The following is a 253,474-nucleotide window of genomic DNA, read 5'->3' as shown; positions in this document are numbered from 1 at the left end:
ACCAGATTTTTAAAGGTAAACATAGTCAAAATGAATTCTGAGTGTTGTATTTATTATATAGAAATGAGCCACATTTGTGGATGATGTTTGGTGCTAAAAATAATTACTTTATTCATTGTAAAAAATCCTTTAAAATTTCAGAACATGACCCACGCCCAAAGCTGTGGCGTGAAACTTGGTCCAGTTTCAAGTGTTTTTAGGGAATGTGAATAGGGGGCAATTAAACATTTTAAAGCTCTACATTAGTATCATGAATGGAGTCGTGTACCTCTACCACCCCGGCACACAGTGTACCACATGTTACTGTGTAACGTGCTGTGGAGCTGCAGACTGCTCAGAGTGGTCATGCTGACCCATGTCCTCTATGACACTACTAAGACCACCACTATTAATGTTTTGCCTGTTTGATGTAAACAATAAAAACTGATTACTATTGCTATATTATTAATACACCATACAATGCAGCTGTACACAACTCTATTTGGCTTCTAAACGTTTCTTAAAGTAGTACTACTAAATCCTCCATGAAAAAACAATTGACATTATTTTTATAATTGGAATTTACTTTATTGTCATTCAACCTCGTCATTGTAGGTACAGATACATTAATACATCAAAACCAGACTAAAGTGTGTTATAAACAATTCATTGAAAAGTTGTCTCCATGCATTAAGACGGATAAAAGACTTTAATTATCATTGCTTATGATAATTATTAAAGTATTGGTAGTTTTCCCATTTAGTTGTTTGTTTTTGGTGAGGTACTTTGCATGAATGAAACTCTCCATTATTTGAACCCACTAACAGTTCAGTCATGATGCACTGGACAGGAACCACGGCCGTCTCTCTTCCCCTGCTCCGAATGAGAGATGGGCAGCTTAGCGAGGCTCATACGGGCCATCAGCAAACCAGGGCCACGTGAAATAATCCCTTCTTTCATTGGCACACAGCTCAGCGTGACATTACGTGCCCTTCAGCTTTCCTCTCCTTAATGCTCTGTCCCTCTTAATTTCCCCCCGTGTCCACGCACATCACTCAGCGCTCACAGAGGTCACAGGGGCTGTGTGCAGCACAGAGAGGATGCAGTGCACTTTGGTTTACATGAAGGAAGACACGCATGCACATATAAGCTGTGCACACAGGTGAAATGAGGATTTGGCATCGCTCCCACAGGAAAATGTGGACGGGGGCTTGATGAGCATAGAAAGAAAAGCATAAATGTTTCCCCTCTTTCGAAACTGAGATTGGGAAATCCCGATGTTTTAAAATGTGCATTATATTGCGCCAAGGCCGTTTCTGGAAAACTATATTGGAAAACAATGCATTACGTGTTATTTCACTATGTGCTCTGCATATTAAGGCAAATTAACGTCAGCGCTTACAACATGTTTTCCCAAAAGCGCTATTTAATCTGCACCCGCAATTATTACTCAAACAACACACACGAAACAAAGTGTTAGATGTTCCTGTTTGCCAGTTCATGCATGCTGAAGGCACATTAATCACAAAAAAAAAGATGTGTGTAACCATGTGGTTCGTCTGCTACCACTTCTTCCTAACCCCCCCTGTGGTTCTGGCCCCCTCTAGCGTTGTGCAGCATAGACGTTCAACAAACATTCTGTCACCTCTATGTTTGTGACTCTGGATGTCACCGACTAGGGCACTGATGACCTCCGCTTTACCGAGGTCCATGAAGCCGTATTCAAATTAAAATTGAGGAGAGCTGCATGTTTTTTTAAGGTTGCTGCCGCGCGCATTGCTTTTGCTTTCCAAACATTTTCATTGTCCGACCCTATTGTGGGCTAAAACATTAATACCGCCTCTTAATATAATGCACAACTACAATGCTTAACAAGAAGAAGGTGAGTGTCCTGTAGTTCATTATGGTGCATTCCCACTTGTGCAGCCTGATAAAATCCATTAGTGGCTGGTTTAGAAAACCTCAAAAGATAAGTAGAAACGGGCAGAATGGTAAATAGGGAAGCAAATAGGCCAGAGTTGATGCTGTCGTCAGGGTGAAGAAAGATGAAATGAAGGTATAAGTGCCAGGCAACCAAGGAGACTGGATACATTGCATCTGGACCAGAGTGGCCATGGATCCCACGCATGTTGAGAAAATATCCTATAGTGGTGAATGAGAGGCGTGGGAGCTATTTTTAGCCAGTGTTGCCATGTGTGAGGCATGTTTTTCGCTCAGGCAAACCGCACATTTATTCCTGCGTGCGTGACATAGCGGCATCGTCGTAATCCCACGCATCAGAAAAGGTAATGATTGGCTCGTCTCCACGGAGTCGGAGGCTGAACTGCTGAGAGATGCAGCACAACACGCACACAGATGCACAGGCACGTCCACATTGCTATTCTTTTTAGGACTTTTATTGAAATAATGCAGTCCCCAGCCCCTTACTCAAACTATTCTTAACCCTCAAACAGGGCTTCTAACTCCTTCCAACCTTTTTTTGGCCCTAAGTAGGTGACAATTAAGAGCACACACACACACACACACACACATGACTCTCTATGTCTCTCTCTCTCTTAACATCTCTTCAGTTCATGCTGGACTTGCATGACAGCTGAAACCATTTTTTTTCTTCTCATCCTTGCATTTTTAGTTGACACAAACATTTCAAAATAAATAATAAGTTGCAAGTGTTGCCAAGCAGCAATAGGAATAAACTTCTTATCTATTGCTAATCTTCCAGTGCCTAAATTGAAACTGTTTCCCTTTTATTTGTCCCTGCATGTACTCATTGCACCCCCTGAAGGTATGGATGCCTATGCTACCCTTCCAACTGGATTATTAAAAATCCCCCACAGTGGCATTGACACAATAACACCACATGCCAGCAGCAGAGATCATGCGCTTCAAGTGCAAACCAGCAGCTCCCTCTGCACAACCTGCCCGACATGCGGTCAGATAAGCCTCTGAGGGTGAGGAGTCTACGAACCTGTTGGTTGTTACAGATTTTCACAATCTCAAAGAGCTGATTCAAGAAAATGTGAAAACAGTGTCTCAGTCATCCAACAGATTTGTATTTCTCATTAGGAATTGCACAAAAAAAAACACAAGAGTGGAAGTTCAGAAGCAAGACCACAACTCAAACACTCCCCTTCCAGTCTATTATTTGTAAATGCTCTCCTGCTGCGTCAGCGTGTTCTCCTTTTTCTTATCCCTCCCACCCTCCCTTGTTTCTGTTAGTTAGCCTCCATTCAACAGCCTCCATCCGGCCGGGGGGTGTGCTGTGCATGGAGTAACAGTACACCCCACACTGCAGCGGTCACTCCATCCAACCATGTTTCCTCACTCCAAACGTCATCACGTTTAATCATCTTTCCCAGTTCTTGTTCATCAGATGCTGCTTCTGCATTTTATCTCCAATTAACTCTTCATTCGTATCAGATTCGAGTGTGTGTGGTCCTGGGTCGTGAACTATTGGAAACCTATCCCTGCAGTATCTACAGTAACAATCTACCAGTAAAAAGAACCTAACGGGTACAAACACTTCATTGGCCTAAATATTTGTGAAAGCATAGGCCTATATGTCATTGGGTAACATAATATTAATGGAAAGCCCAAACCTCATAAGTCAAACAAGACAAAGAAAAAAGAAAACTTTTTTTTTCGCATATTTAATTCACAGATTTAATTATGGCTACTTTGACTTTTGCACCACTACATCTAAGAGAGAGATATCTCTACTTTTTACTCCACTACATTTCTAATCCGTTTTTTAGTGCTTCATCCACCACTGAGCATTTGAGAGAAATTGATTCCTTCACCTTTAAAGTTAGTATTAAGTTTCTATTAAAATAGATTCAAAGTACAGATCTGTGTTGCATTACATTGGTGTTTCTATTATTATGTCCATGCCATCGATATTACTGAGGTTAAGCCACATTTCAGAAATACCTGTGTGTAATGCAGTACAAAATATTGTAACCTTCAGCTTACACCTTTGATATTTTATGCACTATTTATAGTCTGAAAGAGGGCTCCAAGGGGTGACTTGCAAATCATTACATCCTCTTTTTAATGACACTTTATAAAGTTTCCCAACTTCTCTGGAAAGGGGAATTATACTGTTTATTTTTTAAAACCCTGTGTGTTGGCTTTAGTGTCACAATGCACATTTCAAAGAACTTGTGTCACAGCTTTCTCCATGCAAAGATTAAGATTGTGAGCAGTGCAGATGAAAAAATTTTATTGAGGAAATGCTGTTGCTCTTACTCCTTCACATGGAGGTGAAACATTGAGATGACTCACTACTTCCCTCCTTCAGAACTATCTGAAATAAACATTGGAACCCATGTCTGTCTGCGATGGCCCTGGCATAAACTGAGACATAAACTCCTATCTTTCCAATAAGCAGCAGCTTTGGAGTTCAGCCAAAGTTCACACAGGGCTTTTGTTATCGCATTTCAATTGTGCTGCTGTCCAAACTGCATTTGGTGGGAATCAAATCAGTGTAAGCCAACAATCATAAAAAGTTTTTGTATGTACTTCTCAATTACATATCTTGTATTAATATTGCTTCAAAGTTATGACATCTGTTAAATTGATTAAACAAACTGAGACTTTTCTGTTTTCTGACTTGTGTCATTACCTTGGCTACGTTCTGCAGCACTTGCACAAATTGAAAGGAAATTTTCCACAATAGTATTAATTTAATTTCATATTACATGGGCAGCAGTGCATACAATGATGCAGTGAATATGACTTTAAGCGCTCTTCTGTGGAAGTAAATGCTGTTTCTGTTTCCAGCCTGCTGGCTTTAAAACACATGTTGCAGCATGTAAGATCTGCAGAGATTATTAGAGCAGGCAGGGGCTTGATACAGGAGCTGAAGCCCTAGAGTTCCTATCACATCTGCTCAGTACTACCGACCCAGTAATTTTAACAGTTTTCTAATCTGACATCACTATCAATGGGATGACCCTGTCTTTGGCTTCAAAAACTCTCACAAATCACTGATAGGAAACACGTTTTAATTTAGCTCCCAAAATAATTGTTAAGATCTCTTAGGGTCGGGCACAAAACAACTTTTTTACATTTTTGGGGAACTATACCCTTCACTTTTTTATGTTGCAGCCAGACACTACAATAATTTTAATTCTTTTTTTCCCCTCATTGAGCTACACTCGGTAGATTGTATAATTGTCATTACTCAGTATAATGAAAATGGAATTTTAGAAATGTTTGTACATTTGTTAAAAATAGAAAAGCTGAAATATTACATGTACATAAGTATTCAGGCCCTTTGCTCAGTGCTTGGTTGGACAGGCTTTGCACACCTGGATGTTCTGCCATTCTTCATTGCAAATCCTGTTAAGCTCAGGCAGGTTTAATGGGGACTGTCAGCAGACACAAGTTTTCAGGTCTCTCCAGAGATTTTTAATAGGGTTCAAGTCAGGGATCTGGCTGGTCCACTCCAGTGTTGTCAAGGCTGTGTGCTTAGCATTTTTGTCATGTTGGTGAACCACTGGCCCGGTCTGAGGTCCTGATGCTGTGGAACAAGTTTTCATTGAGGACGTCTCAATTTCATTCATTTCATCAACCATGACCAGTCTCCCATTCCCTGCTGCTGGGGAGAGCTATTGTCTGGTTTCCTCCAGATTCGTTTCATCAGATCAGAGATTTTTTTCCTCACAGTCCGAGAGTCCTTCAATTGCTTTTTTTGAAACTGTAATTGGGCTGTTTGGACTGAAGAATGGTGTTATGTTGTTAGGACTGGTGACAATCAAAAACTACTTTCCAACATAAAAACCTTATCCCATCTGTGACCATGGTGGTGGCAGTATCTTCCCAAGCTATGGCATCTAAGTTGGACAAGCAAATTATACGGGATAATGTTGAGGTGTCCACCTTTTTTTTTTTTGCACGTACTTTGTCCTGACTTTACGTCCCATAGAACTGCTGTGGCCGGACCTAAAGCGGGCAGTTAGTGTCCACTGTCTTCCTCTGAAATATGACAATACAGCAGCCAAAATCAACCAAGAGATTCATATTACAGTTTGGCAACATCTATTCGCCGTAGTGAACGTACGACTGTCACATAGAATGTAGTCCCTCAAACGTTTGTCATGAGGATGTTGAGGATGAATCTTCCACAGGGGTCTGAGTCCAGGGTGAAACAAGTTCTGCTGCTGTTGTGCAATCAGTCACGAGATGCATGATGTAACGTTAGAGAAGTAGTTATTTATAAGGCAAACGTTTTCACTAGACCCAAGCACCTTTATTTAGTGCCTGTCCCTGTTGATGCGTTTGTGTCTAACCCAAACTGTGCTTGCAAAGTGTTAGTCCAATGTGTTTTCGAGGTTACAGGCACATACATCCTTTGACACTGGCCCAAAAGGGCTGCTTCCCAACGTGATGACGCTATGTCATGAATTGTTTCTGTATGGGACGGTGGGTACAAACAACATATATGGGCATTAAGGTTGGAGGACTTAATGAAGGGAGGAATGGGCTAAGATGCCTTTACCCTCGAACAGGATTGATAATCTATTTATTGGTTCCCTTTAGTTGTAGTTACTGCTGAAGAAGTTGTGCCACATTAGTAACGGAAGACATGGGTTCATACACTTTTCAATGGTTCACAAACATTCAAGTAACTCTGTACATTAACTCCGTTTATTTAAGATTTAGCCTCATTATTTTGAAATTGAAGGACACGAATTGGGCTGTGGCTCAGTTTGTAGAGACGTCCACAAACCCAAAAGATCAATTGTTTGACTCCCCATTCTTCTTGGCCACGGGATAAAGTGTCCTTAAGCGAGACCCCGAGCCCCATGTTGCCCTCTGGTGTGTGCGCCATACTTTAAGTCAAAGAAAAGTGTTTGCCAATTGTAATTTTGAATTTTGATCAAAAATGTTCATGATTAGTTTAGCACGTGATCTTGTTAAGTAAGGAATTGGACCGTTAACATTTGCAGTGGCAGCCAAGGCCCCGCCATGATGTGACAAAAGGAAGAGATAAAAAATAGTTTTTACGTTGTTTGCACATTGTTGTATTATCTGACTGATAGAATGTTTGAACTTTTGGGTGATTTCCTTTGTGTGAGTAATATATCCGTGTGTTGTCTGTTATGACACATGCTGTTGTAGAACAGAAATGACTATGTAAGGAACTATTTTCTGCCGGAACAGATTAAAGGTGGAGCAACAGGTGCAACCCCCACTGGATCCAGCAGGACTGGGGTGTGGACGTCCATACCAGCCAACTCAAACACTGTGGCCACTGGGAATAAAAGCGGTTAAAGCAAAGATTTATTACCAAAGTAATGATTAAATAAGTTGTAAACCGGTAGGACTCAGTAAAAGAATAAATGCTTTAGATTACAGCCCATGGTTTACTATGTAATAACAGTGTACTTTTGGTAAGAATGGTATATCTGTATAAAACGCATAAATACATACTTGGGTTCCTAGTAACAAGATAAAACATTTGGGAAATAAGAGGATGGGAGCCTGGAACCTTTAAAATGAATTAAAATGATTTTTTATTCCAAAACTACATGTTACAGTGCATCCAGAAAGTATTCAGAGCGCTTGACTTTTCCCACATTTTGTTATATTACAGCCTTATTAATGGATCCTTAATGGATCAAATTTATTATTTTGCTTAAAATTTCTACAAACAATACCCCATAATGACAACGTGAAAGTAGTTTGTTTGAAATCTTATAATAAAAAACAGAAGAAAAAAAAAATGAACGTGCACATGTGCAATCGCTGTCTTTGTCATGACACTCGAAATTGAGCTCTGGTAGATCCCGTCTCCACTGATCATCCCTGAGATGTTTCTGCAACTTGATTGGGGTCAACCTGTGGGAAATTTCATTGATTGGACATGACCTGGAAAAACATTTAACAAACCAAGTCATGACAACTTCCTCCTTGTACAGTAAGCGTATTGAGTCACTTCCTGTTTCTGCACACTTTGTGGGTTTCTGGTCTGATGAAACAATCATTTAACTCTTTGACCTGAATACCAAGAGTCATGTCTGGCGGAAACCAGGCACCGCTCACCACCTGACCAATACCATCCCTACAGTGAAGCATGGTGGTGGCAGCATCGTGCTGTAGGGATGTGTTTCAGTGGCAGGAACCGGGAGACTAATGAGGATCGAGTGAAACATGAATGCAGTAATGTCCAGATCCTTGATGAAAACCTGTTCCAGGGCTTCTCTGGACCTTGGACTGGGTCGACGGTTCAACTGCCCTAAGCACACAGCCAGAGTGGCTACGGGACAACTCTGTGAATGTCTTTAAGTTGCGCAGCCAGAGCCCAGTCTTGGACCCAATTGAACATCTTGGGAGAGATCTGAAAATAGCTGTGCACCGATGCTCCGCATGCAGCCTGATGGAACTTGAGAAGTACTGTAAAGGAGACTGGGAGAATCTGCCCATAAATAGGTGCCAAGCTTGTAGCATCTTACTGAAAAAGAGTTGAGGCTGTAATTTATTGCTAAAGGTGCTTCAACAAAGTATTAAGTGGTGAATACTTATGTACACGAGTCGCATTTTTTATTTTTAATAAATGTGCAAAGATTTAGAACAAACGTCCTTCACGTGGTCATTATGGGGTGTAGTTTGTAGAATTCTGTGGAAAATAATGAATTTGATCCATTTTGGAATAAGGCTGTAACATAACAAAACGTGTAAAAAGTTACATGTATAAGCTCCCAGATGAAAGGGTTTGTATATTATTGTTCTCCCGATGTAATTATCTGCGAGCCACTTCACCAGTAAATTTCGATGGTTGATGATTGGTTAGTACGTGATAATACAGGTTACTTAGTACGATACAGTACGATTTGTCAGTAAATGTACCTCAAGAAGTTGGCGTCTCGTCCCCAGTACATCAAAAGATAAAGAGAGAGAGAGTAGTGAATACAACAGGGCGGGGCTAGAGGTCAGGCCCCCTCCCAATTGCCAAAATCTGATCGGCTGCCCCCAACCGCAGTTACACGGTGGTAGATACCTGCTGTAGAACTTTCAGCACCAAAAAAAGGGACCAAATCCAAAGGCAGAAATAAATCCCTACCATTCTATATTGTATTATGGTGTACATTTAAGGTCACACACACAATTTAAGGTCCCACATTTCAGTTTTTGTCAGTGTTTCAAACGTGCCACCCTATTTTGCACTTGTGGCCCAGTATGTCCTCAACACTAATACAGTTCTACATCCGCCTCTGTCAATAAAGAGAGGCTGTGGCCTGGCTGATAACAAAGCAATGATTCAGAGAAATATAAATAGTTTCTGATTGCCTCACGGCAGCTACATTTTGGACCACAATTGTGGTCACACCTTGGATTTTGTGTGATTGCAGCTGCAGCACAAATATCCTGCTGTTGTGTGTTTGTGGCCATTCTTCAAAGGAACACACTGATCATATACAGTGATCATATTCATATTTCATCTGGTGGCCTGTATGGTCACTTTGAAATAAAAGCAGCTATGCTCATCTTGTGCCCTGAAATGCCCCATAGCTAAGAAAGACCTAGAAGTTCTCACTGTGTTGCCTGCAAATGATTGTTTCTCAGTATCATATTTGTTCCATATAATTTTACAATACTTATAATTCTAATCTAATTCTACAATACAATCTAATTATTTTCTAGTTCCAATGTTGTTACCCTCTTGTGTCCTAGTCTGCATCTTGTAATAATAAGTCACAGGCTAAAGCATTAATAACATCTCCCTTGTTTTTATTTGTTGTCGGGGACTTTGTTCAAGATGACTACAAGTAGTTTTTAAAACACAGATTAACCTCACACACCTAAACTTCAAGAAGAAGTAAGAATTATAAGAATTATAGCTATAAGAATTATAGCTTATTTTCGCAAAACAACCCCACACCTAGATAGTTGTCTGTCATGGAGTAATTTGCTCCCCCTCATGCCTATGAAACATTATCTGTTTAACCATCAGAGTAAAAAGAAAAAAAAACACTAGCAGCAAGAGTGCATCACTGTTATGGCATTGTGCAATAGAGTTGTAGATTAGATTAGACAACATAGTTTTGTATCAACAAAGAAATGATTGTTATTCTCAGGTGCAACAGAGCCAAAAAAATCCCAGTATTTTTATGGCACAAAACACCAATTCACAGGGTGAAAACAGGATTGTAAAAACCCGCAACCTTCTCGCTGCGGTGGTCGGCGGCACTGGTGTGCAGATAAGGCAGCATTTAAAACTTTGAGAAAGTTTTAACCTCTAGTGGCCTTTTGACACAGGGTCCTATTTGGCAGCAGCTATGTTGAGTTAGACTGGAATTGGTCGCTCCAGGCTACCTCCTATGACGCCTCGCGTTATGTGACATAAGGAAGTGACAAGAAAATAAATGTTGGACTGCACAAGAAAGAAAAAAAAACAACTACCCTTAACACATCCTGCACATTGTTTGGATTTTCCCACCGCATAAACTAAATAACATCCTGCATGCACATGTCCGCAGCCATCCATCCATAAAATATGTTACACAAAGCAGGTTGGCGATTAGAGTAACACAATATGCAATACAATACAATCTATTGTCACGCGTGCTGTTTATTACATGTTGATGCTGACGCTCCTCACAGACCCTTTTCTTTTCCTTTCAAGTCACGTCAAGTCAAGTGGCTTTTTAATTGTCATTTCAACCGTATCCAGTGTGTGCGGTGAACAGGGAAACGAAATAACTTTCCCCCGGGACCATGGCGCTGCACAAAACACACAACCACATAAGCTACACGTGCAAATGGTGCAAAACAACAAAAGACAATAGTCATAAGACATTTAGACACATTCAACACCAACATGGTGGTGTGACTTGTTTTGCAAAAGATGCAAGTTATGTTGATAATTTGTAAGATGTAAACACTAAATCGGGTGAAAACAAGGTCTAGTTCAGTATAGTTCTTAGCAGCAGTGAAATTCAGCAGATTGTCCTATGAGACACTAATGGTCAGGACGGGGGTCTTTGATGGAACTTTAATAACTCTAAAATAAGGGGCAAACTCTGGAATTGCCATGTTTGTGGGTCTCTCAGGCCGTGACATGGTCCTGAAACATTTCACCGCTTCCCAGAAGATGATTCCTGCTGAACTAATGACCCCCCTCTAAATGTTTCTAGTTAATCCATCGCCTTTCTTCGTGTCTTAATGAAATATGTCCTTGTAGTGCTGGATACATTGCTGTATGATTTACTATACTTATCCAGTCATTTCATTCCAGTGGGTAAAAAAAAAAAGTGTATTTCTTCCTCAGTTTCCAACAATCAAACTTTGTCCCTCCTGTGTCCAATATGCAGTGGCTTTTAATGTATGTTTTGAAAAAGCAAGCTTGTCATTGTGGATGGGCACGATCAAATCTAAGGAGGACAAGTAAAAAAAAATATGGCTTCCTTTTCCTACAGCCGTAAAGCAGTGATAAGCAACTGGGGTTGCACTGGCAAGCTTCCATGGTGAATTTGTGTCTCTGAGTGAATGTGATTAAGTTGTGTCCATAAAGTAAGACGTATCGGGCTGTACTGCATTTTGCCGAATACATCCGTCCTCAGTCTTGGTTCATGTTTCCAAATGATCCAGTTTAGTGTAATGCACAAAGGCCTATGCTCCATTACAGGAAACACTAAAGGTAATTAGGCCACTGTGTTGGAAAAAGGCTTTGTTACATCACATTTCGGGCTATAGATTCATATAGAAAATACACATTACAATTTTGTTGTTGTTGCACACTGGACCCACATCTCCATAGGAAAAAAGAAGTTAATTGATATGATTTCAGCCTCAAATAATTCTATGGAATAAACTGTTTAGTGTTTCATGCAGTTTTACGGTCCTCCAATCCTTGATTGCAAAGGATCTGTCTTTTCAGCACTTTCCTGCAGGGATTGTATACAGATCCTGCTTTTGTTTCATGTTTCGCAATCTGTCTGTCTTATGAGCACAGATAAACAGGTCACCGCACATCAAGGTTTAATGTGTCTTGAGCCAATACTTACAGGTGTAGATGAGATTAGAATACACCTTTGTCTCAGGGAGGTTGGTCATAAATACTAGTCAGTAAAGTCTGCAGAATTACAAAGACAAAAGATGAGACTTTCAGGGCTAATAGTTTCACTGACATCCAAACAGCTTTTTTCTGTATTGCGCATGTTTTTTTTTTTTTTATTATTATTTGCACGTCACTTGGTGCACTTCTAGGAGTCTCTGTGCGTTTTCAAGTTGCATAAAAAGCTTTACTCACACATGACACATTGCATTTAGTTGCTACTCACATTAGAGAGAAGTTGGCCAACTTTGCCATTAAGCCATTTGTATTTTGGCCACTTCCTCTGTTTGTTTACAGGAAATTTTATTTGGAAGTTTACAGGTGTTACAATAAAATAGAGAAATATTTGTCAGTCGAAAACCCAGAACTTCTGGCACTGAGAGCATGGACTAAATATTTCTTTCTGTGTGCATTAATCTGACTAAGTTTTTTTTTTTTTTTTTTTTGGTTTGTTTTATAACCCTCATTTATTAAGCCTAATTATGGTCTTCTGAATCATCTGCACAGCACTTTGAACTGCTTTAACAGAGACAGACGGGACAGAAAGCATTGCTGTGCATTAACTGATGACTTAAATGATCACTGATTTAAATGTTCATGTGCGTGAAAGTGCAGCCAACAACAATTCACACGGACGTGCAGAGTTCATTGTTCATGAGTTTATTTGGTGAAACCATTGTGGCAGTTTGAAATTGACACACACACTTACACACATACACGTATCAAATGACGTGTAAGGAAGGACGTGTGTGTAAGGAAGACTAAGTTCAACTGTAATCTAACCTTGCTCTCTAAGCTTTTCTCTAAAAATATCCTCTCCTGCAGGATCAGATGTAGGAATCGGCACAGCATTCAAGATATAAAACAATATAAACATGCATTAATGCACTTATTTACACTCACACTGGTAATATAGAAATTACACATACATATATAATCAAAAATAAAATCACAGAAGACGAAAATAGTAAAACAAATATTATAAATATAATATTAATATAATGTAGATAAAACAAAGATGGGATGTTATGGAAAACATGTTATGCAATTGTTCAGTTTTTGATCAAGGCTGGCTCAGCATTACAATCATATTACATTACATATTACAATAATAACTAACTTCTGATCACAACCTCTTTGTCTCTTTTCTAACTTCTCCAAATTTAGGAAAGTGGACGGCAAAAGTGAGCTCTTCAATTTGGAGAAGTTAATGCAGAATCTTGCCCTTAAATTCAGCTTAACAGTAACATGCTTCGCCCCCCAAGACTGGCCAGATATCTACATGCATACATCTACACTGTGTTTGGCCCAATTGTGAAGCAGGACTCGCAGAGTTGAAAGTTAAATCTTGACCAATGTGGCAAGAGGTGAAACTTTTTAGGTCGTTAAGGCCTTGTGTACCTCCATTTTTCGAACAGACAGGCAGTACTGCTTGTGTTCAGTGAGCATCACTGTCGGCTCATATTCTTGGATGCAGAGGTATTGGTTGGACCTTACGGTCTGCAGCCCATGATGTTCACCAGTTCCCAAGTTCACCTTCTGGAACCAGTAATCATCACTTAACTGTTGTTCTGTTTGACCCTTATAGACCTCCAGCTGTGAACAAAAGAACCATTTTCTTTAGCTGTGTTGTGTTGGATTTAGTTTGAGGCCATCAAAGCCCGTCTTTTTTATTTCGTATTCTTAATTTTCTAGAACAATTTGACTTTGAATTTCACTTTTTTCTGATGCTTTGTTTTACAAACTGGTTGACTTTCACCAAGTCTTCCTTTTGTACAAAGATGTTGACATGGTCAGTGCCACAAATTAGCTTGAATTTGATTTTAACATTAACTACTGAGTGTTAATTTTCTTTGTTAAAGATTTATTTTTACCGTCAGCTTTGTCCCTTCCACCTTCAGCAGATAATCTTTCTCTCCATCATGGAAACAGAAAGCCATCCTGGTGTTCAGGTGGAATACGCCAACACGTGGTGCTAAGGGCAGAAGCAAGACAACAAACTGATGACACAGTAATACAAGAAAAAGCAATGCCACTGTTTGTAGTTACCTGGCTTTCTGCATAAATTAGTCATAAATGTGATCTGTGGTCTTCACCAAACACACAAATATCAACAAACACAATATTTTCTAAGCTGAAGAAGCACAAACAGTCATGACAGACTTTCATCTCTTTGTTGAACACAAAAGCTTGTTTCTGGAATCGGGGTAAATCAATACCTCTTTGTTAAATCAAACTCCACACAAAGTGCCTCGAAAAAGGGTTTGGGTTTGTTGATATTTGTGACCTTGGTGAAGATCAGATCCCATTTTCTGACTATTTTATGCGGAAAATCAGCAAACTGCAAACAGTGCCATTACTTTTTTGTCATTAAATTGGTACATGTGCAAAACTATTTGTTATTTTTAATAATTGTGGTTACTAAAAGTTGTACCATTTTTTTTCCCATTTTGGACTTCAGTTGCCTGCAGCTTCAGTTCTCCAGGGAACTTCATCACTTTTAGGTATAACCCTGTTTTAGTCTTCAGGACAAACATATCATTGAAGTTGACCATGATGTGACAATGTTTACAGGAAACCTTAAATAGTCAAAAACACAAACAGCAGCATTTCAGAAACATCAGAATCTTTAGTTTTGCAAGAAAGCAGCAATTATCCAGTCTGCAAGTGATCATAGTAACCTTATCCTCATTATCCTCCTCTGTGTGACTACTCTAAACTTTTCTAATTTCTTGCTCTAGAATTATGCACAGATTGAATCAGATGCATGGTTCACTGCTCCGTGAGAGCCAGCTGCTGTGCATTGCTGAGCCTTTATTGTGCCCAGGGTAAAACTAAAGGAACAGAACGACTTTTTACTTATGAAACAAACTATTTCCACTTTTTCACTAATAGACTCACTGACTGCAATTAGACCTTCACAGGCCTGAGAATGAATTTCACACTGACCTAAAGCGACCAGCAGACTCTGAGCAATAAGCCACTTACATATGTAGTTTACTTCAAGAGAAATATTATTATCTCAGATATTGACACATGCACCCCAGTATTTAACTTGCACTTGTTATTCACTGCAGTAATTACATTTTATTCCACTTTATACTTCTTTTCACAACATTAGAGACCGTCACATACTTCTACTTGGTTCATTTGGAGACAGTAGTTATTAGGATTTGACATTAATGCTTCTCGTTGAAAGCAACACAAAGAGATAGTAATAATTAATAAATCACATTTGGACTCTTAACATATGACAACACTTGCTAAATAATTGTTTTACAGTTTCAGGTTGCACTTGTTCCCCTTCCCTTTTCCCCACGCTTTCTTCAACTTTTCCACCTTCACTTATGCAACTAAAATGCCTCGAATAACTTCCTTGCTACACATTTAGCCTGCAGAAGACGCTGAGGTTCATCCAGCTTGGGCAAAAGTCGTGCACTAAGTTTACCTCGCTTTTATTACAGTTACATAACAGAAGAGACATGCAAACATCAACGTGCACGTTCAGAATGACCCACAGGCCCCTTACCGTCAGTGTCACAGTGCTGTGAAGCTCTAAGTTGGAGCCTTTTGTTGCCAAACTTGCAGATACGGTGACCTAGTGCGCAGTCGAGCCCTTTACGCTTCCCACTGAATGAAGGGAACGTCTTTAAATAAGCTGCTCCGCAGTGACGTAGCTCTCAGTCGCATTGTTGGCTCATGTGTTGCTGTTGTGGTGAGATTTGCATCACTCATCTTGTCCTGATCCCAAGCGTGGCCTAACTCCAACGAAATTCTCGTTAGGCAATAGGGTGGAACATGCACAATCTTTAGAAAGAAATCAGAGATTAAAAAAAAGAAAAGAAAGTCTAAATAAATAAATGAATTCCAATGTTGCTTTTCGTTAGGGTTTAAAAAGTTGTCACCATCTACAATTTATAATAAAGTAACAATTGTATACCTGGTTAACAAGTTAACAATCTATTGTCAGATGTTTAATACATCATCATTTATTGGTTTGATTATATTCTCTATTAACAATGTGCATCTGCAAAGAATCTAAATATGTAGAATAAATAAAGTGAAAACTGTGGTGGGAAAAAAAACAACCAGTATTTTAAAATTGCAGTATTTGTGTAAATGTACTTTCCAACTTTGCTTTCAGGTTAGAATGAGGTTCAAACTGATATGTATAGTAATTTTTCCTCTGCAGTTTTTAACAACATTGCAGCATTTGAAATTATGTAGAGAGGGAGAGAGCAGTTCATATTGAAACCAACTCCACTTAGCGGACACAAAGAAATGAAATCCGAGTGGGGGGGGGGGGCACAATCTGTTTGATGAGGATGACTCTGCATGGAAGGACAAAGGAAAGACCTGAATTTTTGAAGCTACAAAGCTGTGAAATATTTAAAATCAGTGCATGTTCTGCTGGTGGGGCCCTGTAGGCTGGAGCAGGGTCGGTCATGAAATAAAAATGCTATCAGATTCACCCATCAAGCAGAAACAAGCAGTTGTGAGCAATTGGACTTGATTAAAATCTGTTGCCAAATGGTCCGGTTTACCATAAAGCATTAGGCCAGTGGTCCTAATCCATTACAAGAAACATTAAGGGTGATAGGGCCACTATGTTGACAAAGGTCTTTGCTTCATCACATTTTGACGTGTAGATCCATACAGAAAATACACATTTTACATTTCAGGGCTGTTGGCACAGAAAAAAGTTATTAAATAAATCATTCTGTGGAGCAAATCCACAGATCTTCAGTGTTTCCTGGTGTATGGATCTGTGGTGAGATGAGAGAAAATGGGACCTCAGTTATCAGACTTCTTTTAGACTTCGAAACTTGAACCTTAATTGCATAGATTCATGGAGGGACTGTGTAGAGATTCTGCTTTTGTTTCCTGTTTCACAGTCTGTCTTTGTACTGTGTACTGAGACGTTGTTTGCAGGTGTAGATGGGATTCGAATACATCTTTATCTCACTGAGGTCAATCACAAAAGTTAGGTCAAAAAAGTGTGCAGAATTACAAGTGAGAGAAAAGTGAACAAAAAAAGTGAACAAAAAGATGCCTCTTGAAACCTATTATCTATCAGCTGAAACTGTGAGCTGATTTCCTTGAGGATTTCAGGGCTTTTGACCCGGGGAAAAGGTTTAGTCACAGATGACTCAGATTTACTGTGAATGCTGATTTCATTCGAGAGATGATGGTCAGCAGTGGCATTAGGATTTTTTGTATTTTCTTCACTTTTCCTGATCTTTTTTTTAACTTGACATTTTACTCAAGAAGTCTGGGTGCATACAGTTTACAGTTCTAGTAAATTCTACTATTTGTGTTTTACTTTGAAAGTAACAATCACTGTACTTCACTATAAAGGAGATAGTTGTAAGCTCCACTGGTCTATAACCACGCTTTGTGTTAATCATATAGCATGTGCACTAAATAATGTGGCAGTGCTGTTGACGCACACTACTCACCTACAATACAATAATGCAACCACAAGGGGGCACAAGCCAATGTCTTCTTGTGCCAGTCCTGAGTCTGGATAAATGGGCATCTGACGTAAAACACATGCCAAATTAAAAATGCAAATCATGGCAATGAATTGCAGCCGCCACCGGTGCTGTTGACCTACAGGGTGCCGGTGGAAATTGGACTACTGTTGGCCGAGGTTGAAGAAGGAGAGGAGGAAGATGTGTTCCTAGGCAGAGAGAGAAGAGGAAAGCTAAGAATGTAGGACTGACAGTAGGGACCTTGAATGTTGGGACTCTGACAGGGAAGGTTAGAGAGTTGATTGACATGATGCAGAGAAGGAAGGTGGATATACTGTGTGTCCAGGAGACCAGGTGGAAAGGTAGCAAAGCTAGAAGCTTAAGAGCAGGGTTCAATGGAGTAGGAGTTATCCTGAAAGGGGAGTTTGTGAGGAGCGATCTAGAGGTGAAGAGAGTATCAGACAGTGTGATGAGTCTGAAGCTGGAAACTGAAGGCGTGATGTTCAATGTTGTTAGTGTTTATGCCCCACATGTAGGATGTGAGTTAGAAGAGAAGGAGAAATTCTGGAGTGAGTAAGATGAATTGATGCAGAGCATCTCCAGAGGTGAGAGAGTGGTGATTGATGCAGATTTCAATGGACATGTAGGTGAAGGGAACAGAGGTGATGAGAATGTGATGGGCAGGTTTGGTCTTCAGGACAGGAACGCAGAAGGACAGATGGTGGTAGACTTTGCAAAGAGGATGGAAATGGCTGTAGTGAACACTTTCTTCCAGAAGAGGCAGGAACATAGGGTGATGTATAAGAGCGGAGGTAGAAGCACTCATGTGGACTACGTCCGGTGTCGTTGTAATTTGAAAGAGATCAGTGACTGTAAAGTATTGGTAGAGTGTAGCCAGACAACACAGGATGGTGCTGTGTAAAATGACTCTGCTGGTGAGGAAGATGAAGAGGAAAAAGGCAGAGCAGAGGACGAATTGGAGGAAGTTGAAAAAGGAAGAATGCAGGGTAGTTTTCAGGGAGGAGTTGAAACAGACTGGGTCGTCAGGAAGTGCTTCCAGATGACTGGACCACTACAGCTAATGTGATCTGGGAGACAGGTAGGAGGGTACTCGGTGTGTCATCAGGAAAGAGGAAAGTGGAGACTTGGTGGTGGAACGAGGAAGTTCAGGAGTGTATACAGAGAAAGAGGTTAGCTAAGAAGAAGTGGGACACTGAGAGGACTGAAGAGAGTAGACAGTAGACAGGGAGATGCAGCGTAAGGTGAAGGTAGAGGTGTCAAAGGACAAACATAGAGCATATGAGGACTTGTATGCTAGGTTGGACACTAAAGAGGGAGAGGTGGATTTGTACAGGTTGCTGAGACAAAGAGATAGAGATGGGAAGGATGTGCAGCAGGTTAGTGTGAATAAGGATAAGGATGGAAATGTATTGACAGGTGCCAGGAGTGTGATGATGATGGAAGGAGTACTTTGAAGAGTTGATGAATGAGGAAAATGAAAGGGAACGAAGAGTAGAAGAGGTGACTGGTGTGGAGCAAGAAGTAGAAGGAATTGGAAAGAGTGAAGTGAGGATGATGTTGAAGAGGATGAAGAGCGGAAAGGGAGTTGGTCCTGATGACATACCTGTGGAGGCGTGGAAGTGTCTAGGAGAGGTGGCAGTAGAGTTTCTGACTAGTTTGTTTGACAAGATCTTGGAGAATGAGAGGATGCTGAGGACTGGAGGAGAAGTGTACTGGTGCTGATTTTTGAGAACAAGGGAGATGTGCAGAGCTGTGGCAACTACAGAGGAATGAAGCTGATGAGCCAAACAATGAAGTTGTGGGTAGTGGAAGCTCGGCTAAGGACAGAGGTGAGAATGTGTGAGCAGCAATATGGTTTCATGCCTAGAAAGAGTACAACAGATGCAGTATTTGCTTTAAGGATGCTGGAGTTCAAAGTGGAGGTGGGTCTGCATCAAGGATCAGCTCTGAGCCCCTTCTTGTTTGCTCTGGTGATGGACAGGCTGACAGATGAGGTTAGACAGGAATCTCTGTCTAACTCTGTCTGACTTTCATGTTTGCAGATGACATTGTGGTTTGTAGTGAGAGCAGGGAGCCGGTGGAGGAAAATTTAGAGAGGTGGAGGTCTGCTCTGGAAAACAGGAAGGAAGCTTAGCCGCAGCAAGACAGAATACATGTGTGTGAATGAGAGGGACCCAAGTGGAACGGTGAGGTTACAGGGAGCAGAGGTGAAGAAGGTGCAGGACTTTAAGTATTTAGGGTCAACGGTTCAGAGCAACGGAGAGTGTGGAAAAGAGGTGAGGAGGTGAGTGCAGGCAGGTTGGAACGGGTGGAGAAAAGTGTCAGGTGTGTTGTGTGATAAAAGAGTATCAGCGAGAATGAAAGGAACGGTGTTCAAGACGGGGGTGAGACCAGAGATTTTGTTCGGCTTAGAGACAGTGGCACTGAAGAAAAGACAGGAGGCAGAGCTGGAGGTAGCAGTGCTTAAGACGTTCAGGTTCTCTATGGGAGTGACGAGGATGGACAGCATCAGGAATGAGGACATCAGAGGGACTCACCTACAATACAATCATAATGTACATTAAATCTGAGGAGCTTCCCAAAGCTTTACAGTTGTTACTGCATGATGGGTGTCCAATAGTAGAAATAAAAGAAATCTTTGTCTGCTCTGTCAAAAGACCAGAACTTCTACCTCAGAGATTTTGGACTAAAAACTGTATGTCTTTCTGTGTGCGTTAGTCCTGTTTTATTGCCCTCATTTATTACACCTAATGAGGGTCTTCTCAATCATCTGCACAGCACTTTGAACTGATTCAACCTGTACAAAAGGTGCTATGTCAATAAAGTTGGATTGAACGCTTTGATTCAAGCAGAGGTGTCAGAGACACAGACTGGACAGCATTCATTGATGACTCAAATGATCAGTGTTTTAAATCTTCTTCGAGTATAACTGTAGCTAAAAAATTATTCACAAGTATGTGCAGAGTTCATTGCTCAGGTTGAAAGTGTAGTGGTTAGTAATAGATTACATATATTCCCGTATTACACATCAGTATTGACGGATGTTAGTTACACATTGCTACTACATCGTATTACTATTTATGGTGTTTCTTCAGTACGTGGGAAAAGTGTGTGCATCAGTATTAACAAAAAGGGGCAGTAGAACCTGGCGTTTCTCCCAGAATTTAATACTTTCCAGCAACTATCTGGAAAACAGGTTGGGATCAAGTCTTTGGCAGCGAATAGAAGATAAATCGTTTTTAGTGTTGGTCCCTGAACCGTTGCTGAGAAAGTGTTGGGAAAGTGTCTCTGTTGCTGCTGCTGCTTTTTTGCTTTTGGCTGCGGTTTTTGCTGATGCATCTTTTAAATGAGTGAGTTTGTCATCCTGTCTGATTGTACAATACATTTATTTTCCTAATATATGGACTTGTTGTGGTCTGAGCTTATCCACGACAAATGTGGCATAACGGACAGGATGATGAGCCCTGTAGGAAGGGTCTTGCTGCTTTTTGCCTCCCTACTTCAGATGGGTTTCAACGGGTGGCCACAAGGTGAAAGTTTGTCTTTTGCAAAAGTTGAGATGGCCAGACTGGGGGTGAACAGAGGTAAGACCATTAAAACCTGATTGGCTGTCATTCAAAGGGTACTTGCTGTTAATATGCTAATAATAATTTTAATATGGGTCTGTTTAAATAACTGTGTAATATTGATGCAGCCTATTCTATTCTAGACTGTGACCTAGCAGACGAATTACCGGTTGTAAAAATAAGTCTGCATTGGGTTGCATTTCTGTAATAATGTATTAAGGCTGTAAGCACAAGGTCTGCACTGAGTGGGTCCTACCGAACTCAACAGAGGATTGAAAACTTTAAAATAAAGTGTGGCTGCAGTTGGGGTGCCCACGTAATTTGAGTCAAACCCCTGACCTGTAGAGGTTAGAAAAGTTGTACTGCTGCAGGATTGTGAAAGTGTGAAAGCAAGAATGCCCCCGATCTGGCCTCTTTTTAAGAGACGGACTTCACCCTGAGACTGGCCAGGAAGAAAGAAATCTGAGAAAATCCCACTGAAACCCCTATGGAAATTAATATAGAGGCATGTGAGAGATGGTCTCATGTTCTTTGTGTGGGAGATTCTTTCCTGCTGACTCAAGCAGGGTTTGTGTGTCTGTGTGTGTGGAACTGAGTGTTCTATAGACTATAATGGCTAAGTGAAAGTGTGTGTTTGAAGTCTGCTTGAATATATACATATATATATAGAGAGAGAAATATATGTGTGTGAGAGCAAAATAGTTGGTTGCTTCTGTTACATTTGTGCAGATGTGCTGCATGAGGGTTCCTGTGTTTATGAAAGAGGACAAATGCACTCTGTGCTGATCTTTCTCGTCTCGTTGATCTTTCTCGACTCGTTCTCAGAGTGTGGTGGAGAATGAACGGTGTTATATTGAATATAGGCGTTTAACACAGGGGTCACAATCCACTGACAGGAAGTGGTGGTGGATTAACCCTTATCTCTGCATCCTCTTCTCTTACAGCAACTAACTTCATGTCCTCTCTCACTACATCCATAAATATCCTCTTTGGTCTTCCTCTAGACCTCCTGCCTGGCAGCTCCAACCTCAGCATAGTCCCAACATTCAAAGTCCCTACTGTCAGTCCTACATTCTTAGCTTTCCTCTTCTCTCTCTGCCTATGAACACACCTTCCTCCTCTCCTTCTTCGTCTTCGAACAACAGTAGTCCAATTTCCACCGGTACCCTGTAGGTCAACAGCACCGGTGGCGGTCGTTGTTAGAAGGGGCCCCGACCGATCCGGTATGGAAGTCATTGTCACGATTTGCATGTTTAATTTGGCATGTGTTTTACGTTGGATGCCCTTCCTGACACAACCATCTGCATTTATCCAGACTTGGGACTGGCACAAGAAGACACTGGCTTGTGCCCCCTTGCAGTTCCATTAATAGAAAAAAAAAGGTTTGAATGTTTGGATGGGAAAGAGAAATTGAGATAAAGTAATTCAGACTGAATATAGGTGGTGACAGCTGAGGAGAATGTGCACTTGCGCTGGTCTAAGCCGTACTGGAAGTGAGTTGTGCCTTCAGAGACGTGAGCTCCACTTCCTGAACCCTCCCACCCCCCACCCCCCTCCCCTCCTATGAGCAATGCTGAGCACTCATACACACTTAAGAGTAGAGAAACGTGACAGCACCAACACATGTATTTAAACTCATTTTTCTACATTTGTCCATTCAAACTTACAAGCACATTTTGACATACATTTAGATTTTCAACTTTGCTGAAGCAGTTAAATTTGTTGTTTTGGATTTCTTCATAAACCCATTTATTAAACTTTATTTTGGGTGAGAGTTGAAGTTTATAGGCTAGAGAGGGAGTTTATGCACTCTTCTGACCTGGTACAGTCAGAGGAGGCAAGAGACGAGAAACTGGATTTACCTGGGATTCATTTGAAGACATTGAAGCTCTCAGGTAGAATTCCCTGACATTTAAGTGTTATACATGATCAGGTTGTCACACTTTTGTAAAATACTGAGACATATGACTATGAACTAGAGTCCAGTGACAGGGACAAGCAGGGAGGAAAAAGGAAGAGAGTTTGGAGAGGATGGTGGAAGGAAGAGCCCAACTTGTAAGGTCCGTACTGAAACATCTGACATCACAATAATCTGAGAGAGCGGACCACTCCACTTGGTGGAAAGTGGTCCGACCACTTTCGGATGCCTACTGCGGGTGAGGCCCTTGGATCAAGCTCCTGTGAAGTTGCTTGAAGGAGATGCTGTGTGTACTGCCTGTGACTGAGGACTAGGATGACATCTTCTTGAACTCAGCTGAACTAAACTGGTATTAGTTTTCAGGAGAACAGGGGAAGAAGAAGATGATGAACAGTTTCACCCTAAAAGCATTAGAGGTTGCTTGTCGAGGGATAATGGACTCTGAAACCACATTACATATAAATCAGTTGTCCACTTGCTATTTACAGATTATTGGTTTTGGTCTGAGCATCTAATTTCTGTCTTATACTACATTTCATGCCGAGTTTTTATGATTCCCATCTTTCTTTAGAAATTCGGTTCACTGCAAACCACGAGTGGTGGTCACTCACACTGAGTCCATGGATGTGTTTTCCCAGCAACTGATGTCATTCGTTTTTGTCTCTGTGTTCTCTGGGTGGGTTTTTTGTTTCTGGGTTTTTCACCCGACCTTGCTGTGAAGTGAAGTGAAATAAAATCAAATAAACTAAAGTGAATTTTTTTTTAAAAAGGAATGGTTTTAATGGAAGTATGATGTAAAGAAATTACGCATTTGCAGAACCTGGCATTTCTCCCAGAGCTAAAAACTTCCAGGCAACTATCTGGGGGGACATGTCTTTGGCAGGGAATAGAAGAAAAACAGAGAGTAAAAATTGGCAGAGTATGAAGGCTCTGTGTTAAATTTGTGTATTTCATCCTGTCTGATACAAATTGGAACCTCTCTGTACCTCTCTTAATATGTCCATATATTAAGAAGTATGAAAATATATACAAAAGTTTGGAAGATATCTGCAGTAGAATCTGGATGAAAAATGCCTCAAAGTCATACTCAAAAAGACTTCTTTGTGCTGATATCTTCATACTTATGACAGTCAACAACAGTGTGTGTAAGGAAGACTAAGTTCAACTGTAATCTAACCTTGCTCTCTAAGCTTTTCTATAAAAATATCCTCTCCTGCAGGATACGATGTAGGAATCAAGACAGCATTCAAGATATAAAACAATATAAACATGCATTATTATTTACACTCACACTGGTAATATAGAAATTACACATATATCCATAATCAAAAATAAATCTTTTGTTTTCCAACACAGCAGAAACTCTCTTCTTTGTCTCTTTTCTAACTTCTCCAAATTGAGGAAAGTGGACGGCAAAATTTAGAGAAGTTAATGCAGAAATTTGCCCTTAAATTCAGCTTAACAATAACATGCTTCGCCCCCCAAGACTGGCCAGATATCTACATGCATACATCTACACTGTGTTTGGCCCAATTGTGAAGCAGGACTCGCAGAGTTGAAAGTTAAATCTTGACCAATGTGGCAAGAGGTGAAGCTTTTTAGGTGTGTACCTGCAGAAAACACAACAAAGAGAAGGAGCGTATTTTAAGGACAACATTTATATAACATATAACATTTATATAAGTAATAATGCAATATGAATAATATATATGGAATATGTACTGTAAGAAAAAGTACAAAAGAAACTACAGTTGGTTTGACCAGTACAAACATGCCGTACCTCCATTTTTCGAACAGCCAGGCAGTACTGCTTGTGTTCAGTGAGCATCACTGTCGGCTCATATATCACTGTCGGGTCATATATCACTGTCGGCTCATATTCTTGGATGCAGAGGTATTGGTTGGACCTCACGGTCTGCAGCCCATAATGTTCACCAGTTCCCAAGTTCACCTTCTGGAACCAGTAATCATTACTTAACTGTTCTTTTTGACCGTTACAGACCTCCAGCTGTGAACAAAAGAACCATTTTGTTTAACTGTGTTGTGTTGGATTTAGTTTGAGGCCATCAAAGCCCGTCTTTTTTATTTCGTATTCTTCATTTTTTAGAACAATTTGACTTTGAATTTCACTTTTTCTGATGCTTTGTTTTACAAACTGGTTGACTTTCGCCAAGTCTTCCTTTTGTACAAAGATGTTGACATGGTCAGAGCCACAAATTAGCTTGAATTTGATTTTAACATTAACTACTGAGTGTTAATTTTCTTTGTTAAAGATTTATTTTTACCATCAGCATTTTCTCTTCCACTTTCGGCAGATAATGGTTCACTCCATGTTGGAAACAGAAAGCCATCCAGGTGTTCAGGTGGAATATGCCAACACGTGGTGCTACGGGCAGAAGCAAGACAACAAACTGATGACACTGAAAGAAACAAATGGCTGGAAAGATTCCCAGTTATAGGCTCCACAGGGCACAAATAAGATGGTGAGTAATACCAGAAAAAGCAATGGCACTGTTTGCAGTTACCTGGCTTTCTGCATAAATTAGTCATAAATGTGATCTGTGGTCTTCACCAACTCACAAATATCAACAAACATAATATTTTATTAGCTGAAGAAGCACAAACAGTCATGACAGACTTTCATCTCTTTGTTGAACACAAAAGCTTGTTTCTGGAATCGGGGTAAATCAATACCTCTTTGTTAAATCAAACTCCACACAAAGTGCCTCGAAAAAGGGTTTGGGTTTGTTGATATTTGTGACCTTGGTGAAGATCAGATCCCATTTTCTGACTATTTTATGCAGAAAACCAGGAAACAGTGTAGTGGTTAGACATTACTTTATAAGAGTTAATGTATATTATAATATGCTAATTATATTTAATCTATAATATAATATATAAGTTGTATGCTTGTAGGTTGTTTATTGGGGACAGGAAGTCTGTGTGTGTGTGTGTGTGTGTGTGTGTTTATCCATGACAAAAATATGGAAGATATCTGCAGTAGAATCTGGATGAAAATGCCTCAAAGTCATACACAAAAAGTCTTCTTTTTGCTGATATCTTCATACTTACGACAGCCAAGCGACACTGTGTGTAAGTAAGACTAAGTCCAACTGTAATGTAACCTTGCTCTCTAAGCTTTTCTCTAAAAATATCCTCTCCTGCAGGATCAGATGTAGTTTGCATCTAACCACATGCATGATTAGATGCAAACCCATGTGGTACCATACATGTGATTATACATTACTTTATAAGAGTTAATGTATACTATAATATGCTAATTATATTTAATCTATAAAATAATATATAAGTTGTATGCTTGTAGGTTGTTTATTGGAGACAGGAAGTCTGTGTGTGTGTGTGTGTGTGTGTGTCAATGATAACAGAGAGGGTCAAGATGTCTTAGTGTTGGACAAACACCAGGACAGTTCCCGGACAGGACAGTTAAACAGTTTCCAACTCAGGAGAGAGTTGGAAGAGAGTTAGTGAGAGCACAGGGTAGTAGAAGTAATAATAGAATGTGTTTTGACGTAAAGGATCTTTTGCATACTAGTATATGGTTTCTGCTGTTTCTCGGTTCCCTCTCTCTCTCTCTCTCTCTCTCTCATAAAATGTCATGTTCATTGGTAACAGACTGAAAGCCAAATATTTTTTTTTAAAATCATTTTAGAGTCTCAAAAGGCTTCAGTGCAAATGTGTCATGTCATTGCATTACAGTTCAATCCTTTTATTTTATTCACTTTTTATAAAATAATGATTTTGTTTCACTAGGAGCACAGAGATGAAAAAATAAAAAAAACCCAACGGTGTCAATTGTGGAAAAAACCATCTCCATGGGATCTTTGAAAGGTCACCACTCATGGCTTGCACTGAACTTTATCTACTCAGTGTTCTTATCATGGTAACGTAAGGCAGTGGGTGGCAGTTGAACAACAGCGGAATATCCACCAATCCACTTTGGTCTGTATCCAGTCATTTTAATTCGAGGTTCCCCAAAAGGTTATTTCTGTCACTGTGATCAGTGAAGGAGCTTTGGCTAATTTCAAACATGTAAAACTCATAGTGGATGCACTACAGGGCTTATTCTGACCTCCCCTGGCTGTTTCTAGCTGTGCTATAGACTCAGTCTTAAACCATTAGAGAGTGCCATAAGGCAAACACACAGGGAGTGATGCATTTGGCAGATTAGCTGTAAAGAGCCTTGTTGAGGTTTAGTCTGACCCAAACACACTGTAGCACTACACCAGCCAAGACACTGACGCTACCCCTTCATAATTTCAGGGGCTGCATCAATATTACACAGTTACATAAAAACAAGAGCATCACATTCACCTAATAAATTCAGACCCACATTAACATTATTATTAGCATATTAATAGCAAGTACCCTTAGGAATCTCACATCCTGTCTTAATAAAATAGGTTCTTGAATGTCAGCCAGTCAGGTTTTGATGGCCTTACCTCTGTTCACCTCCCAGACCAGAGGGCATCTCAACACCTGAAGAAAACCAACTTTCACCTTGTGGCTCCCACCTGAAGTAGGGAGGCAAACAGCAGCAAGACTCCTCTAATTTAGCTCAGCATCCTGTTTGTCAATCCACAAAATCCACGTCAATTTTGTCACGGATAAACGCAAACCACAATAAGTCCATATATTAAAAAAATAGATTTATTGTACATTGGTACAGAGAGGTTCCACTTTGTATCAGACATCAGGATGAAAAACTCCCTCAGTTAAGAAAATCATCAGGTAAAAAGCAAACGAAAGAAAACAAAAGAAAGACAAACGAAAACAAGACTTATACACTTATGCAAAAGATCGTTCACGTCAAAACACATTCTATTATTATCCATGTTCTTCCAACATCCGCTACCCAGTTGCACTTCCTCCCTTTGGACTTTTATTTTGTAGCACCTTTTCCCCACTTCCTGTTCCTAGTCCTGTTCTTTAGCTTTACCTTTCGTTAACCGCTCTTTATTGTTTGCACCTGTTCCCCTCAGTATTTAGGTCCAGACTTCCACACAGTTCTCTGCCGGATCCCCATCAACAGGCCAAACTCTCGGTTTACCTGACCCGGGTAATCCTGGTTTCCCTGAATCGGAGTCTAGTCTCAAGCAGCTTTTGGTCTGAGGTTCGGTGTGTTTCTGTTGGTTAGTTTTATCCCGTGTGTTCATTCTGATTTAGTAGCTTATGTTCCACATCCGTGTTTGATTTTATTTCTCAGCCGTTTTCGAGTTTATGATGGTTAATTACATTTCACTCAGGTTGTTGACGTTTGATCTGTTTGGCGTCTCGCTTACTTTAAGTTAATTTCCATATTGTGTAGTCTGGTTGATGGTTTGTGTTTTAGCCTTTTGTTCAGCGTTCACTACCTGCCATGAGCCTGTTTCTTGTACCGTCCTGTTAGGAGCGTTTCCTGTTTGGTGACTGAATTTTTACCAATAAACGAGTTTCGTTAGTTCAGTCTCCTCACTTGGGTCCACCCTCACATTAATTGTGATGGTAATAATTAATAAATCACATTTGGGCTCTTAACATATGACAACACTTGCTAAATAATTGTCTTGCAGTTTTACAGTGTTGCTCTTCCCTTTTCCCCACGTTTTCAACTTCTCCATCTTCACTTAGGCAACTAAAGTGCCTCAGATGACTTACTTGCTACAAATTTAACCTTCAGAAGACGCTGAGGTTCATCCAGCTTGGACAAAAGACTGACCCACAGGCCCCTTACCGTCAGTGTCACAGTGCTGTGAAGCTCTAAATTGAAACCTTTGTTGCCAAACTTGCAGATCCGGTGACTCAGTCGAGCCCTTTACGCTTCCCACTGAATGAACGGAACGTCTTTAAACAAGCTGCTCCGCAGTGACGTAGCTGACGCTGTTTGCTCATGTGTTGCTGTTGTGCTGAGATTTGCATCACTCATCTTTCCCTGATCCCAAGCGTGGCCTAACATCAGCGCCCTCTGTTGGCTCGTTGGAGTTAAGTCGAGGGTTTGCATGAAATTTCTCGTTAGGTAATAGGGTGGAACATGCACAATCTTTAGAAAGAAATCAGAGTTTAAAAGAAAGAAAAGCGAGACTAAATGAATTCCAATGGTGCTTCTCATTAGGGGTAAAAATGTTGTGGCATCTACAATTTGTAATAATGTAACAATTGTTTACCTGGTTAACAAGTTAACAGTCTATTGTCAGCTGTTTAATACATCATCATTTATTAGTTTGATTATATCCTCTATTAACAACGTGCATCTGCAAAGAATCTAAATATAACTCTCTTCTGTCCTCTCAGTGTCCCACTTCTTCTTAGCTAACCTCTTTCTCTGTATACACTCCTGAACTTCCTCGTTCCACCACCAAGTGTCCTTGTCCACTTTCCTGATGACACACCGAGTACCCTCCTACCTGTCTCCCAGATCACATTAGCTGTAGTGGTCCAGTCATCTGGAAGCACTTCCTGACGACCCAGTCTGTTTCAACTCCTCCCTGAAAACTACCCAGCATTCTTCCTTTTTCAACTTCCCCCAATTCGTCCTCTGCTCTGCCTTTTTCCTCTTCATCTTCCTCACCAGCACATTTCATTTTACACACCACCATCCTGTGTTGTCTGGCTACACTCTCCCCTAACAATACTTTACAGTCACTGATCTCTTTCAGATTACGACACCGGACGTAGTCCACCTGGGTGCTTCTACCTCCACTCTTATATGTCGCCCTATGTTCCTGCCTCTTCTGGAAGAAAGTGTTCACTTCAGCCATTTCCATCCTCTTTGCAAAGTCTACCACCATCTGTCCTTCTGCGTTCCTGTCCTGAAGACCAAACCTGACTCAGATTTACTGTGAATGCTAATTTCATTCGAGAGATGATGGCCAGCAGTGGCATTCAGCATGTTTAGTATTTTCTTCACTTTCCTTGACCTTTTTTTTAAGTTGACATTTTACTCAAGAAGTCTGGGTGCATACAGTTTACGGTTCTCGTAAATTCTATCATTTGTGTTTGTTACTTTAAAAGTAAAATAACTATCACTGTACTGTAAAGCAGCTACTTGTAAGGTCTACTGTAGGACTATAACCAGTTTGTGTTACATCAGCATGCTAACATACAGCATTTTTAAAATGTTCAAAGCTGTGAGGTGCAAAAATATGCATCAAATAATGTAGCATGTGCACTAAATAATGTGGCATTGCTGTTGACGCACACTACTCACCTACAATACAATCATACATTAAATCTGAGGAGCTTCCCAAAGCTTTACAGTTGTTACTGCATGATGGGTGTCCAATAGTAGAAATAAAAGAAATCTTTGTCTGCTCCGTCAAAAGACCAGAACTTCTACCTCAGAGATTTTGGACTAAAAACTGTCTTTCTGTGTGCGTTAGTCCTGTTTTATTGCCCTCATTTATTACACCTAATGAGGGTCTTCTCAATCATCTGCACAGCACTTTGAACTGCTTTAACCTGTACAAAAGGTGCTATGTCAATAAAGTTGGATTGAACGCTCTGATTCAAGCAGAGGTGTCAGAGACACAGACAGGACAGAATGCATTACTGTGCATTCAATGAAGACTCAAATGATCAGGGATTTAAATGTTCATCGGGTATAACTGTAGAGTGGAAAGTTAAGTCTTGACTTATGCTGCAGGAGGTGAAGCTTTTTAGGTGTGTACCTGCAGAAGACACAACAAAAAGAAGGAGCAGATTTTCAGGACAACATTTAGATAAGTAATAATGTAATATGAATAGTATATATGGAATATGTAGTGTAAGTAAAAGTACAAAAGAAAATACAGGTGTTTGACCAGTACAAACATGCCGTACCTCCATTCTTCGAACAGGCAGGCAGGACTGCTTGTTTTCAGTGAGCGTCACTTTTGGCTCATATGTCACTGACGGGTCATATTCTTGGATGCAGAGGTATTGGTTGGACCTCACGGTCTGCAGCCCATAATGTTCACCAGTTCCCAAGTTCACCCTCTGGAACCAGCAATCCTCACTTAACTGTTGTTCTGTTTGACTGTTACAGACCTCCAGCTGTGAACAAAAGAACCACTTTGTTTAGCTGTGTTGTGTTGGATTTAGTTTGAGGCCATCAAAGCCCGTCTTTTTTATTTCGTATTCTTCATTTTTTAGAACAATTTTATTTTGAATTTCACTTTTTCTGATGCTTTGTTTTACAAACTGGTTGACTTTCGCAAGCCAAGGTTTCTTTTTGTACAAAGACGTTGACATGGTCAGTGCCACAAATTAGTTTGAATTTGATTTTAACAATAACTACTGAGTGTAAATTTTCTTTGTTAAAGAAATATTTTTACCATCAGCTTTTTCTCTTTCACCTTCAGCAGATAATCTTTCCCTTCATCATGGAAACGGAAAGCCATCCACGTCTTCCAGTGGATTATGCCAACACGTGGTGCTACGGGCAGAAGCAAGGCAACAAACTGATGACACTGAAAGAAACAAATGGCTGGAAAGATTCCCAGTTATAGGCTCCACAGGGCACAAATAAGATGGTGAGTAATACCAGAAAAAGCAATGGCACTGTTTGCAGTTACCTGGCTTTCTGCATAAATTAGTCATAAATGTGATCTGTGGTCTTCACCAAACACACAAATATCAAACAACACAATATTTTCAAAGCTTAAGAAGCACAAACGGTCATGACAGACTTTCATCTCTTTGTTGAACACAAAAGCTTGTTTCTGGAATCGGGGTAAATCAATACCTCTTTGTTAAATCAAACTCCACACAAAGTGCCTCGAAAAAGGGTTTGGGTTTGTTGATATTTGTGACCTTGGTGAAGATCAGATCCCATTTTCTGACTATTTTTTAACTCTCTTTCAACTCTCTCCTCCTTAGCAACACTTTCAGGGACAAGCACTGTACCCTGTTAACCTCATTTCATCTCCAAACTACTGTTTTCCAGATACTAACTGGGAACTGCTTAATTCTGGGACAAACACCAGGACATCTCAACCTTCTTCATCGTTATCATTGACACACACACACACACGCACACGCAGACTTTCTGTCTCCAACAAAAAACCTACAAGCATACAACTTAAGAAGTTCTCCTTCCTTCCCACATGTAATACATTAACTCTTGTAATGTAATCTGTAATAAAGTAATCTCTAACCACTACAACTGCAATCAGTGCCATTACTTTTTTTGTCATTAAATTGGTACATGTGCAAACTTTGGTATTTTTAATAATTGTGGTTACTAGAAAACAGTTGTACCATTTGTGATCTCATTTTGGACTTCAATTGCCTGCAGCTTCGGTTCTCCAGAGTCATTCATCAATTTTAGGTATAACCCTGTTTTAGTCTTCAGGACAAAGTTGACCATGATGTGACGATGTGTACAGGAAACCTTAAAGAGTCAAAAACACACACAGCAACATTTCAGAAACATCATAATCTTTAGTTTTGCAAGAAAACAGCAATTATCCAGTCTGCAACTGATCATAGTTACCTTATCCTCATTATCCTCCTCTGTGTGACTACTCTTCCCGTTTCCCATTTCTTGCTCTAGAATTATGCACAGATTGAATCAGATTCATGGTTCACTTCTCGGACACACTGCTCCGTGAGAGCCAGCTGACTTTTTACTGACTAAAAAAACTATTTCTACTTTCTCACTAATAGACTCATTGACTGCAATTAGACCTTCACAGGCCTGAGAATGAGTTTCACAAAGAATTAAAGCGACCAGCAGACTCTGAGCAATAAGCCACTTACATATGTAGTTTACTTCAAGAGAAATATTATCTCAGATATTGACACATGCACCCCAGTATTACTTTAGACTTTAGACCACTTTAGAGACCGTCACATACTTCTACTTGGTTCATTTGGAGACAGTAGTTATTAGGATTTAACATTAATGCTTCTCGTTGAAAGCAACACACAAAGACGAACGAAAACACGCCGAACGCTCGGTTTATCTGACCTGCGTAATCCTGGCTCCCCTGAATCGGACTCTGTAGTCTCAAGCAGTTTTTGGTCTGAGGTTTTATCCCGTGTGTTCATTCTGATTTAGTAGCTTATGTTCCACATCCGTGTTTGATTTTATTTCTCAGCCGTTTTCGAGTTTATGATGGTTAATTACATTTCACTCAGGTTGTTGACGTTTGATCTGTTTGGCGTCTCGCTTACTTTAAGTTAATTTCCATATTGTGTAGTCGCGTTGATGGTTTGTGTTTTAGCCTTTTGTTCAGCGTTCACTACCTGCCATGAGCCTGTTTCTTGTACCGTCCTGTTAGGAGCATTTTCTGTTTGGAGATTTAATTTTTACCAATAAACGAGTTTTGTTAGTTCAGTCTCCTCACTTGGGTCCACCCTCACACTTATTGTGATAGTAATAACTAATAAATCACATTTGGACTCTTAACATATGACAACACTTGCTAAATAATTGTTTTACATTTGCAAGTTGCACTCGTTGTTCTTCCCTTTTCCCCACGTTTTCTTCAACTTTTCCACCTTCACTTATGCAACTAAAATGCCTCGAACGACTTCCTTGCTACACATTTAGCCTGCAGAAGACGCTGAGGTTCATCCAGCTTGGGCAAAAGTCGTGCACTAAGTTTACCTCGCTTTTATTACAGTTACATAACAGAAGAGACATGCAAACATCAACGTGCACGTTCAGAATGACCCACAGGCCCCTTACCGTCAGTGTCACAGTGCTGTGAAGCTCTAAGTTGGAGCCTTTTGTTGCCAAACTTGCAGATACGGTGATGCAGTCGAGCCCTTTACTCTTCCCACTGAATGAAGGGGACGTCTTTAAATAAGCTGCTCCGCAGTGACGTAGCTCTCAGACGCATTGTTGGCTCATGTGTTGCTGTTGTGGTGAGATTTGCATCACTCGTCTTGTCCTGATTCCAAACTCCAACGACCCAAGTGTCGTTAAGTCGAGGGTTTGCGCAAAGGAACTAAATACATAGAATAAATGTAGTGAAATAAGTGAAAACTGCCCAATACTTGTGTAAATGTACTTTCCAAATTAGTTTTAAGCTGGCTCATAGTGGCTGCCAGGAGATTTATGTTCATCTTTTCTCTGCAGCTTTTGACAACATTGCAGCAATTAAGCAATATTTTAAATTATGTCAACTTTATGTTAACACTTCCTCATAAATGAAAATGAGTGAACAGTTCATATTCATGTAAACTGTTCAACTGTGGAAACAACTCCCAGTTCAGATTTGGGAAGCAGACAGCCTCTCTATTTTTAATTCTAGGATTATAACCTTCCTCTTTGATAAAGCTTATACTTATAGTCATGATGGTTAGGCTGCTGGGGGACACACCTCCCGATGCACTGAGCTCCTTTCCTCCTCTTGACCCTCTCCTGTCCTCTCACTCCACAATTGTCACCACTGTATGACATTAACTCACCTTTCATTGGTAGTTGTCTGTCTCCTTCTCTGTCTGTCCCTTCCTGCAGGTGTGTTTTCCATTGTGCAGCTACTGGTCCTACTATCTGCCCGTTGTAATGTTGCTTTTGTTGCTCTTTTTCTTTTCTTTCTCCACTTTCCACTCACCCCCACCGGTCAAGGCAGATAGCTGCCTGCCCTGAGCCTGGTCCTGCTGGAGGTTTCTTTAGTTAAAAGCCTAGTGGTTGCTCAAGGGGGATTGTTGGAATTGTTGGTTGTTGTGAATTGGCGCTATATATGTGAATTTGAATGGAATTGAATAGAATATTGAAGCCAACTTCACTTCAGTAAAGAAAACAATAATTAAATCAGAGAGTGGGCCCAATCCGTTGGATCAGAATGACTTTCCATGGAAAATGGGAAAAAAAGGAAAGAACCTTTTAGAATCTAGCAATGAAAGAATTATAGTTTGCATGTTCTACTGGTGGAGAATTGCAATTTTCTCCAGTCCAAAGAATTTCATCACATTTCTTATTAAATTCTAAGTTAAAACCTGGGTTTCTTCTTCATGAGGGATTTGGTGAAACACAGCCAGTGAAGGAATGTTTGTCTGAAACCACTTGCAGCCTGACAGCTCTGAACTTCCTCTCTGCACAGCATCCAGAATACTTTTACAGGCGGAAAAAAACTGTCATACATATTGAAAAATAAGAAGAGTGATTGCATAACCAAGTTATTTTCTTAATTCACAGGGTTCAGATTTCAGTGATTTTCTGCAAAAACTAAAATCTAGAGAGGATCAATAAATGGTAAAGTATGCACACACTGAGATGATGTTTAACTGTGTGCCGCGTCCAATAGATATTAACAGCTACAGCTGAGCTTTTTTATTCATTTACTCCCAACTGTAAAATCTAAGTTAAAGTTCACCTTCAAGTGATCGTTTTGCGTCAATTTAATGACATGCGATTCATTACATGCCCCCTGTATCTGACTCATTGGTTACATGATAGACAGTTTTCTTGCTTGGCTAATTCGCTGGTATTTCATCTAGACAACTGCATTATGGAAAAACCCTTTTACAGCATGCGCTGTATTTAATGGTATGTACACAAAGTATCTGTCAGATGCTTCTTGCGTTACAAAAAAGGCGGCTCTGTAACTGCTGGCGAATTCCAGTTTAATGCCGATACGTGATGACAAATAACTGATCTTTTAGGATGCGATTACATAAAGGTGGTGGGACTCAACCGGTCGAATCAGGATATCATTCGGGGTGACACCTATAATTTAGCAGGATTAATGACACATTAAAGTCATGCGGCAAAGGTAAGGTTGTTTTGCTCACATAAAACGAGCACGTCACTAGTTAGAAGGTCCAACACTGTTCAAATCTGAGAAGTTATATGGTTTGCAGTGACTAAACCTTCGAAATACTCTGATCGTGAGTAGGTTTAAGATTGTGGACCTGTTGCTGGGACACAAGCTCAACGTGACTTGAAAGAATGAACAGATCTGGGATAGTGTCAAATATTCAACAACGTTATCCTGTTAACATGTTAATCCACGTAGGAAGAACTGAGCCCTGAACATAGACTGAGACTAGCAGACCAAATCATTTCCACACAGCATTCGGACAGATGAGGATTTGGGATATACCTTCTGAACTTGATTGAGTGTTGTAAAATAACCCCAATGGTTCCAGATTTAGAAAATGTTGACTTGTTAGCAACTTCACATCAATGTTTGTGGGCAACTGGCAGAAACCCAAACAAGCAAACGCGAGACTCGAGATGCTGCATCCAGCAGGTAGATTCCACCCACTAGCACCATTCTTTTTTTCACAAACATTATACCTACAGGGGTTTACAAACAAAGAAACTTAAAACATTTATCTTAAATTACCATGTACACAATATTTGAAGGCTTAAAATAATACAGACACCAAAAAGAGGATCCAAATAATGTCTTCATAAGACATTGTGATTAATACCTAATGATATAAACACTTAAAAATACGAGCTTTACAGGGTGAAAATTCATCTTTTGTTCAGGGAAAAGGTGACATCTGACAACACATATGCATATTACTTTAAATTCCCTGTCATGTAAATAGTAACAAATCAATTTTGTGTCAAATACAAAGGCGGTGATATAAGCACATGAGACTAAACATCTTCCTTGCAGAAAAGCTGAACCTTGTCTTTTAGTGCTTCATTCTGTCTGTATATGTACATGGGAGTGTCGTCAGCAGACTGGCTGGTTTCCCCAACCTCCTGCTCCTGAGTTTTCTCTTTTTGCTCCTTGGAGATAAGGTCACTGTAAGAGACCACGCAAAGATCGTGGTCCTGGAGGGATGCAGGGTATTGGAGTGAGGCTCTCTCGATTCGCACAGAACGTCTTACCGGGGTGAAGAAGCGAACCTCCTGGCCATTGACATGTATGGGTTCTCTCCGTTGGCTTGGTGGACCACTTAAAAAAAAACCAAAACACATTTTATAAGAAGTAGGGATGACTAGGTGATGAGCAAGAAACAAACAACTATTTTGCTTCCATGTCATCTTCCCTCCCACCTCAGCGTGAAACTGTCATTCCTGACTGTGCCTGCTTTTTTCCTGTTAAACACATCTCATGCTGACAGTCTTTTCAGCCTTCTTCTGTCTGTCCTCAATATGCTGATATGAGGAAGGATAAGACTTCTGTCAAATTTGTATTCTCCGCCTGACGACTGCATTCCTTCAATATGCAATTTAATATATAAAACATTACAAGAAAGTGTTTGTTAGGATTCTCCATCAATTTCAGCTTCCTCGCCATGACAGAAACTGGTGTCACAGTGACAGCTAAAAAACACCGGCAACTGCTAGTTTGTTTTTGTTTGTTTTTTTGAGTTCTCGTAGTTCAATTTCTTTGAAAACGTATTTGCGCAAACTATTATTGCCAATTACATTGTTATTTCGGCATAAAACTCCAGAAGTGGAGGAAAAGATACGCCTCTTTAAGTGTGCTGAGATTTTATTGGTAATGTTAAAAAACAGGCCAGTCCTATCAACACAACTTCACTATGAAGACAAAATTAGAAACTGGAAAAAAGCAGTCTTATAGACAGATAGTGGTATTCTGCACATTTGCAGTATGCAGGTTAAGTTAGGGCCATTTTGCATATTATTTATGCACCTATATGCAAGTATATAGATTAAATAAATTACTGTATTCTATTTTTTAACAGCAAACTAAATATCAGATTGGTTTATTATTCAACCTTTGACCACAAACAATTGTTTTAGACCCTTCTTATTATGTGGAGCTACTTTTAATAAACTGGCAATGGATGAACATTTAATATTTACTTGTTAAAGCTGTAATAATGACTCAACCGTACCCTGGAGTTCCTGTGATCTTGTACTTGACTACAGATGAATCTCCTCTCTCCCCACAGATCAGGACTCTGACAGTTTTAGGGGTCATCGCTGGGTTGCTGCTACTCTCAGGGGTCCCATTATCTGCTGTCATGTCATGCTCCTCTTTCTCAATTTCTACAGATGTGAACAAAATATATACATTGGGTCAAAGTATTTTTCCACTACAAAAAAAACATTGAAATTTCACAGTTTAAAGCTGCATTAATGATTTTTGGTCAAAAACTGTAAACAAAAGAAACAAACACTCTTACCTGATTCAGTAAGTGGTCAAGATGTTAAAAAATGGTTACCATTTTATAATATAGAAGAGAAGCAAGCGGTCTCCGGCACACAGGCTGCACTGTGGCAACATACAGACCTTCTCAAAGTTGTAACACAGAACTGTCAAATTTGGCTTCGGTTGCACAGCAACTATCAGGGCCGGAGAGCAACAACAATGCTCTCATAGACAAGAACACATACGGCAGGAGAAAGTAGATGCTGCTTATTTAAAGATATTACAAAAAAATCTTTCAAGCTGCTTGGAGGAGCGAGAGTGTGTAGATACGGTCATCGTATCGTGTCTCACTGCAAAGACACAGCCATTTATTAGAAAACAATTACCTACCATCTAAAACAGCCATCACTCAACATGACTGTCTGAAGAATAGAACATCTTATTTCTTCAAAAACATTTTGTTTTGTTTACTTTTCTCTTCACACGGTTAGTGGGAGAGAATATGGTGCAATGAGAAGATGGAAATGAGTGATGTGTTGATGCAATGAAGGGAACTGAGATGTTTCCATTTATTGTTGTGGCCTGCACACATGCAAGCAGATGACTGGATCGCAGCCGGTTCACACAGTAAGCCGAAGCCCTAAGGCTGGAAGAATCATGTCAAGTGTCTTGTCGACACGATAAAAATCTTGTTTTATCAAGAGACAGAATAAGGTGCGACTAAATACTGACTGCAATTTGTGCAACAGTGGCGAGAAGCGAAATACAAACAGTTAACACTGTGAGCAATCTTAATGATACTACCACAGTGGTGATGCCAAAAACAAACTGGCCAGGTACCTTGGATCTCGTCCTTTTTCTTCAGGATCTCAAAGACCACATTCCGCAGCTCGTCCACTGGCTAGAAAAAAATAGAAACACAAAAAAGGATTTGTTCATTTTTACCCCAGAACAAAACCTAATCAGTAGATATTTTAGCTAATCAAGTTGTCAGGAATGATTGACATTCATTTTGCGGTGGGCAGTGGTCAACACGGTCACTCTGATCAGGCTGCAGTTACACAGCACCATCAACATGCAAGCTCGGATTCACTTTGTGTTAAATTTTATCCACACCAGAAAGTCCACGTGATATTACTGTTGTGGCTGATCATCTTATCTGAAGGGATACACAAGCGTCTCAATTCTCTAGATATTCATCAGTCACGGGTTTCACGCACTGTCTGATATGATTTGGTAGCGTATATCACAGAATGATCAAAGATGTGAAAAATAACTCTGCTGCAACAGGTAAAGACTTGAAGCATTGGATTCATTGGAGAGGGTTAACATGTCTGTTCATGAGTCAACTATACACAAATCACTGAACAGGTATTCAGAGCCCTCAGCACTTTGTGTGTTTTCGTCATTGTTGCAGCCTGAAATTGCCTGAATTAGCAGCAGCTTCTCCGAAAATTTCCGATGCATGTTGCAATGTTTGATTATGTTTGAAACTGCAACGTCACACAGTGCTTCAAAGGGGACAGGTTGAATTACTTTTTATCTCAAATTCGTCTTGGGACTGGGTTTATAAACCAATCTCAATGGAAGCCGTGGAATGAACTCCAGAGAGCCTTAAATACTAGACATCCTAAGAATACGGCTCAACTGAAGCAGTTCTGTGAGAAAGAATGGCCCAAAAGTCCTCCTGAATGTTGTTGCTGCAGTTGTCTAGGTTACTGTTATGGCCACCTTCAATAGTGAACAAAAGTTCCCCCAAAATAAATGTTTTCTTCTCTCTCCCTGCCAGGTCCACCCAAACTCAGAGATGAGCTCTGAGACCGGCTCATCGACGACAGTGAGGTCAGTTTTTCTTTAATCACTTGTCAATCACAGACTGACTTTATTTAACTGGTACTTTGTCAAGCACTGACATTACATTTAGATAATACCGTCAAAATAAAACTCTAAAATTATACTTTGTTTTCTATTCTTTCATATGCCGACTAGAAGTGGACGAATCAGGTCATTGAATACAAAAATTTAAGAAACAGAGTTGATGCATTCATCACATCAACCCTCATTTCAAACATCTTTAAAGCTCGAACATAATGAATGAATCACCTCCAACACAACACGAACAGCCTCTTCAAACATGGGCAAGACATCCAGGTTGCCCTCCTGCTCCATCAGACGGGCCTGACAGATCCAGTATTTGGCAAACTTCTGGGACACTGCTGGTAGCCGTGCAACAACTTCCTTCACCTGCTCAGAAGGGCAACCCTGTGTGTGCAAGACAGCTTCTTATCAAAGTGGCACAGTGAAACAAACATATGTTCTATATGTTCTAACTAAAGTGCTTGTCATGATCAAATAGCAGTTGCTATTTAAGCAGTTTCTAGGAGAGACTGAGCGAAGTGCACTAATGGAAACCATTGTCCATTATAAACACAGTTATCTTAGCAACATGGTCTTACAAACTAATTGGAGTGCACCCTAAATATTTTCCTATGATCGTAACGGCCATGAATTAAAGGCCAAACATGTCCTCAGCTTGCAAAACATTTCAACCCTTAATCCTTGTAGTGAGATGTAGCCTTACGATTACAGCCCGTTAAATAAGTAACACTAAATTTGTATATCCACACCACATACCTCTTCAAGCAATTTGATGCAATCAGCTAGAGACCTGTCGACAGCACAGATGAGGGAATGGGCGTCGTCTTCATCCTTCATGGTGGACCAGAAAGGCTGGGGCACCGCCGTACTGAGCTTGACCTGAGGTCTCACTGGCATTGGAGGACGCTTGTAGGAAATCCCTTTGGCTTCCCGCCATTCCTGCAGTTTCCTCCTTGAAGCCAAATAAAAAGCGCGGAATATAGTTAAAAGTCAACATTTATTGTTTTCACCTTATTGGATACTACAACACAAAAGACACAGTAAATAAGGGCAGTAGAGGACAGTCTCGGAATATTTTTGACAAAATACAGACTTTACGTATTTTGAACTGAAATGTCAAGATTTGGACCTAACTCAATCAACTCCACTGCTAAACATCCATAGAAGTTTGTTTTTAGCTCAAAAAGGAAGGTTTAGAGGTTTACTTATTTTTAACACTCTTTTATGTAATAATGAAAAGGGAAACCTTCAGAAAAACGATTTCATAACCAAAGACTGCATATTTGAATGGCACTTTAATCCTCTGAGTACATTCTTACTTTCTATCTATTTATCTTCCTGTCCTTCCTTACTGTTTAAAGGGTTCAGACTGGTCATAGAGTTACATACAAACTGACTACAGATGCTCGGGGATATTATCCAGCTGAGGGTTGGCTGACAGCTAAACAGAATTCCATTTAGAAAATACACCGAGTAGTTTATTTCTTTTTTACCAAACCATTACAAGCCTTCCCTCGCTGTCCGTCCCTGTACTTTTTTCAGTTTTTAGACCCCACAAACTTTCTAGCCAAATTAATTTACTTGTAATAAATGAACAGAACTGCTGTTGTACTGCACTATTCTACTTACAGTCTTTCCTCCTGAGCAGCACTCATTTTCCTTCCCTCAGTCTGTGGAATGACCCTGACCGTGACCTTTGGTGTCTTCATGTCTTGGGCCTGTCCTGTAAAGCTGGTGGTCCTGGCTGGCTGCTGCACTGTCTTTGAGATAACTGCAACACCTGTTTTTTTTACACTCGGCTTTTGTGGAAGGATATTTGCTGAACTGCGACCCTTTTTTATTTGCGTGTCTTTTTTTTTCATCGTTTTGCCACCGAGCTCAGCCACAGCACCTCGTTCTCCACCGGTGACTGCTCTTGACATGAACCTTCCTGTTGGCCTCAAGGATGTTTGGGGGGCCACTCTGCATGGCTGGACATTTTTCTCTCCTCCACTTTCACTTGTCTGCTTTGTGGACCTGTCTGTGGGTGGACCGAGTGACTGATTAGGTTTTGAAATTCCTACTTTCCCCTCTGGTTTAATATGTGCTGCTCTGCATTGGGAGGACTTGGATGTTGATTTCAGACCGCTTAATAGTTCACTCTTAGAACTGGGTTGACAATGATTAACCAAAACTTTCTTCAGATTCTGATCTTGAACTTTCCCAATTTTTGCAGAAACTGTTGTTTGCTTATTGACAGAGCTGCCGACAACACTGGCATGAGGCGTTTTCCTCTGGGAGAGCAATGAGTGGCTGGAGACAACCTTGTTGGCAACAGCAGTAGTGTTGGCAATAGAATCAACTGCTGTGGCAGACTTGCATGACAAGCGTGAGTCAGTGTTTCTTGGTTGAATGACTGCAGGAATCAATCCAGTTTTTGTTTTTACAAGGGGGCCAAAACTCATCCTGACACTGGCTGCTGTCACTGAGCCTGATAAGGGAGGTTTTGAGCTATTGCTCCATCTGATATTGGATGTTATTATGGCCGTACAACCTGCATTTGAAGATGTCTTGGCAAAAGATTGCCCTCTCGTGTTTGGCTGTTTTGTGGCTACATTCAGGTCAGATTTTGAGGATTTAACAGTGTATGTGCTTCTGAGCATGGAATTTTCATTTAGTTTTGGCCGGGCTGGACCACTGGTTGCAGCTGGACAGCTGTCATTTTGTCGTCGAGCCAGGATGTCCCCCCTCACTTTGTTATTGACACCAAATGGATTTCTGGCAGGATGTTTTGAAGACTGAGCAGCCAGAGACTGAATTTTTGTGCTGAATCTCTTAGACAGAGGCTTATTTTCCTTTCCCTTAACAGCCTGTGAAAACAAAAAACATGTATCAACAGGAATAATTGTGATTTGTTCCAAAACTTTTAAATTGGAAATGATTATACGCCAAACTCTGCACACACCTACCCGGTCGAAAATGTAATACTTTTACATTTGTTGAAATGCTTTTCATAGAGGAAATAAAGTATTCAGGGCCTTACACGTTTTGCAAACTCTGTGCATAGAATTTAAATTTATTATTAAATTCAAAATTATTAAAAACCAAATCAAAATCTCCCATATGCAAAAGTCTTTTTTATTATACAAGGTTTTATGGAATCGAATTATGTCAGACTGGAACAGCCCTCTCCCGACAGACGAGGTGGACTATGACACCACTTATAAAACACTTACAGTACTTCAACACTCTTGAGTCAGTTCCACAGTCATTAAAATGTAAAATCGTATGAGTTCTACAAAAACAAACAAAGTTACAATGAATTGATGAGTCAGGGTTTGGATCAGTAAAGGGACCACTACACTTCTGGGCCATTCACACATCCTGAGTGCAGCTTTGCACATTACTAAAATATGTTATAACTTTGTTATTATGGGTAATTGCGCATAAACTGATGGACAGAAATGGCAGTTGTGTACACACACACACACACACACACACCCCTACCTTTGGTGCAGACATCACAGGCTTAGGAACCTGACACTCATCACGGAGAGATGGTCTGAGGAGTAAAAATTGTTTAGGTTATTTTCCTTTAACACAATAAATGAAAACATTTAGGTAACAGCATTGTGAACTATGATGCCCTCTCTTTTCATACTTAGGGTTGGACAGTTTCAGCTTTCCTTTTGCTGCTAAGTATTCCATCAACTTCTGCTTGCGTTGCTCTGTAACAGAAAGTAACACAGGAATTCATCACTGGTCCTACTATCTCCAACTGTAAATTTCAGATTGGACATTCATACTTAATGTGTGACATTTCTGGGCCGGCCCCACATACTGTACCTCTGTACAACTTATATGGCCCACAAGTGATACCGAGGTGCATGTGTACGTACAGTATTACGCGATTACAGACCTGTTAACGGGAAAATACTTCTCTTTAAGTAAACATGTAGGTAAACTGTATCAACATCAGGTCAATCCCCATTAAAAAGACACTTAACTTTCCAAGACATCTCATTAGTTTTGTCGACTTCAAGTGTCAGAATATTTGAGCAGATAATTCAACAGTAGCTCTGGCTGCATCTTAGTCACACAAGACACAGTTTTTTATTTTTTATTTTTTGCCCTTTTGGCTTATCCCGTGAGTTCAGGGTCGCCACAGCGGATCATCGTCCGCATGTTCATTTGGCACAGTTTTTTTTACACCGGATGCCCGTCCTGACACAACCCTCCCCAATTTCTACCGGGCTTGGACCAGCACTCTGCAGCTGGGGAGGGGAATGGGCTGTTAGGGTTCAGTGTCTTGCCATAGACACTTCGACATATGGCTGGGACCGGGGATCGAACCACTTACTTGGATGACTGCCTTTACCCACTAATCTACAGCCGCCGCTATTAATCATATTCATAATAATTAAATTAAAGTTGCAAAAGGTGCAGTTCTATAAGGATATTGGATTTGATATTTTGAAATATACACAGCTGAACCGCCAGTGTTAAATCCACTGTGTAATTCACACATATCCAATTTTAACACTGAATTGAAATTAACTGTGTTGGCGTAGTTCGTTATCTTTGATGAGAAAAGGTTGGTCTGCAAGCTTGATATCTCCTGTTTTCAGTGTTTGTGCTTAATTCAGCGAACTCCGAGCTGTGGCTTCATATTCAGGCACATCAAATAAATACAGACTGTGAAGTGTCTAAATACCCACAGAAATTTGCTACAGCAAATCAGCTTTTTTGAGAAAGACACTTCGACATATAGCTGGGACCGGGGATCGAACCACTGACCCTGTGGTCGACTGCCTTGCGAACTTACTATATCTAATTAAAATATACAGCGTGCTAAAGCTACCTGGAATGATTTATACCAAGCTTATTGGGGAACGATTCTCATGGGTGAGAATCCCCCCCCAAAAAAGTACACTAAAAGTGTGGCACCAGCTTTACTTTTTATTAGGGAGTTGCAAGTGTAACATCTGCCAACAGTAGCCAATGTTACGGAGTATTCCACGGCAGAAAGGATCCAACATCCAAAAGCCATAAATCAACAAAAACACAACGGCAACCAGGTGTGACGTTTAACCCATGCTTTCTACTGCAAGCAACGAAAAACGCCAAAGATAATCGGTGTGTGAAATCTGTCCCCTTTAAGACAACGCAAGCCCCGTGGACACACCGTTCTATGAGACAGCGAGCTTCCTACGGACCAATACTGCAGCTTGTAGGAGGTTAATGTCAACTCCGCAGTAAGGAGGAAGCTCTACAGTTCATTCTCAAAATTATATCACTTTTAGTTTAATGCCAGTTAGAAGCATAGCGTCTACTGACTGCCCGCAAACACAATAAGCGCTACTGGGGAGCTAACGGTAGCTAGCAGCACACGAAAAGGGACGTTATACATTCGATTAGGTGTAAGAATTCTAAAATATTTTTACGCACCGCATTCAGTGCATTTCAAACGGACAAATACACTGAGGGCCATAAATACAACTTTATATACATTTATAGATATTCTTAGAAATGTGAAACGCTAATAACGCATCGTCTCATTTGTCGTGACGTTAATGTTAGCATGGATTAGCATGGATCAGCGAAGTCGTGCTAAAGGTTTGAGCTAGCTTTAAAGCAAGTAACTAAAGCTGCCAACCTTTTCTGGAAAGTATCGTTACTGTCTCTGCTGCCTCCATGTCTGTGTCAATGTGAATTCTCCTGTCGACTTCGTTCAAATATGCTATGAATAATGTCACTTAGCGTTTTACTGTAGTAACGTGAATATACGACACGTTTAATAGAAATGAAGAAGACGCTCCATAACAACTGAGCTCGCGCATCCGGTTTTGAAATTGCCGCGAGTAAACGCCTCCGTTATCTGATTGGACGGTTTGAATTTTCAAACAAAGTCACCACGCATGCTCCTTACGCCTGCGCTGATTCGGGGAGAGAATGTAAACAGAACGTTTTAAAAATGTAAACAAAAGGCGCATGCAAAGGATGCGTGTCTGACGTATATTTGGTAAGCGGTAGCAAATTATTGGGTTTTCAATTGAAAATAAGTAAGTGTAAGGCTGGAAAATAGAAGTGGCTTAAAAGAAGGCAGCTCGAAGGTCTGAACTAAACGTATCTGTGTTAAAAAATTACTGCTTTATTGCACATAACTAAACAACTAACCCACTGCACTTGCCACGTGTGAAGCCTGGAGATGTAGGATTGTTCAAACTAGGAATTCTGAATTCTACTTACTTTTTGGTTGTCTGTGCAAACACTGCAGCTTGTTACTGGCGATATTCTGTGTAAAATCGGCTTAAAATGTTTCAGGTATAAAGTGTCGGTAAACAAATTTAACAAAACAAATCCAAATAAGTTTAAAATGTTTATTCAAAATTCAGAACGCCACTACATGTACATTGGTATTAAGCAGTTTTCAGATAAATACACAAATTTAAAAAAAATAGATAAATAAATAAGACAGAATAAATAGCTAATCAGTAAATGGTGTGTGTTCACAAGATAGCATAGTGCTGCCACCTACTGGTGAAATTAATAAACTCTTACTTGTTTTTTGTACTTGGTACATAAAGTTAATCCTGTATTTATAAAACTTCCAAGTGCTTCTTAAATAAAACATATATCTTATATTTGTTCATTAAATTCTAATAGCCGTGGTGCTCTTCAATTTAAACCTTTTTCATGTTCAAATGTTCCTATTAAGAAAGACAAAGACATTAATAGTCAGAGAAAAATCCACATTTCCACCATAGGTGTTTTTGGCAGGTTTTAACTCGTATGCTGAATGGTGAAGGTTCGGTAGCACTGGGCAGTCTTCTCGGACATTTTTACTGGCTTGTTGTCACTCTCTTCTGTGCTGATGTACCATTCAGGAAAATTGGCGGACCTGAGCGTGCTGATGTTCAGGCCAGAGTCCTGTTTGTAGAATAGGAATCGCATCGTGTCACTGTCCGGGTTGACAGTCGTCAGGATGCTTTTGTCCTCCACATTCTGAGGTATGAAAATCATTGTCAGAAGGTTTGGCCATAATACTCACAACAAATGAAAATTTATCTATAAATTAGAATAGTATTAGCAATTGGATGTAGATCTAATCAATTTTCCTTAATGACTATTCTGGCTTTGAGAAATGTAGAACACAGGCCTGAGTTTACTCTTAAACAGTACAACAAAGAGATTTATGTAAGAGTTTTACCTCCAGGTGCAGGGTTGGCACATCGCCTTCCTTGTGGCATGACAGGTACAGATTTGTGTCTTTGATGGCTAGTGCCACAGGTCGGTCGTCGGTGTTGGGTGAAGGGTGCACGTAAGTCGACATGTTGATGTAAACTGAGGAGGGAACCGGGGATACAGGTTCACGTTAATAACACAGAAAGATTTGATCGGCCTCAGTGATCAGACATCATCTCCATCCAAGATATCAGTGTATTTATTATGTTATTGGATATTTCCATCCTACAAGAATATACTACAGGAAGAAATAAGGATTTTTTTTTTCTGGTATCACATTTTATCAGCTTAAGTACAAATGTCAAGCAAACAGTCGGCAGATTAATTCAAACAAATCCATAATCCCCTTTTCTAACCCTTCCGTGTAATCGCTCCTGTGTCTCTACCTTTGCGGCTGTCACTGCCACCCTGCAGCATCACTGCGTGGAGCTCCATGCAGTTTTGGACCAGAACAAGGCTCCTCTGCTCACTGTCGGTTATGCTGCACTGGTGCTCACTTGTCTTGATGTACTGAGCCGAAGGTGCCGATTCGCATTCAAACACAAAAGTTTCTGTGGGGGAGAAAAGTGGACAACTTGATCAATTATGATGCGAAGACTGCAATTTTTCTGTAAGGCTGTAGACCTCATCTCTCCTTTCACAAATCAATTTTGGAAACAATAGCTCAATTATGGTTTTTCAAACATATATACAGTGTTTGATAGTCATTTTAGTTTTAATGGTTATTTAAACAAACAAAAAATAAAGTAATAGTTTCTATACAGTAGTTCTGTGTGATTACCTTCCACCAAGTTCTCCAGCAGGTAGCTGAGCAGATGTTCTTCTCTGAGCTCAGTGCTCCGCACTGACTCTGACTTTTTCGGCATCAGCCTCTCTGTGCAAATGATGAGGTTGACCACATTCTTCAGTGTCATCGGATGATTGCTAATCTCTAGGTTCAGTCCCTCTGGCATCCTGAGGTTCCACATTTTGCTCACATTGCATGTCATCTTGGATTAAGTCCTTTTCAAGATTAGGAAGAAAACATATTTTAAGCAACTTTCAGTGGTAATAAATCTGATTTATATCTTATCTATTGTAGAGAATAATTTTCTTCTTTACTAATTTTTAAGACTTGACTAGACTAGCCCTGTATAAAGTAATACCAAATTATAGATTTAGAAATATTTTCATCTGAAAGTCTGAGTGACATGAATCCTTATAATAGAAAGAGTCTAAAGAAGATTTATGCTGAATGTGTCCTGTTAATTTATCTACCAGCAAATGTTTCTAAATGTAAACTACAACTATCACTTTACCTGTAGTAGCAGTAGAGTAGAAGTTGTATTATTGCGCGTGGATACGATCCCAGTCGCTGTGATGGCACTGTTCCACTTCTCCTTCTGTGAAGACACTGTCTGATGCAGCACCTTATATTGTTATTGCCATAAGGGGAAGTTGAATGGGCGTGTTCATGTTACTGGTGTTGCTTGTTGGGATGAAGAAATACTGTGCTTTCAGCCCAGGTACAGTATGACTGTGCCAGACAGGTAGACTCAGAACAGTTCAGTGTGCTACATCCCTGAAAAGAACACTTATATAATACACAACACATTTTTCATGTTTTTTTAGATTTGAGGCACTTGAAGAGGGGCAGTGAGGATACGCAGAAAAGGTGTAATCATAAGAGAAAATAATAATTATATATATATATATATATATATATATATATATATATATTTTTTTTTTTTTTTTTTTTTTTTTTAATTTATTTTTTGTCTTTTCGGTTTATCCTCTGAGTTCAGGGTCACCACAGCAGATCATTGTCCGCATGTTGATTTGGCACAGTTTTTACGCCAGATGCCCATCCTGCCGCAACCCTCCCCAATTTGTACCGGGCTTGGACCGGCACTGCACAGCTGGGGAGGGGAATGGGCTGTTGGGGGTTCGTTGTCTTTCCCAGAAACACTTTGACATATAGCCGGGACCAGGGATCGAACCACTGACTTGGATGACTGCCTTTACCCACTAAGCTACAGCTGCCGCTATTAATCATATTCATAATAATTAAATTAAAGTTGCAAAAAGTGCAGTTCTATAAGGATATTGGATTTGATATTTTGAAATATACACAGCTGAACCGCCAGTGTTAAATCCATTGTGTAATTCACACATATTCAATTTTAACACTGAATTGAAATTAACTGTGTTGGCGTAGTTCGTTATCTTTAATGAGAAAAGGTTGGTCTGTAAGCTTGATATCTCTTATATCTCCTGTTTTCAGTGTTTGTGCTTAATTCAGCGAACTCCGAGCTGTGGCTTCATATTCAGGCACATTTTTGAGAAATACCAAAAAAAATATACAGTATGAAGGTGAAAGCTCATGGTATGAAATACTGAATTTCCTTTTGATGATAAATACTTAATTTCTCTCTTGATTTAAGAAGAAATTCCAGCAATTCGCTTGTTGACTGGATTTGCACAACAGGGGATGATCGCTTATTTCTTCATTTCTGCTGTGTGACGTGGCTGTTAGTTGTGACGTGGCTGTTAATTGTGACATCAAATCTGACAGGACGGGAAGGTTTGGCATAAACCTAAACCATTTTTTCTGCTTTCTGCAGCCGTTCATCTGTCAAGTGAGTCTCTTCCCACACTTGAGTACGACTTTCACATTCAATCTGTTTTATTGAAGGAAGTGGAAGGAAATGAAAATGACACATGGACTTAAGTTATGTCACCATAGCGGAACTTCTAAATGACATATATATATTTATATATATACGTACATACATACATACAGGTGCTGGTCAAATAATTAGAATATCTTCACAAAGTTCGTGTATTTTTCTGTGACACTGAATTTGGGGTTTTCATTAGTTGTCAGTTATAATCATCAAAATTAAAAGAAATAAACACTTGAAATATATCAGTGTGTGTGGAATGAATGTGAACATTATACAGGTTTCACTCCTTGAATGGAATTAGTGAAATACATCAACTTTGTGAAGATATTCTAATTACGTGACCAGCACCTGTATTGTGTGTGTGTGTGTGTGTATAAAAAATGCTTATTTGTGAATAACTAGTTTAATGAGAGTGAAACAGGTGTAATGTACAGGTGTGTGTGTGTGTGTGTGTGTGTGGCCGAACTGCTCCCCAAGTAGAGTGCACTGCACTGAGTGGACAGCGTGTGAATACAGTGAGTCCATTGACTGTAGATCAATAATGGAATTGCATTGTGCATTTAATCGGTCGCTCCAGGAAAGGTGTGCTGGGTGCGCACTGGATTTTGCATCTGTAAAAGGGACCATAAACATCACTGAACACAGTGCTACAGACCCACGGGCGCAAATTCTCCTTTGTCCTTAAAAACACAAAGACATAGTCGGCCACAACGTACTGTTTGTCATCAGCTCACACGTGCCAAAAATCATCAGTGAATCACTGAATGACTGAAACCTAAGCAGAAATTACCAGTCAAAACCATGAAAAAAAAAAACTATATGCCTTTGTTCTATCCTGACCTGAAAAAGGCTCCTTATAAGGTCGGAGGGGTAACAGGGTGGAGTCATCAGGGTGTAATGTTTACAACCTTACCAGAATCTTGATTCAGACTGAAGAAGCTGCTTGGATTATTAGCGTGATGTCATCAGGAAGTCTAGCTGCCATGATTCAACTTCCAGGTAGCCAAACCTGGATAATTCTTGGATGAATCTTCCCTAACTCACTACATACCATTAAATGACTCAGGTTGCTCTGTCACTGGCTCTTACTGTACTAGCTGCACCAAAGCTGTTTCTGTCAACATTTATTCTTATTGTATGTGTTTTGTTATATTGCATCACGTTTTTAATCTCATTTTGTTTTGATTTGATGGCTTTCTTTTTTTTTTTATTGTCACTTTGTAATATAAAGCACATTGACCTGTCTGTTTGAACTGTGCCCTATAAATGAAGTTTGTTTGCCTTTCCTTGTTATAATTATACATTAATTTGTACAAGTGTGCTGTGTCAAAAGGCAGGTTTTCCATTGCTCATGATAATTGATTTGTCTGAATTTTTATCAGAATTATCATCATTACCTACTTTGAAGTGAATGATTTTTGCAACCGCAAGGGGGCACAAGCCAGTATCTTCTTGTGCCAGTCCCAAGTTTGGATAAATACAGAGGGTTGTGTCAGGACGGGCATCCGACGTAAAACACATGCCAAATTAAAAATGCGAATCATGACAAGGACTTCCATACCGGATCGGTCGGGGCCCGTTCTAACAACGACCGCCACCGGTGCTGTTGACCTACAGGGTGCCGGAGGTAGTTGGACTACTGTTGGTCGAAGTCGAAGAAGGAGAGGAGGAAGGTGTGTTTGTAGGCAAAGAGAGAGAAGAGGAAAGCTAAGAGTGTAGGACTTACAGTAGGGACTTTGAATGTTGGGACTATGACAGGGAAGGCTAGAGACTTGGTTGACATCCTGGAGTTATCCTGAAAGAGGATTTTGTGAGGAACATTCTAGAGGTGAAGAGAGTATCAGACAGGGTAATGAGTCTGAAGCTGGAAACTGAAGGCGTGATGTTCAATGTTGTGAGTGGTTTTGCCCCACAGGTAGGATGTGAGTTAGAAGAGAAGGAGAAATTCTGGAGTGAGTAACATGAAATGATGCAGAGCATCTCCAGAAGTGAGAGAGTGGTGATTGATGCAGATTTCAATGGACATGTAGGTGAAGGGAACAGAGGTGATGAGAATGTGATGGAAAGTCAGGTGTGTTGTGTGATAAAAGAGCATCAGCGAGAATGAAAGGAAAGATTTTCAAGACGGTGGTGAGACCAGAGAGGACATTGTTAATATTCAATTCAATTCAATTTCAATTCAACTTTATTTATATAGCACCAATTCACAACAAAGTCATCTCAGGGCACTTTACAGAATAAAGTCAAGATTATAAAGATATATAAAGAGAACCCAACAATTCCCCCTGGAGCAAGCCATAGGCAACAGTGGAGAGGAAAAACTCCCTTTAACGGAAGAAACCTCCAGCAGAACCAGGCTCAGGGTGGACGGCCATCTGCCTCGACCGGTTGGGGTGAGTGGAAAGGGGAGAGAGAAAAGAACACAGCAACAAAAAGCAACAACAAAACATCGGGCAGATTGGTAGGATCAGTAGCTTCACGCTGGAAGACACACAGCTTCAAAGCCGGGGGACACCTGCAGAAAGGGACAGAGAGAGGGGGACAGAGGAGGACAAAGACAACTACGGGAGAGAACACACAGAGTTAATGACATACAGTGGTGACAATTGCGGGATGAGAGGAGAGGAGAGATGCTCAAGAGGAGGAAAGCAGCTCAGTGCATTGGGGGGTGGGTCCCCCAGCAGTCTAAGCCTATGGCAGCATAACTATAACTAACTATATGCTTTATTAAAAAGGAAGGTTTTAAGCCTAGACTTAAAAGTAGAGAGGGTGTCTGCTTCCCGAATCTGAACTGGGAGCTGGTTCCACGAGAGGAGCTTGATAGCTAAATGCTCTACCTCCCATTCTACTTTTGGAAATTCTGGGAACCACAAGTAGGCCTGCATTCTGAGAGCGAAGTGGTCTACTGGGATGATATGGTGCTATGAGGTCTTCTAAATATGATGGAGCCTGACCATTCAGAGCTTTATATGTAAGAAGCAGGGTTTTAAATGCTATTCTACATTTAATTGGAAGCCAATGGAGAGAAGCTAGTGAAGGTGAAATATGATCTCTCTTGCTAGTTCCAGTCAGCACTCTTGCTGCAGCATTTTGGATTAATTGCAGGCTCTTTAGGGAGTTAGTGGGGCATCCTGAAAGTAGGGAATTACAGTAGTCCAACCTAGAGGTAACAAATGCATGGACCAGTTTTTCGGCATCACTTTGAGACAGGATGCTCCTAATTTTGGCAATGTTCCGTAGGTGGAAGAAGGCTGTTCTAGAGATTTGTTTTATATGTGAGTTAAAGGACAGATCCTGATCAAAAATAACTCCAAGGTTCCTTGCAGTAGTACTGGAGGCCAGACTTATGCCATCTAGTGTAACAATATGGTTGGACATCATATCTCTGAGATTTTTGGGCCCAAATACTATGACTTCAGTTTTGTCTGAGTTTAAAAGTAAAAAATTGTGGGACATATATATTATAATAATATATTGGTAGCAGGATAGTGAGGTTGGAGCTGCCAGGCAGGAGGTCTAGAAGAAGACCAAAGAGGAGATTTCTGGATGTAGTGAGCGAGAACATGAAGTTAGTTGGTGTGAGAGAAGAGGATGCAGAAGACAGAGTTAGATGGAGGCACATGATTCGCTGTGGTGACTCCTGAAAGGGAACAACTGAAAGAAAAAGAAGAAGTAGTAGTGAATGATTTTACTAGTTGAATGAGGTTACTGCTGGATAATTATGGGCTCAGAATACATGAATATTTGTGCTGGGTTTTGGGCGTAGAGAAGCTTTTTGATGTCCCCGTTGTGTTGAACGCTCTGCTGAGAATCTAATATAATAAAAAAGAAAGCAAGTCGAACAGGTTCTGACAGTTGCATGAGATATTGTGAAATTGTTTTTTCCATTTTGTACCCACTGTCAAAAATACAAATTCACTTCCTTGTCTTTGAACCGCAAACCAGCAACAACAAACCAGAAAGGGAATTGACAAGACAATTACACAATTTCCCAGCAGCACGGCATCCTGCATTGTAATACAGTATATCATTCACAAAGTTTGAATTCCAAAAGTTAAATTTTCATTAACATAATGATGAGAGGCTGTCACGTTATTTTTATTTATACATTTATTTTATTTTTAAGTTTATATCCTACAAAATATAGACATGTGCGAAAGTTAGTACCCTCTGTTTTTGTATGTTTGAGTAAAAACATAAACACCATCGGATCCTAGTGGGTCTTTAATAAGCACATAAATACAACCTCAGACAAACAACGTAGCTTTTTTGTTTGTTTGTATTCCCCGTGAAATTATTTAACAAAAATACAATTTAAATTTGAAATAAAACAAGACTTGGATTTATATCCGCGAGATCAGCGGGTTCAGCAGACGTGTAGAAAATCAAAAGTTTGGTCTGGAGGTGTGTTTTAACACAATGCCAGGAGGGAAACACATAAGAAATGGTCAAATTATTATTATTATGTTTTGTTTTTGGTTTTTTTTGGGTTTTTTTACACAAAAACTTTGGCACATGACTATATCCTGCACTACAATATCCACTTGAAGCAATGTAACGTCTACAGCTTTGTTCATCTTTTTTAAAGTTTCACTAAATGTCTCACAGCCTCTGGTAGAAGTTAGTCATCAATGACTTACGACATTCGTTTTTCACTGGACGCATCTCTTAGCTTGGTTTACAGAATTGTGGAGGACAGTCAAAATAATAGTCTATTATAAAGTGTTGTGTATTTTATAAACTGCTCGTGGATTTGTTTAATATCCTTATATGTAAAAAATCTCTTTCTTCCGGTGTCAGATACCTGTCAGATCCTCTGAAATGACTGTATACTGTGTTGTTGCCGGACGTGTTAATGCCTCTTTCTTCTTGACAAGCCTCACTCCTGATACTTCAGGGGTTTTTAAAATCCAAAAATAAAACTCACTCACGTGCTTTAACTTTCAATAAGTAGCTCAGTAACAGATTGTACATGCTGTTCAGTTCATGCTCTCCTGCCAACAAGATCAGTGTAATATCCTGCATCTCTCTGCTTTAGTCAGTCTTTAATGTGAAGAGGTCCAGCTCCTAAAAGAGGTGTTTGACATCATAGGTGTTTATAACATGTGTTTTCATCCTCCTGTTCAAAATGGAAATACACTTGTTGGCTCTTCTCTGCTCTGCTTTTTTTGTGGAATAGAGAGAAGTTAAAAAAAATAAATAAATAAAAATAACAAACAAAACAATTCATCAGAGAAAGTGGGACAGTCACAAAGGTCTATAGAGAAATATATCTCAGGTTTATTTATAACGTTCCTTATTTGCAAAACTCATTAAGACAGAAATAATTAAACAGTACTTAAACCGTGTTTCTTAGGCTTTTTTTCTTTTAAGTTAAACCATGCCAGAGAGAATGAGGGACATTCGGTTTATTTTTCCCCAAGCACTAGTTGCTCAAATTTCTATTCCCAAGTGAAAGTCTTGGAAAATATAATAAAAACATTTACTGTTTACTGTACTATTTACTGACAGTTTCTGAGGTACTGAAAAAAACAGACATGATGAACAGGCACTCACACACACACACACACACACACACACACACACCCTGAACCCAGTACAGGTTAAAGCAGGTGGGACGTGTTCGAACACAAGCATAAATAAAACCTGCACATGTTAACAAGAACCGCAGCTTCAAATATCGTCTGAAATGGTAGTGTGTTTGAGTCCGACAAAAATGTTTCAGGAATGAACACGCACAAAAAAAAAAAAAAAAGGAAAAAAAGAAAAGAAGTCATTAAAAAAGCAGTGAAGGCAACAGAACAGTAAGCAAGCACTGACATTGAAAATAAAAAAATGCAGATTCACGTTAAGAAGTCTGAATTGTGAATTACAACATTGTGGTATGTTAACACTATTGCAGTAAGAATGACTGAATGATCAACCTTGGCAAACTTACAACCTTTGGGAAAATACTCATTTCCTTAATAAAGTGCTACAATTGTTAATCACTGAAGAGTGTGGTTTTTTTTTCTTCACTCATAAATTAATGAACGATGGTGGGTGGAGAGATTTCTCAGAAACACAGAATTTCTCAGAAGCTGTGAAGTTAAAAATTAAAGGTCTGGGCCTCGGGATTTAAGCAATGCTAATGCTAAAAGGTAGAGTGCACCCTTAGGTGCAGGGATGTGATCGAATGCTGGGGTCACAGATGCAGGAAGCTCTTAATATTCCATAGATGCTGTAGGTTTTAAATGCAAACAACAATTTTCTTTTTTTTTTTTCTTTTTTTTTTTTTAATCTGAAAATAGTGTTTGCTCAAGGAAACATTTGCCCTAAACCGCAGACAAAAGCTTGCCAAAGTCACACCACACTAGCTTTAGCAAGATGTATGTGTATATATGTAGTAACAAGTATGTGAATATACTACCCTCCTGAGTGTCCAATAGCAGTTCTGGAGACTAGTCTGAAGTTTATACTGACCCTCATATTGTTGTGGCAAAAAAATAAATAAAAATTTTAAAAAAAAACTTATTTACTGTTGTATTTCTTTGTTGTTTCTATTGGTTTTCATTTGGCTTCATTCTTTCAATGTCAAACACATATTTTGGTATTTTAAAATACTTTCCTTTAACATCACCATAGAAAACTTCAAAATTAGGCAGTTTAAGTAGATTTAATGTTCCTTCATATTCAGACCAGATTTGCTAACTTTGGCAAAAAAAACAAAAACAAGAAACAAACAAACAAAAAAGAAAATCACAAATAATCCACCCTGCTGTTATTTTAGTGTCACTGAACTTCCACTTTAAAAAAGGGGGGCTGAACAATAACAAGGAGGCCATACTGCTTATTAAGGCAGTGTGAGACACACTGATTCACGCGTGAATCACTGTGTCTCACAAACACACACAGAAACAGCTATTAAGATTCAGATTGAACAAATGGAAACCTGAATAATATGGATATGGAAAGGAAATTTTGAAATGGGTGGGAACATAACAATCATTTTGCAACTTGAAGATAAATATTTGGTCAACCACGAAAAAAAGAAACACCAGCACAGTTTAACATTTATATTATCACCCCTTTTGTCTTTGGCAGCAATTTGTCTTAGACACACATTTAAAGACACATTTGTAGAAATAAATCCACTCGCTGTGACTTCTCCTGGACAGTAGCCACCTGCCTCCAATATACGTATGTTTAAGGTCTTCAGTTAAAATTGAAAGGGCAACTTCACTAATTTTTGACTTTCGAATTTTCGTTTTTCATTTACAATTCATGTACGTGTACTAATCACACTAGATCCAAAAGACGCAAGTTAAATATGAGTGAAGGCGTCCTTTAATATAAATTAGGTATGATGGCATAAAAAATGTCATGTTCCTAACAGGTGGACTAGCCTGAAACTTACTAACTGGGAAGTAATATTCTTGGTCTTTTCCCCAAACACTCCTGACATTTAAACATTAGAAAAACCCAAAAACCTCAAACTTCCAAATTATAACAAATCTTAAATAAAAATATGCTTTGATGTCAGATCCGTACAAATAGCAGAAATGAAACTGCTTCACAACTCCTATTTTAGGAGATATGGACTGGTGCTTATGTTGAAAAAAAGAATGACACTTGTTTCAGAAATGCAAAACAGAAGCAGAAGTGAGTGTTGGCATGTCCCTGAAATGCTAACCGTGGTAGTTCCACAGAACGCATGTCTGGCAAAGTTCAAATTAAAAATGCAAGATGCATGAAAGCATCCATTGAGAGTCTAACGTCGATCTCAGGAAAGCAGCAACATTCAAACAAGAAAATACACAAAATCAGAACTATTTCATTTGCCACGATCAGAATTTTTCTGATCATTTTTTCCTCAAAGGTCCCAGAATCCCTCCTCACAGCACTTGGGGAGCTAAATGAATAAAACCGACACGTATATTTTGGCAGGTGGAAAAAAAAAAGGTAGTCATTTTAATGAAAGAGCAGCAAAATGAATTTTTAAAAAAAGATTGAAAAAACATAGCAAAATACTAAAATTTCAGAGTTTAGAGAGGCTGCATTGTATTTTGGTATCTGCAGTTAGTGTGACAATCTTTCTCTGCCATGGACATGTTGCGTGAAGGCTGAACGTCTTCGCAAAAACAATAAAAGCAGCCGTTTCTCTCAATTTTCATGTTGCATATCACAAAATAAAATGATGTGGCCATAACAGAAATCACTTCATGAAAAATGCAAACTGTATGTGTTTACATTTCTCCTTAAAAAATGTCCTCGGAAGTATATGGTAAAATATAACTGGAGTGTGTTCTGAAAACATGCATTGTGATAACCATAAAATAAATGTCTTTTGTCCATAAACATGACAAAACGTGTTTTGCTGCAGCAAAACGTGAGCATTTAACACTTAACGACGCACGATGACACACACACACACACACACACACACACACACACAAAGACACACAAAACCAAATAAATAAGGTCTCAGAGTTCTTGAAATATTTTCTTATCAGGATTAATTTCCCTCATTTGATTTCAGTTCCCACTCAGTGTGGTTATGGCCATTTGGTCGACGCACAGCCAACGCAGCCTCCCTTCTAAAGTGGTCCTCATTGATCGAGAGTCCCCGTCAGCTCTGTCAGAGAGGGGGAGGCCACAGTCAGCCCAGCCTAACCTACACAGTTATTGCAACACATTCACTAGAACCGAATTGATTGTCGTAATCACGATACAGACCCGTTGCCTGTCGGTGCTGAATCTCTCTGGGATAAAAGTTCTGGGCTACTAACCGCTTCTATCCAGGCAACAAGAAAAAAAAAAACATTTATAGAAATTCGACCCAGAATGCTTACGCCCCCACCAAAAGAAAATATAGATATATACACATAGGAGTCTTGTGTGTTCATCTCACACAGACTCAATCAATAAATACCTCACTATGAATGTCTACGGAATAGATATTACTTTGTTTAAACTCATCTTTGTCGTCTAGCTGTATGGAGGATGTGGGGGCGGTGCAGGTTTGCTACACGGGCCACAGCGGATTGGTGTGTTTGCAGGTATCCGGTGAGGGCGGGCGGGGGAGTCTCCCTGAGTCTCTGATAAGGGACAGTAATTTGGAAATGTGCGCGCGTGCACACAGAGGGAGAGACTTGCATACGGCTCTCAGTAACGCTGACAGACGGGACACGGAGGAGCGTTCTGGTCCAGACAGGTCCTTCAGATCTTTGACGTCAGTCAATACATCAGGAGCGTGAGCATGCACGAACACACTCGTATAGATGTTCTTTGCTTGAAAAGTGTTTGTGGCGAGTTTGTTTTATGTGAGAAAACTGGACGACGCAAGTTCCCACAATACATGTGTGTGTTGGTTTAATATGCATGCACATGGCTTGTCTCTTTGGGCCTAGTCAGCGGTGCCAAGGGCATGTGTTGTGCGCTCCAACTCGTGCACGTACACAAACCCTCGTCCCACTCGTGCACACAACCGAGGGAGCGTGCGCGTCAAATGCAGTTTTCAAACTGGCTGTGGTGGTTTGCTGTGTGTGGCGAGTTCTGCTCGTTGAGGAGAAGCGTCGTCTCATCCGGCCCGTTCTCCGTTGGGGTGGGGTTCAAGCCCAGGTCGGTGATGGTGGCGTTGGCGGGGGGAGTGGTCTGATCCAGACGAACTGTATTGTGGCCGCTCTCCGGAGACTGGGGCGTGCTGTCCAGACGAGATGCCACCAAACCGTTCTGGTACTGAGCCCGCGTGACCTGTAGAGGAGAAGTAGAAATGATAAAGAAAAAAAACAACAACAACTGATGTTTGTTTTCTCTGGTGACGTTGCATAGCCTGCATTGATTTGGCTGCATCGCTTGTGTGCGCCATCAGAATCAAAGCTCCGTGCACGTGAGATGCAGTCCCGCTTACTGCGGGTGGGAAATGAGCGGAGCGTTTTGGGGAAAGACTACCTGCTTCTACATACTTGTCTTTTATGTTGTCGTTGCAGTTTTATTTCTGCCACGGCTTCAAAATTAACATCTCCTAGCGTTGCCATGGCTTCTGTGTAAGGTTGTGCATAACATGAACATAACAATGACGTAGCATTTTCACCGGACGTGATAAACGTGTGTGCATCACATATTCATCATTGTTTTGATGGGAATGGAAAGCCGACCTTAACGAACTGCAGGTCGCTGAGGGCTCGGACGTAGAAGTCTGGGATGTACTGCTGTGCAGGGATGCTGTTGTTGAGCTGGCTGTTGCTGCCGCTGACGGACAGAGACTCGGTCCGGTCGGCTCCGCTCAGAGACGCCGTTCGATTCAACCCACTGAGATGGGATGGCGAACGAAACTCTGCAAACACACACACACACACACACACACACACACACACACAGTAAATGTTATCAGCTCTTATTAGCAGCTAAAAAACAGAAGTGTGTGATAAAGATCTAAAAGGCCATCATGCACACATACAGGAACATTACAAATGAAATATTATTTCTCACAGAAAGCTGCATTATGCGCTTTGAGCTTTGTGCTATCGGTTCAAATCGGTTTAAGAATGAATGGCTCTATGATGATAACGCAGGTCAAGAGCTGAAGAGCGTAAGATCCAGTGTGGGATCAAACGGGGTTTAATAATAAAAGAAAATAACAGCGTGACTAGTCGTATCTGAGGTATAATAAATGCAGAAAACAACAACAACAACAACAACAACAACAACAACTCTCAATATGTAAGCGCAAAAATGGCGGAGGTACATGTAAACATGAATCGTTTCACCATTTGTCCAGTACAATACTCTGCTTCAGTCACAGCAGTCAGCGAAAACAACATTTCCAAACAAGCAGTGACTCAGTGTCATAAGAATTACATACATATTATCCAACTCATCTATTACTCAATTTACAGAGCAGAAAGCATTTTCAATAAATGCTGAGGAACTCTTTACTATAACAGCCTATAGAAAACAGCTGACATCCTCTTTATACACACATCTGGCCTGCAGCACAATCAGAATTTGACACAGAGCCTTAAAATGCGTTAAATGTACCTAAGTAAGAGACTAAAAATTACACACATTTCATTCATTCATTAGGAAAAACAATAACATTTTTAATATGCAGGAGCAATTCATGCCACTGCTGCAACGTTTTGTATGTTGCTCTTATCAAGGTCATTCAATGGCGCGTCTGGAACTGCCTTGGCCCAAAAACACGAGGGGGAGGACCAAGAAATCTCAGCATCGACCAGCTTCATCTGGATGTTGATCCGTTCACAGCTGTATCAGCATCACCAGCTACAAAACCACGTATTCAAAAGCGGAACGGATATATGCATAAGCTCATAAAGTATTGTTCTGAAGATCGTTGGAAGGGCGTATTATGGAGTGATTACTCAATTTATTTGAACGTTTCGGGTTAATCGTCAACAACAACAAGAAGAACAGTTGGGAAGAGGTGGAAGAATGAGCGCTATAGGGCCGGACACAGGTGAACCTGAAATTTCCCTGATTACCACAGACGTTTCTTAACGATAAACCAGTTACTGGAATGCATGTCGGTGCAGGCCCAGGTAGAAAGAAACTGTGAGTATCCGGACCTGACTTCCTTATACAGGCAGTTGAGAAATGGCCAAGGACTTTAGACCTGCAAGAGATTGAAACAGTTGATCCGGAGGTGAAAAGAAACGTCACGTGTTCTCGCACCTGAAGAAAACACAGATGCACCGCAAAGTGAGCGCTACTCATCATGGACGCGCCTAAAACGGGCCGTGGCATGTGCTCGTCAGAATGAAAGGGACTCTTCTAACTTTGTCCAGGAAGAGAAAGGGGCTATTAGAAAATACCGTCCAAGATGAGAGGGACGAAGATAAGCAATGTGTTCAGCTTCAAAGAAAAATGCTGAACAACAAAACAAGACAGAAAACAGTGCGGATGAGCTCCAGGAAGCTGAGGCAGAAGTTAATTATTACTGCCAGCAGAAGGATATGTCGGAAATTACATATTGATGTTTATGGACACATTTGACTGACAGTTGACTGATGCAGCCAAAACTCTTTCGTAAGAAAATCTTTCATAATCCTTCTCCAGCCTTGTGAGCATCATCTTTTCTCATTTGTTTGAAGCATGACGCAATTCTACCAACCTGTGTGAAAGACGTATCCATATTAGATAATTGTTATACAATAAAAAATGAATATGTGTCCCTTTATTTAGGTTTGATTTGGTTCCCTGTATCTACTTTTAGGATGGTGAAAATCAGATCACGTTTAAGGTCATATACAAGCAGAAATCTAAAAAAAAAAAAAAAATACTTCCCTAACTTTCAGGAGTCACTGTAATGAAAATATTGCAGGCAAAACGAAAGTGTTAAAATAAGTTGTGGTCCTTAGGAGGCAGATTTGATATGAGTTAGGACGACGATTAAAAAGGTGACGATGCTAAACTAAAAAAAAACAAAAAAAAACAACTGACATTACTTCATGTAGCTCAATCCTTTGTGTGGTTGTGCTCTTTAGTCAGTTTTTTTTAGCCTTAGGCATTTGCAACACTCGTATGCGTCACAAAGCGGTCTAGTCTAGTTTTTATACAATCATTCAAACGCACACATGCCACACTCCGACACGTGGCACACACACACACACACACACACACACACACATAATGCGTTCCCTATAGCTCCTTAATAAGTCTCAAACACACCTTTACATTTGTTAGGACTAGAAAAATTACTAGTTAGGCAAAAGCCAGCGCCATCGGTGTGTGGGTGTGTGTGAATGGGACTCAACACTGTAAAGCGGCATTTTACCATTTATCATTTTACACACACACACACACACACGCAGGATTGCTTGTAGCTGTGTAATATTACCAGTAGTAGTGAGTCCTCCAGCAGGGCGTCTCAGCGAGTCATAGGAAACAGTTGTACCTGGACATGTCAGCGGCATTAGCTTTCAAACAATTCATCTAGCTACATAATCTGTATATCTACAGGCGGTTTTCTAATTTAGTGGTTAGGTGTCACCAAGTCATAAAACTATTTTTATTACAATTCTCTATGAAATATTCAGATCCAGTAGGGAACTTGTCTTTATGTATATTTTGTCAACTCCAGCTCAAACATCCAAAACCAAAGCCCTCAGCACAATAGTAGGACATTAGAATCCAATCAGATAAATGGAAGAAAAAAAAAGGATGAGTTCACAAATTTGCAACTTTCTTAGAATGTTTCTATGCTCAACAAATGTCATAAAAGAAAGCCAGGGTGTGTATTCAAATGTGTACTCTGAGGCTTCAGCGTGGCAAATTAATTCAAAAAAATATGTCTTCAAAAGTTCTGTTTTTACTTCCAAATGTTTTCTATGCCAATAATTCTCAGTTTGAGCTACAATCAAAAGAAGAAAAACATTTTGCAACATATCTGCTTAGTGTGACGTCTAAAGGCTTTTTTCTTCATTTGAAACTTAATTCCAATCCTACACAGATGGAGAACTGTGGATTTCGTCCCTCATCATCCAGGTAAAACACTACTCCCCAATCTAGAACCATGGGAACCAGGTTGAAAGTCAGTAAAGTCATTTTTCATCTATTGCCTCAACAAATTTTAAATACTTTAGGGTTAGACTTCTTGTTTACATCACTCAGAGAGCTGAGAGTACAGAGTGCAAAAAAAGATGACACTGGATGACTGGATTGGATTCTCCATTCTCTCAGCTTTGGTCACGGCCCAAATGATGTAGCTGTGACCTAACACATTCCTGCACTATTTCAATCCCATGATCTTTAATTTGATAAACAGTATAAGTAATAGATGGATTGGTTTACCAAAATTGAGTGTGCAAATTATTTTAATAATATGATCTCAGATCTAAAGTTATAAATGTCATTTGTAGATAATTCACTACATAGCATTTACTACCACTATGATGTACAGTGCTTGGCAACACTTACAATTTCTCCGATGGAGACCTATTATTACACTTCTATACTGCTACTAGATGCTAAATGAGGGTCCTCAGGTCCAATGTCTGCCATTTGGCTATGAAAATAAGGGTAAACAAAAGTTACCTACTGGGTCTTTAGGAGTAATGAGTTAAGGTTTTAAAATCAACCAGCTCTACATATGACTTGGTGCTCGCAGAGTTAGTGTTTTATAAAATGAAGGTGGGTGAATGAGGGGATTCCAAACAACAATCCTTACTCCTACCTTATTCCCAAATATCCAAACATTTTCATTCATAGCTACAAAGTCAAGTAGGTACTGGGATTTTTCGTTTGTTCTCAGGTGGAAAATTAAAAACCATTGTTTTTTTGCTCTGAACGTTTAGAATCTATATTTCAGTTAATGGCCTTTAATTTATTCACATCCAGACTTTGCTCCGTGTTCTCTCCTTCATTTTCAGGACTGACCTTATACCAAAAAACAGAAGAATCTTTCAGGATGCACCCAAAATAGGTGCTGCAAAGGTCGGACAGCTTAACCCCTCCAGAGGCTTCACGTCACATCTGGGTGTCTCATGATGTTGTCCTATCCTTCTCCATTTTGTGGACATGTGACAAGTGACCTACCAGTATAATACCTGGACTGACATTTAGGTATATAGACTCTTTCATCAGCTTGCACAAATCAAACTCTGTTTCCCCGTGCACGTGCATATATTACTGCAGATTAGTGTTGGCAATAACCCGCACGGCTCACGAGAATCACCTCTTAATCTCTTTGGTTTTTCGCAGCTCAATCTTAATAACACAAACAAAGCTTGTAATTTCTTGGACTCTGATTCGGATGTTTTAAACTCTCTTGCTATTTCTAAATGTATCCTGGTTGTGAGTACTTTAGTAATTTGAGTTCATTAGAGTTTGAGAAGCTGAAGCCTGAGAAACCGAAGCATTTCCATTAAAAATAAAATACTGAAATAATCGTTATCATAAATGACTGGTTATCAGTATCAACTAACTTGAACACGCAGACAAGTAGAAAAAAAAAACAAAAGAGCTGGCATCATGTGGCTTTTTGCTGTCCTTAAAGGGTGAAACTACACTGAATCACGTCCCGCACTTCTCTCTGTGGAGTGAAACCTGCAAGTCAGCATGATGTATACATTTTAAATATGCATATGTATGCATATTTGCAATTCATACCGCATTGTTTCAACCCACAGGAATATGAGCAGGAGTAATTTTCTGCCCTCTGTGTTTGGGTGTCGATTTCGCCTTCAACAGTTTTTTAAAGGCGCCAAAGGTTTTTAAACTACCTGTCAAATCAGAAGCCAAGCCCAACACAGAACCCCCCCCCCAAAGCCTTTGGTGTTAGAGGACCCAGACATGCCGAAGTTTACCTGGCAACCGAGAGAACAGAGAAAACCTCTTAAAGGAGAGGTGGCGAGGACGAGGTGCAGCCACTGCAGGAGGAGGTGATGGGACAGAGGGAGGAAGTGAAGAGTCAGACAGTGGGAGACAAACAGATCGACTTCCAGAGTGGACGGGGAAATGCAAAACCAAAAAACAGTCATGAAAAATGACACCAATTGCATTTTTCAGTTCTTGTACTTGTCTATTCGTATCACTCTCTATCTGAAGCACCTGAAACAGTAAGCTGAAGGGCAGGAAAGTAATGTTAGGATCAGACAACATTTGGGTCTTTCCAGGTGGTCACTGGCAAATCAGGTGTGCACATTGCTTCAATTGGCTGGCATCACTATGCCGGGGAACACTGAACCCGATAAAACTTGCTGTAACTATCAAAACGTCTTTTAATTTGACACAAACCTCATAAAGGTTCATAACATTAAAAATTTTTGGATCCTGATTGGACTTGGTTTAATTATCCTCAGATTTATTCAGATTGTACAAGTTGGCTTCAGAAAGGCTTTTCTTTTTTTTTTTTAAATTTGTGTCTATTGTACGTCATTGGGGACGTCTGCCACAGAGAATGAAATAAAATCCAAAAAGGAAACCCTGTATGTCTTGGGTCATTATCACACTGATATCTGATCCCAGCATAAGAGCAGCATACAGAAAATTGAAAAAGCTAACAGCTGAATATCAACAACAGAGGAAAAGGTCAAAAGGTCACAGGTCTTGAGTTAAGGATTTGACAAACAAATAACTGATTCCAACTATATCCATCCAACACATGCATTCTGCCACGTCCTCAGCAAACCAAAAATTATTGACTGTTGCTGGATGTTCACGAGCAGGTCACTGAGGTTATTCACAAGAGGGTAAGTGAATCTGCAGGCGTATGTCAAACTTTGCTGTAAGCTACTTGGAGCAGCTGCACTTTACCACTGGTTTCGTCAGATTTAAAAACATCACATGGTGATGCTACACTACATATGTTAACAGTCAAATAAAAACATGGAATAAACATGGAAATATGTAACTGGCAACTAATTATATCTATAGTTTTATTTGACATGGTTTTATGTGGACATTTCAATAATATATACCAGTTTTATTTAGGGTCAAAAGAGGCTGCTCTGTTCTCTGTAAATGTCCAAAAATGTCCACCAGAGGGGGCAGCTTGACAGTACATTGCTTGTCCTCTACAGTCTCTGTATAAATATCAGGTTTAATCTGCACCTTAATTTTACTTTGTCCTTTCGGCATATCCTGGGAGTTCAGGGTCACCACGGCGGATCATTTGTCTGCATGTTGATTTGGCTCAGTTTTTTATGCCAGATGCCCTTCCTGACACAACCCTCCCCCATAGACCCGGCTTGGGACTGGACCTGCACGACCCGGGATGGGGATGGGCTGTCGGGGGTTCAGTGTCTTGCCCGGGGACCCTTAGACATGTGGTCAGGAGGGATAGCTTCAGTACCACCTGAGCCACTGTTTAATCTGCTCCTTAACACCCATCATGTATTGATGAGTGACAGCTACAATGGTAATTTACTTTTAAACCACCTGGAATAAAAATTCCCTAAAAGGGTGATATCACCAATTCTCTACATGCACTCAATGGTTCTAGTTGATACATCTTTATTATCAGTATTAAACTTCTATGTAATAAAACATCTCTTTGTAGAGATGTAGATGTATTGCTGAAAAACTCCTGCAGATGACATCATCTGCAGGAGTTTTCAGCTCTGGTATCATTTGGCTGCTAATGCTAAGGAGGTCGCCCTGCACCTCCAAGACTCTTTCAAATGACATCATCATCTGAATTGAAAAAAAAAAAAAGAACTCCTCCAGATTATGTCATCAAGACGTTTTTTTGTTTTCTTCAACTAGAAGTAAAGAGATATTTTAATACAGGGAAGGCAGAGGGAAGTTTAATACCATGCATATACACATGCACTGCCCCATCTACAACCAGAGGAAGCAAGCTGAAAACCAGTGAAGTAGCCCTTTACTTTTTTAATCCATGCAGAAAGAAACATGTTGGGCACAACTGTTTTGTGTTAAAGGAGCCACGTCATTTAAATGGCTGTAACATTTATATAGTAAAGTTGTTGCTATATACATTTTACAGCCATTTCAAAGCTTTCATACTGCAACAGATACATTGGCTTAGTGCAGTTCAAATGTGGGTTAAAAAAATGAATCATATACCGTAAAAGAAGCTGATCTAACCTTTCACCACTAGGTGACACCAGAAGCATTCAAACCTGAGACATGACACTGCAAATAGAAATGTAACCCTAACAGATTACATCCAAAGTGAATTGCTAATTAAATCACATGTTTGCAGATCCTAAATTTAAAAGGACATGTGGGGAGAAAATTTGTTGGAGGTTTAGGACTCACCCAGCGTGGGAGCACTGAGCGCCATGACACCGTAGTAAGAGAAAGGTCCAGTTTCAAACTTCATGTTCTCGTTTCCGGCTTCCACTTCCACTCGACCCTGACAGAAACAAACACAGACGATGAAATGAAAACAGTGACAGTAACAACAAACAACATACTTTTATTACAGTGGGGATTTAATGTAACACACTGCGCCGCAGCAAGTCTTTCTCGTGTTTTATTAGTTAGGGTGACAGCGAGGAATCAGCTAAACTAAATCAACTTGGTCAATGATATTATGATTTTTCATTATCAATTAATCCACAGATTATTCTCTTTTTACTATTAATGAAGGAACTGTTTTGTCTATAAAATGAAAAAAATTGTGAAAGATGTGCACCACAATGTACCACAGCACTACTTAAGCTTTTTTTGTATTTATTTGAAAAACTTATATACAAGTAAATAGTGCAACAGGGCATCTATCTTAAGATAATTTGCATTCTCCTTCCTGGGCTAAGCTTTTAAATCAAGATTAAAATAGGCATCGATTGCATGTCTGTTCATCCCCAGGGGAGGGATGTCTCCTCTCTTTGTCTTGCAGAGATTTTTCTTGTTTTTACCCCCTGATAAAGTGTTTGTTGCAGTTTGTTTTTCTTTTTCCAATTCTAGGGTCTAAGGACAGGGTGTGTTGCTGTTGAGTCATATTTCTGATTTGTAATTGTAAACTTTATAAATAAACAGGGTTCGATTTGCTTTAGTTGGCCAGCAGTGCAAAACCCCACAAGATTTAGTTAACAATCAAAAAGAATTATTAAAGTTGGTAGTCTAATGCAAGATGAAGAGAAAGTGGACCCGCTAGAGTCTCTTGGTAAAATTGGTACATCAGAGAGGGATTGAGAAATTAGAGACACAGAAAAGGACAGAAGGGGGTTAAGGACGCCTCGGGTGTGTTGATGCAGAGAGTTGGCTCTAATCGACCCGCTGGAATGTGTGAACTGCAGCAACAACACAGCACAGTTAATCCACAGTCATCCCTCCCTACCTCCATCCCTTCATCCTGTCACCCCCTCATACACACACACACGGACACACACGGACGGACACACACGGGCACACACAGACACAGGGAGTGGACTGATGAAAGCAGAACAGGTGGTATAATAACACAGAGACAAAAAGAAAAGGGCAAACAAGAAAGTGTGGGCTGAGTTCTGTAGCTAACAGGAAGCCAACTTTAGGACAGTTACTTTACAAGTTAGATCACGAGGTTTGATGTCACTTAAGCTGCTTTTATACCTGCTACTTTGCTGCAGATGTTTGATTTGTGGGATATTAAGTTACAAATTTATTCTGATTTACAGAGAAATTTACATTCAGTATTTTACCAATAACATTGAAACATTACCAATATGAAACATGTCAGGATGAGCAAACCATCAGTAAAACTTCCAGAATGCTGTTATACAATTTTAATATTTTACTCAGTCTTGATTGAAATACTGAGCCTGTGCTGGAACAAACACACGTTTAAGATTAAAAGGTTGGTTTTTAATTTAGTCAACTGCATGTAAAACCAGGAGACAGACGTTTTATAATTCTATTTCTACAGTTCACTGAACACAACAAGAAAAAAAAAAAGCACTTAAGCAAGTCCATGAAATCACACTGCTCGTATTTAAGTCTTGGTACTTTTATCCCCAAGACTTCCTGGAATTAGGTGGTATAACAGATGGTAACCATTTACGTGACATAACCATTCTGTTTTTAGGTTTGTGGCACGTGCCATTGTCACCTCTCCTGGATCCGTGTGAGAGGTGAGAGGAAGGGGCTGCGAGAGCTTGAGTCACTGAACTTACAAAATAGGCTGCTCCCATCACAAACACTGTGCTGGGTTACATCTCCCTGCAGCTCGGCAACAAGACCTTCACCGCTGATGTCAACACTAATCTGACAGTGCAGCAATTGTTAAAGCACACTTTTCTCTTCATTTATTGACAATTTGAACACATTTAGCAAAACAATGCTAAAGTCCCTGGGCATGAATGACTTTGCTGCAACCCACTGGTCCAAATTCATGTAGTTACACACACGCACACCTGTTCAGTACAACCCCAGGCTTTTACCTTTGGACGTTGAGTCATGTGAGGTCAAACGCTTTGCTCAAGGACAATTATTTGCTGTAACACTTCCCTGGCTTTTTCTGTCCATTTACTCCTGTTTAAGAGTCCTAGATTTCTCCAACCTTACTGCTCTGATGCCAGCTTTCCATCGTTTAAAAATCAATCAGCAGTGTTGGAGAGATGTTTATCAGCTCTTGACATATGCTCAACCATGTGTGACTGTGGGCATCAGCTGGGGTCAAATATTTAGCCAGTGAGATGTGCACATGCCCGAAAGAAAAAGGAAAAAAAAAAAACAAAACATGCCTTACATGCCTTGTGCGCATGCAGAGGGCTGGTTTTGGGTGGTTTGCAGCAATGTGCGTTCCTGCACAGCTGGTGTTTTATTTAAAGGGAGGCATTGGAGAGGGAGGGGAGAAAGAACAGAGGACGGGAGCGAGAGATGGAAGGCCTGGCGTGCTCAGTCAGACCTGATTTCCCAGCTCTGCAGTGACAGTGCAGCCTGCCAATATATACTGCACCAACACTGGGCTTTTACTAATAAACAGACTCGAAGTGGGTCACTGTGCTCACCACTGATGCTGCATCAAAACAAATCACAAAGCAGTTTTGTTTTGTTTTTTAATTATTTATCTCAACGTCAGTCTATGTCGTCTGCGACGAAACCTGTTAAAACCTGAATTAAGAAAATGATTAAGCCACTTCAACCTCTTTGTGGATGACATCAGGTTGAGAAATGTGCAGAGAAATAAAAGACTGATTTCATCATTCGTGTTCATTGTACAGAAAACAGACACAAACAAACCTCTTAAGCAACAGTGTCCGGTACAGCACACAGTTATGCCCACGGTTTCCCAATTTTAGCCAAGATGATCTTACAGGAAAACAGCAGAAATGCAGTGTGCACGTTACAAATTAACCCCACCAGGAATGTGGACTTGGATGTATGTGACTGACCAACGCAGCAAGTTGTAGGATGACATCATGTCACATTGCACGAAGAGTTGAAGTAGCTCCAACTTGTTTTCTGCTGTGTAAACGCACCTCCACCACTCAAATGAATGAGAAGGGCTGCTTTGCAATGTCATCAGCCTTTGAGTGAACATAAGATTCTGACCTACACAGAGAGAGATTCTAAATGATTCATTAATCTTTTGTTTTTTATTGGCTGTTTGTTCATAATAGTAACTTAAATAAAGATATTACATTATATTGAAGAGAAAAACTATAAAAATGCACAGTGCATCCAGAAAATATTTACAGGATAACTTCCACATTTTGTTATGTTACGGCTTAATTCTAAAATGGATTAAATTCATTATTTTCCCTCAAAATTTAAACAAACAATACCCCATAATGTCAACGTGAAAGTTTGCTTGAAACTGATTAAAAATAAAACACACATGTACATGTACAGTTAACGTAACATAATGTGGAATAATCTTAGCTCTGTGAATACTTTCTGGATGCACTGTAGGTAATTACAAAGGATTCCAAGGTGACTTTTTTGAGCCACTGCAAGTCACCGAGGTGCGTTGGAACCAGCGGTTTCTACAGCACCTCTCCTTGTGACCTTATACCTAACTGACAGTGCTAAAGAGGAGACATTTGCAGTGATGAAGCCAATTAAGGTCAGTAAAGGTGAAACGTCAGGTAAGTGAGACAATGTGGTGAGGGAGGACTACGGTGAAGAAATGAGACCAGAAGAACAGAAAAGGACAATTTTGTGCACATTAGAGGAGACGGGACAGAGCCGAAATAAGACCTATACAAACATTGTTTTTTAAATACCAGCAATCACAACTATTTGTGCAAATTTAACCGATGCCCATCAATTCTGAGGAACATTTTAATTTTGCCCGATCGCTGCAGCTTTTCTGCACATTTAACCTACTCTCTGCACTGCCCCTGAATGCCTCACACCCAGCACACCAGATGACTCTTCAACTCTTCTGCACCATGTGCAAACCTCCTACAACCGAACACACCTAAACGATGGCTGAGGCACGAGGAAAACACACAAGACAAACCGCTGTGACAGAAGCTGTTGCATTTAGGCCATTTCTTTGTGTAATGTGAACAGTCAACTGCCAAGAAGGAAAACACCACAATGAGAAATAGGCATGAAAAGAAAACAAATACGTTTAAGACCCATGTAGTTGAATCACAGATTAAAAAGAAGAAAATACAAACCAAAGAGACACGTAACAAAAGAGAGTAGTTTGTAGCCATATTGGAGTTAGGCTGTTAAGTCACTCAATGAGGGGGTATTCACATAGTGAAAGTGTTGGAACTAGTTATTAGAGACACAGAACAAATAGGGAAGATTAAAGCCTCTGTGGGCAGGTAAAATACCACCAGTGTGTGTTACATAACCGAGGAGAAAATACATTTTAGAGGCAAAATGAGGTGTGCGATGAGCTCCTACAGGGGTCTCTAACGGGGGGTTTAATAACTAATAGCAAAATCAGTAGGAGGCTGTGCCTGTGGTTGGTGTGTGCATGAAGTAGCGTGAGGTTGTGTGCGTCCTGCACGCCTCCGTGTTTACTGGTTTGAGACCATGTGTCATAAAATTAACCACTGACTTCAGTTAATGGTTGATGTCCAACTCAACAGTACCTGCAAAGTCACTGAGTCACTTACTCTACTGCACAAACAAGCACACACACATACACACACACACACACATTTATTCAGTGGTTCGGAGCCGTGTGAATCGGTGACATCGTACATAAAAGTAAACTTCGGGTTGAAACTCAAATGTTAATAGGATGAGGTCACACACAGGCACCAAATCTGCCTCCTTTTAAGTCGAGACATTTTTCTTATTCTCAGAGGATGGATTTTTTTTCCCAGCTCTAGTCCACAACAGGAAGAGTTGCTCACAAATATGTTCTGACGTAATTTGCCTGGAATGTATCTGCAACAACAGTGTTTAAGCCTCCAGATTTAGAAAACGAACTTGGTTGCATAGGAACAAGTTGTGAGCACAGAATTGCTATATCAACAGATTTTAAATCGATATGGTTTTTTATTATTATTATCTACACAGCTACAAAGTCTCATTTCCATTTATTTGGAAGAATATTCACTCTCATTCCTCTGTCAGCTCCTGATAAATAAATAATGTTATTCATCAGTTACTAATCTCTTAACTGTTGGTACTGGGTTGGTAGTTTTAAGTGGGTTTTAGAAGTTTTCTGATGAAAATAGCAGCAAGGGATTAACTTTCATACATTTTTATACACAAAAATATCCACTTTATATTTGAGTTACAAAGTTACATTTGGCCGGTCAAAATAATTATGTCATTAACTCATTGTACACTATATGAACATGACTTCATTACGTTTTGTTGACCTCAATCTCGTCCATGACGTTAACACGCATGAATGTATAAATAAGAGTGAATGTCACAAGCATTTTCATCAGTTCTGTCCCTTTGCTTAATTTTGTTTTGGAGGCAGAGGCTATGTTTCTGTGTTTTACAGGTCACAGGTTTTTTGAACATTGATGCGCTGTCATCAAATTAACATGAGCAGAGGTGTTTTTAACTCCTCACAGAAAAGTGAGCAGGTATATTTTGTGTGGTCGGATATTGCTCTCCTAACTCTGAATGGGTATTTCCTCTCTTCTTGTCGCAAGTGGACCTATCATTTGCTTTTACATTAAAGTAGCACAGTATAACATCTGCATCTCTCACAAGCTGCAGATCTGCTGCATGGTGGTGTAAGCAAGCTGAGTTCAGGGACACTGCAAACTGTAGGTCATCTGTGTTTCATTGGAACACAGCTCCTTGCGAAGTCTTTAGACACTTTAGGTATAGTGCAGTGCACAGTGCAGACTGTGGAGTGTATTGGGGTTTTTTTCTGTTGGTCACATGAAATAAACAGACAGAAATCATGAGTTTGTCCTGATGTTTTCCATTTTAAAAACTATATATCTTTTTTTAACTAATATATCACCAAAAACTACACAGCAAATGAATCTACAGCTAATTTAGCAAGCGGGGTGAATGTATTGCATTTCCAGACTTGATCTAATGAAAACATCCTTGTAACTATGCCTGTGCATCTTTACAAACAGTGTGGACCACACCCCCACACACACACTCACACTATAAAAGGAGTGGAACAAGGACCCTGAATTATCTGTATCTGAGGGTTTTAGTTCTCATGACTCCCCCAAAACTTTTGCAAGTCAGATGCACATGCACACATAATGCTAACACAAATTGGTACTAGTAATACAAACTAGTATGTAAATTTACAAACAGAGCCACATAAAACACAGAGTTTCTGCTCAGGCCGGATTTTGAAACCTCACTAACCTCACTTACACGACCTCCCAGCAGTTACTGTGGTACGTAAACCGCATTTCCATTGTTTCAAGTGAACCAGCATTGTACTCCTACAACACTTTCAAACTCATAGTTTTGTTTGCCTCTAAACAGCAGGAAGAGGAAAAAGCTCCTTTGCTGTATTTGGTGGAATAACAAACAAGTCAAACAGAGAGAAAACAGTGTGGTGCTAAGAAAAGGACCAATAATGGTAAACAAACTATACATTGTCTGCATTTTGGTGCTTTGTGTGGTACATGCACAGCCAGATTCAGTGTGGTCACAGTGCACACACTCCATATTACCTCAGATTTGGGTGGCACCCAGATATTCACATCTAACCTCCACAGACCCTTGGTGACAAAATCAGTGTACTCTCCTCTGCTCAGCCTTCTATCTCTCTGCTCCGCTCATTCAATGCTCTGCTCAGCCCTTAATAAATAGGAATGCTGCAAAATTTGATAATAAATAAGAATCACCGAAATTCTCCGATTAGTTAGACGGACAAGCTTCACTCAACGAAACATCTCCATATATATGTTTTGGAGCAAAGTAGCTTTGAATAACACAAATAGTAAGCTTGGCGACTTTTGATACTTTTATTATTGTCTAATCGACATTGGTGTTGTCCATCTCTGACAAAGAGGACCAACGTTTTTTGTGGAGAAAGAAGAGAATCAAAATTTTGCTAGAAAGTAAACATACATATATTGTGGTCTTCTGTGAGTGGTACTTCTCCTTCCACACCAACACCCCACTATCAAGCAGGTTTTTCCAATCAATAAGCTATTCACACATCCACAATAACCACTGTCAAACTGAAATACCTTCCCTGGCATCTTTCTCCCCCAGTTTCACCTCTTCGTCTGTCTCTAAACAAGCAATCCTGAAATGTGGGAGTGTAATTTTGTTTACAGGACAAAGGAGAGCAGCTCACAATTGTCCCCAACTTGTCTGGACACAGGCTAGAACAAGAGGAAGTGAGTAATGTCTTAGGTAGTCTGTAGTGCATCTGTAAATACCAAACTGCAATATTAGATGCACTATTTTCAGACACTTGCATTAACGTGAAGCATAAACACCTTTTTGAGTAAACGACTGCTAAAATGTTTTACTGGAACCCAGGGGATTTTCCACACATCCACTCTTCCTACACACAACTATTCACAACCACTGGCTCCAGCAGTATCTTTCTCCTCACAAAACAACACTGGAAAATTCCCTTCATGGCATGCTGACACTAAATGCCACCCCTTCCAAAAAAGGTCTCAGCAGATTATACCACATGTGGGGTCTCTGCAAGAGCCTCGATATCCGGCCTCCCACGGGGAAAATCTGAGACCAGAGGTGGGGAGAAAGCCGCAGCAGATCCAGAAATGACTAAACTTGGGTAATGATTGTTTGGGGACAGTGACATAAATGACATGTGGGAAATAAATGTGTGCGAAACAGTGCCATTAAGACAATGAAATATAATTTTCCCACCCTGTGGGATTTGAGCGCACGTGTACATGTACACAAAGTGGATACAGCAAATGTGCAAAAGCGGTTATTGTGGTATTTGTGTGTTTACATTGTGCAAAGATGCAGAGGGAGGTAGAGACACTCAAGGTACAGTGGGTGTATACTTGTGTGTTTGGAATTAGTTTAGTCATAGCTCCGTCCACAAATTCATAAGATGGAGATCAATTAGTGAAATGTGGCCTAGTGCCACAAACACAGCTCTGCTCTTATCACTGCCAGTCTGTCCACAGCTGTCTGAAACCCCTTTGTCGTTTTTTTAACTTTCTCCCATCTCTGCTTTAAAATGATAAGACTGGGGATTTCCTGCGTTTTTAGTATTCTCAACAAATCCCACTTAAAATCCAAATGACTAAAACTGGAAATGAAAAGTGGCTTCTCACTTGTAACATCTGTGAATCCTAACCAGTCTGTGCTGTAGACATGCACCATTGCTCAAAACCTATTAAAAAGACAGCGGTGAGCCACATGGCTGTCTTCTTCATTAAAATGTGGCCATATCATCTCAGGGGGTAGACAAAGAGTACAAATTCAAAAGATTTCAACATTATTATCCCTACAGCAGTAAAATAGCATGTGCTTGTGTCCAATTGCTGTGCAAACAGTTTGTCAGCGAGAGCATAAAGTCATTTACCCTGTTTGAAACCAATGATTCAGCCTGCATTTGTCCTTTAATGTCCTGCAGGAAGGATGGAACTGCAGAGATTTTACAGCCACCTTTCAGTCTAGTGGTGGTGAGTGTTATAAAAGATTTTGGACCGAGTGTGCCTTTAACCTCCTACAGCCTGGCACTCCACCAAATCCAGCTCTCTAAAGCCGTAAAGTAGCCAGCTTATCTCCTCGCAGAGTTGCCTGACTTTGGATTGGACGTGACTTTCAAACTACAGTTGTTGTTGTTGTTGTTGTTGTTGTAACTACGCAAAGACTCACACACAGTTTTTACCTCACACTGACTGGAAGTGATTTTACTCAATACTTAAATGGAAATAATTCTTCTTAGTCGACTTGATGAAGGAGCGACTTTGATGTTTTGGTGAGGTTACACCATCATAAATTCAATTAATTAAATGTGTTGTTGTGTGTGTCTGAGAAGGGCGGTTTTCACTCTTCATGAGCCAGCAGAAGGGAGGAATGAGTAAGAGATGTCCGTTCTTGTCTGATAACATCTCTGTGCACTTCGTAGAAAGACTACTGAGCAAATGGCTGATTTTATGCTCTATGTTATTTTTTTTTTTGCTGACAACAGATTAGACGACACTAACCAGTGCAGAGTTTTGTCACCAATTTTAATAAATGATGTAAAAAAGTTTGCTTGTAACTGAACTTTTCAAGCACCTCTGAACTTGCACTGAGCTGTTTTTCACATCGCATCACATCAAAGTGTAAAACACATCACTGATTCCATTTAAGAAGTTCATGGAAAGTTACAATGATTCTTGGAGAATAATTCTGTTTTTGTTACGCAGCTTGTATTCAGTGACTCGACTAAATTTACGAGGCTGTGAACATAAACACACCCAAAGCAAAGCAAACAGCCACGCTGCTTGTATCACGAACAGTTTTAGGACCACTGCCTGGCCGGGCGGCGTGTACGACGCCTACCGCCATCTGTCACCGGCCTCAGAATAAAGCCACATCTAACAATAAGGCAGTCACTCGGTGCTTCGAAGCTTCAGATACATTTAGTGAGGGGGGGGGACTTAACAAGTGGAGAAGAGAACAGGAGGAGGTTGTGAGGAGGGTCAAAGAAATGCAAGAGGAATGTGTGTGGAAGGTCAGCCTTATAATCCAAGCTGCCCAGCTTTGACCTGGCCTGAAGCTGCGGGAAACATGACATTTAGAAGGGTGAGATTTGTTCATTGCTGGGACTTAGAGGGCTGTTTTTTTTTTTCAACACAGTGTTGAAAAAGGTTCTGAAGCCAGGCAGGGAAAAGCACAGCTTCAATATGTGTCCACACAAAGGTCTAATAATCTGCTGTTTTATTTCTGTTAATATTGCTTTAAACTAACCACAATTTTACCACAGTTACAGTACTTCTACTTTAGAAAAATCATTTTATACCCTTTCTACCTTTGCTAAATGAGTGTTCAGACTACAAGCTGCAGTTTCCAATATGAAGAATAAAGTTTGAAACCCATCATCCATCAGGGTGGATATGCACACAGTGCATAGAAACTACCCCATGTAAGCGTTATGTGTTGGTTTGATGCAAAACTTGATACTCTCCAACTATGCACATGTGTCAGTGTACTGTCATGTATTTTTTTTAATCTACCATTCTCTGATCATATTGGAAAAGAACCAAAAAAAAAAAAAAAAAAATCAATTTGAATCCATATCTGCCTCTCACAGCAGCAGCAGCTCATTTAGAACCACGTTTCCGTGTCTCTCGCTCACACCCAACCACCCGATGCATTAGTGCCTACCTGCAGGATGAGAACAAAGTAGTCGACGGGCTTCCCCTTCTGGTAGATGTAGTGATGGGGAGAGCGCTTGTCACTGTCTGTGAACTTGATCTCCTGGATCACATCAGGATGGCGCAGGATTCGCAGCAGCACCTTCTCTGAGATCTGAGATGGACTGAACAAGTTCACCTCTGAAGGGAAAGAGAGAGCCAAAGTTTTAATTCGAGTTTAGCTTTAGCTTTTTTACTGCTCTAAAATATAAAAACCATAATACATAATGTCGAGATGGCTTCCAGATCATAAATGTTTAATCTCCATTTATTTCACCACCAAATTGAATATCTTGGGAGTTTTGGACTGAAAACTGACCTTTGAGGACATCACTTTGGTTTTTGCCTTTTTTTTTTTTTTAGCAATTTATAAATTAAATGAATAATCATGAAATGGTAGCGTCGAAGAAACCAAAGGCCTCTCTTAGACTGGCTAATATTTATGTTTATGAGCCCATCGTCAGTATAAGTCAGTTTATGTACAAAAGCATAACATTCAACACCATTGTTATCCTCTCCAGGAGCGGTGAACCACACCAAGAACAAGGCATGTGATAGTCCACAAAGTCACGAAGAACTCCAGGGTAACTTCTAGGAAACTAAAGGCCTCTCCTGAGTTCCCTAATGCCACTATTCATCAGTCCACCATCAGGAGAACATTGAACAACAGTGGGGTGCACAGCAGAGTTGCAGGGAGGAAGCCACTACTCTCCAAAAAGAACATTTCTGATACAGTTAAGTGGTTTAGTGGATAAGACAAAGGGCTACTGGAAGAATCTTCTGAGTACTGATGAGACCAAGGTAGTATTTTTAGCTGCAATGAGAATTGTTATTTTTGGTGATGAGCAATCACTGTATTTCAGTCTTATTCCATCTGTGAAACCTGATGTTGGAGCCTTTGTTGCCTCTGAACTGGGACAGCTTGCCACAATTGATAGAGCTATGAATTGTACAAGCAAATTCTGCAGAAAAGTGTCAATGTATCCTTCTGCAAATAGAAGCTGAACAGAAAGTGGATCCTGCAGCAAGACAGCAACAGTTTGTTGTCCCAAAAATGGATAAATCAATAAGAGATGTGATGTTTTACTCAAGACCTGACCTGTCCTGACCCAGTCCATAAACGTTTGCCATTTACAAATTTTTATGATGGGACAGTTCAACAACCCCTGCAGAGCTTAATTGGATAAGTGGTTAATTTAATGGATGGATCTCTACCTATTTTTGTCTCATTAGATGAACTGGTTTCCGTTTATCTAATTTCACAGAATGTGAAAATCAAATGACATTTTAACTCATATTTATGCAGAAATAAAGACAATTCTAAGGGTTTAAAAGCTTTGAAGTGTCACTGAGGACTATTCCAATGGTTACGTTTGTGTACTGATTCATCACTTATGAATTATTTGTATTCTTAACTTTGTAATCTGTTCATTCAAAACTCACTATCAATACCACTGGTGAAGTGGTTTACTAGTGGTAGACTAACACTAAGCTAATTCTGCTAATGCTAGCACATTTACAGTAGTGGTGAATGAGGTTTTTACATGTATTTCTGAATTGCTGCAGGCCACACTACTGATATCATTGTTCAGCCATTATCACCGTGTTCCCCGCCCAAATTAAGAACAAAGAAACAAGCCCCTCTGCAAACACAACCCTATGCAACACGCAGTGAGAGCTGCTTAATCCATTTGTAATATAACTTTTCCCTGTTTGGACTGTGTCTTAAAGTTGTACAGCTGCAACGTCCTGGACCAAAACTCATGACTGATTGAACAGAAACAAAACAAAACAAAAAATCTAATTCCCGTCTAATAAAAATGAACGTGCCGAGAAAGAAAACAGTGACAAATCCAGCCAACACTGATGTCAAGCCTGCAGCGGCAGACTCTAGCATGCTTCTGTACCACAGTGTCTGTCAGGCGAGGAAGCACTACATCATGCAAGCAGCAGCTAGTGCTATTTGCTTGTGGCAGAGCATACCACTAACACTTGTCCACCAGACAGATTTGATTTGTAGTACTGATAGCATACCACATCGAGCTGGCCTAAGTCCAGACTCTTCTTGTGTTGGTACATTCAGGCATGGGTATTAAAGTGATCTTTCAAATTGAGAAAGAAATTAACACATTTTAACCTCTTCACTGCAGGTTTGGACCGGCCTCGCTTGTCAGACATAATCATTAAAGAACAAATCACTTACTGATTTGAATAAATCACATTGTAGCTACATAACAAGCACTTGTTCACTGGCACACTTGGCTTACAGTTTAAAGGCCTAGTACTGGCTGTGTAACAGTGTGACATCAGTCAACTCCCCACCTGTAGCCAGGTAGCGATGGGCTGCTAGCAGCAGCTGAGGGGAGATCTTCACTTTGGATTCACTCTCATGTTTGAAGGCGGAGAAGTCTCGCTTATTCTTATTAGGTGCCACCCTTTTCCTGGTGCGGTTATCAGCTGAGGAGTGACACACACACACACACACACACACACACACACACACACACACACACACACACACACACACACACACACACACACACACACACACACACACACACACACACACACACACACACACACACACACACACACAGGACAGTTATATAACATTTTACAGAGACCAAAGAGATGGTGCACATTAAAAAGCATCATATCTGTACTGCACAGTAACAAGAGCCACTAACGGATTGATCTTATAAACCCCAAACTAAATATAAAACAATTATTTTGCTAGTGACTAGTATGAGATGAAAATAGCTGTATCTGCTATAAGCCAAGCATGATGATAATTGGATATGAAATGACAAAAAAGCGTGAAGTCAAACTCACTGTAAAGGTCAGATTCGTCCAGAATCTCTGATTTAATTATCTCCTCAATCACATCTTCCAGGGTGACTAACCCTAACACTTCATAGAAAGGATCTCCCTCCCCCTCGTTGTTCACCTTCTGCACAATGGCCAGGTGGGATTTCCCTGAAAGAGACAAAGACAAGTGTTAGTTGCGTTGTCAGTTTAATAATTACTCACGAGTACAGAACAATTGGACTAATGTAGGATTAGAGCCATAATATTTGCACTGGAGAGGAAGTTGCCTCAACAATAAGAGAAGCAAACCAGTTGTGTCAATATAAAGAGCAATAACTCATCATAAGATCTCAATGCCCATGAACACCAGAGGCATTTGGGGTGATGTGAAAAAACATTCATACCAAAAGCCAGCAATGAGTCAAGAAACAGGAACTAGGGCACAGGTTAACGTAAACAAAATGCAATGGGGTTGGAATGCACTTAACACCAACAATTAAAATGTATTTATAATACTTCATAATACTGTCACTTTTATATCAGTGGGTCGCCAAGTTAAAATGAGGTACTGCTTCATAAAATTGTTGCATGACATGATGAAATACCTTGACATGTAAAGTATGTACCTGACTAAATTAACCACAGATAGACCCTCCTGTCTGCTTATTTTATGCAAAATCAGTTTGCTAATTGATTTTTCTAAGCAACACATTAGATCACAATATACTGTACAGAGCAAAGGTGTTAAGTACTTTAGATGTTTGGATTCTTATCTATTGTACAATACTATCTCATCTGCCTTAAATGTATTCTACAGCAAGACAGCAACCAGAGACACACGCACACGTTTTAATAGATACTCTTGGGTATATTGCCATTTCCCAAAAGTTTTGTTGAGAGACATTTAATGAAAACTGAAGAAACCCACACAACAGACCTCCAATGCTGCCCATAAATCCATACTCTAACAATTATAACGCAAGTTTCTACCTAAAACAGCATCTAAAGCATAAATCAGAAGCAAACTGTGCTGCTGTGTCACCACCACATTCTTTGTTATCACTTCCTATTTCTTTTCACATATTCTTCCACTGTTTCCTTCTATAAACTCAGATGAAGCAAGACGGTTTCATTTGGCTTTTGGTAAATTGTTGCACAAACATAGAACTACAATTAATCCTATTTAAACAAGCCAAAGCCGAACTGGGCAACAATTGAATTAACATTACAGTCACATTTTGTTCATGTTGATATGCCACAGAAAAGCATATGATCGGTATTCTGAAAACATTCTGCAGTCCACGTCTCTTATCACGAGCTTCATTTCACAAAATAATGCAGCAGAGAACATGTTAAGTAATGCAGTTTATATTTTCTATTTATTACAGTTACATTTATTGTCATATTTGTTACAGTAACATTATCCCGATCATAGCCGCACATTAAAGCTGATGACATATCGGGGAGGGTTGTCCACTGCAGAATTAAAAAAAAAAAAATGGCTGTGCCCCTTAATTGTAACTATAGGTCATTTCATGATGGGCGACTCTTGATAGGAGCTTTAGTTTAACATTGACCCACTCGCTCTGCCTGCACCAAAAATAGGCTTTTAATGTTTACCGGTCATTACAGCTGTGGTTAAATTTGGATTTTGGCTAAAAGCATTATTGTACAACAGGTTCACACAAACACACAGGCACAATGTTAAACTATTCACATGGCAAACCCTTAAAAGTGCAGATGGGCACTGGCTGGGTGCAAAGCTGCATGCAAACAGGTGCCAAGTTGGCCCTAGCGAAGCTCTGAATTATTAATGCCTCAGTCAGAAGGAAAAACTGACGGAGGTAAGGACATCTGGGGATCCAGGGTGGATTATTTCTTCCACTTCATCCAGACAAACACACAGTGCACATTTGGGGATTCAAACGCAGGCAACTAGTATAAACTATCCTTTGTCTCACACACACATACACACACACACACACACACACTCCATTGACTGTATTAGAACAGCAGGATAGATGAGGTAAGAAAAACATCTTAATAAGCATCTGTTTTATTACACTGACAATTTTTGTGCCCATTCTCCCAAAAACCAAAAAGGTCTATCAGTTTTTTTTTTCTCTAAAGATTAAAGGGATTTACAAAGAGCCCACATGACAAGCAATTATAGAAGACCAAAGGCTTTAAGTGTTTTCTCTTTGTGTGTCCTTGATGTCTGCCTGCATGTCCTGGCAAAGTGGGCACTGTTGGCACGATGACACAGGCACACTGCACACATTCTCAGCTTTGGCCTTGCTTGGTTTTACGACCTGAATAGAACAAGAGGGACTTTGAAGAATTGTTTTCCCACCAGGCCAGGGTTGCTTTTCAATTCTGTTATCATGGCATAAGAGATCAAGGCGGGCAGACCAACGATCAATGAGGTCTCTAATGGAAGCAATAAGGTGGAAAGTTCATATCACGCCACGAGGTCTGAAAACTACATTTAACACGACCTTTTTACAATATCTATTCATCATCAAGAAGTAGTCCCATTTGTTTAAGTAAAAGAAAAAAAAAGCAAACCAACCAGTATTTGGCTATAGCAGTGACGTTTTGAGTCAATTCTGACAACCCACGCTGGCAAATCTATAGAATAATAAAATCTGTGTATATAATATGTTCTATTTATATCTTATTTGCAAAGTGGTAAGTGAGGTAGTAATTTTAAGGTGCCCCACACCATCACAAGTAACGGTAACCCTATTAGTACTTTGCTGGCGGCCTATTGTCGAGGTCGTGTGTCTCTTCTGAGCTAAAGACCATTCCTGAGAGTCTAATCTTCATATCAGTGATTAAAGCTGAAACTATTACATATATTTTCAGCCAAGAGCTTATGTATTTATTTGAAAAACACTGTGTCAAATTATTAGTCACCGCTGTATTGTAATGTGTCAGATGTAATAAACATAGAGAGCTGAAGTCATTACATCATGTCCAGGCTAGCGTCTGTTCAATACGCATCAGCAACTCAATGCAAACCCCTTCACACTATTTCTTTCATTGTTCTTTGTGAAAAAAAAAAACAAAGCACGAGTGAGGAGCAGTAGCACCGGGGTGGCCACATGTTAATTACTCTAGAAGTGCTTTGATGACTATTTAAAAATAATGTGAGCAGCCATATGCCTCGACTATTTGGGATGAGTAGAGAGAGAAAATGAAAAGTTGGCAGTAGGCAGGCAAACATGTAGGAGTTGACCCCCGCAACAATTAATAGTCAAGGCGCATGTCCCGATGGAAGGACAGAGGCACTTCCTCTACCAATGGCAATCAATAAAGAAGAATCATAAATGTATGAACCTGTCTTTCTGGCCTTCTAAGCTTTATATACTGTTCCAAAAGTCCCATTTCATCAGGAATTACACAGGGGAGGAATACGGTCCTGGAACCTTTGAGGCGTGATATTAACACGATGGACAACAGTCGTCAACAGTGTTACGCAGTAAGATAACCTCGAAGGACAATCATTAGCTAGTGTCTGTGTGTGTGTGTGTGTGAGAGAGAGAGACCTCTCCCTGTGGTGCTGACTCAATATTTCCAGAGGAAGTAGAACCCCAGGGGACTTACATACCCCGAGTTACTGCAGAGTCCACAGAGTCACGAACACACACACACACACACACACACACACACACACACACACACACACACACAGGCAGCTTCATGCGTTTGGTATCTGAACTTTGAGAGTACATTTAAAACAACTTAAAAAGTCAGCCAGTTCCTGCGTAGCTCTACTGGCTTATTTTCAGGCGAGATGTGCGTTTGTCACAAAACATGAGTTAAGGTGGCCAAACGAGCGCAGCGCACTTACCTCAGGCTCAGACAGAAATACACACAGCTGTCACATATCCAACCGAGAATAGGAAATGACAGGTGAGTGTTTTTTGTGGGGTAAAAAAAATCCATCCCTCCATCCTTCGCTGATCCTTTTACACAAACATGCTGTGAGCTGAGGTGACAGTGACAGTCGTCAGCACTCCGTCACTTTGTGAGACAAACAGACTGGTCACCTCTGGAGTCACTCCTAATTCACTCCTTTCGTGACACCTAAATAACGATTAATGTGGAAAACAAGGTCCACAAGTCTACATGCACATACTTTATTCTGCCCACTGTAGTCCACATGTGACCAACAGTCTAAACCCAAAAGATGTTCAGTTTGCTGTCACATAACCCAAACAGATGCTAGTAATGATTGTTATTTTTCATGAAAAACAACAAACAATGAATTGGTAAAGTTTCTTGCTTTCCAATCAACAGAAAGCTTTAATTTTATGCATCTTTCAACTATTCATCCACTTATATGTCTTACTACGGCCTACTTCCCTGTGTTTCTAGCATACTTGGACATCTGTGGCAAAGTAAATTGACAACTGCAGCAATAAACCAGTGTTCATGTGAACCTGCATTATAGGAAACAGCTGAAACAGAACATCCCCTGTCATTTAAGGATAATAAAAGGTATCAAAGCAGAAAGCCCTGCCTTCATGCAGCGAGTATCTTCCAGACAGCTACTACTCTACTCTTCGAAGGTACATGTTTCTTCATAAAGGGGATTTTGTGCTGGAGAAAAGAAGAACTGACCAGATATTTTCTCTAAAATAAAGACAAACTATGTGAGGACTAAGTGAAACAATCTGTTAAAACAGGAACTGAGAATCCCGTTGAGCTACAGACGGCACCTTCTTTTACTGAAGTCACAGCACAACATCTATTAAAAGGAACAATAAAACACTCTCCAGACGCACACACAATCCCTAACATTTGTGGAGTAAGCTTTCTGTATAAAGTTCTTATTTAGGAAGAGCTTGATGTTTTCCCTGCAGTGCTGGTGACCTTCTAGTCTGTTTCTGTGCCCTTGGGCTCTTCAGTTGAACTACACTGTACTAATCTGGTTTGTTTGTTGACATGAAACACGGGCAACAAAACCATGAAGGGGAGAGTGATGAGTCTGTATGGAAAAGGAATGCAACGCGTATACCAAACACTCACGAAACCCATCAGCACTGCTATCCGCCAAAAATCTAAACCAAATAAAAACACACACAAACTCTGCTGGGATGAACCAAACACACCCGGATGAAGACATGCATGTTCATGCTCACGCAAACACAAACAAAGCGTATTGTATGGGACAGGTCAAGCTGTTCAAACCTGTTTTCCTAGTTAAAACTCCAGCCCCGTACTGATTATCTAACCTTATCCTGAAAGAGACGGTTTCAAACACATCACGATACAACATGCCTTGAAAGAACTATTTCACAGCCTAAACTGTATCACTCATGTTGCAAAACTCCTAAATAGCAGAAGCTTTCACATTTTTCTAATATAATTTACCTAATCTGGATGTTTTCTAGAGCAGCACAGTCTAAAGACATGCATGTTAGGACATGTTGTGACTCAGTTGCCCATAGATGTGAATGTGAGCATTAACGATTGTCTGTCTGCGTTGGCCCTAAGAAAGCTGACGTGGCCCTGATTATTTTCCAAGTACCTGACTGAGTTCATTAGACCCCATCAATAGCTACCACTGTTTGATAATTAGCACTGAATGCATAGAAAGGTTTTTCTGATAACATATGACCTGACCTGAGTCTCTGAGTTACTTTTTTGTATAATTTGACAAATCTTAAACACTACATTTTAGGAGAAGTGGCTTACTCTACCTGCCTCAATATAGACACAAGCTATACACTTGGTATCTTTTTGGAGATGGTACTAAAACTTCGATACCACACAGGCATTAGGGCAACATTTTCAATGATACTTAGCATAAAAAAAACAACAACTTCTGCGTCCAGCCAAATTTCCTCCTGCAACATGAGATTTCAAGATACGAGGAATTCCACTGGTAAGCTTCCATGGCACAGAGTTATGTAATATGATGTGTAGCAAACCCTCAGCTCACACAAACAGACAAGGCGACTGTGTGCGCCTGTGTTTAGGACATTAGGTCATTTGTGCTGAGCTGTTGTTTTTCTTCATGCTGACTGATATTGTGGCACACAGTGTGGAAGTGTTGATGCGATACACACGTAAAGTTAAAGTTGAGAAGCCTACAAGTGCACGCTCAGCACTCAGCTACAACTACATGACAGGAAAAGAGAGAAGCAGCAGGCGACTGATAAAAACCCGCAAATAAAATCCGAAAGCACATTCACAGCTGCTGATTTCCAGCTGCTGATTGTATGAGTGTTAATGAAGTCATTACCAAGGTGCAGATGCATCTATTCCTGCAAATAACAGCTACGGTGGTGTGATACATCATTAATAACTACTATTAATGTGGTGAGAATTTTTTGTCAGTTGCTCTTCCCAAGGTCAAAAATGAACTTTGATCTGCGTGTTAAGCCAACATTGACAAAAAAAAAAAAAAAAAAGACATGTTTCCAAGTTCAAGAATTAACTGTCCACTGGGGTAGAAGAAAGTTATTTACACATTTAGCAGTTATATACAGGCATACTATTCACTCAGAGCCATTCTCCAGCCAAAAACAACTCCAGGGGAACAGTGAGAGTGAATGAAAACAGCACAATGAGCTGAAACTCACTTTAAAGCTGTCCAACAGGATCAGAGCTGCACAATCTGATAATTCCCTCACTTTGTTTCCAAATAATAATCTTCATAATCTTTTAGAATAAAAGTCATTTTGAAGCTTTAAATGCCAACAAGCTATGAGACAAAATGAGGTTTATGCAGAAGCATGTGTGCTTTGTAGCCCAAAACACATTTTTAAATTAAATGCTGGATCCAAACACGAATCAATCGTGCAGGTTTTCACCATGTGGGTCCTTCATGTTTCAGAAATAGTAAAAGCTCCAAAACCCCGTTCCACTGCACAGACTGGTCACCTCTGGAGTCACTCCTAATTCTGTGTAATGATCTTTGTTAGCTTTCACTTTGTCAATGTTTTCAAGCTTTAAATTCAACATGGGCTGTGACCCAAATTGAATTTGAATCAAGACACACACACACACACACACACACACACGCACACACACGATTTCAAACTGAAGGGACCAAGAAAGACCAACATATGCAGACAACTAAATGTACAGTCATATTCTAAACTATACAATGCCAGTGCAGCCACAACATTAACACTCATTGTTGTAATAATGTAAGTAAGTAATGTAATGTAATAAGTTGGCTGCTGTAACCATCCAAATTTGACATTTTTTGTTAATAAAGCAAAAAATCATTATCAATCTGTCAAGGGCTACAGTTAACACAGGAGGGTGTGTCTCCCGAGGTGCAGCATGTAGGTTTAAACAACTCATATAACAAAGCATGATGCTGCAACTGTGTGGCCCATTTCCCTTTTGAAACATATTCATAAGCAGCTTGGAGTGAATTATTTAGGAGGGATTTCACAATCATTCCCCAAGCGTCCACTAACCTGGAATATAGTCACTTTCCTGTCCTCCCATGTTTTCACTTTACTGGCACACATTCAGCTCTAATGGGAACATAGCTGGGGTTGCAACTGCTTTTATACAAAACTTAGAGGTTTTCATGCACCGCAACAGATTATTAGTATTTCAGCTCATGCAATTAACTGCCAAGAGTGACTGCTACACTCTTCTTCCCTCAGCAGTCAAAAAAAAAAAAAATGGGCCAAATGGGCAGTGGCAGAACGAGGGACGAAGAGAGGTAGAAACAGAGGACAGGTTTAGAGAGAGGCAGACACCCATTGTTCAAAAAGAGGAGTGGATTTTCAGGTCAGCATTGTGACGGTCTTATCTGCCGAAGATTGAGTAATCTGGGCTCAAAGTCATCAGTCATCCTTGGTTTTTTGTTTTTAAAAGAGCCACATGTAGTAAGCACGGCTGGTCCACAGCTTCTTACAGAGTCAGGTTAGGATTTGATTTTAAGATCAGGTTATGGTTCAATAAAACATTCAGGGCCTGTGATTTATGCCAGAGACATATGACTTGGATATGCAGCTAAATCCACATACTCACAAACAGATTTAGCAGTGGAGATATGAACACATCATATTTCTCCCCCAAGTAGCTGCAGCAGTTCATGACACAATAAATGTCTTATCTTAGAGGGTTTTATTTCTATCTGAACTCAGAGTCCACTCATTCGCTCTTTTCAATCACATGCCAAACTTTGACTTTTATGCTCAACTTTCCTTCTGATTCATAAATCAGTTAGGTTTCGAGTAACTTATTAATCACTCTATATAATACAGAAAATACCTAAGTGTCTAGTGCCCAAGTTGATGTTGGCAAAGCAATTTGATATCTGTAACATTCAAAACAGAAACAATTTTGAATTTACAATGTTTAAAGAGCAAAGCAGCAAGTCTTCACATTTATCAAACCAGTTAATTCTTGGAATTTTTACTTTTAAAAAAATGACTAAACTGTAGATAATCTTTTTCTGTTGAGTGATAATGCTTTTAAAAACATATGCCAAAACTACATTTCAAGTTTAATCCTCTGACCAGTTACAATAAATACAGCGCTACATCACAAACAGTCATTAACCCGTAGCTCACATAGCAAGGTCATAAAGGCTGGGTGGGGTGGCCACGTAAGTGCCCAAACACAAGACAAAGAACAGATAATTTGGACAGCCCTGACAACCACGAACCAAACACAACCTGGCTCATTTCGTGTTTAAGACTAAACATTCCAGTTGAACCTTCAAGACCTAGATTTGGACTAACTGTGATTTAATCTAAAGGTCCCTGTGAGAATGAGGAACAGGATTCTCTGGTTTTTTTTAACTGAAAGAAGGATGAATGCTGCCAAAAGCAGTGAGGTCCTTGAAGTAGACCTGCCCCAGAGAGCACGTGATCTGAGTGTGAAGCAATAGTTCCCCTTTCAAAACAACAATGGCTTAAAACAACCAGCCAGGACAACACTGGCGTGGCTTAAGGATGGGTCTCTCCCACTCTCATTGAGGGGCCCAGACAAAGCCCAGACTTAGAATCCACAGAGCATACACGAAAGGACTACTAGGACGAACATTAAGAGAGTCAACATGCAATCAAGACAGATGGATGTGACTAGGACCACTGAGCCTTTACCAGTTTAAATAAAGCTATGGTTACTACATAAATATCAACTGGCACTCAGTTCGGATTAAATTTTATTTTAAGTTAAATTCATTATTATTATTATTAAAGTCTTCCTTTAATAATAATAATAATGATGATAAGTAAGTCATAAGGGCCACAATCAGACAAACATGGTTTGACACAGACAGACAAAGTAAAGTATCTGCTCTTATATGGCTTTTTTCTACCCATTGATACTCAAACTGCTTCACACTGATTCTTATTCACCCATTCGCACTAACAATCACACACAAATACACCGATGGGGGAGATGCTATGCAGCTGGCCAACGCTCACCGGGAGCAAGTAAGTTGGGGTTCAGTGTCTTGCTCAAGGACACTTCGCCATGTGAGCGGAGGAGCCGGGGAACAATTACCCCCAAAGTGAGTCAGCTGTCGCTGTATTTCTGGATGTGTGTTGTGTTGAGCAAACAGTTGATATGTTATGCTATGGCTGGTGAAATATCGTACGATGCCATTGTGACCATTTCCTGTTGCACAGTTTGTTGTAACTGCAGTGTTTGTTGCAGGCTGTGATGTGCCTCCATGGTTCACTTTGGTCCGTGGGTTTATTTATTTTACACCTGACGTCCAGTGTGCAAATACTTAAACCTCCCTCGCTCTCGATACACGTAGCACCAATTGCTACAGATAGTTCCAAACTATTGTAATAATTACACTTAAGAGTAATGAATCTGCTGTTGGTCTAAATCTCATTAAAGCTCAGTCTGCTATACAAACTGTACCACTAGTTTCCATAATCCACTTATATTCATAAAATTAAAGTTTCCTTTTTTTATGTCTACTGTTGCTCCCTGCAATGACATCAAAATTTCATGTCACTTAATAAGGTCATTTCATAGGCCATCTAAAATATCACATCGTGTTGACTGAAAAGGCTGCCGAGTACACACACAGTGCAGGAGAAATGTCAGGCTATACACTATTTATAACTGTGGTTGTTGCTAAAAATTCCGAATTGAACTTGGTTTAAACCCTAAAGTGACTGAGTAGATTTGATGGTTATTGCAAGAGCTCAACCTAAAGACATTTTTGTACACACACCAACACGGCTGGATGCCATCTCCATGGTAACTGATGCCAAGCAGCAAGTGAGAGGAACTTGAGATGTAAGCGGGGAGTCAGGTCAGCGGAGAGGCAGGGGGCCGGCAGGCAATCAAGTCTGCACTTCTCCACATGAGCACGGTCAGCCGCCACAGGACCCCCGGCTGCACAGCACAGTGTGAAGGCTGCACAGTGGTACAAAACAATATTTTGCAACTTCCCTGGAAATTCTTTGGAACAAAGTACGCTACTTGCACTGCACTGGAAGACTCTCAGTGAACCACTCCCAGTGACGTGCTTCAGAAGATCTCGAGAATAAAATTCTACCAGACACTTCATTTTTAAAGGAGTATTGTCCAGAAATACTGTATATAAGAACTTCTCATGTACAACATTCAAAGATCAACAAAGATCAAGAGCCTAACCACCGTTTGCAAGTCCTCCCGGTAACTGTGCAGTCCTCCTCTGTACATTAAAAAACTATTTTTTCAAATGGAAAAATAAACATTCTGTCAGGAGAAACTAATTTCAAGTTTCAACATTCTGGACATCTGACTTCCTTCTTCCCTCATTATATTACAAACATGCTAGAAGAACATTTTCTCTAAGACATTATTTTACTTTTAAATAGTCATTGAAATGAATAATCACAATGATAAAGAGCACATAACATATTAAAACAAATATTACACCTTACTCTTGCAGAATTTGACTTGTCCTTTTTATTCATTGTTTGAGCTTTATATTCCTGTTAACCAGCTACAGACCAGAACCTCCACATTAAATCACATCATTAGAGCTTTTCCAGAATATTCAACCCTTGCAAAATATTAGATTTCAGACTGCTCTAGCTGGTATGACATGAAGCAGCTGCATTGCCCAAAGCTGAGCGAAAGGCAGCAACAACCGCTTTGCTTTTTTTTTTTCTCAATTAAGTTGCTGATGCCTAGAGGCCACTTCACATCTGAATGCCATTGAGGTTACATTAAATGTGACCTTACTTGAATTTCTAATGTTGGGCATTATTTCTATAGCAACTTTCTTGTAACAGCGTCTCAAATTGCTGTACATCAGGCACAAGCAACCGATGCTTATCAGCAATAAAACACATCACATGATGACAGTGCAACAGCCACTTACTTAACATCTTAAATCGCAAAGTACTGCACTTCATCTTCTACTGGATTATATACTTTTACAAAAGCCTAAACTAATATGTCATATGAAAATTACATTATTAGAGCTTGAGTTCCTTAAAAAAAAAAGAATATTTCTTGTGTTTGTCTAACAAGTAATGCAACAACCTTTCAAACTCCAAATTTAAATACAGTAAATGAGTGAATCCTCATAACTACTTACAGTAAATCTCTCTGCTGAGGTTTGACCCAGTGAGGATTGTTTTCAATTGTGTGTGGGCACTGCAGCTTGTTGCCAAACACTCCCACTTCTCCAGCCAAGCCTACTAAAATGAGCTGCAGAGTTGTTTCTAGGCCAAATGTCACACAGTCCTGTGCACCAGCACTACAGCAGCTTTAAAGATGATTTACAGCTGCGCAACAGAACTATATCAGATGTTAATTAAGTCTTCTGATGAAATGCATTTAGCGAGACCAAACCTTGCTGGTTTAAAAAACAGATGGTACAACAGAGATGGAGAAGCAATTGCTCATTCGTCGCTATGCGGACACTGTGTGTGTGTTTCTACTGTCTGTGACCTTGAGACGATATGCCTGAGAAAGGAAAAATATATCCCTATGGGAGATGGCGTCACTGTGTGTACGTCCTCCTGGGAGAGGGAGTGTGCACATGTGTGCTTCTTGTGCAAGAGGGAAAAAAGCGAAGAAGGGGAAGAAAAACAGGAAAGTGACAAACTTGCGGTTACATCTAATTTCTAAAAAAAAAAAAAAAAAAAAAAAACACCAGCATAACATCTCAGCAGAGATGATTTTGACATAAGCACAGTATTTTCTAACTATATTAGACGGCGACTGTAGAGGCAGGCGCACTTGTGTCCGGTGGTCCAACAATTATCCCCTCCAGAGATCACGTATGATAAAACCCGGAACATTTATTGAATTCCACGTTCCACAATTAAGCTGTTCAATTCAGTTATTCAACCGAAAACCCAAAAATTCCACTGAACACTTTCTACAAAATAATTCCACAGGACACGGCAAGAAACGGCGTATCTCCACAGCTACACACTCAAACTGCAAACGTTCCACTACTAACTTTTAGCTCTTGTTGTCCATTCGCTCCAAAATAGCTGGAAAACCAAAACATCATTTCCTTGACAACTGATTAGGCAAACCTAAAAGGCAGTTATGTGATGTCACGGATGACGTCATTGATAAACTTGTACATACACTTATTAATTTACTTATGCTTCCACCAATTTCCAACTTGCATCCTGTGGTCCTAGTGTCATGGTGCAAGGATATAAACTGTATTAAAAGGATACATTTGTTCATTTTCTGAATGATTCATATTTTCAACAATACCATTGATGTTTGTCAGTCTGCATCTATGGCTAACCTGTCGATCTCTGCTCTATGACCTCTGTTGTTTTCCAACAACACGTCTCCAGGATGTGACATAATCAAAAGGTATTTTCAGTAATGTCATCTGGTTGCTAGTAGAGGACGGACACACACACACACACACACACACACACACAAACGTATATACATGTATTTTATTTTGAGCTTATTTTGGACTCAACATTAATAGTCCTTCTGACAAAAATGTAAAAATACACTGTTCAAAATACAGAATATTCCACCACGACCCTTGTGGCAACATTTTGTGGCTTTTCTCTGCTTGGGGTGCAATGTGAATAAATCTATGCACTGCTAATCCTAAAGGTGTAAATGTATTTTATTGCTTGGATCACTCCACAAAGAGGTCAAAGGTTAACCTCAGCCATAACCTCCTTGTCAACACACAGACTGACTGGCAACTACATCCGACTGAACACACTGTCACACACAAAACCTTTGTGACTTATTTGCTGTACTTATATGCTGAATCACACATATAAGGCAGAGAGATGAAAATGATAAATCTATTATATTACTTGATATCTTCACTTGATCAATCATAGCTGCAGCTGTAAGTTGCTTGCATCCTTTGCAAAATCATTGCAAAAACCAATTGTGACGCATCCAGACCACAATTATTCGGACACAGAGGAGCAGAAGTTGTAACGCACATTTCCAGTAATTAAAACCTCATAAATAAGCAGCAGGTTACATCAGAACCTCTGGCAGCCTCAACAACATGCATAAGCAAAGAGCTGCATCCACATTTTCGGCACAGGTCTTTTGTAATGCTGTGGAGAATCCTTTTATCCCTGCAGTAGACATTTGCTGTCTTGACCTACCTGTCAACAACAAATTACTTAAGGAGTTTACCGTCATCCACTTTGCGTGTGTCTAACTTGCATGACAACAGTGTAAGAGCTGCACTAACCTTTCTTGAACTCCTCCAGCATTGCGTCCAGCTTGGTGTCGTGGAAGACAAAGTGGACTGGATGGTTGTAGAACTTGGTGATGGTCTTCAGGGTAGTGGAGTCGTCCGGGTCCACAAAGGCCAGGTCCTTGACGAACAGGATGTCCACGATGTTCGACCGCTCGTCTTCGTACACAGGTATCCTCGTGTACCCGCTCTCCATGATCTCAGACATGGTGTTGAAGTCCAGCACTGCGTCGCTGTGGATCATGAAGCAGTTGTTAAGCGGTGTCATGATGTCCTCCACTGTTTTGGTCCTGAGCTCCAGCGCGCCTTGGATCATATTGAGCTCCTCTTTAACCAGGTCATTGTACGGTTCGGTGACTTTCAGCATTTCCACCAGCTTCTCACGGTTGTATACAGTGCCAATCTCCTGGCCGAGGATGCAGTCCAGGAGCTTGCTGACAGGCCACGACAGAGGGAAAGTCAAAAGCATGAACAGCTTCGTGAGCAGGATAGTATTTGCACCGACAGCCAAACCGTGCCGAGAGCACAGAGCCTGCGGGACGATCTCGCCAAATATCACGATGCCGATGGTGGAGGACACCACAGCGCCGACACCGGACTTGGTGAGGTCGTCCAGGAGGATGGTGAGGGTAGTATTGACCAGCACGTTGCCCAGGAGGAGCGAGCACAGCAGGTAGTTGCCCTTCCTGCGAATGGGCTCGATCTTCCGCGCGTACTTCTTCTCTTTCTCGGTGCCACAGCTCTGCACGATGCGGAGCTCCATCGGGTCGAGCGCCATCAGTCCCAGGTTGAGCCCGCTGAACATACCGGACAGGACCAGCAGGAAAATGATTAAGATCACCTGCAGCCAGATAGGCATCATGGACTTCTCCTCTTCCACCACCCGCAGTCTGCCGTCTTTGTCGTCCAGCAGGTACCAGCTCTCCTCGTCCTCCTCTTGAGTGTCGCGGACGCACAAGCCGTACACCTTCACCGCCTCGCTCTTACGGAGCTGCTTGATCTTGAGGCTGACCACCCCAGCTGTGTTTTGGTTGTTTACCTCCATGCTCCCCTTCACTTCTACATCCTTCGTGTACTCGGTACAAGTCCTATTGAAGGGCACCCTGACTGCGCCGAAAGAATCATCCTCCTTGTCGCTGGAGTATAACTCGGTGAACCTGATGAGAGCCGAGCTGTTTGGGAACAAGTGGAGCCCGTAGAACCTGAGGAGGATGTCGCTGCCCTCGGTCACCTGAATCACCCCTTGCTCGGTGGTCTCGGCCGGCGCGTCGCTCTTTTCCAGCCTCATGCCAAGTATCCGAGTGAAGCTTCTCGAGTCCGAAACCGCCGCCGCTTCAGCCTGCCCGTCCGCAAAAACACAAGAAAAGACGAAAAAAGTTATCGTGAACCCCCATCCACTCGATTCCGTCGCCATGTTTGTTTCGTTCTGCGCTAAGGGGGAACTGACGTCACCTAAACTCCTTCACTTTCCCATACACTAAAAGTCCGGCCAATCAGCGGCGTCTACGTCACCAGAAAACATGACCGAGCCCCCTCAGTTGAATCTTTTAAGGTCAACTGACAATGTTAGTGCTTTTAAGGTGGACCATGAGGCGATTTTAACACATTTCATGGGAGGAGTAACGTCTGAAGGGGGGGGGGGGGGGGGGGGGGCTCCTAACCTGCACATATACATAGCAAGTATTTCCACCTACCATAGCCCTGTTTTCATTGCTTACCTCTAGGGGTTTGGCATTATAGACCTAAAAATAAATCACAATTTTAAAAAAAATATTTTTGCTGTAACAAAAAAAAAAATGACAATATGAGAATAGTACACTTTAACAACATCTTCATATCAGAACACAGTTTTTAGAGGAAGGTAAATTATCCTAATATTGTTTATGATACAATATGGCACAGCCCTACTTACCTTCACACACACCCTTACACTACTCGGTCCTTCGCGTATTTGCATTCATTCAGCAGTCAAACACACTGAAACTGAAATCATTAGTTGATTAATTGATCAATCAGGTAGGAGAAAATTTGCTTACCTGGCAACAATTTTTGCAATTTTTCCTAAACATTCACCTGTGCCAGTCTTATATGCGAACATGTGCTAATTCCCCAATTCTCTATGATTGTCATCTTGATATATTTGCATTTTTTTACAATACAATTCCACAATATTGTGTAGCTTTGACATTATGCGCTAAAAGGTCAATCAGTTTTCCTCACCAGAGGTCTTAACGATAAAAACAATTGTTGCAGTCTCAGTTTTCCTATGATGCAATAACACTGCCTTAAAACAACTAATTAGCTTAGTATAAATCACATCACTAAGTCTCAAAATTGGATTTTTAGTTTGAAAGAAGCAGCAAACACCATATTCCTTAGTATACAGCAAATACTAAACATACTGTTGATTAATTTCATTGCTCAGTCTGTATTAAGCAGTCGGTCTATACAAGACTAAATTGGGTGCATTTAACAAAGTACATGAAAAAAATGTGGTTGTTAATTTTCTATAGGTTTTTAGCCCATAAAATAGTTTTTTAGTGAAAAGTCAGACAATAAATAGGCAGTGTTGATGCCTACCATCAAGTTTCTTGTAGATGTATTAACGTTCTTCTCTGTCTTCTCTGTTTTTTCTGCTTCATCGAAGATGTACACTACTCACAAAAAGTCAGGGGTATTCGACTTTCGGGTCAAATTTCAGAATGCACCTACAATGCACTTCGACCTTTACAGGTGAACTCACTTTTACCTTTTCTAAACTTTTGAATGCACATGTCCAACTGTTCAGTGCTTCAGTGTCTATTGCCTAACATGCTTTTTTCTAACAACGTGATTGGCCACAAAAATCACAAGTGTCTGATCCATGAATCGACCATTAAATGTTCTGGTTCAATGACAATTTGTATTTAAACCGTCCTCTTCATCATGCTGTTCACATTTTTGACATTATGAGACCAAGACTACAACAAGACTAACAATTGAAAAGTTGTTGAGACATTTACATTTTTGTTGTGGTTTACCCACCACTGCGTTAGCTTTTGTTCACCATGCCACATTTTCAGGCTATATTATCACTGTAGCATGACCTTTTTACATTTTCCATAGTTTTCACCCGCAAGTCGAATACCAGTAATTTTTTGTGAGTAGTGTATATATTTATTGCAAAGTTTTCATCTGTATTAGTTGTTTTTTTTGACCCACTTTTATAGATTAGTGGAATTGCATCACTATTATTCCATTTTACTCTGCATACTAGTTAATGTGGTTGTGACCATATTGGGTTTGCAGGAGTTAGAAATATTTCATCTCTGTAAAGATTGTTTAAATCTGTGGGACTTTCTTCAAATTCTCTTCTAATCATCTCTTCTATTGTCATCTTTCACTGATGTTACAAATATACTAAAAACTTCTCGGTTTTTAGTATATTTAGGGCTTCCTTGAAATCCAAGTTACTTTTTCTGATTCATTCTGTTTCATATAAATCTCCATAATATAAATCCCAGCGCCAATCTAAATCCCCAAACCAGTTATTATTTTTTAATTATTAATTAAGGATCTATTACAGTCAAATGTATTCAAAACTGAATGTTTGGCCAGCATTTTACCTGCCTTATCACCAGTGTATGTGCAAATGTAATTTCCTTGCGCATTAATTCTTGCAATATCCCTTATTGTTAACTAATTTCTATTCTAACAACAGGCACACACCTGGTTCTTTCCCAGGAAATAGACTTATTCAAGGCTCTCCTTGAGCTTGAAACATTATAGTCTGATCCATCCATTACAGTCTGAAACACAGCGTTATTAACACATATTATTGGTTTTCAATGCAAATCAAGAAAACAAATGATGAACAGATTATTTGTGCTGTCACCTGCATTATCGTTTGCACAAAACTCCCTTGTTGTGTTTTAAATTTTATTTTGTCTTGTAATCGGTAAACCTACAAAAATGATGAGGGAACATGACTGTTTTCACTTTCATCTGCGTTTTCTTTTCTCTGCTTATTTGTGACTTATTGCACACAGCAAGTCGCCAATCTGTTAAGATGTGAGCTAAACATACAACATACATACATTCCTGAGTCACAGAAAATAGGATCCTCATATCCTAAACTCTGAAGCTCAACTGGACCATTGAAAACAATCTGTTACAGCTTTTCTCATTTCCTAAGATGTGTTTAAAGAAACTGAAATTAAGACAAATGTCTAAAAGAATGAATTCTAATTTGATACAGTAAAAAGCAAAAAAAAAAAAAAAGACTTTATGATTTTAGGTAGAAGACTGTACAAACACTTTGCCATATTAAGTGCAGTATTGGACCAGTCTAGATACTCACTGTAGGTCCTGCATGTCAAAGGATGCCAAAAAACTTTTATAGAAGAATCTGTTTTGATTTGTTTTTTACAGTAATCCAACACTGTCTCAGAACAGTGCAGATGCAGAGACCAGCACGGTTTGTTATCTCTAGTAAAACAACCACGGACTATTCTGATATTGATAAATTAATTTTATATTTTGTTGTCTACTTTGTAGTGACTGTTGGAAAAATGTCTTTTGACTCCCTCTGTTGTCCGATGGAATAATTTGCCTTTTTTGCATGTTTAAACGTTTTATTGTTGACAAAATGCAAACAAAGGCTGTTATTTTGGTCAGTGAGGTTCTGTTTCAGCCTGTGTTCACGGTTTTAAAAATTAAAACGTATCTTTCCAACAAGTGTGTCCCTGAGGACAGAGCTCCCTCTAGTGGTCAAACAGCAGATGCTGCGACATGACAGTTTAGTCAGACTGAAGAATTCTCTTCAGAGACAAATAGTGGAAGAAGAAGAAGGTGTCCTGCAGCCCCCATAGAGCCCCTCAACATTAGGAAGTCACACCGGGAAGACGCTGTGCCAAGTTCTCCAAGATCACCAACCTGCTCCAGCTACTGTAGCTTCATGGAGAACTGTTGTTGTCCGAGAAAGCCAGATCAATGGGATGTAATAATAATATAAGTCTGTTTTTTATTTATTTTATTTTTTTTACTTTGCATTTTCAATTTAGTTTTGGATATTTGTTTGCCTCTGTCTGTCAGCCTTTATTTTACAACTCTGTTTTATTATTTGTTTTTCCAGGTCTGTCGATCATGTACAAGTTTGCTTGGTTATGTTTTTTACTGTTTCTTACTTAGCTGTTTTGTACATGTATATTTTTTTTTCAAGGAATGTATTTCTGTTGTTTTTGCCCTCTGCTCTTTTTAATAAAGCCCACATACCCATCGTACCCTCTCTCACTGCCTCCACACTTCAGTCCTTAAATAAGAAAATTACAAAAAAAAAGAAACTAGATTTGATCTAGTAGATTTACCTGACTAGAAGACCAGTATAATTTAGTTACCCTCAAACAATAACTTGTATCATCACAGAATGGGTGACAAAATACATAATAAATCTATCAATATCCCAGTCACCTATGGTGACTTTACTAGAAATAACAAACCCTGCTGCTCTTTGCACCTGCACTGTTTTAAGACGACCAGAGAAACATTGAGACCAGCTCAGCTCAGTGATACACTACAAGTGAACAGTATCTTCCTGTAACACGACAAACTAATGTCAACCTCACAAACAGAGGAAGCGTAAAAGTGTGTAAATATCTGATACCGTGATACAAACCAAGCTACTTCTGTCTATAGTTTGTTATAAATGTGTATAGTTTTTATTTATTTAATGTGAGGACTGCACGCACAGCATAAAGATACCTACGTACAGAGCTGCAGTGCACCTGCAAATCACCTGCACCGCTGTGAGGAGGCACAGAATGATATAACATTAAAATGCTACAGAGCAGATCAATACAGTTTGCGGAGAGTGTGCTGTGCTTGACTTTGATCGCTGCATGTTATTGATAGGGGGAAGGGGAGAAACCCAATCACTGTCCTCTAATCAGGGTCCCATGGCCCGATACAAGTAGAATAATACTGATAATGGACAGGCCTGAGACAGAATGTCCTGTCATCTGTATATGAGGATTATTCTTATATTTTAAAATGCCAAACATAACCACAGCAAATGCTTGTTTAAGAAGTGACAGGATAAGAAATGCATGCATATCTTGTTTGTCAACTTATTAAAAAGTACTTCTTTTTTTTAAACTTCTACATTTTTGACACAGGTAGTACGACAACATAACTGCTTCTACATCATTAAATGAAAGGATTCAACAACCAATGTGCAATATTTAGTATGTGCATCCATCTCTGTTTTTATTTCATCCACTTCTCTTAAAGCTCCCAGTCACTGGGTCGCTGAGACAGGGCTCGGTACTTCTATTCTTCTACAGTTAGTTTGGGGTTGAATGCAAGGAACTGGTTAGAAAATAACCAATGAATTGTTCATATCTATCATGAATTGAGGACCCAGAACATAATACAGACAGCGTGGGTGGAGAAGCGGGCTGGCTATCAGGAGGAGCGGGTTTACGCAGCAGGGGGGACCGGAGGGACTTGGACACGTATCATGGATCTAGGGGAGAGAGAAGGAATGAGAACACTGGAAGGGATGCAGAGGAAAAATGACAGGAATGAACAGCGTTACAGAGGGGGTGGGGGTGGCCAGTCCTCTGCAACGTGTAGGGAAAGAGGGCAGGGCCAGGGAGAGAACTAAAGGTGGCTGTGAAAACAGGAACACCAGGTAATAGACAAGGTAGCAACCAGAAGAGTCCACGAGGGAGTGATCCATGCAAACAAAGGTCAGGGCCAAACAAAGTAACATATTAACATATAAGTATCAACTAAAAGCGTCCGAAAGGAGATAGATAAACTATAAACCCTCTTCTTAAGTAATCCAACTTGATACTGTGAGGAGCACAGACTCAGAGCCGGCCATCCAAAAAAACTAACTCAGGGAAAGAGGCCGTGCGAGAGGAAAACAGTTCTGCCGTTCTGACGCAGAGGAGCAGGTGAGTGGGGTATAAACAGGTGAAACCAGCGAGGCTAATGGGCAGAGCGGAGGGAAAAGAGGCAGGTGCGGTAACCAGGGCAACACGGATCAAAGCCACAATGTCACAACAAGAGGATCAATTTTTTTCTGTTGACATTCATTTTATTCAAACACATCTTAGTCACTGCACTGTTTTTACTGAATGTCGTCAGCAGTGATCCTAGAAATGCTGCAGTGCATGTGAACCTCATGTAAAGGTCACCTCTCAGTTTCAGTGTTTCAGGTGCAAAGGTTTGTTCAGTGGTTGCTACATGCAGTAATATGTTGAATGCTTGATTCTTAGATTTAGTCTAAGAAAGGACAGTTTTTATGTTGGGACGCTGCGGAGCTGTCAGGCAGGAGGTCTAGAGGAAGACCAAAGAGGAGATTTACGGATGTGGTGAGAGAGGACATGAAGTTAGATGGTGTGAGAGAAGAGGATCCAGAGTTAGATGGAGGCAGCTGATTCACTGTGGCGACCCCTGAAAGGGAACGGCTGAAAAGAGGAAAGAGACTTAAGAAGAAGGAGAGAAAGATCCAGGAGAAGATGGACGTAAAGCTTCTGATGCAGTAACCTCAGCAAAACTCAGCCGTCCTGCTCCTCGAGGTTAACTCGAAGGCAGCATTCTTCAGTGTTTCATTTTACAAACTGGAACTAGGCCTGAGATCATCTTCAAACCGGACATTCACAATATTACTTTCATCAGATTAATGGGAATAAACATCTGACTAATATTGAAATATCTATGGTGATGTATGGGTGGACACAACATGAAATGACGTCTGAACGAAGGAGCAAAAATCGATAAGACCATTAAAATCATCTAACGCTGAATGTTTTGCGCTTCTCAGCGAAACCCTGTGGCCACACAGGTTCGCGCCCCGCTCCTCCCGACCACATGTCGAAGTGTCCCTGGGCAAGGGATAAACCGAAAGGACAAAGATTTAATAACTGAAACGTATTATTAATTATCATCATTATTATTTGTTGACACACAAACAGCTACAAATGAAGCTGCCATGTAGCTTATTGTCATCTTCATAACTGCTTGTGTTCACCTTTTTTTGGACTTCTTCTGGTTTATTCTGTGGTCATTTTGTTGTCTATTTCCAGTCATTTTGCATTTTGTCATTTGTGGCTAATTTGTTTGTTTTTTTTAATTTGTTATGTTTTTGACTAACGTGTGTCTTCTTGGTAAGTTTGTGTGTCTTTACAGACATTTACTGTCATTTTGCCTTTGAGCTCGGTTTTGTGTCTAACTGGGACTTTTAAACTAGACACTTTAACACCCGTTTCCTTCTGAAGGATGTGTGGAGTCTTAACATTCTAACATTTCAGAATCTAAGACGGCACCGCGGCTGCGTTGGATAAGATCAGTACCTACTGAAATGAGTGTAGATTTTAGCTGGAATGTCTCTTTAAAGCTCGGTGGCTTCTTACTCTCTTGTTGCAGGAAACCGGAACCTAAGTCAGGGGAAAGAAAGAGTTAAGAGGAACCACGTAAAAAACATACTTACAGACATAGAAGGAGGGGTGGGGGTGGGGGGGGTACTAACTAACAATGACTGCACGTTTTAGACAGTAAGTGTCAGTGTCGTGTCAGAGCTGGACAACAACAAATAGTTGTGGCTCCTCGTCATGTTTCCCAGGTCTTTGAGATGCTGAAACAAAGACACATTTCCACCATAAATGATTTAAATAAAAATAAAATAAAAAATAAAAAACCTGAACAAACCTGAACTGGTTATAAAGCAATAAAATAAGCTGCACCTCAGACCGGCTTCCTCCAGCAGATAAAGCAGTAGGTGCCATCTGACAAACTCATAATGTCATACAAGGACTATAAAAGGTAATCAACACCCGGAAGCTTTCCCCCCCTTTTTTCTTTTTACAACATTGAGTCGCTGTCGGTTTAACTTGGACACAAGTGATTGCATAAATATTCACTCCCTTTGAAATAGCAAATCGAAATCTCGCCAGCTGGTTTGAGAAGCTACACAGTTGGTACAAGTCAGCTGAGGGCACTGAAGTGTTTCAAGGGATTGTGGTAAAAATACAGCCGTACCTGGACATGTAAGGGGTTCATCAAGTCCTGGCCAAATGTTGGACCATAAAGACAAAAACAACAGTCAAGGCAACTCCGTCAACAGGTTTCGTCAAACGGAAGCAATGCGGCACAGGTAAACGTAGCAGCTTGTCCTCAAAGACTCAATCACCACACAAGAAGGACACAAGTGAAGGAGACTTGCGTGACCCCTGTGAAGGAGTTACAAGGTTCTGTGGCTCAGAGGGGAGAGACAGTGACTAAAACAACTGCTGACCAGTCACTGAGAGGCTTTCTGTCTGATTACATTTACATAGTTTGACGCTTTAACAATTTTAGCACAACCATGGTTTAACCTGCAGCCACTGAGCAGAAGGTTAAAATCCTGCTGCTCCACGGGATCAAACCAGCTTCCTTCCTGTGTCAGCGTTCCCTCTCTAACCACTAGGCCACCATGACCCATCCCGCAGCTCTGCCAGGGTTAAGGTTTGCAGCTTTTCATGTGATGGAATAATGTTTGACCTCTGGACTGCAGAAGACGTTTTTCAAAGCTCCAGGAGACCTGCAACAGGGGCCCTTCAGTACGTGTGTTTATAATGTCGCCATTTGGATCATATTCCCAAATTAATCTGTTCAATCATCCCCAGAACGGTGTGAGCACAGGGGGTCTGGTTGCACAGGATTTAAGCTGAACTTGGAAGCAGCAGGGGGTCAGGGGGCCATGGTTCAATCTGGCCATTTCTCATTATTTTCGGAATCTTTCCAAACCAAACTATTATTTTGGTAATTAGCGTTTTTTGCCGTCCTTTCCCTTTAAAGATCAGACTACCTGACATGAAACCCCTTTGATGTGATGCAAGAACTGTGGCTGAAACGGAAGGTGTGTAACATCTGGTGCCTTTCTACAAACTTTTACTTTGTGTTTCTGCCATAAATTGACGGGTCAAAGTGGACCCGAACCTCTTTGCGATGCGTTTAGTCCGCTTCCACTTAAAACACTCGTGCTGAAACACGTTTCCGTGTTTTTTGAAGCTTCGAGTTGAATTTAGAGTGAATGGAGCAAATAAACTCTCGCTGGGGGAGTGGAGACTGAAAGAAGGAGGGAGGAGAAACCAGAGGAGGAGAGCGCATGGGAGAGGGAGGGAGGGAGGGAGGGTGGTGTAGTAAGAGCAAGAGGCGGGTGGTGGGAAGCAGAGGGAAAACATAAGCTCTCGTTTCTTCGCCTCGGGAGATTTTTTCTCGTTTATTCCCAGGACCCGCTGGCAACGCGCGGCTCAGCCGGGACGCACCGGACGCTGGGTGACGCACGGTAAGACGCGCCGCCACCCGGATTGTTATTAAGTATCGAGGCGCTGAAGGTGAAGCAGGAAGGGGGTGGGGTGGGTTTGACAGGCGTAGGTGGGTTTGGAAGTGGAAAGAGAAGAGATGGAGCACGAACAGAGGACACACATGCGGTGAGGACGCCGCTGCCGTCTTCTCTTCACTCTCTCTCCTTCCTTCCTTCGCTCCTTGTCTCCGCCGCTCTCCAGGGACTCGTAAGCTATAAAAGTAACGGAAAAAAGGAAAAGGGACAGCGGAGTCCGCTTTTTCAAAGAGAGTAAACCTCAGCAAAACTTCCTTTTTTTTGGTTCTCGCACTCATCGGTGGGTATTTCCACAGAAAACGCACCGGGTTACTTTGCGCCGCTTTGTCTGTGCGCTGATTTTTATTTTTTATTTTTATTTATTTCCCCAAAACCTCTTTAGTTTTAAAATCTTAATCTAATTGTCAAAAGCGAATTGAATTTTGTGCTTAGACGTAGATAGACTGGCACTGAATACTGTCAAGGATGAGTAATGTCTGCAGCAGTTATATAGCGGAAGACCGTGAAGTACTTAATCACATCCTGTGTTAGTGCAGATACTTTTCTATCCAGGCCCAGATAGTACAGTTGTTGTGTAGCCGCTGTAAAACACAGGGGCGCAGCAAAGAAGTCTGGGGACTCTGAACAGGGCTGAAAATGATCTGCATACATTTCTCAAAGTCAGATCCTGAAAAGAAATCCTGTTTGAGAGGCTGAAACTTGTTTTGGTTGAGAAACAATTTAAACTATTGGCAAACACATGATTCTTGACACAATACACAGCAACGCTGAAAAACCACGAGGGTTAAATAAATGCACACAACTTCAGGGCCCCGTTCTTTGTACGTGGCTTAACGGGTCCAATGAGTGATGCTGGATGTTCTAATCAATTTATCTCAGTTATTCGAACCCACTTGAGAATCGGATTAGAAAAGCTGTATTTTATCATCTGGGTTAATTGTGAGCTCTCGTGGTTGTGGACTAGACCACAAATATCACCCTCTAGAAACCACGATCGGTGTGTTAATGAAGAGAAAAAGCGATCGGATGGTGAATCTTTTGTTTAATCTGTGGTTTATATTCAGAGCTGGGAGCCGGTGGACTTAAAGTTACTAAAACATGGATGTGATCTGGAGGAGTTTTACAGCTGGAAGCAGAGAAATATTGTGATACAGGGAAGTCAAAGGGACGTTTAAAAGCATTAGAGACATTAGAGACGTTCTCGTGTTTTCTAAATTGTGTTATCCCACCAGATTAATGTGTTATACATTTATTTAGATCCACATACTGTAGCATCATGCAGCGCTTTATAAACTTTAACAACTTCCTGGTTCAACACCATTCGAATCTAAGAGGTTATCCTGTTTACACTGACCCAGCCTGAGAACAAACCTGCTCCTAAGTCGGTTTGAGAGCGTGGATCCCTTGCTGGGAGCTCAACGTGGCTTTGAAAGCACCAGCAGATCCAGGATCATGTCACATCATCAACATATTTATCCGGATAACCTGTTAATCTCTGTGCAAAGAATGGAGCCCTGCGGTGAGATTTCTGGACTCAGTAATCCCATTATCTACAAGCAAGTCCAATACTTTCCATCAGTGAGCAGGAGCTAATGAATGAGAGGCAGCTGTAAATATATATTGCCTTTCAGCTGAGGTCGAGCTATGGGCCATTTAAGCCCAAACTAGTCCTCCAACCTAAGGACTTATTGGAGTGTACGACAAACCGGCTACTGCACGTTTGTTCTTGCCTTTCTGACCAATCAGAATGTCAGTTCCTGATTCATTAGTAATAACAGTAAATGTGTCAGAAATCCTAAAAATGATGCTTTAGAGGGAGTGTATGTGTGTGTATTACTGACACAGCTTAGGTCATTGGACAAAGTAATGCCGAGGTTGCGCTCAAATACAAAGTCAAAAGTGCACAGTCCTCTTCTGAACAGGTCGTGTAAAGCAACTCACTCAATTGGATGTCAGTCAAAAGCTCCAAGCTCTTTCACGAGTTCGGTAAATGTGGGTCACGATCCAAGTTTGTGACAGGGCTTGATTCGTAGAGTGGCTGAGTCTTTGTGGTACATGGAGGCGGTTATAAAGTTTAAAAGGTCACTAAACAAGTCGGGCTCTTATCAGGTAAGATGAGAGGCCTGAGAGGTCAGGTGAATAATTCAGAGGTTGATTGTTTGGGCCCTTTGGTGCGGTGCTCAGGGGCCCTCGGTCAAAGTGCTGATACTGTTTATTGTGCCCTTATGTCACATCTGCATCTCAGTTTTCCATTTTCCTTTGTTAATGTCAGTTCGGTTTATAATGTTCTTTAAGGCCTAATGAGGTCAGAAGGCAAAGATCTTTTAGTTATGACATGTTTTCACTGATTCATACATGAGTTATAAACCAGCAAGAGATAGGAAATAGGCTTCTTTTATCAGTTCAAACGGCTTCTTTTTGTATTGAAAGATGCCATGTGTGGTATAATGTTGGGAATGTTCATTCACTGCCCCAGTATCACACACAGAGGGAAATTCATGATCTGATGTGATGCAGATCCAAAAAAAAAATAGCCTAATATAAAACAAACTTTGTCTTTTACCACAATAAAACCTCGGAGAACCTGTATAAAAAAAACACATCAAGATGGACTTTGTTTGTTAGTCTCTTGTGGTTCAGGTTTTAAATTAGCGGAAATGAGCCAAAACAAAAGTGTTCTTTGTTGTTCAGTGGAACAGAAGAGACCATCAGGTTTTAACCTTGGTCTACCAACACCTGCTCTGTGTTTCATTTGAGGTTATTAGTGAGGATGTGTGTCATCACTTTACTCGTATCAGAATGATCTTAACACAAAGGGCAGAAAAGGAACTTGATGACTGATGACTTTGGACGGCCTCGTCTGGAACTGGACCCTTTTAAAACTTTAATGGTATCAGTGTTTTGGTTGAGGTTTGGCCTCTAGCTCACAGGTGACCTGGATCTGATTTGGATTAGCAGAAGCAAATACTGCTCATATTTTTGCAAAGGTGCAAAACATCATCTGTGCTCATTCTGTGAGCATGTTTTAGCCCCTTTACTTTGGTTGATATTAAAAAGAAATCTGCTTGAGTTGTATATTTTGTAAAAGAGGGAAAGTCTGATTGAAGAGTATTTCGCCAAACTGTGATGTTTCCAGATATCCCGTAATGCAACAATAGCTTTTGAATGCAGGGTTTAGCTTGGCTTGGCTCAGTTGGACATATCACATATATGGCTGTTGGATGTTCTGTCTTGGGTTTGCATGTTGCTGGGTCCTCCAGTTTCCTCCCACACTCCAAAGACATGCGTGTTAGGTGGATTGTTGACTTTAAATTGCTCGTGGGCAGCTGGGAAATGCTCCATTCCCCCGCGAGTGCGAACTGGATAAGCAGTTACAGACAATGGCTGCATCCGAGTTCATGTCAATTTATGCCAAATTATTTGCCAGTTAGCATCTAATGGCTTCTTTCCATTGACCCGCGTGCAGCTGCAACACTTCCAAAAAAGTCTGTCTGAAAACACAGTGTGTATTCACACAGTGTGTGTGTCTGTGTGGGTTTCGGCCGCAATTTTCAAGGTGTATATCAACAGACATGCTTCTATTTTAATCAATTCAGCCATCTACTGCACACATACACTGCACACCAGTGCATGTGCTATAACCACACACACACTGATAGAAGTGCATTCTGAGCAGGTGGCCTAGACTCAATACTGTACCTTTAGGAACCCTCCTTGAGACTCCCCACTGATTTGGTAGTTAGAGTTTGACATGATGTCTTCACAATCTCGCCTAAAATCATCTTGCTTACGTAGATAAATGAAAAAAAGTTTTCAAACGCAGTGTTTTTTTTTCTAACCGTACAGACCTCACCAGCACAGACCAAAGACCCGGCCCTCAGGATAGTGCAGTGTGAACTTTACTGCAGCTGTGGTCGATCTGTGGGCAGATGAAATCCCGAGCTGATGCTCGTTTTTTTGTTCTTACCTGACCTAGATACACACATTAGTGTAACAACGTAGGAGTTTTTCACCTTTTGACTTTTTTGAGTGTTTCTTTGCTTTTTTCTCAGGTGCATAAACAGTCGGCATCGCGTTACTGATAGTATGTCACAACCTCAAATTTAAATTACATATACTGACCAGCAGCCTAATGTAGAATCTTACAAGTACAATTTAGCCAAAAGCAGATTTTTTTAAATCACTTTTTGAACCTATAACATTGGTCAGCATTGCCCTGGGTTAGTGTGTTAGTGTTAGTTTCGACAAGTTCTCTTTTCCACAGACGTTGCTTTTAGAGGCATTTTGCAAGAATACTTCCTGTAATTGTAGGTTACTGTAACAGATTTTTGGACTGAAATCTGAAGGCAAACATGGTGAAACAACACAGACGCCCAGATGCAGGTGCAGTTTCACACAGAAGGCAGCTTTGCTTTCTTTTACAGGCCTTTAAGCAAACAGGAAAACTAAATAATCAACTTCCATTCATCCATTATCTGTACCTGCTTATCCTGCTCATGGTGGTGGGGGGAGCTGGAGCCTATTTAAGCTGCTATTGGGCAAGAGGCGGGGGTCCACCCTGGACAGGTCTCCAGTCTGTCTCAGGGCCAAGACAGATAAACATTCACACTCACATTTACACCTGCGGGACATTTCAAGTCTATCAAAATCAACTTTAGGCTGTGAAAGTCTGTTGGAATTATATGCTAAGATTTGATTGTGTGCTGAAAATCCCCTCCCCTCCTTTGCATGGGGATATTAAACACTGGCAAATGATCTACGGTATTCAGTAACAATACAGGATGTACTGTGTAAGTCACTGAGAGAAGCTGACAGGAAAGGACTGACACTGTCTTTCCTTCTTCTGGGCCTGCAGCTAAAAACTATGTGCATCACTGATTAACCTGCAGACTGTTTTTTGTTTTTGACGTAATGGATTGATTGTTCGATCTATTTAACACACCAGAAAACTGAGAAAAATACCCGGCCATTGCTCATTCCTGAGGTATCAAAACAAATCAAATGGCTTTTCCACGGGACACCACAGTTTGACTCCAGGGTGCTCCCCAGAAAAATAAGGCCAAAGCACATAAAGCTGCAAAACGTGATGCTCGTTATCTGACGCAGTGGGATGAGAACGTACTGAAATGCCAGTCACAGTTCTCCCTTTTTCAGCGGAATTAAATATTGGAGATTTTTGCTATCAAGAGACTTAAATGATCAATTAATTATCAAAATAACTGCAAACTAGCGTTCTGTCAACCAGCTGACTAATTAACGAGCCTCCATAGATGACTGGAAATCTTGGAGTGCGTGGGTTCCGATACAGCATGTGCTATTATTAACTGGCAGCCTGATAGGACAAGTACCTGTTGATAGAGACGCAAAGCAGAGCTCTCCCAAAAGTCCAGGCCAGGACTGTGGACGCTAAGATCTGTTTCCAATCATTTTAATTGTTTTAAAGTCACAATTCTGAGAGGTGGGGCGTGTCCCGATCGAACGCAACGAGGTGCGAAACAACCACAGAAGCCCGGTAAGCGGCCACAGAGATGCAAAGTGACCACGTGCACATGAACAACTAACGGCACAACATCTAAATAGAGACTCACAACTACCACAAATAACCATAAAAGGGATCCAATCAATGACCACAAAGACAAACAAAACTGAAAAGCACAGATGTTTCATAGCCATTAGGAGCCTCTTATCATTTGTGTCTTAGGAACACAAAGCTGCACAGTTTCACCCCCACACACCTTTCTGCCCCCACTCACAGAAACAGAATTCATTTATCCAGACTGAGCTCTGTTTGCTATCAGAACACACACACACACAGGAAACTGCAGTTGGCTGATCTATGGAAACTATTATGCAACAACTACTACTACTATATTCCCACCCCGTTTTCTTCAAGTAGTTAAAACACAGCGTTTCAGAAGATCCCTGTGAGTACAGAGCTGTTTCCTTTCTCTTTCCTGAATGAGGTGAGAGCTTCATGTTTAAAATTTACTGGTGCAGTTTTTGATAAGAGCCCTAGTTTGGATGTAAGTCAAGTTTCTGAGGCTGCGGTCGGTTGGTGGGGTTGGACTTCCATGTTTAAGGGAGATAGAAAATAGCTGTTGGTTACTTTAATTTACTCAAAGATGAAATGAGTTAAGCTCCTAAAGTGTAGTTCTTCCCTTCGGTTTCTTTGGAATCAGGTTTCAAATGTTATACTTAACATTTCCCATGCATCATATTCAAAAGAAATTAAATTAGCCTCTGCTAGAGCTGCAACGACACTTCCTTTCCTTAATAAATCAATAGTTTTTAGCCTAATGTCATAATGAAAATTCAGCTGTGTAGTCGTATCCATCATATTGTTAAAGTAAGTTGTGTTAGGACACTTTACGGCACACGAACACACGAACACACACACACACACACACACACACAAGGGCTTTTCGGACATTTAGATCCACAGGCATCTGTCTACACATTATACAGTAAATGCACTCAGACGAAAGGCTTCTTTCTGGTTTTGATAATAGAGCACTGTTCAGCTGAGAAACCAGAGATCACTGATGGGACAAGACGGCCATTCATCAGCGCGACCTCTGACCCTCTCAGCCACAGTCACAGGTGACTGTGACCCTGGGATACTGTTACACACCTTTGTTTGCCAGAATAAGATTATTTTTAGTGCTTGCTGCCTGCTCTGTTTGTACCCAGATGGACAACGTTACCAAAGCATCAGGGGTTCTCAGTTATGAAGGCGCTTTAAGTTAAAACACACCATCTTCAGATTTAACCTTCCTCGAGACCCACTTTACTTTTTCCACTGTGGGTTTGATACCAAATGCGGAACACTTATATCTGGAGGGAGCTGATGTAGTTTTATTGATCGTTTTTAAATATATCCCACCGTTAGTTGGCACAGCTCTGCATTTACTGAGTGGTTTATGTGGTTTAATGTGTTTAGCTTTATTCACACAACCATATATACTGTAGGTTGTTTCTGCCGTCTCATTAAAATGTCGCTGTTATGGCAAATAAGGTACCAGGATGTTGTTTCCTCAGTGTTACGAGACCAGGACACCAGAATTCCAGCACATTACTAGTGGATAAATTAACTTGCTGACACAATCGACCAGAGCTCGGTGCCAATATGCTGCTGACTGAAATATTTGCCCCTGTGGTGATATGAAAGAGACACTGCCGTCTTCAATGAATCGGGGTCACGGGAGGCTACAAACGCACCTCTCAACTTAACATAAAAAACGCACGAACTGTATCTTTAAAGTCTTAGCTCGTGTTTAATGCGGTGTGATGAAACTCACAGACAAGGTCGGCATCAGCTATGCATCGAGTTTGCCTGCACAATTGATGCCCTTTGACAGGAACATAGTTTAATCATATTTGCCTTAGAAATAAGGGTGTGTGTATGTGTGTGTGTCTGTGTTTTCAGAATTTCTTCATGTAGTATTATTTCTTTATTATAATCCCATATTATAATGTACTGTACGTTATTCTGAAATATTCTGCATAATGAAAAACACTTTATTGTGACATCAATAGGTCTGCTTTTTTTTTCTGCAACAATTTGAATGCAAATATTTATATGCTGTACTATTGCTACTTATACTTAAATAAACAATATCAGCACTTCTTCCAATACTGGGTATACTGTAGTACTGCCGTGGGTTTTACCACACACAGTCTGCCGTTTTTGTACCACTGGGAGATTTCGAGATTTAATAAACTGACAGGCCTGACGTACGATGGACTATGTCTTCCAATTACAACATCTCTTTAATTTGTGTTTTAATAGTTACTGCATGACAGTATCTTGTGAGCTAAAACGCGCCGGATGCTCAGCAGACATGAGTAATTGTTGGCTTTTAGTGTCTTTATGGGGTTTGACAAAAATATTAAAAGCATCCACATTATAGGTGCACATGCTTTTAGTGTATCCTGACTGTACTGCAAGGTGCTGAAAGGCAGGAATGTGGTAGTGAGAGGAAGAGTGGAGCTAAGATACCAGGGCCTTATTATTTTGAAATAATTATTTTGAAATTTGAGACCATAAGCACAATAAATACTTGGAAATAAACACTGTGACAAATGATTTCTTCTTGTAGTGTTGCACAGCCACAGTAGTATTTTAGTGGTGTTTTAATCCTTTTGACTGCAGGAAAGAAACATTTAACTGCATCACATATGTTTAATAACCCAGTCTGAACCATTGTTGAACATTCCTGGTGTTTCCGTCCGTCTTTAAGTCTGATGCTTCCTGGTTTGTAGATGTGTTTAGATGCCAGAGGATTTTCACCTTTATGATACTTGGGGTTACAATGAAGTGACTTGGTGTCTTGTTGTGATAACATTGGATACTATCGCTGCCTTTCTTCGTGGGTTGTTCTGTATGTTTCTGTCGTTTTGTGTCTTTATCTGGTGTTGTGTGATCGCGTTGCGTCTCTTTGTGGCCAATTTTTGTCTGTATTGTGTCTTTTTAAAGAGACTTTCACAATAAAAGTCACTCCCAACACAGATGCTGACTTGAGGTGCTCAAGAGCTCAGGGGACCCTGGGTGCCTGTGCCTGTAGCGCTGCTCAGTAATCCATCCATGACTGCAGAGTAACGTCCACTTATCCCAAGAGCCATGTTAGCCTTCCTGGAATCTCCATAACTAATAGTGTGGAACCAGTACGGTCGCCCTGGTTTGTCAGCACTGAAGTAAAGCCTGGAAATTTAGAGAACCTGCCAAAGCAAAGGGAAACAGTGAAACACCCACCTCAACAGTCAACAGTTCACAACATTTGACATTCAGCACTAAATCTTTATGGTAGTGAGTTTAAATGTAATTTTTTCCCCCTATTAAACCGGTGGGAGACATCGCTCAGAGCCAGGTCACATGACTCTGTGTTTGGCTGTGCATTAAACCAGGTAGTTTATTTAGTGGAGAGTGAATGAGTGGGTGGACTGTTTGTTTTAGGGGTTTGTGGTCAGACTGTGACAAAGACACACAGACACAAACACACACACTCACACAACAGGAGTGCATGAGGAGAGGGGACGTAGCCTGGCCCACATTTCACGGCAAAGTGTGTGCGCGCTTTTCCACAGCCTTGGAATTCCTGTTAAAACACACTCACATTCTTCGACAAACACATGTGGCTGACATTTATAGCTCCAACGCTGACGTCACCTTGGCAACAAACGCTCAAGGAGCGCGGTCGCACTAAAGCCATTACTTCCTGTGCGGGAGTCTTCAACATGCACATACACAGACACACACGTTCGCTGTCATTTTCAGAATTTATTTTATCCCTGGTGAGTTTTTCGTTCATTTCTCGTCAGGATTTCCACATTGTTGGTTTATCTGTGTCATCAAGTCCTTGAGCAAGACACAAAACCCCAAGTCCAATGACTTGTCAGTAGAAAAACTGATTAGATGATAGATGATTAGATGAGAGATAAACATGGGCCCATCTATAGTGGTACACTGCACTAGTTATCTGTAAATTTGCTCAAGTGTTTGAGTCTGTGTAGGTTGAGGCTGCAATGCCGACGTGTTCTTTGTCATCTTTTCAATCAAACCAGGATGATCACAGCTGGGTTAACACACGTTAGTTGTGTTGACATGATTTTATTCCTCTTATGTTTAATGTGCTCGTATTGATCTTGTAGGTATAAAATGTGTTTCAGCAGACTTTTGCTTTGGAAGATCTGTGCTGCATCTGCGATGCGTTTATGTTCTGCCTCATTGTTTGCACTCCTTCCTTGCTGCCAGTTGCTGTTCATTGGACAGTTCTGTTCTCCAGTTAGTTACTTCATTCGTGGAGGCCAGAGCTGCCAGAATTTTGTTTCCTAAAGACAGGCACACACTTAACGATGATTATGAATGTGAGATCGCTTGGGTTGATGACCGGTCGGACGTAGTTGGTCTAGATCAGTGCCAATTTGCCTCAGTCAGCAGAGACAATCGTTAAGTGTGTGATGTGTAAAGATTCTAGTCCTTCATCCTAAGACCCCATCTCTGCCAGTTTTTTATCTGAGGATTTTTCCTTCTGTCTGTAGTCCATGTTGTCCTTGTCTTTACAGTCTTTGCTGTTTCTAGTTGTCTCCACATTTGTTTTGGCACAAAAACGCGCAAGAATTTCCCCCTCTCTCGGGTTATGGGGCGTGTGTCTGTCTCCAAAGTGTGTTGCCCCCAGTTTACTCAGTCTTCTGGTGTGTGCCCCATTCAGAATGTCAGAGACTAGAAACCTGACAGTTGGTGGAGGTGTGTCCCCAGCCTCAGGCATACAATGGAAAACTACGGATCATCAATGTTTATTGAAACCTAGATGACAAATAAAAAGTTTGTCATGCTAAATAACTATATGGCAAGTCAAACATCAACAACACAACAAAAAGTGAAACCTAAAGCCATGCTGGGTAGAGTTTTCTGCTTGCACCCGAGTCTGACACAGAGGACCAGACTCTGTTCTTCCCTCTCACTGCTCGCATTGCTCGATGACTGAACGAGCAAATTACTGAAAGGGTGGACGTCAGGCCTGAGACAGGAACCTCCCTCTGAGTCACTCTGCCCTACATGGGAAAAACATTAAGGGGCTGGAGGGCTGATGCAAACCTGGAGTAAAGGCTGTTAATGATGAAGGGGGAGCTGGGCTGACCGGTTCCTTTTACATACTCCCAAATACATGAACAGTGAATGTGAATAAATTATCTACTGTGACTGCTGGAGCACTCAAGGACATTCTAATCTTTATTATTATTATTCTGACTTCCCAAGGTTTTTTGCCAACTAGAAACAGCTAGAAACATTTAAAAACGTTCAGATTATACACTTTTCTTAATTTTTATACCTTTTAAATTACGACATCAACGACATCTACACAATTGCCTGTGTTTGAAGCTAACCAGTATATGAGAAGGCGACATTTTGTTTCAGCAGAAACAGCTTCAGCGCTGAAGAAATTAAAGGTATTTTAAAAGAGCAGTTGTACTTGGAACTTATTCCTGAAACCAGCTTTAAACCTTTAAAAACTTCTACGACTGGTGAATAATTACCTCACGGAGCACGTTACTGAAATGTGGCAGTAGGCAGACATGCATTCATTCTCACATTAAGTGTTTCCTCAGTTTGCAGGAGAAAGGCAATGTTTGACTTGATGCCTTGTCTGTCTCCTTCACAGACCAGGATGATTCGAAGATAGCAGGAAGAGGAAGAGAAGATGTCGTTCTTTGGCCTGGACTGTGTCAGGAAAAAAGAGAGAGGTCAGTTCTTTGAATACGATTAGGCTTCATGATATTTAGCGTCTGATTTGATTTCTGCCATTTCCTGAAATAAGATCTTAAAAGACTCCATTCAGTGGATATTTGATGGTTGGAAACAGCAGTTTTCATACTCTTCTAGAACATGGAACTCAGCAGCATAATCACAGTAAATAACCGCCTGACGGGACCTTTCTGTCAGTTCACATATGATGCTGTCATATGATGCTAACTGGCCTGTCAGGTCACAGTTCACAACATTTCTAATAGTAGCAGCACTTAAGTACTAAAATACTAATTGTAATTTTATTACCTGCTGCACGAAGACACAGTAAACAAGGTTGTTGCGAGGTTAACAGCTCAAATCCACAAAACATTTCTAAGCAGGTGAAAAAAATTATAATGTAATTTTTTTTTAGCTAATGACATGATGCTACATATTACACTAATGCACAATTGAAGTGAAAGGAAAAACTGCTGCAACAAAATTTTGCGAGGTGGTAAAACAGCTCCAAACGTTTTGGAAAACAACACCGAAACCCGAAATGACAATTCCTAAAATGCATCTGTACTGTGATGTGCTCTGGATAAAACCTTGAAATCAATACACACACAATCTTCTCCATCTTTTCAAATCAAGAGCTGGAGAGGAAACTCCGTGCCAACGACCGGGAATACAACCTTTCCTTCAAGTACGCAGTAAGTATTGTTTTAAATCTCAATCTGCTTTCCTAAAATAGAGTAGGGGCAGCGGATGCAGCCCACACATCTGTCAGACAAAAGAGTTTACCACCTTTGTCAGACGAGATATTTATAGCGGATAGTAACTCTCTCCTAGGGTGTGTCTCGATTTGTGAGTATCTGGCTGTTATCAGGAGACCGAACATCAGCCAAAGTCGAAGAGTCGCAGAGCAGAGAAGTCGGTGGATAAACTCATTCCCTTTAGGGTGGGGCTTTACAGTGTTGCTGTGAAGGTCAAAACGTTGTATTGGTAGTACATTAACTTTTCGGCAGGTGAAATAGAAGCATGGGTAAATAGTTTTAGCTGTGGGGGAACACGTTCTGATGTTTGAAATGGCTGCAGTAGAAGACAGAATAACACAGACCTCTAAAAAAAAGTGCTATTCAGAATAGCAGTATAGCTTTATGTGGTAAGAAAAGAAATGAGCGTTTAAACGATAAATGTAATTTTTACTATAATACTGAAGTCACTATAACTATACTATCATACTAATCACATATACTGGTAAAAACATTATTGGACACACAGACACAAAAACTGTTGTTTTTTTTTAGCCCATAACCCTTAAAAGTGGATGCACCACAAATTTCCTTGGCTTTTATAAAGATTGGGTTAAAAATTCAAATGTTTTATTAGTCTGTGGATAACGCTGTTAACAATCTGTTGATCAAGTGACATGAGAGTCACAGTGTCGGCGGTCGGAGCTTTCAGCCTCCGGAAACACAGGAAACACAAACACAGAGCTTCCTGGTTTGATTTCCAGAGATCTTGTGATTAACCTCAGCATTGTAGAGGCCGCAAATACACGTTGAGAGAACTCACATCTTTACCACAAAGTGTGCAAACAAAAACTAAAGCAGTTCGGCACCTTAAGAAATAGATACTATTCCCCCGAACAGACTAAATAATCCTCATACTCAGTATAATTCAACACATCAACAGCACTTAAAATGATCAGAAAGTGAGCAACACTTCTCTGAAGCAGAATATAACTGCTGAGGCAGAATAACCGGCAACAGTGAACAATACTGATATATATCAGTTCCAGAGGCAGCAGCGCTGTGTGTGTGTGTGTGTGTGTGTGTGTGTGTGTGTGTGTTTAGGCAAACATTTGGAAAAGTTACTGTTACTGATAAGAAGAGAGACTTACATTGACAGTTTTATTCCTGGGGACACTCAAACTGAATATTACAGTCTGCAACAGAGAGTTTTATAGTCTTCGAATTATATACATTTATTACCTTGTCCAACCTGCACCTGCTGATTCTCTTCCAGTTTTGCCGTCTCCTGTCTCTAACATAACAACAAACACGGCCAAATATTTGTACAGTAACTCTCTCAGCCGATGGGATGATGAAGAGGAAGAAAAATGTTAAGTAAGCCTTGTTTTCCATAAGCTAACAGTTAATGGCAAAGGTCAGCGAGGTTTTTTCCCGTTAGCATTGGGAAGACGGCAAAAAATGAGCCAAGTAATGTTCTAAATGCTGAAACACTTTTAGCAATTTTTACAGGAACCTAATGCACAGAATAAAGAATTATTAAACAGACGTTTTCAAAAATCTTTGTCAATTTGTACCAAGTTCTAAACATTTACATTTAACAAGATGTGCTAATGTTAGCTGTTAGCTGAAATGTTAGCCTAACATTAAGCCCTCCATGAGCTATGCTACGCTTAACATGGTGAATAAATTGTATGGCAGGATGGCTATGATAACACGGACAAAATGTTATTTAAAAAAAAATTTGAAACCCCCCCCAAATAAACACTTAGAGTGCTGTAGGAATTTTGTAGGCTAACCAAGAAATCAGCTTCTTCCTGGTTCCCCTGACAAAGAGCCAATGGGATTTTTCTAGTTACGGAAAACAAGCTTTGACAAACGAACTAAAAAGCTATTGTTAGACTACAAAAGAGCTGCACCATAGTCTTATGACTGGAACCCCACCGTCACTAAATGTCCAATTTGATTTAGTGCATCTACATCTTCTATGAGAGCCTTTCTCCTTAAAGTGACCTGATTGTGAGGTTTAAACTCAACGAGGCTGCAAAGGTGGATCAGTCAGTAGACGAGTCTCCGTTTTACGCGTGATGACGTTTCATGAACGCTCAAAAATAGCGCGAGCGGGACATTGAAAAAATTGCGGGGTTTTGATTTGTTTTTTTATTGTGGCTTTTATGCTGTGGGAGTGACAACTAAAGTATAGACTACATCTTTGAGAAAAGAAGCAAAGGAAATATCTCAAAACACGTTCAAAATGGGAAAATACATGTTTTGTCAAGTAGTCATTAGTGTTTAAAGGTTAATTATGGGAGGACAATGATCACGCCTGTGTGTCTGTTGGCTTTCTGTGAATGAACCATCCTGAATTCCTTCACTCCTACAATACTGTTTTAGCATTTATTAACCAATCTAGTCTCCCTTCCTTCCCCCCCCCCCTCCCCAGACGAACGGCATCAAGACCTCCAAGTACAATCTCTTCACCTTCCTACCTCTCAATCTGTTTGAGCAGTTCCAGAGGATCGCTAATGCCTACTTCCTGTTTCTGCTCGTGCTTCAGGTGAGAGAAATAATCACACACACACACACACACACACACACAGGCCTCCAGCTCCCAAGCAAATTTAATGCAAAACTTGAATGTTTGACGCATTCAGAAGAAAAGATTCAGACAGAATCAAATGGTGACTAATCCAATGTGGATAGATTTGAGGTTTTTTTTGTATTTGTTGCTGGGGTCCATTTTAACCCCCATGGCAGGTGCCTGGAGCCCTAAAACCAACAAGTATTGTTGAATAATTTGAATGAAAAATGGGCAAAACTTTTTTTTTTTTAAAAAAACATGGAATGAACCTTAATTTTTGTCATGCCAGTTAGAGAATGATGAAATCAGAAACAGAGTAATATCTACAGTTATTAAGTGCGTGAATGTATTTACATTTATATCTTATTTGTGTACAGTTCTGTGCAAAAACCTTAGGCTTAGCATTAGATGTGTCGTTTTGTGACCATATATTTATGTCACTGTTTCTATATTACATATTATACGTTTTTATAGGCTAAAGTGACCTCCCCTTGCACTAAGATCAGATAAGCTGCACAATTGTAGAAGTGAAAAACAAAACTTGAATGTTCACACTGATTAACTGCTCTCTCACACTGAGACTGTGTTAACCAAAGAGGATATAAAAAAATAAAGTGCAATGAGAAAAAGGAAGTGTAATATCCAGTACAGGAAATTGCCTCATCGTTTGCAAAACAGTCATGTTGCAACACAAATGTTGATATCGGAGGCTGATCTGATGACAAACAAGGCAAAACTTGATGCAGCAGATATAAATTAATATCACATTTCCCTTGTCGTCAATTATCATCCTTTAATTATCTTCCTTTGAATTTTAACCTTCTTCTGTTTTTTTTTTTTTTTTTTAAACAAGCCAATTATATGCCAAACTAACAGCAGATCAAAGTAAACTAATAAAAGGTTTTCCTGTGTTATTCAGGTGATTCCGGAGATATCCTCTCTATCCTGGTTCACCACTGTTGTGCCTCTGGTCCTCGTGCTGTCAGTCACTGCTGCCAAGGATGCCACTGATGATATTGTAAGCACAGTCTGAAAAGTGTGTGTGTTGCCCTTCAGCTTTTCACTTTATACATACAGTGCGCAAACAAGACAGCTGTTTCTCTAACAGGTCAAATTACTCCTTACTAACCCCCTTATCTCTACCCATTCACCTTATTAATTCTTAACTGTTCAGAAATTAACCTGATGCTGAAAAAAAATCCTAGTTGGATTTGCTTGAAAATATGGTTCTCAGACTTCCTCTGATACACACTACTGTCACCCCACCCAAAAAATAAAAAAATCTTCAGGCATTCACCTGCCCTTCACTCTGTACTTTTTAAAGTCTAGTTTTATATTATACAACATTTATAGGAAAGAACATAATATCAATCCTCGTAAAACAAATACCTGGCTTGTTTTACTACTGATCGTCACGGTTTACTCTGTCAAACTGTGCAGTGACTCAGTAAACACTTGTGGTCTCAGTTTCGGTAAAGGGTGATATTTTTGTGAAAAACCACATTTGATGATGTCAGTGTGCTCACATCAAGTGAATGTGGATGAGTCTGTGTGACTAACTCTTAGATTAAGAAATATTTCGACAAATAGAAACTTAAAAATGTAACTGTAGTAACAGTTCTTTTGTGAGAAAACTATTTGGGAGTTCAGATCGATTAAGCAATGACAATTAGTCACCCTCTCCAGACTTGGATCAACAAAACTGTAAACCGTTGGCCTTGAAATAAAGCCTTGATTTTTTTTTTTTTACCGCTTTATGATTTTATATAACAAAATGTACCTCCAAGACAAAGAAATGAAAGTTAGTTTTTATCTCACTTGTCAAACTAAAAACAGATGTCTTTGTGTGTCAGTGGCGCCCATTAACCAAATGCCAAGGAGGAAGTAACTAAATGGAATAAGTTAAACATTAGCCCAAAGCGTAGGACAAGAGTCATTTTGTTAAACACTGGAAACGAAATGTTTGTCACTGTCTGTAATGGATTTTGGTGTTAGGAGAGAGCGGGCTATGAATAATACCAAGGGTAGCTGGAGGTACAGGTGAGTGAGTCGGGAGGCAGACAAAAGTGAAAATCCAGGAGGGAGGTTAAACGATGGGTGACCAGGCAAGTGGAGGGGAGAAGGATAATTGCGTACACGGGAAGAAAGCCAGGCTGCAGGTTTGTACTGCGTATTTCCTGTAGGGGGGCTCACGATACAGGGACATGTTTTTGTTGCCAGAGAGCAGGTAACTAACAAGTAGTAAAGGCAGGTTATCACAGTGCCAAAGTAAATTTCCACACTCCAAGGTCCAGCACAGATCCAAAGCTTCCCTGACACAAGATTCAAATACTTCTTAAATCCAAGATCCAATAGCAATAGTCGAACATTCCAATATCCAATTTACAGATTCCAGAAATAATAAGTAATGGGAGACTTGCAACACGGAGCAACGTAAAGAGTTTAGTGTTTAATTTTAAAATCCAGTCAGAGCCATAAAAAGCTTTTCAAACATGTTAAAAATGTAATGTGATCTACAGAAACTATAGCTTTAGCTGTAGTTAGCTTTGTTTTACAAAGCCCTATAGTCTGCATTGTCCTCTCCTCCCCATCCGGGACCTTGCTGCTCTTTTTGTTCCTTAAAGTGCAAATTTTTAAAAAGAGTTAAAGTTCTCTGTTGCCAGATCTTCAATTCATTGTTGATCAGCCTTGGTCTGTCCTGTGGTTGTTCTTGTGGAGGTTTCTGTGGTTGATCCAGAAACCTCCATTCTGTTAATGATTAAAATAGTACATTTAGTAGTAAGTGGAATAAAATCACAAAAGGTAAATACTTTGAAAAAATGCTTTTTGCACTCTACACGATCCCCGTGAGCTGCTCAACAAGTGAACTTCACTGCTGCGGGATCAGTAAACTTTGATCTCATGTGTGGTGGAAACTCATAAGCAATAAGAAGAAATTTTACTAAAACCTAAAAGGTCTAATTCAGCTCATTAGAGAGAACTCTCTTACGAGACATTGGCCTTTGATACTCCCACGCCGTCTCTGACACATTAGCACATCGGTATTTCTGGAAAATGACAACAGTCTGATGTGTATTAACTTTCATGGGATTTTTTTTCTCTTTTTGCTTCAGAACTGATCAGTCAACCAGTGGTCAGGTGGAGCTATTTGTATCTTTATATGGCTTAGCGCTGTCTTCTGTGTGTTTTCCAGCACCGCCACCGGAGCGACAATCAAGTCAACAACCGAAAAGTTGAAGTCCTCATTGATAAAAAGTAAGCTTGTTCACGTAGCAGGTAAACTTTATTGTGTACAGGTAAATCAGGAAATAACAAGAACAGTTTTGGACGTTATTGTTTAATCCGTACGAGCGGGCTGAAGTCTATATGCAGCGCTGTCTGTTCCAGTTCTCAAGCATACCTCACATATTTGAAGAAGCACACGTCAAGTCAACAGGATATAGCACAAACACTCCCTGCCATTCTGCAGCTGCTTCCTGCGGCTGTGCTACAGAGTGTTTTGGTTAAGAACCACACAAAGAAATCACTGACAGATGAAAATATGGGACATAAGATGACAGTTAAAATGCCCAGTGAGCTCATCTTTAAACAAATGAAATGACATTTGAGACCATTTCTTCTCACTATGTGGAGGTATAATACCAGTTTTACAGTCCATGTCTGATTGGCCAGGAAAGACAGCAACTAATAATCTAATCTAACAAATTAAAAGACATAAAATGTTCTAAGCCCTCTGCTTGAAAGGCCACATGGGAAGCAGCTCCAGCCTGTTAGAAAGAATCAATTTTCTTCCCGTTATGTAACGAGAACAAAAACTGTTTTATACTGTTTGCACAGGTCTAGATCACATTTTGTTATTTTTGTTAAAATAAAAAGCTCAAAAAAATGTTTTTTTATCATAAATTTCTTTTAAAGACTCACAGCAAGAAAACGAGTAATTGTGATGATTATCTGAAGAGCCTTTTGTGCATAATTGCATCACACACACATTCCAAGCATCCATTTACTGGTGGTTTCCTGTTCTTAGACTACGGAGTGAGAAATGGATGCACGTCCAGGTGGGAGACATCATCAAGCTGGAAAACAACCAGTTTGTCACAGTGAGTGCCTTTGTGAAAAGGATAAACTCCCTGTTGTTCATTTTTCTTCTCTTTTTCCCTTTTATTACATACTTAGTTGTAGGTTGATAGACTTTTCCCATCTTTTCCATCACGTTTGGGTGTCTGTTTTACATCAGGTTGAAATGTCCTGTATCCTGTATTTGAACTTGTCTCTGTTCCAATGTTTAATTGATGTTAAGTGAGAGTAGATTAAAGGGTTTAATAGAAACGTTGATAAGGGGTGTGGTCTTATTGTTTCCAGAAATCACACCATTTGTTTCTGATATTGATCATAGTTTAATGGTATATGTCCATATTAAGTACCGACATTTTGATCAATAAGATAACTGGTTCAGAAGTGGATTCATATTTCATTTTTTCATCAGAACGACAAACACCGGGGTTCACCGATAAATCTGTCCTCTGTCGTTTCAGGCTGACATATTGTTGCTCTCCAGCAGTGAACCCCTAAACTTGGTGTACATTGAGACTGCAGAGCTGGACGGGTTAGTTCACGAACAAACAGTGCAACAACAGCAGCACACTGCTGGTCATATTTTCATATTCATATGGTTCATGCGCTCTGTATTTTGCTTTTTTACACCCTTTTCCTACTCCGTTCTCCTTCTAATTCCCCACCATTTTCCCTTCCACGCCCTCACCGTCTCATCTCCTCTTCCTCAGAGAGACTAACCTGAAGGTGAAACAGGCGCTGCCTGTGACAGGAGACCTGGGGGATGAAATTGAAAAGCTGGCAGACTTTAACGGTAAGAAAGTAACAGGTAGACTAATGAAGAGCAATGAACAGCCTTTTCTCCATAATTTGATTACAGTTTTTTGGCATATTTTACTGATGTCATGGCCGATGTCGGAGAAACAAATTACTTTTATGTAAAGAGAGAAATTACTGCATGGAAAAGAATATTTTTAAAGAAAAAACACATTTATAAAATGGAAAGAAATAAAGTAATTAAGTAAAGAAATGGCCATAAATTGTGATTTTGCATCACTTGTTTGTTGTTTATACCTGCTTTTTGTTTTCTGTGCATTTTTGTAGCCACATATTTATGTGGCATCTATTCATCTATTGTAGTCTGTTTTTGTCCTGTATATATTTACCACTGTTGCATTCAACATTTGTTGATATATACATATACTCTTAAACCCTACAATCCCGGTCCTGGATCTGAGGAACACTACAAAAAAACTCCTTAAACGGTTTCTCTACAAACTTGTTTGTTTGGCGAAATTTCAAAAAAAAAAAATTTTTTTCAATAAATATCTTTACTTTCATGTTTTTTATGATCAAATCTGGAAAAAAAAAGGTCCTACACCATCCAAAATTTGACATGATAGTTGTGGAGCTATTTTTGATTTATTTGTGGAAAAAAGATGCACAAGGAAATTAGAACGTGGTAAAGCACTAAACGTCAGAAAAATTAAAATGCACTTAAATAGTAATATGATTATATGAATTTAATTTACTTTCTTAGTTTAGTAGCAGGAAGAGTCTGATTACAATGATTAGTCAAAGAATGATTAATGAAATAAGAAAATAACTACAAAGCAAAAAAAACCCACAAAACTATGGTGCAACCATCTGTTACACTGAACAAAACCATTTGTAATTAATATGTTGTAAGCAAGTGTGTTTCTAGGGATTTCTTAGTACCAGGTTTTACCAACTTCTCTGTCACAGTTCATTTTTGTTGTGTTTCAGACGCCTGCATTTGCATTCAAATTTAACCAAGAACCTCTGCGCAAAATTGAATACTGATGACAAATTAACACTTTCCCCCCTATGTGTACAAATACATTAAGTCTACAATATGTTTTTATTCTGAACACCAATCTCAAACCTGCCCACCAGGTGAGGTACGCTGCGAACCCCCAAACAACCGCCTGGACCGCTTCACCGGTACTCTAATCTACGCCGGTCAGAAATATTCCCTCGACAATGAGAAGATTCTGCTGCGAGGCTGCACCCTGAGGAACACGGAGTGGTGCTTTGGACTGGTGTTGTTTGGAGGTGGGTGGGAAATTTCATTAGGGGCTGCTGCTGAGGAAATTATAAGCCTTGACAAATACGTCTCTGATATGATATGACTGACAGCTATGACAGCTGTAAATAAATTAGAGGAAGAGGTTATGGTATCATTTGAGGCTGCACCTGTTTCTGTTCCTCTTCCTGCAGGTCCAGAAACAAAGCTGATGCAGAACTGTGGGAAAAGCACATTCAAGAGGACCAGTATTGATCGTCTGATGAATGTCCTCGTCCTTTGTGTGAGCCCTCCACCCTTTTTGTCTATTTTTATCGGATGCAAAGGCTCCCAGCAGTTCATTATCTTGTAATTAGATTAATTTATCCTTACGTTCATTAGCTCATTGTTACTTTTTGAGGCTTGGAAATCAGCGGTTACAGATAAGAGGAGAACAAGCCTGTAAAGTTTCAACTCTTCTGATTCACAAGTGCAAACGACATGGTGATCCAGAGAAATTACTCACTAATGGCTAATTTTAAATGACTTACGTACTATCAAAAAGTCCCTGCTGACTATCTTTACGATCATCACAACACACGTAATGGTCTTAAAAATTGGGCCTGAGTCATCGCATTTACAGAGGAACTTTTGCAGCCAAAATGTAAACAAGGCAAAAATTAGGTATAAGTGCTTTTTAATCCCCAAATAAATGATAATAAAATATAATAAATTAAAAAATACAAATAAAAACTGTAAATATGCATAGTACAAAAAACTAATTTACAGTTCAGTTTTTAGTAGCCCTTCAAATCATGGTTTAAGTTTGTATTCATGCAATCGTAATAAATCCATATTTAGTGTTTTAAACTGATGGTAGTCATAAGTACTTCACCTTTAAAATCTGTGTTTATAATACTTACATTGTATTTTACATTTTATTTTTGTCCTTAATCCTTGTTTTTGAGGGCTCCCTCTGCTCATAGGGGTTAGTCATAAGGGTTAGTGGTTGAAATCCCCCCCAAGAGATGGATCATTACTATAAACCATCTGAGCCCAATGAACAGTCCTGTTTTCTGATGAGTTCCCTGTAAAACCAAAGACTGTAACAATCTGGAACACATTTTTCTAATAGACATTAGTTTTGTTAGCAGTAGTATATAACCTGTCCTCCTACCTGCTCACCTGCGCTGCTTTTAGAGGAGTAACACAATGACAAATAGATTCAATACTATATAAAAATATGAATATGGAAATGGAGAAGCACCTCTTGCTCTATGACATTAGGGATTCTCATGACCTTAAACAGTATAAGCGGTTACAGGTAATGCTGGACACTAGTTAGCTACAGTAGCTGTACTATTAACATAGTGTGATAGTGTCATACTGGATTTGTATGAAATTATTCAACTGTAAAGTAGTCGCGTAGTTGTACAAGAATGAATTTGTGCTCCAAAACGTTACGTCTAACTTAGACTTTGGCTCCTTTCCCTGCAGATTTTTGGATTCCTTGCCTTCATGTGCACCGTCCTGGCGATCGGAAACTGCATCTGGGAGGTGACCGAAGGCTCAAAGTTCACAGTATTCCTGCCCCGGCAAAATGGCAATAATGCTGCTTTCTCTGCCTTCCTCACATTCTGGTCTTATGTCATCATCCTTAACACCGTGGTGCCCATCTCACTCTATGTCAGGTAATAACACGTGAAATTGCTTTTTATGTAAGTGCATGGACCATAAAGTGAGAGTAGTCCACCTAATTCCTGTATGCGCGTCTTTGGGCAGCGTGGAGATTATTCGGTTGGGGAACAGCTTCTACATTGACTGGGACAGAAAGATGTACTACGCTCGCAATGACACTCCTGCCGAGGCTCGCACCACCACGCTGAATGAGGAGCTGGGCCAAATCAAGTACGTCTTCAGTGACAAAACAGGGACCCTCACGCAGAACATCATGACTTTCAACAAGTGCTCCATCAACGGCAAAAGCTACGGTATGATTCAAGACATTTCCTTGTGATTTCTAAATGGACTGTGTCTATAATCAGAGACACGAGTTTCAAGTTCGGTCCACCTCATCAGATCTGAGTATATCCGATCCATTCTCTTGATGGTTCAGATAAACTCAGATGTACTGAGGTGGACTGAACCATCAAGAGACTGGATTGAGGTAACTTTTAATCTTCTGATGAGATCCTCTGGGGAATATTCTTCGGGTCTCCATGTTTGTGGTCAGGCATAAAGTGGTTAAACACGTTTAAACTACGTGTTTCTAAAGCTTTTGTTCTTGAGGTTGGCATTGGGTCGAGTAGAATGAATAAAATTATGTATGTTTTTGTATTATGTATTATGTATTTTCAACATTGACAACATGGAAAGTGTGAATCGGCAGTTTCTTCTCATTTGCAGGGGATGTGTGTGACTACATGGGCCAAAGAATAGAAATCACTGAGGTGAGTTGGACTCGCGTGAGGGAAACTGAAGCGCTAATAGTAAAAAAGTATGAATATACATCCATCCAGCCGTTATCTGTAACCACTTATCCTGCTCAGGGTCACAGGGGGGTTGCAGCCTATCCCAGCTTTCATTGGGTAAGACGTGGGGTCCACCCTGGACAGGTCTCCAGTCTATCTCAGGGCTAACCCAGAGAGACATACACAGACAGACAACCATTCAGACTCACATTCACATCTATGGGTAATTTAGAATCACCCGTTAACCTAACGAGCATGTGTTTGGACTGGAGAACCTGAACAAAAACTCACGCAAGCATGAGGAGAACAGATGATTGGATCAAGTTTAGATAAAGATGATAGCTGAAAGGAAAACATGTCGACTTTGTCAATCGTCAGCAGGACCCGGGTTTTGTTCTTAGGACAGTAACAGACTTCTAGTATCATCGTATCTTCTTGTTATCTTGAACAAGAACACACACCTTGGGAAAACATCAGTTGGCTCATTTTGCTTGTCAAAACTTCTTACTGCCCATTTTGTTTATCTCACCACTGTAAATGTCTTAGCCCAACTACACATGTGAACAGGTGGAGTCAGGATTTCAGGGAACTGACCAGCTCACGTATCCAATTCTTTCTCTCCCACCATGCTAACCAGCATACAGAGAGGGTGGACTTCTCCTTCAACCCGCTTGCTGACCCTCGCTTCATATTCCACGATCACGCCCTGGTGGAGGCGGTGAAGCTTGAGAACCCAGAGGTCCACGCCTTCTTCAGACTGCTGGCCCTCTGTCACACTGTGATGGCTGAGGAGAAGAAAGAAGGTGAAGAGAGAAAAGAGAAGAAGTGATCCAACTCTACTTTGCTTCCAAATCATTTTTGTTGTTTCTAAAGTTTAAGAAATGTTCTGAAAAAAAAAAGGCTTTTAGCCAATAAAAAGAATTTTCATGAAAGAAATCGAGAATATTGTGTATTTAAATTCTTCTTCCTCCATCTGCAGGCGAACTAAACTATCAGGCCCAGTCTCCAGATGAGGGAGCGTTGGTTACGGCAGCCAGAAACTTTGGATTTATCTTCCGTTCACGTACACCAGACAGTGTTACCATCATGGAAATGGGACAGCAGCAGAGCTATGAACTCCTGGCCATCCTAGATTTCAACAATGTCCGCAAGAGGATGTCCGTCATAGGTACAGTGCATAACACGATTAGTAAGAAGCCAAACTGTGGTGATACCTAATTTTTTTTTCAACTTACGGGTCATTATTAAGGTCACTGGCTTTTTCCTTGTATTGAAAGTGGAACACGTCTTTGTTCTCTTGTCATGTGTGTGTATCTGTGTTCACAGTGAGGAGTCCAGAGGGGAAGCTCTCGCTTTACTGTAAAGGTGCAGACACAATCATCTACGAGAGGCTGCACTCGTCCTGCAGCAAGCTCATGGACGTCACCACAGAGCACCTTAATGTCAGTCATTCTTTTAGTTGTTATTCTCATACCGGCCTTCACCTGCTTTTTTTTTTTTTATGCCTTGTTGCCAGATGTTTTGTGGGTAGATGCCTGCTTGTGTGCTTCGTGTCTGTGTGCGCAATTGTGTTTATAAATGCAAAGGTCATCGTGGGCTGGATGAGTCTTTCACTTCCCTGAAGGAATAAATTGTTTACTTTATACGATTGGTGCTTAATAGTGAGCGCTTTTCAAAAACAACATCATAAAGTTATTCACAAGAGATTAGACAAAAACCAACACTGGAAGTATAAAGCAGTTAAACAAGTCATTATATCTTGGTTTGTCTTCTGTCCCCGTTGATTTTATTGCTTAACTCTGAGAATTTACACAGCTGAGCTGACTTGGGCTTCTGTTTATAACATGAATACCATCAGCTTCTGTGTGTGCGTGTGGGTGTGTGTGTGTTTGTCCAGGATGGGTTTGGTTTATTTATGTGTGTTACCACAGTGTGCAGTGTTCATCCATAAAAGTATATGCATCCTGATCTGCAGGAGTTTGCAGGAGAGGGTCTGAGAACTCTGGCACTGGCTTACAAGGATCTGGATGAGGAGTATTTCAACCAGTGGAAACAGCGCCACCATGAGGCCAGCACTGCACTGGATGACAGGGAAAGCAAGTTGGACCAGCTGTATGAGGAGATAGAGAAAGATCTGCTGGTAGGAAACGAGGGCAAAGAAACACTCATTTGATTAAGAAAAAAAAAAAAACCTTTTAGTTTTTAGACGTATTTAATCTGCACAACATGTTTTATCTGGATGTGTGCAGCTGCTTGGAGCAACGGCCATAGAAGACAAGCTGCAAGACGGAGTGCCACAAACTATTGAGCAGCTGTCCAAAGCCGACATCAAGGTGTGGGTCCTGACTGGTGACAAGCAAGGTGCATATCAATTCTAACTCATTATAAAACAGTGTAAGACGGAGAGTCGAAAATGTGCAGTTAATCAGGTTTATCTTTAGCAATCAATAGTTAAAAAAACCTTAAAAATATCATCATATCATACCACTGACTGTGACTGTTAAATGCAGTGCTAACCACATGTGGGATCTTCTTCTTCCTCTTCTTCTTCTTCTTCTTCTTCTTCTTCTTCTTCGCTGATTAAAACAAATTCTATCTGAGATCAGTACGCAGTTACTGTACTGTTCTTTTCCATCTCTGTCTGTGCATTTGGACCCTGCAGGTCCCTGATCTGAGATTCAGATTGCTTGGTGTGGTGTTTTTGATCTAAATGCAAATCTAAGTGGAGTTTATTCAATTAGGCTTTATAAAGAAAGATATACCAGTGCAGAGACAGAGAAGGTTGTACAAGGAACGGAGTTCAACATTCAGTGACATGCTGCTGGTGCAAATTCAATAAAATAAAATAAAATAAAATCTGAAAACACACATGCACACACACACACACACACACATTCTATCCTCCCAAGATAGACCCGGCTTCTTAAAAACCATGATGATTTGTGTTGCAGAAACTGCGGAAAACATTGCTTACTCGTGCAACCTACTGCGAGAGGAGATGAATGAGGTCTTCATCATCTCGGGCAACTCACCAAACGACGTCAGAGAAGAGCTAAGGTCAGAAGAGCTTGTTGAAGAATATATTCCAGCGTAGAATTAACCAGAGTGATTGTCCGTTTTACCGTACGTTTTTTCCCCAAATCCCTTCTGCACAGATATGCAAGAACTTCCATGAAACCAGATTCAGTAGATTCAGGTTTACTGGCCGAGATGAGCCCAGGTAAAGTGAAGGTGATCGCAGATGAGGCTGTTAATGGAGAGTATGGCCTGGTTATCAACGGGCACAGCCTGGTACGTCAAAGTAAAATGTTATCCTTCCTTAATGTGAAAAATAAGCGACAACTTCATGAATACGTAAACAGAATGTCAATGACATTAATATTTATTAGTTACATTGGAGATTTTTAAATCACAAATTTAATGCAACATTACTCCAAACCTAATTAAGAGACAAAAAATATGGTGTTTTATACTTTTTGGGGGGGGTAATTACTATTAAATCACAGTTGCAAGTTTCAAAAAGTGCAAATAAAAATCCTACATTAGTGAAATCAGCACAGTTGAACGCTGTTAATTATTGTAACAAAGGTGTCATGTTAAATATAAACTGTCAGTGTCATATTTTGGCACAACTTATATGGAGTTAATTTATTACCATTTAAGGGTATTTTTGCAGTTGGAAATCTACAATTAAGCTATTACGCATCTTCTGCATTTCATCGCGCCGTCCTGCTTTTCTCCCACGATGCCTCAGGCTTATGCCCTCGAACGCAGCATGAAGCTTGAGTTCCTGAGGACTGCGTGCATGTGCAAAGCCGTGATCTGTTGCCGGGTCACTCCGCTGCAGAAGGCTCAGGTGGTCGAGCTGGTCAAGAAGTACAAGAGGGCGGTGACACTGGCCATAGGCGACGGAGCCAACGATGTCAGCATGATTAAAGGTACCAGCAGCGGGAGACGCGGCTCGTTCGTCCCCCTTCTCAAAGGGAGGACAGTTGTCTTCTTTTAGCTTTGGTTTGTTTTTCAAAATTGCTGTAATAAAATCAGTTAAGTCCTAACATTGACTTACAGGTAGTTTGATACGTTTTAGAAATTATAGTGTCAAACATTTGCTTTAATTATAACATTTTAAAACTTTGGGGGGTTAGTCAGTTTGACACTGTGGTTGGTGGTGGGGGACTCTGCTAAGGACATGTGAATTCCTGTCAGTCAAGTAGGCAGAAAGTCCAAAAGAATAGACATGGTGCTGTGTGTCCGATAAGACGTTAGCTTTGGCATTTTAGTCCGATTTGACGGGTTTTGTGTGCCTCCGTCCCCTAGTGGCTCCCAACGTTTCATGCAGCTTTAAGTTGTACAATGTGTTTCGTCACTAACTGTGCGTCTCACCCCAAACAGTGGCTCATATATGAGAACAGGTGAAAGTAAAGCTTGTCTTCTTGTCATCCTCGCTCTTTTCTTCCCCGTTTCTTCTTCCATGTAGCGGCCCACATAGGTGTAGGCATTTCGGGCCAGGAGGGCATGCAGGCCGTGCTGTCCAGTGACTACTCCTTCGCACAGTTCCGCTTCCTGCAGCGCCTCCTGTTGGTGCACGGCCGCTGGTCCTACCTGCGCATGTGCAAGTTCTTGCGTTACTTCTTCTACAAGAACTTCACCTTTACCTTCGTCCACTTCTGGTACGCGTTTTTCTGCGGCTTCTCTGCCCAGGTGAGATTTTTATTTTTCCCAAAACATCCACAAAGAACATTTATAGCATACAACACACCTTAAACACACACAAATAGACGAAAATGGGTGATGCTAGGAGAAATCGAGCGCGTATACAGTAGACTTCCAATCAACTAAAATAGGAGAAGGTTATACAAAGACGATAAGAAGTTATTGTAGAGACTCATTTAGGAAATGCAGCATAGCTCCATGACATGCAAAATGAGCATGTCAGCTAAAACACTGAATGTAGCACATAAGGTAGAATGTTTTCACTATGGAATATTTTGCCAGAGGAAGCTGGAAATCATCAAACTGTCGTTCAAGTCTATTGCAACTTTAAGTTTGGAGTCATTAAAGATTCTGTATGTGATTTGCTTTACAGACGGTGTACGACGAGTGGTTCATAACACTTTACAATCTGGTATACACTGCACTACCTGTACTGGGCATGAGTCTGTTTGATCAGGTAACGTTTTGATGCACGATGCATGTTGTGCTATTTGTGATGAGACGGCAACTTTACTCACTCTATAAAATCACCCATAAATATAGATTCTAACTTGGGGGGGTTTCATAGGCGTTATGCTGATGGATACAAGCCAAATAAAAGTCACAGAAACATGAAGCTAAGGAAGAATAGCTGATGTCTTTTTCTACCTCTGCTGGCCAGGATGTGAATGACGTGTGGAGTTTCCAGCATCCTCAGCTCTACCTGCCCGGTCAACTCAACCAGTACTTCAGCAAGAAGGCCTTCTTCAAGTGCGCACTCCACAGCTGCTACTGCTCCTTGGTGCTCTTCTTCATCCCCTACGCAGCCATGCACGACACTGTGAGGGACGACGGAAAGGACGTGGCTGACTACCAGTCCTTTGCCCTGCTCACCCAGACGTGCCTGCTGTTTGCCGTCAGCATCCAGGTATGAGAACCCTTATCCTGTGCATTTCCAGGTGTTACAACTAGAAATGCTTTTTTTTTTTCACGTGTGTTTCTCTGTGTGTGTAGCTGGGGTTAGAGATGTCTTACTGGACAGCGGTCAACACATTCTTCGTTCTGGGCAGCCTGGCCATGTACTTTGCTGTCACATTCACCATGTACAGTAACGGCTTGTTCCTCATTCTGCCATCAGCGTTCCCTTTTATAGGTGAGTGGTTTTGGTTTGCTTAGTGTCCGTGTTTGTACACGTCTGCTCCTAATAAATTATTTGCTCATATTTTTCTACATCGCGAATCAAAAGTAAAGATGGCAGCAGCATTCAGATCATGTGAATGATGCTGCCAAATTCAAAGTCTAAATTTAGTTTGGTGTGTTTGCACAGGCAAAATGCAGCTACAACAATCACTAGTGTGCGGAATGTTCTGTCACGTCGCCTGAAAGTTGGCATCAAATGCTTAGTTAAACCATCATTAGATGCATCTTAAAATTGTTATTACACAAACGTTTTCTAAAATTTCAATGAAATCTATTGCTGTATGTGTGTGTGTTTATGCAGGAACAGCACGAAACTCCCTTAACCAGCCGAACATTTGGCTGACGATCCTCCTCACCTCTATTCTTTGTGTTCTTCCTGTGGTTACTTACCGCTTCCTGTTGATTCAGCTCTGCCCAACCATCAATGACAAGGTACAGATGGAACTATTCTACACTCACTGTCTGATCTACATTACAAAGAAGCTGCCAATCTTAGATGCTCGAGTACTCCACAACTTTACTAACAATCATCACATTTTAGCTTCTCAATATTTGTCTGCACATCTGTAGGTGTGTTGCCAACACGTAGGCTAAAAAGACAGGAGCCAACTTGTAGCCTCCACTATGCTTCCTGTTTACACCAACATGGCTCAACAAGGATTTGAATTAGTGTTTCTCTGTCTCACATTAAATTTTTTTTCTCTATTTCATCTTTCAGGTGATGTACAAAGTGAGACAGGACAAAGTGACACCTTCCTCTCCTCCTCGGCGCGCCCGCATCCGTCGCACCAGCTCCCGCCGTTCAGGCTACGCTTTCTCACACGCGCAGGGCTATGGGGATCTGGTGACCTCGGGCCGCTTCTTGCGGCGACCCGCTGTGTCGCGCACTTCAGGCTTTGCCCACATAGGTCGCGCCACCACAGGCTTCAGTCTACGATCGGCTGGATACAGCCCTACGGGACGTCCCCAGAATGCCAAGGTCCCGGATGTGGAGGTGACTTCATTGCAGATGTACAGGACCATGAAAGATCCTGCCCTCTGACGTCCGGCAGATGGAATTTAGATGTTTGCAAAGATCTGGGGACAGGATTAATGAGAAGTGGACATCTGTATCCTGCTGGCAGAGGGAGGTGTTTCAAACTCGTCTTTGCGCATTTCTTACCATGAAGAACTTGCTCGGGCTTTCCTGAAATCTTCCTGTCAGGACTTCTCTGCCATGAATTTCCTTCTGAAAGGTTTTTATCAACATGAACTACTACAGACTTTGGAGTCTGTTTATAGTCTGTCTTTTTCTAATGTTGCTTCATCAGAAGTATCATCGTGTTTACAGACGACCCCGACTTTGTTAACCCTGTAAGTCCGGGTGCGCAGCGGAGCTTTTTTCAGAAGAAATAGCGAGCAAAGCCATGTTGCATTAAATGTTTAAGTTAGTGCACCTCAAGTGTCTTTTATAAAGCATTTTAGTTTCCTATCTTGAAAGCTGTAGATGCAGCTCGCACTTCGGCAGCGGAACAAATGTCTGAAAGATCAGGAATGTGTTGCAAACGTTGTTTTTCTCAGTGGTGAAGAAGTGGAAGAAAAAAAATGCACATTTGTTTATACAATATGGTTTATTGTTACTCTCTATGTGCTGGAATCATTTCATGAAAATAATTGGGGAGAAAGAAACATATCTGCATTAGGCAAAGGAGACGGGTCATTCTTTGTCATGAAACAGGGATATTGAAATTACAGTCTTCAGTACCACATTGTACCACCTACACAATTATATGTAATAGTCTAAACATTGCTTCACAGACGACGGAACAGCTTTTGCATTTTCAGGTTATGAAAGCTCCCTTTTGCCCCACTGGTTCTATATTAATGTCCATCTGTAATTCATGGTGGTGGGACGTTAAGAACCAGTCCGCACTGAGTGTGCGTCCTTTATTTTACCTGGAGTGTGGGAGGATACCAGCCAAAATAGATTTTTTACATCTTGGAAACCAAGTCTCTTTCTAATGGCTCTTTTCGGCCCTAACTAGCTGTTCATAAAGTCATTAGTCACAACCAATAAGCTATTTTAAAAACATTCCTCGTTACAAAGTGGCACTGAATCATCCACAGTGTAGAATATACGAGCATGAGCTTTATGGAGCAAACAATTTCCAGCATGAGCCTCAGTGTAGAGGTTCAGGGTTTACATTTTGAGTCTGTTCAAACCCACCGTGCTGCGTGTGGATAAATATAGATCATATCTACATAGTTATGACGTATTCTATGTTCACTACTTGCACCAGAATATATCTCACATGTCAGACCAGATTTGGCATCCAAACTAGTGTTTGCTTTTTTTTTGCAACTGTTGGACAAATTAGCCAAATTTAACGGCAAGAGCAGTGAACTGCGCCAAGTGTGTCATAACTAATTCATACTACAGACTTCAAAATATTGCACAGCTTGTTTGCCAAAGCAAAATCAAGCACATCTGCTGGTGTTTGGCAGGAGAATCATACTTAAAACAACACTACTCTACATAAAGTGACCAGGTGATGTCTTGGGTTCATTCATGTTCATACTGTATGTGTCCAAATCTCCTTGAACCCTTAGTTTATCATCAGGTCAGTTTTATTATGCATTAAGTCCTGCAGTCAGAGCTGAACATGTTACTGCAAAGTGAGAACAGAAACTAAAAGATATAAAGTCTAAGCAATTCCTGTTGTTTTAAATATATATTTTTAACAGCAAATCATAATCATTTAAATGTTGTTTTAAAATCAAGTATTGAATCCCATCAAGACTAGTAATTCTTTCAAAATTATATATTTCCTTCAGCAATAAGCCCTCGACTACATCTCTGACAATCATCAGTGTTACGTAGTTAAAATTTTGTGTATCATGTAGAGTTTGTTTCCAACATCTTTCTATTTCAATGCTATGTCAGCTCACTGATAATATCAGTGCAAATGAAAAGTAAATAAACTCTATGCAACAAGTCCCTGAAACACAGTATTTGTTTGCAAGTTAGGAAAGACAGACGTGGTTGAAGTACACACACTCGATACTCAAGCAAGTGCAAGTATTTGCCTAAATGAACACTCCACTGCAAGTAGAAGTACCACTTTGATTTCTCAACTCTAGCTCTAAAATTATCTTGAAGTACTCCACTGAGAAAAAAACATGTATTTTACATAGTACTGAATTTGATGCTTTTGATAACGTGAATTTATTTAGTCTGGATTTATTCTGCAAATTCTCAGTGGTGAAAATCCCCCCAAAATAGAAGTAACAGAAACCTATAAGAAAAATGACCGAAAATGAAAACAGTAACTGCTGTTGTTCAAACTGATTTGAAGCAATGTATCCACTGCAAATCATGTAAATGTACTTAGTTACTTGCCAGTTGGTTTTTAAATGATAACAGCTGCCTCTGTTGCACTGTGGGATCAATCTTTATTATTCACTGTGTCATCATGGAAATAATTTAATAGGTGTGCAATATAATATTAAACATCTTATTGTTTGGTGCCTGTGTCTCATGGTTTCCATGGATATGCACTTACTGGATTTCTTCACTCAATAAACTATTAAGCCACCCAGGGGATGCTGTAGCTTTTGTATCTGCACATTTGTTACCACAGTGTGATTCCTTCAGCTGCTGCCCAGAGTTTGATGCAGGTTGGGGTTTGGAGATGATGCAAACATTGTAATGTGCGTCATAAAGGAAAACGCAATCTGATGCTGCAGGTCAATGCAGTGAAGCTGGTTTTCAGCCACTTTGTAAAACTCGGCTGGATGTGTTTTCATTAAGCTCATAATCAAAGATTTTATCTGTCGGGTGTAATGAGACCTTGTTTATAGCTTGTTTATAGTTTTTCAGACACAACAGAGCTGTGTCTGCAGTATTAATGCAAGATAAACTGATTGGCCACTGCATAGTAAAATTATTAATATATTAGACGTGAGTCTGCACTACTTTCCAAATAGAATTTGCAGCCATAAAAAATACTTTTGAATATTTAACGCTATATTACAATTATTATATCTCTTGCCTTACCGATGGAAACTGTAACATGGGTTTATTTTTTTTTTTGTTCTCAATTATTTTACATGATTTTGTACATTTTATTGAAAATAAACATTCTGAAATATCAAACATCTTTATCTGTTCAGATGTACTTTATTTCCACTAAAGATAAGATGAGGTAAGTTTTCCAGTTTTATTTAAAATTTTTCTTTCAGTCATTGTCTAAACCTAAATACAATGGTATTTTTTTAAAGCCCTTGGGGAGAAAAAAGTACAAAAAATGTACAATGGTTTGTGTTTTATATGGTTTACAGACTAAGGCTTTGTTATTATGTTATACTCTTAAGCATTTTTAAACAGTTTTGGTGAGTTTATAGGGTTCATTTGCGTATTTGCGTATTATTTGCATCTCTTCTTGAAACGCAGAGATCAGTGAAAACTAATGAGCTCCTAATTTTATTGCTACTATCTTTTCCTTTTTACTATGTTGTAGCACATGTATTTCTCCAGTACATAGACCACAATAAGCCTAAAGATATGCAATATGTGATAATAGCTGTAATGTCAGTGTGGGTCTGCCATTGCAAAAGGCTATAGACAGGAATAAGCTCCTGTGTAGGGTGATAGCATCATCGTGTCTGTCAGTCCTGTAGAAAAAAAAAGAACAGATTAAATATTTACATTTATATACATTAATGTTAATTAGAACCCTTTTATCCATCCAATAAAAACTAATTTGGCTACAGGTCTGAGTTGCCAGTGTGCAGCTCATCACCAGCAGATGGTGTAATACTCCTTTACACCATGACACATCAGCCTGGTGTTTCCAATTAGAGCGAAGCACTCAAAGAATCTTATTGTGCTGTAACACAAAAACTACAGGAGGTAAAAGCTTTGCATACAGGCTCGAGGAGTGCGTGCTCCAGCAGTTATTAAATGCAAGCAGTAATATAGAAATATAGGAATAATTGGGATTTATGAGGCTGCACTATACAGATATTTATTCTGACAGCCTGGTGTAAGGAGGGTGTTTGGGATGTTCTGGCTGAAAATGAGGATGATGTATGACTAGAAACAGCTGACAAAAACTCTTAAAAAGTGCATTTGTAACTGTTCTGTGCAGGTTTTTTAGTGTTATTGCTGTCAGAGCAAAACAATTTCTACTTTTTAACTTCCAAAGCAGTTTAGATAGAAACTCTGCAGAGAGAGGGGAAATGTGGGGTCTAAAATACTGCATGAATTACATATACATTTCATATATAAGTATTTATCTAAAGTATAAAAATAAATGGCTTGATTTTCTTATGTGTGTTGCTGAGTTTGTTCGCAACATTAAGACAGATGGATAATGCTCCCCCATTTACATTTGTAGCAGAGATTAAAGAGAAACTTCTTCGATATGTTTTTACACACACTTGTTTTTCATCTGTCCGTCTTTTACTTTTCCAGTGCTCTAATGTCAGAAATGATTCCTCTTCAACTGGTAAATGTCAGTTTTTACCTCTCAACCACTTCAGGAGCTTAGAGCCTCCTCACAACAGACTCTTTACACGTTCCAAGATTTTGATAAATTATATATATACGTTTTATATATGTTTTCGGTTTCAAGCTTCTTAAATCTTAAAATTTTGTATAATTTTGAATTGGGGAGCATTTCCTGTCTTTGTGGCATATGACAAGGACCAGACCACATCACATAGATAGATTCACATATACAGGAGTTACTTTATTAATTCTGGAGAAGATCACACTTCGGTGAGCATATACAGTGTAAATCAAGGTCACGATGAGTCCCACAGAGTGAAAGTCCCTCCTGAGGCCTCCTGATCTAATTGGCAAAGTTTATTTCCCTTCAAAACGACCAGGGTGTCACCTGTTTTCCCCGTGCATGCTGGGAAAAGGCTTAAAGAGGATGGTTTTCAAGGGGTTTGATAAAATGACATTGAAATGAAATGACAACACAACTACTATAAAAAAAAACTACAAAGCATGTAAAATGAATATTGAGAGGCACAAAATGACCACATAGACACTAAATTACTAACACGCGACAACCAGTCCAACCACAAAGTGATGGAAGCAGCTGCAAAAAATACCCCCCCAAAAAATGTCCATACAGACACAAAACAGTTAGACAAAATGTCCTCAGAGACAGAGAGACAGTTTAGCCTAGTGATCTCCGCCCTCAAACTTTGTCTATGAGAGTTAGAGTTTTAATGTAATTTAATAATACATATAAAATGGGTTTGGATTCAGAGAACTTTGCATTGAGAATATGTTCATTCATAGTCAAAATTAAAAAATTCCTTGCGAAAATCAATACATTTTAAAAACCGTGTTAATGTCTCCTTGAACCCGTTTGGATCCTGTACACTTTCACGATCTTAAGGTAGAGATGAGAATGATTCCGATTAAACTACAGTAAGTCTGACTTTTAGAATTACAAAGAAAAACAGCCTCTGGCTCTTTATGTAGTTCAATTCAGTTCAATTAGAGATTATCATAACTATGCAAACAGGAGATAAGATTGACGGATATAATGGATTTTAGATTCAAAACTTTTGCAATGAGAATTCTTGCTTAAACATTGGTCGTGGAACAATCATTTATGGGCGACATATTTTCAATGGATTTGAATTGTGTTTGCATTGCATTTATTCATGTTTATGCCCGAACTAACACGTGCCACATTTTCATGAGAGGACCACAATGGACAGCTTGGCTTAATTGTGTTTTTATAGACAACGTGTTAATTAAATAAATCTACTCTTACTAATAAATCCAAGTGAAAGTCTTGCTGCCCTCTTGCGGTCGAAGCAGTTCCTGCAGATGCCTTACACCGAAGCTACGTAAAACGTCCATGGAAATTGGACATTTGAGCCTCATCATGGGAAAAGACCATTTATCTAGCTTTTGGGGCGGCTGTCACGCTCCAGTACCTTAGCCGACCCTTATTTATATCGTAATTAGACAAGACATAAGTATTTATGTCCTTTTTTTTAATTGTTTTTTTACAAATGTGTAATTACCCAGTGATGGCGCCGTTTATGATGAGGTAAAGCTACACCGACAGCGACACTGGGCAAATTTCCCACGGAACGTGAAGGCGTCGCGTGCTGGTAGCCTGCCTCACATTGTTAACGTTGATTTCTCCCGTTCAGGCGTTTTGTCTTCCGTGAGCCCGGACCTGGGTCCCAGCCTCCCACAAAATAAAATAAGCTGCATAAAATCTGGGCTACACAGCGGCAAAACTGTAAGATACTTCACGGTGTATTTGTTGAATTTGTGTCAATTGTCGGGTCTGGGAAAGCGCGAGAGAAGATATTACCGGGCTCGGTAATCAGAACGTTAAGCTAATGGTAACGAGCGCGTTAAGGTGTGAAGAACCGTGGCGGGGGTTTCTTTAAAAACGGGCTTTTAAGCGTTTTCCTACTCCGTCAAATTAGGTTAAACACCTGTCCAGGTCCTCCCGGGTCATTCTTTAACGACATGACTCGTTTTCCTCGCTGGGACTCAGAGGAGCAGGAGGAGGTGGAGCAGGTTGGTGTGTTTCCCATGGCTACACCAAGCTTTCACCCAGGGGTATTTGCGTTCTCCGCCAGCCCGTGGTGACATACTCTCGGTTATTTCACTCTCTTCTCCCACGCTGGCAGCCGGTGAAGCCCGGGTAATTCAGTGCGCTGCTCGGGGAAATAGTAGAGGGAAGTAGAAAGGAGCAGCTCCGGGGAGTCGTGACGTCGCCCGGAGGCGCAGGTCCAGCGCACAGTCAGTCAGTCAGTCAGTCAGTGTGTGTGGTTCCCTTTGTTGACCCAACGACCACCTTTTTCCACCCCTCTCACAGCAACTCGAGTTTGGTTCCATCATTTGGGCTCTAATGGTTTTGTTTTTCTCCACATTTTTTTTTAAATGTTTTTTTTTTTTTTTTTTGCTCTCGGAAAGCTCTGACATGAGGAGGAGTGCTGACAGGAATCCTGCCCAGACTGGAGGCTGCTGCTGGTAGGGATGGTGCCGCTGTGAAGACAGGACGAGCTTGTGGACGCAAGGAAGTGCCTGTACAACATGACTGTTTTCAACCAGGAAAATGTGGAGGAATTTTATGAAATCGGGGACGAGCTAGGGAGGTAAGATTTCCTGGGGCTTTATCTTTATTTTGCTGTGCGCGTCAACTTCCCCTTTTCATAGGGTGAAGTGTGAGGAGAATGGGTGGGATGTTGTTTTCAGATCTAAACTCAGACAATAAATATTTTGTTTGCATTCAGAATGTTAACACGAGTCCTCAATATATGTTTTCATCCTACATGCACCAACATCATTGCCATAATTGATAAATTGGTGCCTCCCCCACCGTCACCCGTCTCTCTATGTTCTGAGGACTCGGGTGATGCAGCGCTTCTCACAGTTCTCTGACATTTTCTGACATTTTACAGACTCAAGTCGGCTGATTATGTTTCATTCTAAGTTTTAAAGCTGCAGAGAACACTCAAAAATGCCACTTGGGATTTCTGCCAGCTCAGGTGACAGCTTTAAATGTCTGGTTTGTCCGAGCAGCAGAGGCAGATAAAAAGATATTCACGTATGATAATGGAAAGCAGCCGTTGAAACCAGATTATAGAAAGTAAAATCTAAAATTCGACATCAGGTTGTGTAGTGACAGTCCTATAATGTTTAAACATTGTGTGTGTTGTCAACACACACATTTCAGTGCTAGTGAGCTTCACTTTTGTCACAATAACTGACCATGTTTGGGAGCTTGAATGGAAAAGACACGTCTCACGACATGTTTTCCACCCAACTAACTGAACTGTAAGTTGATTAAGACGGCGGAAAACGCAGATTGCAAAAAGATGGAAGTACAGATGTAAATTGTTGAAATGTCTAATTTCGGTTGCTCCAAATTGTCGGGGGCACGAATACAAACTTGGGGGGGGGGGGAAGTAGAGACAAACCTTAACCTATCTCGAATGAATTCACATGCAGATGAGTTTTCTCTCCAGTGAAATACTATCAAATGCAGTAATACCATGAAGGCATCCCATCCATCAAGAGAAGTCAAAGGGGCCCATCTAATATATTGACTTAGTCCATGGACACCGGCGTGTTCTCTCATATACGCAAAGCACACAGACGAGGCCCGTGACTAGTTGTCAGGAAATGCATCCCCCCTTGCTCTGTCTGTGTCTGATAGGCTCTAAATTAATGCAGCCCATAATGCATCATTGTCAGTGATGAAGAGCTAAACGTTTGTTACTGTAGCTGCCTCAGCCTGGAGATTTATTGCCGGGGGGAGGGGGGGGGGGGTGTAGAGGCATCAGTGTGCATCTTTGCAGGGAATGGATCGTAAGGCAGCCTGGATTAACACTGACAGTGAGGTGTAAAGGGGATGAGTGTAGATAAAGCAGTTTGGGAAGACAGATGTTTTGCATTTGCTTGTCATCTGGAAGGCTGCTTGGATGGAAAAGCACGATAGTCGCACGGAGCCTATAAAGTGACTTGCTGTGCTGATCCTTTTTATATATAAAAACCTTGTTATGTCAAAGCCATTGGTGTTTTTAGCTCAACTTGTACCGCTGCATAGATGGAAAAAAGAAAAAGGAAAGAACCAGCAAGCACAAGGGTGGAGATTTATCCCCCTGTTAGGTCTCATATGACTGTTCCAAACATGGAAGTGGGTCTTCATTACTTTCGGGTTATCAAAGTGACACATGTACACCGTGTTTTAATAATCGGCAGTTGTTTTCAGCTCTCCGGGGTTCGTCTGGCAGCAGCGCCTTTGCTTTTAGTGCTCACCTTCCCACACTGTGGGTGAAAGCTGAAGTCACTGTGGCTCCTTTACTATCCTGCTCTGGTAATAGAGACAGTTGGAGCAGCTTTGTGTGATGGGATTGAGTTCCTGGCTGGGGGTGAAGAGCCGGCTATGTGAGCGCGATAGTCTCATTTTGTCACTGCTCCAATGCCAGGATCCATTCTTCATTGTGGTTTGATAAAGAGAATTTATTGTTAAAGGTTGTCCACCATTGTAGTGTCCTAATCATAATATGTTAAGATTTGGACTGTTGGAATAAAAAAACAAATGCTTTTCTAGTAAAGACATCTTTTTTTAGAAAGGTATTAGTGCAAGCTGTTTTTTTTTTTTTTTTAATGAGACAGAAGATTTATGATTTTAGGAAAAGCCCAGTGCTGTCAGATTGCTAGAAAACTGTATAGACATTTAAAAATGAAACAGAAGTTAGTGTGCTGTGTGTAGTTGATATTGTTTTGTGTGTGGTGGCTAAAATAGGTGTGCACCCCTGTACTTCCAGAATTAGACGCTGGGCCTACTGGAAGAACCACTTCCACCTGTTACCTGTCATTTAGCTCGGCGTCTGACTTTGTGTCAAATCACCTGTACTTTATTTCTCACAGTACAGCTGTGCTCTTATGACACAAATTGGACGCTTGTATTGATGCAAAATATTAACTGTTTTTATCTGCTAATGCAAAAACAACGGGACTTAAGGCTTGTTTTTAACACTTGGTTAAGCTTTAATGAATAAAGCTACAGATTCTGGGGGCTGATTATGCTGATGAGTGAGGCTGCAGATAAACTTGCTTATATATATCACAGAATCTCATGTATGACCGGTGGGGCAGTGTAAAAATGATCTCAGCAGCAACTTTGAATCATTACATCAAAAGTGCCAAGTGGTGGAAAAAATTTGTTGAGCTTTCCAACACCACCTACCTGCCATTTCATATATCATTTTTGCGGTTTCCTTGTCATGATTTCTGGGGGGAGAAGTGCAAGTTCATACAGAAGAAATTCTGTCGTCAGTCAGAGATGATTTGGCCCGAGCTTTCCTCCTCTTGTCTAACCTTTTCAAATCACTCAGGTGTAAACAAAGTGCACAAGGAAGTGTGTGAACAGTGCTGCAGAGGACATTGCTGTTGTCTGCGTGTGTACAGTAGAATAAAGAGCAAATACTATATGGCAAATATGTAAGGGTTAAAACTCACAAATGGCCGCCTCGTCATGAAGAGAGGCTATAATAGATTTGAAATGAGAAATATGACAGTTGAACGGTAAAGAAGTTCAAGATAAATTGACAGAAATTACTGTACAGCAGTGAAAGTATTTTACATGTTTTAACTTGAATGACCGAAACTAAAATTAGAAATGAAGCTTTTCAAGTCGCTCTGTTGATCGGCTAGATTACAGCGGCAGGACCTGCACTGTAATGCTTTGCGCGCTGTGAGAAAGAGATTTTTCATCTGACTGTACTCTAGACACAACTTCAGCTCGAGGTGAAAGGACGTCCATTTGGTTTGGCAAAATGGAAAATCACCCAAGCAGGGACTTTATCCTTTCACTGACACTGACACTGCCTCGGTGTTTATTATTGGAAGAACAGGAGCCTGCTGAAGCCAAGCATGTACTGTAACTTTCATGAGCCACAGCGAGTATGGGAGCAGTATGATTAGGAGGAGAGTGTGAATGAAGCAGGCAGATGCTGAATTCTGTAAAGACCATCAAAAGAGATGGATAGTGGTCCATTTAAAGCCATGTCTGCATGTCTGTCTTATGTCACAATGTGCATTTGTAACTGCTGCAATCGTCCGTCAGACCAGTGTGTCTCAGACTTGCTAGTAGAGTTCATATGCTGTATAAATTAGGATTTTTCCAGCTCTACAGATGTGGGGGCATTTCTGAAAAGTGGAATTGTTAAAGGTACAAAAAAAAATTTTCATTCAGGCAGTAGCTAGAGTCACAGCATGTTCAGGCAAAGCACGAAGCTGGTACTTGCGAAGCTGCCTTGAAGAAAATGTGATGATTCCAGGCCAACGCGTCTTCACTTTATCTTCTGATTCAAACTGCCACTGTTGCTGGTCTCCCCCAGACCCATTCCTCTTTTAAGTAAAACACTGACCGCCACACATGGGCTCGGTTGAGCTCTCTAATTGCCTCACAGATTGGCAGAACATTCTCACTTCACACCTTAGAACAGCAGGGAATTACAAAAGCACTGCAGCTACTGGCATCTTAAAGGATCTCCCATTTCCCCTCCTTCAAAATGATGGCTAAGCGAAGCTGAGAAGCATCGTTGAAGTGTTTGATGGTGGTAATTCGGTTTGTGGATGTCAGATGGCAGTGATAAAAACACTTTATTAGGGTGAAGAGCCTCTGTAGCCTGCTGTTGAGGATGTAGAGATCATTTAATGGCATACTTTTATTTTCCAGCAAGCTCACTAACCTGATATTTGTGTATAGCAATAATTGATAAACTGCACATAGTTTTTAGAGCTGCAATAATTTATAGTCAGAATTTTCACTAAAACATTTTCAATAATTCTTTAATCATTTGTATTATTTTCTAAGCAAAAATAATAGCAATACTCACAAGCTGCGTCCCTAATATGTCTATGTATGCCAAGAAAACAACTAAACAGTGTTTACCCTAGAATTATACTGTCAAGAGTGCTTCAAAACATCTTTCATTAAACCATAATTTGACACAAAAACTCAAAACTGAAACCCAAACTAATTAAATTATAATGTGGCCAAGCAGCCCTTCAGTGGCTTGCTCTTGTTTTTGGATTTGGGAGGAGGGGGGGTGGGGGGATCTGACACTTTGTGCAGCCTTTTAAATTTTTAAATTAATAGTACATTTTCACAAAGGCATCAATAAGAGGATGTGTGCAGAGTTTTGCAGAGTACGTGTGACAAACAGTCGTCGTATTAACAGCAGACGACACTGAGTGGCTCATATCTGATTTTGTTTTTTTTATTTATTTTTTATTTTTTCATACAAGGCCAGTATCTGTGCAGGAGATCAGCGGACTGTCATATTGGTCTAACATTCAGTCATTCAACAGAACAGCACCTCAGCCAAGACAGGAGCAGCAGAGCAGAGTTAATGTTGGCCAGTTCAGGGTTTAGTTTACCAGTTTCCATGCGGTCACTGCTTTGGAGAGCTTCTGACTCGGCCACTTTCTGGCTCACTTGGAAAGAGAGGGACAACATTATCTGACGGTGGAATGCATTTAGTGTGCTCCTTTCATCACTCACACACTGCAGTTTCGCACTTTGCATATTTTTGCAGTGCTCTGCCTCTGTCATTAGACTGCATTATTCTGGCCGCTCTGTGCCTCTCTGCCATTTGGCCTTCCTCGTAGTGTGTGTGCGCTTGTGTTTGTCTGTGCATGTGGTTGCAGTTCGTAGTGGAGGGCGGGTGGGTGTATTTCAGAAAGGATTCTGCATTGCAAATGGACATCAAAAGTGTGAAACTGGGGCTGCGTTTGTGTTATTTTTCAGACAAAACCTCCCAGAGGACACATTTCCATGAATACAAAACAGGATTATGAGCAAGGCATCCACACAGGCTTCTGAAATAAATAGATATAATTTAGAATTTCTTTTACTTTCAATAAAATGTTTTTTTTTTTCATTTCCATTAAAAATAAATCGGCATGATATTCACTTTGGCAAACTGTCAAATCCTTTCTAACACACTAGCACCAAGTACTGCTATGCAAGTTCTCTGTGCAGACAGTGGCCCAGCTACTGACCTAGATTCACCCCCCCACCAAGGGTTGTGTTATTAGGTGGAGGGGCAGTCTGGGTAGCAGGGGTGGCCTTGATGAGGCCTGCCACTCACCCAACCCCACTCCCCCCTGGGGAGAGGCATTGCTGTCAGATAAATGCAGTGTTTGTCTTTGAGTACATTAGTTCCACTTTTTTATTTCTATATGTATGATGTTATAATAACCAGGTTTTCTAACACCCCTCATTTTAGGACGTTTTATAATGACACACAGAGAAATAGAGGAAATGCAAAGTTTTCACAAATAACAGATTCATGTTAAACAGAACTAAACTGTATGGTCTATGAGGGGTGTCACCTTCAATTTCGCTGTTGTGCATTTATGCCTGAGGCTACAGCTAATATGGATATAATACAGCAGCTATTCAGCGTGTAACCAGTTCATTAAATCTTTCAAATACAGTATGTCTGTGAGATCACATGCAAAATCCTGGAGCTCAGAGAAGACAATTAGTTTTCAGTTCTTTTCTGTGATGCAAACTGAAAAGCCACAGACAGGTAAAACTATGAGCACAAACAGCCCGGCCAATAAAAGAGTTTCCACATTACTGTAACAAACATTGATTTCACTTGGATCGCACAATGTTATGTTTGCAATCCATGTACCACAGGGTGGCTCACTGTTAGAGCATTGGGTTGGGATGGAGAACGCTGCACGCAGGTTTGAATTTCACCCCGCCAGGTCGTGGCCCCGCCCACCGATGGCCACCTTGGTGCCAAGCCCAGATAAAATTGGGAGGGATCCGACAGGAAGGGCATCCGGTGTAAAAATACATGCCAAATCAACGTGCGGAACACCCCTGAAGGGAAGACCTGACAGCCGTTGATCTTTTGATCCAGCTATATATACCTCAGATTCACAACATCAAATGGTGTAGTTTCAGTATTAAATTGTTCTGTAGACCACAAGTCGTTCATTTGTGGTTTACTGCTATAATCTTTTGGAGAACCTGCATTAGGTTAGGAACCAGACTCAGGGTAGGAGATCATCTTCCTTGACCAGTTGGGGTAAGTGCATTTATAATATCTGCTAATAAATGCTCTTGGCTTCATGACCCCACAAAGTCCAAATTGTGCCAGGGTACGATTTACACCAGGGTCCTTGATGCTCTGGATCTGGATTGCACTGGCTGCTTTGACCCCGTTAATATTTGCTTGCATTTCTATTTATTTCTCTGCACCTTCTGTTAGCTGATAGCATATGTTTGGCCGGCTGAGCTGCAGGTGGACTGTGTTGACTGTAAACTGCTCTTGTGTCTCCTGGTGCGAAAGGAAAAACCAACAACTCCTGGATATGTAGGTACAGAAGGACATCAAGGATAACCACTCTACGTAGGATAACATCACAAGACACATCTTTCTTTTGGTTGCCACCATCCCACGTGTATTTACATTTTAGTCATTAGCTGAGTGAAGAGGCACACTCCTAGCTCCAGTCATTCTGTTGCCAACATTATGTAGCTGTAGTAAGAAGTGTATGAGTCAGAGAAGCATGATATTATTCCTGTGACCTCAAGATCATCATATGCAGTATGAGAGAAGGAATAGGAAAGAAAAAAAAAGTATGAGTTAAACTAAGAAAAAGTAGATTATGAAATGTGCTGATTTCTTGATGAGTACTTTTTCTGCTGGTCTGAAGATTTTCATATTTCTTACTTGGACTGTGTCTTACAGGCCTGGATGACTTGGATTTTGTTATCACTCCTCTAAACATCTCAAATTGTGGTCAGCTTACAAGTCAGATTGAAATCTGAGTCATTTGGAATGTCCTCGATGAGAGTAATGAGTTATTTTCAATTAATCTCTGCAGTCAGTGGAGGATAAATGGATTGCTGCCAACTGTGTTAGCGGGTGAATGGCAGGGGTATCACATTCTGTGTGTATTAGAGGTGGAGGGGGCGCTACAACCCTTTGTGGTCAATTAAGAGAGATCTACATGCAGCCAAGCGTGGAAACATAGGGGCTGTAATTGTAAGGGATAGACAACTTTATCCTTTCTTGTCCTTGCTCCTTCTTGTTGTACTCTAGCTAATACCCCATTGCCTTTTCCCTGCACTTAACAACAATGAATTTGATGACAGTAAAATTAGATGGAGCCTTTTAGTCCATTACTGGTATGTAGCAGCCCAAAATAGTTAAAATAGGAAATGAATGGTGAGAAATTGTGTTTTGTTCCAAAGGGGTGGTGTAAACATTTTCTGTTGCAGTCAAAAGATGCAGGTTTGTTATGTAACACTCCTTCGAGTGTGTAATATTTTGGAATATCTATTCTTTTGTCACACATGCTCGCCTACTTAAGTCAAAGAGATTTCCATGGGAGGATGCACTAGCAGTCAGTCTCTGATTGTACAGTATATGGTTGCAAATATGAAACTTTCTCAACGATGCAACAGAATAAAACAATAATTTATAACTTATAGAAACAAGAACTTTGTCTGACTAGTCCTATTTCGTAGAAGGTGATGTCTTTATGGTACTACAATCAGCAACAGCGGGTTGTTTGTAATTAATAAACATGAAAAGTTCAGCCAGCGTAGCTTCTTGTCATGGCACGTTAGAGAAAATGTCAAAGCGGTGGCCGTCTGTGAGCAGTGCTGGGCTATAAGCTGACTCCCCTGCAGGTTAGTACATACAGGTAGGTGAAGCATCACAGGTTCCACACATGCATTCCCTTCCTTTCCTCTGACATCTAGCCACTCACAGATACATAAGCCTACCAACGACCTCTGAACTGAAAGAGACTCGCCATGTTACTTTTGATCTTTTTGTTTATTTATATTGATTTATTTATGTATTGTCTTTTTACAGTCATCACATGTCTCTTAGGTCACCGGCTTTGTCTGGCCATTTTGTGTCACTCATTTGTTTCTGTAATTTTACATCTGTGATCATTTTGGTTTTTATTTTTGTGTCTCTGTTGTCATTTTATAGCTTTTAACTCAGCTTTAAACAAACAAACAGTTACTTCAGGGGCACCCTGATCTCTCTGGCCCTTGCCCAGTAGCCAGTTTGTAGTTCATCTACAGTTTTCCTTGCACCAAAGGTAATTTGAAACACTATGATCAAAATGTCATCAGTGCCCTGCAGGGTTGAAGATTACTGTTGAAAAATATTGTCTCGCTGGAAAAGTGCCAGCATTTTACAGTACTGTTCATAACTCTTTTCATGCATTCAGGGCAGTAAAAAGAAGAGTTATACAATATCAAATGTCATTTGTAATTTAAACAACTGGATTTCCGCTAACCCTCAGGTTTCAGCCAAGCCTCAAAAAGTCCTGTTTAAACTAGTATTAGTACACAGATTTAACAGCTATGTGCAAACTTGGCACATAGTAAAGTTGTAGTTAGTTGCTGAGCTAAAGTCTGTTGTTACTTAGTTTGCGGTATTACCCGTCTGTGTTTGGCACAGGTTTTGTTGACAGTATAATCACTTGTCTGTTTTGTGTCTAGCCCTGCTTGCGTCTCATCCACCTAATGACCAAAAGGAGCTTTAAATAGCCAATATTTTCTGTCTGACCTTTGGAAAAAAAAAATGTTATGATGACAAAAGCATGTTAGACCACCTTGTGCCAGCATTCAGTTGCTGGAAATATTCCAATTACTTTGATTTTGTTGGGGGGAAAAGGTGATAAAACCATTACTGTAATATGTAAATTGTGTGCAGGTGGTAGTAAGATTCTTTCCACTGCAAAACAGATGACCTCAAACTTCTTGAAATACTTTAAGACACCACAAAAATGTAAACCTTTTGGTGATACACGCCAACAAAGAGGAGCCCTTTGTGGGTGCAGAGGGTGGCTGCAGCCCTTCAATGGCTAAACAACTTTGGCCTTTCTGTAGTTTAAGTACTTGCAGAGATCCAGTTTTGAGTGTATTAAGCACCTGAGCAGCTGTATAACTGAATTATATTTTCCATTAGCATAATAATACCTGAGTATATTAACATAATTAATCTGGTTTTTGCTTGTCCAGCGTCACACAATCTGATGCCAAATATTTCTGTTCCTTGTTTCCAGGTGAATCACTGTTGTGATTCTGAGTTGCCTTGGCTGTAGTCATGCTCCCACAGTCTGATATGTTTGGTTTCTCTGAAGGTCCTTTCCTTCAATATCAACCTTTTGTGTTGTCTGTTTTTGCTTTGAGATAATCAAAAGAAAGGGCAAAGCAATGCAAACTCTGTTCATTTTTAATTAATGTCAGCAAGGTTAGATTGAAGGTGAGGGAGATCACCTCTCTTAATCTCACAGTCATTACTGCAAAGTGCAGTCATCATTTAGCATTTGAATGTCATCTGCTGTCTGCCTGTCATCTTAGAACAGGGTCACATCAGCATATCTTGGCAGAACTCACAAAACCAGTGTGTGCGTGTTGACTTTCCCTGAGTCATGACAGAGTTAACCACTTCGAAACCTGCTGAATGTCAGTTTCACCATCGTATGGGGGCCCTGTTTTAAAGAGCAAGCAGAAAATAAAACCGAAGACGATAGATGGAGCAGCCGAAGCAGAAGCAGCCCCCTTGCCCTTATACTCTTACCCCCCCTATGCTGCCTTCAACTCCTCAGTTGTCAGAACAACAGACTTGCACTTGCCTAAATTTGTATGCACAGCCTGATCAAGTTGGCTTCTGTATTTGTTTTTTGGTCCTCCTGTTAACAAACTGAGCACATTAGTATCCACAGGAGACAGGTGAAGCAAGGCATTCTCATGGCGTGAGAGTCATTTGAAGCATGAGAGAGAGAGAAAGAGAGAGAGAGACTGTTGTTTATAAGTACTGGTGAGGAATGTAGAGGCTGCTATATTTTGGGTATGGATATTGAATCTTATTTTGTGGTACTGAGCAAAATCTTGCTGTAGTGTTGAGTAGAAGTGTGTCTATCCAATCCGGCTAATCAACATCTGTTTAATTCATCAGGGTTTTAAAAAGATCACTATCTGTAAAAATAAAGTCGCCATACGTGTGTTTACTCTGTGTTAGTCGGCTAGTTTTGCAGCGCTGCAGCTGTCCTTCGCAGCAGGCTCTGAAGTGCACAATTCTGCTGCACAGGGGAATTAAAAATGGTTTGTGATTGTGAAAATGCATTTGTACAAAATGAAGACTTGTCAAAATGCTAAGAAGCGGATTCACTAAACTCTATTTAGCCTAACATTAGCAAATGGCTGTGGACCTTTAGTACACAGTTACTGATGCTGCACTTAATGGTTAAAATAACATCTCAAGTAATAGGTCACTACTGAACATAAAATCCTTCAATAATTCACTGGTTAAGCTGTTCTCTGTAACCGGTGTCTCTATGGAACAAAGATATGTATAGAAAATGTATTTTCCATTCCGAATTATTATATATTAAGGGCACAAATTAATAAGGTTAGAAATTTCTTTAAACCAGCATTTGCTTAACAATCTCACAGAGAAAACACCCTTTTTTTGACAAACTATTCTTTTGATATCCAATTTTAGTTATATACTGGCCGGTCAGTGTTGTACAGCTGTGAGAAAAGGTGACTGTGTGGTTTTAATCATTAGTGTCTTGGTGAACAGTCTGTGAAATCTGTGTGCCTCACTCTGTCTGAAGTGATTCTAATCAATCTCACAAGAATATTAATGTGCATTTCAGTCAGTATTCAGCGTTCGCTGTGGATTTTATACCAACCAAGAGCACGAAGCAATTCCTCCACCCATTTCACTTTTTCACATTTGATGTTTTTATGAGGTTTTTCTCCTTATCTCTGCATCAGTAGGTGTGTGTCTGAGAGCACTGTTAGAGGAAGTTGTACAGTTACGATTAATACCAGTTATTTACTGTACACGTCTTCTATCTTGAAGTAGCACACATTCCCATCATATTACCCTACGTTTTTAAAGTAGGTTAGTATGATTGTGTTTTCTTTTTCTCGATTCGTGCACTGGGGACAATTGCACCTTTGTTTCCGTAATTAATTATATAGCAAAACAAATCCATCAGTATTACTGTGGTACGGGGCTTCAGGAGCCTGTTCGAGAGCTTTTGACAGTGAAAGTGTTCGGGAATCAAGCTGCCTGTAGATCATAACTAGTCTGAAGATGGTAAAGGAAAGCTTTCCCCTCTCTTTACCTGCAAGCACAATGTCTCCATTGTTGGTGTTGCCTTAAAACCCGAAGCTGGGGGAGGTGAATGACATACTAGACAAGGGCAAACACTGCCTGCCTCTTATTTAGCTTTCTGTCAGTGGTCTGTCTGTCAGCGCTGTTGCTTATGGTTTTTGCAGCTGAAACTGCCTGAATGAAACTTCTCCTTCCCGACTTCACGTTTGGCTGCTGGACTGTAAAACAGCTGCAAGTGGAGAAGTGCCTATATACACCTGTCGAATGCTCTCAAATGACAGGAAGCTGTAGCTATGTTTGAGGTCCTGTCAGCGTAACTAATTTATTAGGTTTTTCCATTATTAACTTAGCTGTTTGATGATTTTGCTGTTTTGTTTTTAGATGTAGACTGAAATTTTCATCACTAATACATCTGAACTTTTCTGTAGTTACACGTTTGTTGATGAGGGAATCTTCACACATACCTTGTTTGTTCCAGACCATTGGACGTTTCAGTTTAGCCCAGCTTTTACTGGGGCTTTTGTTAGTATATGTTTGCATGTAAAGCAAAGATAGATCTAAACAATTGTGCTCTTCATTCAACATTCTGTTGATTGTATGTCAAGAATGTTCTGCATGCCGCTTGTTATACCTGGAACCTTCGACAAAATGAGCTAAAAATAGAGTAACTGCCTTCTTAGGGCCGATTTAAAGTCTAATTGACCTGTGTCAAGGTTTGAAGAAGGTTTGAGTGTCATGTTTTAGGTTTTATCTTTTAATTTTAAATGTAATTATGATTTTATTATTTAATAGTAGGGATGTCCTGATGCTGAAACCACTATCGGCATTGGGCCCGATCCTGCCTTTGTGTACTCGTAAAACTTCTATAAGTGCAGACCATTTACTGGACTCGATACCACGTTAGCCTTTGCAGGTAAGCAAACGTGGAGAAATGTCAGATTTGGAGCTGTAATATTTTAAAAAGGTTTAATATTTGCGACTGAGATTGGCAAAAATAAAAAAAAAATCGTTATATAGGTAACTAGAACGTTACCAAAATTTGCTTTGTTAAGTTATTTTATCTTCATATTCCTTTGTAGAATCTACAGCCTATGCTTTCAGAACTTCTCCATCCAGGCTCTCACCCTAAATCTCTGCTTTTTTTTTTTTTTCATTTTTTTCTTTTCAGCAAAAGTTGCTTCGCTATATTTGTTTTAGCAGAAGAACTGCGAGAGTACTCAGTATCATTGAGTACTCAGTATCATTGAGAACGAAATGGAAGTACTTGTACTCAGTCTGGGAAAAAAGTGGTATTAGGACATCCCTATCTAATATTGACTATTCAATGGGTGTGATGAATGTGTTACTTATTTTAACTTTGTCTGAGACTTTCTTTTGCCGTTATATCCTCTTGCAAAAGGGATTTTTAATCTTATTTATATGTTCCTGGCAAAATAAAGCTTAAAAGTGGATCAGTACACATTAATTACACAAATAGAATAAATTTATATATGCAAAATTCATGTAGAATAAAGATATTTTCTATTGCCTAGCATTATCTTGAGCACAACAGAATTAGAAAAAAAGCTCCATCAGCACATCCTGACAACATTCATAATTGTGCGTGCACACACACACACACACACACACAAGCGTGCGACAAGTGTTACCTCCCACCCAGGATTATCCACCACCACTCTTCCTTCCTCCAAGTGTTGGTTCCTCTGCTCTGTCTCTCATCCTGTTGCCATAGTTACCCTTCCGCTGTACACAATGGCACGGTGGTTGCATAATGTTTCTCTGCCGGTGCAGTCTGTGGCCCACACTACAGCTGAGTGGGCAGGGAACACTCTGAGGTGCCCTCCCACACTTTGCTCCATGCTAATGAAAAGCTTGGCCTCACCAGGGAGTTTTCACACCGAATCGTATCGGTCAGCAGACGGACTCAAAGACTGTGGTGCTCATCCTGCTGGACAGGCACTGTCCTCCTACAATCTGTGGTTCAACTGTCTGACTCACCTCACTACAGAAATTATTTCAGCAAAACTCACATGAAAGATGCATAAAACTAAAAATCTCTCTTTTGCCATCAATGGGGGGCAACATCCAAGCCCCTTTGACTGAACTGTTTGAGTAACTGGTTTGTTAAGCTAGTAGACTAGGAGTTTTTCTGAAACTTTGTTTTGCTGTCTGCTTAGCCTGCTTTAAGCAGGTGGGCAGTTGTTTTTGGACAGCTGTACACAATATATTAGGGAAAAGGTTACCGTCCATATGTAGTACTCTTAATTATGTGCCATGTGCCACTAGACGCAACCCAAACAAGACTCCAGTTACAGATGATACAGATGTTAGCACAACACTATTTAGAACTAAAACCATATCAGAAATTAGTTTTAGCGCAAGACCCAAATATATGCAGTTTACATAAACAAACAAAAAAGCATTTTTGTGAGAAATGTTTAATGATAAAATTCACGATAGTTAAATAATTGTTTCTGTCATAATTTGTTGAATTTTAAGTTCTGCTTTCAGTGCGTAGTATGGAAGGTGTGTTCAAGTTTTATACATTGTCAGCAGTATGTAGTTTCTCTTCTGTTTTATCTGTTCTGCGATCTGTGTAATTTCCTCCAGTACATACACACCCAAAAAGTGTCAAATGTGGAGGAAGTACTCAAAGCTGTGTGTGCACCAGCTCTGAAGGACAAAACTGATGTGGTGAATTTGGACCCTGACAAAGGACGGTGTGCAGAGCACTGGGACTTTATTCATCCCCTGTGAGCCAGAGACAATTTAATTAACTAGAGAAGCAGACATGTAATTGCAGTGACCAGGCACATTTAAAGAGACACTTCACACAAATCCAAAGCCTGGTATCTCCCTTCTTATGGATGTAAATGGAACAATATGCATGACCCAAACTGACCCAAAAATGGGTCTTGTCTTGTCTTATTTGCCAAAAACTATTGCATAAGTCTTTATGGGGAATCAGTGGGACCAACACTGACTGGTAGAGGATGACGCACATTTAAGCTGAGCCATTTCCTCTTCTTGTCCCCTTCTTACTATGTCTCTAGTTTTTGCTATATTAAGTACTACGAAAATTGGCAGCAATGCATAAACATATTCCCATGAAATATTAACCTATGATTTGCAAAGCAAAATGGACCATTGCACAACACATTTAAGACTTGTCAGTGTGGATATTTGTTTTGTAGTAATCTAAAACTCTTGGCATTTCACTTTAAAAAAGTTCCTCATCAAATAACCTGAAAGCTGTTGTGTTTTCCGTAAATGTTTACAGTGGAGTATAGACAAGGTAAAAAGGAAACAAGGGGGAGTACAGCCATACATTTCATGCATGAGATGAATGAACTGCGTTACACTTTCACCTTCCAGAGGCAGGTGTTTTGTCCCCCTCCAAGTAAATATAGTAGGTATTCATAAAGTATCTTCAGACTCTAGTGTTTCACATTGTTTTGGGGCATGTGAAAACCCTTCATTCTTCACACCTAATTTCATCAAAACATTTACAGCTTTCTGACCTTCATCTTATAAAACAGTCTTACAGTAAGCTGCATTAAAAGAGCACTCGTATTGATTTGCTGAGAGTGGCTTTCTCTGTGTCAATGGACACTTCAAGATGCTGGAAGAAGTTGAACAGAAGTGCAGTAAGGTAAAAGATGGTTGTTGTGCTGTTACACTTTATCTACCTGTTTATTCAACTCACAGGTAGGACTGCACGTATTGTGCACGTATTGTACCCCAAGACCTTTCTTTTACATAGAGACTGCAGCTGGTGGCTCAGTGGTAGAGCATTGAGTTGGGATGCAGAAGGCAGCAGATTCGAATCCCACCCCAACAGGTCCCAAGCCCGGAAAATGGTATGGTTGCAGCAGGAAGGGCATCCAGCGTAAAAACACATGCCAAATCAATGTGTGGAACATGTTCCGGTGTGGGGACCCCTGAAGGGACAGGCCGAAGGTGCCATTAAGGTGACGCTTTTATGTTGGCCGAGAATTGAGGAGATTCTCGAGGACCGTTATGACGTACAGCTGAGTGTGTGGGCAGAGGTAATTGCTTAGAGTTGAAGTAATACCGAGGTCAGGTTAAGCATGATACCATATGATGAGCTGGGCTAACAAAAGTAGTTGACCAGCTTCTTTTGCTGCCTTCTTCCAATTTATCAAAAAAGTAAAATATTCTTCTTTTGATGATGATGGATCCTATCAGCCAATGATTGGGCTGCATAGGTGCTGCTTCGCCACAAAGCTAACAGGGACTGATTCTCATGCCAGATTACAGGACTTCTCTTTTATCACATGGTTGTGTTCCCCAGCTTAAAATGTAGACTTGTATTTATTGGCATCAATAGTATTAATGCAGTTCCTTTCAATACACCATATTAATTATTTAATGGGTTTATGTGAAACAGAACTGTCGATTAGGCATTTGCTAAGATGAACAGAGTGGGGTGAACATAAAAGAACAATAGAATACACCCTGTCAAAATGTCATTTTGTTAATGTGCTAATGCCATTTGTTACTATTAATCGAGTTCGATGAGAATCAGATCACATGCAGAATATAAAGCAATTTGCATTTCATATTCAGCCCAGGCCATACAGTATTTTGGACGGTAGCATATTCTTTGATTTTTCAGTGCCTGTCCAGCACATTCAGATTATTGTGTATGTGCATATCATGTAACATCTAGTTTGTTTTGCTTGTCTGCTATTTATTATTTATTAATAAATAAAGAAATAAAATGCAACTAAGCAAACTTCCTTTGTGGATTACACCAAAGGAGACCAAACTGTAGGCGAGATCTCAGTTGTTGTGTTCCCACTTGTACGTTATTCTCTGTCAGTCCATGTGCATCGGTATCATATTTGACAGCTTTGTGTGTGCAGTGGGTGTGTGTGTGTGTGTGTGTGTGTGTGTGTGTGTGTGTGTGTGTGTGTGTGTGTGTGTGCCTTGTGAGCCTGCCCGCTATTGTACATGACACTTTTCAGCTTTTCAGCACCCTCTCCTATTTCACAGTAGTAGTACACAGAGCCAATCAATAGCTGGCTCACAGTAGTGGAAGCGAGATGATACACAGTGTAGTACTGGCCACTGTAGCTCAAGACACGGGTCCTTCTGATCCTTGTGTTTGCATTGTGCTATTTTATCCTTTTTTTTAAAACCATCATCTTTCGGCACAAAGAGTTTCTCTTAAAACTGGAAAGCTGATAACTAAGTTTTTTTTTTTTTTTTTTTTTTTTTTTAAGCTTTAGCCCGATGTATATATGGTGACATGTACGTTAGTTATGTTCTTAGTTAGTAAATAACGGGTTGTTAGTAGCTCTTAAATAAATGCCTGATAGAAAAATGCATTAAAAATGATTTTCTTTACTCTTTTCACTGTAGTTTGTAGAGTACAGTACATGGATAGTATATGAATTGTATTAAATGTCTTACTTTCATCTCCATATTAAAATATCTCTCTGCTTCTTGCTGAAAAACTCCTCCAGATGATGTCACCAGTGTAGTAGTTACATTTCATGCTGTGCAGGCGTGTACTGTATGGCTAGTAATTTATTTTCTTTTGGTTTATTTTCTGCGTGTTAGGTATGCAAGATGCATAAAGATAGCAAGGCCACTTTTCCCTGCCTCTTAGACCCTGAAGTCAACTGTAGCGTGTGTTCAAATCCATGCGCCAGCAGAGAAATTACACACTTTCTATGCAGGTAGTGGTGTGTGTGTGTGTGTGTGTGTGTGTGTGTGTGTGTATTGTTTGTGAGAAAAGTAGATGTACATGTGTCATGTTCAGCTGCTGTCAGCCCAAGCTGTGCCAGACACCCTCCATTGACAACTTGGGCATCAGACTGAGCTTGTTATCACCTCACTCTCACTGAGGAAGCTGCCTTTTCAACCCAACCCTGTGTCTACTTATGCAACTCATAAAATCCTGTGTCACATTTCAAAAAAGAATAAACATTTTACACAGTTCACTTGATGAAATAGGGTTGATTTTAAAAAGTCACATTGACTGCTTAATAGTATTGCAATGCACAAATGAAATGTATATTACACAATATGTCACTTTTGTTACCTTACATTAACGTGTTTTTATTTAGTTCAAACAAAACTTCAAACATAATGTCTCTGGCCTGCTGAGCTAATGTGACAAGACTGTTTCCCTAAAGGTGTTACGATCAAGGCCCTGGTGCGTTCAGCTAATGGTTCATAAGTACAGTAATTGAGAAATGATAACCCACAGTAAAAATATGTGGATGATTATGTTTGGTTTTTACCACCATTTAATCACCTCATAAAAGGGGTCTCAAGTGCATACCAATTCAATAAAGTTGCGGGACTTGAAAGAAACATTAAGAAAAATGATGCTCATAATGCAGCAGTGGCAGAGATGTTCTGGCTTTTAGTTCCCAGTAAACCATAATGAGGGATTAGTCCTTCCTGCTCGTTTAACACCTGCATCCTTCAACATCAACAACCCCAGTGGGTCTCACAGGCTTTCTGTTAAAGAATTTATAGCCCCCAGGGCCAAAGCATAAGGATTTACTGCTAGCCTCCTAACAATTGATTGGACGTTCCACTGGAAGTTGTGATGATTTTATGCAAACAGCTGAATATTTTAATAAAATGCATTTTAGTATCATGCGTTTGGAGTCCTTGTTTTGCCCATGGAGGTTCAGATGTTAAAGGTCTTACAGTATCACCTATGTCATTTGTAAGTATAGAAACAGTCCAATGCTCCTGGTTCTATTCAGACTGGTTTTTCCACTGCAGTTGCGCATTGGCAACACTTTGTGTTGTCTTGTATTGTATTGTGCTGTGCTGCGTTGTGTGCTTGTTACCGCAAAATGGATTGCTCACCCTGCCGACTCCCACTTCACTGATTTTTGTTTACAGGGCCTTTCTGTTGCTCATTACCTATGAACATTGTTCTTTCCAGCAATGCCTCGAGTTGACAAGGCCAGACTCCCAGTCTGAGCAGCTCCCTCTACCATCAGCCAGTCATCCAGCCATGGCTGCGCTCATTAGGCAGCTCACTACTGTCCAGGGCTCGCTCTTCTTACTGAGTGGACAGAAGACTGTCTCGCTTAACAACTCTGTACTTTAAAACTGGCTTGTTTGCTGCCGGATGCACCGTTCTTTCTGCCCAGAACCTTTTTTTCTACTATGTCAAAGCTCTGTTTCTCAGAATAAACTCAGTGACGACTTCAAGATGTTGGATTGGTTTGTTAAATTTAAAAGAATCATAAAAGACAGCCTAACTAATGAGTATAATATAGATGAGTTGATTATGTGATCTAAATCAGAGAGAGGATGTTTAAGTCAGGCTAGTTTGATGGGGCTATTTAAATTTAGCTGATTGTAAATTTAGCTGTCTGAGTGCAGTTAGTGAGGGCAAATTAAGCTGTAGTTTCTACCTACATCCTTTTTGGTCCAAGCATCGTAAAACGACGAGTGCGTGTGTTTGTGTGTAAATGTATATGTGCATATGAAATTATTTAGAACCTAGTCTAAAGTCTTAAAATCCATCACAATTTCTTTAACCTCTTGATAGCGTCACCAATTGTTTTGTTTTGCCAACAGTTTAAAACCATATCAGATATGAAGACTAAGAAATTAGACTGTTTTTTAAAATACAGTATGTCTGCAAATTTCGAAGTTGATGCCAAGTTAGGACAGTGGCAACAGAAGACTAAAAAGGTAATGAGGTTAATGGTTAATTGGCAAAAGGTCAGATTCATAAATATGTGTGAAAAGAGCATAGAAGAGTCTTTTGAAAGTAAATATGTAACAAGCTTTACCATTATGAGAAACAATCTTTTTCGGCATGAAATTGGGTACTTCATTATCTGTGGTTCATAATAATATCAAAACATTTAGAGAATCTGGAGAAGGCAAGAGACAAGGCTAAAAAACAAAATAATTTGTATTGCTTGTAACCTTTAGCCCGTCAGGCAGCACTGCATTAAAAACAGATATGATTCTGTAGTGGAATTCACGGCATGGGCTCTGAAAGAACCCTGAAAACCACGATCAATGACCAGTTCGTTGCTACATCATCAAATGCAGCTTAAAACTCTACCACGCAAAGAAACAATCCCATATAAACAAGATTTAGAAACTCTACCGCCTTCTCTGAGCCAAGCTTGTGTAAATGTTGTGTTTTTGTTTTTGTTTTTTTATAGGTATAATTTCCTTCATGGCTCTTTGAAATTCTGTATTAATTTTAATATCTTTCATTCATTTTTAGAATATTTTGACTGTACATTTAGCAGCTGCTACCGTCTGAAGCACATATTACTAAGCTACTAGCCAAAAACGACAGCGTACAGATGTCTTTAAAAGTGTTACAGCACTACTGCTGTACAATAAGTCCTGTGTACACCTGAAACTTTAGCAGACATCAAATCAAACGAGCTGTTTTCCTCACTGGCTGAACTGATGCTCTTAGTTGGTTTTAATACATACTTTGAAGGGTCGTCCGTTACTATACGCACCCAGCTGTGGCAGGGTGCGTATAGTAAACCACAGATATGAGTTTATGGCTTTGAAGTACCGAACTGTCTTTATCGAGCAGACCTGCAGTATCAAGGGTAAAGGAAAGCACGCAGCAATAAATCTGTTAACTGCCGCAGTATCTTTCCACAGATAAACACTCTTCAGCCAGCTGTGTTAAGTAATACAAGGCTCTGCAAGGCGTTTCCTTACACTCAGACAGCTCTGACAGACACAAACCTCTCCTCCCATTATTCCGTCCCCTCACCTTAAAGATACAACTAGGCCAAAAGTAGGAAGCCTTGTCTGTGCCTTAAGCACAACAAAGAGATCTGAGCAATTTGATCCCGAATGTCAAGAGGGGGGGGGGGGTTTCACTGCACAGGGAGAGCTGCTCTTAAAAACAAAAACAAAACGGCTTCCCACCTCTGTTTGTATGGGTTTTTTTCTTCTCTGCCTGCTCATTATTCCTGCCTCCTCTCTGTGCTTATTCTGCAATGTTCGTGCAAGTCACCGCTCTCACTGCACATCCCCGGAGGATGAGAGGGATTTCCCAGCTAGAGTCTGCTAGTAAGTAAACATCCAGGGGTCTATCATACAGGAATATTCACCTTATTACCGAGGACTCCTGTTAGCCTAGCTCTCAGGTAGGATTTAAAAGCTAAGCCTCAGCCCTCAGCAAATGAATCTCTACCAGGGAACAAGTGTTTGAGTTTCAAGCCCGTGTTGGCTTTTGTTTTGTATTTTTTCTCCACTACATCACCAAAGGAAGAGAGCTGAGTTGAACTGCTGCCATTTTCCCCTTGTTTGTATGTGTGTGCAGCTGGTGTTGTTAATAAAGGGTGGGCTCACTTTCCCCTCTCTTTATGGGTGTACACTGAGAGAGCTTTGGAAATAACAAACATGTAGAGTTTGATTCCCACAAGCTAGTGATGGTTGTTTTTCTTGTGTTTCCCTGTGTTTCTGTGTTTTGTTGTGTTTTTGTTGTTAGCCTTGCCTCCATGATTAAATATAACTATGCTCATTGGAATATTTTCCAACAGCTCCTTGCTCCAAGTACTAAAGGTCCTGATTCAGAACTGAAAATAAATTGATTTATGTAAATCACAGGTACGTGACTTTAACTGAGAGATTGTGAAACTGATGTGAGATCCGCTGGTGGTTTATTAGAGAAGTCCCAAATCTATCAACTTCCAAGAGTGACGATCAGCACAGGCAACAATTTGGAAGGCTGCTAGCTGAAAGTTTGACATAAACAGACATATGCAGACAAAATAATTTCTGTGCCACAGGCAGCACAAAAAGTTGTTGGTCGTGACCACCTTGCGGGGTGTGTCAGAAGCATCTGTAGATAAGTGCTCTTGAAAACGTGGGTCTCGTTTGCCCCCGGGTAGTTTAATGCTATTCGCAGAGAGAAAATAATAGCATTGATTTTCAATGTAGTTTTCAATCTAAATTCTACTTACTCATATTAACATTTTTACCGTACCTTATTTTGTAAACCCATTGCTGCGCTCAGACTGAATCCGCCGTGTATGTTACCAAGCCCGAGAGGCAATGTGATTGTTATTCGGCTTCATCCATTCGTGAAGCAGTCACTGTTTGTGCTTTAATGAAGGTCGTCGTCAGGTCATGCTAAACCAGACACCTGACGGGGGTTTAACATAACAGTTCATGTTTTAAAGTCATACAGTAGCCATTCAAGTGGGCTATGTTGCAAGTTATTCAGTTTACTTTTTAGTAATAGTAATGTGAGATTGCCGTCTACATTTCATGATCCTGCAGTCAAATGAATTTCAGGGAAATAAATAAAACATTAATGACTGAATTTAGACATGTTTGGAGCAAAAGAAGCCGGCCTCCATATGTGAAATATGCATCAGATGAGGATTTGTAATTCTCAAAGCTCTTCACTCATTGAGCTGTAGTGCATCAAGCACTGCATTTTGCAGTGTATTGTGTGAGTGGTGTGAACAGGCTCGAATTTATATGCAACCGGCTTCACTTGCCTGTTTAACTGTCAGGCAGCGTAAGAGCACTTACAAAATATCACACGGAATATTTTCAAGTGTCTGTAGTGGTTGGTTTTTTGTGCAGAGGACTTGTCAGTATGCTGAATACACGTGTGCTGGACTCACTGCTTGCATGAGATGAGACGTTCTGCTCTTCTTGTGTCTTTCTCTTTCCGTGTTTCGTGTTTCTGAATTGGGACGCTCACTGGACACGTACAGAAAATAACAGTAAAGCTTGCAGAGTGCTGCACTGACTTGACGAGTAAGAATGGAACAGGATGTCTTCAGGAGTGCACAGATGGTGTATAATCAAGCAAAGGAAGTCAGTTGTGTTTTCCTTTCTCATCCTCAACAGTCTTCTCGCACCAAGTCCCACGGCTTCACAGATTACTCTTTCCCTCTGCGCAAACTTCAGGCAGTGGAAAGTTTGACAGCACAAGACAAGAATACGCTGCTACTCGCCAAGCTTCTTACATTTGTTGTTGGTGGTATTTCATTTTGGTCTCACCAGATTTCCCTCATTACAGTGCTTTTCAGCTGGGTGTCTGTCTCTAAAAGGGGCAAGTGAAGACAACACTTTATGAAATCGTCGTTTTGTAGCTAACACCAATTGATCCGTTGATCTTTTGTATGATTGCATCTGACATCAGGGGAATGTACGCTGATTGTGGCTTCGTCCAACCTGACATGTGTAACAGGTGTTCAGTCGTGTGTGTGTGTGTGTGTGTGTGTGTGTGTTTACAGATGTATTTTATTACATGTACATTCAGTGGGTAACAGACATCTACTCTTAACAATTTCTGTGACAGATGCCTGTACATGGTATCTACACAAAGAAGGTCTGACTGATGTGAGAACCACAATAGGGAGAAGCCAGAATGGGGGTGGGAGTGTGATTAACATGAGAAAGCCTTCGTCCTCTGCTCTCTATTCCTCTTTACATTGTCTGCTTTGTGTCTCTGGGCTCAGTCACAGGACAAGTCACTTCCCAAAAAAGGCATCATTCCCTTTAGCTAGTCAGTAATATTTCCAGAGAACTATGTAAAAGATTTCTTTCACCAAGAAAGAAGTGTTTCAAATTTACATTGATGTCCATCATTCTGCAACATGGATTAGTTTGTTCGTCTGTGCCATGGACCTGTGTTGTTTTTCAAAACCATTTAAAAACATGTCAGTCAGACACATCTGCTCCACTAGGGGACATGTGTCTTTATTCCAAAACAATTGCTTGAGATAATTTTTAAACTTTTTTAAACACATTTTTGAACAGAATTTTGAAATGATTTTTGTACTGAAAAAGAGGAGATCTTGCATGGAAATGTCACACAAGTGCAGTTGACTATTATTAACGTCAGACCGCTATACAAAGTTATGGTGATTCAGAGTTTTTGGGCCAGCATTTTTTCACAATTTCTCCATGCATCTTGGGATGGAGTGCAGCAGACAGACAGGCATCACTCGTCAGTAGAGACAATTGATTTTTGGTTTTAGTCTCTGTATGGTGATTGTTGCAAATATGATGATTTTAGAAAATGAAAGGCGTTATCTTAGAATAGTCTCAAAAATCTAACAACTAAAGAATTATTGTTCATCTTGATTGGCATGGTGCATTTTCAGTTGCCTTCATAAGTTTACATTCACTAATCATGAACATGACTGTCATGGCAGTATTTGCTTTAAAAGATTTCTCATTATTATACATTATTAATATACAAATAATTTGATCAACACTCAACACTCAAACCTTTTGTTTATCAGAAATACACAGTGATTTAGTCTGCCTCAGCCTAAAAAAAGTGAGGAGAACCACAAAATTGTCAAAATAGGAGAAACTTTAGTGCAACAGAATCCAGCTCTAGATTGGTCACTTTAATAGTTATGAAAGCACAACTTCAGATCAAAAAATTAATTACTATGAGCCTCGCTACAACTGGTGGATTTGTAAAATAAAGTCATATGCTTTTGCACAGAGATCATCTTCCTGATACTGACGGTTAAGGAAACACACATTGCCTGTGTTGTTTAGTTTTACATACTGTAACTTTGCTCAGCTAAATAAGAAGGAAACCCAGTTGAGCTTATTAATTATGAAGCCAACAATACAAAACAGCTACTGCATGATTACTTCATCATCTAGTCTGCATCTCCAAGCTCTGTTCCAGGAATGGACAAATGTAGCTCTCTAATTTATGAGCAGAGCACATTCTGCATTGTTTGTTGTGTTGTTTCACTAGCCTTCAGGAAACTTCTAGAGTGACCTGTGAGTTATAGTTTGGATGGAGAACTGTCCAAAAGACAACAAGCTAAAATATATATTTTTTTACTTCCTGCATGAATGTGGACAGGACCTCAGATACCACTGATGAGTTACAGGTCAAGAAAGGGTGAAGGTTTTGTTACTCAAACTTCCAAAAGAGTGTGCAGTTGCCTTGTGTTTCGTTTATCCCTGACTTTTAAAGCTGCTCTATAGCTGCCAGTATTGTCATCTGCATCCTGCATTTGCTCATCAAATATTGGGAGACACATTGTAGAGAAGAATTAGAGTGGGAGATGCAGTTAAATTATGAAACTGCTTTCTGACAACGGTGCACTCTAGTCTTGGCAGGACTGTGGGAGTCAAATGACAATGCAGGGCTCTTTCTTTTATTGTTTCTTTTTCTTTATACCAAGGCAGCGGAAGGTTTTGCCAGATAGCTTCCTCTCTGCTGTAAAACGCAAGAAAATCTGGCCATGGAAATCAAAAATCAAAAATAAAAAAACGAGACAGAATGTGGCACTGGCTCTCTGGTTTTCTTTCACTCTTCTTTCTCGCACCCCCCTACTCCCTTATTCTCTTCCTCCCTCTGTGGGTGTTTGGTACACTAAGTGCTTCGTGATTGCCAGGGCCATGAGGACGTACAATCGGCGGAGGCGTCAACAGCCCTCAGCCAAATGTCCTTGCTTCCCAGAGTGGTTTTTGCTGGCAGTGTTTTGGTCGAGCGACAGCGGAGTCAGCGTTATCCAGTCAGACGGCAGCGTTCAGCAACAGTGCTGCATGGCAACATGATGCTGGAATTTCCATAACAGCTCGCGTGTTGTTCTGGCCTAGACTAATATGTCTTGCTAAAATGTCACACAAGCTCACCGCAACACGATTGCTTAAAAGGTTAAACGTGCCCCTCATTCTGTTTTGTTTGTGTCATCTGCAGCTTGAGAAAGGTGTAAAACAGACGGGCCTTTAGGGAAGCAGCATCTGGGCTTGGCTCAGTCTACAGCACCTCAGTGGGAGTCAATTATTTACGCTTGAAAATGGATAAAACCTATGTAAATCTGTTACTGAAACTGTGCATATCCCAAAGCCAATGTTTTGTTATAATTCTACTGAATGTGCAGGCTTTAGTTTAAAATGATCAATCTGCTGATTATTTTTGCAATGTTTTGATTGTGAAATATTTCCCCAGTGGTGGAAGCACATAAGTACTGTACAGTTTTGTGGGATTTCTACCATTTTCTACTATTACATATTATTATTATTATTAGAGCCAAATGTTATACTGGAAATAAAAAGAAATTTATTTATTAACAGTAGCTACCAGTTACTTTTAAGAATGTAAAAAAAGTACAACCGCAAGGCTCCAAGCAGGGTAACAGATGTGATATATTAAAGTCCACTGTTGTTTGGTGTTAAAGCTATGAATACAATTGCACGTCAGTCATTACGATCCCGTTAGATTTTTCTCATGTGAAATGAGTTGTTATACATGAAACGTGCTTTTACTTTTGTACTTAAATCTTTATCATGTAACTTCATTTTCAGTATTTTTAACCAAATCTATGCTCATAGCTTTAAGCGAAGAGGTGCCTTCTTAAACAAGTCTACCGCTGAATGTGTGGGGTGTAGAGTTACCTTTCAGCTGTGATGCTGTGGTGCTGAGCTGTGATTGTTATCAGTGTGTTGCTGACACAGAGAGCTGTGTTGGTTGGCCTTAATTTACGCACGGTTGCCAAACTGATTTCGAGTGTTTGTTGAGTGTGAACACAGGTATTTTTGTACATGAAAATGTGCATAAAACTCCACAACAGCTCACATTTTTCACTGCACATTCTCATTTTGTGCATCAAAAAAAATGCAAACTCCATCAGATACAACCAGGTGGATTTTTATCTTTATGTATGCAACAGAAGATGTGGGTGTTAATATTGGAGTAAGTCTCTGAAACGCCTCCACAGGTTGAGCTGATGTTGCCTTGATGCTGGATCTGAATACATATGTCTTGCTGTATTTATTCAGCTATTTATGTTTGTAAGCCACGTTGGCCGTGATTCATAAGCACGTTATTAATTAAAGCTGTTTCTGATCAACAGTTTTAAGGCCTCCTAGTCCCACCCACTCCTTTTGGCTCAGATGGCCGTATTAACCACATTGGTACACATACAGCCATGAATATGCTTTTTAATGTATTGGCAAATCCCGTGGGGATTGAACACTTGAGCATGAGTGTCTTAGCAACTGAGATATTAAGTCAATCCTGTCTGTTGTGAAAACTGTCACATATAAGAAAATGTGTCATTTAGAGATAAAATACACTTTGGCATGGTTTTATTTTTTGCAAATTAGATAATTATGTAGATGAATGTTGTCATAGTTTAGTCTTGTCTCAGTCTTAGTCTTGTTTAGTCTAGTTCTCTTAAGTTTTAGTTCCAAGTAAAAGAAATGGTTAAAAAGAAAATGGAAACCAAAGGGAGACAGGTCAAATGTAAAAAGCTCTTCCTATCAGAACCACTCGTGTTCTGATAGGAAGTGTTCATTAATAATGAGTTGGCTTTACATCTGCTTGTTTAGCCATAATGTTTTAAGGCTGCAGGAGTTAGAACTTTGACAATAACTTCTTCTCCTTCCCCCTCCATACAGCGGTCAGTTTGCTGTGGTCAGAAGATGCCGACAGAGGAGTACAGGTGTGGAGTATGCCGCCAAATACATCAAGAAGCAGCGCAGCAAGTCGAGTAGGCGAGGGGTGACGAGGGAGGACATTGAACGTGAGGTGAACATCCTGAAGGAGATCCACCACCCAAACATCATCACGTTGCAAGAAGTCTTTGAAAACAAGGCCGAGGTCATCCTGATCCTGGAGCTGTGAGTACCTTTGTTTCTTAGTTCTTTAAGTCCACTTCTTATAATGTATTCAATAAAAGTATAAGATTACAACTATAATAAAGTAGTGATATAGGATTAGGGAAACAAATCCCTAAATTCCCTAAATCATCTTATAATATATTGAAAAATACCAAGAACACAGATGAAATTACGAGGGCACATTTCCATCAGACTCCAGAGAGAGTCATTAGAAAAACCTGATTTCCCCAGGTAGATTTCCCCTACACAGACTTCTCTGCAGTTGCTGTGTGCAAGGTTTTTAGTCGGCCTTTTGCAAGTGCACACTTACATAAGTGGTTTGATGACAGGAGAGACAACGAGTCTGAATACAACTAAGACAAGCACGTAGAAATCAAAACTGTTCCATTTCCGCCTCTGGACCTTTGAGTACTTGTTAAAATCAGAAGAGAGAAAGAGCTGTGTTCTGTCCACATGCATTGTCAGTCTGCTCTTACACATACACAGCAATAAAGAATCAAATGGGGAGGGGGGGAAAGTCAGGAAGCAGCATCTTCCCATCTCTGTGCCCCGCTTCTAAAATAAATGAGAAATAGTGGAGAAAATTGATAACTCGTTTGCTGCATTTATACACGCAATAAGAATAAGCAGGTTTCTACGGTGCATGTGGACGTGTTCACTAAGTGGCTGCATAAAGTGGTTACTCCGAAAGATCTGGTTAAGTCCATGTACAGTAAACTATCATCATTTTAAAAAGTTTTATCGGCCCATTTTGTCAAGATTTGTCAAGATTGGTTTTGTATAAAAGTTTCAAATAAACAGCCTTCCAGTCTTTGAGTTTAATCAGCTCTTAGTTCTTTTTAAGTTTAAATTCCAAATCAAAGGGTACATTTTCTAATTGTTGCACAATGTCAAAGTCATTGTTTGCATTAGAGATGGATTCATTTTAAATAATGGACAAAACCTAAGTTGTGAAGGCCTATAAACCTGTAGTTTATTTGCTCTGGGTCTGTTTTCCGATCAATATGATTTTCTTTCACGCAATAAAAAATTCCAGAGAACCAAAAACGCGTCACTGGATGTCACAGCTCCAGTGAAGGGTTTTGGTGCGGTTGCTTTGGTCGGCACCTGAGTGCGATTGCTGTATTCTGACCTGCCCAAACAACCCGCAACAGTCTAGTCTTTCCTGTCCCTTAAATCCCACCTTCTTTTCCAGTTTTAAGTCTAGGCTGTTTGTTAAAAGTTAAGATAAGTCCAAGAGGACGTGAAGTCTCAGTGACATTTTATAAAGCAAACATTCCTATAGTAACCAGAATTTAAGATAGATTATTGTAACCTGCGCAAGTCCGTCACCAGTCGGACCAGTTTTACCAGATTACAGGCAACTTTAAAACACGGTAAAAATTATTTATGTTTACTTTACAAGTACCCAGCTAAAACTTTCCTGAGAACAAACATAGAGAGGCAGAATACAGTGCACTTCATTTACTAGGTCACCTTACTGCTGTTATGAGTGCAACATTGAAAGCTGTTGCCTGACAGCATTCCTGACAAATTGTCACTCACAATAGAATCGCAAGGAAGATGCAGGCACCAAACCCGTCCAGCCCAACAGTACAGCACGTGCGTGATTCGTCCAAGGCTGTGGCTCATTTCCAGATCAGTATAAGAAACTAGTAAATCAGGGCACTGAGGCTAAACATGTTTAAGACTTGATTTAAAGTTTCAGTTATTAACTTCCAGCACACTTCATAGACTTAATACTTATTAGCCATAGTAAATGCTGTTAGCTTTACACATATCAGTACAAGTAAAGATGATCTCATTTACCTTTTTTAAAAGGTTTAATGATGTTTTGGGTAAAGCAGACATGTAATTGATGAAAACGATAAATGAATGTAGAAAACTGCGACAAATTGCAAGTACTGACTCTGAAGGTTTGAGAACACACTGTTTCTTCAGCTCAAACATTTGTTAAAAAATGTTTCCTCATTCCCAAAACACAGAATAAGTGATTTCATTACAAGAAAACAACAAAACTCGCCCTGCTCCCATTGCACCTTTTAAGGCAATTTTAACAGATTTTTACCTTAACAAAGTATAACAAGTCTATTGCAACCATGCTGCACATTCGGAGTAATGCACACTTGACCTCAGTACTGTCAACACTGTACACATTAAGAAAAGCTGAATAATCTCTGTTTATGTAGTGGGGCAGCAATGAGAATCATGATGAATCTGCAAAACAGCCTAAAACCAAAACAGCCTGGTTAAGCAGCTGAAGAGAGGTTGGGTCACTAACATGCACTATTGTGCATATGAAATCCGTCCTTTTCATACATTTGAATGGCATTGTAAACAAAATATGCTGATGTGAATGTAAGTCTGTTTTCGATGTGATTCAAATTGGGCCCATTAGGAAAGATTGATCAGCAACCTTTTTTTCTTTGTCTTTGTGTTGACAGTATAAATCCAGAACATGTAACTACAGGGATGCTAATTCAGATGTTTCATTAAACAACTTATTTCCTTCTATGCCTCAGCCTTTGGTTGCCACTATCTGTAGGAAGAGGAATGTTTCTCAATTCTGGTGCTTATTTGATTGCTTTTCTGTAAAATTTGTCTTAAATATTGTTGTAAAGTTTGCAAAGGCTGCTTGTGGTCTGGGTTTCATGTGCTTTATTTCTAGGCTTGGTGGGACTTTCCCACATCTTTCTTGTCAGTGCCTGGACAGTAAACGCCTGTGTAAGACTCACCCATTATCTCTGCCTCTTGTCCAGCTGGAATCCATCCTTATCTGTTTGTTTGGTTTTTAATTTTGCTCTATGAAAAACTCACAGCACATAATGTATTTTACACATTCAAGCTTTGCTTGCCCTGATGATGTTCATCACTTTCATGCTGCATTGTTTGAATGTGTCAGGTTAAATCTAAAAAATGGGTTTTATGTGATTGACCTCATGCAGGAGTCTTTGGGTTAGTTTGCATATGTTTCTCCTCGTCCTGGTGCACCGTGAGTAAATGACAGCCACTGTCCTTTGTCATTTGACCAACCCGTAAATACAGAGCCAGAGATGTTCAGGCAGAAACCTTCTTTCCCATCTGCAAATGTGCATGAACGCCCTGTTTAACCACTGAAGCTGATGATGACGTAAACATCCCCAGTTATACAGTGGGCGTTTAGTGGGAGAAGGGGGTGCAGGTCCCAGCTGTGCAGCTGGTCTGGTTTCCTCTCAGAAGGGTGGAGTGTAGTATGTGTTTGTGGATATGGAAGTTTCTGTGTCTGCAAAATAATTTGGGTAAGAATTAATTGGTGGTCATTTTTTCTTCAGCAGTACGAAAATAAGAATAATTTACAAACTGAAAATAATAACAAGCGTTTTTCAAATTTCAAATTGAGAAAACCATACACAGATAAAGAAATAGGGGCTGTAGCTCAGTTGGTAAGGCAGTCATCCACAGACCACAGGGTCAGTGGTTCGATCCCCAGTTACTGCTAAATGTCGAAGTGTCTCTGGGCAAACCTGAACCGATAACAGCTCTTTCCCATCCCCAGCTGTGCAGTGCTGGTCCAAGGAGGAATGGGTCAGGAAGGGCATGTAGCGTAAAAACAGCCAAATCAACATGCGGACAAGGGGATGAGCCGAAAGGACAAAAAAATTAATAAAATAAAATCTCTTTTATACTTTATTTCTTTATAACTTCAGTGAGAGCACAATTAACCCTAACAGGTCTGGGTCACTTTTCAGATTGGTCTTTAGTCCCATTATTGCAGTATTTTCATGTTGTATTTTGTGTTGTGAAGGTTTACATTTTGAACTAGCTTCTAAAGCTTATAAATTTTAGTTCACACAAATTAGAACGAACTACTTCCAATTTATAGTTCACAATTTATGCGAATTTATGTCATAACAGGGTTTGTGACCAGTGTTTTTCATAGGTCAAAGTTGATAAAAATGAACTAATTTGCTTGAATAATTGGAAGTCACACCCTAGTCACACCCTTTATTTCCTTGAGATACAAGGTGGGGATCAGGTGATGAGTTGCAGGGTGTGTGGTTGCCATAAAACATTCAGGTCATACTACTCAGCTCAGTAGCAGCTCAGCAGCTTTAATGGTCCGTATGCAGTGAATCATGGCGGAGAGTTCTCTAGTCATAAAATGATCCATTCAGTTCACCGACAATGGCCATAATTATGTGGATTTTAATAAATATGTAAATATTCCGAAAATCATTTAACTCATTTACAAAATATTACGTGTGTGTGTTTGCTCCTTAAAAATTTGATTTTGATTATACATCTCCATGGGGAAATTCTTGTGGACAGCTCTTACTGGACAACTGCTGTGCCAACTGAGCCACAGCCTCCATTTTTATCTTTACCTGGATTCTTACCAATTCATCAAATTGTCATATATCATTGAAAGATGATGTAATGTATAAATTACTCAAAAGAATTCGACATATTCCAATTATGAGATGGTTCAAACCCTGGGACGTATTTAGTTGTCCGCGTGTTGCCTTTGCATTTTTTAGTTGATGATTTTTGTTATTTAAATTTGATGTAGTGCAGTTTGCACGGGAATGGTTCAAATGTATTGGGGAAGTGTAAATTAGTCAAGCTCAAATGCACCGGGATGATTAGAATACGACAGATCAGCCCTTTTAAAGCAGGGACTTCAAGATGGCCCTGATCTAAGAGATGTCACATTTTGATTCTCTCCATCTTGTCTCCCCTTCTTCCTTTCTCTCTCTCTCTCTCTCTCTCTCTTTTGTCCAGTGTGGCCGGGGGTGAGCTCTTTGACTTCCTTGCAGAAAAGGAGTCACTGAGCGAGGAGGAGGCCACTCAGTTCCTCAAGCAGATCCTGGATGGAGTCTTCTACCTGCACTCCAAACAAATCGCTCACTTCGACCTTAAGGTACGACAGAATCTTAAAACTGAAACTTCTTCTGGTAGTCGTGTATTTTTAGCAGGTAAAAAAAGGAACATTTTTAGCATTCAAAGCTGTGAACATTCAAATAAGTTGTGAGTGTGGAAGTTTTTTAAAAAATTCTCAGAAAATTAGTTTCATTTTTTAAAGTAGGGATGTCCCAATACAACTTTTTCACAGAAAGAGTACAAGTACTTACATTTGAGTACTTGCTGATACCAAGTACCAATATAAGTGCTAAACTCCTGTGCTTCTAGTATCTGTTGCTGTACAGTAAAATCTTTATCCATCCACTGGACAATAAAGCTGAAGGGAGACACTGGCAGAAACTGCCCAAGTAGAATTGGGGACACACCTTAAGACTAAGACTAACAAAGACTGGACCATTTTTACACTTAAACACTGATTGTCACAGATTTTAGTCTGTGACAATGTGGAAGGAGCAAACCTGACGACTGGACAGTCTAAGGTAGACATCCCTGCAAATACCGCGACAGTGGACCATCTCACGTTATCTTCTGCAGAAACAGATATTGGGATGGCTGCAAGCACTTTTTGCTGAAAAGAACAAGAAGAAGCACAGATATAGGTTAAGATTCTGGGTAGAGAATCACAGACAACACGGACTGGAGTCTGAAGTTAGGGGAGTAAAATAGGGGAGAAGAATAGGGGGAGTAAAATAACTCTCTAGAGTAGCTGAAGTTCTAGTTAATGTACATCTCCCTCGGTTGTTGCTAATGGAATTTGAAAACATTCAACAGGTTCAAAATGATCTTGAGAAAAATGAGACTGTCTTCAGACTTGAGCACAGCAGAGCTTGCAGTCGTTACTTTTGTTTTATCTTAAAACAGCTCTACGCCACAGACATTTTATCCAGCTCCGCTCACCTGCAGAGGTTAAAGTGGTATCGAGAGCAGTATCTGAGAAGTCGTATGTCTATGAGCAGACAGTGTCAGTATCAGACCCCAGACCCCATATTGGTATCAGCATTATGACATTTAAAGTTTAATTAACAGTGGCATCCATGGTCATAGGTACCTTAATATTTGTTGCCTCAGGAAAAAGCACTGTTGCACAGTTTTGCAAATATTGTATATGCTTCCAATTGAGTATATAGTACATGATGTATTATTTATTATGGATTTAGGACACAGCAGCAGATACTGGCTGTGTCCTATTTGTACACATCCTTTTTTATTTTCAAAAAATGCAAATAAAACTTTTCAACTGATTAGAGTTGTCCTCAGAATGAGTACCAAGGCAAGTGTGCAGTTTTTGAAATGGAGAGCTTCACTCTTCTGATGATTGGGAGATTTCCACGAAAACTGTTTGGACGCAGAAGATGCTGCCGGCAGCTGCTTGTTCAAGGTCATATTTAATTCAGTCAACACAGTGTTTGAGGATGTGACTCCTACGTAAACAGACAAATTCTGCCATTTATTGTTCTAATCAGAGGTCACAGCAAAGTGTTTGCTTCAGTTTCCTAAATGCAGAAAAATGTGAATAAATATTATTAGTTTGTGCATCTTCAGACCTTTCCTTTTATATCAGTTTCTCTGAATATAGCTGTTTTTTGAGCCAGTGTATTTAAGCCGAATTGCCATGACTAATCTTTTTTGGGGGGTGGGGGTGGGGGGTGGGGTGGAGGGTTTCCTTTTTATTCAGGATGATGGGTTCTAGTTTAAACTCCAGAGGGAGAAACTGTAAAGGCAATAGTTTATTCAAACTCATCATATTAGTATTAAAGTACCCGAGGTACAATACACTTAAACAGTACACTTCCTCTGACTTTGATGCGTATTTTAAAATGATGTTATGGGAGTTTTTCATTTAAATCTCAGTCAATATCATTGATTAGTTGTCCTCTTACAGCTGCATATATAGCATCTTCCAGACTGACTCCTCCATTTACAGGACTATCTTCAAATCATACATCAAGAGTTGAGGACATTCGGCCTTCAGTCCTACACAAAACAATAACCTCTGCCCCCCGATCAATGTGGGAGCTTTTACTAACCACTGCAGCCTCCGCTTTGGATATTGGTTTCTGTTATTCACTGTCCTGCAGTTGCTCAGATTGAGTTAGTTTATGTAATTGAATTTCAGACTTTTAGACTTCACATATTTCCACTACAGAGGGATTAAGTTCATTCTCTTCATTTGCTATATTCACCTATTATCTAAAAACTGGATGTCTTTTTTCCCTTGCATTTGATATGATTAAAAGACATTCTCTGATTTTCACCTTAGGGACATTACTATGATGTTTTTTTTGTATTTCCTCAGGCCAGTGTTGTGCAGTTTTGACCCCGCAGTGACAGCAGCTGTAGCTGATATTCAGGGACGGAAATGAAAGGATCCCAGACATTTGCTCTGACCTTTTATATTCGAATGTTTTGTGCAAATGAAAGGGAATTACTTTTTATAGTCAAATCACCTCTTTAGAACGGTATCAGTCCACTTTGGTAGATTAGTCAACCTACCCTATAACTATTTGTGTCTCTAAATCCCAGTGGATCCCAGTGATTTTGATAGAAAACGTTAAAAGATTCAGCTTGTAAATATCCCCAAACTTTGATCCTTCTGCACTGTATCAATGTTTGCTAATTTTTCTTAGCAATACTCTACTCAGATCATGCAGAGAAAGAACTAGATCGGTTTGTAGCCCACAGCTTACAAAAATCGTCTTCACTCCAGCATAAACATAAGCATGCAGCAAACAAGCTGAGCTGGAATTTGATTGTATTCTCTCATCGCCACCTGTTGCCACTGCAGCCCACGGCCAATCTGTTCTTTTTCCTTCCCAGACTGGATCCTCATAGTCAGGCTGAAGGGTTGAGGTTTGGAAGGAAGATGGTTTCAGCTAAAAGAGGCATTGTGTCCTTAGGAATCTCCAGCTTCAGCTGTTTGGCTTTGCTTAAAGTGCATCTTTGCAGTCCTTTCCTTTTTCCCTCGAGAGGTTTCTACTCGTGTTTTGCATGGGATTTCCATGACTGATGAGCTTCCTTCCTGACAGACTGTTCCTGGTTTTGTGTCTGTCTCTGCCAATAGATTACTTGTTCACACATTATCCTACACTGATGACAAACTTTATGTACTTATTTTGACATTCTTTTAGACTTAAAAATGCAGAAAAGAAAATTGTGTTTTCTCTATTAACATAACGTGTGTTTGTGATGATGCACAGATCTCCCCTTTATATCTCAATTTTAACTGTTTGTATTTCTTTCTTTCTTTTTAGCCAGAGAACATAATGCTGCTGAACCGCTCAGTGCCTCACCCGCGCATCAAGCTCATTGACTTTGGCCTTGCCCACAAGATCGATTTTGGCAATGATTTTAAAAACATTTTTGGAACTCCAGAATTTGTCGGTCAGTATCCCGCATTTGTTTGCATGTTTTTTCTTTTGGTGTGTGTTTGTGTGTTATTAAAAACTCACTTTCCTTACTCTACCAAATTTTGTCTTGCATCTGCTGCACACACACAAACTCACATGTTCTCCGCCCTGTTTTCTTGGCTCTATCCCAGGGGTTGCGTATTGTGAGGAAAGGTGCCAAATGTGTCATAGTGAGACCGACCTCGTAATAGCCTGGAGATTAACTGCTTCTTCGTAACACACACAGGCGCACACACGAGCACAAACACACTCACAGACAACCAGTGCCTCAGTGCCATCTCCGCTCACCTTCCCCTTGGCCCAGGAAGGCACCAGGCCTTCCAAGTCTTACCCTGCCCAATGCCAGTGCCTACTACCAGCATCATCCAGGTCATAACCCGAGTCTGTTCCAAATTTAGAAGGGTGGCAGCGTGCAAATGATCTAAATAAAGACCCACTGGCAGAAATATGAGTAGGACACCTGATCCTGGAAAACAGGCTTAGGAAAAAAAAAAATTGTTGCTGTTGATTGTAAAATGGAAAATGAAATGACATCACTTTATACACAGGAGACAGAGACAGTAGGGCCCCAGCAACGCGATTGGCAGAAGTTTAAAAAAAGCTGAACCTTATTCACACGTGCTGTGGTGGAGTCCAGTTATAACTGGACGAGAGCCAATCAGGGTCGTCTTCATTCTGACAACACCGGGATTCTTTTCAGTGCACATAGAGCCGGCAGCAAAATGCCAGTCTGACCTGAGAGCTGAGGTATCACTGTATTTACTTTTTGGAACAGCTTCAACAAGGCGTCCACACCAAGCAAACACTGTCAATGTAAACAAGGTGGAAAACGGGAAAACCAAGTCAGAAGACATCTGTCCATGTGTAAATGATATGCTTTACACAACACACCTCCAAAACTGCAACATCACCAGAGCCCAGTCACAGCTGACTACTTTGTCTCTTACTGTTAGTGCATCTAAAACTCTAGTTTAAGTCTATCAATACCATATTTTTACAATTTACTAACTCAGGCAATGATCGCAAACTGAACCTATGTTTAGAATAAGTGTGACACATTCGTTCTCTTTTTTTCCGTTTTGAATGCTGTGCATCCATGTGTGTACTGCAAACAGCATTGGTAATGACTAATTTGGCATATTTTTATAAATGTGAACAAATATTCAATAGGCCGAAAAAATTCCTGATATTAAACAGAATTCATGTTTCATATTGAACTAATTTGTTTTAAATTTGATTTGAAATTAAAGACTGATCCATTTTATTTTGATGATTTACACTTCTCAGGACATGTGACAGGAAGAAAAAAGAGAAAGTATCACAGTTTAAGCAGATGTGGTTTAGAAAAAAAAACTAGGGCTTATTAAACAACAAAAACATCAGCACAGCTGAATGTTACAGTTCTCACGCTAAACGCACTAGAAGAAAAACCTGCACAAGTCGGATAAAACAACTAATCTGAGACAATTCATTCACAGCTGAAGTTAGAGTGTGCTACAATACTGCACGTGTGTGTTTTGTGTGTTGGCCTGAATATTAATCTTCTTTTTTGTGTATTTGGCTTACAGCTCCAGAAGTAGTCAACTATGAACCTTTGGGGCTGGAGGCAGACATGTGGTGAGTAAATAAAAGCCCTAAAATCAGAATGTTTGAAATCACCCTTTATTAGCTCATCTGCTGTAAAGTCAATCGTGCATGTCCAAACACACAAAATGAGACCAGATTCATTGAATCCCTTTTTCTTTGTTTTCCTCCCTGCCTCTGTCCAGGAGTGTTGGTGTAATAACATACATCCTGTAAGTATCCACAATGGCATCAGTAATTATGCATAATTGTGTGTTATGTTAAAAACATATGAATGTGACGCATGCGTCACCAAATGGCTTTCACCTTTTATGTTCAGCGTTTCCTCACCAGCCCCAGGGTGTCATCACTCACTGATTTTTGACAGTCATTGAGAGTGTCTGTCAAGACTTAAAGACGTTAAAGCTCTTCGACCTCTCGGCCACTCAGCACTAACAGGGCTGTTTGCTTTGTAGAATGCAACAGCCTGCAGCAAGAAACACACAGCCTATTAAAACTGCCTCTTGAGTGCATTTGCATGCGTTATATTATTTCAGGTGGTTTGGGAACGTTGTGCAGTTAATTTCATTCGAGTGGAAATTGTTTTACTGCTCAGGCTGATATTGGCTTTTTAATAAATATCCATTATCAGTGAGTCATTGTTGACTGCATTATAGAGCCTTCCTCCTTCCCATAGTTACATAAACTACAAACCCCGCAATTATGTTGTAGTTTTCTGAGATATTTCTGCTTTAACTTGTGTACTTTGTTTGTTTAGATACTAATCTATTTAAAGGCCATTTGCTATTATTGACTTGAACAGTAATAGCGTGTTTTTTTTTTTTCACCTAATATTAGTGGTAGAGCAACGTAATACATTTATTGAAATACTGTTCTTGATATTTTTAATTTCTTCTACTATATAGTATTTTATGCATCCAATCCAATGTCCAACTTTAATTGCACTAAACTGCAAAGGCACTACTGTGGCATTACTGTTCCTAAGTAAAATTTTGAATGTAATTTGCCTTTGACTTGTTAAAATAGAAAGTGTACACATACTACTCATGCTCAAGTTAAAAGGCAACTTTGCAAATTTTCAACTTGCTTTCTTTGGCTTTAGTTTAGAGTGTCAGGCGTTTTTCAGCCAGGGGTAAAGAGATATTTTAATATAGGGAAATCAGAGGGAAGTTTCACTACTCAAACTAGAACCAAAAGAACCAAGTTTAAAATCAGTGAAGGCGTCCTTTAAAGACACTTTTTTTTTTTTTTTTTTTTTACCTAATTTGTAGGGAGGTATGTTGCTGCTGTTGGATTCCCTCCCAGCCCTACAATGGGAGCCGATCTCACCTTGTATTCCAATTGTTCCCATTTTTAGAACGTTTCATCATGCAGATTACTTTAAAGGATATGCTCACGATTTTTCAGTGGTTCTGAACAATGGTGTTAATATGAACAAAGGGTTGGCTTACTGTATTTGTTCCTCCTTTTAATATAAAGCTTTATATGAGGTCCTTCAAAAACAAATAATTTCAATGCAAATGATTTGGGATACAATCCACGGCCCTCCATCTGTAACATTGTATTGCAAAGTTCATCTGGGCATATGTGTGTGTGTGTGTATATGTGTGTGTGTGTGTGTGTGTGTGTGTCACATTAAGTGGATATTGTGTGTGTGTGTGTGTGTATATGTGTGTGTGTGTATATGTGTGTGTGTGTATATGTGTGTGTGTATATGTGTGTGTGTGTGTATATGTGTGTGTGTGTGTATATATATATGTGTGTGTGTATATGTGTATGTGTGTGTGTATATGTGTATGTGTGTGTGTATATATGTATGTGTGTGTGTGTGTATATATGTATATATGTGTGTGTGTATATATGTATATATGTGTGTGTGTATATATGTATATATATATGTGTGTGTATATATATGTATATATATATTTATATATATGTGTGTGTGTGTGTGTATGCTTATATGTGTGTGTGTGTCACATTAAGTGGATATTGTTGCAGCCTTTTTTTGCCTAAATTTTCACTTTAAATACACATTTGAAGACATTTTTACAGCACTGTTGGTTTTGTCCCCCCCATCACTTTGACTGAAAAGGCTTTAAGACTATATGTCTAATATTAACAGTCCAAAGTCTCGTAAATCTTGTGTCTAAACTCTCAAAATTGATAGTAAGTAAGGTTACAATGGCTAATTTGCTTATGATTCAGTAACCACTTAATCTTTAAAACAGCCAACATCAGCTCACACAAACAAGAGTTTTCACTGAGCTACCGAAGCGAACATTCTTGTAGAAGTCATCTGTAGACACGTCAGTGAAGTTGAAATCCGGAGCGAGTAAAAAGTTTATGGCCCCGGTGACCCACAGATCAACGGCTGTTGGCCCCAGATGATGCTGTTCTCCTCTCTTAACAGTCAGCTTCACGGCTCTCTGAGCTCCTGCACAACCTTTATTCTTCAGAGAGACTCCTACACAAAAAGAAAACACAAAAAAGTTTAGAAAACCTCACATTAGGTGCATCTGCCTCCACACACATGTAGAGAGCTCTCGCTAAAAGCAGCAAGGTACATGAAGAGAAACTAAAAGTCTTTGCCAACACAAATGTTATTTGATAATTACATAATAAGCTACAAACATTAGGTGCTTTTATCAAGGTGATTTATCAAAAGTCATGTGTAAGGCAATTAATGCATAATTTTGTCTCCACATTACACAATCTTACACGTGCACAAATGTATCCATGCACATGCACAGACACACATGGTTTTTGTTCATGCTGTCCACCCACACAGCTGTCACAGCTCTGCCTGGCAAGGTGGAAAATTGAATTTACTCTTTGTAATATCACAGTAGAGCAACACTGAGGTGCACTCACTGTTCATCTACTATTGTTTAAAGCAACGAGAGTGAGGTGGGGGGGTGTGGGGAAGAAGGTCTGGGGTTAATTTTTTAGAGCACTTACTCACTTTTAATGGCCAATATGTGTCGCAAAGTAATGAAAGCTGGCAGCTCCAAGTAGAACTGTAAGAGGAGATGAGACCTTTTCCACTTTTTGAAAAATGTGTAGAGTGTCCAGGTCTAATGGTTAATGTAACCTGAAACAGTTTAGATAAATTTGGTGAATCACCTAGCAGTGATGCTGGGATTCAGGTTGTTAAAATCGGTGTAATTCAGCATAAAAACTGTGTATATTGCAACTTTATGTACCAATAGGGGACAATTTGGGGAAAACTATGGCTAAAAAGTTGCCATAAACCCTGACATAACACGTTCCTGCTGCTTTTGCTGCCTGGGCGGGAGAAGAGCTACATTAAATACTCATTTGTTGTGAACAGCTGCACCTTTTTACCGTAACTTTATACATTTTCACTCAACTTGAGCCTGACCTCCACTGCCTGCATGTCTGGCCCAGCTGGCACGTTAATTAGTGGATGCTGCTGACAAGCTGGAGAGGCAGAAGGCTTGGGTTTGCTTTAAATGATTTGGGCCTCATTAACATGTCTGACCACTCACTCTGACTGTCCTGTACTATTTTATGTTAAACCTACCACTTTTGTGTATGTTGGTAATATTATCCCATCGCTTCATCTGTACATTTCTGACTGTGTTCAGTTGAAATTCCCACTACCCGCTCTAACTCTGCACATCTTTATTGGAACTGAGAGCTGTCCAGTTGCACTTCTTGTGACAGTGTTTGACTCACACACACTTAACACTTCAGTTTGATGGCGGAGCTTGAATAATGAGTCGCCATTAGTCTGTAGCATACGTGGCTCTGTAATCAGATTCCCCACATCAATGAGTAGTACGGTCTTAGTTTCAGTTTTGAGGGCTAATCAGTGGCTGGTGTGTTGGTCTTTGAATTGTAATTTAACAAATTCCCTTTGCTTTTGATTACAAGACCCACTGGGACAAGCTAGATGATGAGAGAGCAGTGCTGTTGTTAAAGTAGATTAAATGGGAGGTTCTGAAATTGTTGAGCTGATTAAAGCCTGCAAATGGAGCCAAAAAGAAATAAATGGCCGTCTTGGTACATTTTATATTTGCATAAACATGAAGGAAGTTGTTGGTAACCCTCCACACAAAAAGATGAACATAGAATTTTCTCTGAAATAACCAAAAGTAATAAAAGGAGAACTGTTTAAGGAATAAAATAAATAAAAAGCTAAATTGCCAGATGCTTATTACAGGAAACTTTAAAATATCACTAAATTAATTTTTTCGGACCAGTAAAATGCCAGACAATTAAAAAAAAAAAAAGTGCTCAATAAAACGTAACATTGAAAAGGATTTTGAGTAATGAACACTTTAACTAGTGAAGTAGTGAAGTTTGGCCAATTTTAGCAAAAAAAAAAAAAATTAATAACCTAATGCCTAGTTCATTTTCTGTTGATTGACTAACAGATTAATGAGCTAATTAATTTGTTAACCTTTGCCCGTCCTGCAGTCTGAGCGGTGCATCTCCGTTCCTGGGCGACAACAAACAGGAGACGTTGGCAAACGTGTCGGCCGTCGACTACACGTTCGAGGAGGAGTTCTTCAGCAACACCAGTGTCCTGGCCAAAGACTTCATAGCAAGGCTTCTTGTCAAAGACCCCAAGTACGTGTGATCTGTCTGTCTACAGTTGCATCACAGCATGAGTTAGTAGGAGGTAACAATGTATGCAAATATTTAGGTTCGGTGTGAAATAAATGGGGTAATTTTCTATCAACCACGAGTCTCTAAATGTGACTGAATAGTGGGAAATGCCATTTAAATCTTCTATCTTGGGGGAGCTGCCTAAACCTCAAAATTGTGTATCCAGCACTTTCTTTTTTGTGGTATTGACAGATGGCTTTGATTTAGTAGATCTTAAAATAGTTTTCAGTCAGTTTGACCCATAGGGAAAGTCTTTGAGACTTTTTGTTTGAAGAATGAAATAATTGCAGAATCTCCATATTTTAAAAAAACATTATCTGATGATCACCCTTCTGAGTGTTGACGGCCGCACTTACCAGCAAAACTTTCCGTTTGTGGACATTAAACTTGTATAGACGTGGTTATAAATATTTGCTATTAGGCTGCGATTTTTAAGGGCATTAAAAGCTAACAAGAACATTCAGTACATGCTGCGTGCAGGCTTTTCCAATGAAACTCCCTTGTCTCTAAATAATGGTGCCTTCACTTGTGGGTACCTCTCCCTCATTAGCAAGTTGCTCTAGCAACAGATGAATAGGTGCAGCTACACTTAAAGACACTAACCGCCATCAAAACTCCCCAAGCTTTTGTAATTACTTCATAACAAAGGAGCGAGAGCGAGCAGGCTAGCAGAAGTGAATAATTGTAGATTTAGAGAGAATTTCATTTAGACGAGGAGGCAGCAAAGGACAGGCCCAGGTTACAAAGGGGTAGACTAACTTTACAAACTAATGGGGCTTTTAGAAATCTCCTGGCTGGGTGCATCAAAATGAAATGGCTTTTAATTGATCCACATTGTGAGCAAACATGGATCCACTCATCCACTAGGATGATTAATAAAGAGCAGCTCGAAAAAGACACATTTAATAACGTTCAACATAAAGGCTATGACACAACAAGAAGGTCGGGCACCTTCGAATGTCTTTTTTTATTTTAGTTTTTGCAGTGTGGCCGAGGCAGCAGTTGATCTCTGCTGGATCTTTGGTGTTATCTTGGTGTGTCCCAGCTGTAATACCAAACTCACTCTGCACCAATATAGTTATTGATCACTGATGTACAGTAGCAATGCATTGTACGTTCCATCACTATGTACACTTTGCTGTTACTTTACTCAGTAGAGTGAAGGTTTGTGAGTATTGATGTGAAAGTAGTGATCAACAGAGGTAAAGCAGAGGAAGTGGTGCGTTTACTGAACTACAACAACATTTCCCTATTAGACATGTTGGCTTGTGTCAAACATGCTGCACCGCCTTATCTCAGGAACTTATTTGAGGTTTCAGTAAAGAGAAGTAGTAGTTCAACAAAAGGTCAATACACAAGAAAACCTTTAGCTCGTGGCTCTTATTGTAATGGGACTTTGAGTTAGGAAGAAAATGAACAATGGCAGAAAGCAGGTTTATTTGAACAAGGTGTGTGTCAATGAAAGTGGTACAGCAATCTGACCTCTAATTTGATTGGTTTAATTTCATCCTGGCATTACACTTGTATCATTGCTTTTTGTGTTTTTAAACCCTCAAACGGTTTACATGACACAGCTTCAAATGTCTTGTCTCACTACCAGTGTAACACATGAATATTAACAAGTCCTTTACTTTTATATAGCATATTTGAAAAATAATTTTGCTATGGGCGAGACAGTGAAACACAATCTGGGATGTCCAGTTAAAGTAAAAGATCCATGAGTTTCAATGCTTACTGAACACTGAAATCCTAACAAATGTTAAATTGCAGTAGGTTTCAGTTTTCTGTCAGAGCCTTGCCAGAGTTTTGTGTCAGCTCAGTGGGCTGTTTTCATACCGAGCTGATGCTGGTCTGAATACAATGGCTCCTGTAATTCTTAGCTCTTTCTATGTTTAGTAGGAACTGTGACAGCTTTAAACCAATATAGCATCTTAGTATTTCAAAACTCTATGAGAGTCATTTCTTTAACGCTGATTGGGAATAACCCTTTTCTTTTATCCATCTTCCCACAGCTGTGTTTGGTGTCTGTGTTGTTCAACTTGTCCATAGCTTTTAGAGACTGTTGCAGCAATCAGTGTCTCTGACTTTGAAATCTCTTCTCCACGTTTATATAAAAAGAAAATACAAACGGGGATGTTTCAGCTGTCTATTACACTCACGGATCCTCTTGGAACAGAGAAGTAATCATTTTGAACTGAAAGCCGTCTTGAGGCTAAACTTGTTGCTGTAGTATTTTAGTACACTAGCAGTTATTCATTAATGGCTTTATTTATTTTTAACCAACCACAGTTTATTCCACATGTCACCTACATATAAAAGTATATTATTGGCGGTTAAAAATGATGGCGTTTGAACTGCTAAATATTTAAAGATACTCAACAAATATTCTTCTCTCCCTAATTATTATATATTTTCTGACCACAGAAAGAGAATGACGATTCAGGACAGCCTTCAGCACCCCTGGATCAAGGTTAGACCGTTTGCAGTTGACTAATAGCGTCACTATTTGATTTAAAATGCTTTGTAATCCTTTTATTTTATTGAAATCGGCTTTAGCTTATAAGACTAATATTGCCGAGTTAATTGATTCTGTACCCAATATATCTTAGAAAGAATGTTCTCATAAACTTTAACTATCAAAATGTGTGTCGTGTTTGCCAAATCAGCCAAAAGACACTCTACAAGCGCTGAGCAGAAAGGAGTCAGCTGTCAACATGGAAAAGTTCAAGAAGTTTGCAGCTCGAAGAAAGTGGAAAGTAAGTCTCAAATTTTTACTCAGCTTTACTCAGGAAAGACAGATTTTGTTGCCCATTACAGTGAGCATTTCCCATCCACAAAACATTTGACAGTTTCTCTGCAAAAACCTCCTCAGACAGCTGCAGGCTCGCTATAACCATCAGATTTACTGCATGCTTTTGTGGCTGTGTATTTGTCAGTTTCAGTTCATCACAGCTGACCCAGCACTGCTCCGGCCCGCAAGAATTGTTTATCTGTGTTGGTTAGGCTGCACTGTCAAGTCTCTGTCTTCTGCCAAGGCTTCCAGCAAGAGTCAGGCAAAGCCAGGTTCTCTGCTTGCATTTTCTTGGAGGAATCAGGGCACAAAGGATGATTTCAGTCATTTACCAACTTAATAGTACTAGTTAATAGTACAACAATCCCTACACATGCACTACAAACAACAGTAAATTGGCTCCGCTCTCAAATGTCTATCAGTCTGCAACCTGGAGTAGTTCTGGTTGGTTGCAGACTGTTGACCATTTTCTGTGAGTAGAGGCAATTCATTGTTGGTTTTGTGTAGAAATTAACCAAAGTTGTGTTTTAGTCTTCCTTTGGTTTGACTGTGAGAAAATGCAAATAAAAATTTGCTTGAGGAGTTTTATCGAGGGAAGGTCTCTGGACTTTAGTTTCTGTGACATTAAGCAGGAATTTAGTGGTGGAAATGGGCTGAAAGCATGACAAGGAGAAATATACCTCGTTTCAATTATAATTTAATAACTTTGACAGGTTTCTAAAATATTTTATCATTTGCCAAATAAAATCTATCTATAATCAAGATCAGACTTTGCTACCTTTTAGGTCCAAATGACAAATCAAATATTGGCCAATTTAAGACCAAAACTTAGTTTATTACATTTTTACAGTTAATTACATTTCTATATGAGCATGCTGTTATTGCCAGTATTAGCTCCAAAATTGTTTGCACTTTGGCCGCTGGCCTATCTTAATACTGATCAAGTCATCAAAAAGTAAATAACATGATCAGCAACCTCGCACGTGTTGGACAGTGTCTGAAATGTTTGTGGTCCCTTAAAAATAGCTTGACATTAAATTTCTCATATACTGTTTTTCTTCTTTCATTTCCCAGCAATCCGTCCGACTTATCTCCTTATGCAACCGCCTGTCCCGCTCGTTCCTGTCCAGAAGCAACATCAGCGTGGCACGTAGTGATGATACACTGGTAAGACTTCAAAAACTGCTTTTTGACTTGATTAGGCTGTCAGGAAAAAGGTCTAAGCAAGTTTAAAGACAGAAGAGGCAGGACTGCTATCGAACCTTATATCCACACCATGCTGGAGCAATTCCCACGTTGGAGTTTGTGCTCAAATACATTAGAAAGCTGTTTCTCTTGATGCCGAGGAGCCTTAACACAGCAGTGTCTGTATGAGGATTAATGATTTACAGCGCATTAGCATCAGACCAAGAGCAGTTGTTACTCATCAACTTCCTTGTGTCGCAGGGGAGCTGGCAGGTAGAAGACAACATGCTAAGGATGCTGCACCCCCTGTAGTCCGCAAACAGAATTGTGGCATGAGTTGACGTTAACAAGTTAAAGAGCTTCCCAGTAGATCATTGCTTTATTGGCTGAGCAGTTTTAGGGTTAAGTGCTTTACTTAAAGAACAGAGAGGTGGGTTTTATTGCCGCACCCCCCATCTGTAGATTATCAACCAAGAAGTTGTTTGTGTTCCACAAATACAACAGGTGCAAGTGAGTTATTATTGTAATTAATGATTGAGCTGTTCTTCATTGTAAATTCTTTGTTTAAATGTGCTCAAATAGTGAACATAGAAAGTGGTACCAAACCAAATATTTGCCGCGATTCTCATCATATAATTGGTTACTATGTATCAAGTGTTCTATGACTGTCGATTTTTGATTCAGCGTTTTAACTTGTCACGGTGGACGTGTATTAATTACGCAGAAGAAGCCAATCAGAAGCATTAATAAAAGCTACAGCTGTTTCTTAGATCTTAGTGTGATGGCATTAGTTCAAAACCCAAAGACTTTCAGAGAATAATAACAAATAGTGAAGACCTATGTGCAAAGTTATACATGTGAGAAACGTGAACAAGTGATTATTTGCCATTTTGGCTTCGGTAAAATCAATTAATGAATCTGGCAGTGTTTATGGTTTACCATTGGTTATTTTTCTCACCAGGGCCATGTATTATTATTCTGGGGGCAGGCAATGAAACATAATAACGGGGACACCTCTCACTGACTGAAAAAATTATTTATTTAGATGCCCATACACTTATGCACATCTAGGTGTGTCTTCAAGTACTGTCATGAGGCAGGAGCTTAAGAACCACTTGGGAAGTTTCTTTGTTGTGTTACTTTTTTCACTAATCAACAATAGAAAAGGAGTAAAGACGGTGATAAAACTAGATACCTGACGGGTTAAGGTTAACAAAACATTTTTGGAGCATTTCCAAGGTAGCAAGCAAGGTTTTTGATTGGCAGAAGAGCATTAGTCATCCCCTCAGTGAGTTTTCCAAGTCTTTCTGAGGATTGTAGCTGCTGACCTTTCAGTCATAAGACTCCATGTTTGTTTTCCAGATACCAAACTCTTTCGTTGTGTTTCTTTATGTGGAGATTATTATGCCGGACCAGAGGTGTTGCATAAGTATTGAATTAAGATCAGCCCCTCAGCGATATTTATTACTTTCTAGATGCTTTTTTTTTTTTCCTTTGGTGGAAAGAATTTGTTTTGACCAGCAGGCTTGAATCCTAATGCACATCAGTAAAAGTAAGGTACTGTACATTAGTAATATTGTGTCATCCTGTGTCACAAATTACACATTTCAGAAGGTAAATACCAAACAGCTGTGTGGACAGTGAATCCTGAGCAGTTTGTTTGCTGCTTGTGCATATTTGTGTTGTCTTGATGTCTCTCTGTGGTGGTTTAGTCATGGCTCTCGCAGCAGGAAGGTTATGTCGAGGAATGTAGCTGGAGTATTACGCTTGGCTGAACAAACGGCACATCAGTCTCGCCTCCCTGCCGTCATCTCCTCCCTCCTCTTCCTCGCCTCCATGCCTTTCTCCTCTTCGTCTCTTTGTGCAGCAAAGCGTCACAGACCATTTCTGCACAGTCCAGACAACTCTGGCTGAAGGTTACTGGGTCACATGTCTCAAGCAGGGTTGAAAGTGAAAAAAGTGTTGATTTGCTCTAAAACTAAACTGCAGATTCAAAAAATAAGTCTTCTGGACTTATGTGTGTTTTTGTGTGTATTCATGCCTGTGAAAAAATAAAAGAGAGGCCTAAAGGGGGCATCTGATACAAAGAAGTCACAAGATTACATCTTCATGTGAACAGTAGAATAATTGTCTTTCCCATACATTTAGGATGAAGAAGACTCCTTTGTGATGAAGGCCATCATTCATGCCATAAACGACGACAACGTGCCCGGTCTGCAGCATCTGCTCGGCTCCCTGAACAGTTACGATGTCAACCAGCCCAACAAGGTGACGAACATCAGATTTAAATCAGTACAACCTCAAAAGAAGCAATTTGCCACTTGTACTTCCCTTTTTTTTAAAAAAAGAAAAGAAAATCTCTGACATGTAGAAAATGTGGAAGGCAGAGAAGGATGTTTGAGAATAAGAACAGAGCCAAAACACTTGAAAAGTTGAAAAGGGAAAAGAATCTTGGTCTGTAGTTTAAATACACCAAGCTAAACAGTCTTGTAGTAGGTTTTTCCATTTTATAATTTTAAAATGTTTAGAGCCAAACTGTGTGTTTTTACACTAAACAACACAATCGGGAGGTACAGACATACAGTAACATCCCCCTCATTTTCATTCTACTTGGTGCTTTAATGGATTTTTTTTTAACAGCTCATGAGTGATGGGGGACACAATGTTTTAAATCTTAGCAAAGCATGTATAACCCCAATTTTAACATCTCATTTGTTGTTTCTGTGCTATTGTGAATAAAATGTGGGTTGATGGGATACGTAAGTCATTGCATTCTGTTTTTTTTTTTTTTAAGTTTTACACATCGTCCCAACAGAAATGGGGGATAAGGGAGAATGAAAATATAACTATATGGAGAGGAGTAGGAACATATAACAGAGTGACAGAGAGCTTGAGTTTATAAAGAATGTAAAAAGAGTCTGAGTGCTAGTTATTTCCAGATTTCAAACTTTGCTCTATGTTTAGACGTAGTAGCAGGTTCAGAAAAGGTCACCTTCAATCCTTTCTACTTATTATTAATATTCCCATCACCATGCAGACATACCATTACTTTCTCAAACCTGGGATATGTTAATTTTCATCAGCCCCTGACAAAATGAGCAAACTTCCCCTTGTTCCAACATTAAAAATACAAAACACTGTGGTCGCTGAAAACTGAAATTACAAGGTTTGTGTTTTGCAGCACGGAACTCCGCCTCTCCTGATTGCAGCCGGCTGTGGCAACATTCAGATCATTGGGGTGCTGATGAGAAAAGGTGCAGACATCCAGGCCCATGACAAGGTAAAGTTCGGCCTAATCAGTGCAAGTTTGATAGACAGGCAAATCTTCAGACGTGCTGTATTAAAACATTAGATTGTCTATATTATAATGTATGATGTGTTGCACAAATTTGAACACTTACATTTAGCTGACATGCTGTAGCAAATTGCACTTCTAAAGACGGCACGCTGGAACATCCAACCTCAAAACTGTTTGACAGAAGTGTGCTGTGAGATGTGTTCATCGTTTGCTGCAGACACAATCCCCGAGTGCTTGATTGTTTCTATGCTCAAGGTCAGGAATAAAGCCTAAAATGTTCTTCCTTCTGGGTCCTTCAGAGTGGTGCCAATGCTATCTACTACGCAGCGAGACACGGCCATGTTGAGACCCTGAAATTCCTGCATGAAAAGAAATGTCCTCTGGATGTCCAAGATAAGGTGAATGAAGTGCCTCTTTTTCTTCTCTGTCTGTGTTACACTAATACATACACACACACACACGCAGAGAAACACACTTCACTACAGTTTATCTGCTATCTGCTCACACACTCCTACCTCATCAAAACCCCTGGGAGGGTTCGCTTTAATTCTCCAAAATGTCCAGAAACACACACAAATAAACACACATTCACACATCACACACACACGCATCACACGCACACACACACACCTGGGGAGAAAACCAGTTACTCTAGCAATTGGCTTATTTCCAGTTGCTATAGAAACAGGTCTTGCTGCAAACGTTTGGTGTGTGTGTGTGTGTGTGTGTGTGTGTGTGTGTTTGCTTGGTTTTGATGCTGGTGTAGTCTCCACCACCCAGCTTTGCTTGAATAGATGAAACCCCAAAAGCATTTTCAGCATCTTCAGCATCTTCAATTACTTTAGCCACTGGTGGCATCCTCTTCTGTCCTGCTCCATCAGACCAGAGCTAATCTGCACACCTGACACTTTCCCATTTAATGATCCACGGGCAGGAACTAATAAAGTTTGATCCTACTTTATTAGAATATGACCCTGAACTCACAAGCTGAGGTCTCTGTGTGTAACCACGCTAATTGTCTTAGGAGAACGGGGACGCCCTTTCAACAGCTTTTCAGCAAGACCTGCGGTTCCTCTCTGCTGTGTTTCTATTCAATCCCCCTAATTAAATAGACCTGTAAAGTTATTTTCTCCAACACAAATCCATTAGATGCTATTTTGAGCGGTTCCCTTTCACACCTACAAGCAGTGTCTTGGGTGTCGTTTCACATAAGCAGCTTCTTTGCTAACAAGCTTCTGCTCAGACTGGCAGCCATAATGTTTGAGCTCACGGATCGATTTACATGAGTCTGATGTCTGCGTGTCCTGGACTGTAAAACCTAAATGTGATGTTGAGTGACTCAGAGGAAATGGCATGACTAACAGGAAAAGGCGTCCACTGTAGTTAATTTATATTTTAAAGTACTCTTGTCTTTATAATCTGTTCATGTAATAGCACTTTTTGTTTCAGTACTATTGTTAAAACAGTTGTTTTTTCCCTGGTGACATTTTGTTGACATTTTCCAAATTTTCTGTCCTTTTCCCTACAGTCTGGGGAGACTGCTCTTCACGTGGCTGCCCGCTATGGAAACGTGGATGTGGTGAGCTACCTGTGCAGCATCCGGGCCAACCCAGACCTAGCTGACAGGGTGAGCACGTGCACACATTCACAAGCAGCCAAAATTGACTTGTGGATTTTCTTCAACCACAGGATTTATGTTTCACTCTTTGCATTTTATGTTTCCATCACCAGGAGCAGGAGACCCCGCTGCATTGCGCTGCCTGGCACGGATACTCCGCAGTCTCCCGAGCACTCTGCCAAGCAGGCTGCCATGTGGACGCGAAGAACCGCGAGGGCGAGAGTCCTCTGCTGACAGCATCTGCTCGGGGTTTCGTGGACATTGTAGAGTGCTTGGTGGAGCACAGGGCCAATCTAGAAGCGACTGACAAGGTGATAAGCTTTTAACACTCAATATCATAGAATTAATCTGAAAACCCATATTAATCATAGTGCCAGTTAGAGAGGTTATTTTTATAACCCTGTCTGTTAGCCTCCCCTCTGGCTACTCCATCTTCCTTTTCATTTCTTCTTCTTCTTCTTCTTGCTTTTTTTGCCCATCTCCAGCTCCTTATTTTTCTTTGTCATCTGCTTCTTCTTAATATTATTGCTCTTAATCTCATACTCCATCATCTTCTTTGTTTTTTTCTTCTTCATCTTCTTCTTTACTTTGTATTTCGATCCTTCCTCCCAACTTTAATAGGTATTTAGGATGTAATGTTGAGGTTTTTAATAAACACAGTGTGTAGGTCTGTGTAACACTTTTACTTATACTGCTCTAAAATAAAAAGAGGAAAACAACACACATTCATTCCACCAAACATTTTACTCCATATTTAGGAATCAGAAAAGGTCCTTCAAGGAAAAAGGTCCTTCTCAGATCTTTCTAGGAATTCTGGAACCTTTTAATAAAGTGATTCTTTCTCAAGGTTGCTGCTTCTAAGATAAAAAAGAAGATAGATCTCTTCATTAATCCCCAGTGTTAAAAGTACTGTTTTCTTGATTGCACAGCAAAAAGCTAAAACCACAAAGACACATAACACTTACTTTGTGCCTTCAGGGCGCCCACCTAGTTGAAAGTGAAGACAGAAACAACAACTTTTTATTACCTTTAAGGGCCTCAGTCACCTGCGGGTATCGGTCTACCTGTATCTCTACTGTCATTGCACAGAAGCTTTAACTTGCCATTTGCGTGGTGTGTTTGTCCAGGACGGCCACACAGCGCTCCACCTGGCCGTACGCAGGTGTCAGGTTGAAGTGGTCCGCTGCCTCCTGAGACACCAGTGCAATGTGGACCAGCAGGATCGCCATGGCAACACACCACTGCACATCGCCTGCAAGGATGGAAACCTGCCAATCGTCATGGCGATCTGCAACGCCAAGGCAGCCCTCGACCTCCCCAACAAGGTGAGGAAAACCTTTTCTTAAAACACCCACACTTTGATGTTAGTCCAGTCTTTGGCCTCCAAACACAGGACTGATGTCAAGTTCTAATTTCTGCATTTGTAACGGATCAGTTAACAAACAACAAACAAAGTCCACTTAACTGTAATGATATCTACCCAGGTTTTAAGATATTCACCTCTGACATTCCTCTTAGCTCTGTGGTATTTGGGCATTAGCACATATCTCAACACATATAAGACCTAAACTATCTGAGTAACTTACTTTGACAAATAATTTGGGCTTCAGCAGGGATTGAGAGCAAAAAGAGTACACATGAAGATCTAGTTCCCCTTTTTTTTTTTTGTGGAAGAACTTACTCAGCCTGCACCAACCTCTGTCGTCAGCCAGATCCAAAACCTGTGAGATGAACTGAAACAGAGGCTGTGAGCCAAGCCTTTTTGCCCAACATCATTGTTGGGCCTCGCTAATGCGAGAAAATTGCTGTGGCCACATTCCAAAATCTTGTAAATGACCTTCCCTAAATAGCAGAGCCTTTTACAGCATCGCATTAACACACATGGTTGAAAAAGGACTTAGATTCAATGATTAGGTGTCCATGTACAGTACTTTTGACCTTGTAGTGCAGCCAAGTCCTCCATACTAACTATGGCTAGTCACAGAGCAACAAATGAGCAAAGAAAGCAAACATATTACAGGGATTAAAGGGATTTGCTGTAAGTGTAAATAAATGAAGGCTACGGATTATGATGCCTGGTATTCTAGTAGTAGTACTTAAACGTTAGAAGTGATTTAATCTTGACATTTTAGTCTGCAACAACAAAATAATTATTATAAACTGGTCATTTAAGACCTCTCTCATATACAGAATATACAGAATTTAGTTTATATTAGACTGAAGATCCCATCCTGCGTTGCCTCTCTGCCAGGCACGACTTCCCACACACATTTCTGCCTTCGGTGATTTCACATTCTATTTTGACACCATCCATTTTAATATATTCTGAGAGGGGATTGCTTTTCCTAGACACTGCTATCCTTCTCAGCTTTTCTGTTTTGCATACAGTGATGTGTAGCACGCAGCAGACAGCACTGCTGAGATGTTGTGATTTATTCACTCTTTTCGGGTTCTGCTGGTGTTTTCTTGAAGCTTATTTAAAAGTATCAGACATAACTGCATCTGTGCCTGGATTTGTCTTGTCCTTCACTGTCAGCTGTAGACACTGAGAAGAACATTTTAAAATAGTGGATTAGGAAATGTCTCCAGTTTTGTTCACAGTGGAGTCCAATAGGATTGTTTTTTTTTTTAAGTTGTGACAAGCGGGAATTGATTGAAATGCTGCTTTCAAGGATATTTTCCATTGCTTGTCTACTCATGTGTGGCTGACAACAACTCTACTATTTTGTTCTCTTAGCATCTCCGCTCAAGCTACAGTATGTAACTTTTTTTGGGAATATTTTAACCATAAATCTCTTCCAGATTGAGTCACTGACTCACTAAACTGCACTGGCATTGGTGCAGTGATATTTGTTTCTAAAAGGTTTTGAGCGAGGCTCTTCTGTCTAACCAGGTATTTCATGATTTCTGCTTGAACAGTCTGTTTTGCAGCATCCTTTTGTTTATTGTAAGTTGATAATGGCTAACACCTAAAGGGCTGTGCAGACAGCGGTGGAGCGTAGCAGATGGTAGAAGAGCATAGCAGAGCACGGAGAGGGAGTGCTCACATTTCAAGTCTCATCTTACTGCTAGTTTAATTTGTAGCTTTGAGAAAGAGTGTAAGGAGTGTGACACACTGCCAACTATTTTATTAGCATCTTATGTTTACTACCATTGTTTCCAGAGGGCACTGTGAACACAGTACAGCACTTTTTAAATGCTTTAATTACTAGTTTATTTTTACTGGAAAACCCTTCCACTAGTCAAACATAGGCGGTGCACTGACGGCAGGAGCAGCAAAAAGACTCCTACACCAAGTAATTCATACAACTATAGCTTTCATGTGACTAAAGGGAAAAAGGTGGTAAATATTGTCTTAGTTTTCAATCAGTTTGTTTCTCCGCAAACTTAAATTTTCTGTGTATTACTTTGAGCTTTGTTTGTTAATTCTTTTATTTTTTTTCACAAAGTTGCAAACAGAGCCTTTATTGGATATGGAACCAAAAAGAAACTTTTTTTTTTCAGTAAACATTTCATTAATTAAAAGAATTTAGTTTAATTATTTTATTTTCAGATTTAACACCTACCAGATTAGAAACTGTTAGTAGAATAATATTCCCACATGTCATTTATTATAGAGTTTAAAAACTATTTTCCTCTCTTTATCCAGCACGGCCGAACTCCCCTCCACCTGGCTGCTAACAATGGTAGCCTCGAGGTTGTCCGACACCTCTGCCTGGCCGGAGCCAACATCGATGCAGTCACCAGCGTAAGACTCCAGATATCTTTACACCCTTCTGATTACCATTTCAATAGCTTTACATATTATATTATAGTATTCAAGTATTACAGTTATAACTTATCTTAGGCAGCCCAGAAAATTTTAAACGCAATTTTGTCACCATTTCAGTAAAATCCAGTGCAGCGTCTTGGTACTTTCACTAATTACTGTATTAACTTGCTCTCAGTAGAGCTGAATGCATTAGCATGTATGGAGGATTCACTGCCTTGACAGATTGCACAGTGTGCAGCTTCAGGGATGTCGCCACAGTTCAGTGAAATAGATGAACATACATAACAGAGCTTATAGAGTATAGGAGCTGAAAACACGTTTGTTCAAATAATGACTTATTTGTATGGTGAGTTGTTAATTTTCTGCTTGAGCTGCTGAGCAATTCACTGCTCACACACGCACTTATTAAAAGTAGAAAAGCTGGTGGCAGCTTTTTTAGCTCAAATCTGCAGAAATGCGTTATGAAGCTTCCCCGATACAGAGCTAAAAGGCCTTTTCTCCTACAATCTCTGCCTCTGCCGGTGTAAAGCTTAAAAATCGTAATGTGTTTCCTCCTTTTTGTTATTGAAATTGATTTAGCCTCTTTAAACCTGATATTCACCTTCATGGTCCTCTCCCATTTATAGACTGTATTTACATGTTTGATCACTTCTTTCAAGCTCCGTATCATTCATATGCTGGCACTTAAGTGAGGCAGTGAAAATGAACTTCTGAAAGTCTGAACAAAGCTTATTTGTGTAACATGCAACTCTTAACTGTGATAGGACAGAGAGGTAGATTATTTTGCAACAACCTGATTTTCCAATTCTTTTTATAAATGTAACATGCAGCAGGTTTAAAAAAATCCAACTGTTCTAAATGCATCAACTACAAATAAATTGGGTATTAGGGACAGTTTTTCACCATAGTCGGCTTTGAATTACAGGCTTTAAAATAAAACGTTATGGTAACGTTTTAATTTTTTGAACTGCAAGTCCCTGGTTTTTTTTTTTTTTTTTGTATGTTTGAGTTAATCCTACAACCAGAGCCGTTGATCAGTCTTTATTTCTATTTTAATTTGCACCAAATCAGTCATTAACTAAAAGCTATCAGGCCGTAATTATAAAAACTACACATACAATAATGCTTAAATTACATTCAGGGCAAAACCTTTTGAATTCAGTGCATCGACTGTGCTAATTAGTGTCTGTCTCACATATGAATTTCTCTTGTGTGGTCACAATAAACACTTTGAAAAATGTAACAATTCCTGTTAAGAAAACACTTTATTGAGCAGGTGCTGCTGAGCCCGACCTGCAGAAGGTTCACACTGAGAGCTCTGTCAGCTATTACCAAAGTATTCAGTATCGAATAGAGAGCAGACGAGGTGCATGGAGTCTGAGACCAGATTCAGTCATTTTATCTGGATGTGAGTGTGTTTGACCTCAGGAGGGTGGTAGTCAATGTCAAATGATTTTTAGATGCTGCTCACAAAAAGTGTTTGTTGACTGCTATGTGCTCTCCTCTCACTGTAAAAGAGACTTGTACCATCAACCTGCTGGCTGATGGTGCTCCTGGCAATCCGGAAATCATGACTGAAGTTAACCCACATCTCAACACAAAGATTTTTTGTTGTTCTCTTAGCGTCTCTGCTCAACCTGTATAGGTTTGCATTTGTTTTCACTGTATTTCTCTAACTCTAACTTTAGGGGCTGTACTGCCAACTGTCCCACACTGACACTTTTTTCTGCATTACCTACTTGTTAATATTGCATGGGAGCTGATGTGCTATGCATGTTTAATTTACAAAGCGCATATTGAGATGTATAATTCATTGTCTAGTGGCCTGTTGTCAGTAGTTTGAAAAGGAGTAGCAGAAGGCAGCATGACACTGAACATAAGGCTCCACATCTGTAATTTCTCCATTGTAAATGGGCATTGGATCTTGGAGGATCACATTTGTGACTGAATTGTGCTGCATTTCGTTCATCATGTTCCTTTTTTCCGTTCCTCCTCTTGTTCTGCCTGATTTTTCATCAAAAAGTGCCCTTTTGGACAAGTCAGTTGAACAATCATAATTTATTATAACAAATATTTAAATCTAAAAAGGAGACACTGAAACTGATTTAATATTCATCTCCGGTTTTGTGGCAAACATAACACCAGCCGTTCATCTCTCGCTGCCAAGTATCAGTAGTAATAATCGTGACACCCTGCCATCTGTACAAGCTGAGTCCCATCTATTTGCTCACATGTTAAATCCCACTGAGTGGTCAGAATTCTGGTTCAAGCTGCACTTCATTTACATTCACATTTCTGACATTTAGCACATGCAAAACAAGTAAAAGGTCAACGTTCTTGTCCTTTTAAAATATAATGTGACCTTATTAGAGAGACCTTGTCGAGGCAAAATGACTTAAACTAAGAGAGTAAAGCTTGATTTGTTTTTTAGATAAAATAACAGTAATTAGTCTTAATTAACAAACCCAGTAGCAAAAATTGTGTTGGCGTTTCAGGCTGTCAACGCAGTTTTACCGTGTGGAGCAGCAGCTAGAGTTGGACAGTGACAGATGGCCGAGTTAGTGAAAAAGCCACAAAAGTTGTCCCGACTGTGGGGGGGTTTTTGTGTGAGTGTGTTGAGGCGAAAATGAAGAGGGTAACAAATTAGGGCACTTCTAGAGCTGGACAGAGAAGAAGAAGGAGCGTGTGTGCACTGTAAGTGTGTGCTGCACAACTCTGCAGCTGTAGTTAATTTAATCCAGAACTGCCTGAGAGACTGCAGTGCCTAAATGTGCAACTGGGCATCAAGGCACAAGTAAACCCTATTGATAATCTTTGAGGCTGATACTGAAATTGATATTAGGATTAAAAAGTGTGAGCCTCAGTGCATGCAATGCAGTGTGAGTCTGTTTCTAGCCTCATTAGAGAGAATCCATCAATCACTCGTGTAATCAATATGTCACTGTAGATGGACACCAAGATTTCATACCATTTTTTGATATATTTTTTTTCACCTTTAACCTTAAACACAGAGATGCAAAGAACCTGACTGGTGCTTGGCAGGTAGAACTTCATTACCAAAGTTGGATACTGAATTTGGATGGAAATTAGACAAATTGTTAATAACTTGTTGGACAGTTCCATGTCATTAACTGCAAATTCTAGGTACCGTAAAAATGTCACATACAGTAGTAGTGTGAACTTTGAGATTAAGATTATAAAACTGATGAAAAGCTCATTTGTCCACCATCTGTATTTGGTTCAGGAAAGAGAAAATTAAATGAGAGTACAATGGCTGATTGAATAGCACGAAAGAAAACGGAGCTTTTTAGCATCTATAATGAAATGTCAACAACGATGTGAATCAGAAACTCTGGAGTGCACATTTAAACAGCCAACGGACATGTAGAGGATCATCTGTTTGCTCAAGGTTTCTCATGCACATATTTAATATCGCTCGTTCCCCCCCCCCCCCCCCCCCCCCCCTCTCTCTTTCTCTCTCAGGATGGGAAGACCGTGGAGGATTTGGCGTCTTCCGATCGCCATGAGCACATATTTTCATTGTTGGCCAAGCTAAAAAAGGTAAAAGAGACACATACATCTCCATATTTATTAATAATACTTCATGTTACTGTAAATGAAATGAGGCTTCTTCACAACATTGCTATTTAAATGGAACACCTAAAGTCTGTATGATGCACGACCACGTATCACAAGCACTCATCACACATGGTCTATTTCACAGCAGAGGTGTGGAGAGACGGCGAGAGCGAGACATTTTTCAACAGGAATGTGTTAGATTTCAGCATGACGCTGTTTTTAGACTTTGTGGCAGCCCTTCATTAACACATCCAGGTTGAAATGCATGGGGGAAAAAAAAGATTTGGGAGTCCTTCACCTAACAAGTTCTGTTCTCGTCTACTCATTTTAGTTTACGTTTGAACTGTTGTCACCTTCTAAAACCTTTTTATTAGAGCTATTTGAGGCTTTCATTGCTTTTAGCTTCCATTTATCATCTAGAATGAAAAAAAATATGTAGAATGTATCAGTGAAACTCAAAGTCATTTTAATGGGACACATGATCACACCTGAAGTCAACAGCTTTTCCTGCCATTTTCCTTCCAGTGGTGTATAGAAAGCTCAGTCCAGTATTCCCAGTCTGACTTGCATCACATCCACCACAAGTTTTTTTTACCTAAAGCTAAATGTTACCGACGTTCTTCTAATCTCTTTTTCCAGAAAACCTGCTGAGACTCAGTTCAGAGCGTGAAAACATGAAAGCAGCAACTGTGAAAACAGTCATCGTCTGCATATGTTGGGTTAATTTAAGACACTTTGGCACGTTGATGCCAGATTTGAGAGAAGGGCTGACTTTCCAAGAACCCAGTGGAAAAAACAAAAAGAGAAAAGCCATTCTGCTCCTCTTCAATTTTAAGAGAGAGTTCAACCGAAATTTAGTTTTCTTTGAAAGTATTGTGCTCCGCTCAGATGTGAATCACGCTTATTGAAATTAAAAACTTTATTTGTTGAATGCGTTAACATAACCCAGGTGGGAGTATGGAGGGTTTTCACAGCCCACACAACCACTCACAGTATTTGTGAGGCCACTTCTGGTGGGTGAGTCATCTCTAGCATGGTTAAAAAAAATAAATGTCTTACATGTTATCAAATGTTATCTATTGAAAATCACAGCATCGTACAGAGAAGGCAGCCATCTTTGGAAATGGGTTTTGTTTTAATATATTTGAATCTAGTGAGGGTGAGAGACAGTTTATTACATTAAATGGGTTGAAGCCAAAGAGCCACTTCAACCAATTGAAACTTCATTTTTCAAATATTTTGTTTTTTGACATTTTTTGGTTTACTGACAGTGTGTCAGTCTGAATCACAGATATGTGCTTGATACTCTCGATGTTAAACTCTGATCATACTACATCTCCAGACATACAGTCTGTATAACTTTATTTAATTAGTAATTAGTTTATCTCCAGTGCTGTGCTTTTTAAACCCTGGGATGTATGTCAATACCAAAGATGTGCTGCAGGAGCTTATCACCGCTTAAAGACCAGCTACTTGACTAAAGCTGCACATAAGCCAAAAAAAGTTTCCTCCCATTTGCGTTTTGTGCCAGTGTGGTCTGTGCACACCATCTTGCTATTTAGACTGTACACTGAGAAGATGTCACAAAGATGGAGTAAAACCGGACGACGTTTGTAGTTGGAAGTGCCCTGTCAACTGTTTTACAAGTGCCACTTTTGTCATTATACTCAATGGAAAAAATGCTTTTTGGGCCTCAGGGGATTTGGTCCAGGCTGAGATATCTCAAAAATTATTGTTGCGAATGTTTAGATTTTTATATAAAGTGTTTTGATGGACAGTTGAGTGAGCTGTGGGTTAGTTCAGGCTGCCAAGTGTTTACTCTGCTTTTGTGAGGTCAGGAAAGCAGAACATGGTGATGTGACAGCAAGGTAGGTTAGGACTAAAGAGTTTTGTCATGGCCCACCATGGAGCATGATTCCCGAGCATCCAGAGGGAATGCTCACCCATTTTTGCTCATTTTATTGTGTATTGATAAATTCCCAGAGGATAAAAAATTATTTATTTGCGGAAAAAACACGTTTGTCCACTTTGATTTTTGACCAACTATCTGCTGAAATGACAACATTCCCATCAGCCTTAGCTGCAATTTGTATCTATATTAGTTCTAATTTGCAAATTTTAACATGTTAACTTGCTAAACTACGATGGTAAACGTTACACCGGCTAAACATAAGCATCTTTATATTGTTGTTGTGCTGCAGCCTCACAGAGCTGCTAACATTGCTGTACACTAAGCCTTGTTTTGTGGTAATTACCTTAAACGTGGTACATCTTGTCAATGCCACATTTTTCTTTTCTGCAGAAGGCTGATTTTGAACTAGCACTGTTACACCATGTAATTAAGACATCAGCAGCTACACCTGTGCAATCACTTTAGGAGATTGAGACAATTTTAGAGTTTCGTGTGGGTGTGTGTTTGTTTAGCAGTACGGCTCTTAAAAGTTCTAAGTTTGACTTAGAATGTTTAGTTTACATGTATTTTGTGTTATCTCCACCCTCATCAGCCAATCTGCAATAACATCAATGTTAGGAATATTATTGATTTTGGCTTTGCTTGGTCTTATGAAGATACTGCCAGAGTCTAAACAGCCATCTACATTCTTCCCTTGGGGACTAGAAATCTGTTCATGATGGAAAACTGAAACTTTGTCGAGTGTTTGCACACAGCTGGTGTGTTCAATGTTGTTTGCTTGCCAAACATGGAATAAGAAGTTTTATAAAAGCTCTTTGGAATTTTTCTCAAAAAGGTCATAATTGTGTTGGGGAAAAAATCCAATAAAAGTTCTAGAAAAACCAAATGATAACCTGTGGGAATCTATGCCATACAGTGGATAGCTGAGATGTCTCTCGGTTTTACCTGAACAGTATCCTCATGTTCCTCTGTGGTTTGTTTTTGGTCCAGGACAATCACAAACTGAGCTACATCCAGCAGCTGCGGCCTACTCCAACCGTCCAGCCCAGGATAAAGCTGAAGCTGTTCGGACACTCGGGAGCTGGAAAGAGCACCCTGCTGGAGTCTCTAAAATGTGGGATCCTGCGCAGCTTCTTCAGGAGGAGGAGGACACGCCTGACCAACACGGCCCGCCACCCCAACTCGCCCATCAACTCCAAACCGGCAGGTAGGTAACAGACAGACCTCGAGCTCATCTGCCAAGGACCAGAATTATTTATTCTACCTAAACAGCCCCAGACCATAATCAGTTTGCCAGTCACGTTAATGCATCGCAGCAGAATTAATTTAATGCCTGCTCCCTTTCATTCATCATTCATCAAGTTTATGCAGCAGCTTTGAAGTGTGAAAACCTGGCTTATCACAACCAGCTTCTTACCTTCGCAGGTTTGCCGACCAGTGGTGTTTTTAACATTTATCTCATGAAGATCAGTGATTTAAAAAGATTATAGATGAGGCTGGTTGGTGAGCCAGATGAAATTAACTGGAATGATCCCTTAAGCACTACTCGAGTAAGCAGAGGAAAGCAACAAGACTTAATCACCAAATACAAATTTCACCAGCATCCAACTCTAAAAATGTTTAAGGAGCATGAAAGAGTTTATTTTCTCCTCAGCAGAGTTTACATTCAGCTAATGGAGCTGCCACTGCATGAATGATGGATGGTGTGTGTGTGTGTGTGTGTGTGTGTGTGTGTGTGTGTGTGTGTGTGTGTGTGTGTGTGTGTGTGTGTGCGTGTGCGTGTGCGTGTGCGTGTGTGTGTGTGAGAAACATTGCAGGGAAATAAGGCAGCAGCTGAGCCAGTTCGGTATGAATTTGATCTCCTCTCATGGTATATAAAAAGAAAATTAAAGTCTCGTAATTATGGGGAAAGTATCACATAATTACAAGAGCATGGTGTCATAATGAGTCAGAATTCCATAATTACATAAAAATGTTCTTCTAATTATGGGATAGTAGGACATAATTATAAGATATGGTCTTTGTTGTTATTGATGTTGTTGTTGAAATCACTCAGAGAGTGGGTCTAAGGATATAATCCAAACCAGATAATATGTAAATGCTATTACAGTGATGAATGTGTAAGGTAATCTAACAGTCAGACATTTTACAATGACAAAGGTACCAATAAAATCAAGGGGTTTGATCAGGAGGGGACAGAAAGCATTTCACAGACAACACACATTATCAACAGGAAATCACCAGGTAGCAGCTGCTTCGACGGGGTTCAAAACATTTCATCTACAGCATATCAGCAGAAGATAACAAGGACATTATCAAAGGTCTAACAGTCTCTTCCAGGTGACCCCGCTGAGGGTGATCAGGCCTCAGCTTGCGTTCACATTTGCAGGATTTTTACAGTTAGCTGTGCAGTATTTCCAGCTTAGTGGACCCTACTGTACTGTATGTGTAGCATTTTGGAATGCTGATGTAAAAGGGTTGAAAGCGAAAATTTATGCTATGATACATTTAAAAGATGTTATAATCACAAAAATTCAAAAAACACTAGCACCTGAGGGTAAAACTCAGTTGCTTCTTATGCCTGTTTTGTCTGCTAACCATGGATTAGTGAAGAGGCCTACAGGGCACAGGCCATGGGGCCCCTGGGCCAGAATCTCTGTATAAAGTGACAGTGAAGGTTTCTTTAACAAAACGGAGAGAAAAATGATGAAAAAGCACAAGAATTGCCAAAAGAAATACTCTCAAATAAGATCTCATGGGCTTGAGAGGCATACGATGCAGTGAAACTGTTCTGTTGTTCTTGGTGTTTACAACAACTTTTTTTGTGAGTCCTGCACTCAGTGACAGGTCTGTGGTAAGACTTCCAGATGTGTTCAGCGTAGTGTGAAAAAACAGACCCTCGGACATTTTGTCTTCAGTCTCGCTGTGTTTGCACTTCTACACACACAAACATTGTGTGTCTTTTAAGCGCTGTATTTTGCAGTACACTGAGCAATTACCCCCCCAGACAGACGTGATTCTGGCTCAGATAATGGTCAGTTACGTGAGCCCTATAGAGTTACCGATCCCATCCTCTATACTATCTGGGAATCTGTAGCCTCTGTCAGAGCTGACTGGTAGTTGAAAGAGTTTCTTTTTCTTTTCTTTTTTTTTTGCTTTCAGTTCGAGCTGGATTCAGTAACACTCTTTATTGACTGTGTTTTGTATCTGCTGCAGCACATGACATGAGTCTTGAAAACACCAACAGGCATCAGGGCTGAGAGGGAACAAGAGGGGACAAGTTGTGCAATGATTGTTAGATTTCTGTTCAAGCAAACACTCGATTTTGTTTAAATACTTGTAACTTTACGATGCTGTCGGCCCCAAAATTCAGTGTGTTGCCGGCTGCAGAAGTAGTCAATGCCTTGTACAATGATTTCTGTTTATACTCTAGTTATTTTAGAGAAACTGATCGTCTGCATTTTTAGTCATTTGTAAAACAGCACAAAGAAGCTTGGAGAGAGAGAATCCTCCTTTCTTGTAAGACAGTTTGTCTGTGTTGACACAGAGATATGAGCAGCTTTTAATCCCTGAAGTCCACAACTATAACAGCTGTCTGACCTAAACTCAAGAAACCAATCATTTTCTTACACACTATAACAATTTTCTCTGTTTTTTTCTTGCTTATCCAGACAGATGTCTCGAAACAACAAGTGACTTGTGTCTAACCTTTTTAGTTAGGAGTGTTCCGAGAAAAGGAAAAGCATAGTTTTGAAGTCACAAGACTGCATTGGAGTACATGTGCACATGTGATCACAGTTAAAACAACAAACAGCTGAATATCTGTAGAAAAAATCTCTTACACACATTTTCCCTCTGCTTGGCTTTACAGCTGTTTTCTACGGGTTTTAGTTCTGTTTCTGTCTCTGTGATTGTTCAAGATTGAGAACATTTGCAAGCACAAAACAGAACATTTTGCAAGAGGATTTCAACATCAGATCCCCAGCGACACCTCTTGTTTGGAAACCTCTTAACTCTGCATAGTGATTGGGTACAAAAATATGTTCTAAAGCAAATTTTGTAAATTAATGCAAATCATGTGATATGATGTTTACGGTGCTGATCGTGTCAGTAACGAGGCAGTGCGGCCCCGAACAAAAACAAAAGTGCTCCAAAAACTCTTCTTTTTGTTGTGGTTCAAGACCAAAGAAAACTGTAGGTGTGGTCCTGCAGGGTGGAAATCCTAATTTAATGTTACACTGGATTTATTTGCAATGCAACAGCGCCCCCATGTGTTAGCAAGCGGGTAATTACTGGAGAGAAAAAGCTTGGTTTGTTTTTTGACCAGTACTGGATTAATGTTGAGCATTCAATAATAAAGTGTTAACCAAGACACATGTTGCACAGGAGCAACTTAGATTAGCCAAATATTAGTGAAAATATTAGTGAATTAGTATTCACGGCTCTTAACATTTCCCACATTTTCATTCATTATTTTCCTCAAAATTCTACAACCAATACCCCATAACGACCCCATAATCTTTAATAATAATAATGGCGTTATTTATTAAGCAGTTATCAAACAAAGTGCTGTACATTGAAAATACATGAAATGATATAGATAGAATATGCTACTTATACAAAAACTAGGATCTCACATCTCACAGACTTAAAGGAGGACACAGAGTCAGACAGCCTGTTTTCCTCAGGCAGGTGAAGGTTTTGGAACCATGATTGAAAACGTTTATCCCCCTTGGTTTTTAACCGGGAAGTTGGAAAAGACAATGCACTGTCTGATGATCTTGAGTTTCGTAATGGCACGTGAGGAATTTAAAGATCAACGATAAACCATGCAGTGCTTCATAAGTAATCGATAAAATCTTAAAATCTATCCTAATATGAACAGGGAGCCAAATTTAGAGATGCAGGACAAGGAGTAATGTGGAAGAACTTCCCGGTTCTAGTCAGGAGCCGAGCTGCTGAGTTCTGAACAATTTGTAGTCGTTTCAAGTCTTTTTGGTGATGTGAGGAAAATAGGCTATTGCAATAATTGAGATGAGAGGAGATAAAAGGATGAATAGTTTCATCATCATTAAAATTTAACATAGGTCTGATTTTTGCAATGTTTCTAAGATGATAAAAGCATGATTGAACTAGTTTAGTGATGTGATGCTCAAAAATTAAGTTGCACTCAAATAAAATGCCAAGATTTTTTGGCAACTGGCAGAAGAGAAGAGGGGATGCTACACAATGGTAAACATCACCCTGTTCCACATTTTTCGACATGTGTTGTTCCCATTAAATTCCAAATGAGCTCATATTTTCCATGAAGTGGTTTATTTTGAATGTTTATTTTCTATTGTGACTAAAAAATGATTTGCTGTAGACATAAAACTAAGACTCCCTCTTTCTCTCTCTCTCGACTTTTAGTGTCTGTGAGCATTTCCAACCTGTACCCAGGCTGTGAGAATGTGAGTGTGCGCAGCCGCAGCATGATGTTCGAGCCCAGCCTCACCAAAGGCGTCCTGGAGGTCTTCTCCCCCGTCCACAACGCTCTGTCCGCCGCTGACGAACAGGCCACAAAGGCCATCGACATCCAGCACGCCAACATCCACGGTGAAAATCAAACGCGCAGTCCTTTTTTTATTTCTGGCTTTTAAAGCGGTGAACAATCGCGGTTAACTTCTGTCCCTCTCTGCAGGTGTGGGGGATTTCAATGTGTGGGAGTTTTCCGGGAACCCGGTCTACTACTGCTCCTACGACTACTTTGCAGCCAATGACAACACAGCAATTCATGTGGTCCTGTTCAGCCTGGAGGAGCCGTACGAGACCCAGCTGGGCCACATCACCTATTGGCTGAACCTGCTGAAAGCCCTCACCCTGCCACAGGAAAACATAAGTGAGAGGAGTTCACTCTCAGTCACATTTAGTATAAGATTATATTTATACTGAAACAAACATGTTTTAGCTGTTTGGAATTTCTAAAAAAAAAAAAAAAAGAGCACAGACAAGACAGACAGATAATCGGGCATGGAATTATGAAAGTCTTATTTCACTGCATATTTTTAAAGTTTCAGACAGTTTGTATTATTTTGCATTGTTACTCGTCACTTCATTTTGCCAAGAAAATTATTGCTGATTATTGTCAGCATTGTGCAGCTAAATAATTTTAAAGTTTGACTGTCGTAATCTTTGTAAATCTGGCATCACAAGACCGGATCATTTTATTTCGCTAACTAATCTCTAGAATCTCATTGACTAAGTTATCGCATTGGCACATGTAGAGTCACGGTTGTGTTTTTATGAATCCGTTTTTTCTTTGGTGTGATTCTGAAGTTTTAAACTTGCATGTTCTAATTACTGCATGTGTGTGGGGGTTTGCCCGCCTTTCTCCAGCTTTTGGAGGTCGAATCCAGCAGCCTCTTGTGGTCGTCCTGGTGGCGACGCACGCTGACCTCGCTGACGTGCCCAGAGCCTTCTCTGGGGAGTTCAGCTATGACAAGGAGAAAGCACTGCTCAAAGAAGTCAAAAACAGGTTGGGACTTAAACAAACAAAACACATATTTGATAAGGAGACGATTGTGATGTTCTTACTGTTTTGAGTGGTTTTAGTCTTCGGGTGGCACCTCTTTCGTTACAAAGGCAAACTGAGAAAACTAAATAAATCTACCAATGAGCCTCAAAAATCCTGCCATCAACAGGATGAAACAGGAGGAAAATAAAGAGCTTTTTCCCTGGGAATTAATAGTACGATATAAAACCTGTTTGATTATACAAATGACGGCTCTTCATATATTGTTTATCTCTGTACTCCTCCTGTGGGTTTGTTGTCAGGTTTGGGAATGACCTGCAGATCAGTGACAGGCTGTTTGTGATGGACGCTGGAGCGTCAAACTCCAAAGATGTGAAGCTACTGAGGAATCACCTGCAAGAACTTCGCACCAGCATCATCTCTGTGAGCTTTGCAACACATTTATCCTGGCACCTGTTTGTCTCCTTTTGTATTTCACACTGTGACGTATGTGTATTTAAACTACATTCTTTTGCTTCCTTCAAGTCAAAATAACTAAAATGGCCATGTTAGGGTGGATCACTTTCAAACTTTCGTACATATATGCAGACTTAAACATCACTCAACATATAGTATTCTTGCCATTTTGAGCAACAGTCAGATAAACTACACAAATGATGACCTTTGGTGATTTCATTGTGGCTGCAGAGGTGCATTCCAATGACGTTGCTGTCAGAGCGCTTGCTGACCACCCTGCCAAGTTGGAGGAAGATGAGCGGACCGAACCAGCTGACATCGTGGCAGCAGTTTGTCACCGACGTCCAGGAGCACATCAACCCTCTGGTCAGCCAGGACCACCTCCGCACGCTGGCTCAGCAGCTTCACAGCATGGGGGAGGTAACACAGGCTGTTTTCCGCCATTCGTGTCAGAGGTTTTAAAACCAGTCCAGATGATGATTAGACTGTGAATGTTTACGGTAATGTTTGTCTTTTTGGTGAAGCTAAGATTCATGCTAATTGTGAAGTTAAGTCAAAGCTGCAGTAGCAGCTTTGTATCACCAGGGTGCACCATTGTTCATGGATGAATAAAAGTAAACCTGTGTTTTCTTCTGTAAACTCTTACTGTAGCAGGAACATAATGTGCCCTGTGCCCTTTTTTAAATGTTATTTTACTAAATGTATCTTTCTCCTCACATTACTTATTTCTTTTCATATTTCTTCATTATCACCTTTCCTCCTTCATTTCCTCGTCCCCTTTCACAGATCAACATCATGCAGAGTGAGACTGTGCAGGACGTTGTATTGCTTGAGCCTCGTTGGCTCTGCAGCAACATCATCAGCAGGCTGCTCTCTGTGGAGACGCCAAAGGCCATCCACCACTACAGGGGCCGCTACAGACTCGAGGAGGTGCAGGCTCTAGCTCCTGAAAGCGACGTCGACGAACTGCTGCAGATCCTGGACGCCATGGACATCTGCGCCCGAGACGCCACCAACCCCTCCATGGTGGATATTCCCGCCCTCATCAAGACAAATGGCCTCCACCACTCCTGGACGGAAGAGGAGGAGTCGCTGATCTACGGGGGAGTAAGACTCGTCCCTGCTGAGCACCTCACCCCCTTCCCCTGTGGTCTGTTTTACAAACTGCAGGTGAATCTCTGTCGCTGGAGCCACCAACAGAAGCCTGAAGAGGAGGGAGGGGATGACATTGACGGCGATATTCACCTGTGGACCAACGGAGCCAAGGTGAGCCAGGCGGGTGTGGAGGCGATGATCCTGCTGGTCAACCACGGCCAGGGCATAGAGATTCAGGTGCGCGGGCAGGACTCAGAGCGTGCCAAGTGCTACACCCTGCTTGACACCATCTGTAGTATAACAGAGAATCTGCTGGCCTCCACCCTCCCTGGACTCCTCACAGCCAAATACTACCTGAGTCCTCAGCAGCTGCGGGAACACCACGCCCCCATCATGATCTACCAACCCAAAGATTTCTTCCGGGCCCAAGTGCAACGGGAAACCTCTCTCACAAACACCATGGGCGGTTACCGGGAAAGCTTCAGCAGCATTCTGGCTTTCGGCTGCGCTGAAGTTTACCAGCAGGGGATTCTGGGAACAGACATCCACATATCAGACGTCACCCTGTTGGCTCGCAGGAAACTCTGCCGCATGCTGGACCCTCCTGACGCTCTGGGAAAAGACTGGTGCCTGCTGGCCATGAACCTCGGCCTCACAGACTTGGTGGCCAAACAGAGCAACGGGACTCCAAATGGCACAACTGAGCTGGACTCAGACACAGAGTCCCAGCAGGCCATGCTGCAGCCCAGCCCAACAGCAGCACTGCTGCAGGAGTGGAGCGGGCGGGCAGACAGCACGGTGGGGGTACTGATGGCCAAGCTGAGGGAGCTCGGCCGCAGAGACGCTGCGGACTTCCTTCTTAGAGCTTCTCCTGTTTTCAGGGTCAACATGGAGGCACTTGGTGGGGCCGCCAACAGCTACCCTCCCCACTGCAACGGAGGAACATCATACAACTCTATCAGCTCTGTCATATCGCGCTAAACTAAACAGGGTCTGCTTAGGGTCAGATCACTGGTGTTATCGGATTTCCCTAAAACAGGACCATCACGGACGTGTATGTGAAAGAAAATGAAGTGCAATCGTTCCCAGACTCCAGCTGCTCGCGCTTTAATCACGCCAATAAGTTGCTGTATGGACCAGATGTTGCTTGTGCTCACCACACCTGTACAACTGAACTCCTTCCATGATGAATGTTGTGATAGAACTGAACCTGAGCTCCAAAGAAGGAACCCTGTGCTTTTTCCTGTTCTTAACCTTGTGCTGCTTAAAATCCTCCTTTCTCTCCTGCACACTCTGGTCTCTCTCCTCTTACAGCTAACAAAGTCCAGAAAAGCTTGATTTTATAATGTCTTCATAAAGGAATGGATGTGATTGGACCTTTTGACATATCCACACTGGTTAAAGATGTTGACCTACTAATTTACTAGTGCACATGTATGAGGCTGTTGTCCTTATTCCATCCATCACAGTTACATACGTATAATATCTCCCTCTTTGCTTATGTTTTACTGATGTGACATTTGGCCTTTTCACCCTAGTGTTTAATAAGTGAAGAGCATTTTTTTCAGAGTGCCTTTGTGGCCTTCTACCTCCCTAAAGAGCACAAATAGTCTTGTTGTTATATAAACAATAGTTTGTTCCAAACATTTGCTGTGCCTTGTTGACACTAATATTAAAATGGTGTCCAGTCAGGCTTCGAGAGCAGCGACGCCAGCATTGAAGCAGAAAAGGCCATTTTAAGTTTTAAACGAGAAAAAGGTTTTCGAAGAATAAAATATGAGGAATAAAAGCTCTGCTCGTTTTGAAATTTGAATATTAATAGCAAACAACATTATCATGTGGCTTAAATCAGATGATTAGATTTCTGTCTGTTTAATGTTTGGGAGTCGGTGAAACGGGAAACTGTTTCATCCGTGTTTAATTGGTGTAACTGCTTTTATCTAGCAACAACCAATGTTTTACAGGTCCGTTGCTTCTTTCGAGGAAACTTTCAAGCTTTTTTAAGGAAACAAGTATTTAGCATGTTGTTCCATTTAAACCCAAGTGAATTCTTCTTACTCTGCCTCATTCTTCATTTAGTCGAGTTGTTTGTTCACATTTTGCTTGTTTTTCTCTTTCTGTCCTCTAAAATAAAAGTCTTAAAGCTGTGCTATCATTCAGAAATAACTGCACATGTACCAACGGATCAGTCTCCAGTTTCCTTGGTGTTTGTGCCAAATAGTGTGGTTCTGTTTATTTTGGGAAGGCAAGTGGGGATTTACAGACCTGTAACATACAGCAATACTATCAATTTATATTCGTTCATAAGTGTGTTGTTGTAGCTTTCTAATAATCGTGAGGGAGTTTTCCTGGGAAAGACGGTGTGAAAACAAATTCAGTGCAGTTTACGTCTCAGACTTTTCCCGATCTTTTTGGTGTTTTTCAGCCCCTGGCTTTGTCTGTTTACAGTTTTTAGTCTCTTCCCTTGTTGCTTTTTTTGCATTAGAGATGCAAACTTTTTTAATATTACCAGCACATGTGCAGGTACAGTAATAATTTTGTCCTAATGTCTCATTCTTACGTAACTTGATGTGCAAAGGTGTGGAAACATATCAGACTACCATCAGTAGCTAGTTAAAAAAACCTGTTGCTATCTGTTACTTTGAGATTTGTCTCTGTCCAAAGCGCTGTGCTCAGTAGTACTAGAGTAGAGAACAAGTATTTCATTCTAGGGCGTGACCTTTAGAGTCGACTTTCTCGGCCTTGACTGCAGTATTGAGGCCATTCTTTGAATTCAGTTTCTAAAGTCTTTGTTGGAAGAATAACTCACGGTGGGAAATGTTTTAATTAATCACATGTTCACCTGATCTCTCCTGCTTAAGCTGGCAGCTTATTGGAAGTGCACTGATTGAATGTTATTGTCACTGATTAGCACCAAAAGACATTTTTTCCCAATGAATATTGTTTCCAGGAACCTCAATCAAAATGTATCATTAAAGTCTAGGGAATTATTGGCAAGCTGTGGGACCTGTGAAAGTGTTTTTTACAATTTACACAAAGGGACCTTTTTAGCATTTGGTGCAGAAAAATTACGTTTTTTCCTAAAGTACGGTGTCTCACTGAACCCTGTTGATGATTCAAGCGCTGACTTAATTGCTTTACTGGCGACACTCCGCACTGATGCTGCCGAGCTTCGCAGTTTCAGCTGAGAGCTGATGTTTTGCTCTCGTGCATTGAACAGAAAGTGCCGCCAGTGTGATAATAAACAACACGGGGTGAATTTTTTCATTTAGGGGATTTCACGCCGCCTCGACTGGTTTTCTGTGCTGGGAGGTCAACAATCGGGTTACTGTGCACGGTGTCAGGTTTTAGCACGGTGGCATCGACGCTGCTTCTGTCTGAGCATCTCTCAGTATCGCTGTCAGTGTTGGTCGCCTTCACATCTCCTTTCACTTTGACTTCTTATGTCACGAAGCTGCAGCCTTGCCCGGTCAGCAAAAGCAGCGGGAAGAGCGGACGCAGAGTTAGTATTGTCAGCTTAAAAAGGCCAGAGGCCAAAGAAATGTCACAGAAAAGCGTTTTCACTTTGTGTAAGCTGGAAATTCATTTCTTTCTTTTTATTTTTTTAAGCTCTTTTCAGCATCTATGTGTTGATGTTTCTCATAAAAAAAAAAAAAGAGAGAGAGAGAGACTTCGGGGATGTTTTTCTGGCCACCGTGTCACAGTGTGATGGAACAAAAAACATCTGTGCCAGTATTTCCTGTCTGCTTTACTTGCTCCAGTGTTAACTTTTGTTCAGAGTTAAAACTATTTCAAATACTCTACTTCTTCTCGCTATCTTTGTCTCAGCCTGAATTTACCAATCAACACAACCAACATGTAGCTGTGATGTAAATGCTTGACCAGTTTCCTCCTTTTCATTCCAACAATGCAAAATGAATGTACCTATCTTGTAATATTGTGATGAAGACAGACACATTTGATGAAAATGAACCATCCCAAACACTTCAGTTTATGTTTTATTGAAGCTTTTGTCAAAGTCGTGCATTGTCATTGCCTGTGGCCTGTGCCTAAAACTCACACTTGTCCATGTCAATATTTTTGCCGAGTACAATATACAAGCAAAGGTGTTTCATAGACGTCAGCCCGTTTTTTAATATATTATATTCTCGAGTTATCTCTCATTGGAGTGTTTTCTCCCTGGTTGACCTTCCTGCACTGCCGGGCGGAAACAAGTGGATTTGAACATGTTTACAGAAATAAATTTTCAGTTTGTTTCTGCTTGAGAGACACACTCGCTCTCAATTTTGAGCTAACTTTCCCTCGGAGACTCTGGTCCAATTGCCACATTGCACAAGTCTTTTTGTCGCTATTTATGTTCCATTCTTTAAGCATGTCTTGGAATGCCATGTTCTTAGTACTTCTGACACTTGATAGTGTAATACATTTTATAATAAATTCTTTACCTAACACCATTGTGTGTGTCCAGACTGTTCAGACGTACAATTACATCTTTCAAGGTTCACGCAGAGAAATACTGTGATTGTAGCTTGTGCATGAGCCTTGAAGTACCAACAAGGAGTCGCAGGATAAATGTTTAACAAAGGCAGAAAAGCAGGCAACAAAAGTATCGTGTGGCTTCTAAAGAGATGTAAAGATACAAAACAAATATTTGAGTAATACTAAAAAGAAAAATGTCTGTCCATCTATTTTCTGTACCAGGCTCACAGCTGTCAGTGGGCGAGAGGTGCGGCCCACGGTGGACAGGTCTCCAGTCTCCAAACGCAGAGAGACACAGACAAACTATTGACACTCACAGTAGATTTCACCTGACATGCATGTCTTTGGGCGGTGGGAGGAAACCGGAGGAAACTCCCACACTAGCACAGAGAGAGCATACAAACTCCTCACAGAAAGGCCACAGTCAGCCAGGATTTGAACCAGGGACCTTGTAGCTCTGAGGCAGCAGCACTAACCACTCCACCACCATGCTGCCCCCCCCCCCCAAAAAAACTGTATAACACATAAATCAGCTCTCACATGTATAGTATAGAAAATGTCTTTAGCTGTTTCAGATCTTTTCACCCTCTTTTACTTCATCATTACTGGTTATGTGTAGGGGTCTGAACACTTTCTGAAAGGCCACTGAATTCCAGGCTGTGTTATTTCCACTTCTCTGGGTTCATTGTGGAGCTTCAGCTGCAGGGAAAGCTGCGGCTCTCTCTCCACCGACACGCTCGCATCATCCGGCTGCCTGCTGAAAGCGCGTGTCTTAACTCGCCCCAACTGCAAAAAGTGTCGACTGTCTCACAAATTTACTTGTTCAGAGAGCGAGAGCTGAAGCAGAAGGAGCAACGTCTGAAGCAAACCAATATCAAAAATGTCATTGTTTGCAGAACGGCAACAACCAGATTTACAATAAATTCTTTTTTGAACATGTGATTTTAATTGATATTATGCAAGTTCCCATTTATCAGTATATAAACAATAATAACACTAGTTAAACATATATAACATAACCTTTATTTAACCATAACTCTCCACTGAACACCAAAAATGCATATGCTGTAGAAACAGAGGGGATAATAGCATGTTACGTTGTATGTGTCATTTATATATGTCTTCATAGGAGACAGTATGATTATTGACAAACACATGTTTTTGTGTCTGCATAATAGGTTTTTGCAATCATTTACACCCTCGTTAATGTGGACAAAGTGTTATTGATTTAACAGTTTATGTAACGCTCTGTGATGTGGTTTGTAGCCTTTTGGTGTCTTTGTTAGATTCAAACAAAAATAAGTCCTTTTAACAAAATGAAGATGATAACTTGAGCTCAGTGCTGAAAACCGAACTGTGTGGTTTGCACATTGAACAAAATGCAGACATTTTTAAAAACGTCCCTTAAACCGGTTCTGCCGGAAAGCACAAACGCCGCCTCAGACATGCAGCAAATACAGACAGTGTGCACAACAAACTGTTAGGGTGTGCGGTTCATGCTCCATAAACACATAAGTACTTGTGTTTACCATGAGCCGATGGACAGGTTCTTAATCTATAGACCAACAAGTTGAGTTCCATTCTCTACATGTAAAGACGTTTGTTGGCAGCTCACCAAGGCCTTTACTAGAATGATACGCTTAGTACTGTAAATACACGCAGTACTCTGACACTGTGTCACGAGGCCCTTTGACTGCCGTAAAAATAACATTTATCTTCACAACAGTTTATTAGCCCTAATGAGCCCTTTGCTTTCCTACCCCACATCGGTAAAATGCTAAATGTCAGCACATATATAGCAGGTGAAATCTTTGCAAGTCTGACCAGAAACCTGCAGGATTTCTGTGCACTAGATTTGATATGTAACAGTGGGACTAGTGCAAACTACCAACCTTATAAATAAATCTGTGAACCAGGAAGAATGGTCGTTAACATGGCCGTTAGTTAAGAACACGCGTGTTCTTACATTGGACGCTCTGAAAACTGAATAAGCAGCAGGTGCTATTCAGAATTTATAGCCAATGCATTTATTTTTAAACTGTGCGATGCATTAATTTAGAGACTTTCAGAAAGAAAATGATCAGTCTTTGAGGAACAACACAAAGCTACCAAATTAGCTTTAAAAACCCTCAGTTAAAAAAATACACTGTCTCTGTGAACTAAACCACGAGGTGCCGGAGTAGATTCTTCACCTACAGACCAAGAGTGTGAGCCTTCACTGTAATGTTGGACACTTTCTTACTGCAAATACTCGCATAATATTACATAAGGAGCCCATAAAGCCCCTTGCTGCATTTGAGTATCATTGAACGTTAAGCTCAAGCTGTGAAAACTGGCATTACATGAAAAACCTATGCAGTTCATGTTCCATAAATACTGTGTACATGGTTTACTGTGAGCTGATGCACAGACTCTCAGTCTGTAGACCAACAGGTTGAGTTTCCTTCTCCACACGTAAAGACGCTTACTGACAACACATGAAGGCCTTTACTACAATGGCAGCACAATACAATATGTCCAGACAACAAACGATCTGGATTTTTGAGATGGGAAAAACATTCATCTCATTTTTAGCTGTTGCTCTTGTTTCCCTGTGTACAGTGAGTATCACAGCTTCACTGCTTACACAGCTGCAGACATGTAGTGTTGCTGCTGTACCTTAGCAAATATCTCCCCGATCAATAATGTCAACAAACTGCTCAATTAAGACAAAACAACATGTAAGGCTGCTATTGACCGTCGTCTTTAGATAGGTCTGTTTACCTGTTCAGGTCAGCCTTTATGTCACGGCAGCTCATCAGTGTTACATGTTAGGTTCATGTAGTCGCCTGCTTTCGTTCTGCCAAAGGTTTGTTGTCATGGTCCTACTTTTTTTCTTATCAGCAAATGAAATTCCATCACTGCCAGAAATGTCCAATATTTGTGGAACCTGCATCTTCGGAGAATGTTTCTCAGTCTAATGTCCACATGATGTCAATGTGTTAGTTTAATATTTAATATCGTACTGCAGCACACTGCAAAGTCTGGCTGCCCGTGTGGATGGATTATGGAACAGGGCTGGGAGCTCACGGGCCCTCTGGGACACGTGGGGCGGCTTAATGCGAGCCACAGAGCTACCTGAAAGACACAGAAAAAGACAAAGCCATTCAAAATAGAGACGCAACATGAAACTCAAAGCATTACAAAATCACCACAAAGGCACAAAAGAACAACTAAACAGCATCATGTGAGCTCTCAGTCTGTGTGGGCCGGGGGGACCTTTTACTTCACTGTATCCATCGACCCATTTTCTCATAATCCGTCCATAAAATTCGGAATTGTCCTACAACAGCCTATAGCACTTGTTAGGATCATCGACCGAAAGGGTCTCAACCGAAAGTTGCAGTGTTATTGTCAGTCTTGACAGTCTTTATTCTAAGCTGAGCCTACAGTGGCTGCTAGCAGCACTTGGCCTTTTAAGTAGAAATGTGTAAACACAAATTTGATAATTTACTCATTCTGTGCTTCATGTCAAACGTTTTTGTCACTAAAACTCAGCAGAAAGTATCGGCTTCATAAATTGCCGCTTTTAAAAAAAAGCTTTAATTGATGTGAGGAAGCAGATCTGGATGAAACTGTAGTCAGTGATTTAAAAAAAAATACTTGGTGCTTTAAACTTCGAAAGTAGTTGACTGGCTCCCTGTATTTATGAAACAACCGATTGAACAGGTAGTCAGCTGATGAAATTTTGGATTATAAAACTGACAAATGAGCCATTCTGCTGAGTGCTTCTTTCTCAAGTTGACCAAATCACTTACTCCTAAATATTGCCAACATATTTTATGTTGTAGCTCTTCTATCACCGCTGACTCCAGAAGGAAAAACAAGTGCACTTATCCTGTTTTTAAGGTCACTCCAAGACACAGATTTGGTGACTGGCCAACAAAAAAAAAAAAAAAATGCTCAGTCATCAATCATTGTCATGTGCTGCTTGTGCTTGAGCAACAGTTACATATGAGCTGCTGAGGAATGTCTACCTTCAGGTTTCTGCCAATGCATTTTCAGCCTAATGTAAAGTGTGACTCTGTGTTTTCTTAACCACATTTTGGACCATGGTGACTGTAGATGTTGGTTGGATTTTTGTATGATTGACGGGATTAAATTCACTTGTTTGATCAGTTGCATTCAGCCGCTCAGGGTAATTAATTGAATTTAATTAGTAGATTCCACTTCTTTTATATTCGCTATATTTAAAGAAGTAGTTTACCATTTTGAGAAATACACTTATTTCCTTTTTTGTCAAAATATACATAGTTTAGAAGATCATATTAAAGTTAAGCAGCACAAAATGGCAACATCCCAGTAAAGTACTTAACACTACACTGAGTACTTGATTAGTGTACTTCCACCACTGCATCGTAGGAGTCTTACAACTCCACAATTAAAAGGTTTAGTTGTAAATGTGTAAACAACTGTGCCTGCGCAGGGTTTCACAACATTATCAGTCACATGACCATCTGCCCTGATTAACTCATCTTTATGCCAGCAGTTCCTGGAAGTCCAGACATGATCCACATCAACAGCCTCCCGCAGGTTTGACGATGGAAACGTTGGCATTCACAGAGAAATCAAAGGGTCACATGTCTTTGAACAGAACGCACTGTATGTTAACGCAGCTGATCTGTAAACACGTCAGCACGTTGTCAACCAACAAACTTCATTCAATTATTTAAATTCATTAAAAGGTCTGTATGTGCCTTTGAGGATAGGATGTGTTCTAACAACTCTGTGCCCACATGGTTCATTCTCTGCTTGTCTACAGAGTAAACTAAAAACAAAGACTCTATCACAGGGGCGTTTCCTGCACTTTCTTTTTGCATATAGTAAGCTTGATTAAAAATAGATTAACTTCCATAACAGGTTTTGGTTATCTAGAAAAAAAAAATAGTTATAAAGGAAATTTACAGCGGTGAAGTAACATGGCCTACTGTACTGTGCATGGTCTGGGTTATTCTGCAGTTAATATCTCAGAATGGGCGGAATCGCATTTCCAGCTCCAGCGTGAATATGTTCAGAAATCCATGTGTCTCTGGCTCCTGAAGCCATCAAAGAGCTCATAAACTAGTAAAACCCATCATAAAAGTACTGAAAACGTTGACCAACATTATCTCAAGCGCTGCTTTGCGGTGAAACTTTCCATTGGTGTCAGTGTGTTTACGGTCCCACGTGTAATTGGGATCCTATGAGAAATCAGGTTCTACCTGAATTTCACAAACCTAACGAATGAAAACTTTAGGAATTATTACTATTTTCAGTGCAAGTATGTGTTGCTACATATGGTAGCTGCTCTTTATTGGAACTGGGTTTTAAAGCAGGTGCTACATGCTGTCACAGACTTAGCACGGGAAAAGCTGAGCTAGTCGGAGTCGGGAAGATTTATGATTATGGCAATTACTGCCAAAGAATGTGAGCGTTATTATAAATGCATGACAAAAAAACAAAACACTTGTTGACATCCAGGTAAGCATATATTGATGTGTTTACTTGAAATTGAAGGAAAAAACATGCTTGTTAAGGTCAAATGTTACCCTGCTGCAATCAGAAAATGAACTCCCACCACTGTTATCTCCCCATTTATAGAAACAACAAGTCGACCTGTTTGATTTAATGTCCAATAATAGATATTTTCTTATTTGGGATTTTGCAGTGTAAAAGCTTTTTAGCATAAGGTTAATTTGAATGTTAAATCAATCAGCTTTCACTAGTTTTTTGTGGGTTTTTTTGATTATGGGAATTGAGCAGCACTGTAAAGTCACTGAGGGTGTTAGACGTGAACCGATGATAAAACGAGGGAAACAGTGAGTAGATTAAAAGCTTTTTAAAAAATCTCATTTCAAGCTGCAACAATGCAGCAAAAAACAAACAAAGGAAAAAACACATTAGGTAAAGTTTTCTACAATCACGTGCCGAGAGACAGACGTCACATGTTATCGCCAGGGAGGCGGAGAAGTCCAACCAATCAGAGAGCTCGGTGGCGCATCAGCAGCTCTCGGGCCTTTAAATAGTGAGTGCGCCTCAGCCTGAGTATAACGTTTGGTTGTGCTGCTTTTCGTCCAGGGCAAAGGATTTTAACAGTAAGTTTTCAGATTTCTTCGTTTTACGTTTTTTTTTTTTTTTTACATTTGATTTCACACTTTATTCAGCAACGTAAAATCAAAAGTATATGTCTGTGTCTATCTTTAAGATTGTGGTGTTTTTTTTTCATGTGTGTTACAGTGTAGAAGTATCCCAGTTTTCGTTTAAAAAAAAAAATATCCCTTTTTCTGCATTTATTTCTCCAGTCAGCATAATCTACTTTTATTTTATTTTTTTTTTAATTTTTAATTTATTTTCTTGCTCTTCTCCAACTTTGTCCTCTTGTTTCACTCGGCTACATTGTTGTCGTCCCCCCCTTGTTGCTAAACGAGCAGCCATTGCTAATTTCTTAGCCGCGGCTGGAGCTAAGCCTGGCGTTTTAACACCGGGCACTAGTCGCCTGAGTTAAAAATCCCGCTGTTCGGCAGCTGCCGGCTCCACTTTTGGTTTTATTTTCGATTCGCCGGTTGCAGTTTCGGTGCTGCGGCCGGGTTCCTTGGCTCTTCCCGTCGCACCGTCGGATCCCGTGACTGTGCACTAAACAAAACAAGCTGGGTTTATTCTTGGGATCCGGCCAAGTTTCCGCTCCCAGATCCTCCGGGAAAACGAGCTAGAGATCAACAATTTTCAATAATTTCTCTCGCATGTCGATAAAATTACATTATCCTGAAAACCCATTGTACCATTTAGCGGTTTACGGCCTGAGTCTTATGTGGGATTTGAGCCGAACGGTCTCTAAATGTTGGGACCGTCGGGGACGTGCACCGCGGCCATAGTACGGATCTTATTCCCTGTTACTTATGAGTCATACACGTCTCATACCGGAGTTTCTGATAGTAAACGCAATAATCTAGACTAATAGTCTTGACTAGTCATGATTAAGTTGCTTCTTTGGAAATGGTGCATCCATGCTAACTAACACGGATCCTTCTCGTTTTCCATCAGGGAGTCACGATGCTGCTTCTATCCGTTTTGGCCGTGTGCCTGAGTGCCGTCCTCTCCGCTCCTGCCCTGGATGCACAGCTGAACGATCACTGGAACCTGTGGAAGAGCTGGCACAGCAAGGAGTATCACCAGGTAATGTGCTCGCCCTTCACCTGCTGTGTTCTAAGCCTGTTCCACCTAAAGAAATGTTAACTGGTGACCGCCTCTCTGCAGAAGGAGGAGGGCTGGAGGAGAATGGTGTGGGAGAAGAACCTGAAGAAGATTGAGCTGCACAACCTGGAGCACTCCATGGGCAAACACACCTACCGCCTGGGCATGAACCACTTCGGAGACATGGTAAGTCTGACATTCATTTTATTTATATATTTAAAAAAAAAAATCATTTCATTTGACTGTTCTGTCAGAAAACTCATGTTATGGAAAAAAACTGCTTTAAAAACAAAAAATCCATTACACTCCAAATTTTGTCACCAGACCCATGAGGAGTTCAGGCAGATCATGAATGGCTACAAGCGCATCACTGACAGCAAGCCCAGAGGGTCCCTGTTCATGGAGCCCAACTTTTTGGAGGCCCCACGTGCCCTGGACTGGAGGGACAAGGGCTATGTGACTCCTGTTAAGGACCAGGTAATGTTTTGTGTGTGTGTGTGTACCTGAGAAGTGTGTTGTTTTTTTTCAACAGGTCATAATTTGTGGATGGACCCATGTGATATAATCTAGCTACAATGTCAGTGAATGAAGGGAGATGCAGAAATTATATTGTTGTTAGACCCAATACCTGGCTGAGCAGGAAATTTAATGAACTGAGGCTTTTATCACCAAAATTCATTGTAATGCAGGGAAATGAGCTTTGCCGTAAAATAGAATCCCTGGTAGCTCTGCTGCACTCAAATCTATTACACCGCCTCGGTCTTGCAGAAAAACGTTCAGTCTTTACCACAAGCTTTTATTTTAATGCATTTGTTGGGTATACAGTGACACGGGCTACTGTTGGTGAAATTAAACATGATGTCAAAGGCACAAGTTCAGACTGTTGCATCATCACAAGTTTACTTAATGCAGCAGTGAGGGCACTTTGTCCACTGAAGTCAGTGTTTTGCTGGGACGGACAGATAAGTCAGCCACTTGTGGCTTGTTTTTGTTATCTGCCAGCTGCAGTTGGTTTTTTTTTTCTGTCTTTTTTTTTTTTTTTTTTTTTTTTCTTTCTCCACCTCCATGACGGCAGTTTGGTATCTCCGCCCCTTTGGCCCATGTTGACACTCTGTAAGATGAAACCAGGCCAGTGTGACGCAAACTGCATCATATACATTAGGTCAAAGTGCTTGAAGTTAAAACATCCCGTGTGACTTTGCTTCGATCAAGTTCTATTTGGAGTCAAGTACAAGTGCAACTTGTGTAAAACCTCATCATGTAAAGGGTAGATATTAAGAGATGAATTTATTATTATTAAAATTATTAAATTTAGTGGGTGTTGAACATGTGCAGTAAAAGTTAATCGCTCATAACATGGTGGAAAATGTAGAAACAGGCTTATTCTTGTCAAGCAGTTTCCTGATCAGTTTGAGCTGAAACTGAATTTTCATCTCACTCGTGTGATCCTAACATTTCCATCCACTCCGTCTTTCCAGGGTCAGTGTGGCTCTTGCTGGGCTTTCAGCACCACTGGAGCTCTCGAGGGTCAGGAGTTCAGGAAGACTGGCAAACTGGTGTCACTGAGCGAGCAAAACCTAGTGGATTGCTCCAGACCTCAAGGCAATGAGGGTTGCAATGGTGGCCTGATGGACCAGGCCTTCCAGTATGTAAAGGACAACCAGGGTCTGGACTCTGAGGACTCTTATCCTTATCTGGCAACAGTACGTATCTTCAAGTGTTTAGAAAATCTTACACGTCTCAAACACACATACATTTTGTTCACCTTCTGGTTCCGTCTTCCAGGATGATCAGCCATGTCGCTACGACCCCAAGTTCAACTCTGCCAACGACACCGGCTTTGTCGACATCCCCAGTGGAAAGGAGCGCGTGCTGATGAAGGCCGTGGCCGCTGTGGGACCTGTGTCTGTAGCCATTGATGCTGGACACGAGTCTTTCCAGTTCTACCAGTCAGGTCAGCTCTTTAAGCTTTAACTGTAACAAAAGAAGTGAACACCTTGGTCTTGATGTAATCTGCATAAACCCATAGCTGTTGACTACATGACTCAAAAAATGTATATTTTAATACAAGGTTAGTTTAAAAATATCAATAATGGAGAAAATGAATGCAAGTTATTCACCTAGTGGGTCATTTAGTGGCTAACAAGTCTGTGTTTTCCCTTGGGTTCCCAGAGATGGACAGATACTGTAAAACAGTTTACCGAGTAGTCCACCATGTCAAAATCCAGTTGCATGTAGTTGACTGGCTCCCTGGTTTATTTTAGGAATCTACTACGAGAAGGACTGCAGCAGTGAGGAGCTAGACCACGGTGTGCTGGTGGTGGGTTACGGCTTCCAGGGAGAAGATGTGGACGGCAAAAAATACTGGATCGTCAAAAACAGGTCGGTTAACATAAGTCGTCTCTGTGGGTTCTCAGCATCTGTACTAAGAGTAACGTCAGCTTGCAAAGATGCAGCTTATGTTTCCAAAGGTGTCTTAGTATTTCTGTGGGACTGTCAAGTCCGTGAGACTTTAGACATTTTAATTTTATTTTAATCAAGGCCTTTTCCAATATTTTAGTTGTCAGCTTTCTTTAGTTCAGGTCGACATTATTTATGCCGTCCTGTCAAATACAGGAAATTACCCTCAAATTTATTAGTTTGGCAAACTCCTTTTATTAGTTAAACGTCTTCCTTACGAAGTAAACATGAATTTCCATTGACTCAGTTTGCGGCAACATTCCTTTAAATTTAATGCACTGAAACTGCAGACGCTGTTTTTGTCCAGATTAAATTCATTAAATTTTTTTTTTTTTTTAATTTTGTTTTTGCAGCTGGAGTGAGAAGTGGGGGGACAAAGGCTACATCTACATGGCCAAAGACAAAAACAACCACTGTGGCATTGCAACAGCAGCCAGCTATCCTCTGGTTTAACTGCTGCACCATTAGTATTTTTAATGCGACTGTTTGGCTGGAGACAAGGGACGAGGGGTCAGCGTAGCAGACACGCTGACAGAAGGTTCTGCAAGATTTTATGGAGGATAAACTTTGATTTTAGGGAAACGTCTCAATTTTTGTGTGTGGTTGGTTTTATGCCACGTGGTGTTTTTTTTTTTTTTTTTTTTTTTTTTTAAGATTTTAGTTTAGTGTTTTATTGTTTGTAAATATGATCATGCTGCTTGGTCAGTGAGAGTAAAACTTGCTTCATTATTGTAATTGTTTTAAAAAATTTTTTTTTTTTCTATTACTGTGAATAATTAAAATTGTAAAACACTGCTTTGGTGTAAGGGCTGTTTTTATTTTTTTAAGTATTTATATTTAGATTAGTTCATCTCCCTGCTACTGTAGAGTAAGATTAGTTCCTGTTTTCAGTTTCCAACTATTTTCTGGTTTCTTTAGTTAAGTAAAAATGGTAGTATTGGAATCCATTGATGTAAATTCCCAAACTGCAAATCCAAAATGTGTTTCGTGAGCGGGGACAAAGACGTTCAACCAGTTTGCCTGTAAATGACTCCTTGTTCAGGTTGACGATTCTATTGAATATCCAAAAAAATGGCACGTTGAAAGTTAACTGGCTCATAATCCTAAGACCTTAAACCTGCACATCACCGGCCTCCTTTAACACAAATGACAGAATAAACTCAAACTTTATTGCTTTATGCACAACCCACTGTAACTCTGCCGATTGGAGGTTTTTATGAGGGATGTACTTGCGGTGTTCAGGTTAATTTAGGGATTCTCTCACAACAAACTAGGCAGAGTCTAGCCTTTGTTTATGCCATGTTTTGTTAATATTTCATATTCAACCACTGACTGAGGGATATCTACCGTACTGTAGATCCATCAAGCTAGTTTAACATGTCCCATGTCATAAGCAGCAGTACTTTGATGTTTAGTGCCATTAGGATCTTGGAGTTGAGGACACAATAGTCGGTTTACTGCAGGAGAAGTGTCACCTCATTATTCTGTAAAGCTGTAAACACTAAAGATGACATCAACCTTTATTTTAACAGAAATCAAAGGATTGTATGGTTTAACAAAGGTTAAATTGTTAAAGTGCTCTCACAAGACTTAAAAATCCAGATAATCAGTATGCAGTGCTATGAAAGAAGGAAATTCTCATGAATAATGCAAAGTTTGACCATATTGCCTGATTATGTTCACTTAATCCAAACCCATTGTTTTAAAATAGAGAATATTATAATCCTCAGGCTACAGTAGGTTAAAGTTGAGGCATTTATTCTTTCAGGCCAAGATGTGACTTGTGATTAAAGTTTAATTTTAAAATGATTTATTTTCCATTAATCTTCACTTAATTACTCATATCCAAACTGAAATAAACATCTTTGGCAACAATTACAGTTCGAGACTTTGGTACAAGCTTCATCACAACAGGATGTGGAAGTTTATCCCCTTCTTCCTGGCAGGTCCCCTGAAGCTCCATCAGACTGAATGGGAAGTGTTTTTGAGCTGCCATCTTCAGGCCTCTTCGCAGATGTTCAGGCTAAGAAACTTAGTGATATTCAGAACCTTTTGCCTGAAGTCACAATCGAGAGTTCAGTCCAGGTTGATCCATGGAACCAGCCGTCAGAGCAGGTGGTGGGGTGTGATGTGCAACCAGCCAAAAGAGGGAAAGGAGGCGGCAGGAGGCCTGGGAGAGAGGTGAAGGGCTCTGTTCACCCAAATTTTACACACGGGGGAAAAAAAAAAAAGAACAGAAAAAAACATTTTCTCACTTACCCCTGCCGTTGGATTTCCAGACACACAGATGTTTTTAGTTTTCTGTCTAAAAAGTTTTAAATATTAATCTCTGACGCGTCTGTCACTGCTCTAAAACAGTGAAGGTGAATGGGGGAAAAATGCTATTTAAAACTTAATAAAAACAATATGGAGGTGACAGGAAAATCGCCACCAAATCCAGTAAATCACACAAAAAGTACAGAAACCCGGGACAAACAGATTTCCTCACTCAGTTTCTGGCAAAGCTGTATAATACAGGAAATGGTCATTTAGGTGGGACAAGTTGTGTTGATTCTTTGACTGAGTATTTGCTTTTTAGTATAGATCTGTATAGATATAGATACAAGTACTTATCTGTCTCTATATAGCTAGATAGAAATAAATATATCTAGATATAATTTTTGCATATATATACAGGGTTGTTCAAAATAATAGCAGTACAATGTGACTAAGCAGCATAATCCAGGTTTTTAGTATATTTTTTATTGCTAACTGGGCAATTAGTTGAAAGGGGTGCGTTCAAAAAAATAGCAGTGTGGCATTCAATCACTGAGGTCATCAATTTAGTGAAAAAACTGATGAAGCAGCACTTGTTGAACATGCATTTGAAAGCATGAGGAAAATGGGTCGTTCAAGACATTGTTCAGAAGAACAGCGTACTTTGATTAAAAAGAGGGGAAAACCTATAATGAGGTGCAAACAATTTATAGGCTGTTCAGCCAAAATGATCTTTGTGAGACGACCCCCGAACTCTGAATTAAAGCCACAGTACACAGTGAAGACAGTGAAGCACGGTGGTGCCGGCATCATGATAGTGGCATGTTTCTCCTACTATGGTGTTTCTGAAGCAAAACCCAGAAATGTAAAGGAACTGTGGAATTTAGTTAAAGAATCATGGAGTGGAATAACAGCTGAGAGGTGCCACAAGTTGGTTGACTCCATGCCACACAGATGTGAAGCAGTTTTAAAAAAAACTGTGGTCATGCAAACAAAATATTAGTGTAGTGATTCACATGATTTGCTAAATCCTAGAAACAAAAATGTACAAGATAGTTTTGAGTTTGTACAGTCAACGGCAGACACTGCTATTTTTTTGAACGCACCCCTTTCAACTAACTGCCCAGTTGCACAGCTTTACCAGCATGCACATCATGAACGCTGGCTCTTGTTTGTTCTCTGAGAATCTACTGCACCTGCTGGTAACTTGTTTGCCACGTAGCAATAAAAAATATACTAAAAACCTGGATTATTCTGGTTAACTACGGTCGAACTAGCTTCCGTAGGATGACATGTGGACTGTAACTTGAATTGCGCATCAACTGCAAAAAATGTAACAACCCTGCTATTTTAAAAGCCCATTAAACACCAGCTTTACAGTAACAATCGCTAAAATTAGTGCCTAAGAAACTAGACTCTTCCTCTTTCTTCTTTTGGAAAAACCAAGTCCGAATGATGTGTGTTTATGAGCAAACACATTAACTCAGCACATTGCTGCTGTCTAACACAGTGAGTCTCCACTGCTGCGTTGCACATAGTCAAAAGTACACAGCTTTGTTTTGGAAAAATTATGTTTACTTCCTTTTAAATTCAGCATCATATCCTAGAAATCATCTGATGTCGGGTTAATTATTCACAATGTTTTCTTGGTTATATCACAAAATCAGTTTTCTCTGATCTCAGCATGACTATGTCCGCATGACAATATAACTTTGTCATGATGGTGAAAAAACAACATTTTAAGAATCTGTTTTTTTTGTGTGTGTGTGTGTGTGCAGAAAAACATTAACCGCTGGCAGAACTGGGAACAATGCCGCAAAGCTTTACGAGAACTTCTTCACAAAGGACAGGTACTCGTTGACGTCGTCGGGGGAGCCGACCACGAAGGGAACCCGTTGGTGGAGGGCTTCGGGCTGAACGTCCAGGATCCTCTGGGTGCCGGTGGTGGCGAGGCCTCCCGCCTGCTCGATGAGGAAGGCAATGGGGTTGCACTCGTACAGCAGCCGCAGCTTTGTGGAGAGAGATTGAAGAAAAAAGAAGAACACGTTAAAAACAGGGTTAAAATTCTGTGCTTCTTTTGCTTTAGGCCCAATTTAAAGGATTTAGAAGCTTTAATTAGTTTGATTGCTGGTTGAATAATAGTTCACAGATGTTTGTGTTTGTGAAAATACTTCAGCACGATATTTTGTCCCTTCCAGGCTTCTGTTTGAAGAAGGGCTGCAGGACTTCTGGACCTCAAACTAGTCATATTATACAGGGATCCACTCTGCTCCCTACAGCCCTCACTCTCCCTGCTCTGCTCTGCTCTGCTACGCTCTGCACAGCACTGAAAAATCTTTAAGAAGGGAATGTGTCTCCATCTCGGAAGTATGAGCAAAAAGAGTCTCTGGTTTAATGACCCAGAAACAAAACTCATCCCCTGCTCACATCATCACCACAGTGAAGCCAAGTGAAGGCAGCATCTCGCTATACAGTGCTGTGTTGACAGTCGAATATCTGGGGAGAGACTTCAAATAGGCAGTTTCAGACACCTTTCATCAAATGTGATGGATCTTGTGAGGATCTGCCAGGAAAAATGGGATAAAACCTTCATAAAGCATCAAATCCAGATGTGACCATCTTGTAGGGAAAAAAGAACTAAACACATTTGAGCTTTGGGTCATAAAGCGTAGACTGCTACAAGGTGGAGTGATCATGAAGGGGTCTGACTAGTTTCTGAAGCCACTGCAGCCTTTGGTTGCCATGTAATCACTCAGACACCTGGTTGCCCGAAATACTCTTGCAAGGTAGTTTCACTTCCCAGTAAGCCCTGACTAACATCTACACCAAACCAGACTAAAATCGGGCTCAAATGTGAAAGTCGGGGTTTTCCCTTGCTGTTCAGGGCCTCGGGTGGTGCCTGGCTTCTAGGTAGGTAGGTGTGAGCTTTTTTAAATGATTATTGTTATGCTTTTCATATGAAAAACACTTCATCAGAAACCTGATTGCTCCCTGGATGCCTCAAACACAGTGGCCCTGCTGCCAGATGCCGGGCCTCTAAAATACAGACGCGGTGTCACTTTCATACCTTGAAGCCCGCACACGAAGGCAAGTGATAGGTGTGTTGTGCGAAAGGTGTTATTGTTCTTTGTAAAGCACTTTGAACCTTGAACTGCCGTATTTAACATGAGCTATGCAAATAAATGACCTCGCCCTGCCAATGTATAACAAAAGGTTGAAGGTCAGCGACTACGATGTGGGATGTTGTGAGATAAGACGTCCTCACCACACACAGAGGTTTCAGAAAGCAGTGACTGCCCTCCCACTGTCCACGTGCTTTCATTTAAATTAGGGTCTTATTTGACAAATGTGTTTAGACACAACGATTGGGTCCATACTATTCACGTTACCGGGAAGGACATGAGGGAGCTTGTAGTCTATGATTGAAGGAGAAAAAGTCTAATAAAACTTTAATAACACAGTAAACTGACTCTACTGTCCGTCATTCAAGCTACTGTTTTCTTTTAAAGGCCTAAATCGGTGCCCGGACTCTAAGTTTGTACCATTTCCAAGTCAACGTTGACAGTAACGGACAGGTCTTGTGAAGCAAACTCCTCCGGGGTGGCGTGTGACTCAGCCCGACTTTTGGGCGTGTTAGCTTGCGGTTTGGTGCTTGTTTGGATCAGGGATTTTATAAATGAAGCCAAAATGATTTGGATGGTGAAGCTGGTGAAGATCCCTGTTTTGGTTTTTATTCACATGGTGGATTCCCGGTTTCTTCTCTTACAAACCAGATCTGTCTTGGAAAAAAAAAAAGGCACTTTGACTTCTTTAAAACACCACCTTGTACTGCTTCAGTGTTTACCTGTGTGACATGGACTATGTGGGTGGTGGCGAGGATTTCGGTGGGTCTAGAGCCTCTAAACAGTCCTCAGTGTACAGTTTTTCTGACACTGCTCCTCTATTTAGTGCAGTGCAGCAGAGATAGTGGATTTCAACCTCAACCTCCCCAAATATGCCATGAGGCTCCAGCCAATCCACACCTCTCCATAATTTACATTTGAAGGCCTTTTAAGCAGCCTAGTTTATGGTGCTGTGCTCTGCCCAAGTCAGTCCGTTCAAAAGGCCTTGAGTTAATCCGACATCCTGGCAGAGGTCATGATGTCCGGTGTTACCTTTCCCTTGGGGCTCTTCTCATTGGCGGGATACATGAAGATGCCTCCGTAGGCGATGGTGCGGTGAATATCCGAGACCATAGAGCCCACGTATCGAGCTCCGTAGGGGGCGCTGCCATCCTGCAGAGTGGAGGACATTTGAATTTAGTTAGTTCAGGGAACCTTCTTTAATGTTTCTCATCAGTTGGTGCAATTGTGTGACAACCTTCAGGGTCAGGTTTTTTTTTTTTTTTAAACTGTCCACACTTATTCACAATTCTTAAAACATACGATTTAACTATCGATCATAAAGGATCATAAATGACGAGGCCTATCAGGCAGCTCATTTGGAAGTTGCAGCCACAGCATTTGCGTCGTTCAGCGTTTATGAACAGGCCGATCACGGAAGACGAGCTGTCCAGCAAACAGCAGACAAATCAAAGTCCATCTGCAGCAGCTGCAACGTGTATTAGAGCTGCCAACAGCAGGGACTCGCTGCTTATACGCACACGTCCTGAGGCGGGCACGACGTGATGCAGGGTCATGTGTTTGCCGACTCACATCTTAATCATCATACGGGAGGAGTGTGTGTGTGTGTGTGTGTGTAGTATTTCCCAAACTACACGCTCCGTAATGCTCCTAAGTAAAAATAAGAAACCACATCCAGCTGTCCGCACTGCATGACACTTCCTAAAATGAATGAAAAGAGAAGGAAAAAGCAGCAGCAAGAGGGTGTGGGAAACGTATAGGGGTCAAAATATGCGTGTCCAAGTGTCCCATCTCATCTGTTCTTGACTAATAATTGAACACACATCACTCATCGTTAGACTTTTCCTATGGAAATGAAACCCAGAACAACAACAACCGCAATTTTACTCTACACGCAAAGAAAACAGTTTCAGGAAGCTATAAAATCATTTCCTAAAACAACACACACACACACACACACACACACACACACACACACACACACACACACACACACAAGCATATTACAATGAGTTCCTCGGAAATTCTAAATAATTCATAATGTTGAAGCTTGTGATGAAGCTGCCAGATGTTGTGTGTTTCAGCGGGTGATGCGGCAGAAACATCTGGTTTAGAAAGAGCAAAGGACAATAAGGTGAAAAAAAAAAAAAAAGGGAAACAATAAGGATGCCAGTAAACGGGATGGAGACTTCCCTTTGGGTTTTTTCAGCCTGACTTTTCAGCCTTCCAGTTCAGCCTCGTGAGACAAGTTTTCTAGTCTTTCACAACCTCATGTGGTCTCTGCCAGGACATGTAGGATATGTGAGACATACCGCGATGGGCGTGTGACCAATGTTCCCTTGACTGATGAAAGAAAAATGATGGCACAACATCTACAGTAAAAGTTTTTTTTTTTTTTACCTCCAAATTACCTCCAAGAAAAGTAAAAAGTGTCTAAAAATATGGTCAGACATTGATCCTCATCTATTTTAACTGAAATCCTACAAAGCCTTGAAATGTTCTGGTCCATATGGGTCGTTTAAACTTTTGAAAAACTATTTGCAGCCACGAGCAAACCTGGAGATCCGTCAATGAAACACGATTAGCGGTGTTAAAGCTACTGGGACCCACAGGTAACATTCAAACATCTCTGACTCATGGCTACGAAAACAGAAATGTTCAAAAACTTACGAGGGGTAAAAATAACGTAATTAAGTTTGAAAACTGATCAGAAGGACCAAACATATCAGTCAAGAAAAATGATCTAAAAGCAGGTTTAATGTTCAGCATTATTAATTCATTATTATTAATTCAAACAGATGCGGTTTGTCGAAACAGTTCATCATCTCTGCGCTCTAAAAATATTTTAAAAGCTCCAATGTGCTGTTTCTTAACATTCTTATTCTTGAAATTGTACTACAATTTATACACAGTGTACTTTTGACAGTAAGGTGTGAAACGCCCTGAAACACTATTCGTTGCGTGTCGCCGTGGAAATGTTCAGGAAAAGTTCCCACTCAGGCGGCGCATCACATACCGATGAGCAAACAAACTTTGTTGCCATGTTTGTGACTGTGTGGGAAGAAATGCGGAGCGTGCGCCTGTGGAAATCGGAGTTTAAACATCTGACGGGACAGCGGTTTCCATGGTAACAGAGCGCTTGCTGCAGTAACACAGCTGACCGAGCTGCCGCCCTTCGGCACACCTGACTAAACCTTGTCGCTTGACCGAGTGTTGATCACATGTTTGGGTCAGGATCCGTGCACTTCGCCTATTCTACCCACCCTCCCACCCCCATACCCCCCACCTCACCACCACCACCACCACCCGCACCAACTGTCCTAATCAAACCTTTATACTCCACCACGCAAATCAATCAAGAAATACATATCTAAACAGCTTTCTTCGCACAAATTATTTTGCCCAGAAGACTACATGCAAACGAGGTCTTCCGGAATAAATGATTAGTCAGGACTCACATGATGAGTATGAGGAGCCGCTGACGTTGGGAATCCTGCCTCTGAACTAATCACAGGTTCAACTGCGTGTCAGCGAACTCAGAGGGAAGATGCTAGAGTGGACACCGCTCTCACTTCTGTAACTTTTTGGAGTATCTGCTCACCTCAGGGTACTTCTTGTGCTTTAAGTACTCGTTGATGGAGGGGTGGAAGTACTTGGCGTAGCCCTCGTTCACACTGTAGATCTTTCCCCTCGGCTTGATCTTCACGTTCTTCTCAGTCAGGATGAACTCACCGACGGCCTGAGGAAGAAAGACATAACCTGTAAAACAACCCAAAGTCATCTTGCAATTGAATTTGCAATGTAGCTTGTATTGACCTCGCGAAAAAAAAGGGTTATAAAAGCGACCGTACACACAAACAATTGAGATGAACAAAAGCTACATGACACAAAGTTATTAAACAAAACAACACATGTCAAGATATTCTACATACTGATGGCGAGATCATTTATATGATATATTATATTTATTTTCAGTTGACTTCCTGTCATTTCACCGTCACCGAGTAGTTCTGACACGCAGCTGAAAACAGGGGACGCTGAACTGCACTGAGCCTGCAGCACTCACAGGGTCCAGCATGAAGAAGTTGAGGCCGGCACCGGTGCTGAGAGCCACCAGGGTGGCGCTGCCGTACAGGGCGTAGCCGGCACACACGATGTTGTTGCCCTGCTGCAGGGCGTCTTGATCTGTGGGCTCCCCGTCTGTCACCTGAACGAGAAAAAAACAAGTCAGAAAAGACGAGTTTCGACTTCAGATACTGTGGACTGAGACTAAAGAGTTCTGAAAGTATGAGATATGAGAACAGTACGGAGACGGATGAGCCAGGCCACGCAACATACAAAGAAACAAGAAAACAAATAGAAAGAAGCAAATAAAGAAACGTTGCTCAGTTTGACGCAGTGCGTTGTTTCATACAAACCCCGAATAAGATCAACTGATTTCAGTTAATGGGTTAAATTACGAGTAGAGCAGTAGAGAGATGGTAATAGTGACACCAACACAATGTGGTTAATAATAAACTGTGAGCGACAGTCTGCACAGGCCAGTGTGAGAATATTAACTAAACTCTGCTCTTTTTGTAAAATGAGGGAAATAACAATCATGTATTTAAGGTAAAGGGAAAAATAGTTTGTGAGCATCTTTTGTTTTTTTTGTTTTGTTTTTTTACCCTGGTCAGTATTTGTACAGTATTGTGTTGTGTTCACTGAGACTTGTTGCTGCTCTGATGATGATGAAACATGCAGTGTGTCTGACTGCAGCTCAGGTAACTGAAGCCTGATTTAGCGGGACGGCAGCGCCCTCTTGTGTCTGCGGTGGGTAACTGGGTTTTTTTTTACGCAATGAATATATAACCCTACAATTCTAAAACATAAAACAATCTGATCATTATAAAACAAAATCAGCTTTATTGTATTTATTTGATGATGTTACAGCAAAGCTCATGCAGATTAAAAAACCCTAAATGTTATTCATAGTAAATATTGACAATGAGACACAATCAAATATTCAGCAAATTAAACAACAGCACAACAATGAACGCAAACAAGTTTTATACAGAGAGAAAACTGCAGGGGTTATTTTACTGGTTTCTTAACTTTGAGTGTAAACAAAAAAAAAGTGACATTGTTCTACAGTAACTGTGTGCTTCGAGTATTGTGGCACTGACCCGTTTGTAGATGGCAAATATGGTGCCAATTGAAGCCAAACAGTCGATGTTACTGGATCCGTCCAGTGGGTCAAAACAAACCACGTACTTTCCCTGAGACAATAAAATCAACCCAAGAAGATAAAATCAAACAAACTGTTGGAAATGAATAGAAATGTAATTCAAAATACTTAAAAAACAAAATCTGAAAATAATATCATTATTATTAGGAAATATTCAAATTTCTTATTCATATATAACCTGTTCACATGAGTCACCCTCAAACTTTTTTCTACTCTAGTTTTTAATATTTAGACAATTTATTTTTAAATAAATTGAAAATGAAACATCAAAAATAAACATCCCTTTCAGCATTCAGGTGATGAATGAATATAACTTTACATTTTAAAAACTAAACATCCTCAGCTGTTAGCTGTGGCTGTAGACATGATATTAATTAACAAGGCACTGGTATGATGAATTGTGAATAATTCATAGGTTGTCTAATATAGGAGTAGTCAGGTGTGTCTTTCAAACTGCAATATTTATTCAGCTGATATGAGAATAATGTAATCTTGAACATTTTGTGTTTCTGTATGAATGAATGCACTAAACCCAACTTGCAGCAAAGTACTAGTCAGTCTGACAAGGATATTTTGCAATAAAGTGGGAACCTCAAAGAAATTTCAGGTCAGCATCAGCTACACGCACAATGAAAATCAAGGACAGACTATGAGAGACAAAGTCTGTCTGTGGCAATTTGTTTTTGGTCACGTGCATTTCTGGCCATTTGCTCATCCGATGTCTACTAGATGTTTCAAGTCTGTGTTTGATCACTTGTGCACCACATCTTTGGGTTCGGTTGAGTTCTAGGTTGTTGATAAGTTTTTTGGGGGGGTCATTTCTACATCCTCAAAGTTTCTAGGTTTCTAGGTTAAACCTTGAAACATTGAAAACACAAGTTGTGTCATGTAAAATGAAGATGAAATATTTAGGATTCCAGCCACATGAAGTAGCATTGTGAATGTGAGAAACGTGGTGTCACTACAAAGTGAAAGTGTCAAAAGAAAACATTCGAATCTAAGGAAACGGTGGCTTTCTGTGTCATATTGTGGCTTGTTTTCCACTTGGGAAAGTCCTCTTTGCCCAGTAGTCTGAGGTGTCAACTGTTAAAGCTCCATCATCAAACTGTGTTAGTTTCAGTCCCATCAAACACCCAGTGTTCACCACTTACCCTCTTATCCTTTGGAGTGATGATGAGTTCCTTGTCCTCCTCAGACACTATGCAGCAGGTGCTGTAGGAGGCCTGCAGCATGTTCCTCACCAGGTCATTAGAGAGCACGTCCAGCTTCTTCACATCGTCCCCCGTCACGTTCACGGAACCCGCCATGCCCTGCCTGCATGCACGGACCAATCAGGAGCCAGATTTTACTCCCGGATGCAAACACACTCGATTGAGAAACAATTTGCTAACATCCTGTGATTTCACAGACAACACGAACAAGAGAACATGCAGCATTTATATTTTACTGCACTAAGATTAGTAGGACTATGTAAGGGCCAAATTTTGACCACAGACGAGCCCAGAGGGACTTTAAGACATGGTAGATCTGGTGTGTACTTTGGTACTTTGGCATTTACTATCTTTAGAAGGCTACTGACATGGATGCGTTCATGTTTTACTTTTTCGTACACTCCAGAGGACAAAAATCCAAATGTTGCGCCTTAGCCAATTCACAATGTTCCAGAAATCTCCCACGACAGACTTGAGCAATCATCCCCTGCTAATAAAGGCGCTGCAAAGCTGCACAGTCCTTTGTCACTTCAAGATTAGAGAGCTGAAATGCACCCGAATCATGCAAAGTTCACCATCCAGTTTATACTAGAACAGCATGGACTCTACTCAGTACAAAACACGTTTTCCTACAGTATCAGCTCTACATTGTTTCACACGTTCATCAGCTGAGTGTTGAAATCTGAACTGACCTATCTATGACAACGTCTACATTGTTAACTTGAGCAAACGCAGCCTTGAGCTTCTTGGCTCCTAATCTATTGTTGGAGTGAACCTAATGTCAAATATCCACCATGAGCAAGACGCTGAAATTCTGCCAACCCTTGACTGTTGTTCTGCAGCTCACCTTGACCTTTGACCTCTCCGTGAGGAGATTCAAGGAGACTTCAACAAACGAGCTTTAACAGCTCAGAACAAATTGACACACCAGTCTTTGTTCACTCAGTAATATCACCTAAACCTATTCTAGTACCTCAGTACTTACAGGTGGGCCAGACCTGCCTTGCGCACAGCAGAGGAAATGGCTTTAATGGCGGTCAGCATGGCAGTGAGGAGCTGGGTGAGCTCACCAGTCGCCCCCTTAGCCTGGCGGCCGGTCTCAATGATGAACCGGGTCAGAGTCCATACGTCCGTGTCAAATGCAGACTGATCAGACATGCTGGGTTTCCGTTCTTCTGTCTCTCGCGGTGGGCTGTAGACTGCGTGCGTGGCAAGCAGAGGACACAGCAGCAAGTGAGCGACCTCATTAGCAGCCAAGTCCTTTTCATACCTAGAGCCATGAAGGCAAGCCAGGGGAATCTATTTGTGAGTGCAGCCGAGTGGAAGAGTGAGCGTGTATATGTGGGTGAGGGGGTGTCAGGTGTCAGCCCTAAGGACTGGGACAGTGTAAGTCTGCCCAACAAGCACACATCCACTCTTTTATTGATTTAGACATAAACCTTGCAACATGTGTGACAACAGTAACTCAAGACTTTTTAAAGCTGAAGAGAGTGTGGAGCTGTCACAAAAGAGGACAAGCACCAGGCTCATGTTTCCTTCAGCTGACACATCCTGCAGATTTTGGACTGTGATGCTTTGAATGCACGGCCCACTTCTGAGAAAGCATGTGCAAATGCCTTTGTACCAGATTTGTTCAATAGGTTTACTTCAAATTAGGTCTTTCTGCGATGCAAGACGCTTTGTTTAAAGCGTAAGTGAAATCATTTTAATAATAAGAGCAGATACAGATTCAGTTACTATGCTTCCAGCAGTGAGCTTTAAATGTCAGCTCCAACTGACCTTTAACTTAAAGGTCGACTTCCTGGATTTAGTGTCTAACTGTATGTCTTCCAACTTTTTCCATTTGGAAAAATAAAAGTTTTCCCCATGTAATTTTCAGGTATTTGCATATTTTCTTACTTCAAAACATGAACCACAACAGTCCAAATATTTCTTTAAATATTCAAACATTTTCCACAAAGTACGAATGTATTTCTAGCTTTTTGATACCATATTTACCAGTCATAAAATGGCCTGATGTCCAACAAATAATACAGCATTAATATAAATCCTGAGTTTAAAACATGCAACTCTTTTTACAAAAACACACACAACAAAAAAAAGCAAAAAAAACTGTAAATTTGGATTTATTAAGATAAACTTCATAATTACAAACAGTAGTTGATCACATAATAAAGTAATCAGGTTTTGCACAGTTGCATCTGGTCCTTCACAGAATTAGAATCATTCTAATGAAAAGGCACAACTTGGAGGTAAACTGAGGAAGTCTTCAGTTTCATATGTTCAAGTGCATTCATCTTTGTTTTTGGCACATATTTGGTCTTTGGTCATTGTTTGTGGAATGTCTGCATTTCTGTGTGCAGTGTAGCTTATGAGATACAGGTTTTTAAATCACCTGTCAGTTTGATAGAAACATGTTACGAATATCACTGGTATGGCATGAAAACCTTGCAACGCTAATATTGGTCACTTTTAAACTTGTCCACTGAGAAAAATCCCTGACACAGACACAAGGTGTTATGAAAAATAAAAACTTCCATTTAGCCTCAAAGTGAGGTTGACATTTTGGGACGTACAAGGTTTTATCCACACAGTGGTGGTTATGGGGACGAGTTGGTGCCGTCTCACTTCTGGGCATGTTTCTTGCAGATGGCAATGTACTCCAGCACGTCGTCAGGGGAGCCCATAGCCACAGGGGCCCGCTGGTGGATGCTCTCGGGCTGGATGTCCAGGATGTTCTCGAAGCCGGTGGAGGCCATGCCGCCTGCCTGCTCCATGATGAAGGCCATGGGGTTGCATTCATACAGGAGTCGCAGCTTCGAGGAAGAGGGGGAGGGGAGTTTAGTTAAAAGCCCCAGTGACAAAGTCTCCAAAGGAATGCTTTTTTTTTTTTTTTTTAAATTGGGTTTGCTTCTAAGGCCATGAAAGGTTTAGCACTTAAACACTTTCTCCTGTGCAACTAAACTAAGTGGGTTCTCTTTAAAAACACGGAAAAAATTTTTTTTTTTACTGATTTGATTGAGCAAAATAGATTTGTACGCCAATGCCAGCTGGTATTAAAAGTCAGTTTTCTAGTTTTGCTTTTTCCTGCATTGTGATGATGACAGTATTAAGGTACATTTTGTCTGCAGTCGTTGGAAGTCGACTGCTTTGTAGCTTCTCAAAATATGACACTTGGCTCAGTCTTGCAAACATTAAAGGGATGTGGAGAAACAACTGTAGTGTGTTGCTGTTGCAAGCGATGCTGGAGGTAGAACAATTGTTTGAAATTTCCCCAAAGTGTTGCAACTTAAAAATAGGTGAAACCAACTGGAAAACGAACTGGTTCAAGCTCTTTTGTACGTTCGTAAACTACAGGAAAAAAACCTGGTCATGATACTACAATAGTTCAACCTGTACAAGGGATTTCATGTCTATGTTGTTTAATTCTTTTTGCTTTGTTTTATGATCGAACCTTTATTACTTTATTAGTCTGATATGCGAAGTACCAGGAACAAGACCTTACCTTTCCCTTTGGACTTTTCACATTTCCTGGGTATAAAAAGATGCCTCCATACATCAGTGTTCGGTGCACATCAGCCACCATGGAACCAATGTAGCGGGCGCCGTAGGGCTCACTGCCATCCTAAAGTGATTTAAATGTTTGCTTTAATGGGGTGGTGGACAAGATCTATGTTACAAGCTGGACACATCTCATTAATTATAAAAAGAAAATTCAGGAAAAACATCTCAAAGAAAATATCAAATAAATATTTTGTGTAGTATTGTCATTCTCATAGACAACAGGAGACTATCAGAACATTGATTTAGATTACAATTCACTAGAAAGGCATAATTTTCCATGATGCAATGGCCACTCAGGTCCCGACGTTACAGTAGCGTTACCTCAGGGAATTTTTTCTTCTGCAGATACTCGGTGACAGCTGGATCGAAGTATTTTGCGTAACCTTCATTCAAGCTGTAGATTTTGCCCCGCTTCTTGATCTTCACATCTCGATTAACGAGGATAAATTCACCAATGGCCTGAGGATTAGATGGCAAACAAATGTCAGTGCCGCACATTTTGTGTAAAAATGCATATTTTCCTGCGAGTGAGCGAGCACTAACTGGGTCGAGCATGAAGCAGTTGACTCCCTGGCCTGTGGAGAGCACTATCATGGTGGCGCTGCCGTAGAGGGCGTAGCCTGCTGCCACAAGGTTCCTGCCAGGCTGCAGGGCATCCTTCTCGCATGGCTCAGAATCTGTGGTCTGATGCAGTACAATTTCCCTTTATTGAATAACATCATAACAATGTCCAATCTTATACAGTGGTTTTCAGCTGAGGTACACAGAGAAAGGTTTGATGATGACACATAGATCTAGTAACATTTTTAGATCTTTAACGTCAGCTTTTACAGCAATACAGGATTTGAATTGTCTTGGCCTTCAAAAACTCTCAAACATCTAAAAAAAAATGCGTTAAGCTTAATAATCTCAATCTGTCACAATTTAGTTTCAAGTCTGTGAATGCAGGAAATAGAAACACTTTTATTATGGGAATATAATAAAATCTACCTTCCTGTAGATGGCAAAAATCGTACCGATGGAAACCAGACAATCAATGTTGGAGGAACCATCCAAAGGATCAAAACACACAATGTATTTACCCTGTCAAAGAAAGAACAAAACCATTTCAGTATTTTTAAAGACTTGACATGAGAATAATGTCAACCATTTAAAATTCCCTCATCCTCAGTATTTTGTGGTTTATTTGACTGATTTTATGTTCTTTAGGCACTTAAGGCTATAATTTGCAGTATAATTAAGGTGAAAGATATAATTTAAGTAACTTTGTACCACTTTTGACTTTCCATAATTGTGACTCCAACCAGACTTTAGTGTTAATGTCTGCTTGTCTATCATACATAAACCACTGGTTCTGTTAAGACACGTGAATTAAAGATCACCTTTTACACTCACCATTTTATCTGGCTCTATGATGATGGCTTTTTCATTCTCTTCTGACACCAGCACACAAGAGGTGAAGGAAGACTTGATCATGTTGATGACCAGGTCGTTGGACAGAATGTCCAGCTTCTTCACCTGATCCCCGGTTATATTGGTGCTGCCAGCAATGCCGTAACTGATAAGACACAAGTGATAGTGAAAAGTCATTAAAATAAAATAAAAACAGGCATGAGAAGAATTTTATTGAAAAATATCAATTCTCTGTACATAGAAACTTAGGTCATAGGTCTACTGTTTTTGCACTGAGAAAAATCAGTGAAACTAATTGTGACCATAGCCTCCTGATTAAATTTAAATGGTTAAAAAAGGCCACTGATGCATGTCAATGCATTTCTAAAAAAGGCCACTGATGCATGTCAATGCCTTTCTACACAGCAGAGTTTGAATGGTGAGTAACTGTTGCTTAAAAATGAAATCAAGTCTAAAACAAAACTAGTTTCACAAGCCAAACAGGTTTTACACATGCAAAACATTGATGCTCATACAGATAACATGTGGACATTGCTACACAAATGTTTAAAAAGCTGTTTATACCTAATTCCTCATCAATATATTTATTTTTGCATCGCATAAGTCTCACTTTCAAAGAAGAGGGAGCTTTGATGGCATAATTGAAAGTTACGGTGGACAAACACAAACAGTGGTTTAAATAGTTCAAAGTTGCAGACAGACACTTTTTGTAGCAGGGTGAAAATGGAGATCCGCACTGATTCATTAATACTCTACACTAGACGCATACCTGAAACCAGAGTACTTCATTTACTGCATGTTGGGAGAATAACATTAAAGTGGGCGTGGTCTTTACAGGTATGCGCTTCCGTGTTGGCACAAAAACACGCTGAACCTCCTGCTCATCCTCCAACGTGGAGGAGCCATAGGATACTTTAGCCCGCTTTACATTTGGACTGTGCAACGTTTCTCTTACATAGCAGCCACTGTTCCTCTGAGTGAGGCACGTTTACTCACAGGTGGGCGATCCCCGCTTTGCGCACAGCGCTGGAGATGGCCTTCACCGCCGTGCACAGCGAGTTCAGCAACGTTGTCAGCTCCCCCGTGCCTTTTGCCTTCCGGCCCTCCTCCATGACGAACCGGGTCACGGTGGCCACGTTGGTGTCGAAGGATCCTTGGTCAGACATGGTGGCAGATTGTCACTTGCGGCCTGAGAAGTAGAAGTTCGGGGCAAGAGTGCAGGACTTAAACGGGCAGCAACGCGGAACTCGGCGGAGGAGTGGAGTCAGCAGGACCAATCAGAGGCGCGGGAGAGGAGAGGGGAGGCGTGGCCTGTGCCGGAGACACCGCTCGCTTTGTGCAAACTCAACTGAGCACTGATGAAATAGTAGTTAACCACAGAGGGATGTGACCGGGATAATAGACGCGGCGCATAACGCAATTCACACTCTCGTTACAAAACAGTGGTCGTGTGTTTTTCTGCGGCTATGAAAGCAGTTGCATAGGTTTGACTCCTGATTGTGCATTCACATTCTTCTGGGCAACTCACTTTTCAGCAATCCGGAGATTCCGGACCGTTATTTAAATTAATATTATTTGCACTTATGACGCGGACCTTTTTTTTTTTTTTTTTTTTTAATGAATTTAGGTTAGGCAAAAGTGGGTACTTGTACTAGGTGGTAAGTGGGTACTTGCATTTTACTGGAGTATACTGGAAGTGTAAACTACTTCTGCTTCACTAGAATTCAGAGAAAAATATTTAAATTATTACTCGTGGCTTATTTTACAGCTTTAGTTAATTTTTGCCGATAATAATGATAATGATCCAATTTTTCTGGATTAACCAGCTGTTGGTACATCAACTGCTCCAATACTGTGCTGGTTTTGTTCCACACAAATTTTCCAGCTAACTTTGGCTCATATTTTTTGTAAGTTATCGTCACTTTTCTCAGTTGTAACTTCACCATTGGGAACTTGTCAAATAAATATGGACCAAATTCAATGCCTGTTTTCATAGTGGAGTACTTTTGTACGTCAGTCATACTTGCACTTTGACTTGAGTACTGAGTTTGTGTACTTGTAGTTAGAGCCCTTAGATCGAGGTAAAGACAATCCTGACGATACAAAAAAACAATTATTAACTAATCTGACAATAAGTGTGTTTCATATTATGCTCAAAGGTTTGCGTAAGATCTTTTACTTTTCAACATAGCAGTGCCCTTGTGCTAAATCCCAGGTTCATATAGGTGCTTTTTCCAGTTCTGTCTGGACCTCAACCCTGAATTATGAGTAGCTTATATTGCACTTTAACTGTTGAATGGCAACAAATCCCAGCAGCCATGTTATTCATCGGCCTATGTATCTATAAATTTCCCTATCAGCTGAAAGTGTCAACAATTACTTAATTACTGTACTTAACGAGGCTTTCTAATTGTTGTTCTAAATGACATGACATATTTCTACTTTACTTGACTGCTTTACTTTACTATTCCATTTGTTGTTACTTGATACATTGTACTCACTGCATTTCAATGGGAAAGATACTTGTATCCAACTACATGTGTGTGTCGGTATATATATACATATATATACTACACTAGTTACTTTACAGAATTATATTAGGAATACAAAATACAGAAGCCCAACCATTTAAAAATACAATAAGCTCATGCATGATCATCATAACAGTGCTTAAATAGTTAAAGTGATCTGTATGTGTTTTTGCCTTATGTTCTTTAAACGTTACGGTCATCTAAATATAAACCACAAATAATAAAAAGGAATATATACATTTTTGTCTACAGCAGATAAATGTTGCTCATACTGCTAATTGGTTTGCTCCAAAAGAAAGTTACGATCACATATTTATTTAAAATATATGCTTGTACTGAAATGACCTCATCGTGACGTAAAACCTTTTGGAACTAGTTCATAAACAAAACGCCACAAGATGGCGGTCTTGGCCAGTGAACTTTAGCTAGAACAGTAAGCTGTGTCCCAAACACTGTCTGTTTATTCTAAATACCATTACCTTTCCAAGTAACTATAGCTTTTTCTTCGTGTAACATGGTGGTTGTGTCAAAGAATTCAAAAATATTTAAGAGGTACATTTCTGAAGCGGTTAAAACCAGTAAACCACCAAACGTCAGTGGCGAAAAAATTTACATGTTGATATTAATGCGCCAACGAACCCGTTTAAAATACGTTAAGAATATTTTTAAGGGGAAGCGATACGTCAAACTCAGCTGTGGTAATTTTTTAAACTCGCACACAAAAAAGTGCGTTTTTATTCAAACCAGCTTACAGGTTGCTTTCTTTTATAAGACACTCGGACTTTTAAGCGTCTGTTAAAGTGCTAACAAGCCTAAAAAGTGTCCTTAAACCATCAAATGGTTTAGTTAATAATTAGCTAAGGTTAGCTTTGTTTTAAAACGCTAATGTTATTCTAACGCACAATCTGTAATGTTAATAACACGAGAGCTGCAAAGTTAATGTCCCGCTTATGTAGCGCTCTGTAGCTCGGCTGGCAGCGGAAAAGTGGGGCAAAGCCCTTGCGGCAGGTAAGCAACACCTGTAGAGCTGACTGACCTTCATATTAGCAGCGAGGAGCTCGCCTGTCGCATCTAGTGCGCATGACCGCGGGTCAACTCGCTGCTGAAGCGGACAAGTACAAAGAGGCTGCTGGCGGCGAGGTCGGGGACGTGCCGTGTGCCGTGGAGCTCAAACAAGACCTTATACCGTTTTTACGTGAAGTCGTTACTTTTCCTCGGACGATTGGACATTCAGGAATTCCGCATCAAGGACAATCGGCCGAGTTAACAGAGAGGAAGAGTTTCATTCAAGTGCAGAAAGCGCCTGGGAAGACACTTGGCGTCGGGTAAGTTCAACGCTTTTAGCGTTTACAGTCGCAGGGAGCTTCTGATGTATGCGGGAGTTTTTATTTTAAGGATGTAAGGTCAAACTTTTGCTCATGTTTTCCGGTTATCCTGAGCATGCTTTAGTTATTGGGTAAATTGTACTTTTGTGTGTGTGTGTGTGTGTGTGTGTGTGTGTGTGGTGCTTGCTGTTGGTCAGGTGGTCCTGCAGCGACCAGACGAGACAATCTCATGAAGCGCAGCTAGTTAAGCAGGATTATGTTTAAAGTCATATGGTGTTTGTGGGACCTGCTCATTGTAATCTTGCGTAGTTTGTTTTTCTCGATACAGCAGACCTGTTGGCGCCGAACAGGTGTTTTTAACTAAAGTTGCAAGTGGCCCCCATGCGGGTGTAGGGGTTCGAGTACCGTGTGCAGGGAGGTGAGGAAAATTGTGCATTCATGAAGATTTTATCTTGAGTGTTATTGTTGGATGCAGCTTTTGCAGGATTTGGGTCTTGCAGCACTTTTCAAACACAAACCCATCCTTCTCATGCGACTTGCTCATCTCCTAGCATTGAAATGGGCCTGAGGGGACTTATCTTTGCCATGAATTTATCACTTTAAATCAGCTCTCATCATAGATGTGCAATGCCCCAAACCTCCATATCTCTGTTCTCTTAAAGAATGTTCTAATTTCTTTTTATTACTGAACTCCTTGTGATTTTCTCCTCCACACGGATTGAAGTAAAGTACAGTGTGTGACAAATAATAAAAGCCTTTTTACAGGCTGCTGAACAGGGACATTCATCTATCATAAATCATTTCATGCAGTGTACATGTATGACCTCTGGTCATGTGCGCTGTCAAGACTCCAAACCAAATATCTCACACTTATTTTTCTTTCTTCAGCTACTACTCAATTTCTTGGTGTCTAGAAGAATTGGTGAGTAGCAGACACTTTTTAAGTTTCGAAGAGTGGAGGACACTAACCTGGATGGTGGTCCCTATTGTGCTGGTGAATGAGCTGGGGTATAATAGAGAGCTCTTTATCTTTTCCAGCTTTCTTTAGCAATAAAGCTCTGAATTGATATGTCAAGAGGAAGAATATGAGCATTGTCACAGTGGTTTAATGAAATTCTTAAGCTTCCAGTGTGGCTTTCTTGGCATATCCATCACTCAGTTTTTCTACACTTTGGTTATTATAAATGCAGATTACATTATTGCTTTCATCCAGGAAGCCAAGCAGAACATTCCTTTACTTGATGGATCTCTGGTGAATTCCTGATCGTAAAGTTTGTACAGTATTGTTCTAAATCATTGGTTGGGCTGTGAAATATTAAGTTATTTCAAACGTATTTCAAAGCAATGATTTACAACAATACTGTATAAATAACAGGTGTCCCTACAGTTGATGTCTGTTTGCTGGAATAAAGTGGCTATCCTAAATCTTGGTAGGAACTTTTTCCAGTGTACCAGTTCTTAAAAGTATGTCCAAAATATGTCATTTGGACACAGCAGCCAGCAGCTCTTAGTTGTTTTGTAGTGTTTCCACAGTACACAGGATATTATGTCTTCAAAGGGTTATCTGTCAGCACATTCTTCAAATCAGTAATATGAGAGCAGCACATGAAGAAAACCCATTAACCATTAGGAGGAGATGAATTAATCTGAGTCAAAACAAGCTGTTAATCTGATTTAAATCCAACTATGTCCCCACAATGTCCAAATAGTTTTTAGCATCAGGCCAAAATACATTCACTTTATTTATAGTCATATTGTTTGTTAAAAAATAATTTACCAGAAACCTCTAAATGCTGTTGGTCACATTTCCGACTTCAACTAACTGATTCATTAAAAAAATAAGAATGAGTTAATGTCGCATAATTAAACTACGTTGATTTTAGTGTGTGGGCAGCTAATGCGCCTCTTGTTTATTTCCTGGATTTTTCTGGAAGCCCATACTGCGACTAGCTCGGTGTTAAAAGTCTGTAAATGGTACATGTCCTTCAGCAACACACAGAGCATTCCTCTGCTTCCTCCTCTTCCCTGCTAACACTTCAGCCGATCTGGTGGAAGTACCGCCTGGTGTCGGTTGGCACATGACACTTAGCACCGCGCTCTGAGTCCACATCATCAGGACAGTTGTTTAACCTTTGTGGACAGATGGCAGAAGTCTCTCAATTAACACCTTAGTGCGATGGCCCCTCTGTCTACAAGATCAAAGCTGGGTCACCGGAGCTCAGATGCGTCTTCCCCTTCACTGCCATGCCTCCAGTGTTTGTTTTGAGAGGATGACTTCCATTCCCCCGGGTCGTCCGAGTGGGTTGCATGTCAAATCTGGCCTTGATTTTTCAATTTTTTTTTCAATTTTTTTTTTTTTGCGGGTGTAAGGTTTGTGTGGAATCTTTACCGTCATGTTTTCTCTGTAATTTTATGAGAATAGCAATGCTGAATTGTAATTACAGTTTTAGTCAAACGTCTGTGCAAGCCTCTGTCCCTTTTGCATTTGTTTTGTTTTTTCTTTGCCACTAATACCACCTTTTTGGCTTCTATAACTTGAAAAGATGAGTTGTTCTGTTTTTTGTTTTTTTTCTTCTTTCACTTTGAGATAGATACCACTCTTACTAGTTTAGTGCTCGACTGTGGGAGTTGTTACAGCTGCCCTGGCTTTTAAGTGTGGGATAAAGACCTACATGAGCCTCAGGGGCTGCCCTGTTATTATCAGATCAAATCTACTTTGGATAGTAGATCCACTGGCACTAAACAATTAGAGCTGCCCCCTCCCATGCAAAACCCAAATTTGACTCAGAACTGAACAAAATAACATATTGGAAACTACATGTGTTTAGTAAGATGAGATTAGAGAGAACACATAAGTAGCCGGCTGGCATGAAACTGGAAAGTCTAAAATATCTGGGCAAGCGCAGCAGATTTTAAATGGGTTTGTGGAATGTAGTCGAAACATAAAAGAAAAAACAAGGCCAGGGATTCCTCCTAAACGATTTCCAGCATCTAGGGCAGTCGGGGCATCACTTTCTTTGCAAATTTGCTAGGGCGCTATATTGGAGTGATCAAAGTTCTGGCAGAACTTTTAAATCGGTGCTTGCTGGATTTAGAGGCTTAACAGAGTTGGAGAGGGCTAAGATGGATTGGGAGATGTTTGTGTTGGCTGGGTTTGGCTCTGAGTTATCAAAAATATTTTTTGAATATATCAATCAAGACACTATGTTAATGAGGGATCTGCAAAGGTTTTGTTAGGATGGGGTGTTAGCCTGTCTCCATTCTAATATTTAGCATCATATCTAGCATACAAACAACAGAGTGATATAATCTTTTTTTTTTTTTATACTTCTGCCATGAAATCACATTTCTGTTTGTTAGAAAACATTACACAACTGTTAAGGTTTATCCCAAAAAAATACCCTGTTGTAAGTGTAATGTAGTGTCGTAAAATACTAAGTTGAAGGCTGTTTTTTGGTTTGTTTTTTTTTAATTATATTTATAAAAACTCAACTTTCAAACTAGTTATTTTGTGTATAAAACTAGCTTAATTAGAGGAAGCTGTTGTCCTGCTGATGGTACACTTGATAACCTCTTGTGCCCCTAAGGCCTGTAGTGCTGTTCTCCCTCAGTAAACATCTGCTGTGGTTGGAAATGGTGTTTATTTACATTGAATTAAAAAAATGATAATAATTTCACGTGGTGCATTACTTATTGTCATGAAGACATTGACAAAAAAATAAACTTAGCCAGACAGATCCAAAACTCTTAAGGTTACAAATTGTTGTATTAAATACAATGACCTGTCCACTTGAGGTGAAACATCCCCTACTTGTCACCTGGATATCCTTTGGTTTGAGATTGTAGTCATAGATTTGGATGATTCACTCTTGCGTGCTACATCTTGTGAGGTTCCTGTTAGAAGGAAAACTGTCATGGTGAACATGAGCGAGCGAAGGCATTTCTTTGTGTAGCTGGGATTAACCCCAGCTAAACCTTGAAGTGTGTTTCACAAAGATGTTTTGTTGCCTGGTATGTTAATCCTTTTCTTTCATTCATTCATATGTTCCCTCAGTCATCATGTGCTGTTTACAATAGAGTTGATCGGGTCTTTTTCCCTAGTCTCAGATGAATATGTTAATTTCTCTTAAGTCAGTTTCCTAACCCAACTGATAAATGCTTAGTGTTGTTTAGGTAGCAGGTAATATATCTGTCACTAACATTTTAGTTGATTCATTAGTTCTAGTCCATGGCAGTAACACAGTCACTACGTACATGTGGAAAATACTTGACACAAGACAAGTTGTCATCACCCAAAATAAATGGGTTTTAGTCTCAACATGGGCCTGGTTGTGGCAAGCCTGTGCATGGCTGTTGTTTCCCAAGAAATGGCAAAACATTCACATTATTTTATGTGTACAGATGAAACAAACCCAATTTGTTTATTTGTTAGCTTTGTGATAAACTAAGTCAAATATGTCCTGACTTTAGCTTCTTGCTTAATGTGGAGACGTGAGATTTAAGTTTTTGTATTTCAGTCCTGGAAAGAAAGCAGGTCAGTGTAAAACGTTCTTGTTTCTTACATGTTTCATTCTGTTTTCTAGCACTAATGCCGTTGATCAAAAATTAATTACACACCGACACGATTCCCTGAAGGAAAAGCACACTGCTTGACAAGGCTTGCTGTAAATTGTTGTTTTTGATATTTGACCACAATGGGGGGAGTGGCGAGATGAAGCAGAACGCTCACAGCACTCTCATTAGCTTTCAGTGGTGTACGCATGCTTCAAGAGAAACTGTGATGATCTTCACTTTAATTTAACTAAATTCTCTCATGGTAAAAGGCTGGGTGGGAGTAAGCTGTTGGTTTTTGGGCAAGTACTCTTGAAGTATTAAATCACGAATGTAGTAATTTAAGCAAAACGTTTTAAACGTAAAGGAACACAGCACGTTTGTATGCCAAACATTTGTGGTCGCCTTTGTCAAGAGGAAATGCTAATTCGTAGAAGCAGCTCAGCATCAGCTTGTTATTATCCCGTCTACGTGTGAATGAAATGCCAATCTTCTGAAAAAGGCAGGAGTGAAACATCTTGTTCCTTGTACATGAAGCAGGACAAGGCAGGTGCAAAGAGAACCCAGGGTTCTCAGTTGATACTGTGATAATCCCTCAGCTATGCAGACATGCACAGACTTTCTCTGTTATGTTCAAGCATTCCAGTAAAGGCAGATTGGACCCTGACATTGAGTTTAGCCAGAACTTATCAGAAGAGCAAATCGGGTAAGAACAGGTAATATGTATACATGTATTTTTTATTATTATTATTTTTTTTCTCTCTCTCCCCTCGCAGGGCGTAAACACACACACATGCGCGCACACACACAGATTCAGTGAACAGTTTGCTTGTTATGTTAATTTTAACAAGAATTACAGTGACAAGGCAAGTAACAATTGCAAGTAACAATTTCGAGAAATTATGTTCCAAAACAAATAGAATAGTAACACAAGGAAAGAAGTGTCATTCAGTTTTCTAACTTATGTAGCATAGCAGCTAAAAGTAGCTGAGTACACTAAGTAGAATTGAGCAAACCAACTCTAGAACATTTTTAAATTAAAATTTCTAATTGTATATGAATTCAGCTGTTATTTCTAAGCTGATATGGTTATTAAGCACGACTTTGCCCCATGATAATTTTTTTTTAAAGGCTGAAGTCTTAAAGCTTTACTCCCTCTTTAAAATCGCCCAAATAAATCAACTATCACCAGATTAAGAGTGTGTTCTTATTGAAAGCTGCAAACATTTTCATAACCTCCTTTTAAGCCAACAGAGAGTGTATCTCATAAGATGGTGTCAGTTTAATGAAATATAAAGCCTACTTTCAGTTTGTTAATCTTTTACTCAAAGAGCTATTGGAAACAGCCCAATTACTTCCTATTTGGTTTACCTACTACACCACATAAAAGCTGTTGTCGCCCCCTCCCCCCCCCTTTGCCAGGGATGCCACTGTTTACGGCTGAGAGAACCCCGGTGCCTTGTCCCACTAGCCACCAAGCTGCTCATATTACAGTCTCCTTGACTGGCCGGTATTGTCAGGTTACAATGTGTATGGGTGTTTAGTTTCACAGTGGTCGTTTTGTGATTGGCTCCTGTTCTGCCATGTGAGAGAGCACAGAGTGACGTTCCTATGTTAATCCCTCATTTCTCTTGGGGATGTTTTCTATGTGGTTAGACTGGCAGCTGCTCGTGGGGTGCAGCATAAGGATATGCAGTCCCACTATTCCACTGAGACCTGATGGGGTGGGTGAGTGCAAAATATGTGTTTTTTTTTTTTAAACTAGTAAGGCTGTTGCTAATGCATTGTTTTCTGGAAATGTTTAAAATGTTCTAGTTAAACTCTTCAATCTATATAACCTGCTGATGCCAGCAACTGTGTTTTATCCATAGTGTAGTTTGTATGCTCACTGTTATTACTGAAGACAGAACTTGTATTTCAGTGCAGAAGATAACGGCAAACATCTGTGAACACAGGAAAGATGTATTATCTAGATGCATCTAGTTCTAAACATTGGACCCTTGTTTCTTGTAAAAGTTTATCCACAAGGAATATGAACTTATGGGAAGTTTTAAATCTCCAGAGCCTGATACTAATTAGTATTGATCTGATTCCTGTGAACCCAGATCAATATAGTTGACATTAGTGAGATGGAGTGAACTGGGGCTTTTGTCAAGGTTTTGTGAGTGAGCAGAGGGGTGTCTGTTGTCTACAGCTGCAGTTCTGCACATTTCCCTTAAAAAAAACAGTCACTTGAATAGTGTGTGCTGTCATGTGTCCCCCAGTCAGACAATCTAGGCAAAACTGTTATAATGTTGTTCATGGGAAGATGTTAACATCTCATCACTACAATACACAACAGCTTGTTGAGCTGTCCAGCTGCCATTTTGAATGTGAGGCTTGGTGAGTTAAAGATCTTTCATACAACCAGTAGCAACTTGTTGCTCCTTGGAAGGTGCGTTGCCATTGTTACATTTCTAAATGAGAAATATATTGTGTAGATACAGTAAGTAATAATCTGATTTCCTGCAGTCATGTACTCATATAAGGACAACACACAGAAGTGGTTGCCATATCAGAAGCAAAATGGTTTTCCAGTTTGAAGTCTTTCATATAACTCTTTGTGGCCACATGGCTTTCAGTGCATAAACATGTTCTCTAAGAAGGTCGGGCGTTTCTCAGTAAACTGTTTAACTGTAGCAGTAAATTATTTCCTCTTGTGGTCAGCAGGTCTTTGTTTACACTGGAGATTGACTCCCTGGTGACACCAATGATCTTATCTGCTACATTGAAGATCTGCTGTCGGCACACCACATGGGGAGCGTTCTAATGAGTCTGTATTTCAACATCCCACTTTTAATTATAGAAGGAAACATTAACACTGGTGGTCTTAATAATGTCATGGAGGGCAATGGCCACTGAGCAGTCTGTGGCTGCACGGCCCCATATGCAGCAAAATGTGATGGGCCGTGTCCAGAAGTAGTAGAAGAACACAAACTGTCAAGTGGTTTAAAAAAAATTCTCGACTAAATGTATCACAAAGCTATTACTCAAGTATGAAACAGATTATCTACATTTCACTTTTAAGCAAAAATACTCCTAAGGGGGGCAAAAAAAGGCTTTTAAACATACGGATTATGGTAATTATGGCAAAACATATACAGTAACTAATTAAAAATAAGGATCAAAGATCACTGTTGATCACCTGGAGCTGATTTTAACCGCTTTGTGCTGACAGGTTGTTATCCCACAATTATATATTGGTATTCATTAGTTCATAATATTTTATAGAAACTATATCCTACTACATCATACTCATACCACCAGCTGGTGTTTGTTGCGGCCGATCGGTGCATAATAAACACATGAGTAAATGTGTAATGATGTGCTGTTTTGCAACTTTTTAAAAGTCGCTTTGCCTTGAAATACAGTATGAAATATTGCTGTTAGTCCAGTGTCCATGGTGTCTGCGACTGTAGTTCTCATCTCTGTGCTGTGTTGAAGTCAGCTTGACAATGGCCTTGCATCCTCTCAGGTTTCACTTTCCACAAAGTGAGGGGCAGCTCACCATGGCAACGCCATCTGCAGGTTCCCTGACCTAACCCATGTTTTCACTGTGAGGAGTTTGGAGCACAGGTTGGGATCCTCTGCCTGGTGCATGTGATGCAGCTCACATCTCTGATTAATAAGTAATTGTAACTTATACCCCAAAAAACACAATTGTGGTAAAATTTGCTTATGTCTAATAGAGAATGTGAAGTTACTGTTACACTGTCGTAACTGTCTGGGATGTGTGTGCTGTCTTGCCACAAATGAGGAGATCCTGCACCGAGAAAATAGAAAACTGTTCATGGATCTATTTCTTTATTTAATATCCAAATATCACTGCTTGCTATTAAGACTTGATTTCTCCAGACATTGTGCCTTTTCTTCCTCTTCATCTCTTCCCATCTCCATCAAATTTGAACGACATGAACCACTTTTTACCCAAACAAAAGAAAAGGAAATAACCCAGTATAACCATCAAGAGTTGATCTGCTGTACACTAGCATAATCTCACATTTGTGTTTTAACAAGCTCTAGTATTAGGCATTGAATTCATTGAGATTTAGAAGATCAGGAAAAGGATCTCCACAAATTCACACTGTTGGAGCGCAGCATGACGCAACTTTACATTCTCTTTTGAAAAGGAGTTCCAACTTAAGAATAATGCTAGTGACACTACTGCCTTGACATAAAAATATGATAAAATATTGTACATTATTTCTGAACTTGTGTTGTATAATGAATTTGTCTTATGTTTATTTGTAATGGCACATTCAAAGGCTGCCTCCTATCTGGCCTTA

General features: G+C 40.3%; 9 protein-coding genes and 1 long non-coding RNA gene across 19 annotated transcripts in view; 5 read left to right on the top strand and 5 right to left on the bottom strand.

The window, feature by feature from the left end:
* Window positions 1–36,188: 36,188 nt before the first annotated feature.
* Window positions 36,189–45,753, bottom strand: ckap2l (cytoskeleton associated protein 2-like). Its single transcript, XM_067519724.1, has 9 exons — window positions 45,544–45,753; window positions 43,549–43,615; window positions 43,395–43,449; window positions 41,538–42,757; window positions 40,665–40,860; window positions 40,134–40,292; window positions 38,871–38,931; window positions 37,774–37,927; window positions 36,189–36,863 (listed from the first exon to the last, which is right to left on the bottom strand). The coding sequence occupies exons 1-9, from the start codon at window positions 45,581–45,583 to the stop codon at window positions 36,560–36,562; spliced, it is 2,256 nt and encodes a 751-aa protein (XP_067375825.1). The 5' UTR covers window positions 45,584–45,753; the 3' UTR covers window positions 36,189–36,559.
* A 500-nt stretch (window positions 45,754–46,253) lies between these two features.
* LOC137135541 (interleukin-1 beta-like) lies at window positions 46,254–48,569 on the bottom strand. Its single transcript, XM_067519725.1, has 5 exons — window positions 48,431–48,569; window positions 47,914–48,134; window positions 47,519–47,683; window positions 47,098–47,231; window positions 46,254–46,892 (listed from the first exon to the last, which is right to left on the bottom strand). Exons 2-5 carry the CDS (start codon window positions 48,119–48,121, stop codon window positions 46,671–46,673), a joined length of 729 nt encoding a protein of 242 aa, XP_067375826.1. The 5' UTR covers window positions 48,122–48,134; window positions 48,431–48,569; the 3' UTR covers window positions 46,254–46,670.
* Window positions 48,570–54,006: 5,437 nt separating this feature from the next.
* On the bottom strand, window positions 54,007–95,913 carry LOC137135537 (novel protein similar to human and mouse cyclin M4 (CNNM4)). 3 transcript variants are annotated; one of them, XM_067519721.1, is made up of 9 exons: window positions 94,400–95,913; window positions 80,770–80,913; window positions 80,260–80,394; window positions 77,909–78,078; window positions 67,520–67,616; window positions 65,104–65,166; window positions 62,637–62,693; window positions 59,935–60,113; window positions 54,007–59,530 (listed from the first exon to the last, which is right to left on the bottom strand). In XM_067519721.1, the coding sequence occupies exons 1-9, from the start codon at window positions 95,817–95,819 to the stop codon at window positions 59,282–59,284; spliced, it is 2,514 nt and encodes an 837-aa protein (XP_067375822.1). In that variant the 5' UTR covers window positions 95,820–95,913; the 3' UTR covers window positions 54,007–59,281. The 3 variants fall into 3 exon arrangements, with proteins under 3 accessions (XP_067375822.1, XP_067375823.1, XP_067375824.1); XM_067519722.1 differs by lacking the exon at window positions 62,637–62,693 and having other exon boundaries at window positions 94,400–95,912; XM_067519723.1 differs by lacking the exons at window positions 62,637–62,693; window positions 65,104–65,166 and having other exon boundaries at window positions 94,400–95,908.
* Window positions 60,885–64,301, top strand: LOC137135538 (uncharacterized). The gene is made up of 3 exons (XR_010915464.1): window positions 60,885–61,825; window positions 63,249–63,283; window positions 64,168–64,301. It is a non-coding gene; the product is annotated as an uncharacterized lncRNA (long non-coding RNA).
* Window positions 95,914–101,320: 5,407 nt separating the features above from the next.
* LOC137136216 (phospholipid-transporting ATPase ID-like) lies at window positions 101,321–137,912 on the top strand. Of its 6 annotated transcripts, none has more exons than XM_067521378.1 (28): window positions 101,321–101,343; window positions 115,931–116,012; window positions 116,650–116,708; window positions 119,194–119,307; window positions 120,251–120,349; window positions 122,525–122,586; window positions 123,359–123,431; window positions 123,867–123,937; window positions 124,116–124,198; window positions 125,302–125,460; window positions 125,626–125,714; window positions 126,908–127,101; window positions 127,193–127,401; window positions 127,817–127,860; window positions 128,519–128,684; window positions 128,861–129,049; window positions 129,208–129,323; window positions 129,857–130,021; window positions 130,131–130,242; window positions 130,833–130,938; window positions 131,037–131,172; window positions 131,636–131,819; window positions 132,359–132,582; window positions 132,968–133,051; window positions 133,256–133,501; window positions 133,588–133,726; window positions 134,075–134,205; window positions 134,492–137,912. In XM_067521378.1, exons 2-28 carry the CDS (start codon window positions 115,970–115,972, stop codon window positions 134,813–134,815), a joined length of 3,621 nt encoding a protein of 1,206 aa, XP_067377479.1. In that variant the 5' UTR covers window positions 101,321–101,343; window positions 115,931–115,969; the 3' UTR covers window positions 134,816–137,912. The 6 variants fall into 6 exon arrangements, with proteins under 6 accessions (XP_067377479.1, XP_067377481.1, XP_067377477.1 ...); XM_067521380.1 differs by lacking the exon at window positions 101,321–101,343 and adding an exon at window positions 103,336–103,544; XM_067521376.1 differs by lacking the exon at window positions 101,321–101,343 and adding an exon at window positions 104,086–104,288.
* A 2,879-nt stretch (window positions 137,913–140,791) lies between these two features.
* dapk1 (death-associated protein kinase 1) lies at window positions 140,792–214,250 on the top strand. 2 transcript variants are annotated; one of them, XM_067521087.1, is made up of 26 exons: window positions 140,792–141,032; window positions 141,719–141,900; window positions 168,835–169,056; window positions 173,818–173,956; window positions 177,210–177,339; window positions 178,934–178,982; window positions 179,135–179,161; window positions 183,393–183,545; window positions 186,009–186,054; window positions 186,251–186,340; window positions 187,450–187,542; window positions 189,709–189,828; window positions 190,742–190,840; window positions 191,158–191,256; window positions 192,387–192,485; window positions 192,590–192,787; window positions 193,604–193,801; window positions 196,126–196,224; window positions 199,732–199,809; window positions 202,730–202,946; window positions 207,149–207,334; window positions 207,420–207,617; window positions 208,115–208,253; window positions 208,553–208,673; window positions 208,938–209,126; window positions 209,493–214,250. In XM_067521087.1, exons 2-26 carry the CDS (start codon window positions 141,839–141,841, stop codon window positions 210,780–210,782), a joined length of 4,341 nt encoding a protein of 1,446 aa, XP_067377188.1. In that variant the 5' UTR covers window positions 140,792–141,032; window positions 141,719–141,838; the 3' UTR covers window positions 210,783–214,250. The 2 variants fall into 2 exon arrangements, with proteins under 2 accessions (XP_067377188.1, XP_067377187.1); XM_067521086.1 differs by lacking the exons at window positions 140,792–141,032; window positions 141,719–141,900 and adding an exon at window positions 162,353–162,501.
* Window positions 214,251–220,268: 6,018 nt separating this feature from the next.
* Window positions 220,269–224,744, top strand: ctsla (cathepsin La). Its single transcript, XM_067521384.1, has 8 exons — window positions 220,269–220,393; window positions 221,340–221,471; window positions 221,553–221,675; window positions 221,814–221,966; window positions 222,968–223,192; window positions 223,275–223,443; window positions 223,754–223,871; window positions 224,303–224,744. Exons 2-8 carry the CDS (start codon window positions 221,349–221,351, stop codon window positions 224,400–224,402), a joined length of 1,011 nt encoding a protein of 336 aa, XP_067377485.1. The 5' UTR covers window positions 220,269–220,393; window positions 221,340–221,348; the 3' UTR covers window positions 224,403–224,744.
* A 3,014-nt stretch (window positions 224,745–227,758) lies between these two features.
* Window positions 227,759–237,018, bottom strand: fbp2 (fructose-1,6-bisphosphatase 2). Its single transcript, XM_067521383.1, has 7 exons — window positions 236,751–237,018; window positions 235,706–235,868; window positions 234,493–234,585; window positions 233,394–233,534; window positions 232,929–233,066; window positions 230,360–230,479; window positions 227,759–228,214 (listed from the first exon to the last, which is right to left on the bottom strand). Exons 1-7 carry the CDS (start codon window positions 236,921–236,923, stop codon window positions 228,029–228,031), a joined length of 1,014 nt encoding a protein of 337 aa, XP_067377484.1. The 5' UTR covers window positions 236,924–237,018; the 3' UTR covers window positions 227,759–228,028.
* An 857-nt stretch (window positions 237,019–237,875) lies between these two features.
* Window positions 237,876–242,010, bottom strand: fbp1a (fructose-1,6-bisphosphatase 1a). The gene is made up of 7 exons (XM_067521382.1): window positions 241,739–242,010; window positions 240,725–240,887; window positions 240,320–240,412; window positions 239,873–240,013; window positions 239,651–239,788; window positions 239,271–239,390; window positions 237,876–238,581 (listed from the first exon to the last, which is right to left on the bottom strand). The coding sequence occupies exons 1-7, from the start codon at window positions 241,906–241,908 to the stop codon at window positions 238,390–238,392; spliced, it is 1,017 nt and encodes a 338-aa protein (XP_067377483.1). The 5' UTR covers window positions 241,909–242,010; the 3' UTR covers window positions 237,876–238,389.
* A 2,375-nt stretch (window positions 242,011–244,385) lies between these two features.
* kank1a (KN motif and ankyrin repeat domains 1a) overlaps window positions 244,386–253,474 on the top strand; it is a 44,984-nt gene continuing 35,895 nt past the window's right edge. Inside the window, exon 1 of one of the 2 annotated variants that reach the window (XM_067521370.1) lies at window positions 244,386–244,598. The gene's annotated coding sequence lies outside the window, so the exon portion shown is untranslated. Of the gene's footprint in view, window positions 244,599–250,762; window positions 250,878–253,474 lie in introns of those variants that run through there. The other variant, XM_067521372.1, reaches the window with a different exon arrangement.

The sequence above is a fragment of the Channa argus genome, chromosome 11 (genome assembly GCF_033026475.1).
Source record: "Channa argus isolate prfri chromosome 11, Channa argus male v1.0, whole genome shotgun sequence".
NCBI classification, from domain to species: Eukaryota; Metazoa; Chordata; class Actinopteri; order Anabantiformes; family Channidae; genus Channa; species Channa argus.
This window is presented reverse-complemented; position numbering and strand designations above follow the sequence as displayed.

Excerpts from the sequence above, each read along its gene's own strand:
- LOC137135537 (XM_067519721.1), bottom strand. The coding sequence starts at position 95,819 with ATGGCGACGGAATCGAGTGGATGGGGGTTCACGATAACTTTTTTCGTC. Across the intron at positions 65,167-67,519 it reads GCTCAGTGCTCCCACGCTGG|TGGCTGCACCTCGTCCTCGC; the intron begins GTGAGTCCTAAA and ends CTCCTCCTGCAG. Across the intron at positions 62,694-65,103 it reads TCTGTTCTCTCGGTTGCCAG|GTACAACTGTTTCCTATGAC; the intron begins GTAAACTTCGGC and ends TGACATGTCCAG.
- fbp2 (XM_067521383.1), bottom strand. The coding sequence starts at position 236,923 with ATGTCTGATCAGTCTGCATTTGACACGGACGTATGGACTCTGACCCGG. Across the intron at positions 234,586-235,705 it reads TCACTCCAAAGGATAAGAGG|GGAAAGTACGTGGTTTGTTT; the intron begins GTAAGTGGTGAA and ends TTATTGTCTCAG. Across the intron at positions 230,480-232,928 it reads AGCACAAGAAGTACCCTGAG|GATGGCAGCGCCCCCTACGG; the intron begins GTGAGCAGATAC and ends TCCACTCTGCAG.
- LOC137136216 (XM_067521378.1), top strand. The coding sequence starts at position 115,970 with ATGTCGTTCTTTGGCCTGGACTGTGTCAGGAAAAAAGAGAGAG. Across the intron at positions 127,402-127,816 it reads CATCAACGGCAAAAGCTACG|GGGATGTGTGTGACTACATG; the intron begins GTATGATTCAAG and ends TCTCATTTGCAG. Across the intron at positions 130,022-130,130 it reads AGATAGAGAAAGATCTGCTG|CTGCTTGGAGCAACGGCCAT; the intron begins GTAGGAAACGAG and ends GGATGTGTGCAG.
- ctsla (XM_067521384.1), top strand. The coding sequence starts at position 221,349 with ATGCTGCTTCTATCCGTTTTGGCCGTGTGCCTGAGTGCCGTCCTCTCC. Across the intron at positions 221,472-221,552 it reads ACAGCAAGGAGTATCACCAG|AAGGAGGAGGGCTGGAGGAG; the intron begins GTAATGTGCTCG and ends GCCTCTCTGCAG. Across the intron at positions 221,676-221,813 it reads TGAACCACTTCGGAGACATG|ACCCATGAGGAGTTCAGGCA; the intron begins GTAAGTCTGACA and ends TTTTGTCACCAG.
- LOC137135541 (XM_067519725.1), bottom strand. The coding sequence starts at position 48,121 with ATGACATGCAATGTGAGCAAAATGTGGAACCTCAGGATGCCAGAGGGA. Across the intron at positions 47,232-47,518 it reads TGGCAGTGACAGCCGCAAAG|TTTACATCAACATGTCGACT; the intron begins GTAGAGACACAG and ends TTCCCTCCTCAG. Across the intron at positions 46,893-47,097 it reads TGCCAACCCTGCACCTGGAG|AATGTGGAGGACAAAAGCAT; the intron begins GTAAAACTCTTA and ends TTCATACCTCAG.
- ckap2l (XM_067519724.1), bottom strand. The coding sequence starts at position 45,583 with ATGGAGGCAGCAGAGACAGTAACGATACTTTCCAGAAAAG. Across the intron at positions 43,450-43,548 it reads CTGAAACTGTCCAACCCTAA|ACCATCTCTCCGTGATGAGT; the intron begins GTATGAAAAGAG and ends TTTACTCCTCAG. Across the intron at positions 37,928-38,870 it reads GAAAAAGGACGAGATCCAAG|AAATTGAGAAAGAGGAGCAT; the intron begins GTACCTGGCCAG and ends TCACATCTGTAG.
- dapk1 (XM_067521086.1), top strand. The coding sequence starts at position 162,368 with ATGGGTTTTTTTCTTCTCTGCCTGCTCATTATTCCTGCCTCCTCTCTG. Across the intron at positions 179,162-183,392 it reads GGTGTAATAACATACATCCT|TCTGAGCGGTGCATCTCCGT; the intron begins GTAAGTATCCAC and ends CCCGTCCTGCAG. Across the intron at positions 187,543-189,708 it reads CACGTAGTGATGATACACTG|GATGAAGAAGACTCCTTTGT; the intron begins GTAAGACTTCAA and ends CCATACATTTAG.
- fbp1a (XM_067521382.1), bottom strand. The coding sequence starts at position 241,908 with ATGTCTGACCAAGGATCCTTCGACACCAACGTGGCCACCGTGACCCGG. Across the intron at positions 240,888-241,738 it reads AAAGCGGGGATCGCCCACCT|TTACGGCATTGCTGGCAGCA; the intron begins GTGAGTAAACGT and ends GTGTCTTATCAG. Across the intron at positions 240,014-240,319 it reads TTTTTGCCATCTACAGGAAG|ACCACAGATTCTGAGCCATG; the intron begins GTAGATTTTATT and ends GTACTGCATCAG.